The 288,358-nt window shown below is 42.3% G+C and overlaps 4 protein-coding genes across 16 annotated transcripts in view; 3 read left to right on the top strand and 1 right to left on the bottom strand.

Annotated features, from left to right (window-relative positions):
* The first annotated feature begins 18,029 nt into the window (after window positions 1-18,029).
* On the top strand, window positions 18,030-33,124 carry PLEKHF1 (pleckstrin homology and FYVE domain containing 1). 5 transcript variants are annotated; one of them, XM_034788466.1, is made up of 3 exons: window positions 18,048-18,183; window positions 20,974-21,096; window positions 29,550-33,124. In XM_034788466.1, exon 3 carries the CDS (start codon window positions 29,564-29,566, stop codon window positions 30,383-30,385), a length of 822 nt encoding a protein of 273 aa, XP_034644357.1. In that variant the 5' UTR covers window positions 18,048-18,183; window positions 20,974-21,096; window positions 29,550-29,563; the 3' UTR covers window positions 30,386-33,124. The 5 variants fall into 5 exon arrangements, with proteins under 5 accessions (XP_034644353.1, XP_034644357.1, XP_034644356.1 ...); XM_034788465.1 differs by having other exon boundaries at window positions 18,052-18,183; window positions 20,923-21,100; XM_034788464.1 differs by having other exon boundaries at window positions 18,052-18,183; window positions 20,923-21,104.
* Window positions 33,125-51,498: 18,374 nt separating this feature from the next.
* On the bottom strand, window positions 51,499-163,782 carry C13H19orf12 (chromosome 13 C19orf12 homolog). Of its 7 annotated transcripts, none has more exons than XM_034788933.1 (8): window positions 163,604-163,782; window positions 163,227-163,302; window positions 161,434-161,516; window positions 148,137-148,317; window positions 135,902-136,052; window positions 133,563-133,690; window positions 125,134-125,307; window positions 120,415-120,503 (listed from the first exon to the last, which is right to left on the bottom strand). In XM_034788933.1, exons 2-8 carry the CDS (start codon window positions 163,297-163,299, stop codon window positions 120,436-120,438), a joined length of 858 nt encoding a protein of 285 aa, XP_034644824.1. In that variant the 5' UTR covers window positions 163,300-163,302; window positions 163,604-163,782; the 3' UTR covers window positions 120,415-120,435. The 7 variants fall into 7 exon arrangements, with proteins under 7 accessions (XP_034644826.1, XP_034644825.1, XP_034644824.1 ...); XM_034788930.1 differs by lacking the exon at window positions 163,227-163,302 and adding an exon at window positions 156,761-156,836 and having other exon boundaries at window positions 163,604-163,710; XM_034788929.1 differs by lacking the exon at window positions 163,604-163,782 and adding an exon at window positions 156,761-156,836 and having other exon boundaries at window positions 163,227-163,273.
* Window positions 163,783-163,866: 84 nt separating this feature from the next.
* On the top strand, window positions 163,867-178,987 carry CCNE1 (cyclin E1). The gene is made up of 12 exons (XM_034788928.1): window positions 163,867-164,111; window positions 164,415-164,465; window positions 164,595-164,685; window positions 165,013-165,081; window positions 172,254-172,396; window positions 172,482-172,617; window positions 174,058-174,204; window positions 175,517-175,612; window positions 175,963-176,097; window positions 176,183-176,294; window positions 176,376-176,533; window positions 177,881-178,987. Exons 2-12 carry the CDS (start codon window positions 164,452-164,454, stop codon window positions 178,001-178,003), a joined length of 1,224 nt encoding a protein of 407 aa, XP_034644819.1. The 5' UTR covers window positions 163,867-164,111; window positions 164,415-164,451; the 3' UTR covers window positions 178,004-178,987.
* Window positions 178,988-264,072: 85,085 nt separating this feature from the next.
* Window positions 264,073-288,358, top strand: part of URI1 (URI1 prefoldin like chaperone) — a 55,282-nt gene continuing 30,996 nt past the window's right edge. The window contains exons 1-4 of one of the 3 annotated variants that reach the window (XM_034788770.1): window positions 264,073-264,427; window positions 278,172-278,206; window positions 284,450-284,528; window positions 287,283-287,418. In XM_034788770.1, the coding sequence (XP_034644661.1) occupies window positions 264,356-264,427; window positions 278,172-278,206; window positions 284,450-284,528; window positions 287,283-287,418 (322 nt within the window). In that variant the 5' untranslated portion in view covers window positions 264,073-264,355. Of the gene's footprint in view, window positions 264,428-278,171; window positions 278,207-279,017; window positions 279,041-284,449; window positions 284,529-287,282; window positions 287,419-288,358 lie in introns of those variants that run through there. The other 2 variants (XM_034788768.1, XM_034788769.1) reach the window with 2 other exon arrangements.

Below are 288,358 nucleotides of genomic sequence, written 5' to 3'. Positions count from 1 at the left end.
GGAGTAGCTCAAAGGGGTGTTGCGTTAGACATTCAGTAGCTCATAGTTATATGTAGGGTTACATAAGAGTACATAGCTCTACTTCGTTATTCACACTATATATTCATACAAGACATTCTACAGCCCTTCTGCTAAAAGTCGTTACCGTTATATAAGTCGGTTACAGGTATTGTCATTGTATTCAGTGATAGTAAGAAGATAATTACAGTTGTGCCATATGTGCTTTCGACCTATATATCTGGTGGAGTAAATAACATCAAATATATGTTTTATAAGTAGGGATGGGGGTCTTATTATCTGCACAATTTCATAAAAATAGCAGGGAGAAAACCTTTTCTCAAATCATTCCATTCTACAAATAATAGCAAATATTGTGATGTATTATGAGCTCATATGTGGGAATGTATCATCCTTACGCCAACCTAATGGAAAGTTCCATGAGGAGGTAAGGGTCACGATGGGACACTTGCCAGGCAACAGTTCATGGCCTTATGTAAGGCCCCCTGGTGGTCTAGGATTATATAAGATGATCATGGCCTTATGTAAGGCCCCCTGGTGGTCTAGGATTATATAAGACAAACATGGCCTTATGTAAGGCCCCCTGGTGGTCTAGTATTATATAAGATGAGGTAAACAAATCATGGCCTTATGTAAGGAACGGTTGAACCAATCGGTGTGGGGCTATACATGTGATAAACATATGATTCTCCTTCTTGTCCAATCCGTAGATGTGTTGTTATAGCCTAATTGTGTTATGTAATGTTGAGAAAAACTATAAAAGAGAGCTTGCAATAAACAGGATTCGGATTCAGCTTGCAACCATATTGGTCGTGTACTTTATCCGCTCCGCATGGGACCCCACACTCATAGTGTCATGTGATTACATCTTTTGCTTTAACTGAAGGCAAAAATGTGGGAACATGTATAAAATATATCACCCAGGGCTATATATTTCCCAAACTTTCCAATGATCCTATTTTGACTATACAGCTGCATTATCAATTGTATTTAGAAGATTTGTGCTAATTTTGGTCAAAATTAAACCATATTTCTATAAGTTATGGCCCTTTTTGTGATTTTTTTTTTTTTTTTTTGGATTATTTAAACATTACATGATTTAAAAAAAAACCTACACCACTTTCAGCGTTTACATCCACCTTGGGGATGACCACCAGATATGTGCCTACATGTGGTAACAATGAAATTTTTCTACCCTTTAGTGTCCAAAATGGGTCCCAGCTGGTAGACTAACAAAGGAAGAGAGACACTGCTGCAGTGTATGAAAAATGTTCCATCATCTTACATGGACTTACTTAGCTACTTTACTGCACTTACATCTATGGCCAGTCTGATGAATATGATATCCTGTTGCCAGTTGCTTTCCTTTACTGTTTCTATCACAGTTGAGTTTTTCTTATTGCAAATATGTATTCTAAATCAATGGTTCTCAACTAGGGATCTGAGGCCTCCTGGGGGACCACGAGCAGGTCTCAGGGGGATCGCCAAGCAGGGCCAGCATTAGACCTGCTGGGGCCCAGGAAAGAAACTCAAAGCCCTGCCGCATGGGGTTGAAGCCTGAGCCCTGCCACTCAGGGCTGAAGCCGAAGCCTGAGCAATGTAGCTTTGTGGGGGCTCCTGTGCCATGAGGCCCCCGGCAAGTGTCCCACTCTCTACCCCCTAACACCAGCCCTGGCTTTTCTATGCAGAAAACCAGTTATTGTGGCACAGGTGGGCCGCAGAGTTTTTAGAGCATGTTGGGGGGGGGGGCTCAGAAAGAAAAAGGTTGAGAACCCCCATTCTAAATCACTTTCCTCATCAAGATGAAAATTGGACACAGACCCAAACCAAGTCAAGCATTTTCATATTTTGAAGCATCACCTTTTATTTCACCATCTATAGAGTGTTCTTAACGGAAATTACACACTTTATAGACCCATACATAAAACTGAGAATACAACTTCCTGTCTTTTTGGAGGTCAAAAAGATATAGATATAATTGTGAAGGGTTCCCCCCAAGGTACTGCCTGGAACTTGAGAACCACTGAGCCCTCTGACCCACCAGCCTGGGCTCCCTCTAAGACTGTGCTGCTGTGACAAGCTGCAGACACGCTCCCGGACCTACACTTCCATCAGCATACGCACAGATAGAGACACACCCAGCTGCAGTCACATGCAGGCTCCCTGCCTAGCCACTGCATGAACCAACAGTAGAAAGGCTAAAGCCAAGGTAAATCTCAGCTCCCCAGGCATGCTCCCATCCCCGGAGCATAAACCCAAAATTCCCCCCCCTCAATGTGGAGAGGACTATGCAACAGCTTCTCTGAGCTAATATTCCCAAACACTTCATGCCAACTCACTGGTTTAGATAAAGCAAAAACAAGGTTATTAACTACAAAAGATAGATTTTAAGTTATTAAAAGTGATAGCAAACAGATCAAAGCATTACCTAATAAATAAACAAAAATGCAAACTAAGTCTAAGATACTAGAAAGATAGGATTTGAATTAGCAAATTCTCATCCTGGCTAATAATACAAGCAGGCTGCAGATTCTTAAGGGACAAGCTGCACTTGCTTTACAGCTTGGAATCCCCAGGTCTTTCATATACAGGCTAGAAATCCCTTTAACCTGGGTCCAGCACTTCCCCCAGTTCTTCAGGTGTTTCCAGGAGTCTTCTTGTGTGGGGAGTGAAGAACAACAGATGACTGATGTCACTCCTTGCTTTATATAGCTTTAGCATTTGGCAGAAACCCTTTATTTCAAAACTTGGTTCCTAGACCAGTTTGTGAAAAAATACTGACATCCCAAGATGGAGTCCAGAATCATGTGGCCTGATCACATGTCCTTGTAGAGTCATGGCAGCCATTACTTACAAGCTGTCTGGAGTGTTCTCAGGAAAGCTCACCAGGTGGGAGATAAACTTCTCCTAAGGCCTGTTGTTTCCCCTAATGGCTCATTGCCCTGAATAGGCCCTTCCCAACCAGCTATCTAGACTGAAAGCATCTTGTCTAGTGGTGTTACCCAGGTGTAACTACAATTGGGGCTGGTCTACACTGGGGCGGGGGGTTGATGTAAGATACACAACTTCAGCTACAGGAATAGTGTAGCTGAAGTCGACGTATCTTATTTTGACTTACCTCGGGTCCTCACGGCGCGGGATCGATGGCCGCGTTTCCCCCGTCGACTCCGCTACCGCCGCTTGCCCTGGTGGAGTTCCGGAGTCAACGGAAGCGCGTTCGGGGATCGATATATCGTGTCTAGACGAGACGCGATATATCGATCCCCAATAGATTGATTACTACCCGCCGATTCGGTGGGTAGTCTGGACGTACCTTTGAAGTACAAATACATAGCCAGTATTACAAATACATAGCCAGTACTTCAGATACAAAATGATACATGCATACAAATAGGATAATCATATTCAGCAAATCATAATTTTCCAATGACACCTTACATAATCCATCTTGCATAAAATACATCATAATTATGTTATAATCATATCATAATAATATAACTATGAAGAATATGGGGTGCAATGTCACAATAATATTGTGCTTACTCTTTATTCTCAGGCTTAAAAATACAAACAAAACCAGAAAACTCTTATAAACCAAGGAATTTATTCACTTGTCAGTGCTTGGGAGGTTTAGGTTCTGAATTGGCATTAGAGCAATAATTCATTCATAATGAGGCATGCTTTGGTATGATACTGATACATGCAATGGATACAGGAGCCTTTAACCACCCAGGACAGGGCCGGCTTTAGCAGGTGCAGGGCCCCACGCCGGGACGCGAATTGTCTTGCCCCCCCCAACTCCGCCCCGGCCCTGCCCCCTCCCTGCCCCATTGGATCCCTCCCCAAATCCCTGCCCCAGCCCCGCCCCCTCCCTGCCCCATTGGATCCCTCCCCAAATCCCCGCCTCCAGCCCCGCCCCCCGCCCCATTGGATCCCTCCCCAAATCCCCGCCCTGGCCCCGCGTCTTCCCCAAGCACGCCGCATTCCTCCTTCTCACCCCTCCCTCCCAGGCTGGCGCTGATCAGCTGTATGGTGGCGCAAGCGCTGGAGGGAGGGGGGAAAAGCAGGAGCGGCTTTTTTTTTTTTTTCCCCGCTCCTCCGGCAGCCCCGGACGTTGCAGGGCCCTCTTAGGCGCGGGGCCCCATTCTGGGGAATCGGCCGAATCGGCTTAAAGCCGGCCCTGACCCAGGACATGCACCAACAGTGCACTACTGCCCATCTCAGCAGGGCTTGTTGTTACTAGAGTAGGACCCCATCATTTAACTGTACTGTACGTCAATAGACCCACTGTTTCAAAACCTGGTTTCCAACTGGAACCAAGAGAAAGTTTTCTACTAGGGCAGCCGCAGTGCCCTTCCTCCTGCTGCCTCCCCATTATGCTCCAACTCTGACGAGGCAGAACTGCTTCTAGTGGGGAGAGAGGAATACAGTCTTCAAGCCCATTCAGTCCTTGGCCTCTTCTGAGACTACAAACAAAGGGGCCGATTGGTATCAGCTGAGAGGATGGGTTTTACATTTATCTACTAGGAACAGGCCTGAGAGCCATCAAGTCATTTAACAAATGCCATTAGACAGCCATCAAATACATTTAGTTTTCAAGCTTCCAATGGCAGCTTTTACATAGAAAGGGTAGGCAAGGAGTACCACCAAACTGGAGCCAAACAAAGTCTCCCTCCTGAATCCTACACAATGATAACTCCAGAACCCTGGGGGCCTGATTTAAAGCTCACTGCAGTCAACTGAAAGACTCCCACTGACCTCTATGAGCTTTGGCTCAGTCTCCTAACTCACCATTCTATGATTTTTGAGATGAAAGCACGTTACTGTGCTGAAGCTGTCAGGGAGCATTTATGGTGTGCTGACCTGCGTGTCCTCATCAAAACTTCTCCCTGATGTGTGATAGTCCTAGACAAGTTTAGTTTTATAAAATGGTTTGTATTTAATCCCTCTCCACTACCTGATAGAATATTTTCTCAGCTTTCTTTTTACCTCATGTGGTCATCACTGTAGTATATCAAGATAAATTAATACAGGATCTTGTAAAATGTCATAACCTGCCTGAAATATTGTGAGGGAAGGGAAAGGAAATCATTTAACTGATTTATTAAAACATCTTTAAAATCTGCCTACTAAAACTTTCATTTATTGGACATTCAGAATTGAATTTTATGTGTAGCCTGTCCCAGTGAGTTAGGTGAACGCTAGATTAATATGAGTTCTGATAAAGCTGGTATATATTTGTCAGTCACAAATGCTTATTTGAAAAGGAACAGTCTCTAAAGTCATTTTTCTATGAATACATGTTCTCACTTAAATAACACCCTCAATGATTACATTTAAAAAAAAATTAAAATAATTTTTAGTAATTCTTTTTGTTTATATATCATTCAGTTTGGACAATTAAAATAGACTGGTCAGTTTCACCTTTCCTCACTCTCACTTTCTGGTTCTCATTCATTAGCCCAATGAGGGGACTTTTTAGGTGGCAAATGCTCCACAGCAATATTTAAATCTGTCCAACATTTTAATTTTAATTAGATTTTTAAAAATTAAGTCAGGAAAGATTCTATCATTCTGGTGTGTACAGCTGGTCAGAACATCTATGACCAAACGCGTTTTCATTAAAATATGCTGTTTGTTAGAAGCTGAAACATTTCATGGAGACTTACCAACTTCAGTGACATTTTTATGTCAAGTTTTCTTAGGTACAGGCACTCTGGTCACTGATCTGATGAGAGGGAGAGAGAAATAGAGATAGAGAAAAAGAGAGAGAGAGATAAATAAAAAATCGAACTTTTTCACTTGAAAATGGACGTTTTGACACAATTCTGTTTCATGAAAACATTTGAAAGGTTTTGGCTTTGTTCCAGTGAGGAGTGAAAACAAATTTCAAACCTTCAAAGTTGCCATGAAACAGAATTATCAGTCTCTGGCCTGGTTTAGTGGCTTATAAGACGTAGAAAGATTTTTTTGAAGAAATCTAAATTTGTGACTGAAACTGCCTGACCCTTTAGATTGAGCATCATTAACCATGTTGACTTTCTCTTTTTCTCAGCAACACTTACCTTCATGTTGTCATATAACCACATCCCTGTCCCCTTCCCAACTGACTTCATTTTCTTGTGGGCAACATTTTCTTGAGGAACAAGCATTTAATCCATGAAAATGTCAATGTGTTTGCAACATTGCCCTGACCAGTTAGCTTTTGTCATGATGTCTTTCTTTATCCAGAAATCATTGATGCCCTGGTAGTTCTAGGTTTTGGTAGGTGGAAAATACAGGTTAAAAGTTGCTGATTCTGATTCTCGTGCCAATAAACTGTCAGGGAGCAGTGGTGCTTCACCATTTTCAGCAGCATCTCTATCAACTAGTTTAGGAGCAGCACTGATTGACTAATTTTCAAGCCAATTTCATCTTGTCCTTCTTTTCTCTTAATAGAGTGGTATTTCTAGTCGTCTGATATAGATTTGGTATCTGAGAATCCTGGATTGTAATCCCAGCTTTCACACAAATCCCTTCTGAGGTTTAAGGGAAGTCATTTAAAATCTCTGACTCATTTTCCCCTTCTGTAAAATAGGGATAATAATTGCCATTCTCACAAGAATGTTGTGCGAGTTAGCTAAGGTTTGAAAATCACTGGGGGGGATGGTAAAGTACTGAATAAAAGGATGGCAGTTACAATGAGGTGTCTTGAAGGACATGTGTGAAAACAGGTGGGAAACTCAGGAAACCCTCAGGACAACGAGGGAAGCAGATAAACTTTGTGTGTCTGTAATGTCTGTAACATAAATTGCTGGGTTAGGAGACCAAACATATAATTTAATAAAAACAAGGCATCCTACAATGAAGCTCACTTTCCCATATTTATTCCTCTCTAAACACAGCAGCGCACAGATTATAGGAAATGGTTTTACATTTAACTTCAACCCCAAGTGGTGAAGAAATGGATTGTATCTCACAACATAAATTTGCATCTACCATCATTTAATGGACGTTTTATACATGCTATGTACTACTGTGTTTTTCTGGAAGGCAAAAAAAATGAATTACTTGGGAATTTGTTTTTAATTAAGCAATAAGGCTCAATGGGGTACTGCTATCATGCAATAAAACCACTCCTGGGGTGTTGTGAGGCATTTGGTCCAGATGAGTGCCTCAAATCACCCCCAGATTGTGATTAGATGATTACTCCCTGGAGTTAATATTAGATGGTTCTCTCTAGAGTTGTCTTATTGCTATTATTAAAAAAAGGCTTTGATATGGGGAAACTAAGTAGCTTTTGTGCTTGAAGAAGATGAAGTTGGCAGTTTAGACCGTTGAGCAGCATGGCTGAGCTCTATGGCTTCCATAGATCAATTCACCTATTTAATATGCTTGAAAGACAATCACAATGCATTCCCTTGATCCAAGCAGATTTACAATTAAGTGACTTTTTTTCCCCAGGAGGTGGAAGGATGCAAAAAGATAAACAGCTCCAAAATAAAGCTATCCCAAAACAAGGGCTGAGGTATTTGATCCCGAGATATGTATTACTGGCTTTACTCCCTTGCAAAGAATAAATGAATCCTAATCGGTATTATGCTAATTGTATTAATGAAAGATAATGCATGCAGTAGTAGCAAGAAATTCTCCCAAGCTGGGTGCATTATGAGGGATGGAGCCTAAGGCATTAGAGGAAGCGCCTGTTAAAGAAATCCAAACAGCCAAAAATGTGTAGAGGCAAACTAATGGGAGTGCCCTTTACAAATATTACCAAGGTGGGGGAGGGGGGGAAGCTTGAAAAGGAAACATCGTATTTTGAATCAAAAGTGATGTCTCTTGCGTACATCTCAATACACCAGAAATAGAAATATCTGAAAACATGAACTCACAGAGACCCCATTCCTCTCCTGCAAGGGGGTGGACAGGATACTAAGCAAACACAGAGCATGCAGCACGTCTTTTGGAACTGGAATGCAGGGAAGATGTCCCACCGTCTCTTGGGATATATTCACAGTTGCAGGATAATGCTCTCTGTCCCCTCTTTGGTCTCAAAAAATACCCTCTTACCCAGTGAGAGGATGCCATGGGAACTCGCTGAGCTCCCTAGAAAACTTTTCCCCTTCTACATGCTTTTCTATAAGAGGGGGTGATCTGGCCCTTGGTCAAAGAATGCTCACTTTGCTGATAGACCAGGTCTGTCTGCCTGGAAGAAGGGGATCAATGGGATAGTTCACTGCAGTCTGGTCCTATTGAATTGAGCTGAACAGAACAGCTGGTATACAGGGGATTCCTTCTCAAGGATCTAATTCCAAATTTATAAAAATAATATTAAAGGCACCAGTACATTCAGGGCCTTAATCTCATTTACACGAAGGCCCCTTGGCTGTCAGAAGTTGAGACTGGACAACAGGAGACAGCTCACTTGATAAACTGCCCTGTTCTGTTCATTCCCTCTGAAGAACCAGACACTGGCCACTGTCAGAAGACAGGATACTGGGCTAGGTGAATCAGTGGACTGACCAAGTATGGCCGTTCTTATGTACATCACTCTATCAACATAAACTGGGCATAAATGTAATGGACACTCACTTTATGGCCCCTTAACACTGCCAAAGTGGTGTAAAGGGTCCTTACTGTAATTGAGAAGCAGGCCCCACGGGTCCACTATGCCTGATTACCTTACTGCATCTACTGACCTTTCCCCAGCAGATTACAATGGGGTTTGCATGCAGTAACATTGGTTGTTTAAGGAAGAAGGCAGTGGGCCCTTTTGGGGACATAGGGTTATTTTTGCCCTAAAAATCAGTTGTAGTTCTTGTAAACATACTAAGCCGTGAAAATTCAAACATTTCTATTACTGCTGTACAAACATTACACCAGGCTTTTAGTTCCAGGTATAAAGACTGGTGCTGAGCTTCTCTTGTATCGCTTGGAAGTTCAGTTCAATCCAGATACACACCCACAAATTTGCTCATTCAAACCTTAACCAACCTTCCCTACCGAAAGAAATCCCCTTTCCCTCTCCCACAGGCAGCTCTTTTACTCCTTCAGATGAAGATGTGATACTCTATAGCCTTCCTCCTCACTCAGGTCGGCATAACACTTCTATAGCCAGCATAACCTACCACCCCGTCACCTCCACAGTCAGGCTGTGAGAGATCCCATTTGTCCAGGAGTCCACAAATCTCCTTCCACCTTTAAAGATGTCTAATAGGGTGCTCTGTGACCTCAGCACTGCCACATTTCATTCTGATATGCTGGTGGCATCACATCCAACTAAAGCTTTGCTCTTAAGGTTACCAAGATGTCAGCAGGGCACCTTGAACGTGTGCTCACTTTTCCTGTGTTGTACTCGCTGGACATGTCAGAGCTCTTTGCACATATGCTGTACGCACAAAACTCAGTCGACCGCCGTGGGAATGTGCAGCTCTCACCTCACTTTAACACGGAAAAGTGGGTGCCGTGTGGACCGTCTTCCTGAGATGAATTTTACCTTCAGTGTGTGAGTCTTACTCAGGGCCGTCCCTGGGAGGGTGCAGGGCCCAGGACAACCCCCAACTCCGGCCCAGGCCCCACCCCCACCCCCACTCCACAACTTCTCCCAAGCCCCCGCCTCTTCCAGTCCCAACCCTGTCCTGCCTCTTCCCACCCTGCTCTGCACCCTCTTTGCCCCCATTCCACCTCTTTCCCCAAGCCCCTGCCCCTTTCCGGCTTCCGACCCCTCCCCTGAGCAACGCAGGGAGCCGGCAGGGCGGACTGGGGCTGGGTTGCTCTCTGCTGCCGGCGCCAGACCCCGTTAACCCTCCAGGCTGCCCTGGACCCTGTGTCCCAAAGTGCGCCCCCCCCCCCCAAAGCTCTGCTCTTACTCTAACTCTCTTCTAACTTCTACACTGCTGCAATTAAAAACCTGTGGCTGACCCGTGCCAGCTGACTCGGGCTCACAGGGCTCGGGCTAAGGGCTGTTTAATTGCGGTGTAGATAGTTGGGCTTAGGCTGGAGCCTCTAGGACCCTGTGAAGAGGGAGGGTCCCAGAGCTCGGGCTTCAGCGCAGGCCCTAATGGCCACACTGTAATTAAACAGCCCCTTAACCTAAGCCCTGCGAGCCTGAGACAGCTGGCATGGGCCAGCCATGGGTGTCTAATTGTAGTGTAGACGTAAAGTGAAGTAAAGAGAGGCTAGAAATACGTTCACCACATAAGTAAAAGGCATATCAACAGGCGACGTGAGGTTTTTGAATGAAACTTTTTATGTGTTGCTGAATAATCAGTCAATCACAGGTGAACACATATAGAAGTTTTTAAATTAACTGATTATTATCGCACTCTTGTACCCTGTGCTGGGTTTTTTTTTCAGTTTTAATATTTGAAATGCCTAATCTACCCAAGTTTTAGTGTTTGAAATACCTAATCTTTCATCATGATTTACCTTGTGCCATAAAAGCACACACTGAATATGAGATCACTGTTTAAATAAAATAGCAACACTGTGGGAAAAGAATTCAGAACAGGAACATGCACAGAATTATACTAGCTAAGCTGGGAGACCAAAGCCAAAAGATACAATTTAGCTGGACTGCCTGCAAATATATATCAACCTATTGGATCACCCTTTTTTATACACTCCTCTTTTCCTCACACCTATTTTATGTGCTGAGTGTATTTAGCACTGAACATAGTGATCGCATCTCACAGTTCTACCAATTGCATCACTCTCTTTCTCTTCTCTACCCTTTCATCTCAAGGTTTTCTGCAGAGGCTGGTCATGGGAAAGGGTCATTACTGGGCAGAAGCATCAACAAAAAGGCAGTCCTGGCATTCTGATCTGGATACTGTCAGTCGGCGGCTCAGGTTCAGCAATGCGCTCACATAATTAAGTGCATTCTGCCCCAAGACCTGACAGTTTTATCCTGGGATTTCCTAGTTAAGTTGGCACAGATCCTCAGAGGTATTTTGGCTCAGAACTTGAAACCAATAGGAGTTAGGCACCTAAATACCTTTGAGAGACTCTGGGGCATTGTCCCTGTGAAGCGCAGCTCTCTCAGCGGATTATGGTTATTTGAGATAACCCGCTTCAAGCCTGTTTAGGCCCTTCTGGATTAAATCAATAACTTTGAATCCAGTCAGAAAATGAAAAGAAGCCACTGTCAACCTATGTTTACATCTGCCTTTGCTGCTCAAAGAGCAATCTGCTTCCTGCTGTAATTGTAGCTTCCCTGTGGCATAAAGTAAATGAAGTTCCCATAATCTAACCTGGGGATGGTGAGGGTGAGGTAGAGTGCCTAGATGCTCAGCAGAGAAAGGCAGGCACAGTCTCCCAGCCAGCAGAGGAAGTTCTCACCACTGAGGCAATCGATGGGTCAGATCCTCTTCTGGTGCAAACTGGCATAGCTCCACTGACTTCAAGCTAGCTGCAGTCTCTCTGTCCGTGAGATCCTCATCCGCAGAATGGGGATAAATATACTTCCCTATCTCATAGAAGTGTGGTGAGGAGAAATTCATTACAGCATTGAAAAGCCTGTGAACAAGACCGTGTATAAACTCGTGAGGGGTTCCCAAATAGGGATACAATCTAAACGTCCGGAAACTGGGAGTAAATAGAGAACCTAGGCAAATACTCACTTCTGAGCCACTGGTTATTCTGAAATGGACACAATTTGGAGGCCTCTTGTTTATCTTTATGGTGTTTATGCAGTGATGTCAATGTTACTAGAGCTCCGGCAATCACTCCGCATTTGCTCTAATGTAAATCATTGGGAAGGCTTTGGACATACACTCGTTTCCTTAGACGGAAAGTACACTCGACATCCGTAAGCTGGCTAGTTCATTAGCAAAAGACCAGATCCCAGGTCACCACCACTTGAACACTTTGTCTTCAGAGTTTTGAAGGGAAGGGTAGGAAATCTGGTTCAGGATGTCAGGAGCAGACTGGAGGCAGGGCGAGTCCAGAATCTCGAAAGGAACAAGTTCTGGCTCAGTTCCTTTCCCTGCACTTCTGCATGCATTCTTTCATGTTCTTCCGACATTCCCCACCATCCTGCTACTGATTCTCAACTTGACCAGAGAAGTATAAAGAAGTGGATTTTACTTGTTCATGCCTTTACATTGTAAGCTGTTTTGAGTCTGTTATTTATTTGTGACCCATTCCTTTCATACAGTACTATCCATATGTATGGCATTATATAAAGTACAGTTCATTGAGAAGAATATTTATCCTCGGTATTTTAGGGTCAAAAAGATAGATGCACAAAGAGCTTAAACTAAATATTATGTCTTGGATCCGAAACCCATTGATGTCAATAGTAAAACTCCCTTTGATTTCAATGGGCTTGGATCAGGCCTTATATAATTGTTGAGGTTAAATGTATCATCTACTGTGAATAGAACAAGCTGTTTAAGCTGCTATTTGCTTCTTAGGGAAACCCCTATAAAGCGTCTCTCCATCTAGCTGCCTCATTATTGCTATTTCTCATCCCAAACTGGCAAGGGACAAATGAAGCCCATGTTTCCTAGACTTTTTCAAGTACTGAACTGCACAAAACACTGCCAGTGCTAAGCACAAATGTTAGCAAAAGCAAAACACTTCTTCAGAGCCTAACAATAGAAGTGTTTTGAAACCTTGCCAAAAATGCTGCTAAATACAAATGGTTTTATGATAGTTTAACCCTTCGCTTTCCTATTTTTTCTTAGAATTCAACCCTTGGTAAGAACAGAATTTGTTATTTCTCTATATACCAAAGGAATATCCTGTGTAATTTACATAGTCATTCTTAATTATTATTCATTAATATTTAAGTTGCAGCAACACCTAAAGACCAACAAGATCAGAGCCCCATTGTGCCAGGCACTGTACAAACATTCAGCAAATGACAGTTTTTAAGATACTGATTTATCCAGCAGTGGATAGGGATGAATCACAACAAACTGTAATACTACGATGATCCAAATGTGCAACCCTAGAAATCTGCCGATTTCTTTTTAATGAATGTAGGGTGATCCCACATATTTGATATAGCTTCCATAATTTCAACTTCAAGCGATGGAATATGGTCAAGTAGTTAGGCGCATGAGACTATGAGTCATGGACTTCGGGGTTCTATTCCTAAATCTGCCAATGATTCATTGAATCTGACTCTACTCCCCACTGAAATCAATGGCAAAGCTCCCATTATTTCCATCTTCAGTGGAAGTGTGATCAAAAGCTCTGCATCACCTTGACTATGTCACTCTGCTTCTCTGTGGCTCAGTTTACTTATTTGTAAAAAAGGGTATAAAATATCTACCTTGTTCACCGATTGTGTTACGCTTAATTACAGTTTGTAAAACACTTTTAAGATCCTTAGAATAAAGCTCAGTACATGAGCGAAATACAATAGTAACGTTTTTAAAAGGAAGACAGTGTATTGTTGATTCATCAGCCAGACCTACTCGGATAATAGCACTAGGAAAGATGGGACCTTCCCCTATTCAGGACAATGAGAGGCTAACTTCAAAGTCAACCTGTGTCAAAATTTACTTCCAGCAAATGGACTGGATGTGTCTGACAGAACATCAAGAGTTCTTTATTTGAATTAATGATCTGTTGGAAACTGACATTTTTAAGTCTAGAAAAGCTATTTTAGGTGATGTAAACATTTATTAGCTCTATTATTTCTGTGAGCTCTGCACAATTGGACTCAAAGACTTTTTAGCAAAGGGGGTACAATAAATATTCCCAATACAGATTCTGCCAACTCTAAAATAAACTGATTCAGCTCTCATCATAGGAGTCTTTCCAATGAGTCCAGTGGGAGCCAGATCAGGCTCATGCAAGAGATAGGGTGGTGTGGTATAAAGGTTTTATTGGCAGTTGTTTGTGATATGTGCATAACTTACACATTGGCTGTGCCACTCATAAGTAGTATGATCATCCCAAATTCACGCTAATTAACCTTTATAATCACACTACACCCTGCAGAATTCCTGATTGACAGATACCTATATGGCATTATTTTTAAAGCTTGTTTTGTCTAATGTTACGTTTCATGAAGCAAATTAAAAAATAGTGCCCACTGGAGTTCTTAGGACCCTACTGGCTCTGAAGTCCTAAGTATGTTAGTTGAGTCTTTCCACTGAATTGTGCTGAGAATAGTTTTATAAAATGCCTGTTGTTTTTTAAATGCTCAGTTAAACGTACTCTTAGCTCAGGATTTAACAGATGTTTTTGTTAACATTATAGACTAATCCTTTTCCTGCAGGCTGTTGTAATAACTTTGCCACTAGAAGATAATAAAGAGCCTTTTTCTCCCCTACAGAGTTTACCTTTGGCTGACTCAGCCTGAACAGCTGCAATTTCCTTTATTTGCTTTGAAATAAAGGAAATTTATTTCAAACTTGGGCTGAAGATATTTCTGCTCTTGAGAAACCAGTGTTGTTGGAGAAAAAATGCGATGGGCAGTAGATTAGATAGCTACAACTACAAACAGGTAAATGGACTTTAAAAGCTAGTACTTCAAGCTGTAGCTTTTCTAACTGGTCTCACAAGTGCTTAATGTTTAGGACTTTGTCAAACTGTGGGTTTATTTTTCCACTTGAGGCACTTGGGCCAAGTTGAACTAAGGAACGGAAGCCAATTTTAAAGTGTGACTGGCTAACAGACCAGGAATGATACATACCAGGGGTAGGCAACCTATGGCATGGGTGCCAAAGGCAGCATGCGAGCTGATTTTCAGTGGCACTCACACTGCCTGGGTCCTGGCCACTGGTCCGGGGGGCTCTGCATTTTGATTTCATTTTAAATGAAGCTTCTTAAACATTTTAAATCCCTTATTTACTTTACATACAACAATAGTTGAGTTATAGATTATAGACTTATAGAAAGAGACCTTCTAAAAACGTTAAAATGTATTACTGGAACTTGCAACCTTAAATTAGAGTGAATAAATGAAGACTCGGCACAGCACTTCTGAAACGTTGCCGACCCCTGATATATACTTTCAGAGACAGCAGCCTCCATAACATTGTACAGCAGTTGGCTGAACTGTTCCACTTTTGACTGAGGATGGAGAAAATAAAGATAATCATAAGTCACAGAATGTTCAGCCAAGCCAGGTGCTAGATCTGCTCAACAGTCCAGTGTTTAAAAATATTAACGAAACAAAAATGATTAGGGGGATGGAGCAGCTTCTGTATGAGAAGAGATTAATAAAACTGAGATTTTTCAGCTTGGAAAAGAGACGACTAAGGGGGGGATACGATCGATAGAGGTCTATAAAATTATGACTAGTGTGGAGAAAGTAAATAAAGAAGTATAATTTACTCCTTCCCATAATACAGGAACCAGGGGTCACCAAATGAAATTAATAGGCAGCAGGTTTAAAACAAAAGAAATCAGCTTGTGGAACTCTTTGTCAGAGGGTGTTGTGAAGGCCAAGACTATAACAGCGTTCAAAAAGAACTAGATAAATTTATGGAGGATGGATCCATCAATGGCTATGAGCCAGGATGGGCAGGGATGGTGTCCCTAGCCTCTGCATTCCAGAAGCTGGGAATGGGTGACAGGGAATGTTCTGTTCATTCCCTCTGGGGCACCTGGCATTGGCCACTGTTGGAATACAGGATACTGGGCTAGATGGGCCTTTGGTCTAACCCAACTGGCCATTCTTAATCACACTTCAGAAAAATCAAAAGGGTGAACATATTACAATTAATATGAGAAATCCCAGAGAAAAGTCATTCAAAACATTGAGTCACTGGGATAAAGGATATGAATAGGAGAAGTTAACAATGGATTGAAAGTGAGCTTAACACCTGGAAAAAGAAAGGCTTAAGCATTATAAACTATTACTGGCCTGAATTACACAGAGTCCTAGGACTGCTTTTGATATATTAGTCAGTGCACCGATTTCTGCCTGCTGCAACCTTTGCATATCTGACTGCAAGTATTATGCAAACAGCACTGAGCTAAGTATTAAATTGTAAGATCTTTCCGATTCTGTGGTATCATTCTGAAGGCAGTTAAACTCTAAGATAATTTTTATTGGGGTTTAACATCAAACAATTCTCAATAATTTACACCCATTTCCAGTAAAAAGGTTGGCGAGGGAGGTATACATCTGTTTCCCACAAACTGTGGTTTAAAGCAGTCTGCCTTTTCAGTGCTTCTCTTTCTCTGGTGTATTTGGACAGCACCCTAATATCCTTCACCAGCCGCAAAGAAAAACGAATCTCAGAATAAAACTCTAAGAGTGAAAAACTGAGCTCAACATTGATGCCTACTCTGTGCTGCTGTAAACTGAGCCCGCTTCCCTCTCCCAATTTTTAAAAAATATATTGAAATTCAAAGGTCCATTCCAGCAACGCTTACTCACAAAACTTCAGTGGGGCTATGTGCATGAGTAAAGATGTCAGGAACGGCGTATCATTTGTACCCACAATTAGTCAGTCCACTTTCAGCAGTCAGAAACGCCTATGAAGTATGAAGAACAGTATCAAGATGTAAGGGCTGACAGACAAAAATTGACCTTGTAAGTTCCCATGATTACACAGATGTTTTAGCTTTAAAATATATAGAGCTATTTCCATATTTTTCTTACCAAAGAAAACTAAAACTTGTACAAGAAACATTTAATAGCTTGAGAGATCCATCAGTTCTCATTATAAATTGGGAAAGCAAGCAAGTCTCTAAATTATAGAACAGTGCAGGCTCATATAACTCTAATGGAGGTTATGTAGAGTTACCACAGTAAATCTAAATTTTTGGATGCTTTCATTAAATTTGGATTCCTCCATTTTTGAGTGCCCAACTGAGATACCGTAAAGGGGGATGATTTTCAGAGGTGCTGAACATGTAGAGTTCTGTATTAGATCATTGTCAGTATGGGAGAACTTCTAGGGTGACCAGATAGCAAGTGTGAAAAATCGGGGCAGGAGGTGGTGGGTAATAGGAGCCTATATAAGAAAAAGCCCCAAATATTGGGACTGTCCCAATAAAATCAGGACATCTGGTCACCCTAAGAACTTCCTGTACTTAAAACTACAAGCTCCATTCAGAGGAGCATTGCCTGAAAACTTTCTCATGGGGAACACTCAGCTCCCCATCACTGCCCTTGTGTGCTTCAGGAGTGTAAGCAGGAGCATGAAGTGCACCATCCACAAAAGCACTAACGAGACTGGTGGTGCGCTGGAGTGAGAGATCTGGTCAGACTGTGGCGAGGGGAATCACTGAAACAAGAAGAAACAAAGAGGGTGAGATTCGAGCCCTATGGCAAAATTCCCATTGACTATAATGGGGTCAGGATTTCATCCATGAGGTTGAGAGCAAAACAGAAGAGAGATACAACAAGACATGATTTTCACTGCATCCATACACTAAAATAGCGCCCAACCCCACAACATGCAAACTTCTCCAAGCCTTTGGAATGTATGTAGTTCCAGATCTTCTACATACCTCAGGCACTGAACCCCTTATCATCCTCTCTGAACCTCAGCAAGTCAGGCCATGATTTGCCCCATCTCTCACACACCCTGTGGCACGGAGAAAGGCTCCAGCAGGGTCTGCGCCGACACAGAAAACTTCCCACAAACTGCTTCTCTGCCTAGTCCCTCGGGACAGCTGGTGTCCCAACGTCCCTTCTCTCCGCGGCTAGGTGGCTCCCTTGCTCCCCAGCTGGTACCGTGATGACTTCTCCTGCTCCCCCTTACTCACAGCGGCTGGGTGCCCTGCCCTGCCTCACCGCCAGCAGCCGGATCCTTCCCTCAGCCCCTGCTGGCTCCCGCCAGCCTCGCTCTCCCCCCACCTCCCCCTACTCTACGGGCCCTGGATCCCCGAGCTCCCCGGCTGGGGACCCTACGGCCCCTCTGTGCCCCCCCGCCGCCCCATTCAGCCCCCTGGCCGGGCTCTCACTCTGGCTTTGCGATTGGTCGATGTCCCCCAGAGGGGCGTGGTCAGAGCGGAATGCTGAGTCGGAGCGTTCCAGAACCGGACGGTCCTGTTCCGGCTTCCGCGCGCTGATTGGCTGAGCGCTTTCCCCTCCTCCGGAGGAGCAGCGAGGAATGCTGCGGTGCGTTCCAGGGCTGGGCGGTGCGGGCCGCGGGCAGCCGGAGCGCAGTAGCCCCGGGAGCGAGCGGGGATCTGCGGTGTCTGCGAAGCCCCTGGCGGCCGCGGGACGGGTCGAGAGGCAGGGGATCCGGCTGGGAAAAGCACAAGGTAAAACTTGCAGGGGCGGTGCGGGTTGCTCCAGCGCCGGACCGTGTGCACCGGGAGAGGCGTTCGCTGGCCGGCCGGCCGGCGGCAGGACCCCAGCCCGCCTCAGCTCCCCGTGCCCCCAGCAGCTGCATCTGAGTGACAAACAGCAGGAACTTTATCGCACTCCAGCTGACTTTCACGTGTCCCTGGCAGAGCCACGCCGGGGATCGCGCCTGGGCTGCATTTCACCTGGGAGCGCCCAGCGCTTAGATAGTGGGAAATAGGTGGCAGGGTTAAGTCCGTGGAGCTGCGTTGTTGACATGGTTGTACTCACTGGCTCCCACTGGGAGTGGGATCGGGTCTATTTATACAGGTACTTCTCTAGTCCCAGAGCACCTTGTAAACTTTAATACATTTTTTTCTCACAACCTTGTGAGGTAGGTAAGTAGTATTATCGCCAACGTACAGCGCTGGAACTGGCAGGGTTTGGCTCACCCTGTGATTCAGTTACACCCTGCACCACAAAAAAGTTCAGTGAAATCAGTGAGACCGCTTGCATAGTAAGCTACTACTCGCTGTGAGTGAGGGTGCCAGGACTGGGCCCTTAGAGCTTGGTACAAGGCCAGGCAAAAATCTTCCCAGTCCAGTGTCACCCTTCCCCTGAGTCAGTTTAGAAATGTTTGGATTGAGCAACATGTTTGGAAATCTGTGCCCTACAAACATGAATGTTTATTACTGAACACGTTAGTCATAAGATCCAGTAATATGAAGCACAGAGCACATTTTAAACACTGTTTAGCAGAGAAAGTTCAGAACAGTAAATGCTCAAGAATCCTTCAGGGTATGATTTAGTCCAGCATTGCTCCTGGGACTTCCTTTGTTTCTTCTCACTATCTTTTAGACTGTAAACTCTTTGTGTTTGTGTCTTCTACAACACTGAGCATGTTGTTGGTGCTTTACAAATACTGAATCATAATAACAGTAGTTATAATCCTTCTATAATGCCTCTGTAATGTAATTGCAGTGTTTCTAATCTCTTTACTGCTAATCATATACATTAAGAAATGTACTCATCTGTAAAATGGTATAGTAATGCTCACCTAATTCACATGTTTGTAAGGCACTTTAAGATCCTGGATTAACAAGAGCTATATATATGCTAAGGGTATTTACTATCTTTTTTTTTTTTTGGAAAAATAGGCTTAAAATACATGACCCTCTAAAATACATGACCATGTTTCAATATCAATTGCAAATTTTGTAACTTTTTGCCATTTAAGGAATTATGTATCATGCATTTTATGTGGTATTGTGACCTGCACAGACAGCTTTCAGGTGCCGGGAGAGCAGAGTCTGTGTGGAACTCAGGAAATCAGTATTATAACTGAACCAATATAGTTTGAAATGCTTTGATATGAAATCAGGAAACTGTTTAATTGCAACATCTAGAGTTATATTCTGATTTATTTTATTACTTTTTCACGTGCAGTTATGCCCCTGCATCTCTCTACTCTTGCAGAGTGTGCACCTCTAGCAACTTAAGTGGCTTGTAATACCATCCTGGGGCATTTGTTTAATACCAAGATGAAAGAGAAGAGTGCTAACTACTGATTACTAGCAACACTTCCTGCAGCACCTTGGTGTTACATGGAGAAGATGCCTCAAAGAACTGATTAGATTTTTAAGGCCAGAAGGGACCATTAGATTGTCTAGTCTGATCTCTTGTATACCATAGGCCATAGAACTTTACCCAGTTACTCCTGTATTGAGCCTAATACACTTTAGTCAGACACAAGTTATGTTCTAGAAACGGATCCAGGCTTGATTTGAAGATTTAAAGAAATGGAGAGAGACGCCACCCCTACCCCTTCATACTTTGTTCTAGCGGTTGATCACCTCACTGTTAAAAACATGTGCCTTATTTCTTATTTGAACTTATCTGGCTTTAAGTTCCATTCTTAATATGCCTTTCTCCACTAAGTTAGAGTCCTTTAGTCCCCAGTATTTTCTCCCCATGAAGGTATTTATACCTTCATCCGCTGAAATCATATTAGCTAGTGACAAGATCACAGGCCAAGGTGGCCTGATTCCAGCTGGTACTCTGTTGAAGGGTTCCAGAGGGAGACATGCCCAGATCTCTTTTATTGGAAGGATATCAATTATGACATGGAGGTTTCTGAATGGACAGTGGATGTGTGGTCATTCTCATGGACTCCACGGGGCACTTGGAGTATCCCCTGCCTGCACTCACAGCTGTTACAGCACAGAGGGGGAGGTGCCACTGCTGACGCTTCTACTTCTCCATAGGAAACCCACCAGGCCTCTGTGGTTAACACTTAAAGGTTGCATAAGTCATTTGTGTATATATAGTCTGGTTAAAAATGTTGAGCCCATTTTTCAAGAGTAAAAAATACCTGTGCTGCACTGTTCTGAGGCAGCATTCCCCAAAGCCATGCTCCCTTTCAGTTTAAAGGACTGAAACAGCTGTGCACTGTGTTTAATTGTCATGTTGTTAATGAACTATTTAATTTTTTAATATATAATTTACTACTCCAAATGATCGAATAGTGGAAACAAAGAGTTCAGTGTATTTTATTAACTAATATATATTAACCATCTATAGAGCAAGTTGAATACCACAAAAAAGGTGTTTGTCAAATGCCAGGGAAACTAGAATAGTATGCAACCATCCCCACTTACTACACCTCTCTTGCTTTGCTGTACCTTGGTTCCGTTTCTTTCCTTTCCTTCCTCCTACAGATCTGTGTGTACACAATACTTCTCTCACATGGCTATTCCCATCAATTGCAGCAGGCTGAATTGGGCCCTGTTCTGTAACGAGAGAAAGTTTTTACTATTTGATGGCTGTTTGTAATGAGTTGATGGACTGGTGACCACATTACACAAACCCACCGTCACAACTGGCACCTCTGTGTACGTATGTATGTATATGCATGCCCACACTTTACTGTTTATTGGTAAATATACTGTAGTGATTTAACTAGCTCCATAGCATTTATTTTAATAACTAATATTTCTCTGAGCCATTGTAGCACACTTTGATACAAGCAGAACAAAAATAACATTTTCCCAAATTAATAGTCTGGATCAGAAATTACATCCTGAGTTTTTAATTTGCTTGTTACTTTATTATTCCTAAATTATGGTATCTCACTTAATTGGTGGGAGGAAAAAAATACAATATTGCATGTTCCCAGAAGTCTGTTTTATTTACCAGTAAAAAAAGCCCTAAATTCATGCAGTGCCTTCCATTTGTACAGAAAACTAAATAATATTTTAAATTAATCACAATGTTATTAAAGTAAAATTGGTTTTGCAGCCTGATGCATAATCCATAGACCAATGGTAATTTACAGTTTTTCTGAGAAGTATACACTCACTTTAATAAGCCGTTTATTCCTTGGGGAATAAGGTGGGAAGTTAACTTCTTTTATCTTTTTGAACTGATTAAATCAGAGCAAATTTTACCATAGAGGCAGAAATCCATGGGCGGGATTATGAGATACCAGGGATGTGTAATAAAACTGTTTGCCCATCTGACCCCCGTACTGGCAACACACTAACAAGCAGTGGTTTGGAGGATTTTTTTTCTTTCCTTGGGTAATTAATGGTTCTGCTTTCAAAAAGTAACAGGTTAGGGTTCTGGGGTACAAGGATATAATCTCCAGATCCAAGTATGCCACTAGACTGGTATTTCCTTTCGTTTCTCTCTCATTTGGGAGTGGAAAGGGTGTTTATATCCAGGCTGCTTGTCCCATTGTTCTGGTGTAACAAAATTTGCAAGTGTTCTGTGCTGTTTAAGAGCCAAAATAAGCATGATAGTTAAAAATTTTCCTAAATGATTTAGGAGCCTAAGTCCCACTGACTTGGAGTAAGGTGCTTATGAATATTTTACCCTATGTTTCTGGCAGTATATCCTTAATCTGGGGTTACATTGTCAGTTTATTTAGAAGTGTAGGAAGTATATAGAATTCTCCCTTTCTCTCTTTCCTTACCATCCATGCATTCCCACTCACTACGAAACTTTACCATTCTTCTAAAATAGAGGATTAACCTAAAAGTCACAGACTAATATGGAAAGTTGAGGTTCCACTGTCCAGGTCCAATGCCTAATGAGAAGCCAACCAACCCCTCAACATCTGGGAAAGAAGGGGGCATGGTGGGATTCTCACCAGGGCATTGTCCTGAACCCTGCTCCACCTTTCGAATTAGCTGCTAAACACACTACGCATACTCAACCCTTCTTAAATACCCTAATAGTCTCACAGAGCCCCTCTGAGAGAACTAAGGCTTATTTTACCCATTGTACAGATAAGTAACATGGGAAAGAGAGGAGGCGATCACATGGTGAGTCAGTAGCAGAGCTGGGAATAGAACCCAGGAGTCAAGCTCTTATACTACCATGCAGTGAGATTGCCATAAGCCGGATCAAGAGTCTGTGCAAAAACTATCCAATTCTGCATTGATAATTCCAAAATTATCTGCAGTATTTTCTTATACTCTGAATTCCCCCACACCAGTCTGCCCTTGTTTCAATCTCTCTCCTATTATTTCTCTTTCTCTTTTGGCTGTGTATCGTTCTGTCTCTCATCTCCTTTGTGCTCAAAGCTCCTCTCCTACGGTTTTGTTTGTACGTGTCCAAAAGTAGGCAAGACTCCAGATCTGGAAAATCAGTGTACATGGCATTTATCCAAGGGCCATGCTGTACCCTCTGTGCACAGTCGTTCTTCTGTTTAAACCTTTCATCCATTTATTGTGCAATGTCTGTGTAGGCAGGAGGGAGAACAATGTTTGCAGGTTGTAGACTCGTTGTAATGGGAAGTGCAGAAGTTAAATCCTGGCTTTGCCATGCCTGCAGGAAAACCGCCTCCGGCTGGAGGAGTCTCATCTGCTCCGACCAGCTAAGCGGTTACGCTGAGACTCTCTCTCCACTCTCCCCAACACAAAGGGAAGACAGTTATTCCCATAATGCAACATTCAAAATATTTTTATTTAAAGGGAAAAGTCACTGGAACATTACTTCAGAAAATGTAAATCTAGTTGCTCCCTTGGGCCTTCTGGCATAAGTTACATGTAAGTCCCATTCTAACATCGCTCACGAGCACCACCTTGAAATAACTAGGAAAGGCCGGCTCCAGCAACAATCTTATGTGTGGGAGTGGAGTAGATGGGTACGGAGTTTCAGCTGTGTTCTTAGTGGAATGGGCCTGGGGGCATTTGTATCCTATTAAACATCCCTGACACAATTATTGGTCTTTCTTTTTCCTCCGTTTGTACTTCACAGAGCAGAAGTCATGGTCTGCTAATATTTCATTTTTTCAGAGAAATTTTCCAACGACAGACAGACAAATTTTTCCTGTGTGACCTTTAGAGGAAGAGTGAATAAAATCTCTGCTATTTTTGTGCTACTCTCCCTCACTCATCAGTGTATGGTAGAGGTTGCAATTGGATTTAGACTACACTACACATTGATGAATAGATGTGCGTAATGCAGTGTGAGTCCATCAAATCTACTCTGTCTCAAAGCCTTGAAGAAATACTGTATATCCTGATAGAAGTGAGTCAGAGGGTCATTAGAGCCTTCTCCGAATTCAAGGGAGGTCATGGGTTTGTCCTTTTTTGGTTGCTCATAGCTTGCATTCACCTCATCATGCCTGTGTGGGACATGATCCCAACAACGCACAAAAGGTAGCTATTGTGGGTTCCATCATTTCTTAGGAAGAAAGATTGCCAAGGAAAACACAGGTGCTCCAGAAGAAATGTTGGCTTTCCCTCTGAATCCATACAGAGCCAATGCCCAGTATGGCATTTGGGGCACCTTGCTGCTGAGGCACTGTATTTACATGTCTGCTAAAGACATGGGTTTGGTCATGTATGGTCAGCCAGATTCAGCACCCAAGAGTGCCCATTTTACTTAATGATAACTGGTGGGTGCTTGGAAAATATGGCCACTTTATCTAGGTTCCTAAGTGGCAGCTGAGCTGTTTTGAAAACTTGGCCCTAAGCTTCCTGTAAACAATATGGTTATTAATAGCAGTCTCCTGGCCACAATCTAAACTGGAGAACTTAATTCATTGTCTCCAGTAATTTTCACGGGCTGCTGCTGCTTTAGAAACTGCTTAGTGTCACTGTATGATGTTTAATACTACTCTGGAGGTGGTTGTGTTTTCCCTATCCCTACCCTAAAAGGGTGTGATGAGATGAAAAATGCTCTATGAATGTAAATTGTTTGTCTAAAATTTTCTCCATGTAGTTATCTATCACTGATGCTAAGAAGTCTAAGCACCGTGTGGCTTTTAGATCTTCTGAAACCCAAGTTTTTTGAGAGAACAAGTAGTTATGTATTAGCCGTTATAAGGAACGTTAACAGAAACAAGGACCTGTGCACATCCCCTGTGAACTCCGAGCTACCTCTGTCTAAAAGGAAGTGATTCAGTTTATGAAGTTACTTGTGGATTATTACACCTAGACACAGAGACTAGGGGCCAATACCAGTAACACAAACAGCATTTTAAATGTGTAAGTGGAGGAAGGTTTTACGTCATGAGCGTGAAAGTATTTAATTGACCCCAAATTAGGGACTTAAAGGAGTTACTTTCACATCACTTAACCCGGTACTTTTAAAATAAAAAATGTTGAACAGGGGAGTAGCGTTGTGGAGGTGAGAGGGAGGAATGAGTATGCTGTGATCTAGTTCCTTTAATACTATTCAGAACGTTTTCAGAATGACGTGTCTTGTAACTGGAAACACAAATAACAAAAGGAACACTTGGTATGATAAATGCAGGGGTTGGGTTGCGTGGGCTGGGTTGTTTGGGGTGGTTTTTTGGTCTTGTCAGTCCAATAAGAGGAGGATCACAGGGGATAGCTCAGAGAATTGATAATAGAGCACGCAGCCTTCCACTTCTGGAATTCTGGTTCGGTTCCAGCCTGGGTTTGCGGTGATCAGAGCTGTTACCATTTGGGTGGTGAGTGGTATCCTTGAATTCAATTAATTATTTCATTCCAGAATTTACCAATGTACATTGCAAAAGAGTCACAGTAATACGTCAGCAGCCCCCATAAACTCCCCCACCCCCCAGTGCCTCCCACCCACTGGCAGCCCCGCAGATCAGTGCCTCCCCGCACCTCCCGATCAGCTGTTTTGTGGCGTGTAGGAAGCGCGGGGGGGGGGAGCGAGGGCACTACAGGCTGAGGGGAGGGGGCAGGAAGGGGTGGAGTGAAGGCAGGGCCTGTGGCAGAGCCAGGGGTTGAGCAGTGAGCACCCCCCTGTGCATTGGAAAGTTGGTGCCTGTAGCTCCAGCCCCGGAGTCGGTGTCTATACAAGGAGCCGGATATTAACTTCTGAAGAGCTACATGTGGCTCTGGAGCCACAGGGTGCCGCGCCCCCCCGCGCCCGGCTTAGAGGAAAGTGACTGTCTATGCAGCCTTAGTTGGTAGCCTCATCAGAGAGGCCAAGAATTGAGTGGGTGTGGAGACTGCACTGCCCTTTCACCACTTAGATCACTGCACTAGCAGCCTTTCCACCCATTAGTAGCAGGGAGTGCAGCTGCACTGGGGTTAGTACCAATAAATGCTAGTGTAGGTGGTGGTAAAAACAATTGCACTCTATTTACACTAGCACTTAGTACAGATGGACCAGTTGCTAATAACAGGTTAAATAAAAACAACAAGGAGTCTGGTGGCACCTTAAAGACTAACAGATTTATTTGGGCATAAGCTTTCGTGAGTAAAAACCTCACTTCTTCGGATGTTTCTCTTTGAAGTCTGTTTCTGAAGTTTTTTTGTTCAATGATAGTGACTTTTAAATCTGTAATAGAATGACCAGGAGATTGAAGTGTTCACTTACTGGCTTATGTATGTTACCATTCCTGATGTCCGATTTGTGTCCATTTATTCTTTTGCGGAGGGACTGTCCGGTTTGGTCAATGTACATGGCAGACGGGCATTGCTGGCACATGATGGCATATATCACATTAGTGGATGTGCAGGTGAATGAGCCCTTGATGGTGGCTGATGTGGTTGGGTCCTCTGATGCTGTTGCCAGAGTAGATATGGGGATACAGAGACAGACTAACACGGCTACCCCCCTGATACTTGACACCATGCAAGGTTAAATAAAAATTGCTAGTATGGACACACTTGCAAAGGCAACCCCTTTTAGGGTAGGGGTCTGTCTGTAAAGACAGAGCTCTAGTTTTTATGCCTGTCTATTAAGAACCTTTCATGAGTGACATTTAAAAAAAAAGGGGGGGGATTGTAAGATTGCATTGACTTCTATGGACTGGTCTCAACACAGTTTTTGTATCAATCTAATTGTTGGTTGGGGTGTCGTTTTTTTAAACACCGATATAGTTATCTTGATACAGCTCCTAATGTGGATGCAGTTTTGCCAGTACAAAGGTGCCTTAGAGCAGTATAGATAATTCCCCTTCTTCAGTAAATATTTTTTTATGTATTTTGGGGGAAAAGCTTGATGCAGTCTCATTACATAGTGATGATAACACTCTTTCCATTCCACTAGTATCTCTGGAGGATGCTCATCAGAAGCTACTGAAGTTAGACATTTTTAAACCAGCAGGTTCAGAAAACTTGTATCCAAGAGTTTTAAAAGAATTGGCTGAGGAGCTCAATGGACCATAATGTTGATTTTTCAATAAGTCAGAGCACTGGGGAATTAGAAAAACTATTGTTTGGCCAATTTTTAAAAAGGATAAAAACAGGGTAATTAGGCTCGTCACTCTGACATAGATGCCAGGCAAGATAATGGAACAGCTTGATATGGGACTCTATTAATAAAATAAAAATATGGAGATATACCTATCTCATAGAACTGGAAGGGACCCTGAAAGGTCATTGAGTCCAGCCCCCTGCCTTCACTAGCAGGGCCAAGTACTGATTTTGCCCCAGATCCCTAAGTGGCCCCCTCAAGGATTGAACTCACAGCCCTGGGTTTAGCAGGCCAATGCTCAAACCACTGAGCTATCCCTCCCTCCTTCAAAAGGAATTGAAGGACAGTAATACAATTAATTCAAATCAATCTGGGTTTATGGACAATAGACCTAGTCAAACTAATTTTTATCTTATTTTGATGAGATTACAAGTTTGGTAAAGGTAACAGTGTTGATGTGATATACTTAAGAACTCTGTAAGGTATTTTTGACTTGGTACCATACGACATTTTGATTTAAAAAAAAAAAACAACAACAAAAACACCAAAACACTAAACATGATGCACATTAAACGGATTAAACCCTGGCCAACTGGTTGGTCTCAACATATAATTTTAAATGAATGGGGACTCATCCTCAAGCTGGTGTGTTTCCAGTGGGGTCCCGCAGGGATAGGTTCTTGGCCCTATGTTATTTAGCACTTTCATCAATGACCTGGAAGAAAACATAAAATCGTCACAGATAAAGTTTGAACAGGACACAAGAATTGAGGGACGTGGTAAATAATGAAGAGGAAAGATCACTGATCAGAGCGATCTGGAGCTCTTGGAAAACTAGGTGCAAACAATATGCATTTTAATAGGGTCAAATGTAAACTTATACATCCAGGAACAAAGAATGCAGTTCATACTTCCAGGATTGGGGGACTCTATCCTGGGAAGTGGTGACTCTGAAAAAGGTTTGGAGGATTGTGGTGGATAATAAGCTGTGATGCTTTGGCCAAAAGAGCTAATGCAATACTGGGGTGCATAAACTGGAGAATTGTGAAAAGGAGTAGAGAGGTTATTTTACTTCTGTATTTGGCATGGGTGCAACTGCTGCTGGAATATTGTCCAGTTCTGGTGCCCACAATTCAAGCAGGATGTTGGTAAATTGGAAAGGGTTCAGAGGAGAGCCATGAGAATGATCAGAGGATTAGAAAACATGCTTTATAGTAATAGACTCAAGCAGCTCAGTCTATTTAGCTTAACAAAGAGAAGATTAAGAGGTGACTTGATTACAGTCCATTAGCACCTACATGAGGAACAAATATTTAATAATTGGCTCTTCAATCTAGCAGAGAAAGATATAAAACAGTCCAGTGGCTGGAAGTTGAAGCTTAGACAAATTCAGACCAAATAAGCAGTACTTCTTTTTTTTTTTTAAACAGTGAGAGTAATAAACCATTGGAACACTGTACCTAGGGTCATGTATCAGAGGGGTAGCCGTGTTTGTTGCTTTTTACAGATCCAGACTGAGTCCTGTGGCACCTTATGGACTAACAGACATATTGGAGCATAAGCTTTCGTGGGTGAATACCCACTTCGTCAGACGCATGTATTCACCCACGAAAGCCTATGCTCCAACACATCTGTTAGTCTTAAAGGAGCCACAGGACTCTCTAGGGTCATGGTGGATTCTCCATCATTGACCATTTTTTAAATGATGATTGAATGTTAGAAAAGTGGATGTTATATGTTAGATTGGATGTTTGTTGGTGCTAAACCATGTGACAGCTCCCAGCCAGCCAAGCAAACTCCTTAGGACTCTCCCTACCTTTATTTTGCCTAGCAGGGAGCACTTGGTGTTCCCGAACCCCCTTTGCAGTATTCTGTCCCTGGACACTAACAGAAATTACCAAGTCTGCTGTCTCAAAGAGATCGAATACACTGCAGCCTGTTGGCTCAGCTGATGTTGCACACCAGGTATGCAATTTACATTAGAGAAGGGAGACAGGAGGGAAAATAATTATCTGGAAGAAAACCTGTTTTTTCCCCCTTTGCTTTGTTACAGACTTTAAAATAAAATCAGTAAGTATCCATGATTTGCTATAGAGTGTTAACACATACATTGCACAATGATATTAATGACCAGTGTGTCACTGGCTTTCCTTTGATATCTTACACAACATTCTTTATAGATCAGTATCATGAGAGCAATGAGCTAAATGTGGTGAGTTTGTCAGGCTTGATACAAGTCGCTGTTACATGAGCAGTGAACCCTTTGTCAGTGGGCATTGAGGGGGCTCTTATGGTCACCGGGCCCTTCTGGCTTTGGTATGTCTGAATGGGAATAAGCTACACTGGTATAAGCACTTTTTTATCCTGGTATAATTGTGTCCACAGTAGGGAGTTTTATACTTATCCAGTGTGTGATATAAGAGGGTTGGGTAACTGAATTCTGATTCCTGAGATGGGCAATATCAGCCTGCTACAGAATAGATCAGACACTTCAGTGGGTTTTACTTTTTATTTTAAGGAGTGCTTTGATAAGTCATTGCTGGGTAGTACCACCCAGAAAACTGAAACTCCTCCCCTGGCTCTTTGAAAAGCTACTTACTGCTATTTAAATTTGCTGTTCAGTTTGGAAGCTAGGATTGATGCAATTGTTTGCTGAACACAGTTTTATAACTTTATTTCCTCCCCCCCGCTCTAGAGTGAAGGAAGGAGATGGTGGACCATCTGGTTAACACTGAAATTAACAGCCAACGCATTGCTTCCGTGGAAAACTGCTTTGGGGCATCTGGACAACCCTTAGCTGTGCCAGGAAGAGTCCTTCTGGGTGAAGGCATTTTGACCAAAGAATGCCGCAAGAAGCCGAAGCCTCGGGTATTCTTTCTTTTCAATGACATCCTCGTGTATGGGAGCATAGTGATAAACAAAAGGAAGTACAACTCCCAGCACATCATACCTCTCGAAGATGTCACCTTAGAGACACTGCCGGATACCTTACAAATGAAGAACCGATGGATGATTAAAACTTCGAAAAAGTCCTTTGTTGTTTCTGCAGCCTCCCTCACAGAAAGGAAAGAATGGCTCAGTCACCTTGAAGAATGCATTAGGCATCTGCTGACAAAGACAGGCAGGCAGCCCTCCACGGAGCATGCTGCCCCCTGGATACCCGACAAGGCCACTGATATCTGCATGCGCTGCACACAGACCAAGTTCTCCACGCTCACTCGCAGGCATCACTGTCGGAAGTGTGGCTTCGTTGTGTGTGGGGACTGCTCCAGACAGAGGTTTCTGATGCCACGCCTGTCCCCCAAGCCGCTGAGGGTCTGTAGCCTATGCTACAGGCAGTTGATAGCAGAAAAGAAGAAGGAAGCAGAAGTTGACCTGAGACAGCCAGAGCAGATTGACTCTTCCATGACTGGTTATGAACCATCTAGTGGTGATGACAGTGATAAATCTGATGATGACAAAGTGGAACGGTGGCCGGGAGACGCAGAGTTTTATGCCTCAGAAGTACCTTGGTCATCTTTCCATAGTTGACCTTCTTACCCTTGGCTTAAAGCCTGAGGAGCCAAATTCTGACTTCTGATCCACGCATAGCCCTCAGTATTTTCAGTGGTGAGCGTACATTAGAGGGTGAAATTTAGCCCCTCTTTATCTCGTTTACTTTCATGTGTTTTCCTGATTAAGTCAGTCTCTAGTGATTTAAGAGAACTAGTATTGTGTCATATTACTCTCGCAGGGCATGGCCTACATCAAGACAGTGTGGTATAGTGGGCAGAGCACTGGACTGGGAACCAGTAAACCAAGGTTGTGTTCTCTGCCCTGCCATTGGCTTGTTGGCTGATCGTGGGCAAGTCACTTCCCCTCTGACTCAGTTTCCCATTTGTAAAATGGGGTAATAATGACATTTTTTGCTAAGAGCTTTGAGATCTACTGATCTCTATACAAGAACTAAGTATTATTGTTATTGTCTCAAATATACTACTCACCTGGGGGTGGACCCTTTCGTTGATATTAGAGGGCCAGTGATGGGGTAGCTTGTGCTGCTACTGCCTGTGCTGTACCTCCTCTGTAGGGAAGAGAGGACTTCGCCTCCAAGGCTGGGATTTGACATGAGCACTAAATACATATAAAACGATAGAACTAGAAATCTGAAGTACATGGAAACCTGGGCTGGTGCCCTTTGATCTCAGTACAGTAAGATACTGAAAAATAACCAGCAGGAGACCTGGGTTAGACTTTTAGACTGCCTTTTGCTCCCCAAGCTACCTGAAGCTGGGAGCCCTGGGGAAACGGTGATCTCAGGAACGGGAAGTCTTGTGTGGCTCTGAAGCGAAACCTGTTGACTTCTCATGAGCATTAGAACAGCACTGGAGAAGTCCTCCCTCCCAGCCAGAGAACAGCCATTGTGATGACAGAAGGTAATGGGAGAGTTAAGGTTTATATTAGGGGTGAGGTGAGAAAGAAGAGGCTGGCTCAACTCAGCAGAATCACCCCACCCCTGCCCCATACGTATATATTTCCAGGTCTCAAAATCAGTAACCCAGCCAGATTCCACTGCCCCAGGGATGGAAGAACCCCAGCCTGGTGGGTGATGTAGCACAGGGTGGTAGAGCTAGTGCAAGAGGTGGTGAAGGGATGGGTGGGATGGTCAAAACTAAGGTCAGATTCTATGAGGTGCTGAAATTACTCAATGTCCAGTGACTCACTTGCTCATTAAGGCCCCAAGCCTTTGCTGCAAACGTATGTTGCATAACTTCAAGCATGAGCAGTCCTGCTGACTTCAGAGTTATGCACATGTGAGTGGCTTCAGGTTCAGGGCATAACATTATATGCTTAATTAGAATTGAACTTTGACATTAAAGTTAATCTCAAGTGAGACTGTGTCTATTGAAATAGCCTTTCGTCTCATGTGTAACTAAAATCATTTACTATCCGTGAAAATTAGACAACAGCAATTGTATTGCAGCAAATAACTGTACAACAAAAGCTCAGTTGCTACCTTTTCTGCATATTTTATATTGTGTATTTTATACTCTAGAGCAGGAATTTAGTTAAAAGTAATTTTCAACATATTTTTTTCCTTACCATAGTCCAGTCTGTCTAACCACTGAATTGCATGCCAAATGACCAGGTTGGGTTGGTTTTTTTAATTAGTTCAAAGCAATTATTCTCATGGGTTTTATTTTTTCCTTTTTTATATACTGCCAATGTCCAGCCAGTTTGTATTATTCAACCAATTGTCAATAAAGCTATGGCCGAGGAGAGGGGGAAAAAGTGACAAAAAAGTAAATGTGCTGTTATTTAACAAAAAAACAAGCATTGGGTCATATGCTTCGATCTAAACACATCCAGTCTAGGGTGAACTCAGCAGCAACTCTTCAGTCATGTACTGAACATTGGGGTTTTCTATTTACTACTTGAAAGTGAATATTACTGAAAAATATCCAAGTCTGCGGCTTCCTGTCTGTTTATTCCATTCTTTCTCAGCAGACTAAGTTTTCCCAAGACTCTTGCTACCCCTGCAGTAATTGAAGTGGTATTTTCTGTGGGGGGGAGGGGGAGGAGGAGATGGTGCAGAAATGGCCAACAAACCTCATGACCAAAACACATGTTTCTGGTTTTTAGAGTAATAAAGAACATTGAGTCCTATTTTTTTTCCATCCCGCTTCAAATTCTAGTTCATAATTATGAACAGTGGCAAGTGCATTTATAAAGCTTCCCTCCCACAAGTGAGTATAGGCTTCACAAACAAAATAGGACCTTAACAAAAATAAGTAATTACAAATATCAAATACGAAAGCCCAGAACAGAGGCCCCAAACTTCCCTAATGTGAATCTAAACAAGATACTGGGGTTGAAATATACTTGGCATTTGAGAGCTCTACACGTGCTATGAGTGCTTATCTACAGTAGGCCTTTTTAGGCTTTTTTCTACAAAATTTCTCACTGCTGCTAACACTGATTTACCACCACCAGTAGTAGGCACGTTAGTGTAGACAAGAGTTTCAGATACACCGTGCACAAAACACCAGGAGCCATGCTCACAATGGGTCTCCCATGATCACTGCCACCAGTGGATCTAAACTCGTGGCAGCAAGGAGGAGATTGTTCAGGCTGAGGAGCTCTGGCACCACACTTATTTGGTAAGTTTTACAACCATTGCTGGGCAGGACATTTCATAAAACTTTTGTTTCTTTTAATTGCCTGACCAGCTAGTTGTGACTTGGGTGGGTGTTCAGAGCCTGGGGATTGCTGGCTCCCAGCCCTGTGAACACACAGTACAAACCCTGCTGTAAAGCCTAATACAATACCACCTGCATTTTTAACGTGACTAGCTGTTCATTTTGTTTTCGTTTTGGCCTGATCCTATGACTGCTCCACTTAGAAAGAGCTTCCTGTTTTGGAATTAAATAAATCCTTCTGCTGGCTTGATTATGGAATTTTAAACGGGGGAGAGTGGCAATGTGCAGGTTTTGTGTGTTAATTGCATGACAACTGAACATAACTTGGGCCTATGTTAATCACAAATACTGACCTTGAAGGAGAAAGTATCCAGGTTTGTTTTTTGGGGGAGATCTTCCTGCAGCACTCGCTGGTGGCTGCTATGCAGTGACACTACTCTTGCTGAGAGGGTTACCTGCCCCTCCAACTCCAGTGCAAATGCCCCATTTTGCAGCAGTTTTGGGGAAGTGTTGCCAGATGTTGAGTTCTGCAGCTAGGCAACTGACCCACTGCAGTGCTTTCAGAAGAGCACTGCACGGTGTACGTGGTGTTAGAATGGTGACAGCCAGCTCCACACACAAACTGTGAGCTAAAGCAGGGAGGACTAGAACCAGCTGACTACACCTGGACTAAAGTGGGTGCAAGAGCTGCAGGACCAGAAAGACAAGCTATAGGAGAGGTGCAGAGCTGCAGGTAGAAGGGTTGTCAGGCAAGGGAAGGTACCAGGGCAAGGAGGTAAACAGGGGAGTAAAGTCTGGGCACTCAGAGAAGTTCATGCCTGTTTCAATAGACACTGGAGCAAGGGGCGGGTGACAAGCCGAGCGAAATGGAGACTGAGTGACTAATTGGCATCCAACCATTGAGAGAGTTGGGAGACATTTTTGGCGTGAGAATGAGCTGCTTTTCTGGTGGACATGGCGGGGGTAACCTTTCTTTTTTCTGCAGCAGTGTAAGGGGTGTCCCCGAAGCTTTTGAGAGCAAAGAGAAACATTCCATTTGTTGAGCAATGCAAAGAAATGTCAGCTCTGGGGCATGTGACCTACTGAATGTGTTGGAAGCTTTCCAAGCAAAATGACAGGAAAACAGAGCTAAAGTTCATGGAATGTTGAAAACCACAGCTTCAGCTCTCCAAAGTCAATAGCAATATAATGAAGTGAACAAAGGAATTAGCGTAGCAGCCTGCTACAAAGGCAGCAGAATGAAAGGTAAGAGCAACCCATCTGAGTTATGAGTAAAGTAAAATAAAAGGCTCTAAAGAGCTGCAGTAAATTAAAGACATGTTCTGGGCTTCTAGATTCCAGAGGGTGCTGCCTGGACAACACACAGTGTGTGCCACAGTGATCATACTGTGGACTGGGAGCAGCTTACAAGCGTGTGAGGGCACCCCAATAAGATCAGCGCTGGAGAATGGGTATTTGAGTAGCCAAGTCGGAGATCTGGCCTGCCATTCACCATTGGCTCTGCAGCAGCAAAGAGCCGATCTTTCAGTCAATGTGGGATTTATTTATTTATTTATTTAAAGAAGGAACTGAGAAGGCTAATCTATACTGAGCCTTGAGGCTCATCCTAAAAATATTGGTTCTGCTTGTCTGACTCTTTGGTCTAAGTTTTGGTTCTTTAATATGTAAAGAAGAACAAAGTTGCTAAAGCCAAATTTGCTCTCATTCACCAGAAGCTCTTGTATATTTTGTACATGAACCCACAGCAAATTCTCCTGCAACTGGGACCTGAATGCGTATGATGGTTCCTCAATACCTGTTGCTGTAAAAATAATATTCTGCTTATAATCTAGAGTGGCTCTGTGCTAACTTTTCCCTCCTGCCTCTCAATTGTCCTGCACACCCCAGCTCTACCATGCCTGGGCCTTTCTTCAGCAAAGATACAGATGACTCGCTTGCACTACACTGAGTGGGGCTGTCTGATGTGGATGACTAGGGCAACATTTCCAAACTTTAACAGCCTGCTTGGAATACTATTTACGGGAACAGTGCAAATAATCATTTCACGTTATAGTCTGCACCAGCAACAACCAAAAAACAGCCACCCTTAACAGTTTGGTTTCAGATGGAAGAAATGTCTCAGCCGAGTGAGGCAGATGCTCCCCTGAATTAGAGCAGCTTTGCACCTCTCATCAACAGAAAGCTGCCCTAAAGCCAGCTTAGCTACCTTGCAAGGACTTCCTAAGACTTCCTCAGGTGCCATATCCATGCTCTACCCTCCGGAACCCCCACAGCCGCTGGACAACCCAGCAATCCCTGGCTCCCACTGGCAGCTGGTGCAAGCTAGAGCAGTCTTCAGAAGGGTTTATTAGCACTGGGGAATATTTTGTCCAAAAGCAAGAGACCATTCTTTAGCAGCTAATGGGTGGATCCTTACGTATTATTAATTCTGCTGCACCTGGCCCCAGCCAACCACAGCCGGTTCAGCAGTGGCAAGAAGAGGTGTGCTCACTTAAGCCCAATCTCAGGCTGCAGTTTTCAGGTGTTAGGATGGGTGTGGAAGGAGTTAAACAAGGCTGCATCAGGCCAGATTATACCAAACCGCTAGGAACTGAGTTACCTAGAGACCTCCCAAGAGCTCCTACCTTCACACTGCCACATGAACCACTTGGAGTACAAGCAGCATGGTCAAATATGCTCTTGCGTGCACAGCCTGGTGATATAGCTGAGATCACGCTGCAAGTAGAAGTGCATGAAAAGGCTCTGGTTTGTATGCTGGGTGCTTTTGTTCCCTCACCCCGAAGCGGCCACTTCTTTCACAGGGAATCCAGAGCATGCAACAGCTTAGGACAGGAAGTGAAGGGACATAAATAGTGCTCTGCGTTTTTTGCTAATGCAAAACAACAAAAAAATGTATGCCACCGAGCCAGGTCCTGCTCCCAGCATGATGGAGGGGTGGCTGGGCCAAAGCTGAGCCAGCACTGCACCCCTATATACCAGGTCACAGTGCCCACAGCTGGCAGCCAACCTCCACGGGACAAAAGCTGCAGCTGTGGGGTGAGAGCAGGACAGGCTCGTTCTGCAACCAGTGCTCAGTTTGTGCCAGGACTGAGCCCCGGCACCTCTGGGCTTGGCCATTCAGAGCCCTAGCACCTCTGGGCTTGCCGCATCAGTTATAAAAGTAAATCGTTGCTTGAGCCCCAGCACTTTCATTACAAATTAAGCACTGTCTGCAACCCCCACACCCAAGGGCTTCCACCCCCCAGGGGGCAGGACGAAACAAAACAACCCATTCCCATAAAGTAAAATGAAGAATTATAAAAAATGTCCCAGGGCTCTGAAAAGGTCTCCAGTAGAAACTGCTGGGGCAAACAGTCCCAGAGCTTGAATGACAGTGAGCAGCCGCAACTCCCATTAAACCCAGCAGGAATTGTGAGTGTTCAGCTGCTCTTGCGACGTGGAAATAGTTAACCCTCGTGAGCAGGTTGTCCCAGCGAGGCTGCCAAAGCCGCAGCTTGTGCACTACTGCCACAAGTTCAAGGAACTTGTCTTTACTTTGCAAATTCTAGTCAAAATGAATTATGTGCCTCTTAAGAGGACTAAGATTTTCCATCCAGTACTAATTTCTAGGGGAGGGCAAAACCAGGACCAAACATCAGACTTTTGTTCTATCAAAAACTATTACAATTTGGTGCCTACTCTTGGACTCAGGAATAAACTGCATACTCTGCAGTATAGTAATTATTCAACACTTGGCTTTCACCCCACTGCTAAAGATCACTTTGTAACTCACTGCGGGGAGGATCAAAAGCACAAATCCTCCAAGGCAGCCAATCCTTTTTCTTCTCCTAACTATATTTCAACTCCTGTTGTTATAGTTATTTCATCACACCACATGTTTTGCTTTTATATTGTTACCCATAAAAACGATTTCAAAATGTTTTGGTGTGACCACTTACACAAACAGGCTTTGAAAAAGGAAAATGTTAGCTCGGGTGGGCAGGCCTCATCTTCCTGACAGTGTAACAAGACAGAACTGCTCACATCCCTGTTATCAGAAGAGTTACATCCAAGGTAGAACAAATGCGCCTGTGTATTTTTCATATACGATGCATCTTCCATTAGCAGCTGAAGATTCTTTAGTCTTGTGGTTAAAGCATTAGATTGGGTGTTAGATCTGGGTTCTGTTCAAAGCTTGCCACATAAATAAATGGACGGAAGTAATGAAATCAAGCTCCTTAACTTCTTGAGCACCAACACACTAAGGTGGTGGGGCTCATGACAGTGCCTGTGTCCCCTGGTGCCACATCAGTCTGGCAGCAGCTCAAGGAGCAGCTGGTAATTGGCCACTATAGTATTTTTAAGTGCAAAGCCCTTCATTGTGCAGTATTATGTGATGCATCCAGACAAACCAAAATACAAACGTGCAACATACACAATATACCACAGGCATTAAATACTGCCCCAGAGAGCTGTACCGGGGATTGGGGCAACCATCCACAAGCCTGGACACTTACGCAGGGAGAGCTGTGGGCAGAAGCAGTATGCTGTTGTAGCTTGCACTGACTCGGCTGCCGCAGTGCCAGTGGAAGTGACACAGTTTTCTGCTGTAGATGCAGGCTGGCAGGCCCAGGATCATACTGGAACAATAAATACTCCAGACACAACCATTCTGAATACTCAGTCATTCCGCAGCAAATTCCAGATAGCCCAAACAGTCTCTAAGGCCACACTTCACTCCAATGGCAAGTCAGTTTATAGCCAGTTCTAAACAATGGACTTAAGTAGAACGTCTCCTGTGGCAGGTGGGCCGTGGGCCGCAAAGGAAGCCTTTATCCTGTGTGGCCTTGTCTGCAGAAGGCCCTTTTCTGGAGTAAATTCCCACAGTGCTACTCTGCTGGTGGTTGTAAGGCTGGGAGCAATTGTGCAGCCACAACACTGGTTTTGCAATGGAGCTACGGAGATGCATCATCACCAAGACATCGCACAAGAGCAGGAGTCCACCAGCATAGGTCAGATTGCGGGATGCAGGCCCAGGGCCTATAGGAGGCATTACAATCTGGGTGCAAAAAGTGTAAGTATTTATCAAGGGTGGTGCCTGACTAAAGCCGCCCTGCCCATTCATCTACTATGTGAAGTATAATCTGTGATGTCACCGATGTTCATATAAAACTGTAGTAACAGCCATTAAAAAAGCCGTTCCAGTGGAGCGACATCATAGCTTTGGTTTACGTTGATTTTTATTCCATCGTGGCACAATGTGTCAATAAAGTGAAAAATCCAGCAGAAATGCTTAGTACTGCTGCTTGAGAGAGCAGGGGGCTTCGTTTTTTCTGTCATTAGGGTATTGCTAATGAGGAAATAAAAAATGGCCTATCCCTTAAAATTTATTACCTTCTATTGCATTGTCTTAGCACACGGGGTCTCACTGCTGTCGCAGCCTGGTCCTTACCTCTCTATAAAAGTGTAACAGGGTAAAACAGGCGTCGTCACACCTGTTATGTCTTCAGAAAAAACAGCTATTCTTGTTTCAGGCCAAAGTCTTAAAGAAACATACCATGATGCCCCAGGAATTTTATATTTTTATAAAACTTTAATATTCAGTGTGTGAGTATCACTAAACACAGAAGAGCTCCCTTCCCAGATCCATTGCTGAGTTCTATATTACATTCTAGGATTTAAACAGGAAGCCAAGATTTTCAAAGGTGATTCATGATTTTAGGTGTCCATCTCCAGATGCAGTCGAGGGGTTGATTTCAGACGGCTTAACACTTTCTGAAAGTCAACCCCGTTTAAGGTTTCTCAAATTGGGAGCCTAAAATCAGGACACCCAAAATCAATAGTCTCATCTGGAAACCTTGACTGTAGTCCTGTCAGGCTATTTCTCCCTCCTGCAATATTCAAACTTTCCCTTTCTCCCCCACTACCACTCCAAATCTCTCTGCCTCTAGTTTTAAAGGCTATATTTTCCTGGAGCTGGGCATCCACAACTCTTTCCATTTATACTGGAGAGCGGAATATTCGTAATTTCCTAAAGTACCATGTGAATGGCAGAAAACATCTACCTTAAAACTGAATGAATCTTGTATTGTAAACATTTGTGTTCACTAGCACTGTCCATTCATGGAGAGGTAGCAAGAGCATAGTTTGGTAAAAGCAGATATTTGGGGCATTGTAGATATCAGTAGTTAGCTCTCATACATTGTGAAAGGATTTAAAGATGCTGATTTACTCAGAGAAAACATATCAATGATCACAGGACCAGGGAGCATCTCACTTTGAGACAAACCTCTCCTTGGACTCGTATAAGCAAAGAGTAATACAATGATGGCCTCTCAGTGTCATGTTCATTGTATCTGGGCTTGAGACAGTCATATGAGCTTTGTAATCTTGAACTACACGACTATTTGGATTCAGATGGCATGGAAACATCAGGGTAAAGGACTTCTCTACTTAAAACAAGCCATAAAGGTATTGAATATAATTCTTATTTTCAGGCTGACTCTGAGATCCAGCTGGAGGACATTATATAAGAGTTCTCAAGTGACTAGAGAGGTCAATTTTTCCTATCATTTGTTTAATTACACGCTTGTACAATGGAAAACTTTCAGGGAGGAAGAGCAGGCACAAAAGCAATGGGTGGGTTTTCCTCTCTTACAGGAAAGACATTTCCTATAGCGTCAAATGTGTTGCAACATCCTTGTAGTTTGATTGTTTTGGACAGGGTGTGTCACATTTTACATACAATAGCGTATGTGTTGGAATATTAACACCACAGAAGTGACATGTATGTTAGTGTGTGTCTATGACACGCATGCCAGTCTGACCAGAAGAGGAAGGAAAGATTGTGGAGAACGGAGTTTCAGGGATAAGGAGGCTTGGCTGGGTTGAAAAGGTTTGAAATCATGCAGTCAAAACAAAGTGTTCACATACCTCCCTAAAAAGTGTCACTTTACATGTACAGAGGTTTATGAGTCTGTTATAGTGTTTGAACTCTGGATCCCAGGTTGTTTAGCTCAGGCATGAGAGGTTCATAGTTTTAGATCCAAAGGTCACCGGTTCAACCCTCTCCACTGATACCCTATCTGGATGCCTTGAGCCATAGCTGCATTAGATCTGAGCCTGGTAAATGGTGCTATATAACTTTTAGGATGAGAGTGGGAGGAAAAGAATATGCACACAGAAGCTGGGCTGTTATAAAAACCGGGAAAACACTAGGAATGCTAGATTTACTCTGTGCTGTTTCACATAAATACCTGAGGTTTATAAAGACATGCCAAAACTAACCAAAAAAACCTGTGGCAGTTGCCCTGATATGATGAACATAGGCAGCCCGTGATGGGTTAATTCATTCCCTTATTTCTATGTAAAGGCCTAGTCTGATTTTATTTCCAAAACGAAGCTAAAAGTATGCATAATAGAAACACACACTTGCCTTCCTCACAGGGCTGCTTTGAGGATTAATTAGCTAATATCAGTACAGCTCTTTGAAGATGGAAAGCAGTACAAAAGTACCCATTATCCTGGCTACTATCTATTAGTAGGATTAGAACAAAAAGTCTAATCTTCATCCCTGACTTCAGGGGGATGTGCCACAGCCATTGGCAACATGCACAGTTCCACAGGGCCTGGACTGTGGACATGAAAGGCCTGACCCGAGATTAGGCTCAGCAGCACCACGGGCTCCCACAGAGCCAAACTTCAGAAGGGGAAAAAAGCCTCAAATATGCAAACAGCTGCTATGCAATGGAAGGATGGTCACCACAGGTCTGGCACAAGCTTCCCAGACTGAATGGCTCAAGCTAGAGAGCAAGAAAGCAAACTCCTTTTATGGGACTACCAACAGGACCCAGCCAAAACCGGTCACTGAAGGGCCCAATCCTCCACTACCCTGCTCATTGAGCAGTCATGGACACCCGTGCAAAGGGGGTGTACAATATTACCAGAGCAGATGGGAAGCATTGTTGCAGGGCTACAGAGAATCAGGCCCCTGCTGAACACAAAGTTTAACTAACTGACAAGATTGGAGTGGGAAGCTGGAGAGGACTTTGGAAAGGTGATTCATGGCAGTTTGCCTACCTGAACTGGTCCTGAGGGCATGTAAGAAATCGCTGGATTCTCTTAAGCCAATCTAGCAAGTCTCATTCATGCTAGGAAGAGCACGGTTGTGTCTTTTTATAACTTGGAGGACGAGATTATATGGGGCTGAAGGACTGAGAGCGAGCTGTAACGGTGAGGAAGGAAGTTTGGGAGAGCCTCTGAAATTTTGGCCTTAGGGTCGAATGTTTAGATGAAGGGAAGAGCTGGCTAGAACAATGGTAGACATGAGTTAAAAGTTGAGCCTGGGGTAGGAGCCATGGGCTGCCCTATCCAGGCAGGAGGATCAAACAAAAGTTGCGAGCTGGATTGAGAGTAATAATATGTAAACATACATTGGCCTTTGGCATTTTCAGCTGGGTGAAAATGAAAACTGAGCTGAACATACAAACAAATGTAAGGGAAAATTACCTACAGTGCTGCTTTTCTGAAGATATCTTTTAGACAGAATCCACACTCCTCTCTGTGAGCTCTATAGCGCAAGACTGGCAGAACTTCAGCTCTTAAAAAATGTTGACATCTGAGGGAAGCAGTATCAGGGTTGTGAGCCAGGTGCCCTTATTGGTCAGCTGCAGCAAAGGTCACCTCCAGGATCCTTGTTCTTTAAACCTATAAGTGTTCATCGGGTTGACTCAGCCTAATTTGCATGATTAATATGCCATAACTTCTTTCAAGACATGGAACTTCTGTGTGAAATACATTACAGCTGAGATAAAAATATAAATCCCTTAAGGACAGTTTTATTAGATCAGTTTTGAGCCAGAATTACAATGATTATTCATTCCCATCATTTCATATAATAGCAGGTCATGTTATGCTGTCATCAAACTATACAGCAGGAGAGTATCTGACATACGCGTATTCAGAAGAACCACATTAACTTAAGATAATGGTTCCACTTTTTTACCTCTTGCACACAGACTGTGGAGAAAAAAAGGTTAACTGAAAGGACCAAAAAATGTTCAAATTCCATTATATAGATTCCTTGAGGCCTAAGTATAGAGGGGTCCATACTGGCTTAGATCAAGTATAATATCCATTTAAGTTTGGATATAGTCTCTCAGGAAACAATAACCAGCCTTTGCAAGTAGCTGGATTTATGGGCTACTCATTTTTTACCCCTCTTACTAGTATGAACCTATGCTAACATTTATATATTCTTCCATGTCTTGACATCTTGATTGTAGAACTGGAGGGAAGCAAATAGCAAAATAATAATAAGAACAAGTTCTTACTAGCAATCTTCATCAGCAGATCTTAAAGTGCCTTACAAAGAAGGTCAGGAGCATAATCCCCATTTCACAGATGGAGAAACTAAAGCAAAGTACACAAAGAAGGGAAGTGACTTGCTTTAAGTCACTCGGCAAACGATCAACAGAGGCAGGAATTGAACCCACGTCTTTCAAGTCCAATACCTGTGCCTTATCCAATGCTGTCTCCTTTGATGAGGCCCAAAATGTGGAGAGAGAGAGATCCCTGTGGAAATGGAAACCACACTGTTCATTAATAATCACACAGGCAGAGAAGTTCAGATACAGGATAAATATGTTTTCACCCAATTTTGAGACTTTTTTTAACCTTTGTATAAACTCTTCACATACAGCAGCATGGTTCTGGCAACATCTGAGCCATCAAATTAAACTGGAATGTCGGAATTTTTGCAAACTTTGGAATGCAATTTATGTATTTCCTATTATGCTCTTGTAGAATTCATAAATCATATTTAATGGGAAGTATTAGCACATAGTTACTGCAATTATGTGATGAATGTTTGATTTCTGGCTCCCAGCTTGAGAAATGCATTGGATTTCTGTGATCTCTAGAAAGGTAAAGAAGAAACCTCCTGTTCTAATTAAAGGCTAATAGCTTTAGTTCACTGCAATGCAAAGACATTAGTTTAAAAAAAAAAAAAAAATCATCCCTATCAAGCTGAAAGTCTGCTGTTAAATTAGACTTGAGCTATACCCCAAATCTGCATTCTCCTTTATCATCCAGCAGTGTCAGTCTCCCCAGCTAGCTAGCGCTACCAGCAGGAGTGCCTCTACAGTAGAAAAAAACAGCCTCATTATTCCAGCAACAGCCGGCAATGGGACAGCTGCACTGGTGCTAAGCTGTTAGTGTAGACAGAGCTCAGGGGTTACCACCGCTCTGTCAGGACAACCTATTCAAAGCAATAATGACACAGTGGTAAGATCCCTCCTCCGCCCAGCTCTGTCTAGACTAGTGCTTATACCATTGCTTCCACTAGTGCAGGGGTTCTCATAACAAAATATTGGTGGTCTCGGAGTGCGGCCACCAACTCTTGCTGGTGGCTGCTCCTAAAATACTTAATTAACTTTAGGAAAAACAATAAATAGACATGTCCAAGGGCCAACCCATCTCTGTCCCTACCTCCCATGGCCCTTCAGTGAGAGCCTGCCCCGGGGAAGGTGGGTCGGGAATTCACTGGCTGCCTGCGGAGTCCCAGGTTCCCCATGCCCCAGCTGGGCGGGAGCAGGGGAGCTGCCAGGGGAGGTCCCAAGCAATTTAACATCACAGCCACCTCCACTGATGAGCCACTTCCGGTGCCGTACACACCGGCCCCAAGTGTCTCCAGAGGTGCTGTCTGGAGCCCCCAAGGAGGCTGTACAGTGCAGGGCGCCACTCCCTGGTGGCAGCACCAGTGCAAATACCAAGGTGGCGTATCTCGCGTCCCTTCTTAACAGCGATTCAGGAGCAACAGCTGGGCACTGCAGGGAGGGGCTACTGCTTTCCAGGAGGGTAGACTGGGGGCTGTGACTCAAGCCATTCAGGGGGTGGACGAATGGCTTTAAATTGTGCCTCCCACTATCAACATATACAGTTGGGGGAGAGGGGGAGATGCAGTGCCCCCCATGCCTCTCCTCCAATCTCCACCCATGCTTCGGAGGCTGCTGTGGCCGCCTTTGAGAAACGCTGCACTCGTGCCCTTGCAGCACTGATGGCAATTGCTAGAATAGGGATACTAATTTTTCTAGTGCAGACATGAACCGGTCTCAAGAGCAAGCGTGCATTTAAAACATTCATCCAGTCACTGCGTCATCTGCCAAGTAAGTGTCAGCTGAGAGTGGGGTTAATAGCTTGGCACTGCTTGCACTACACTGCGTCCTTCTGCCAAGAGAGGAGCTGGCCCAGTTTTTCAGAGTCCTTCACCATGGGAGGGTTCTTTCCTAAGAGAAGCTATGAAAGGTAAGCAACAGAGTGTAAAGATTGCAACTGCCCAGCGTGTTAGTGCACCAAAGTGTGCACGCAGGTAAAACTGCATGTTTGCGCCAGGATAAGACACCACTGAAAGTCAGATCCTCTAAGGATTCGCCAGTCTCCTAAAGGGTAAAGCAATCAGAGTGCTAATAATCAGATTGTATCAGTGGAATTGTGTTTTTTTTTTTTTTTAATCTGGGAAATAATCTAATATTAATAGTAAAGTGATAACACTGTGCCCTTCAATAGCTCTTTCCAAACCCGGACCTCCTGGCACTCTATAGCCAGCAATTAATGATTAACAATAAGAATACCAGAAGGCAATATTGGGTCAGATCAGTGGTCCATTTAGCTCAGTATACTGTCTTCAGATGGAATGAACAGAACAGGGCAATTTATTGAGTGATCCATCCCGTGTCATCCAGTCCCATATTTTTGCAGTTGGAGGTTTAGGGACACCCAGAGCATGGGGGTGTGTCCCCGACCACACTGGCTACTAGCCATTGATGGACCTATCTTTCATGAACTTATCTAATTCTTTTTTGAATCCAGTTATACTTTTGGCCTTCACAACATCACAGTCACAACCCTCTGCGAAGCAGGTCAGTGTTGTTATCCCCATTTTACAATCAAGGAAACTGAATGAGGAATTTAAATCACTCATCCAAGGTCACACAGCAAAGTATTGCTACATCAGATCAATTAGCTGCCTTCAAAACTTTACCCCAAAACAATTACAAAAGATTCCTCCAAACTGCTCAGCTGTTCAAACAGGGAAGGACTTGGCAATACAAGCTGCATGGGGGCAAAAAATGAGCTAGTCATAACTTCTAGGAAAGACTGCCATTATGTCTCATCATTCAGTCACTACGATAGCTAGTGCAGGGGTTGGCAACCTTTCAGAAGTGGTGTGCCGAGTCTTCATTTATTCATTCTAATTTAAGGTTTCGCATGCCAGTAATACATTTTAACGTTTTTAGAAGGTCTCTTTCTATAAGTCTATAATATATAACTAAACTATTGTTGTATATAAAGTAAACCAGGTTTTTAAAATGTTTAAGAAGCTTCATTTAAAATTAAATTAAAATGCAGAGCCCCCGGATCAGTGGCCAGGACCCGGGCAGTGAGAGTGCCACTGAAAATCACGCGCCATAGGTTGCCTACCTCTGAGCTAGAGCAACAGCATAGGAGGACAGCGCCCCACTGTGGCAGCCAAAATTCCTACTTGTGCAACATCTGGAGGAGATGATAAATGCAGAAGTTCTGCAAATGTTTTTCAGCAGCAAAGCCAAGCTACGCTGACTGTACGTGATGTGCGAGGGACAGAGAGGGTTCCATAGAAACAGAAGTGTTCAGAGTGAAATTAATCAGCCATTTGCCTCTTCTCTCTTTGAGACTGAGGTTTTTCCATACTTGCATGGCAAGGGTGATGAATGGTGATGTGACTAACACCAGACAGATATTTCCATATCACTCCGTCCTATGAGCACCCACGCCTTACTGCTTGTGTCTGCTGGTTAGAGCACAGGACCAGGAGTCAGGATTCCTGGGTTCAAATCTCAGTTCTTTCACCAACTTGCTGTGTAACTTTGAGACCTACTTTCCACCTATAAAATCGGGATAAGAATTGAAAAGCTGCATTTGTGTCTTAGGCGTCAGATATTCCAGACTCTATATTTTTACAATACCTCCATGGACTTTATACGGTTTGGGATTTTTAGACATCAGTGGTTGAGTGTGCTCAAATGTCACTGAAAAAACAGTCCTGCCAAGGCAAAATCTGAGCTACATGCAAGCGTCATAATTAGAGGGAATTTGTTACAGTGTGTGTCCGTGTGCACAGAGTTAGCATTTCTTTGGGATGCTTTTGAAAAATAAGTCACTAGGAGGATCATTATAGGGAAGTGTTCCTCCAAAGCCCGTATCGGAGTAGCCCCAGTTCTCTCCCAGTGTTACTATTCAACATTCATATGAAAGTTATTGGGACAGATGGTGAGACAACAGAGGCTAAAATTCCAGCAGTTCACAGCTTAAACACCCAGCTCTCTATCTCCTTTATGTCAAATATAAATAGAACCATCTCCCAGCTCTCTCAGTGCCTAGCTACAATCAGCCCCTGGAAGATGAGCGAGTGGTTAACACCGAATCAAGACTGAGGTGATGGTCATAGGAAAACATAAATCCTTTGAAAAACCTGCCTCTTCTGTAACATTCCCCACTATCAAGGGCATGCGCCCTCAGATTACTTCGCAGTACTGATGCCCAAAAAGACATGCTGTCAAAAAGAATCCATCTTCCCTCTGCTCACTACCAAGAGATAGAGCCCCATACTATGGGGCTCTATCTTGGCTAGAGAGATCCATACACTATGCCTGGAGGAATCTGCACCAAAAAATTAAGAATGCGGTGTCCTTCCGTGACTTCTAATACAAACACGGACAAACAAACCAGCACACAAACCACCCTATAAATGAATACAACTATTTACCCTGCAGCCTGGGAAAAAAAGAAAGAACGATTGTTCCTGTTCTATTTTTTTTAAACACATGGGGAAGTGCCGGGGGGCAGGAGAGGAAGAGATTAACACACTACAGAGATCTAGATCACTTGAAAACTGGGTGCAAGCAAACAATATGTATTTTAATATGGGCTAAGGTAAATGTATACAGCTGGGAACAAAGATACTTTCAGGATGGGGAACTCTATCCTGGGAAGCAGTGAGTTTGAAAAAGATTTGGGGGTTGTGGTGGATAACCAGCTGAACATGAGCTCCAAGAGTGATGCTGTGGCCAAAAGAGCTAATGCGATCCTGGGATGCATAAACTGGGAAATACTGAGGAGTAGAGAGATATTGTTTTACCTTTGTATTTGGCACTAGTGTGACCGCTGCTGGAATACTATGTTCAGTTCTGATGCCCACCATTCAAGCAGGATGTTGATAAATTGGAAAAGGTTCAGAGAAGAGCCATGAGAATGATTAGAAGACATGCTTCATAGTGATAGAGCTCCATCTTGTTAGCGTAACAAAGAGAAGGTTAAGGGTAGACTTGGTTCCAGTCTGTAAGTACCTACACGGGGAACACATATTCAATAATTGGTTTTTCAGTCTGGCAGAGAAAAGTGTAACAAGAACCAGTGGCTAGAAGTTGAAGCTAGACAAATTCAGACTGAAAATAAGGTGTAAATTTTTAACCGTGAGAGTAAAACCATTATCATGGGTCACTGATGATTTTTAAATGAAGATTGGATATTTTTCTAAGAGATCTGCTCTAGAAATTATTTTGGGAAAGTTCTCATGCATCCACTGTTTAGAAAGCAGGGCTGGTTAGGGCCTATAGAACACCACTGCTCCCGAAGCCTTCGCAGAGGGAGTGGAAGGAAAGAGGCATTCAATAGATAGAAAGCATTTCTCTCCCCCCCAGCTTTCTGCCATGTTGCTCTGTCAGGGACGGATCCAGTAATGCACCAGGACTGTGGTTTTAAAGGGTTTGCGTATACCTCCAGCTTTGTCAGACCTGACTTTCTGTATGTTACTTTGAAACCCACAACCATTAACAGTTGTTACCTCAGAGGGGAGGGAGTCTGTCAAGGATTAGGTCTTAGCGTAAAAACACCAGTTGCGAAGATCTGACCTATGCTGATGGAAAGCTGTCATACATGACTACTATAACCGTAGTCAGTCAGTAACCCAATATTTAAACTTGTAAAGTAACAGTCAGTTAACTCTTACACCTTAGGCTCACTAAAACTAATGAAAATTGAACCATAAATACACGTAGGCAAAACCAAAGACTGAACAATTATCTTTTAGTGGCTTTCCAGCTTCAATGATGATTAGGCTTGGAAGGATTTGAATTTTCTCGGTAAACATCAGTTTCACCACACACACACACACAAACCAATGGAAAAAATATTGCCTTTGATGATCATCGAAATTTACAGATAGGCAAAGTAAGAAAAATGCTACTTGAAAACTTAAAAGTTTCATTTAAGGATGTTTACTTTGAGTATTTTGACATATGATGCTGATAAATTATGTTTTAATGGTTTTTGAATCTCAACGTCTACTGTCAGATAATTATTGTCACACCGCTCCAATTTCTGGAAACTGTGAACATTTTAATTGATAAAAAACAGCAAAACTGCTCAAAATCCATAATTTTGCACAACTATGAAAAATTTAAGTTGACAAAAATAAAAGTGTTAAAAATAAATTGATATCTGTCAAAACTTATAAAAAAAATAAAACCCAATTCTGCCAAACCTACTTATGATCAATGATTCTTTGTAAATTGGCAGCAGCTTAGATCTGTCCAGTTATTTAGTTGGTTGTTACTTAGCAAGTATGCTAAGTCCAGTTGGGTTTATTAGTCATTAGAATGGTAAAACTGACTTCCTGCGCAACTAAAATCACACAAATTCACCAATCTCTACAGATGGCATATACATTTCTAAATAGCCAAGATGGGTAGGGATGCAACACCATGCTCTAAGTGTCCCTAGCTTCTGATTGCCAGAAACTGGGAGTGGACAGGGAATGGATCACTTGATGATTGCCTGTTCTGTTCATTCCCTCTGAAGCATCTGGCATTGGCCACGGTCAGAAGACAGGATACTGGGTTAGATGGACCATTGGTCTGACCCAGTGTGGCCGTACTTATGTTTTTAATAGTCACCAATAACCAAATTTATCACGGACATAAGTCAATGCAAGTCATTGGTAGGCTAATATTTGTAGCCTTGTAAAGAGTTTTATGAATTAATAGCAACAAATAAGATATACTGCAGTTTCCTGGGGGAAGGAATTAGAAAGCCCAGAGATCGCTGTGTCCATATGACAATAGACATGGATTTAAGAAAAGCTTCAATTTCCCCCCACTAGATGGCGTATCTCAATTACTAATCTGCACTGGAAGTCTGAACCTTTTAAAAAGCAAGATCTTTTCTCCCTTTGCTACAATTTTCCATCATGTTTGCTTTCCACTTTAAAGCCAGACAGCTTAAAAAAAAAATAGGGGGGGTGGGGGAAAAGGATAATTTTAGCTAAAAATACACCATCTGCCTGTGGAAAAAAATCTAGCTTGAGTCTGTCACATCTACAAGGAACCAGGTTAATATCCAGCATTGGAGCAGATGGTTTCTTTATATAAATATGCCCATCTCCCCATAGTGACTCTTCTTCAGCTGCTTCCTGAAACTGCTGGCACTGCTTTACCTTGTTTCCTAGGTGATGACTGTCTCTTACACTCAGCCCAGACATTATGCAGCTGGAATGGATTTTAGAAGTTGCCATCTCCTGCCCATGACTGCTTCCAATCCCTACAAGGGATGCTGTGGTGGACAGACATCTCTGTGCCAAAGAACAGCAACAGATGGATGTTAATAAATTAGCTTACAACTGCCCTTTTGCTCCAGATGATCAAGTTTGCGGAGGAGTTCTGAACCCAACCAAATAAATATAGTTGCAAGCTCAAGGCTGCAGGATTGTAAGCGGGAGGGCTAGGGGATGAAACTGGATCTTCTGGCAACATTCAGCAAAGTTCTGCTAACGTGGATTGGGACAAACATTTAAGCGGGGCTACTTTGAAAAGGGACTCTGTAAAAATGGCATTGAGGGCTCCATTCTCCATATCAAGTGATCTCAATTTACAAGTAGAAAGGTATTTTTCTCACTGCCAACCCCAGAAACTCAGGTTGGGCAGAGATTTGAGCTGCATGCTTTGCTTCTTGTACACTATCAAAAGCAATAATATGCTCTGAACACCAAATTAGGTTTTTGGCCCAGTGGCACCCGTGCAGTCTCATTACATTCAGGAGTTTATTTGCATCAGTGCTTCGAACCAGACAATGATGCTGAGAAAGAAGAGAATTCAGCTCACTTCCTTTTGGCGCTGCAAGAGGTTTTGATTTTGGTCATCTGCTCACCTAAAGACGACTCATCTGTGTTCACTGCAAGCCAGTGTTATTGTGATTAAGTTATAGGCAACACCCTGGTGTGTTCAGCCATTGGGATCACTCAGTCATCTGAACATTCTGACATCACAACAGAGAGCACCCTATTGTCACTGCGTTGGGAGCAGAGAGAGATGGAGAACAGGCTGAGATTATTGAAATGCAGAATAAAACAAAGTGATGTTCTTAGGAAACTTCAATTTGTCAGATGCAAAACGACAGCCCTGGAGCCCAGCGTAATCCATTAAAGATCAGTCACGCTCTGCCCCATCAGTATGGGTGAAAAGAGGAACCTGTGGGTAGTCCAGTCTACAGACTGACCTTTTCCAGCTGCTAGCAAGGATGCTTGTAACGGGTTCTGATTCCCAACAACAGTCAACTGAAGCTAATATGATTTAAGTGTTGTCCTGAATCAGAGCCATCATGAGGACACCTGTCTACAGGAGGCAGTGGGACCTAGTGAATAGCGTGCTGGATTGGGACTCAGGGGACCTGGGTTCTGCCACTAATCGGTTGGGTGACCTTCAACAAGTCACTCCACCTGTTCCTTAGTTTCCCCATGTGTAAAATGTAAAGCATGTTGAAGCCATAGCCATTTTTGTTAGAACAAAAGAACTGAAGCCAGCATCTCATTGTACATGGACCACTTTACAATCAGATGTCAAATTACCCTGAAGTGACTACTGATCTTGGCTGGATTTAAATTGATGATCCTGACATGAAAGGCTTTGTGTCTCATGAATTATCCAATCATTGTCATCTGCAATCCCTCTTTGGCAATGTCTCATTTTAAGTGTTGTGACTATGAAGGCAACTACTTCAATTTACAGTTTTCTACAGCTTGCCCAACTTGTGCACAATGATATTTCTAAAACAGATACCAGATTGTATGAAAACATGTAAGATTACATTTATCTGAAAATCTTTGAAGATGCCAACTGTTGCATTACAAGTACCCTGCAAATTAAACTGTACTCTCCTGCTTTGGTATTATTATGCACTCTGACTGGTCCATTTATAATCTACTTCTGTTCTGCTTTCCAATAAAGTGGAAAGAACTACGGTACTAAAGACAGCGACACACAACCTAGCCCATGAACTCTGCAGGGGAAGAGCAATACAGGCTTACTCATAGCATGTTACAGGTGTACAAAGTAAATTAGGTAAACCCAACACATTTGGTAAGCTGTCAATAAAAAACACCTTTCTCCAGTCAGATTCAAAATTTTAGAAGCCTGACAAAAAAAAAGTCTTTATTTTGATTTTGCTACTAGGCAAAGAATATAATATAAAAACAATTTCATTTCTTGTACGTTTTTACATATAAAAGAAGGCACCTTTGTACATGTGAGCTTGTCTTACAATGTTTCAATATAAATAGTGGAAAATCAGAAGATAACAAGCATAATTCCAACTAGAGTCTGCAGCTTCAACATGTGTAGGAAACCATCCCAAATCATTATTCAATAGATAGTTTGACATAATAAAACAACATGCCTCATATTTGCTCATATTTCAGTTCACAGTTTTGATGTACTTGATTTGTTTTAAAGCAAAACACATAAAAACATGATACTCCGCCAGGGTGCAGGGGTACATTCTTTTCTATCACAAGACATACATATACTGCACTACAGCACAGAAAAAGGTTAGTTCTGGCTTTAAAGATAATTAATTTGAATTGAAGATTTGTTGATTATACTACTACACCTTGAAAATACTTTAAAGAAATGATAATTAACACCTGCAGTTCAGATTCAACACATTTCAGTCAGAGCAAAGCATTTTTCTTCTACAAGCCAATGCTGAGATGACAATCCCAATTCTGCGATTGGATGGGAGATGCCAGCCACCATCATGTTAGCAGCCTTCTAGGTCTAGCCTTTCCATACAAGGATAGCAGGAGCAAACTAGCTACGAACATTTTGTCCACTGTTGCAATAAAGTTCAGGTAGGCATTTGTCAGACTTGTATGTGAATAAAAGACTCAATAATTAGCATAAAGTTGTAGCAAGCAATGAAGAAAAGTTTGAGAAGATATTTACCTTCTCAGCAGAAGTACCTTCATTCTTGCAACCTTTACAGTCCATGAGTAGACAGTGGGTAAAATTTTCAAGAGTGCCTAAGTGACTTACGTCACTCTTAAAAGTGGAACCTAGGAGCCTAAGTCATTACAGTGACTCTGAAAATTTTTCTGAGTGATAGTTGGTGTGAGAAACATAGCTCCTTTAATGCTTTATGATCTTGATTTCAGTTTTCAATACACAGTAGCTTAAACGGCACAGCAAGGCAGTTTAAGATAATACAGTACTATAATTCTAGATTCACAAAAACCAAAATAATATTTATATCTGCCTACTGCATTTACTTAACTTTATAATTAGCTGCACTAACTAGTAATCGTTATGTTAAATAAAAGATCACAGTTGTCAAAATAAAATTCCCTTCATTGTAAAGTGAAAACACACACTCAGAAAAGGTTTAATCCCCATACCGTATTTCTGCTCTTAGCTCGTGTGAAAGATAATTTATTAACACTGCTGCCAACTTCTGTTGGAGGGCGGCATTTCCCATTACAAGTGCAGTCAACTGTGCAGCATCAGTCCAGTCTAAGTTCCTGATAATAGCAAAGGCATCATCATAGAGCTTCTGTTGCTCAGCAGGAGGCAGTTCCAGTATAATCTGAGGGATTGGCTTAAACTGTCCAGCAGTCATCCAAGCACCAAATAAACCACCAACTGCACCCCCTAGAAAATCAATGAAGATGTAATTAGTCAGTCTCCACTTTTTTTATTATTAAATTTCAAATCCTACCCAACAATAGCCAGGCTTCAAACAACAACACTGGTGCTGCTAGCTCGATCAGAACTCAATGAGGAGAGTTGGGAGGCCAAGGCACATTTACTTTAATGGTTATAGATAAAACTAGTTAAAGCCAGAAAGAGTTTCCATGATTTTAAGTCAGCGCCCATCGCAAAACAATTCTTAACACAATCAGTACTAATAACTTAAAGCCCTAAATCAGTGAAAAACAATCATCCTTTATGGCACTGACTGGTCTCTTCAGGAGACGACAGAAGATCACAGATTCTGGATAAGACCGTTTTTTTAAATAAAGCCCTCTGGTCAAGGAAACTAGGAGACAAATCATACGTTGGTGGCCAAAGTTAATTTACTTCTCTCTCTCTCCTTACAAATCCACAGCACGGTACCTGTTTTCTGCCTCTGTTAAATAAGGCTTATTACTCTTGTTCCTTTGTAAAGTCCCTGCATGGCTGGGGCTTATATGATGCCAAACAGAAAACAAACCCAGCAGTTTGGGGAGTACTGATTTAGAGACAGTCACCCTATTGATTACTGAATCAGCACTTTCTCACTGGTCAGGCAGTACCATGGATTCCAAAACATGCTCTTATCTTTGGTACAGAGCTGATCCGTCCCATCCCAAGAATACTGGGGTGGGAGATCCTATGGGGCTGTCAAGGTGGTCACTGTGCCTACCCCAGGGGGAAGTTTCAATAGTAAATGCTATAATGGGTGCTCCCTTTCAAAAGAGAATCAATCCCAAGCTGTAAAGTAATTCTCTAACATAAAACAGCAAATGTAAAGTCTTTAATAATTGACACCACCACCAGGAGAGTCCTGGTTAGCTTAGCTGCCTTAGGTTTGCAAACTGGATTCAGAACCACACTGCTCAGCTTCCAGAACCCTCACACTCAGGGACTGCTTCTAGAACATCATTTATATGCCCATTTACCCATTTCACACGACAAACATTTTTCAATTTGCAAATTTTACTGAGCTTGCAACTCTTCTGGTGATGCTAGTGAAATGCTTGAAAGCCTATAATGGCTGCATTCATCTGCATCAAACCTTTATGAGAACATCAATACATGATTTAGAGAGCACCACATGCAAAAAATCAGATGTGGCTCTTAGACTGGAAGGCTTCTTACACAATCATTTGGTCTTCTTCAGTTAACATTCACCAATCCACTCCCCTCAAAGGGATCCAAGCAACTGATCTAAGCACTGGAAAGCAAGATAAACTGCACATTTCTCAGGGGGCAGATGCAGTAGGGAAACTCACCGTATGACTTCCTCACAGCCAGGGATAATGATAACTCTCCTATTCAGTTTACAGTAAAAGAATAACACAGCCAAGGACCCATCTACACCATGGTTTGTGCATATCCCTGCTAAAACTTAATTAAAAGTGCCTCCATAACCAAGCTAAAACTTTAGAATGTTCAGGACAAGTGTTAGTTCAGTCACAAGTCACTTACTTCTACAATGTAAGATTCTAGATAAAATCAGAATTCTCTGACTCAGTTACAGTGGTATATAGACAAGGACACACACAAGCACCCAGTCTCCCTTCCAAACAATGCACTTGTTGCACTGTCCCTAGCAGCAATGTCAGGAAGACAGTCACTTAAACTGGGGTATATAGGACAATGCACCTTTTAGTTTTAAGGTAGCTGTCCCTTTTTATTTTATTTGTGGCTGTAACAGGTTGGTTTCATTTGATGATTTCTATAATTCCAGTTATTTAAGTATATGGACAGCTACATTCTTCTTAGTACTTCCTACTGGTCTGGATATTATAAATTTCTTACAACCATTTGGTTTTACCTATTTCTTACTGGAAAGTTTAGTAGCATCTTTGTTACAAGACTTTTTCTGATAATTAAGATGCATGTTTGTAATGCTGGTAGCTTTACAGTTACTCTTTGCATCTCCGGCTGTGCTGTTACGTGTTTATTTTGTATTTCTCCAATGCCCTTTTGTGGCATTAAAGCTATGAATGAAGTCACTTGGGCCCCAATTATTCAAACTCACGAGCAGATGTACAACTTTACTCATATAAGTATTCCCATTAAGGTGTATGGGACTGCTCATGTGAGTAAACTTACATGCATGGCTCAAGTGTTTGAAGGATTAGGGCATAAGTGACATCAGTAGTAATCTAGCTTTAATGCCACAAAAGGTTATTAATAAAGGAGATATCTGGAATTTTCTCTTCTGTATCTCTCATTGCTAGTAAGCTCAGGGCTTTAATATAATTTTTGTTATACAGAGAAACGCTAATTGACAGGGAACATGGTACTCTGAAAAAACTAAAATACATCCAGCATGACAAGCAGCACACTACAAAATGTTAAATAAATAAACCTTACTGTCAGAAGGATATTTTTATTAAGGAAGGATCCTAACTCCCCTAGATATGGTTAGACTGGGAAGATTTCCTCCCCCTCACTTTATACCCAAATGAAATAAATTTCCTTAAGGGGTAAAACTGGGAGTCTCCAACCCATTTTTCTCTATCTACCAAAGGTCTGTAGGAAATGATCTAACAATAGTTCCTCCAGGGGGCTCCATATCAGCCATGAATTTAAGCCGAAGCACTCTGCTCAGAGTATCTTTTCACTGTCAGAAAGTATTATGAAAACCTGCTTTACCTTCTATTTAAACCACATCGCACATCAATTCTTTAATTCCTTAGTTCAACAGCTCATCTTATTATGAGCCAAACCATCTTTCCTTATATGGTACTGTGTATTTACCTATGGCTATTCCAGGTGGACCCCCCATTAAGCCCCCGAGAAATGCTGTTGCACCCGCTACTAGCGCTCCTTGTCCAGAATGCTTGACAGCAGCCTTCATCTTCCTCTCCTCAGAGATACGGCACAAAAGGTGTATCACATCATTAACGTCGAGCGGCATCTTGGCTGGTTAGCGCCCTGAAAAGATATTTTAAAGGTCAAGTTTATAAAAAAGGATCAGTTCTTGGAATAACATTTCTTCTTCCAAAAGAAAACAGAGACCAAAAGTTTTGCAAGTAGCCAATGAAGCAAATTAAACAGGAAAGTAGGTGACAGGTGTTGCATACTTCCAAATGTATTTGGTTTTGTGCAGATTTTTAAATCTGGTCACAATCACAGCAATGAAACATTTTTAAATGTTCTGCCTATTTGTACAGTGTGTTGTCTTTAGCCTTGAAAAACTCATGTCCATTCAGTGTTGCGAACAACTACATGTGAAAAAAGATACAGGCAATGACTCAGTCTTACATCAAGATAGGATTAGCAGATTATAATTTACAGGCATCCTTAATTCTGGCATTTCCTAACTTCGCAACACTAATAGCATATTTTTCAATGAAGGTTTGTGTGTGTATAATATACATTTAACAAGTCAATTCCTTACTTTCTTGTAAAGACAGGCCCTTAGATGTAGAAGTGAAAGTAAAGAGTGTCAGAGAGAAGTGAGATTTTTTTTCACCTTAACTTTAAATTTGAAAGCCATTTCATAATGAAGAATTCGATCCCTTTCTGTAACATTTAAAAGGGCAATGACAAATGTTCATATTGTGCTAGTACACAAGAGCCCCAGTCAGGGGATTTGACCTTACTGAGCTAGGTGCCGTTAAAACAGACCACCAACAAAAAGCAGTCACTGCCCCAAAGCACCTTACAACCTAGGTGTCGATTCACTGCAGCTGCCTCATCCAGGCCATGAGTGAGGGCGTGTGTGAAAAGGAGCCCCCAGAGCTGCAGGAGGATGCCTGTGGTGAAAGAGGTAGATGTGGAGGGTTGGTGATGTGGAACTGACAGGGGGTTAGGGAGTAGGTGAGATACGAGGCTGAAATTAGTATCAGGCCAGGAAGGTACAGAAATGACATGGGTTGGAGCGTGTGCCTAATTAAACGACACAGGTGAGGGCCAAGGGCAGATGTAGGGCTCAGGGAGCATTATAATTAACATTTGTAAGTTTTGGGAGGAAGCCGCTGAGCCACCAGCAACACTTCCTGCAATTTTAGGCAAATATTAAATCTTCTGTTTGCCACAAGATGCTAGTGGGTATGTATAAGGCAGGGAAAATAGTTTAATGTATATTTTTAAATATCACTGTTTCTCTGACCATGTGTTCTTTGTCTGTGTCTAAATAATAAAGACGTTTCCATGCTCTACGGTATTGTGTATATTGCTCAGATGCACTGTACTGACACACACTGCTCCTACATCTACATCTACCCTTGATTGTCTCCTCACTGAGACTGTTGCATAGAGAAGTAGACTGAAGACTGAACTTTTCATCCTGGTGCAGTGATAAACAGTAAAAATAGTTTCTAGATGAGGAGCAACAGCTGGCAGCAGGGTGGATAAAAATCAATGATTGATTAAAAACAAAATCAGATTTTTTTGATAAAATGCTTTTTGAGGAAAAACCTACCTAAAGATAGTTTTAATTAAAATACATTATAGCTCAAAGATATCTCATAATGGAATAGGGATTATAAATTCTAATTCTATAGTATGAGAATATATTCACGTAATGTTTAAGAAAAGTTTTGTAAAGGAGTTCCAATAGTTCATGGATTAGGGACCGAATCTTATAGAATTCCAGGGGCTTCTGTATAGATTATTTAGGTTAATCTTTCTATCTACCCAATGGGACTCAGTGCTCAGTCTAGAAGATACCATCAGAGATGCTTAGTTTTGCAGTTCTCAAACTGTGGATTTGTGTCTCCAGAGATAACATGCTTGTTAACAGCAAAAATGTTTTTAAATAAATATATAGAGGTGAGAAATAGACCTCAACCCTATTGTCCCTCTGCAAATTTGTCTACACAGAATCAATCCCTTACCTCTATCTAAAAGTGCAAAGTTTCAAAAAGTTCAACGAACAGATGATTGTTGGGGGTGGAATAGATCTGGACAAGGAGAAGAAGTTTGGAGATAAATAAGAGAAGGGAGGAACAGACAGTAGAAACAAAAGTAAAACTGTTTGAGCAGCATATTCCAGAAATCTTGAGGTCTTTCTGAATATAGCCTTCATTGATTTGAGATCTACCGTACCATTCTCTCACTAGAAGGGAAAACCTATAATGGCAGCAGGCCATAAAAGAGACCCAGTTTGGGAATAAGAACCGTTCAAGAAATATGTTTGCTGATGGTGTTTTAAAGAAAGTCACACCAGTGAACTGGTGGAAGTCACTTAAGCACTTGGATTCAGAGACTGTTGAAGTGATAATCTCACTTAACAGCAGTAGCTTCTTCTGCTGGTGTAGAAAGAATATTTTCTTCCTTCGGACTAATTCAGTCCAAATTGAGAAATCATTTGGGACCTGAAAAAGCAGGAAAGCTTGTTTTTCTTTTCCAGACTATGAACAAACAGGAAAATGAAGGTGAAGACAACTGAGTTAGCAGCAGAACTCAATATTTTAAGTTTATCATGTTGACCTGGCTGACAAAGTCAATTTAATGTTTGGTTTAAAAAAAAAAAAATTAATTTAACTATTTTAGTTAAAAACAATTTTAACTAAAACAAACCTGATTTTAAAAAAACTTGAATGTTTAATTAAATTCAAAAATTTATATGTTTGTTTTGTTAAAATATTATATGTTTGCCATTGAAGAAAAAATTCAGAATACACAAGGTTGTTGTGTTTTAGTTAAAACAAAACAATTTAAATGTCTGTCTGGTGATGTTCTCCTCCTAATACAGCGTTGCAAGAAAATCTTCCAAATATTAATGATTAACCTGTTGAACTGAAAATATTTATGAAGTCATTGGGAGGTAAACTATCTGCTTCACTTACCTTTGGTAAATGAAATAACCAAACAATCATTCATTTTCTGTTATAGCTGTAAAACTAATCTGAAAAATTTTCAACATAAATCACTTTAAAAATGTATACTGTGTACCTTCTAAAAATGAAACCTACATCTATCTGAGTTGTGAAGAATATGTATTAAGGTTGTAACAACCAACAAGAATGCACTTTTATGTAGAAATCCATGTTAAATCGTGTCTTCCTGACTAGTGATTTAAGTCAATTTGATTTAAATAAAATCCATCCTGGCTGGAAGGGTGAATAATATGAATTATCAGGTTTCATCTTGTGAAAGTTCATTGCTGAATTCAAGGTAACCAAATTTCACCCTGAATGAAGGCCTGAGAGTTAGGGATACAGTCTGGACTGATACGGAGCACCCTCAACTACTGCCAACTTCTCTTGTTGATGGGCAGGAGGAGAGCACAGAAGCACATGTATATATATCCAGCTGACCTCTATGCAGCATCTGGTACTATCAGTCATCAAATAGCCCTGTCAAACTCCCAAGGACCTCAGGAGTGAATGGAAACACCTTGAAATGGCCTTCCCCTTAGGCCAAATCCAGAGATTCGTGGAGGACACCTGTTTAACTCTAAACCCCTCACCCTGAGGTATTCCACAAGACCCCTTGATAGGAAGCTATTGCAATGCTGATGAGATGACAAACAGCTCTCTAAATCTCCTTTATGTCCAATTTAAACAGCACACAGCCCCAGACGTGCATTTTGGGCGTCTTTTTGGCCTCCTCAAGGATTCCATCCTGCGTGGCCATACTATGACAGTCTGCACCCCTATGTTCATTCCTTTTTCAAGGCTATGATAAATTCTATACAAAGTATGCCTTGTGAGGTATCATTTGAAAACTCACAATTTGCTGATTATTATTGTCCTGGTAAAATGTGCGTAGCAAAACTGTATGTAAAGTTCTAAGATTATACTGTATGATATTACCAGGAATCCTAGAAATCCATTTGCCACAAAAAACAACCGCAGAAAAACACAGAGAATCTTTAGTGTTTCTGTTTTGTGAAAAAATAAAAACATTCAATAAAATTTAGTTAATAGTTAATGTAAGTACACGTGTCCTTTATTCAATGCATGCAACCTCCCCCTTTTTTGGCTGATTTTTGAAAGAGCTTTAAATTTACAATGGAACTCCATTTGTCCAATCTAACTGTGACCAGGGCGAGATCGGATAATTTGGATAATCAGGAGAACTGGCAAAGAGCTTTCTATCCCTTATTTTAAGATGGGTGGGGTGTGTGTGCGCCTCAGGCGGCCCCGGGCAGCAAAGCTGACAGCCAGAGCCCCAGCCACCCAGGGCTGATAGCCAGAACCCCAGCCACTGTCAGCTGGTGGTTCAGTTAATATGGAGAGCTGGATAAATGGGGATCTACCGTATATCAATAAAACACTGTGTTCAACTGATACATATAAACACACACACACACATTATATATATAGTGGCTAGAGAAACTAAAGTTCAGCAATTCATTTTAATCAAGGAAAAACATTTTTTTTAAATCGGCGTATTTTGGTTTTTTTAATCTTGGAAAACTAGGATCCCTGGATATTACTAAGAGCAGCCACAAACCAGTTCCTCAGCCAGGTGTCAATGAAATCAAATAGACCACCACCTGATTAAATGGCCATTCTTTGGCAGGAGAAAGGGTGAGAAAGAGAAATTTACATCTTGGCAAAGAAACAGATGGAGGGTCCCATCCCTACAGACTCTTTGTCTCCCAAACCCCAGCTGGAGATGATCCTCAAGGAAGAGGGAGAAAAAAAAAAAAAAAACCCAAGGGAACAGACACCCAAATGATTTCTCCCTTCATCTCTACTCAACATCGATAACACTTGAAGAACACAGGAAATAGCTTTGGACTGGGAATAGAGATCCTGACTGAAAGGAGTTCAGACAGGAAGACTGAGAGACACGTGGTGCTTTGCATTCACTTAAGTTAGGTATTAGTTGCATTTTACCCTTTATTTACTTGTACCTAATTATGACTTTTGCACCTCATTACTTGTAGTCACTTGCAATTTATCTTTCTGCAGTTAATAAATTTGTTTTATTGTTGTATCTAAACCAGTGTGCTTGGATTGAAGTGTTTGGGAAACTTCAACTGGGGGAACGGGATTTGCGCACATCATTTTCTATTAATAAAATGACGGACTTCACATGAGCTTGTGTAGCCCAGGAGAGGGCCGGACAGTACAAGACACACATTTCTGAGGGAAAGTCTGGGCCTGGGAATTTGCTGGTGTTGCTCTGCAGTGTAATTCAAGAGTGGCTGGCTAAAGCACTAATACAGCATAACTAGGGCCCTACCAAATTCACGGTCCATTTTGGTCCATTTCATGGTCATAAGATTTTAAAAATAAATTTCATGATTTCAGCTATTTAAATCTGAAATTTCACAGTGTTGTAATTGTAGGGGTCCTGATCCAAAAAGGATGGGGAAGGGGGGGGGGGGGTCGCAAGGTTATTGTAGGGGGGTTGTGGTACTGCTACCCTTACTTTTGGCAGCAGTGCTGCCTTCAGAGCTAACCAGCTGGCGAGCAGCGGCTGCTGGCCAGGAGCCCAGCTCTGAAGGCAGAGCTGCCACCAGCAGCAGCAGCACGGAAGTAAGGATGGCATAGTATGGTATTACCACCCTTACTTCTGCACTGCTGCCTGCAGAGCTGGGCCCTCAGTCAGCAGCCTCCACTGTCTGGCCGCCCGGCTCTGAAGACAGCAGCACAGAAGGGTGGCATGGTATGGTATTGCCACCCTTCTGCACTGCTACTAGCAGGATGTTGCCTTCAGAGCTAGGTGCCCAGCCAACAGCTGCTACTCTCTGGCTGCCGAGCTCTGAAGGCAGCACCGAAGTAAGGGTGGCAATACCATGACCCCCCCCCCCCCAAAATAACCTTGTGACCTCCCTGCAACTCCCTTTTGGGCTAGGACCCCAATTTGAGAAACACTGGCCTCCCCCCGTGAAGTCTGTATAGTATAGGTTAAAGGCACACAAAAGACCAGATTTCATGGGGGGAGACCAGATTTCACAGTCTGCAACACATTTTTCATGGCTGTGAATTTGGTAGGGCCCTAAGTATAGCTGGAAGTAATCTGAATGGAGGCTGTGTGTGGGCAGACCAGGAGTGGTTGCTCTCACAGCAAAGCAGTGTAAAAGACGCCCTACCTAGTCACACATACCTAGCTGAGAAACACCTCTCCCACCATCATCTTGGTGTCTCAAAAGAACTACATTCAATGGAACAATTCAACTGTTGACCAAGTGGGGAAGCTTGTTAGCAAAGGAGAGAACTTTTCCAGGAGCTGGATCTGTGCTATGGAGATCACTCCCACATAAGATCAGAATGACCACAATCCTCCCCACTTTCACAGCCAAATGCAAAACTAACTTCTTCAAATTAGCATTCCCTCAACAATTTCTTCTCACAGGCCCACAAGCAACTCACGTAAGCAAGCAAAGAAAAACTATAAACTAATCAAGCTATTTCTCCTCCAGTTTATGAGGGGGGAAAAAAGGAGAGCATTACTGTAATTTCTATGTTTAATTATGTGTTAGACACTCTAATACCATAGTGATAGAGCTCATGCAAGTACCTAAATAGATAAATCAGGCCCTAGTTTAGCAATATTGGCTTGGAGTTCATTGGTACCATGTCTTTTTATTCCAGGAAATATTAACGGTGGAAGAAGGCTCCAGTGTTCACAAGAGAACCCCAAGGGTTTAAAAAGTTGCATATTGCCAGGCAGGCATTCCCAGCATACGTTTCAAGCATAATTTGAGAAATTTGTCTTTGGAAATTGGACTGAGTCTCTAGGGTAATACACAGAATTGACTAATCTAATTAGCAATATAAGACCTGACCACCTCCTCACCCCTGCAACTGATCTAATAATACATGCCAGCTACTTAAGTCAGATAGTAGTTCACCTGAGAATATGACTAATATAGGTGTCTGTCTTCTGTCAGTCAACAGGCTGACTTTCTTAAACTGTTCCTTAAACTAAATAAATTAAAATAAGAAACTGTGCTAGGTCAGCACCTGCAATTTGTAAAGGTTAGCTACCACAGAAAGTGAACTGTGACATCCTTTAGACCACACAGGCAAGTAAACACTAAGAGCAACGTTATCTCACAATGGTATCACATCTCAAGCAGTACAGATGATGGCACCACAGTTCTAAAGTTTCTCTGATAGAAGGAAAGAGAAGCTCTAACACTCGGTGTGACGAACTGGGCCTGTTCTCACTGTGGTCTGTGAATGCTGACAGGGGAGTGTGGCTGGGATAGTCTGCATTGGAGGATGGGAGATGGCCCGAGGGCGCATACCTGAATGTGTAACATGAGAACCCAGGAAGGGGTTGAAGGCCAGGTGACTCCTTAGCCCGGGAAACTGAACAAAGGCTGTGGGAGGGGTCGCTAAAGGAGAGTGTGGGAAGCGAGCTGGAGAGATGGCTGGGAGGCAGAGATGGCTCTGACCCCCCAAAGGGGGGTGGGCTGGGATGCCCTGGGACCCCAAGCTGGACCTAACTGAGAGGTATCCTGTTGTCTGTGCCTGCAAGACCTGTCTTGGACTGTATTCCTGTCATCCAAATAAACCTTCTGCTTTACTGGCTGGCTGAGAGTCATGGTGAATCGCAGGAAGCCGGGGGTGCAGGGCCCTGAGTCCCCCAATACTCCGTGACACTCGGGTCCAAGCAAAGAGGAGATTAAGGGTGCAGAGAAAGACTGCTCTCACAGAACCAGAAAAATTGTACTACAATAATGAAAACTCTGACAGTACTGTCATATTTGAAGTCCATCAGGCATGGCTATAATAAAGACGGAGTAAAAAAATATTAGCATTAGCATAGTGACAGCAGAGGTCAGATCTCAAGGTCTGAAGCAGAAAAGAAATATGGAATTCAAGCAAATCTAGATATTCTTTTTCACAGTGAAACATGGGAGCTCTTTGCTCCCTCCACAGTAAGACTGTGATTATAAAGGATTTTAATACTTGTTCTCTCTCTTTTTGGGCTTGACTGAGCAAGGTGCTCACCACAATGGTCCCAATCCATCAAAGTGCTAAAGCTTGTGCTTACTTTTAAGCATTAGTGGCCCCAAGGAAATCCTTAAAGGTACTATGAAAAAGCACTTATTTCTGCTCTAACAACTTAGCAGATTAGTTTTGTGACGGTACCTCCCATAAGGCTTTATGGGAATATGACATAACTGGAATATGTTTTGTGCTGCCTGTGCCATGTAACATATCTCTGTAAAGGTTATGGTCTACTATAGCTATTCATCCTATTTGTACACATATATCATTTTGTACTTGAGATTAAGAATATTGGCTGTATACTTGCTTGATTTCTAAGTAAGTTTTGTGAGGCATTTGGTCAGCTTCTTTAGGAAGGAATTTGTAAGGTTAAGTACCGGATCAAGAAGCACTTGGGGAACAATGCATCTTGGAATGCTCCAATCCACATAAGAAGTCTTCCTGGAGACATACAAGATACTATGTGAACAATGGCTTCTGCCTGTAAAGACTGAGTCATGCATGGATATGTGACTTGCCCAGGTGACTCCAGAACTCCATCTTGGAGCTGGACTTTGCATAGGAGTGAGGAGGGGGGGGGGGTCTATTTAAGTCTATTTAAACCCGTGGGAGACCCCTCCATTTTGTCTTCAGCTGGCTAAGGAGAGCCTCTCCACCCCCAGGATACTTGGAAGAAACTGGAACAAAGCGGTGTGAGTGATTGCTGGACCCAGGCTAAAAGGAGATTAGTCTGTAAAAGGGAGCATTTTGGAACTGGTGAGGATCTTATCTGTATTCAGTTTGATTAGACCTAGATTTGCACATTTTATTTTATTTTGCTTGGTGACTTACTTTGTTCTGTCTGTTACTACTTGGAACCACTTTCTGTATTTAATAAAATCACTTTTTACTTATTAATTAACTCAGAGTATGTGCTAATACCTGGGGGAGCAAACAACTGTGCATATCTATCGGTATTATAGAGGGCGAACAATTTATGAGTTTACTCTGCATAAGCTTTATACAAGGTAAAACGGATTTATTTGAGTTTAGACCCAATTGGGAGTTGGGCATCTGAGTGCTAAAGACAAGCACACTTCTGTGAGCTGTTTTCAGGTTAACCTGCAGCTTTGGGGCAAGTAATTCAGACCCTGGGTCTCTGTTGGAGCAGACGGGAGTGTCTGGCGCAGCAAGACAGGGTGCTGGAGTCCTGAGCTGGCAGGGAAAACAGGAGCAGAGGCAGCTCCCAGGGGGTTTCTGTGATCCAACCCGTCACAATTTTATGAGTAGATTGGACAATCTACTCTATTCACAAATCGGATGGAGTTCAGGATTTATTTGGTAAGACTCAGAAATGCAAGAATTGTGGATGGACCTATTAAAACATATACGCTATTATATTACATATACACTTGTAGAAGGCCACATATACTTAGTATAAGTATTTTACAGTAGTGTGTGTACACCTTGATAGGTGGCCACATCTTCAGAAGTATTTAGATTGTTTTCTTAGGGCCTCTGTCAATTTCTTTGTTTTGTTACTCTGTTGGAGAATTAGGGTGCTGAAGCAGAAGTTGTTTCCAGCAAATATATTTGTTATCCATAAGGCTAAGTTTTTGTCATGGATATTTTTAGTAAAAGTCACGGACAGGTCATGGGCAATAATGAAAAATTCACGGAAGCCGTGACCTGTCCATGACTTTTACTAAAAATACCCAAGACAAAATGGGTAGGCTGGGCAGCTGGAGGGGGTAGGCAGCACTGGGAGCTCCAGGATCCGCCACTGTGCCTGGGAGCTGCCGGGGTCCCCCTGCCACCCGCAGCAGCAGGGAGCTCCAGGAATCCCTCTTGCCACCTGTGGTGGTGGGGATGCCCCGGCCACTGGCGGAGGCTGGGAGCAGTGGGAGTCCCTCTTGCCATCCGCAGCAGCTGGGAGCAGCGGAGATTGCCCCCGCCACAGGATCCCCTCCTCCCCCCAGCATCAGGGATTCCCCCTGCCAGGGGGGTCCCCCTGTCCGCCAGTGGGGGCAGGGAGCGGTGGGAATTCCCTCTGCCGCTGGGTCCTCTCTTCCGCCTGTAGTGGACGGGAGTGGCAGATCCCCCGTCTCCCATGGTGGCCAGGAGCAGCAGGAGAGCTGCAGGGCTCCCTTCTGCCACCTCGGTGGCCGGGAGCTGCGGGTACTCCTGCAGGCAGCAGGGGACCCTGCAGCCCCCAGCCAGCGCAGGCTGAAGTCATGGAGGTCTTTGGAAGTCACGGATTCCATGATCGCTGTGACTAAATCGCAGCCTTATCCACTGCTGAGTGGAAAAAATACTAGACCAGGGATCGGCAACCTTAGGCCCGCGGCCCGCCAGGGTAAGTCCCCTGTTGGGCCAGGCTGCTTTGTTTACCTGCTGCGTCCGCAGGTTCGGCCGATCGCAGCTCCCACTGGCCACGGTTTGCCGCTCCAGGCCAAAGGGGGCTGCGGGAAGCGGCGGCCAGCATATCCCTCAGCCTGCACCGCTTCCAGCAGCCCCCACTGGCTTGGAATAGCGAACTGCGGCCAGTGGGAGCTGCCATCGGCCGAACCTGCGGACACGGCAGGTAAACAAACTGGCCCGGCCTGCCAGGGGGCTTACCCTGGCAGGCCACGTGCCAAAGGTTGCCAATCCCTGGTCTAGACCTTCTACTTCAGCAATACATGAGCACATGTATAAACTGGATGTCTCAGGTATCACAACCTGGATAAGGTACCAAGTCAGAAAGAAAACAGGGCTATAATGACCAGAAATTACCACTATCTAATGGTGTTTCAATGGCCAATGTGAAGTGAGTTGGTGGTTTCATTTTGGTGCCCAGCAGACAGCCATACACGATGCAAAACGTCACAGAAGGCAAAGGCTAAATGGGCTCCCTGCTTGCCCCTCCAAGAAGCAATTGCTTTTTTTAAGTGTTATTTTTCAGTTTCTTCTCCTTTAAAATTTTTCTGCAATTTCACTTAAAATGTTAAGAAAATGCTACTGTGTTGTAGATGTCAGTCAGCTACATCAGTAGACAAATGATGAGGAAGTAGACAGAGCAAATCTGCAGCTCTGTGTATGTGACACACACAATAGGAAGAATTCTAAATTACTCCAAGCTAGAGAATTTGATTTTAACCCCCCCCCCCCCCCCCAAAAAAAAAAAAAAAAAAAAAAAAAATCAATCCGATAGCTTGGGAGGTATATGTTGAACTTTAAATTTATATTAAATCTGGGTCATGAAATACATGACAGTTGCCTTCAGAATAATCTCTGGGAATGAAGAGCAACGGACAATTACAGGCATAATAACCAGAGCCACAGTTGTTGATCCCATTTAAGTTCTACTTTTTAAACTAACATTAATTCAAAAAGGTTAGGTAATACACATAAAGCACGCTCATTAAAGCCAAGGCAGACAGCTCACATACAAATGAAGTTATGCCTTTAAAAAAAAAAATCAAATATGCTTTTTTGTTAAACACCAAATGTGTGGTTCTGAATATTAAACTCTAATGAAGCCTCAAAATCAGGTTGTTAAATTACACAACATTATTTGCTAAGAGATTTTAAGCCACTTCTACAACAAGATGCCCAATTCAAATATTTCCATTACACAGGCATTACGATGCCCTGAAAGAGGCAGGTAGGACTGCCAGATAATTCTTCCATAATATAGGTACCATAATAATATGGTACTTTTATTATAAAAATACACTGATAGACCCTGGAAGTTCTGAAAGGTCTGCACCTAAAATGGCTAAGACAATCACCTCAACTGGTTATCTCATCCAAAAACCTTTACGTGTGAAATTTACTGTATTTCAATAGAGAAAGTTATTCATATAAAGACACATTTCAAGAATTCTGCCCTTATTACTTCTCTTCTGGCAATATTCTTTATTACTATGGACACCTGAATGAAAATAGGAAGGTACTAATTATAAAAATGTCATATGTGAAGATATCCACAATGGGGCTTGAGTGCACATGTAGCATATTGAGAGTCACAAGCCTTCCCTATTCCACACACCAGTTCCCTTCCCAGGCTCACCTGTCCTGCCAAGTTAGATGTGAATTCTAGTAATTGAAACTAATTCTGCCACCTCATCAGTACTATTCTAGATCACTGGTCAGTGAGCACATGTGGAGTGATTCAGGAACAAGATTCACAGAACTGCTTATTTACCAGTTTTCAAAAGTGGATTATGTAACAGCTAATCAGTTCCTGCATTGTAATTCAAACATTGTTTTTAAAATAGTTGAGAAAAGTCATCCAGTTAAAATATTAACACTTCTGCAAACAGCATGTCTGCAGCAGGCTGGATTGCTTTAAATCAAAGTGATTTAAACTACTGATTGTAATCATGATTTAAATCAACAAACAGGAAACCTTGATTTACAGAAGTAATTTTAATCTTGTGTTGCATGTGAACTCTCTGGTTATTTTCCTAAAGAGAGGTTAATTCTCATTCATTGGTAACCATTAAAACATGTTGATTTGTAAACAAATACCATTGTCACAGTAAATTTGGTACTTCCTTTTGGTAATCAGGATACACAATCTATACATTTAAGTAATTATATAACTTAACAGACATTTATTCAGATCCTTCATTTTGACATTCTGTTATGTTAGAAGTTGGTGAAATCATTCATTTCTTATTTACTAATTCATTTTTTATTTGGGATTCATGTCAAGCTGCATTTGAAGGAAACTGGAACTCAATTAAAGATGTTCAAACCCAGCATTTTAAAATTATTGCTATTAGTTAAGTAAAATTACCTTCAAGGTGCTGGATACACAAGAAAAAAAAGAGTAGATTTATCAATCTATATTTTGAATTTACAGCTAGCTGACTTTTAAAACAGAGGAAGCATTATCTTAGTGAATTGACAGACTGTTTCTGGTCAACAAGGGCCAAATTTCAAAAGAGATTTAGGTGCCTAAAGATATAAAGAGGCACCTAGTTGGATTTTCAAAAGTGTCTAGGCACCTAATGCCCATTGAAATCAACATAAGCATATGGAACCCCAGAAGATTCCTGGGGTCAATGTTAGTTTCTTTTCATCTTAGCTCTCTTTCCTTCTGCCCAAGACCATCTCAGGCCCCTGCAAAACATGTGTCCCTCCCCTCCCCATCCCTGCGCTCCTCCTCCCCCCACTTCAGGGAGTGTCCTTTTTACAACAAGCAAAAGCCATTGTTCTCTAGGTGTCCAACTTGGGCCTCCTCACTTGCCAAACTCATGACAAGTACACCCAGGGGTTGAGCCAACTCTCAAGTGTTGGTAGATGGATAGCTAGCTATCTGGAGCCCTTGCCACGGTGCATTCGTTAAAACCCCATTATGAATTAACACATCATATGCATTCAGAAAATAGCTTTACAATACTTTGAAAAACCTACAGAGCATACAGCATTCATAGGTTATCACCGCCAACTCCAAATCCATGACAGTCTTCAAATCAAGTATTTGTATACGATAAACCAGCAGATTCCCCTGCTCAATTAGCAGCCACCTCTACTCGTGTGACTGTAAGGCAGTGGTCACCAACCAGTCGATCATAATTGACTGGTTGATCCTAGAGAATCTCCCAGTCGATCGCGATCTCCAGCAGCACAGTATGTCTGCCGCTAAGGCAGACTCCCTGTCTACCTCTGGCCTCATGCCGCTCCCAGGGCGGGGGTCTCCCTCCGCACGCTGCTCCTACCTGCAAGCACCGCCTCCACAGCTCCCATTGGCTGGGAGAGCTGCGGGGGCGGTGCTTGCAGAGAGGGGCAGCTCGCTGAGCCATGCCCCCCCGCCGGGGCACACTGGCCCCTTCTGGGAAACAGTGTGGGGCGGCGGTAGGCAGGGAGCCTGCCTGAGTCTCGCTGCGCCTGCCGCCAACTGGGAGCCACCAGAAGTAAGTGCTGCCCAGTGGAAGGCCGGGCCCCAACCCCCAGCCCTGATCACCGAGCCAGCACCCCATACCCCCAGCCCCCTCCCAGAGCCAGCACCCCATACCCCCTTCTGCACCCTGAACCCCAAGTCCCAGGCCTGATCCCCCTCTCAGAGCCAGCACCCCATACCCTCTCCTGCACCCCAACACCCTGCCCCAGGCTCAGCCCAAAGCCTCCTCCCACACTGCAAACCCCTCCGCCCCAGCCCAGTGAAAGTGAGTGAGCGGGGCGGGGCTTTGGGGAAGGGGCAGGGTAGATCCTGGGTTGCCCTTAGATTTTAAAAGTGATCTTGGGCGTAAAAAGGTTGGAGTCCACTGCTGTAAAGTGACAGTAAAAGTTGGACCGAGACTCTCTGGACAATTGCTGGCAGATTCAAGTCAAGTCAATATCTAGTAGTAGAAAACATATATAGGGACCTATGGTGATCTTCAAATTGTATCCTGATTGAAGTAAAGAATAAAAACTAAAGGCAGGCAGGGGAACTCAACAGCCCTCCCCATTAGATCAGCTCTAATTTCTATATATCCCTTTTATGCATTTCCAATATACATAGACATTTTAATTTCATAATCTATCCATAAAATGGCTGTTATTACAGAAGCTTTTGAGACATCTCCCCTAGTAACTCTGAGTAGATGACTGGCCTGGTTGTTACACAATCACCATATGATCCCAGAGACTAGACTGTTAGCCACAGTGACTCAACAGTCTACATAACCTCCATGGTTATCTGAGGGCAGAAGTCCACAAACTGCTGTAGCAGAAGCTGCCAATAAAAGAATCAAAGAGTAAAAACATACCTATCTACAAAAGGAGGATCTTCCTCTCTAGAGCCCACAGGTACATTCTGCTGCCTTGAGTGGGACTTGTGCACCTAAAATTCCTAAATCATTTACTGTAACCTAAAAACCACTTGGCAAAGAGTCCCCTGTTCTTTGCAAATAACACTCACACACACACTCATCGCATCAAACTTATCACACAGGAAATTTATCCATGAAGAGTAACATGTAAAATACCTACAGAAAGCTTGAAGATATTCATCAAGATTCAGAATCATTGCAAGATGTATGTACAGGTAACATTTAAAGTATAATGTATTTATTCTGAAAGTATGCTTTATGCTCTTGGAGTAGAAGGGCTTGTCTACACTGGCAATTTACAGCGTTGCAACTTTCTCGCTCAGGCGTGTGAAAAAAACACCCCCCTGAGCACAGGAAGTTTCAGCACTGTAAAGCACAAGTGTAAACAGTGCCCCAGTGCTGGGAACTACACTGCTCGTTGAGGTGGTTTTTTTTAGAGCTGAGACCACACAAGCCACGTTAAAGCCCCAAATTAGTCACCAGTATCTGAATGATGACTCATTCAGGCAAGAGAGAGCTGTCATCCTTCCCTAATCAACTAGTGAAGTAATGAAAGGTTCTAATCCCTTCCCTTGCCACATCCCAGAACAGTCAGTCAATGGGAAAACCAGCAGAGACAAGGAAAAACAATTAAAACCACTTGAGGGGGGAGGGGGGGAAATTAGGAGACTGCCTAAAAACAAAAGAAAAAAAAAAACACCAAAAAAGCTCACCTGTTCTAGAGAATTGGCAAGACTCTCCTTGCTGCAACACATCAGATTAACGTCTATTAAGTGCTGCATCCTCACCTCCCCACTACACCAGCCAGACCAATGGTCCATGTAGTCCAGTGGGAGTGCTTTCTAGTAGTTAGAGCAGCAGCTTGGGAGCCAAAACACATGGTTCTATTCCAAATTCTACCAAGGTGTCACAGCTCACCAGTGGTAAAGTTACATCACTTATTTGTGCCCCAGTTTCAACATCTGCAAAATAGGGATGCAACCTGTGATGGGTTGGATCACAGAAACCCCCTTGGAAGCTGCCACCTGATGTACCAAGACTACCGCTGCTTCTGTTTTCCCTGCCAGCTCAGGACTCCAGCACCCTGTCTTGCTGAGCCAGACACTCCTGTCTGCTCCAACACAGACCCAGGGTCTGAATCACTTGTCCCAAAGCTGCAAGTTTACCTGAAAACAGCTCATAGAAGGGTGCTTGTCTTTAGCACTCCGATGCCCAACTCCCAATGGGGTCTAAACCCAGATAAATCCGTTTTACCCTGCATAAAGCTTATGCAGGGCAAACTCATAAATTGTTCGCCCTCTATAACACCGATAGAGAGATATGCACAGTTGTTTGCTCCCCCATACTCTGAGTAAATTACTAAATAAAAAGTGATTTTATTAAATACAGAAAGTAGGATTTAAGTGGTTCCAAGTAGTCACAGACAGAACAAAGTAAGTCACCAAGCAAAATAAAATAAAATGCGCAAATCTAGGTCTAATCAAACTGAATACAGATAATCTCACCCTCAGAGATGCTTCAGTAAGTTTTTTCTCAGACTGGATACCTTCCAGGCCTGGGCACAATTCTTTCCCCTGGTACAGCTCTTGTTGCAGCTCAAGTGATAGCTAGGGGATTCTTCATGATGGCTCCTCTCTCCCTCTGTTCTGTTCCACCCCTTTATATATCTTTTGCATAAGGCGGGAACCCTTTGTCCTTCTGGGTTTCCATCCCCCCCACACACACACACTGGAAAAGCACCAGGTTAAAGATGGATTCCAGTTCAGGTGACATGATCACATGTCACTGCAAGACTTCATTGCCCACTTGCCAGCACACACACATACAGGAAGACTCACAGGTAAACACAGCCATCTGCAGACAATGGTCCTGGTTAATGGGAGTCATCAAGATTCCAAACCATCATTAATGTCCCACACTTTACATAATTACAATAGGCCCTCAGAGTTATATTTTATATTTCTAGTTTTAGATACAAGAGTGGTACATTTATACAAATCGGATGATCACACTCAGTAGATTATAAGCTTTGTAATGATACCTTACAAGAGACCTTCTGCATGAAGCATATCCCCGTTACGTTATATTCACTTATTATCATGTTTTTATAAAACCATTTAGGCTGCACAACATCACACAACCTTTTGTCCAAATCCATCCCTCACTTCTTCTGAGGTGTGAGTAATATCTTGCACGTGCACAAACTATAAAACCATGTGATCATAATGTAAATCTCATCCTCCATATCCACATGTTCCCTTCTCATCTTGTGCCTAAAATTGACTCTAAGGTTACGTCTATACTTACCTCCAGGTCCGGCAGTAAGCAATCGATCTTCTGGGTTCGATTTATCGCGTCTTGTCTAGATGCGATAAATCGATCCGGGAAGTGCTCGCCGTCGACACTGGTACTCCTGCTCCATGAGAGGAGTATGCGGAGTCGACGGGAGAACCTGCCTGCCGCGTCTGGACCCGCGGTAAATTCGAACTAAGGTACTTCGACTTCAGCTACGTTATTCACGTAGCTGAAGTTGCGTATTTTAGTTCGAAGTGGGGGGTTACTGTGGACCAGGCCTAAGCTATTTGGGGTCAGGGAATACATCCTCTTATGTCTTCTGGATGCTACAAATTTATAACAACTTGTAATCTCTGATCAGCCAAAATGATGGCTGTCAGTTTACAAACCTTGGGGGTGAAATGGCAAAGGAAAACATCTTAAGGACACAGCAAGCAACATCTTGAACAGCCAAGGAACACAGAACTGCACTTATTATACATCAAATAAGTTTTATTTAATATTCAAGTCTAAGGTTTTAAGTGTGTTTGGAATGTGATCTTTAATACTTTCTTGGGACTTGACAAAAGGTTAATAAATAATCTCATTTCAAATAACTACACCCACAAAAAGTTAGGTTTTGGTTTATCTATTTGAGAAGGACATTTTCATGCCTACTACGAAAAAATCCAAAACCAAACATTACAGCTCCACTTTTTCCAGCCCTTGGGAATGTCTAGCAGGAAAATCTCCCTCATCATGTGAAAAGAAAAACAAACTCCCCATCCCCAAGCCTTTGGAGCTGTGATTGAGGCCAGACACACCCTGTTCTACACCAGCCAAAAAGTAACGGGGAAGCGCACAGCTCCAGAGGCTGCTAAAGCCGATCCGGCAGGGCAGGTTCTTGGAGTCAGTGGTTGCCCAAGGGCTGTGGCCCCCATACCAGGCGCTCCCTAAGGCGGTGGCGCACACACACATCTGGCCAGCGGTGACAACAGTCACCGCCCGCACGCCGCGATGTGCGCGCAAACCACCTCCCGACTGGGGGCGGCCGAGGCTCCGGCAGGCCCCCGCGAAGCCGAGCAGGGCTCTGGGGCCACGGACCGGGAGGGAGGCGGAGCGCGCCTTGCCCCTGCGGGCCGGAGCCCTTGGCTGTGCTCAGCTGCATGTCAGCCGGGACCATGTGCTCCCCCCCGCACCCGCCCGCAGACGCGCAAACCGCGGCTCCCAGCCCAGGGCGCCGCTTTCTCTTTCGGCCCCGCCCCTCTCTGCGCCCCCAGCCCCGTACCGCCCAGAGCCCCGGTGTCTCTATACCCGCCCGCCCCGCTCCCGGCTCTCTCTGCGCCCTCCCTCCCAGGAGCCCCGGGCTTTCTCTGTCCCCCCAGCCGCTCTGCGGCCCTGGGCTCCCCTTGCTGCAGCTCGGGCTACCTACCTCGGTGCGCAGAGCCGCGAGGCTAGAGAGGGCCGGGCCGCCGCAGGACACGGACGCGGAAGGGCCCAGGAGGTTTCAGTTGCGGGAACGGCCCGGTGCGAGCGGCGCCGCCACTGGGAGCCGGCCGGCGCGGGGGCCGAGGGGAAACACGTGGCCGTTGATAGGTTGTGTCTCGTCCCCGCCCGAGCGCCCTGGTTTGCTACAGAGGCCGCGCGGGCGGGCTGGCAGAGCCGGCCGCTCCTGCCCTTGAAGGGACTCGGAAAGTAGTTCAGCCGCGGGTGTCCTCCGCTCTCCCCACAGATGCTGGAACTAGGGGTGCTACCGCACCGCCTGGCTTGAAGTAGTTTCCATTAGACAAAGGGTTTAACAGTTTGGTTCAATGGCTCTCAGCCCCCCCCCTTCCTTGCCCCCTGCTCCAGGCACTGAGCCCCCAGCAGCAGGACCCTCAGGCTGTCATCCTTAGCATGATTGTGTGTATTGCCCCAGCAGCCTCAGGGAATGCGGGGATTTGCAAAGCTTGGGTTCAGACAGGTCCCCAGCCTCAGGGAGCAAACCCTGGGTTGTTGTCTGCTCAGCCTTCAGAGACGAAATCACCCCCAGGGGAAGCACTCCAGCAACAGCCAGCAGATACTGGCAAATATTTAGTTCAACCTGCATGAATCACTTTACTGCAAACTGTGTTTGCTATAGCACCTGAGCGGGCAGGTGTTCATAGTGCACATTGTTGGCATCCTCTCATCTATGAATCTAGACAGCCTGGTGTAGATGGTTTGCAATGTCTTATGTGACTAAATAGGCCAATCCGAGATTGGCATGATCTGTGGCAGTTATTGCAAATGTATATATCTTAGTTGGGAACTGCTTGCTTCCTATGGGCTCTTTTCTCTTCAAGCTGTAGGAACCAGCTCCTGTCATGGACTTTGATACCCTGATGGCGCTACTTGTTATGATCACTTGCCAAGATGTCCCATTGGTCGGGATCAATACCAAATTCCTTCATATCTCACTTGCATGTGTCTTTATAGCGAAGCTTGAGATATCCTGTTGTTCTTATTCCCTCTGATAGCTCCCCTTATAGCATGTCCTTAGGTATGCATCCGTCTTCCAACCTACTCAGATGGCCCAGCCAGTGCAGTTGTCTTTGCTTGAGCAGGGCTGTCATGGTTGGTAAATTTGCCCTTTGAAGAACCTCTGCATTAGTGACTTTATCTTGCCATTTGATGTTGAGTATATGGCATAAACAACATAGGGGGAAACTGTTTAACCTTTTCTCCTGATGAGCATAAGTTGTCCATGTTTCCCTGCCATACATGAGAGTGCTGATGCAAGCTTGGTGCACTAGCGTTTTGGTCCTGATGGTCAGCTTTGAGTTGTTCCATGCTCTTTTAGTTAGTCTGCTAAAGGTAGTGGTGGCAGCCTTTCCAATGCGAACATTTAGTTTTCCATCCAGTGAGAGGTTGGTGGTCACTGTAGAACGTAAATATCTGAATTTTTGGACTACTTCTAGCTGGTTTGCATTTAGGGTGACTGAAGGATCTTGTGGAATCCCCTGTCCTAATACAACCGTTTTCTTGATGTTGATGGTGAGTGCAAATGCCTGACAAGCAGTTGAAAGGCAGTCCGTCCATGAGTTCTTGTAGTAGATCTTCATCATGGGCTATGAGGATCAGCATCAGCGAATAGAAGTTCCCTGATTAGTGCCTTTTTGACTTTGGTCTTTGACTTAAGTCGTGACAGTTTGAAGAGTTCCGATCTGATCTTGTGTGGAGATACACTCCATCTTTCATGTCTTTAAATGCACAGTTCCAGAGTACCGAGAAAAAGATTCCCAAGAGTGTAGGGGCAAGAACACATCCTTGTTTCACTCTGCTTTTCATCTCAAAGCTGTCCAAAATGGACCTGTCAAACTGGACAGTTGCTCTCATGTTGTTGTGGAATGAACGTTTAAGAGTTAACTGGGTTGGTGGGCATCCTATTTTTTCTAATATTGCAAATCAGGGTGGATAAAAATCAATGATTTTTTTAAATCAGATTTTTTTGTTTAAAAATAGTTTTAATTAAGATACATTATAGCTCAAAGATATCTGATCATGGAATAAGGATTATAAATATTTATTCTATAGTGTGAGACAATATATTCATGTAATGTTTAAGAAAAGTTTTGTAAATGAGTTCCAATAGTTCATGGATTAGGGACCCAATTTTATGAGGTTCCAGGGGCTTCTGTATAGATTATTTAGGTTAATCTTTCTAGCTACCCAATGGGACTCAGTGCTCAGTCTAGAAGATGCCATCAGAGATGCTTAGTTTTGCAGTTCTCAAACTGTGGATTTGTGTCTCCAGAGATAACATGCTTGTTAACAGCAAAAATGTTTTTAAATAAATATTATAGAGGTGAGAAATAATAGACCCTTCAACCCTATAGTCCCTCTGCAAATTTTTGTACACAGAATCAATCCCTTACCTCTATCTAAAAGTGCAAAGTTTCAAAAAGTTCAAAGAATAGATGATTGTTGGGGGCGGAATAGATCTGGACAAGAAAAAGAAGTCTGGAGATAAATGTGAGAAGGGAGGGACAGACAGTAGAAACAAAAGTGAAACTGTTTGAGCAGTATATTCCAGAAATCTTCAGGTCTTTCTGAACGTAGCCTTCATTGATTTGAGATCAACCGTACCATTCTCTCACTAGAAGGGAAAACCTATAATGGCAGCAGGCCATAAAAGAGACCCAGTTTGGGAATAAGAACCGTTCAAGAAATATGTTTACTGATGGTGTTTTAAAGAAAGTCACACCAGTGGACTGGTAGAAGTCACTTAAGCAGTTGGATTCAGAGACTGTTGAAGTGATAATCTCACTTTTAACAGCAGTAGCTTCTTCTGCTGGTGTAGAAAGAATATTTTCTTCCTTTGGACTAATTCAGTCCAAATTGAGAAATCATTTGGGACCTGAAAAAGCAGGAAAGCTTGTTTTTCTTTTCCAGATTATGAACATACAGGAAAATGAAGGTGAAGATGACTGTTAGCTGCAGAAGCCAATATTTTAGGTTTATCATATTGACTTGGCTGACAGAGTCAATTTAATGTTTGTTTGTTTTTTTTAAATATTTAATTTAACTATTTTAGTTAAAAACAATTTTAACAAAAACAAACCTGATTTTAAAAAACTTGAATGTTTAAATTCAAAAATTCACGTTTGTTTTGTTAAAATATTATATGTTTGCTGTTGAAGAAAAAATCTAGAATACACAATGTTGTTTTAGTTAAATAAAACAATTTGAATGTCTGCCTGGTGATGTTCTCCTCCTAATACAGCATAGCAAGAAAATCCTCCAAATATTAATGATTAACCTGTTGAACTGAAGATAGTTTACCTCCCAATGACTTCATCAATATCTGCTTCACTTACCTTTGGTAAATGAAATAACCAAACAATCATTCATTTTCTGTTATAGCTGTAAAACTAATCTGAAAATTTTTCAGCATAAATCACTTTAAAAATGTATAGTGTGTACCTTCTAAAAATGAAACCTACATCTATCTCTGAGCTGCGAAGAATATGTATTAAGGTTATAACAACCAACAAGAATGCACTTTTATGTAGAAATCCATGATTAAATCAAGTCTTCCTGACTAGTGGTTTAAATAACGATTTAAATCAAATCCACCCGGTTGCAAATAAACCTGCTTTGCTGACAATGCACATGTAACACTGGGCTCGAACCTGGAACTGCTGAAGCTTTGTACATGAGCCTCTACTGCATGAGCTAAAAACTAGCTGGCTCTTAGCTAAGGCTGTAGTAGACTTGTTAATCTTTAGATGGTCTAGGCTATAATGGCCCAAACAGTGTAATAACACTAAAATGTGAGCAGTAGTGATCTGAATTCTTTACGGCTGAATATAGCAATATTTTTCTATAAAACAAGATATTCAAAGCCAGAAATAACATACTCTGTTTACACTCCTATGCAAAGAAAAGGTCACTAGCCTAATCAAATGTTATCTCTCTGGTATTTTAAAGGTCCTAATTCTGCAAACACTTGGGGCTTGTCTACATGGGAGGTTTAAATTGCACTAACTTTAACCAGTGTATACTGAAATGACCTTCATATATATGCCACACTCTTTCAAAGCACTCTAATTGACCAAGTAATATGTATTCCATAATCCAATTTGAAAGCGGATTAAGTTAATTGTGGATGAGTTAGTGTGGACTAATGTTCGTGTGCCCATACTGCTCATTCGCACTAGGATGGCAGTTCGCCAACTGCTATCCACACAGCTTTGCATGTCATCAGGATCAGTCTGTTTACCTGTGTCCTCTCCACTCTTCTGAGGTCATGTTACCCAGATGTCACCTTCCCTGTTCAAATGCTGGCCAGAAGCCAGGACCGGTCCATTTGCTCCTGGATTCACATACCTCAGCATTTGAGCAGGGTATTACTACTACTGTACAACCTGTACTACCATACAATGACACGTGCACCTTCATGGAGCTGTGCAGAAATCATTGAGTTTCTCACCATCTGGGGAGAAGCAAGGGTGCAGAAAGCCCTTGCAAAAAATCACGAGAATAAAGCAGTGTGTATGGACATCTCTAGAAAGATGGCAGAGAAGGGTTCCAGCAGGAACCCTTTTCAATGCTGCAACAAGAGTAAAGAACTCAAAAGTCTACACAAGAAAACCAGGGACAAGAGAGACCTCTGGTAATGCTCACAGGACCTGCCCGTACTACAAGGAGCTGGACTGAGTAGTCTCATTGTGTAGTCCAGGAGCATTTATCTCACGTCCTGCCTGCCTGAGCAGGTCATCCTGAGTTTGTGCATTATTCTGTTGGATCTTGGCCCTTGGTTGGGAAGCTGTACCAAGCATCCGGAGAAGCATCTGCTACTTCTAGTCACACACAAGATCCTCAGTGTTATTTACTGAAGAAATTAAAAAAAAAAAATGACTTGAGAGGGTTTTCATGTGTTTTTTTTCTTAACCCTCCCCTTTCCCCAAATTTTATCTGAGCAGCTCAAACAAATAAACAAACAAAACTGTAACCAAGGTGTGTCCCTAGACCAAGCAGGCTCATCCAAGGGTACCTCTGCCCTCCCTTCATTCTGGTTTATTTCAGTCATCCATTTGGTGTGATATGGCGTGATAGTCTGATACACTACCATATGTAATCAAGCAAATGATGAACTAAAAGAATGTTGGACAGCTGTGTCACATATGGCTTCAGAAACATCACAATGTTTCTTAACAACAGTAAAATCTATAAAAAGTTGTCTACTGTAAAAAACAAACAAACAAACAAAAAACCCCTAGGTTGTGTTTCCAAAGCATGGATTATTAACTGATTGTTTTTGTTTCTTTGCCACTGAAGCCTTATTATAATACCATCGCTCTGATGCTAAAGTAAACCATCTCCCATTAGACTCCTCTGTGGGAGGTGAGAGGAATGAATGAGGAAACCAATAAGAAATAAAGCTTCCCATCTCTGTGTCTTTCTTTCCCTCCCTGTGGTTACACTTGGGACTTCTTAACCTCCCACGTATATATGATCACATAAAATAACCTTCTGAGTGTAACATCTCAAAATGTTACAGGCCTACTGGTGCTCTTGATTTTTATGACTTAGATGCAAAAGGCATTTAATTTAACAAAACAAAACAAAAAAGAATAAAGAAACAAAATGTCATGTAAACTGTTTAAAAAGCGAATAATTCCAACTGTAAGCAGCTTTCCAAAGGGGGGAGGCGTTCGGAGCACTGGAGTCTGGCAATATTCGGGGGAAGGAAACTAAATGCTCACTTAAAACTCCATTAAAAGACAAATATTCATAGTTTACTAGGGGCAGGTGACTGGAGATTTCATTAACTTGCTATATTTTTTCTAGGGTAAAATACCAGCAAAATGAAGATACAAATATTCAGTAATGATTAATGTATCCTAGTTAGGCTATGAGTATTACTGTAAATATATATGCACCATGGGTGAAATCTTGCCCACACTGAAATAGTCAATGGGTGTTTTGCCATTGACATCCCTGGAGCCAGGATTTCACCCGGTATGTGTATAGCAAACTGCACCGGATGACATAGGTAAGATACTATCATTTTAGAAATATTCTAATTTCAGTACTAATCTATTCACTCTCACACTACATGTCAAAAATCCCATCAAACTTTTTGAATAGGCTGGCTAGAATATATAGCACAAAAGTCAGAGTTGTTCTTGTTGGAACAGAAAAGTATACAGTACAATAAATGAACTATGATTTCCTTTCAAACTGCTTTTATTACACAGATGGCTCCATCTGGTGGCTACATTAACACCTTCTAACCCTGCTATGTTGTTTTATATTGCCATTTAGAAGAAAGCTTTTAAACTGAACAAACTGACAAATATTTTCATTCTATGTAGTTTCTATCAAATTATGTGCTTTAATAAACATAGATTTGCCTAACTATACTTCAGAATCACATGGTCCAGTTTTAACCAATAACTAGTGCCACACCTGAGGCAGAGTTTAGTCTGCTTTGTTAATTCAAGGCACATTGTTCTGGTCTCTGGCTCCCTAGTAATTTTCTTCCTTGGAAGCATAGTATATTGTCTTCCTAACTGGAGGTGACATGATCTGTAAGAAATGAAAGGATAATCTGAAGTTGTTTCCTTTTGGGTTATTCTGGAGAGCATTTTGTGAACTTGACATATATCAGAAGTGTGGATCAAAAGTGTGTAGTGGAAGGACTTAGACTGTCACATATTCAAAACAAAGCACCTCGGGAACACCTATAGAAATGTACCCACACTCAAAATACCCATAAAACCCTGGATCTTCCTTGCAACAAAGGAACATTTGTATTTGTACACCAGTTAATTGCACATGCAAGTTGGCAAGTATGCAAGAACCCAGTTTGTGCATGCAAATGAACATTGCAAAGGAAATGGCACCTCTAAAAAATTGTCCCATAAGGCTTACTGGCAAAGGACAAGTAAGAGAGAATTAGAGAAGCAAGGTAATGATGCAATTTGCTGTATGCTGATAGTGGACTTCAATCATGGTCTTTTACAGTAACTTGCAAAGGTCTACTGAATTTAGCACTGTGTATTTAGAGAACTATGCGACTATTCCAAACAGTCCTGAAATTTAAGAGAGTAATCATATTGCTTATGGGAAAGTGAGGGAAAACCCATTTTTCAATCTTTTTTTCTTGTTTTTTCATTGCTTAACTTGAAACCAAAGTTTAGTCTTGTTTGCCTAATGAATGTCTAGATATCTTCTATGATATGTCTTCATCAGTACATATCATAGAAGCAGCAGGAATTTACATTTGTTTCCTTGGAACTCAGTGGCATTAGCAACAGCAGTTCAAGGCAGCCCCATTGTGAGATAAAACCTTTCCATAATCTCAAAGTGCTCAGTGCAGTGCTCCTGGCTCTTACAAATGTATTTCATTTCTGTTCCTGCTGCATTGTCTTCCTTTGTTCCCTTTTCCAATGTCAATGCATTACATTATTTATTTTCCCAGTCACACTTATAGTATCTTTCCCTTCTCCCGCCCGGGTTACCAGGAATTCTACAGCTTAATATGTAACAAAAAGAAAAGAACAATCAAGAGACAGGACCATGCACTAGCAACCAAGTCGAGGTTGCCACATATTTTGGCTATCGATACTTAATGTAAATATCGTAAGGGGAAGGGGTGCCTACTGCCATTGTCAAGGATCTCTGCCCTTCTGCAGGGGATCATGGAAAAGAAATATCACTACTGCTGAGACCCAATCCTTTACTCAGTGACAATGTCAGGATCCAATAACCTGCTACTGCTTGTAATAGAGTGTGCTGGCTCCCAAAAAAGCAGAGATTCCTAGCCTGCTCGCTACTGGGGCTCAGGCCTTTCAGACCAGGCACTTAGGATGGTTGTGTTTCCGGGGGATCATGTGACCAAGAGGGAGCTTGGTGAGCATGGGCAGCACTGGCTGGAGAAGCTCTCCCCTAGATTTCCCCTTACCCTGGTGTTTTCCTGGGTATGGGTGAAGGACTAGCCATGGGCAGACCTTTCAATTGTTCTCCATAGTCTCAGGCTTTCTTTTAAAAAGAAAAAAATAAATCTCTAGCTGTCATGCTTGTAAAGAAAACACTTCAAAAGCTGCCAGGAGTGTAGCTGATATAGAGATGTCTACCTGAATTTGCAGAAAGCCTGAAACAATAGCTCTGAGAGGTGAACTTCCCTGATCATTTCAGCGGGCTCTAACTCAGATGCTAATGGTGATATTTTAAATGTCAATATTGTTAACTATTTCACTGCTTGTCAAAGCATGTCAGAAAGGAGAGAAGTGTCATATTATGAAGATCTTTGCCAGTGTTTCCCAAAATGTGTGTGGGAGTGGGAAGCATGGAGGAGTAGTCAGGAGGAGGGAGATGCCATGACAGATGTATTAATTAGGAGGAGTAGGTCTTTAACACCACATAACAGGACTGCAGGGTTGCAGTTGGCCTAAATTCTCTGAAGAGTGGCTGAGCTTTCAGAAGTTTGGGAGACACTGCACTAGATGGAACAGAACACCACACCCAGGAGATATGTGGGTTACACAATACATTTCTGAAATTTCAGAGTTCCTGAAATTTGGCTCTGGATTTTCATAAGCACAGTGCACTCTGGAACATCAATACAGGGAAAGCCTCACCAGGAAAGAAAAGGTGAGTGAAAAGTAGTGTCATGACATACGGAATCATAGTCCTTCTTAAAAAGAAGGCATTTATTATAGAAAAGAGTTACAACTGAGCTTCCACATGGCTTCAATTCCAGTTTTGTCTCCCTTGTTTACCAAGAGCTACACCTTGTCTAGAACTCTGTACAACGCAGAGTTATAGTTAGGTTCCTAATTCCATACTCAGGGATCCTCATATGTGGCCAGATTTTCCAGAAGTTCTAGAAGCTCCCATTGATGCTCACTTTTGAGTGGCTAAATAATATACTGCAAGTGACCCTATCATTAGGACACAGCAAAGGGACTACTGAGGCCCACTGTAAGGGGAAGCCTCGGAGGCAATTCTTTTCCTCTCATTTGACGGTAGATATTCATTAGACCAGTGGTTCTCAACCAGGGGTACGCAGAAGTCTTCCAGGAGGTACATCAACTCATCTAGATATTTGCCTAGTTTTACAATAGGCTACATAAAAAACACTAGCTAAATCAGTACAAACTAAAATGTAATACAGACAATGACTTGTTTATATTGCTCTATATGCTATACAACTGAAATATTAATATTTTGAAATTATTAATATTAATATTCCAAATAATGTATTTTATAATTATATGGTAAAAATTAGAAAGTAAGCAATTTTTCAGTAACAATGTGCTGTGACACTTTTGTATTTTTATGTCTGATTTTGTAAGCAAGTAGTTTTTAAGTGAGGTGAAACTTGGAGGTACGCAAGACAAATCAGACTCCTACAATGGGTTCAGTAGTCTGGAAAGGTTGAGAACCACTGCATTACACTGGGTTTTCTCACTAAACATAACTAAATGATACAGTAGGTTTTGCATATGAAGTGAATCCTTCCTTGCTTTCTATGCACCTTTTGTAGTATTAAACAAAGAAGAGGTTTGCCTCATCAGCTTGTTGGGTGATTTCGGAGAACAGTATGAGAGAGCTAAATTATCCCACTTTTGCTGCTGATGCAATAAAAGGTTCTCGCTTGATCTCCTTCACACTCAGGTGATGGAATGCCGAGATGGGCAAAATCAGTTTCAATGCCAAAAAGATGAACAACTGGTGCAGAAGGTCACAAAACACTATGAATTGCTTTATGTCACCCGAATCTTGAAGGATGATCCAAAAATATATGCAAGAGTTTTGGAATAATAGTGAGCTACACAGTACCACTACCCAGGGGACACTGTGCAATACACATAAAGCAACTCACATTTTAATGGGGAGTGGAATTATCTTTTGCATTAAGTGCAAAAAGAGTCTGTTTTAAAGAGAGAGAGAAAGAACGGGAAAGAGGCAGGTCCACTGTTAAGGAAAAGCAAGTTTATGCCTAATGTCCTGGAGAAATACTTGAAGAATAATTCAACCCTATGCAAAGATGACTGTTTAAGGCTACCAAAGTCAGTGAGATTAGTAGGGAACTTTAGGACCAGATCCTACAAAGGGATCCACTGTACAGACACTCAGGTCTGCATGGAACCCATAGGTTTTAGTGTGACTCCAGAAGGGTCTAAGAGTCTATGTGAGTGGATCCTTTAGTGGGATTGCAGCCTTAATTTGTTTTCCTGATCCTGATGTTTTAGATTTGTGATCTTGTCAGATCTCATAAACTAAACAGGGACAGACCTAATTAGTATTTGAAAGGGTAATTACTTAGGAAGACCCAGGTGCTTACAGAAATGGTGTTGGTGCCTTAGGCTGGCACTCTGGCACTCTGACCTCACCGTCAGTATTGAATCAACCCCCATTTTAATACCAGGGATGGTATGGACATAGAACTATGATCCTGACCATTTCTGGTGATTGAAGACTCCATGAACTTTTTTCACATTCTAAATTCTAGAGCAGATAACTCCATTCTACTTTCTAAAATTCTTCTTTATAGTGTCACTCATTTATGCTGTTCTGCACTTGCTCTGCTAGACGATTGCTGAGTCATGTTACTGGTGCAGAACGACTACTGGGCTTCCCTCTCAAAAAAAGCTACGTGAACCCGAATGTTAAAGCCAGTATTCTGAACCAGCAGAAACAGCATGTACCCAGGTACTTGTGCACACACTATAGCTGAAAGTGTGCTTTTGGCTGCCTTTAAATAGAATATCATTAATAAACACACATAACTACATATATCTCCACATCTTTCAGAGGTAAGGAAAAAAGACTATTCCCAGATCACTGCCTCCCACTCCTCTCCAGAACATACCTGAGAAAAGTGTACACCAGAGTTCAACCTTATGGGCAAACTGCAAATAAAGTAGATGCTCTGGATTTAAGATTTCATCTTAAAGTCCTTATCACACATTCCTTCACCAGAATGTCTTGGTCTAGTGCAACATGGGCAGAGTTAAGATATTTGGGATTACTTTAACAACACATTTCCAGTGTTTAAGGGGTTTTTAAGTGTGTCCTTGACTTTGAATTTCCAGACTTTCTAGTGTTTGTGGTTTTTAGAGTAATACATGTTCTGTGAAGGATTTTCAGGTACATACTGTCACAACCCAATGGCCCCCTCCCCTTAGGGAGTCCCTTGGGAAGGTAGATCAGCACTGTATATTGCTAACACTGTTGCAAGCATCGCAAAGCATTTGGGGAAGGTTAAAGGTGTGTAAGTGGAGAGTGGAAGATTCCTTTGCAGGTGTACGAGAGCCTGAGGGGGCGGAAGAGAAAGAAGAAAGCAGAGAACGGGTTAATTCAACACATCAGCTGGCAAGCTCAGTCTGAAGAGGAGAAGCTAACTCCAGCCCAAGGCCAGCTGCTCCCTGCCAAGACAGAAGGGGGGAAGTCCAAGCCCCCCGACCAGCCATGAGAAGAGAAGAACTAAGTTGAACAAAGCTGCAGAGATAACGGCAAGAACAGTGAAAGAACGGTGAGAGCGAATGAGACACAGAGCTGCAGAGATAACAGCGAGAGTGAATGAAACAGCAACAGCAAAGGCCAATAGAGGGGAAAACAGTCTCTGCAGCCAGGAAATTTTGTGAAACCAGGGAGGCCACAGAAAGCTTGTTTGGACTGGTATAAAGAGCACCAGGAACAGAGGGCCCTGGACAAAAACATCCCCAAAGGAACGCAGGACTTATAACCCTCCTGAGAGCCAGAGCAAGTCGGAGAGCACAGCAGATCCTTGGACGACCTGGGCCCAGGACAGCACTCCCGTCCACCTTCCTCTCCCCCCCTTCTTCTAACGTTACACCCAGACTTGGCCAGTCTGGGTCGTGCGCGTGTGAGTATGAAAGTGGGTTAGGGCTTAGGGCATTAACGCTTTCTTTCTTCCCCTGAGTGACGTGGGAGCGCTCCCAGCACTCTCTGCTGTTATTTTTTTATTTTATCAATAAAGCTTTAAAATTTAGACCCTTGGTGTGCTTCGTCATCTCCTCCCTGAAAAGATCCGGAGGCATCAGCCTGATCAACTGACGCCTTCAGGCAGATTGGTAATGAAAATCTATCACAATACAACCCTAGCTCCAAGTAAACACAACTTTTATTTAATTAATTAATTTATTTATTGCTAGAAATACAGTAACTCCTCACTTTAAGTCATCCCGGTTAATGTTGTTTTGTTGTTACGTTGCTGATCAATTAAAGTTGTGCAATGCTCCACTGTTATGTTGTTTGGCTGCCTGCTTTCTCCACAGCTGGCAGCCTCCTTACACCCCCTCCCCCCCACTCGGTGTGTAGGCTCCCACTCCCTCCACTGCCTCCCAAACGCGACAAGCCAGCTGATTGCCCCAGGCGGGAGGGAGGAGGGAGGACTTGGTGTGTAGGCTCCCCCTCCCTCCCCTGCCTCCTGCCCGGGGCAATCAGCTGGCTTGCGGCATTTAGAAGGGAGGGGAGGGAGCGGGGAGGAGTGAGGACGCAGAGGGGGAGGAGGTGGGGGGGTGGAGAAGAGGCAGGTCAAGGATGGGGGTTTGGGAGAAGGGTGGAGTGGGTGGGCTGAGGGTTAAGCCCCCCGCCCCTGGTGCTTGCAGAGTAGGGAAAGCTGCCACTGCTGCGCAAGGTGCTTCTCCTAGCCTACAGCACCTTCAGCTTCCTTGCCTGCCTCATCTCCAGTGCCAGCAGGCTGTGCCTGTGTAGGGTAAGGCAGGGGCACCTCCCAACTGTAGTACAGTACCCGTATTAAATTGCTTGTTTAAAATGTATATAATGCCTTTTGTCTGGTGAAAAAAATTTTCCCCTGGAACCTAATCCCCTCTATTTACATTAATTCTTATGGGGAAATTGGATTCGCTTAACATCGTTTCACTTAAAGTTGCATTTTTCAGGAACAGAACTACGACGTTAAGTGAGGAGTTACTGTATGCACTAACAGCCTGATCCAAAGCCAAGGGGAATCTTTCCATTGACTTCAATGGGCGCTAGCTCTCTTGTGTGACATAGGGGTTAGCATGTGTTCTGCTCATTCCTTCCACACACACGCACCTCATTGCCAGATGATGAACAAGGTTGAATAAAATTATTTTGATACATTGAGGGCCTGATTCAAAGCTTCTTGAAGCCCATGGAAATACTCCCACTGATGAACTGAAGAGTTTCTCAAGCTTTCTCAGAGCTTCCTCATGCAGTGTCAATCTTTTCTTAAAGAGAGATTGTCTCATGGGCCACCTCCCATCCCCTTTGCAATCCCATGGATGATTTCCCTTCCCATTTAGGATCACTTTGTGGCTACCACAGCAATCGCTTACCTGGGAAGGCATAAAAACATAAGAACATAAGAAAGGCCGTACCGGGTCAGACCAAAGGTCCATCTAGCCCAGTATTCTGTCTACCAACAGTGGCCAATGTCAGGTGCCCCAGAGGGAGTGAACCTAACAGGCAATGATCAAGTGATCTCTCCCCTGCCATCCATTTCCATCCTCTGACAGACAGAGGCTAGGGACACCATTCCTTACCCTACCTGGCTAATAGCCATTAATGGACTTAACCACCATGAATTTATCCAGTTCTCTTTTAAACTCTGTTATAGTCCTAGCCTTCACAACCTCCTCAGGTAAGGAGTTCCACAAGTTGACTGTGCGCTGCGTGAAGAAGAACTTCCTTTTATTTGTTTTAAACCTGCTGCCTATTAATTTCATTTGGTGACCCCTAGTTCTTGTATTATGGGAATAAGTAAATGACTTTTCCTTATCCACTTTCTCCACATCACTCATGATTTTATATACCTCTATCATATCCCCCCTTAGTCTCCTCTTTTCCAAGCTGAAGAGTCCTAGCCTCTTTAATCTCTCCTCATATGGGACCTGTTCCAAACCTTAATCATTTTAGTTGCCCTTTTCTGAACCTTTTCTAGTGCCAGTATATCTTTTTTGAGATGAGGATACCACATCTGTACGCAGTATTCAAGATGAGGGCGTACCATTGATTTATATAAGGGCAATAATATATTCTTAGTCTTATTCTCTATCCCCTTTTTAATGATTCCTAACATCCTGTTTGCTTTTTTGACCACCTCTGCACACTGCGTGGACATCTTCAGAAAACTATCCACGATGACTCCAAGATCTTTTTCCTGACTTGTTGTAGCTAAATTAACCCCCATCATATTGTATGTATAGTTGGGGTTATTTTTTCCAATGTGCATTACTTTACATTTATCCACATTAAATTTCATTTGCCATTTTGTTGCCTAATCACTTAGTTTTGTGAGATCTTTTTGAAGTTCTTCACAGTCTGCTTTGGACTTAACTATCTTTAGCAGTTTAGTATCATCTGCAAACTTTGCCACCTCACTGTTTACCCCTTTCTCCAGAAAGGCAACAGCAGGGAAGTGTTTATGTACTTTTTAGCCATCTTGGAATGTGATTTAGCAGCTGGAAACAAAGAGAGTCAACACCACGTGACCAGCCAGCTCTCCATAGACTATCAGCAAGTGCTTTATAGATCACTGGCTCTCCAGGAGCCGCAGTTTGGGGGACATACTAAATAGGAATTAGGAACTAATTAGAGGAAAATTGAAGCACATTAGTTAAATAAATAAAATAAAAAATCTTACATTTATATAGAATCTTTTAACTTAAAAGATCCCAAAGCATTTTACATACAAACAATCCACATACAGGAAATCATGTCACCAATGAAATGCAGCTATCTCTGGGATGGAGGGCATCACCCAAGCAGACAATCTTAAATTGGAAAGAGGAAATTTTGGCCAAATTGGGGCCAGTCCTTTCTCTTATGAAAAGCTATATGGGATGTTTTTATGTCTGCACTGAGCAGACAGGAACTCAGTTTTCCGAACCCTGTTGAAAGACTCACATCCTGATGTGCCAATTTTTACACCACGGAAGGATAAAGGGCTGAGATTCTGCTGGGATTAGAATAAACAAGGTTTATTAATTTCTGTCAAACAGTAGATGTCTCCCTTTGCCTGGATTTGATCTGTGTGTAAAATGTGCATTAGGCTACATGTCTACAGCCAGCATTACTTCTCTTTTTTCCAGCTAACATTCCCATCATGCCTTGTTGAAAAATCCACAGGGGAGGAAAGATAACGCTGAGCACAAACCCCGAGAATAGAGCCCCATGAAAGCAACAAATTATAAACTCTACAGAAGAGATTTTCTTCAGAAAGATCATAGGTCTCATGCTTTAGTCATGGCCTGTTCCTTTGCCAGCAGGTTTGGAAAGAGTGATCTGTGAGAGCTAAGTGATTTCTTTCAAGTAAGCTTCTCACGATGACTACAGAAAGCTAAAGGATTACAGTACACAAACAATGGGAGAAAAGCTGCTTCAAATAATACATCCAGACAATAGGGTTGCAGTTATGGTAGCAATGCAAAATATGGAAGAGGATTTAAATGAAATGAGTGCTATTTGTACACCTCTGAGGACTCACGTGTGACAAATTTGGCAGCACTAATGTTTATAGCGCTTGTTGCTCCACCCCTTAAACAATGAGGCTAAACCCCATATGTACAGGAGTTGGTAGTGCACAAGCATTTTTGCTAATCACATTGCATGCAAAATCAGGAAGACAAAGGGAACTAGTAATGCTTATACTAGCATTGGGGAAATAATTAAGCATGAATGCAATATTGTATGTGGATTTGAAATAAAAGTGAAGCGCTCTTGGAAACAATTGTGTTGTTTTCAGTTGTGCTGGTTTTTCCCTGTTTCGCAAAATAATTTGCATTTCATTTAAATAAGGAACATATATTGTTGCAAGCTTTCTATTTTATTTACATAAAACAAAATGCTCATTTCCATTATTGTTTAGATAACCTGGCATCTGCAGAGTTTTTTTGAAGGTAAAGTTTTCTCCCTCCCCAAATTACGACAGACACCATGATGAGTAGGGGCAGAGATAGATAGATAGAAATCTGTGGGCATAACAAAGACATGGGACTAGATCATTGATTCCAGCCATGCTCTGCTTTGTGCTCCTGCAATCCTTGAGGCATTTGGTGTTGGTTGGACCATTGTGTAAATTAGAGCAGCCTCATGGACAGTTATGCTGGCTGGAGTGCAGTGTGTTTTGGCTGTGCCCTTTCTTTCCCCAGATGCATGCTCCCTGAACCAGAACTGGGGGGCAAAAGGCAGTGTCGTAGGGGATCTGCTGAGACAGCTAATATTTATACCAGCTTTATGGGCCCTTTGCACCACTGAAGTGACACAAATGGCCTGGATCAGGGTCAGTCTCTACGATTACTATTCTGTCCAGTTTTTGTTAGAGCAGGGAAGTGCACTGTGACTTTAATTCAATGTTACTGTGAAGAAGTGAACTACCCTTTTAAAAAGCAACAGAGGGTCCTGTGGCACCTTTAAGACTAACAGAAGTATTGGGAGCATAAGCTTTCGTGGGTAAGAACCTTACTTCTTCAGATGCATCTGAAGAAGTGAGGTTCTTACCCACGAAAGCTTATGCTCCCAATACTTCTGTTAGTCTTAAAGGTGCCACAGGACCCTCTGTTGCTTTTTAAAAGGGTAGTTCACTTCTTCACAGTAACATTGAATTAAAGTCACAGTGCACTTCCCTGCTCTAACAAAAACTGGACAGAATAGTAATCGTAGAGACTGACCCTGATCCAGGCCATTTGTGTCACTTCAGTGGTGCAAAGGGCCCATAAAGCTGGTATAAATATTAGCTGTCTCAGCAGATCCCCTACGACACTGCCTTTTGCCCCCCAGTTCTGGTTCAGGGAGCATNAGGTTCTTACCCACGAAAGCTTATGCTCCCAATACTTCTGTTAGTCTTAAAGGTGCCACAGGACCCTCTGTTGCTTTTTACAGATTCAGACTAACACGGCTACCCCTCTGATACCCTTTTAAAGGACAGGCTGGAGCCTACAACTGAGACAGCCTAGGTGTAATCAAGAAGGTCCCCCTTCCCCATTCTGGGGCTTGGCCTGGGCTATTTAAACATGAAGTTGGGTAGGAATAGAGAGGGATTAGAAGCCATGCAGGCTACAATGGAGTCTCTCAGGTTCAGGGGTCTAGCCTGAATAGGCCCAGAGACTTTGTTTGGGGACTTTAATTTTGGGAGCTCTGCACCAGGGTCTGAACTGTTGTTACAAGTCCTCCTTCCCTGAGTCCATATGAAAAGGGACAACACATGTCTTTTATAGTTACCTTCAGGAATCTCCCTTTATTGGCGTGGATATATGTTTGAATTCTCATCCTCACTAACCATAAATAATAGGTGATCTTTGGATCCTAAACCTTCTCTCATTCCTTAATGTATGTGCGCAAATAGCTCAGTGCTCTCCCTGCAATATTTCCCAGGTTTATTACTGATTCAAATCCACCTCTGCTGAAAGGCTCTTCATCTTCTCTCCTCTTGACTATTTTAACTTCCTTCTGTGACCTTCTCAAGCTCATCTCTTCCATCCTCAAACAGCTCCACCAGCTCCCCATGTAAAACCCTCCATGAATTTGTTTCAAATCATCTCACAGGCCTTGTCCGTCTATTTCCGTCCCTGTTCCCATCACTCTTACCTCCCTTCTGTCCTTTCACACCTTATTGCCTTTCTTGGATAACAATGCTGAGCAATAACAATTCAGTACTCTTCATAAGCAGTAAATCCACACTATGAAAAAGAAACCAAATTATTCTGATCCTGCCAAAGGTGAGTTCAATATTGCTTAAAAGTTAAACATATACATATCCCTTTGCAGGATCAGTTAGCTATCTAAACCCATATTTAGGTTCCAAAGGACCTCTGAAAACCAGACTACCTGTACAGGTATAAAAGTAGGTATTACATTGCCTAATTTTAGTTTGAATATTTTAGCTGTAAGACAACAGAAATATATTAATCATTCTGGTTTCTGCCCCATGCAGAATCTTAAGCATTGGTCTCTTTCAAAATATTGATAATGATTTCATTTTATCCTGCTCCGATCTGTACACTGTCCTGAGACTTAAACAATGATCATTTTCCTCTTTCCACACAGCTATTGTGCTTTTCCCTGTGCTCTGTTATCAGAATATGCCCAACACTTTCAATTTTCAGAAAAGGAGATGAAGTCATTTAACAGATGCTCTGTTTACAGAAGAATATACTGTAGTCTTATAGTTTCTTAAATCTAATCTTTTTTTTTTTTTGTCTTCCTAGAAACAAAAGAATTCAAACGTCTTTTCCAAGTCAGAGCTGAAGGAATCCCTTTCAATAACATAAGTCTCTCAGTGGGGCTGACTGCTCTGTTTCACCACTGAGTAAGCTGAAGTGATTGGGTCTACTTCATGATTCCCAGATATCACTAGGGTGTGCTATAGATCATGAAATTTCAGTAAAGCACTTGTTAACAAGGCAATCTATCTGCTATACTAAATATTTTAAATTAATTCCAAAGATGAAAGCAATGCACACTGATCCAAATACACGTTTAAAACAACATTTAAAGCACTTGAGAGAGGTAATATAATGACACTTGTTTAACAATTTAAAACTTTTTGCTACATACGCTTGGAGAAACATACAATAGTGCACGGCTACAAAGAGTTAGTGAGAGCTAGACAGATAATCAATCAATCTAAAATGCCTACAAATCAATAAAACCTAAAAGAAGAGATCTAAATAGTGATTGAAAGATTGGAATAGAACATGTATATATGAGAAGCATAACCAATAAGGGACCTATTGTAGAAAACTTACTTTGGTGTGCACTCATATGGAGATTGGCATCAAATGGGATTATTCACCTGAGTAAGTGCTTGCTCATGAATAAGGGCTGCACATTCAAGCTCTAAATATTAATGATAAATAACATGTAATTAATAAGTAGATATGAAAAATAGAACTGCTCTTACTTCCATTGACGTCAATGGCAAAACTCCTAATGACTGAAGTGGGAGTAGAATCAGGGCCATCCTGGGGGACTACATAGCTGAAGGTCGGTAATGGGAGAGGGAACTCACTAGCACTTGCATCTTGATTCAGCAGTACTTAAGCATATGCTTAACTTCAAGCATGTATCTGGATTTAAAGTTAAGCTCATCCTTAAAGACAGGCATGAGCTTAAGTGCTTTGCTGAACTGGGGCCTCTGATACCAATTCAAATCCAGGCTACAGTATGCTGATAGCACCAGAAGAGCATTGCCGTCTGATGGCCTGGTGGTTCAGTGGCCTATGTGAAACGGGTTTGGTGGCCTCAGTCCATTTCCCAGTGCATGATTATTATTTCTATTACTATGACACCTAAAGCCCCAGTCCTGGACCTGCACCCCCCTGTGCTAGGTGCTGTACAAACACAGAGCAAAAAGATGGTTCCTGCCCCAATGTGTACATCACAAAACCCATCTCCCTAATTAGCTCTCTTGCAAGTCATCTCCAAAGAGCAGGGCCAGCTCCAGCATTTCTGCCGCCCCAAGCAAAAACAAAACAAAAAAAAAGCCGCGATCGGAGGCGGCGGTAGTTCAGCGGCAGGTCCTTCGCTCCTAGAGGGAGTGAGGGTCCTGCCGCCCCTGAATTGCCGCAGGTGCCGCCACTCTCCCTTGGCCGCCCCAAGCACCTGCTTGTTAAGCTGGTGCCTGGAGCCGGCCCTGCCAAAGAGGGCCAAACACTGAACATGCTTTGAATCTAAAATAGTTTCTCCCCTTTTGAGGTGCCCCCCCCCCGAAACATGTTGGTGGAGCCGTGGGAGGAGGCTTATGCTGTCACTCTCTGAGCTGGTTCTGTCCCACAGAGCCTTTAGTCTCCAGGGCTCTCAATCCAGCTGATCTCATGAGTGTTAGATTCACCCCAAATGTCAAAAAATAAGATCTCCCTGGAAGTGTGCAGCTGAAACAGAAGAATTTGGGACAGATCCTCAGACGACGTAAACTAGCATAGCTCTGTTGACTTCAATGCAGCTACACTTGTTTACACCACTTGAGGATCTGTCCCTTAAAGTTTTAGCTGGATGTTTTCCTCACAGTTTTTCCCCTGCTCTCCACCCTAAGCATTAATTATTCTTCCCCTAAGCTGTCGTTAAACCATATGGTGACAACTACTGCTAGTCAGTGGTGGAACCAATAGGGACAGTTAGCAACTTCTGATCTACTTATACTGGAAAAAGACAACAACAAAAAATCCGATCCACTTTAACTGAAGTCTGAAAAGAGTGACCTTAATGCTTAAGGGATGTGAAGCATGTGATATATTCTCTATCACTGATCTATGTAGCCCTTGCCAGATCTCTAATTATTATATGCATCTTCCCGTCCTGTGCCCAGGACATTTTCTCAGGTTTGCCTTGGATCATAAAACAATATGTCCTTTTCAACTGCATGAAAGACAGCACCAGTGGTTCTACTAAAGCTGGTAGGAGAAGGTAACATTTTGAAATGGACAATGTAAAATTCCAGAGTAGTTTGTTTTGATCATCTTCATGAAATTACCTTCTTTTAGGTTTAAAACCTGCAGTTCACTGTGAAAAAACAATGTTCCAGCATAATCTTTTCATTGCATAACAGAAGAAAAAGAGGCACCTGGAATTTCACCTCTACATCTGGTAGCATGGAAAGTATAAGGCTCTATCCACAGAGAATTTATTTACCGCTAGTATTTGGTCCAGTTCTCCATGACATTGCTAACAACACTATCTAAGTCCTTGATCTTGCAAATCCTTGTACTTTACACATGTGTGCGGCATTCCACTGAAGTCAATGGGAGTTTTCACATGATAAGTTCAGCATGTGTATAAGTGTTTGTAGGGTCAGAAACATAGTCACAGCTGCATATACACTAGGGAAAGGGCTTGTTTGTGAGTTAGGCTGCAGGTAGGCTCTGGTGTCTTGCTGATTCTTGTTGCTCTAGTTTTGCTAATTTTTACAATTTAATTTTTAAGATGCTTCCTTTCAATCTCCCTTACTGGGAAACTAAAGATAATTCTATAAAGCCTAAAAATAAACCTGGATCTGCTAAAAAATTCAGCATTTCACTCCTAGGCTTTCACCAGCTGGGCCCGTCTGCTTTAGATTTGACACAATTTATAAAAATGAACAAGTTTACATGAGGAAGATGAACAGATTCCTTTGTATATTCATTTTGCCAAAATACTGTGCAGGGCACTTATTACTGAAAGACGTTTATTTTTGTTGATTTCTTTCCCTATATCCCTTTAACACTATGGATGGGTTACATTAGTCTTCCTTCCGGAAAGTATGTCCAAACACACACTCTTTTGCACTCATATTCCCTTCAGGTTTTGCTCATCACATTTATTAAGCTACTTAATTCTCAAGGATCTATGGTAGATACGGTGAAGACCCCCTGAACACCAGTTAAGAATAAAGGTGTAATGAGAATAAATGACACACACATACCAATTTCCACAAGTCCTAACGGAGTGTGACCTTTTTACATAAACATCTACTGCATAAATAAATCAGATCTATTAATAGGTACCCCCCCCAAATCAAACAATGAAAGTATAACAGTTAGCAGACCAGTTAAAAGAATCAACCTATTAAATAAATAAATTTGCTCTACACCAATTTATGTCACAGCTGTACTTAAGGCAAAACCTTTTAAAGGAATAGATTTACTGTGCATACATATCTCCACTGGGTATGTGTAATTATACAAAGGAAAGGCATTACTTTTTTAAAGTGGATGAATGGGTGATACTTTTTGATTTACTGCAAGAAACAGAAAAATGGTAATGGCATGAAATAAGCATTTGCAAAACTGTTTTGGCAGACAGAAAATATTTGATTTACCTAGGGCATCCATCAGGTTCTGTATTTTAGATCAAAGTAGATAAATGGCAAGGCAAATGGATATTTTGGGGGGGGGAATCTACTGCTTTTCTGTCAACTCTGCAAGTAAGTTAAATGTTTGAAGGTGAAAAAAAAAAACGGCTCTCACATGGACCGAATAAAGTAATGATTCATCACTAATCTAGCAAATATGGGAGTTGTGTATTTACCTGGAAAGGTGAGAATTTCATGGACGGAAATGCTACACAGGGCCCCATTTGTCATTGATGTCCTGATCCTGAGAGATTTCAATGAGGGTTGAAGTGCTCAGCATTTCCAATGCTTAGACCCTCAAAGGAGAAACATTTTACCTCCTCCCTTTGGCATCAAGTTGGTTCACAATTATTTTCCTTCCTATGACTTTCAGTTCTGGCTTGAACTCATATGGGTTTATGAAAGATATTCTAATTCAGGGCAAAGGAGCCCTCTCCCCCAAAACAGAAATCTGTGCTTCCCTTAGTAATATATATATTTTTAAATAAGACAAAGGGCCAAATTCATCACTGGTCTGATGGGGTGAACTTGCCTTTACTTTTCTCAGCTATACAGAAATAAAGGTCTTTAAGGATTTTATACATACGAACATAAGAAAGGCCATATTGAGTCAGATCAATGGTCCATCTAGCCCAGTATCCTGACTTTTGATAGTGGCCAATGTCAAATGCTTCAGAGGGAATGAACAAAACAGAACAATTATCGTGTGATCCAGATCCTGTCATCCAGAACCAGCTTCTGGCAGTTGGAGGTTTAGGGTTGCATCGAGCATGCTGTTGCGTCTCTGACCATTTTGGCTAATACTCATTGATGGGCCTATCCTCCATGAACTTATCTAATTCTTTTTTGAACCCAGTTATACTTTTGGCCTTCACAACATCCTTTGGCAATGAGTTCCACAGGTTGACTGTGCATTGTATGAAGAAATACTTACTTGTGTTTATTTTAAACTTACTGTCTATTCATTTTATTGAGTGACCCCCGTTTCTTGTGTTGGGAAGGGGTAAACAATACTTCTCTATTAATTCATGATTTTATAGACCTCTATCATATCCCTCCATAGTAGTCTCTTTTCTAAACTGAACAGTCCCAATCTTTGTAATCTCTCCTCGTATGGAATCTGTTCAATACCCTTAATCATATTTGGTGCTCTTCTCTGTACCTAAAAATAATAGCTCCCATCCTCTTCCTCACATCCTCTGCAGTGAAGACCCATGCTAAGAATTCATTTAGTTTCTCTGCAATGGCCTTGTCTTCCTTGTATGCTCCTTTAGTGATTGTTTGGCATGCTTCCTACTTCTGATATACTTGAAAAAAATTGCTGTTAGCTTTTGTGTCTTTTGCTAGTTACTCTTCAAATTCTTTTTTGACCTGCCGAATTATACTTTCACACTTGACTTGCCAGTGTTTATGCTCCTTTCTATTTTCCTCAGTAGGATTTGACTTTCAATTTTTAAAGGCTGCCTTTGTGCCTCTAACCACTTCTTTTACTCTTCTGTTTAGCCACGGTGGCATTTTTTGGTCCTACTATTATTTTTTTTTACTTGGTATACATTTAGTTTGTGCCTCTATTATGGTGTTTTAAAATAGTTTTCATTCAGCTTGCAGGCATTTCACCCTTGTGACTGTTCCTTTTAATTTCTGTTTAACTAACTTCCTCATTTTTGTTTGTTTTCCCTTTTTAAAGTTAAATGTTCCTGTGGTGTGTTTATTCAGTATTTTCCCCCTACAGGGATGTTAAATTTAATTGCATTATGGTTTCTATTATCTAGTGACACAGCTATATTCACCTCTTGGATCAGATCCTGTACTTCACTTAAGACTAAATCAAGAATTGTGTCTCCCCTTGCGGGTTCCAGGACAAGCTGCTCCAAGAAGTTGTCTTTAATGGTGTCTAGAAATTTTATCTTTGCATCCCGGCCTTAGGTGACATATACCCAGTCAGTAGGGGGGATAGTTGAAATTCACCATTATTATTGGGTTTTCTGTTTTTGTAGCCTCTCTAATCTCTCTGAGCATTTCACAATCACTGTCATCATACTGGTTAGGTGGTCAGTATATTCTGACTGCTATACTCTTATTGTTAAGGCATGGAATTTCTATCCACACAGATTCTATGATACAGTTTAATTCAATTAAGATGTTTATTATATTTGACTCTATGATTTTTTTAACATACAGTGCCATTCCCTCAACAGCCTGATCTTCTCCATCATTCCTATATATTTGGTACCCTGATATTACAATATCCCATTGATTATCATCGTTCTGCCAAGTATCTGTGATGCCTATTATATTAATATTCTCATTTAATACCAGGAACTCAAGTTCACCCATCTTAGTATTTAGTCTTCTGGCATTTGTATATGAATACTTACAAAATTTGTCAATATTTAGTTATCTGCCTTCATGTGATATAATTGAATGGAACTCTCTTTTGTTTGACTGTTTCTCTTCAGTTCCTACCTGTATGTTATCAACTCCTATCCCAGGGGTTGGCAACGTTCGGCATGCGGCTCGCCAGGGTAAGCACCCTAGCGGGCCGGGCCAGTTTATTTACCTGCTGACGTGGCCCGGGACAGCGAACCGCAGCCAGTGGGGGCCGCGATTGGCCAAACTTGCCGCGTCAGCAGGTAAATAAACTGGCCCGGCCTGCCAGGGTGCTTTCCCTGGTGAGCCGTGTGCCAAACATTGCTGACCCCTGTTCTATCCTATCCTCTTTCCTAGGATATAGAGTATTCCCTTTAGCAAATCCTCCCTTAAGGGATATCTCTGTCTGAACTGTGTGCTCCTCTGCACCTGTCGACTTTCCCCCAGAAAGGCTCAGATGATATGGGGAAGACTGATAGCCAACTGGGAGGTGCAGCTCTGCAAGACTGTTCCATGCTGTTCCTTAAACAAAGAGAAACTCCTGTGCTGGGCTCACTGGCAAATTGATTCTTCTGTGCTTCTGTGAGGAGGCCAGGAGGTGGCAGAACCAAGGACCAGCTGCTCTCTGGGGCAGAATTTCCCCGGGGAGCTCCCCAGTGCACAGAAGAGCACATCTGCTGTTACACCACTTCAGCATACATCCCCCACTCACTTGACCATCAGAGAATGGAGTCGGGCCTGGGGGCAGGGACTCACTACTCTTCCAGCACTCTTTGAAATGTCTTGAATCACCAGAGGGCAGTAGGAAGTAGCCCCTGCAATCTACAGTGCACAGGGACCTCTTATGTACTTGTCTACTGCAAAGAGGTGAAAGAAGCAACCAGGTCCAATTTATTTTGCACAGATGTGTAAAAGCCCAACCACACATTAAAACTTATAATAACAAGGCAGAGCTGGCCAAGCTCTAGGATATGCACCTTGCACACTTAGAGCAAAAAAAAAAAACCTGGTTCACTTCAGTGGAGTTACACCCAGGATAGCCTTGGCCCTGTGTGGTTTTTCCCTGGTGCAGTTCTTCGTTTATGCCCTAAAGAGCATGAGGTGATTCAGTGATGGTTTGAACAAGACTCCTGTCTAAAAATCTGGGAGGTCTGTTACAGTGGAGGAGTGTGTTTGGTAGATCCTTCTACATCACTATAGCACAGAGGATTCCCTTGCCTTCCAAAGTGTTATTTCACTGTTCATGCCATGGAGTTTTAAATGCCATGTATATCCTGAAGCTTTAATACTGTGGTGCTCAGACAGTGCAAGGGAGCTCTACTGAGGTAGTAGGCCAGATCCTCCACTGTGATCTGGCCCCTTTGCACTATTTCCTGGCAAAAAGGGTCTCAAAAGTAGCTGGGTCTCACTTGCTAGAAAGAGGTCATACAAGATGTATTAGGGCCGAGAAGGCACATGCCAGAGCTCTCCTTTGCTCCCACAGTCCATGTTGGTGGACAGCCCCTAGGGCGTTGTTCTAACGAGCATGCTTTAGAACAGCCTTATATGCCAGGGTCAAGACTGGCACAGAACTTGTCTCAGAATCAAGGAGCCACATCTAATTCTTTTGTAACCCCCCCTCCCCCTCACACACACTTCAGCTGTGCCTGGTATCTGCTGGGCACAGCTAAGACTTTGGCACACACACAATGAAGTCTGAAAAATTTGGGGTCCTGTTTGCAGGAAGAATCGTAATTTAGATGCCAATAGTACTCTGAGCCTACGTATAAAATGAGTGCGCTAAAACAGTAATCTGGGTAGTAAGGCTGGATTGTATTTCTCCTCCTATAATAAATCTGCATTGTACGTGTATATTAAAGCCAGTCCCTTGATGCATCCAGTTTCAGTGATAAAAACTTGGTGAGAGGGGCAAAAGTTATTGGGCAGGGATTGATATGCTTGCTGGTTGTCCTTGATTGGCAACAATGCTACATTTTCTCCTGAACTATAAGAGGTGCCTTTGTGATTTGGGAGCATGAAGAAATTCAGTACTTGACAGATTTATATAGTAGGAATATGCTAATGTCCTTTGACCCGCTTAAGAATAAATACAACCTACCAAATTGTCATTTTTATGGGTATTTACAACTGAGGCACTTTGTAAACCTAAGAACTAATATTCCCCAAAGGAAATCTGTACTCTTGAATCTTGATAAATTATTGAAAATACAAGCCACTACTAACCCTGCAATCCCTCTCGTCTATATTTCCTGGTTTTAGTTACATAGGAATTGTCATAGTGGACTGGACTGCTGGTCTATTTAATCAGCTATCCTGTCCCAGCTATGGCTAGTGTTTGACACTTCAGAGGAAGGGAGAATACCCATATTGCACCCAGCTAATAGATCAATGCGAACAGTATTCTTTCCTGAACCTGGCAGGTGACCAGCATCTGCCTTGAATTACTCACATCATTGTCCTAGCTTGCATATTGGTAGTGTAGAAATGTTACACTTCTACCTCGATATAACACTACCCGATATAACACGAATTCGGATATAACGTGGTAAAGCAGCGCTCCTGAGGGGCGGGGCTGTGCACTCCGGTGGATCAAAGCAAGTTCAATATAACGCGGTTTCACCTATAACGCAGTAAGATTTTTTGGCTCCAGAGGACAGCGTTATATCGAGGTAGAGGTGTACTAATGGTCAAAGAATTCTCCAGTCCTGTTTTGAAATTCAGCTGCAGCATCTGTCCCCGTGAATTGCACAGGTTGACTATGGTATGAACAAGAGTTTCCCTTTGTGGGTTCTTAATTTACTGCCCTTTACATGCCAAATGGCCCAGGGAACCTCCACTTGACTACTACACCTCAGTCCCACTCTGTCCCATCCACCCACGTGCCATGCATCACACTGAAACAAAACTAGAATTTAATCCTTAGATCTCTGCCAAACAATCCTCTATGCTGACAGTCTCTGCCTCCTTATCTACCTGGGATTTCCTAAGAAAGGTTGAAGAGAAGACAAGCGGGTACCTTTGTGCCTTTGAAAATCTCCCCCTACAAGCTGAAAGGGTGGTTATATCCCTACCCTATTTGAGGGTGAGGCTAGAGGTTATCAGAAAGGGTTCAAAGGAGAAAACAGAACTCTTGGACTGGGTTCTGGGCTTGATAAAGGTTCATATAGAAACAAGGGATGGATTTAAACATGGTCACCCTTAACAAAGAGTTTATCCTTGCATTTTGGCAGCAGTGTAATGTCCTATGGACACACTGTAGCACAGTAAGAGAGAAGGGTCAGCACACATCCTTCTCTTTTGGAACCTCAGTCATGAAGCCAATACCTCCCAGAACAACATCTAGAAACCATAAGTCAAATGTTATTTCCCACCAGATGCTTCCCTTTTTTTTTTCTTTATTAGCGATTAACCAGAAACAAAATCAAGATCCTCTCACCCACTGAACTTTCAGGCAGTTTGGATCCCAGATAAAGCCTGTGATAGAGAGCTAGGAGCTGGCACTCTGATCACTCTGGCACTAATTGGCTCCCCAAGAGAAGTCTGATTGGGAATGAAAGATAATTAATTCGCTCATCAGAATGGCAGGCTGAGGGAGTTAAAGGATTGATTAGCCCATCAGCTGAGGACTGATAAAAAAGGCATAGGAAGGACTTATAAGGCAGAGTAAGAGGGATAGTTGAGTATGCAGTCAGAGAGGTCTCCAGGAAGGGAGAAATCTTCTCCTCTTGGGCCTTGGGAAAAGGGCTGAGGATAGAAGGGATGTTGTACATAGTATTGCTTAACAAAACTGTAGGAGGGAGCATAAATAAAAAGCACAACCTGGATAGCCAACCAGGAGGGTCTGAGCAGGTTTCTATAGTGCAAGAAGGCAGAAGGGCCCATCTCTATTCTTCACTTCACTTCTAAATGCATCTGGTGCAAAGACTCTTTTGTCTATCACAAGAATGTCTTTATTAAGTCAGTTTCTGCCCTTGTAGTATTCCTAATTCCACTGTATAGTATGCTTTAGTCTATGTGTATATACAAGGCAAGGGTGAGAGGCAAAGGGAAAGAACAGGAAGCTGGGATAAAGCTAAACTATAAGAGGGCACTTTTGGGGGTGGGGAAATCTTTCCCTGTGCCTAACATTAACACAGACTCCATCTGGAGACATGGCCAATCACTGAGCCTCTTTGCCTCAGTTTCCCCATTTGTAACATGGGAATGGTAATACTTATCATGCCTATCTCAGACCTCATAGGGGTGTGGTTGTGGGGATGAATTAGATGTTGTTTGTGATGCACTAGAATGGTGCTAATTATACTGCACAGTGCCACACAAACCTGTTGTTATCTCACTACGCACAGCAAGCTGATTAGCACACACAAATGGAGGGAAGGGAGGTTGCATTCACAATTTTTAAACTGTTGGTTAAGGATTGATTGTAAACAATGGGCCACTGAATTTGACCCACTGAGTATGCTAACGAAGGGGATTCTGCACCCTTCTGAAATTTCCTCAGTCTAACATTTTGCGTATGCCCTTGATTTTGTTTTTGCAAGGTTGGATGCTGGTTTCAAAAACAATGAAATCCTTTCAACGGAGCACATCGTTCGGAGCAGGGACACACGATAATCTAGCATCCCAATCAAGTGAATGGCATCTCTGTCCCATTCATTTCAATGAGAGTTTTGTCCTTTGGGAAAAAAGAAATCCTGTGAAATGTAGTGGCTCGCTGCCCATAGGCTCGACTTTGTGGAACTATGCATTTTCCCCCGCACAGAATTTGTGGGGAGAGGATGGGGAAGGTTAAGTGGAGAAGGGTGGGGAGTCATCTCAGCCGAAAGCAGCAAAGTCACTTTTTTGATGGCTTGAACAGAAAACCAAGTCTGAATAAAACAAATCCATTTTTAATCATACCAAAACGATTCCCCTCACATATCTCTGCCCATCTAGAGAGGTTCCACAAACAGAACTCCCCACAGCTTTACCAGCACTTCTGCAACTTCAAATTGTAAGCAAATAAACGGAGGTTGGGTCGCCCGAGGTGAAAGGTTATCAAATTTGTACGGAGGAACATGTGTTTCCAGTTAGCTGCCTGGTTAAAGGAGGAAAAGATTTTATCCTTTACTCTCTAACATTTTGCTGGAGACCCCTCTGCTCTGGCCTGTGCTTCAGCTGCTACCTCTGTTTTCTGTATGTGATGCAGATTGTACATAGGATGAAAGGCAGTGACAACTGTTCACTGAATGTGAGTAAAGCATAGGGGAGGAAGGAAGTCATCTATAATGAGGACAGGCATATTTCAATGACCCAAAGGCATCAATCTAAAATAGCATATAGAGGAGAGGAGTGGTAGCACTGTCAGCTGAAGAATAATCTGAGATAAGTATTTAATAGCTCTGTCTGGGCTAGAACAAGTGAGTGTCTGAAAGTTTCTTGTTGAGAGAAGAAGTCAGGAATATGAATGGGGTGAAGTGACAATGTTTTCAAGCTTGGATTGACTGAGCATAGATTTATCAATAGAAGATTCTGAACTATTCATCATGTTGGAGCGACACGATTGAGGTGGTTAGACCCAATATATGTCCCTTTTTTCAATTAACTTTTTTGGTAAATGAGTTTTCTCCCCAAAGTAAACGTTTCAAAGGGTCAAATCATCCCTCTAATTGGGAGAGGGAAAGAGGGCTGAGATTGAGAAAATTCCATAAGGTTCAATGTGCAGAATTTCCTGTAAGACATTGGGTAGATCCAGGGTAGCCATGAGAGGATGAGATCCCCCATACACATCTGCAGAGACAGGGGCTGTCTGCAGTAACAGCTGTTCTTAACCATAGCTCCAGTGGGTCTCCTTCCCCCGGCACAATGGCTCCTGTAGATGCAAGGCAGCTATTGGGTACGTTTCCTGCAGTGCTTCAATAACACCCGTAGAGGGGACCCAGAGAAACATAACACTCCAAACCAGATTTCTGCACTGGGCTCTGCAGGGACAATGCAATGCAGCATGGATTGTCCTCTGCTCCATCCCCCAGCCCCAGTGGAGAAGAATTGATGTTACAGAGACATGAGCGACCTAGCGGCAAGAAGACATCCCAGTCCAATGATTTGCCCTTTTCAAATCATCAGCAATACTAGTCTAAGAAACCTGTGTGCAAGGAAACAATTCAGATAGGAGACAGCTCAGCTGCAAGAACATAAGAGTTGTTTCAGAGTAACAGCCGTGTTAGTCTGTATCCGCAAAAAGAAGAACAGGAGTACTTGTGGCACCTTAGAGACTAACAAATTTATTAGAGCATAAGCTTTCGTGGACTACAGCCCACTTCTTCAGATGCATATAGAATGGAACATATATTGAGGAGATATATATACACACATACAGAGAGCATAAACAGGTGGGAGTTGTCTTACCAACTCTGAGAGGCCAATTAATTAAGAGAAAAAAAACTTTTGAAGTGATAATCAAGCTAGCCCAGTACAGACAGTTTGATAATAAGTGTGAGAATACTTACAAGGGGAGATAGAGTCAATGTTTGTAATGGCTCAGCCATTCCCAGTCCTTATTCAAACCGGAGTTGATTGTGTCTAGTTTGCATATCAATTCCAGCTCAGCAGTCTCTCGTTGGAGTCTGTTTTTGAAGTTTTTCTGTTGTAATATAGCCACCCGCAGGTCTGTCACTGAATGACCAGACAGGTTAAAGTGTTCTCCCACTGGTTTTTGAGTATTTTGATTCCTGATGTCAGATTTGTGTCCATTAATTCTTTTGCGTAGAGACTGTCCGGTTTGGCCAATGTACATGGCAGAGGGGCATTGCTGGCACATGATGGCATATATCACATAAGAGTTGTTATACTGAGTCAGACAATGGTCTATCTTGACCAGAATCTTGTCTCCAACAGGGGGAGTGCACAGAACAGGGAAATCATGTAGTGATACACCTGTCTTCCACTTCTAATTAATGACTGAATATGTATAGTTGGGATTATTTTTTCCCAATGTGCATTATTTTACACTTACAAAGGTTTAATTTCATCTGGCATTTTGTTGCCCAGTCATCCAGTTTTGTGTAATCCTTCTATAAATCCTCGCAGTTTGCTTTGGACTTCACTATCTTGAATCATTTTGTTTTGTCTGCAAACTTTGCCTCTACACAGTTCACCCCCTTTTCCAGATCATTAATGAATATGTTGAATAACACAGGTCTTAGTACAGATCCTTGAGGGACCAGCAGTTCACCACTCTCCATTGTGAAAACTGACCATTTATTCCTACCCTTTGTTTCTTATCTTTTAGCCAGTTACTGATTCATGAGAGGCTCTTCCCTTTTATCCCATGACTACTTACTTGGCTTAAGAGCATTTGGTGATAGACCTTGTCAAGGCTTTCTGAAAGTCTAAGTACACTATATCCACTGGATCACCCTTGTCCATATGCTTGTTGACACCTGTGATGGGTTGGACCCCACTTCTGAGATGCCTCCTGATGCACTGGGATTTCACTGAGCTCGATCAGCCTGGGCTCCCTCTCCCTGCTTTGCTGAATTAGGCTCTCCAGCCTCGTGTAGCATGAGCGCGCACACACACACACACACACGGCCACACCCCGCTGCAGACACAGACTGGAGTTAGCTCTGTGCGAGAGGACTCCCCCAGCACTCAAGTGCACACCCCTTTTGGGAGATAAACCCAAAATAATACTGTCTTGAGCAGTATAGAAAAATCTGCACAGTGCAAGCTCATAAAAATCCGCTCTCTTCCTCAAGTGGGGAAAGGTATGCACACTTCTTGCCCCCTGCAGTTAGAAATTACATAAACTGGGTCATATTATAAACAAGCAATAAGTTTATTAACTACAAAAGGTGAATTTTAAGTGAATATAAGAGATAACAGATAGAACAAAGCAGATTACTGACCAAATAAAACAGAATACGCAAACTAAACTCAATATACTTAAGAAATAGGTTACAAATGTTATTTTAGGCAGGTTGGAAAGTTTCTGTGGTTCAGAGTTCCAGTTATATTCCTTTTCATCTGGACCCCTGTCTCAGTCTGGACTCCCCCCTTGCCTTCCCTTCAGGTGGCTTTTGCAGTCTTTCTTCTTGGGCAGATAGCCATGGAGAGGAGACCCATTTGCCTTCCTCCCCACCTTTAAGGCGGGAATCCTTTTTTTTTTCCCAGACTTGACTTCCCTTCTCTTTCAGTGGAAAGTTACAAGAAGCCCCAGGTAATGTTTAGTATCAGGTGACAAGACCCATGTCTCTGCAGGGCTGTGACAGCACTGCTCATAGACTGTCTCCAGCGTCCACAGGAAGACTATGCTCTTTCACAGTCCATTGTCTCTGCTAAAATTCCCATTAGCCCTGTCCGGCTTTTCCATTGTTGTACCTGAAGCATTGGTTGGGGGTGACACCCAAAGCAACACATTTCAAATACAGATACATAGTTAATATTCCTAACTTAAGATACATAAATGATACAGGCATACAAATTGGATAATCACATTCAGTAAATCATAACCTTTCCAATGATATCTCACATGAACCATCTTGCATAAAGTATATTTCAATTGTCATTCATATCATAAGCATATTTTCATAAGGAATATGAAATGTAATGTAACAGCACCCTCAAAGAATTCTAATAGCTTGGTGAAGCATGATTTCTCTTTATAAAAGCCATGTTGACTCTTCGCCAACAAATCATGTTTATCTAGGTGTCTGATAAGTCTATTTTTTACTACAGTTTCAACCAATTTGCCTGATACCAAAATTAGGCTCATTGGCTGCAATTGCCAGGATCGCCTCTAGACCCTTTTTTACAAATCAATGTTACGTTATCTACTGTCCAGTTACCTGGTACAAGAGGCTGATTTCAGTGATATGTTAGGTACTATAGTTAGTAGTTTGGCAATTTCATATTTGAGTTCCTTCAGAACTCTTGGGTGAACACCATGTGGTCATGGTGATTTAGTACTGTTTAGTTTATCAATTTGTTCCAAAACCTCTACTATTGACACATAACCTCTGTCGTCTAGTGACCCCACTGCCTGTTTGTCAGGCTTACTGCTTCTGATGTACTTAAAACAAAATTTTAGTTAGGTTTTGTGTTTTTAGCAAGTTGCTTCTCAAATTCTTTCTTGGCACTCTCTTATTATACATTTCCATTCTACTTACCAGAGTTTGTAAATCTCCCTATTTTCCTCATTAGGTTTGGACTTCCAAATTTTAAAGGATACCTTTGCGCCTCTAATGGCCTCCGTTACTCTGCTGTTTAACCACAATGACATTCTTTTGGTACTCTTACTGTCTTTTTTTTTATTATTATTATTTGGAGTATACATTTAGTCTGAGCCTCAATTATGGGGTTTAAAGAAGTCTCCAGGCAACTTGCAGGCATTTCACCTTTATGACTGCTCTTTTTAATTTCTGTCTAACTAGTGTCCTCATTCTTGTGTGGTTCCCTTTTTAAAAATTAAATGTTACTATGGTGGTGGGTTTTTTTTTTTTTTTGGTATTTCCCCCTCTACATTATGGTCACTATTACCAAGCGGTTCAGCTAGAGTTACCTCTTAAGTGGAGTACAGGATCTGGTCTATGATTAAATCTAGAATTGCCTCGCCCTTTGTGGGTTCCAAAAGAAGCTGCCCCAAGAAGCAGTCATGTATGGCATCTAGAAATTTTATCTCTGCATCATGTCCTGAAGTGACATTTATCCAGTCAATATAAGTATAGTTGAAATCATCCATGACTGTTATGTTTTGTAGCCTTTCTAACCTCCCTTAGCATTTCACAATCACGGTCACCATCCTGGTCAAGTGATTGGTAATATATTTCTACTGCTCTGCTCTTTTTACGTAAACATAAAATTTCCATCCATAGAGAGTCTATGGTATAGTTTGATTCATTTAAGATTTTCACCTCCTACTATTTTTTTTAACATATAGTGCTACTTCTGCACTAGTATGGCCTACTTTTGCCATTCCTATATATTTTGTACCCTGGTATCACTGTGCCCCATTGATCATCATCATTCCACTAAGTTTTCAGGGTGCCTATTATATCAATATCCTCATTTAATGCCAGGCATTCTAGTTAGAATACAGACTTCTAGCATTTGTATATAAGCACTTATACATTTTCCTCAATATTTAGTTACTTGCCTTCATGTATTATGTTTAAATGGGATTCTTTTACATTTGACTGTTCCTCATTAGCTCCTACCTGTACTTTACCAACTTCTTTCCTATCCTCTATACTAGGATATAGAGTTCCTCCTTTACTAAATTCATCCCTATTGGATGCCTCTGGCCAAACCGTGTGCTCCTCTGCATCTGTCAGCTCTCCCCCAGACCTTAGTTTAAAAAAAAATGTCTACACCCTTTTTAGTGTTACATGCCAGTAGTTTGGGTCCATTTTGGTTAAGGTGGAGCCCATCCCTCCTGTATAGGCTCCTTCTTTCCCCAAAGATTCCTCAGTTCCTAATAAACCTAAATCCCTTCTCCCTAACCATCATCTCATCCACTTATTTATCTGTCTTCCTGGCCTTGCATGTGAACTTGAAGCATTTCAGAGAATGCTACAATGGAGGTCCTGGACTTCTTACCTAGCAGCCTAAATCTGGCTCCAGGACCCCTCTCCTACCTTTCCCTAGGTCATTTGTACTTACATGTACCAAGACCACCAGCTCCTCTCCAACACTACCTGTAAGGCTATCTAGATGTTTTGTGAGATCTGCAACCTTCACACCCTACAAGCAATTGACCATTCAGTTCTCCCAGTCACCACAAACCCAACTAATAATGGGGATTCTAATAATTGAATCCCCCACTATTATTGCCTGTCTCTTCCTAGTAACTGGTCTCTGGCCCTGGATGGATATCCCCAATGCGAGAAAATATCATGACAGCATCTGGAAGGTGGGTCCCAACTATTGGACTGTTTCCCTCTGCTCCAGCTTGATGTTCTCCTGCCATGAGACTTTCATTCTCCTTAACAGCACAGGGGTTGTTAGATAGGTGGTAGGACTGCTCTACTATGACCCTATGTACCTCTGTCTCTCTTGGCTTCTCCAGTTCAGCCACTCTGGTCTCATTAGCCTGAAATGTCTCTGAAGGCCGTGAGTTGCTTGCACTGCACACACACACACACACACCCCACCTGCCCATGAGGCAGGTAATCATAATGTTGCATTCAATGCAATAAACTGGATACCTCTCTGGGGGAGGGAACTCCAGTTATTAGGAAGAGACAAGTATTAGTAATGGGCGATTCAATCATTAGAAACAGATAGCTGGGTTTGCCATGACCGGGAGAACTGCATGGTGACTTGCCTGCCTGGTGCAAAGGTTGCGGATCTCTCGAGACATCTAGATACACTTATGTGTAGTGCTGGGGAGAAACTGGTGGTCATGGTACATGTAGGTACCAATGACATAGGGAAGGGTAGGAGAGAGGTCCTGGAAGCCATATTTAGATTGCTAGGTAAGAGTTTGAAGTCCAGGACCTTTATGGTAGCATTCTCTGAAATGGTTCCAGTTCCGTGTGCAGGGCCAGGTAGACAGGCAGAACTGCAGGGTCTCAATGTGTGATGAGACAATAGTGTAGGGAGGAGGGGTTTAGATTAGGAACTGGGGAAACTTTTGGGAAAGAGGGAGCCTATACAAGAAGGATGGGCTCCACCTAAACCAGAATGGAACCAAAATCCTGGCACTTAAAATTAAAAAGGTTGTAGAGCAGTTTTTAAACGAGGGGCTGGGGGGAACCAATAGGTGTGCAGAGACATCCCTTAGAGAATCTCCATTAGTAGATCCTCCCTTATGTCCTAGTAAGGAAGAGAGGATGGAAGATGATAAAATACAGGTAGGATCTGATGAGAAAGAGTCAAATGAAAAAAGTCCCACTCAATTACATCATGGAATGGCAGACAGCTAAAAAGTGACAAGTTTTTTAGAGTGCTTATATACCAATGCTAGAAGTCTAAATAATAAGATGGGTGAACTAGAGTGCCTTGTATTAAATGAGGATATTGATATAATAGGCATAATAATTGCAGAACTACTAACTGTAATCTGTAACCTATCATTTAAATCAGCTTCTGTACCAAATGACTGGAGGATAGCTAATGTGATGCCAACTTTTAAAAAGGGCTCCAGAGGTGAACTTGACAATTACAGGCCAGTAAACCTGACTTCAGTACCATACAAACTGGTTGAAACAACAGTAAAGAACAAAATTGTCAGAGATATAGATGAACATAATTTGTTGGGGAAGAGTCAACATGTTTTTTGTAAAGGGAAATCATGCCTCACCAATCTGCTAGAATTCTTTGAGGGAGCCAACCAGGGGGATCTAGTGGATATAGTGTACCTAGATTTTCAGAAAGCTTTTGACAAAGTCCCTCACCAAAGACTCTTAAGCAAAGTAAGCTATCATGGGATAAAAGGAAAAGTCCTCTCATGGATTGGTAACTAGTTAAAAGATAGGAAACAAAGGGTAGGAATAAATGGTCAGTTTTCAGAATGGAGAGGTAAATAGGGTATCCCCCAAGGGTCTGTACTGGGACCAGTCCTATTCAACATATTCATAAATGATCTGGAAAAAGGGGCAAACAGTGAGGTGGCAAAATTTGCAGACGATACAAAACTACTTAAGATAGTTAAGTCTCAGGCAGACTGCGAAGAGCTACAAAAGGATTTCTCAAAACTGGGTTACTGGGCAACAAAATGGCAGATGAAATTCAATGTTGATAAATGCAAAGTAATGCACATTGGAAAACATAATCCCAACTATACATATAATACGATGGGGTTTAAATTAGCTGTTATCACTCAAGAAAGATCTTGGAGTCATTGTGAATAATTCTCTCAAAACATCCACTCAGTGTGCAGCGACAGTCAAAAAAGCGAACAGAATGTTGGGAAACATTAAGAAAGGGATAGATAAGATGAAAAAATATCATATTGCCTCTATATAAATCCACGGTAGGCCCACATCTGGAATACTGCGTGCAGATGTGGTCGCCCCATCTCAAAAAAGATACATTGGAATTGGAAAAGGTCAGAAAAGGGCAACAAAAATGATTGGGGTATGCAATGGCTGCCATATGAGAACAGATTAACAAAACTGGGACTTTTCAGCTTGGAAATGAGACGACTAAGGGGGGATATGATTGAGGTCTATAAAATCATGACTGGTGTGGAGAAAGTAAATAAGGAAGTGTTATTTACTCCTCAAAACAAGAACTAGGTGTCACCAAATGAAATTAATAGGCAGCAGGTTTAAAAAAAACAAAAGGAAGTATTTCTTCATGCAACGAAGAGTCAACCTGTGGAACTCTTTGCCAGAGGATATTGTGAAGGCCAAGACTATAACAGGGTTCAAAAAAGAACTAGATAACTTCATGGAGGATAGTCCATCAATGGCTATTAGCCTGGATGGGCAGGGACGGTGTCCCTAGTCTCTGCTTGCCAGAAGCTGGGCGTGAGCTGCAGGGAATGGATCATTTGATGATTACCTGTTCATTCCCTCTGGGGCACTTGGCATTGGCCACTCTCAGAAGACAGGATACTGGGCTAGATGGACCTTTGGTCTGACCCAGTATGACGGTTCTTATGTTCTTATCTCTACAGATTTAACAAGGATTAGTCAAAGTTTGTACATTGTGTGACAAAGTTCCTCCTTGGCCTTGGTGGGTCCTGCACTTATAGGCAGATTTGCTTGCCTCAGAGATTCACGGCAGCCCTCAGTTCGGCCACTTTTGCTAATGGCTCAAACCTGCCATCCACTCAGCTAACCTCATCACTGGCCAGCATGGGGGAAACGGAGAACAATCCCCACAGTCTCTATGTCTCACCTAGTGGGTCGGGGACAGGCCAGATCCCTTCCCAATTTAGACCTTCCCTTCTGGCATTTCTCACAGACCAGGTCAACTCCTCCTGTGTCCAATCAGGAGTTGGGGGGATAAGGGGGAATCCGGGCCCACCCTCTACACTGGGTTCCAGCCCAGGGCCCTGTGGATAGCAGCTGTCTACAATGTCCCCTGTATCAGCTGCGTGACAGCAACAACTCCCTGGGCTACTTCCCCATGGCGTTCCCCAGCACCTTCTTTATCCTCACCGCAGGATCTTCCTCCTGAAGCCAGATCATGCTTGAACTCTTCAGTCCTCCAGCAGCACACCTTTTCAGTCCCTGCTCCTTGCACACACACCCCTAATAACTGATGGGAGATCCTTTTTAAAACCAGGTGTCCTGATTAGCCTGCCTGCCATAATTGATTCTGAAAGTTCTTAATTGGCTCCAGGTGTCTTGATTAGTTTGCCTGTCTTAATTGGTTCTAGCAGGTTCCTGATTGCTCTAGGGCAGCCCCTGCTCTGGTCACTCAGGGAACAGAAAATTGTTCATCCCGTGGCCAGTATATTTGCCTTCGACCAGACTCCTGTACCCTAGTGGTCTGGGTCTGTCACAATAGATTTAACTACAGAAAGTAAGTACTATTAACCAATTTTGTAAGTTTCACAATTGCAATGCTTATAGTGTCACATCAACTCCTTGAACCCCATTTACATTACACTGGTCTACAATTTTTGAGAAGTCGTCTGCTTCACAGATAAAATGTGCTATTTAGTATGTATTTTGATGTGCTGAATTCAAATATGACAACTGATTGGCTACTGTTTCTAAGATATTTAAGTTTTTACATTTTATGTCTATGTATATTGTGTAGATAGAGTTTTAATCATAAATTGTAAACCTAGGTTTTTTCATGTGTTTATAGTTGCTTTACATGATAATATTTCACCTGTCCTGTTTATGTAACACTTTAAAAATCAGCAAAAGGGTTATATAAATAAAATGTATTATGAAACAAAAGGCAAAAACTATTATGTACATAGTTTAGTCCTATTCAGTGTCTACTCGGCGCTTCTTGGCTTGTCTCTTGTATTCATTAAATGGAGCATCTCTTGTGACTGTCCAGCAATAGTCTGCAAGCATTGATGAGCTCCATTTGCCCTGATAGCGTTTCTCCATTGTTGCAGTGTCCTGGTGAAATCGCTTGCCGTGCTCGTCGCTCACTTCTCCGCAGTTTGGTGGAAAAAAATCTAGATGAGAGTGCAAAAAATGTATCTTTAGTGACATGTTGCAACCAAGGCTTTTGTATGCCTTGAGGAGGTTTTCCACCAACAACCTGTAGTTGTCTGCCTTGTTGTTTCCGAGAAAATTTATTGCCACTAACTGGAATGTTTTCCATGCCATCTTTTCCTTGCCACGCAGTGCATGGTCAAATGGTCAAATGCATCATCTCAAAAAAGTTCACGAATCGGAGGACCAACAAAGACACCTTCCTTTATGTTAGCTTCACTTAAGCTTGGAAATTTTCCACGGAGGTACTTGAAAGCTGCTTGTGTTTTGTCAATGGCCTTGACAAAGTTCTTCATCAGACCCAGCTTGATGTGTAAGGGTGGTAACAAAATCTTCCTTGATTCAACAAGTGGTGGATGCTGAACACTTTTTCTCCCAGGCTCCAATGACTGTTGGAGTGGCCAATCTTTCTTGATGTAGTGGGAATCTCTTGCACGACTATCCCGTTCGCGGAGAAAAACAGCAGTACTTTGTGTATCCAGTCTGCAGACCAAGCAAGAGAGCAACAACCTTCAAATTGCCACAAAGCTGCCACTGATGTTGGTCATAGTTTATGCACCTCAAAAGTTGTTTCATGTTGTTATAGGTTTCCTTCATATGGACTGCAATTGATGGCAAAACATTGACATTATGCAGTAAAACAGCTTTAAGACTCGTCTTCGATGAATCAATGAACAGTCTCCACTCATCTGAATCGTGAACGATGTTGAGGGCTGCCATCATACCATCGATGTTGTTGCAGGCTACAAGATCACCTTCCATGAAGAAGAATGGGACAAGCTCCTTTTGACGGTCATGGAACATGGAAACCCTAACATCACCTGCCAGGAGATTCCACTGCTGTAGTCTGGAGCCCAACAGCTCTGCCTTACTCTTGGATAGTTCCAAATCCCTGACAAGGTCATTCAGTTCACCTTATGTTATGAGGTGTGGTTCAGAGGAGGAGGATGGGAGAAAATGTGGGTCCTGTGACACTGATGGTTCAGGACCAGAAGTTTCATCCTCTTCCTCGTCTGACTCAAGTGAGAATGATTCTGGTGCATCAGGAACCGGCCGTCCTTCTCCGTGGGGTACTGGGCGTATAGCTGATGGAATGTTTGGATAATGCACAGTCCACTTTTTCTTCTTTGACACACCTTTCCCAACTGGAGGCACCATGCAGAAGTAACAATTGCTGGTATGATCTGTTGGCTCTCTCCAAATCATTGGCACTGCAAAAGGCATAGATTTCCTTTTCCTGTTCAACCACTGGCGAAGATTTGTTGCACAGGTGTTGCAGCATATGTGTGGGGCCTACCTCTTGTCCTGATCTCCAATTTTGCAGCCAAAATAAAGGTGATAGGCTTTCTTAACCATAGTGGTTATACTGCGCTTTTGTGATGCAAAAGTCACTTCACCACAAACCTAGCATAAGTTATCTGCACTGTTCACACAAGTACGAGGCATCTCTGCTCACTTTGGCTAAACAGAAATGTGTCCCTTTGCAAAATCAAACACTGACAAATAAGAGAGCATGACACTGTATGATTTCTAGAGCTGATATAGGGCAATTTGTTCAGCAGAGTGATGTAAGCTTCGTTATGACTGCATCATCCATGACTTCTAGGAATAACATGATGCAATTCATATAATGTATGACGCAATACCAGCTTCAGATTGCATCATACATTGTTTTGCCTAAAAAGCAAGTACTGTCCAAACCCAATCATAGATTTATTCATAGATCCAGTCAAAGATGTATTTTAGTCATTTCTGGTTTAAATTGAGATCCCTTCCCTTTATAACTCACTTATCCTCCGCCATTCTCAAGTCAAGGGTCGTATATACTGACCCAATAACATATCTTGAAAACTAGAGCCAATCAACAATTTTAAGCATCATTTTCGTTCTCAGATATCCACAATTAGTAAAATTTGACTACATTTATTTCAGAAGCATTTTGGCTGTAGAGTAGTGTTAGTTGCCCAATTTTCCCAGGTAGCCACCTAAATTATAGGTGATATTGAACTTCTATGCATGGGCCCTTACCCGCACAAACAGGTAATTGTGTACCTATTATCTGCTCACAAGCAAATGTGTGAAATCCAGGTGATTACAGGGCTGTGTATAGTTGAAGCCAGATTTTCACATGTTCTCTTTGTCTAAAGTTTCTTCAAACAGTTTGGCTCATTATTTGTGTCCATTCTATGCTCAGAAGAAAGTGCAGTATCTATGCAAGAACAAATCCAACAAGAAAGAGGCCACTGACATTTTAAAAGGGCAAATCGAAAACAATCAACACACAACAAAATGCTCCAGTGTAGGCTAAGGTTGTACTTTAGGATACAATAACGAAGCTAACAAGTACTGTAATGTTTTAATGTAAATTAACACAAGATAATCTCTTCACATATTTAAGTGATGCACTTCAAATTAATTAATACATATTTAATATAAGTCTTCTTGAACAGCTGTTATTCCCTTCTAGAGTTTCTACACATAACACTGGCTGCTTTGTGCTACAGTAAAGTTATTCATGCTCTGCAGTACTCTGCAAACTTGTGTAAAATTGAGCATTCTTCCCAAAAGACACAGCCGTCCTGATAACTTAATATTTTTACATTAAATATTCAAGCATTTTCTAAACAAAAAGGTCAAATTCTATTTACAGCATCTGTGTGCAACAGACAAGCAGATGCTTAATGCTGCTAGACAAATACTTTCAGCAGAAAGAATGATAAAGAATTGGCAATCAATCACCCTCTCTGGCTTTAAAATCAGCTGTTGTTTGACCAGGGTCCCTAAATCCTGCAGTTACATTTTTATATAATAATTTAGGGCCAAATTATGGCCTTGGTCCTCTTTTAAGAACGGTACACTGGGGTGTGGAGCTGTAGTATCATTGAGTGGAAATTCTCTGTCTGAGACATTCAGTGCATATTCGGAGCATTGCACAAACTCACTAGAAGGTTTCTCTCTTACAAGGTTACGATGTACCTGATGTTATTTCATTTTAGACCTTATAGACATTACCAAAACGTGCAGATTCCTTGGTTCCTAAGAATAGCTATTGCAGAACTAGGGCATGTTGTGTTCCTCACTTAGTTCACAGCAATGGGATTAAACACATTGAGCCTGATTCTCCTCTCACTTAACCCCCTTTCTTTAATCTTGTAACTCACTGATGTCATTAGAGTTACTCTTGACTAACATGGTATAAGTGAATAGAAAATCAGGCCAAGTAATTTTATTTTTCTTTGTTTCTAGTAACACTACAGTAACACATTAGATTTTCACCTTCACAGTAATTAATGTGACTTTTAGCAACCGTAAGCAGTGTCTTTAAAAACAATCATCGCTGCACAGTCATTATCAATGTATTTGTTGCACTTTCCGATTGACTGCTTTAAAATGTTTCCAACACTAGATTGATTAGTAGCTGGTGCTCTTTGTTCACATGCTAGTCTTTCTATTGCATCATTTTCTTAACAATGAATTTCAAAGTTGGTGATAATTCCACTAGAAAATGTGTGACACTACAAGAACTTCATCTACTGTGCAATCAGGTATGGAAATATATGCAAGTTGTGAATTGCTTGAAACCTCCCCAGAAACACAGAGGTGGGGAAAAAAATCATTATTAACTTTAAAACATGGAAATCAGTTGTTTTTACTGAATTCTAAACACACTGCTTTTTAATTTTATACAGCATGTGCCTTTGTAAACAGGACAAGTACTATATAATATGGGTCTCATAATTTAGTATTAAGGACTTACAAAAATAAACAAAGTGAACATCCTGGCTAGCATATAGATTTATATGTTACAATATGTATTGTGTAAATGGAATGGATGAAAAATAATTTAACATATGAAGGACCCCATGCTTCCCAATACTTCTGCACACAGCCTGTGCATGCAGACTCTGTTTGGGGGCTGGGGATGTATGAAAAGGTAAGAGTATCATCTTTAGGACATTGTCTACTCTTCCCTGCAGATGTTCTGTAGTTCTGGAGGGAATAGACCAGCCAGTCCCACCAAATCGCAGGGGAAGGAGTGCAAATTACTGCAGACACAGAAATTTGTAACCATACACACATGCTTCTGAAGCATCTGTGCTTTCTACAGACCACAGCAAGTCAGAGGACTCCTTATTGAGGTTGCAGGAACAAACCATCCCGATGTGTAGAAAGAATAGTAAATATGGCAGGCGACCAGCTTGGCTAAACAGTGAAATCCTTGCTGATCTTAAATGCAAAAAAGAGGCTTATAAGAAGTGGAAGATTGGACAAATGACCAGGGAGGAGTATAAAAATATTGCTCAGGCGTGCAGGAGTGAAATCAGGAAGGCCAAATCACACTTGGAGTTGCAGTTAGCAAGAGATGTTAAGAGTAACAAGAAGGGTTTCTTCAGGTATGTTAGCAACAAGAAGAAAATCAAGGAAAGTGTGGGCCCCTTACTGAATGAGGGAGGCAACCTAGTGACAGAGGATGTGGAAAAAGCTAATGTACTCAATGATTTTTTTGCCTCTGTCTTCACGCACAAGGTCAGCTCCCAGATTGCTGCACTGGGCAGTACAGCATGGGGAGAAGGTGACCAACCCTCTGTGGAGAAAGAAGTGGTTCAGGACTATTTAGAAAAACTGGACGTGCACAAGTCCATGGGGCCGGATGCGCTGCATCCGAGGGTGCTAAAAGAGTTGGCGGGTGAGATTGCAGAGCCATTAGCCATTATTTTTGAAAACTCATGGCGATCGGGGGAGGTCCCAGATGACTGGAAAAAGGCTAATGTAGTGCCCATCTTTAAAAAAGGGAAGAAGGAGGATCCGGGGAACTACAGGCCAGTCAGCCTCACCTCAGTCCCTGGAAAAATCATGGAGCAGGTCCTCAAGGAATCTATTATGAAACATTTAGAGGAGAGGAAAGTGATCAGGAACAGTCAGCATGGATTCATGAAGGGGAAGTCGTGCCTGACTAACCTAATTGCCTTCTATGATGAGATAACTGGCTCTGTGGATGAGGGGAAAGCAGTGGATGTGTTATTTCTTGACTTTAGCAAAGCTTTTGATACGGTCTCCCACAGTATTCTTGCCACCAAGTTAAAGAAGTATGGGCTGGATGAATGGACTGTAAGGTGGATAGAAAGCTGGCTAGATCGTCGGGCTCAACGGGTAGTGATCAATGGCTCCATGTCTAGATGGCAGCCGGTTTCAAGTGGAGTGCCCCAAGGGTCGGTCCTGGGGCCGGTTTTGTTTAATATCTTTATTAATGATCTGGAGGATGGTGTGGACTGCACTCTCAGCAAGTTTGCAGATGACACTAAACTAGGAGGCGTGGTAGATACACTAGAGGGTAGGGATCGGATACAGAGGGACCTAGACAAATTAGAGGATTGGGCAGAAAAAAACCTGATGAGGTTCAACAAGGACAAGTGCAGAGTCCTGCACTTAGGACGGAAGAATCCCATGCACTGCTACAGACTAGGGACCGAATGGCTAGGTAGCAGTTCTGCTGAAAAGGACCTAGGGGTCACAGTGGACGAGAAGCTGGATATGAGTCAACAGTGTGCTCTTGTTGCCAAGAAGGCTAACGGCATTTTGGGCTGTATAAGTAGGGGCATTGCCAGCAGATCGAGGAACGTGATCGTTCCCCTTTATTCGACATTGGTGAGGCCTCATCTGGAATACTGTGTCCAGTTTTGGGCCCCACACTACAAGAAGGATGTGGAAAAATTGGAAAGAGTCCAGCGGAGGGCAACAAAAATGATTAGGGGTCTGGAGCACATGACTTATGAGGAGAGGCTGAGAGAACTGGGATTGTTTAGTCTCCAGAAGAGAAGAATGAGGGGGGATTTGATAGCAGCCTTCAACTACCTGAAGGGGGGTTCCAAAGAGGATGGAGCTCGGCTGTTCTCAGTGGTGGCAGATGACAGAACAAGGAGCAATGGTCTCAAGTTGCAGTGGGGGAGGTCCAGGTTGGATATCAGGAAAAACTATTTCACTAGGAGGGTGGTGAAACACTGGAATGCGTTACCTAGGGAGGTGGTGGAGTCTCCTTCCTTGGAGGTTTTTAAGGCCCGGCTTGACAAAGCCTTGGCTGGGATGATTTAGCTGGGAATTGGTCCTGCTTTGAGCAGGGGGTTGGACTAGATGACCTCTTGAGGTCCCTTCCAACTCTGATATTCTATGATTCTATGACTCAACAGCCTTTGGTGGAAACATGGGACAGACAGGTAAGTCCAGGGAGAAGGAACCATGGGAGAAGGCTTAAGTTGAGCTTCACGCTGTGTTTTTTGGAATTACCTGTATCTTTACAAAACAAAACCTCTGGGAGATGATGTTTTTGCTCTACAATGAGTGTGCTGCTTTTGTTTGGAGATGGATGGAGACTCCACCAGCTTACAAAGGGTTTACACATTTATCCTTTGATATACACATCATTTACATTAGCATTAATGGAAGCTACGCACAGATGACACAGATGTCAAGAGACAGATCCCAGTGGACAGATTTCATTCTTTGGGACTGTGAGTGAAAACACACATACATTCATGACACTTCAGATTCTGGGTTTTATCCCCTTTAGAGCCAAATGATCAAAAATGAAAGTAAAATCTCTCAAAATAGAATCAGAACTTGTCATTTTTATTTACATTTGACTGTTTTTTTCACAAGATAGTTCATGAAGTAAAAACATTTCCAACCCAACGAATCTGCAAAATACAATATAGATAATTATAAACATAGTATTGTGCACAATTTCTTCTCTTTCATTTGGGTGCTCATATAAAAACACCTCTCTGAAATGTATCCATGTAGAACATGTCTGGGTCCACACCATTCTCACTAAAACATCACACAAGATTTTCACATTATGAACCCAAATAACAAAAAAGATTTTTTTTTAATCTTTTAGCACTTCTAATCATTCTCTGATTTTACATAAGCACACAATGACTTCTAGATTTTTTTGGCTAAGGAAAATCATTTGTATATGTGATAATTTTAGTTTTAAGAGATGATTGAATCTATCCAATATTGTTTTCTATGACGACGAATTCTTTGTGAAAAATGAAAATCTTTGTTTACCCCTCAGTACTACAAGAAAGGCTTCCATCATAATTACCCCTGTGTGTATTAGGAAGGATCTTGGCAGTCTGCAACACCACTAATACTAATCATGAGAAGTGCAGAGCTGTATTAACTGATCTGGAAACAGCATTACATCTTCTTTCCAAATGTTTTTTATTTAAATATTTTGTCAAAATTTCAAAAAAAAAAAAATTCCAGAAGCTCTATTTAAAATATAATTAAATATTTACACTTACTCTTCATTAAGTAAGTGAATCCATTTCCCAGTTGTTGTTTTTTTAAATTTTGGTGGTGGTACAGCATTTTCAACCTGATGCTGTAATGGCAGTAGACTGTACCACCTACAACTGCCTGAAACCTCAGGAAGTACTAATGGCTTCAGACAGATGAACTCCTGGGGAAGATATTGGGACCTCCAATGGAGGAAATGCCATCGACAGGGAGAAAAGTTATTAAATCATGATTAAGCAACGGCAACCACAAAGGGAAGGCAATAGGAAACCACCCCCTGTATTTTCTCCCATGAGACCAATCATGGCAGAACAAAGGCAATGTGATCCATGTGTGGCACTGGATGGTGAGATACCTCCCATGCCAAAAGGCTTATCAAATTATCCTGGGGAGGAGATTCCAGCCATCAAAAGTACCAGCTGCAGTTAAGATGGTGCTGTACCAAATCTTTTGGGAAGTACAGTACCTGATGTTTGCACCAAGGAAAAGAATAACTTGAACCTTCGTAAAAGAATTATCAGAACAGGAAGATGGATTGTAAGGAGTATGAATGAAGGGAACTTTGCCACTGTGATCAAAGATGTAAGATAGATATATATGGAATCTGAGCTGTGATGGAATGGTAGAGGTCATTTTGTGATGATGGATGGGTATGTGGTGTACACTCCTGTTCCGAGAAAGTGAGAGAAAAGGGGTTGCATTTATTTTATTTAAGGAGACACCAAAGTGTGTGCTTGGATATAATCCAATCAGCGATACAATCATTACAATTCGCCTTCAAGCAAAGTCAGTTAAAATGTTGATCATACAGGTTTATGCCTCTATGCAGCTGACAAGTGAACAATTTATGGCATTCTATGAATGATTTGAAGAGACACTTACTAAAAACAGGTTTCAGAGTAACAGCCGTGTTAGTCTGTATCCGCAAAAAGAAGAACAGGAGTACTTGTGGCACCTTAGAGACTAACAAATTTATTAGAGCATAAGCTTTCGTGGACTACAGCCCACTTATGCCACAAGTACTCCTGTTCTTCTTTTTACTAAAAACACCAAGTGAAGACCTCACCCTTGTAATTGGAGATCCGAACACGATAGTTGGAGCTGTAAGCTCTTAAAGAAATAAAGGGAAACGATGGTCTGGGTTTACAATATGAAAGGAAGATGTTTAGTTGAAGTCTGTTACTGTAATCATCTGGTCATTACGAACACTATCTCCACCCAACATCCTATATGTTTACATATATGGAGGTCACCTGACGGTGTGACAAAGAACCAGATCAACTATGTAATGATACAGGGACACTGCAGATAAAGTGTCCAAGGGACAAAGACGTCCCTGAGTGCAGACTGTGGGTCAGACCATCAACGGTTACCCTCAAATATAAAATTAAAATATAAAAAGATAAGACGTTTGGCAGGTCTGCTGTGTCTGCACTTGTCCCAAATCAACAAAAACTACATGTAAAGAACAGGTCTGAGTCACTATCATAGGTGAAAGAGAAGAACAACCCAAATGAATTTTGGGATAAAATGAAAACTATCATGCTTGAAGCTGCCAAAGCACACATTCCAAAAAGCCAGTGTCAGACCGCATCATAATTAACAGAGAAGGTGACTGAGCTGCCAAAATGACTATGCAGAGTGGGAGTGGCTTGGAGACTGAAGAATGCAGGACAGAAAATACACTGTAAGGAACTGAGCAGACAGATTGAAAGGCAGACTAGAGGAGACAAGAGCAAATACATTAGAGCAAAATGTGAGGAACTTGAGAATTAAAATAATAAAACAAAAGGTATGTTCACAGTGGTCAGACATTTTAGTAAGAAGTTTTCCCTGCAACCAAGCATAATAAAAGATCGTGATGGCAGTGTTTTTTATTGAAGGTGGTGATTTCAAACACAGAGAGATTACTGTGCCAACCTCTATGCCTCATCAGAGCCACTTACAATACAGGATGATAGAAAAGAGAGTACAGACCAAGAGCCATCAATCCTGAGCGAGGAAGCGGTGCGTGCTTTTATGAAAATGAAGCCTGGGAAAGCACCAGGGGTAGATAATGTGCCAGCAGAATTGCTAAAAGTGATCAGTGATGGTGGTATTGATCTCATGTGGAAAATTTGCAACGATGCATGAATGACTAGAAATTGACTGGATGATTGGACAAAGGGAATTTTTCTGCTCTTACCGAAGAAAGGAAATAGAACAGTACAGTGACTATCGTACCATCTCCCTGATATAGCATGCAAGTAAAGTGTTCCTCTGTATAATTCAGGATGGCAAGAAGCAAATGACAGAAGCAGAACTACCATCACCACAAGTTGATTTCAGAGAGGGTCAAGGCACATATGATCAAATTGTGAATATCCAGCAATCCACTGATTAGGCGTTTCTCTGGCTACGCCAAAGCATTTGATATCATCCATCATAACACCCTCTGGAGGATACTGGCAGACATGGGGATTCCAAAGCATCTAACTGAATTCATCACAAGTCTCCACCGTCAACAGATCATGGTGCAAACAGCAGTAGGTTTTCCACTGGCACATGGGAGACAAGGGAGCATTCTGTCCCCAAGTCTTTTTAACATGTATGCAGAATTTATTCTGAGACAAGCCCTGAAAGTTTTGATAAAGTGGAAGGAACTCAGAAATGTTTTTGTTGCAACCATCAATGGAATTCAACAAATGTTGGAGTCTGTTAAAAACTGTTAATGAGAAATATGGACTACTCCTGAAAGGGGCAAAAATAAAAATGCATATATCTTGACACTATCAATAACATCAGGATGCAAGTGGACATCAAGATTAATGGTCAAGCTGTAGAGGTAGTAGATTAATTTAATTACCTGGGATCATACATATTCCAACCAAGAAGGTTATTCTAGAGAAATCGGAAGAAGACTAGGGATGGCTTGTTCAGCCATGGCCTCCTTTATAAAAGTGTGGAAAAACCATGGCCTCTCAAAACATACAAAGGTTCAACTGATGAAAAGTTTAATTTTTTTCCATAGCGACTTATGGAAGTGAATCTTAGGGAACTAATATGGATGACTAGAAGAAAACTGAAGCCTTTGAAATGAGGTGCTGGCATAGACTCTTATGTTTGAAATATTACTGGAGAAAAGAGGACTCTCTGCTCTCGGAAATCAACAGGCACAAACTTATGTAGTTTGCTCACATTAGCCATAGAGATGGAAATAATCTTGAGAAAGTTATCATGGAAGGAGTTCATGATGGGTCATCATAGTAAAGAACCAGCAAGGAGATAAACAGATAGGGTGCCACTCATAACTGGGAGAGGCGGCTGCTGAGTGTCTGAAGTTAGTGATGGATCAAGACTTCCAAAAATTCTGCTATGTCGTCACCAGTATTCAGACATGAATAAATGGACTTTTCTAACTTATAGCATTTTTACTGTATTTTTTGACAGTTTGATTATTATTTTATTAGATGAAACTGCTTTACAAAAACTCATTCATTATGTCCTACAACATTTTTTAAAATAGGTATTATCCCGATTTTACAGATGGAGAAACTGAGGCACACAGAGGCTAACTGACCTGCCCAATTTACAATTCTGGTGGCTGCAATCTTAGGGTGTCCTATTATATTCCACGCATAAAACAAAACTCAGCTAATTCTTAAGCTGAACAAATTCTTTACCTGTTGTAAAGAATATATTCCTGAAAATTTCTAAGAGGTAATTTAGTATTGGAACATGGGAGTAGAGAGCTGCAGAAATGTGCCTACAAATGAAACTGAGAACAACTGTTTTCTTTAAAATGCCCCCTGATTTATTGGCTAGCCATGGAGAAGATTCCCTCCCTCCCCCCATTTAATATTGTATTAACCAATTCCAATTCCCATGCAACTCCCATGAATACTAATGGAGGTTACTTGTGCATGGTACCGTATATCATATTGGATGTGTACAGTAACCCCACAGAAGTTCTGCTGTGGCCTGATTTTATTCTGCACAAACACAATACTATATGATGATAAATTCATTCTCTCAGTTTACCTATATGATCCATAAATTTCTTTACTCGGTCAGGATCAACACTATTTGCCCAGTAACCTTCTTTCTTGAAATATGAACCAATTATTAAAGCATTTGCATCCAGGTAGCTCCTTGCATTCTCCAGCGTCACTCCAGACCCAATCAGCACTGGAATCTTCACAGCACGTTCAACTTCTAAGGTGAAGAAAGCCACGCATGTAAATCCAACATTAGGATTAAGCCTGCTCTAGAATCATTCTCCCTTCTCCCACCCTTAAAATTATAGAGACAAAATTAACCAGCTTTGACTTATCCAATTTCCAACTGATACTTTGCTAAAAAATGATACTGACTATCCGCAACACATGGTCTTGGTTTCTCTGGTAAAGAATTACATGGCTTGTCTATTGAAACCATTTGCAATGACTGCTAACAAAAGAAGAAGAGCTCTGTGTAAGCTTTTGAGCTTGTCTCTCTCACCAACTGAGAATAAATAAAAGCTATTACCTCACCCACCTTGTCTCTCTAATATTCTGGGACCAACATGGCTACAACAAAACTGCATACTAACAAAACTGCATTTGTTTTGTACAGCACTATTCAAGCAAAGGAAACAGAGTTGGGGTCACATGAGACCACCATTGGCCATGCATCACACGGCAGCTTCAGTGCTGAGGAAGAGGCAAAGCCTGGGACTGAAATAATTAATGGCCACTCTTGTGACCCCCACTCCACATGGGGCAATGAGTGAATCCACTGGCCTCACTTGCGCAAGCCCTTTCTTCTCCTGCCCCCACAAACCAGGCTGCACAAAGATGCCCAAGAAGTAAGGTTGCCAACCCTCCGGGTTTTGCCGGGAGTCTACTGAAATCACGCTCTGTCTCCCGGAGGCTACTGCAGCCAAACTGGGAGATTTTAAGCGCTGACAGTCTGGCGGCGCAGCTGGGCTAAGGCAGGCTCCTTACCTGCCTTGGCTCCACACCACTCCCGGAAGCGGCCGGCACATCCCTCTGGATCCTGGGAGGAGATCGGGGGGGTGTCTCCGCACGCTGCCCCCACCTAGGAGTCGCTGCAGTGGGATATGCTGGTTGCTTTCGGGAACCACCCGAGGTAAGCGCCATCCCCCTTCACCCCTTCCAGCACCCCAACCTCCTGCCCCAGCCCACACCCAAACTCCCTCCCAGAGCCCGCACTCCCTCCTGCACCCAAACTCCCTCCCAGAGATTGCACCCTGTACCCCCTCCCACATCCCAATCCCCTGTCCCAACCCACACCCCGCATCCCAAACCCCTGCCCCAGCCTGGTGAAAGTAAGTGGGGGAGAGAGAGGAAGGGGAGATGGAGTGAGTGGGGGCAGAACCTCAGAGAAGAGGCAGGAGAGGGGCATGGTCCCCCTCGGGGAAGGGGCAAGATGGGGGGCGAGGCAAAGGTGTTTGGGTTTGTGCGATTAGGCAGTTGGCAACCCTACCAAGAAGTCTCTGCTGAACTGAGCTTTTGAGGGAGCTCCCTTGCACAGCAGAAGTATAATGATTCTTCTGCATCTTGGATTCCCTTGTTACTAATATTTTTACAGCAGTACCTAGCATCCAAATGAGATCGGAGCCTCATTTTGCTAGGTGCTGTACAAACACATAGAAAAAGGCGGTCATTTATATTGCAATAGCACCTAGAATAGAACCCAGATCACTCAAGTCAGAACCCAGTGTCGTGGGGACAGAATTTATTCTGATGGGAGTTACTTAAATATCAAAATAAGGATTCTTAACTGTGTTATCAATTTCTCTTTCATTCCAAAAGGAAAAGAATAAAAACAAATCTTTCTATATGGTAATTAAAGTGTAACAGCAACAAGAAGATGACATTATTCTTGTTTCCATTTATGTCAGCACAGATGGGGGTTTTTTGGGTGGAGGCAGTGAGATTATTAAAATGGCAGAGCTATTCAATAGTGCTGTGTTCATTACAATTCTTTAGTTATCAGTTTAAATCACAATAATGGTAGTTAGAGCAGTGTATATTTCTACCAGGTCTCTTTGCTGAATTTATGCTATACAAACGACTAGAACAAGATCTTCAGGGAAGAGGCAACAAACCAGTGTTATTCCCCATGAAAGGAAAACTGAACAGTCTCTCTGGTTGATCTTCTAATTTAGGGGAAGGGAAGCAAACAGTGGTCATGAGGACTATTTGGAAACTCCATCTACTTCATTTGCAGGCCAAAGGCAGTGCTAGTAAAGATTGTTTTTGTTTTAAAAGGGCAGTGGGACATAAAAGCAGCACATTATTTTATCTAGAAATAACACATCACTTAACAAGTCGAACCTTCACCAGGTTGCATATGGTGAAATTCACCCCTGGGCAGAAGACAAGGCTTATGCAACACTGAAGTCCCTCTTCAGCCCTTGTGCAGTCCCTGTGCACAAGGGTGAATTTCCCTCAGATTTATTCAAGTGACTGTGTTCACTGTGAGACTGAAGCATTCTGAGGTTTTGGGTTGTTTTTTTTTTTTTTTAAATATGACAGAAATCGATACAAGGCCCAGAGAAAGTAGTTTGTTGTTCAGATCACAAATTTATTATTATGTTCAGTTTCTTTTATGGAGAAAGGACAGATGATTAACAGGAGTCTCTGAAAGGCACAAGTCAGTATCTAGCTATGAAAAAATAAAGGCCCAATTTTAATAGGTGCTGAACTTCCTCATGACCATTCACTTCAAATTGGTTCTCACAAAAATGACTCGGTGCCTTGCAGGACTGGATGCTCTATTTGCTTCCTCAAAGAAAATGGTGTTGAGCATTATTTCTGACCTTTACAGGCATATAAAAAATTGCTTTACTTGGTGATAACAAGCTGGCATAGGTGGTTAAAGCATCAGGGAGCTAAGGGAAAGGATACACACGTAAGTATAAAACTCTGCAAGAAAATGCTGTTTACTTAAAAGTTTCATAAGAAGTGTAACTTGTTAATGATGCTATAGGAAAGACTAATTATTTACTGCCATTCTGCTTCACCAAGAGAAGAACTACCTATACAAATGCTACTGAAGCTTTCTCTAGATCAGATGTGCTAGCATTCTTCCATCTAAAACAAACACCATCTGTCACATAATGTAAACACAGAAGAATAAGACCATCCTACAGCAGAAGACAATTTTAAGCAAACCCTTGCCCTGAATTAGACACATCAGATTAGTCCGGCTATAGCCCTTTTCATGCCTATTTTATATCCTGACAGGAGTCCTGCTCACAATAATAGATTCATTAGCTTTCTACTATATTACCCAACAAAAACAAAATCAGAATTTTATTTATAAAATGCCCTATCTATTAAGAGTACCATATCAGCTTTACTTAGGCTCAAATACAGATTTAACATGACATTCTTTTCACAGATATGCGTTGCAGTATTCAACTGCTCTCCCAGGAAAATTTGGTCACAAGTCTGTATTTGTTTTTATCAAAAGTGCACAGGACACATTGCAGGCACTATATAATTATACTACGTCAATAAGTAAACTGATCATGCAGGAAGAGTAGAATATCTAAGCTGACATATGGGCCTGAGAGAAGCCCTAAGAAGCAAAGACTAAGACAATGAAAACTGAAATGTGCTATTTCAAAGGCTTCCTTAAATAACAAAGGATCCAAGCATCCTGCTGTAATCTGTGTGTGAAACAGACCCTCCACACACAGATCTGTCCCTTCCGGTGCAGAAGGTGGGGCCAGCCAGAAAGTGCCAGGATAGGAAACATACATCATCCCTACTGCCCACTTTGGCATTACATTTGGTTACCAAATTGAGTGTAAAGTCACTCAAATTATTTTAAACAGATACTTTCACACAGTGTAAGACAATGTTGATCCATATCAAATGGTTTACATTTTGGTGTTGTTTAATAAGACTCGTGCTATACCACTGCCCAAATTCTAACTTTTTATTTTTTAAATAGGCAACAGCATTACGGGAATCAGTACAGTATGATGTTTCTGCGTAGCAGAATTAAACATTAATTATTATGTTTGTTAATTGTCTCTAAACTCAAACCTTGTTTGTAACTCTCAAGCCAACTCTTCTCAAGCTACTGTACTTTTTCAGATAATTTTGTGACTATGTATTCTATGTGACAAGATCTCAAAGTTTATACAGTTATACTTAGACATTCCTCTGCTTCAATATACTATAATTAGAGGGCACTGTGCTCTTTCTTGGGACAGTATATCTGCATACATGTCTAATAAAAATCAGATGAAATAGCATTTAGTTGCAAAGCATAATGAAAGCTTTTGAACTAGGATATGCACAAGTTGCATGAAATAAAGGCCAAAAATTCATAGCTTTAAAATAAAGGCAAACAGTGTAAAACTAAACAATGCCCCAATAACTTGATCAAATACTTTTCTTTAACATTTTTTTCATATGCAATAATCATTGTACCATACACACCACTGTGTTTATGGTATATGCTGCACTGTAACACATTTTAGTTATTTGAATTCAAAGGGCTTTTTTTCATCATTATGCTTAGTGCTTGTAAAAGGTGCAGATTAGTGACAGAAGTCCTCTCTTTATCTATAGAACAGGCACAGCACGGGCAGCAGCAATGTGCTCCTACCCCAACATAAGTGAACCACCTATGTGCAGAAAGGTAAATTGGTCTCCATGTCCCTAGTGTGAACAATGCCAACAAAAGTACAAATTATTACTATCTATGCTGGTGGTTTTTGTGACCTGGGCACTTGTCCAGTGGTTACTGGACTACGACCACTAACTCATTTTCCCACAGTTCATCAAACAGTCATCAGATAGTAAAAACTTTTTAGTCACTTCCAACCTGGACTGGATATGGACTGGAGATCTAAAGATGAAAGCACCTATCCTCCAAAAGCAAACCTTGAGCTATTTAGACTTGGACAAATCTCCCACCATAGACATTTTTATAATATAATTTTGCCTATCCGAAAGTTAAACACATTCTCAAATGGAAACAGTCTGCTAAGAAATTAAGTGCAACATAAAATGCTCAGCATTCTAGGCTTCTTAATGGCCTGGCAGGGACAGAGTGCAAGAGCACAGGGGACTCTGGGTCCCTCACTTCCTAGACCAGTGCTGCTTAGGTACTTTGTAGAACCCAAGTAGCTGGGTACTACAGAGAGGCCAATAGTCACTGGCTGTACAAGCAATGCCTGCCAGCTGCTGTGTGGAATGGACTGGTAGTTGCCTCAGAGGAGCCTGCTTGCCTGCACTCATAAACAGAGGAAAAGCAACATATGTGTAGTCCTCTATAAAAGATTTACAGAGATTAATACATGAGAGATCCTCAGGATATCATGTGAAAGGACTTTTGGTCAGGGCTGGTCATGGCAAAGTATCACCACATTAGGCAGCTTAAATTAAGGTATCAACACAAACTAAAAACAAAATTCTAGTCCCTATACACAGTTTCCTTGTTTGACAGAAACCCTTCTTTCCTACCTCAAATCACAGTCAATTCAATACATCAGAGAAAGGCACTCGCATTTCTGTATTGTTACATAACAAATCTGAAAAAGGATATGGCAAAATCTCAACTCCCTTTTCAATTCTGCTTTCAAGAGACAGCTGATCAGATCAAAGCTTAAGTTGGCATAAAATGTTTTAAATTATACATTTTGTAACATGATGAAAGGTGTCCAATTTTGTCTACACTTAAAGTCTTCATTGTAACACAGTACTTCTAACAACACAGAAACTTGTGAAATGCAAAACTTCACTCACACCAACACTCAACTTTGTGTACTGTAGGTCTGATTCCTTTAGAGAGATTACCAACACTAATGTGCTTAAACTGTCATTTCCTACCCTAGAATACTGATTTTTCAAGAGGTCCCTCCTCAATTAACAATTCAAAACTACCACCCTTTTAAATGAGGGATTGCCACACTGTCACAAAATCTCAGCACTTAGCTGCGTGATCCAACCAAAACAAACCCAGGATAATAGGTTTGTTGTATTCATGACAAAAAAGTGAAAGCCACACAAATGAGTATACTTTGTGTCATTTCTCTTGTCTCTGTTCTTTGGACCCAGAAAGAGAATAAAACTGGCACACGTACACAAATCCTAGAATCCATAGTTTGGCTTGGTTGGTATCCCACGGTAAAAACTACAGGACAAAATCTGCTTTCTGATGCGTGAACTGGCACCCACCAAAGTCAAGGGAAGCTATGTGCACACATCAGAGAACAGAATTTTGCCTTTTGGTTTTTATGACTTTTTGAGACTCATTTGATTTTTCCATTGAAGAAGGGGGAAACAAAAAACTAATTTAAGGGTGTGGATGATACAAAGGCTAGGTCTGTCAAGCTTTATATTCACATTGTTTTCAGAAGGTTCTGTTTCATGAAACAATTTTTGTTTAATACTGAGAAAATCTATTACTTTAAGAGGCCTATCTCCATAGAAGGCCAACTTTCCACTGCAGTTTACCTAATCGTGGGCTAAAATGTAGTCATTTATCATCTATTCTTTGGCAAGGGCTTTGTTTTAATTCTGTATATACACATGAAAACCTATTTTGCCCAGTTTAATATGCCTTGTAACAACATAGTGTTGAACCTGTATTATATGGATAAATACTGGAAATTTCCAATAACTATGTAACATTCTGAATGTGGTCTGATGCACAGGTCTCTGCTAAATATGTAAAACATGTAGTATGTTTTTCACCTGCCTTTTCTTCTTTAGAATTGTAATAAGGAAGGATGAATGACTGGCTGTCTTTAGACCAGAAAGAGCCATGTTTAAAGCAGGAAGAATGGAACCCATAAAAGCAGACTTCTTGTTTCTTCAAATAATTTTTGCTAAAAAGGTGCTAAAAATGTTCCCTGTCTTGGTTGAGCATATGATGATTACTTTTAGAGCCTGATCCTGGGAGGTTATGAACACCAGCCATGTCGATGGGAGCTGATTTCAAATGAAAGTTGCGGGTGCTCAGCATTTCTCAGATTCAAGCCATTCATCTACATGAATATCAGTCCTTTGCAGAATCGACTGCAACAAAGGAGCAATCCAATTTGTTGAAGACAATTCCAGCCTGTGCTAATATAGTAACATTAGGCACCATATAGGATATCTACACAGGTCAGAATTCATGGGTCAAGTTGTTCTCCCTTAGAAACAAATACGCCATTTAAAAATAATTTAAATGTCACATACTTTTCCATTTATCAGTGAAAGAGAATTCTTTTTCAAATCTTAAAGGCTACACTTCCCCTAGTATTACTGCACTGAAATGTCTAAGGGCATGGCTACACTTGCAGATGTAGAGTGCTTTGATAAACCAGTCTTCATAGAGCGCAATAGGGAAAGTGCTGTAGTCTGTCCACACTGACAGCTGCCAGCGCACTGGTGTGGCCACATTAGCCGCCCTTGCAACTGCCACAAAGAGCAATAAATTGTGGTAGCTATCCCAACATGCAAGTGGCTGCAACATGCTTTTCAAATGGGGCAGGGGGGGTGGAGTGTGACAGGGAGTGTGTTGTGTGTATGTGGGGGGGGAGAGAGAGTGGGCTTTGGGGGGATGAGAGCATGTCAGCATGCTGTCTTGTAAGTTCAAACAGCAGCAGACCTCCCCCTCCCCCCAGCCTCTCTCTGTCACATACAGCATTCCACAGTAATGGTTACTTTGTCTCGGAGCAGATAAGCATGCCAGCTGTCAAATGGAGCTTTCAAAGGGCATATCCAAAACTTGACTTAAGGGGATTATGAGATGTTTCCGGAGGCTGATCAGAGCGCAGTAATGCAACACCTTGCTCACACTGATGCTGGGGCGGTCCAGCAGGGGCGCATCAAACATTATTCTACTCGCCGAGGTGGAGTACCAGGAGCGCTTTAGCCGTGGAGTCAGAGTGCTCTACGTGCCTTGCCAGTGTGAATGGATAGTAGCTAGTGCAACCAGGGCTCCTTTAATGCGCTGTAACTTGCAAGTGTAGCCAAGCCCTTAATCTCAGCAGATTCCTGTCTTCCTGCTGGAATATCAGTTTCACAATGAGAAATCCAATTATAAATATTCTTTCCATATTAATAGTTAAGTATTTTTAGTTAGCCTAGTCATTAGCCTTTTTTTTTAAAAAAAGGCTATGGAGAATCTCATTCTTAAATTAAAATCATGTAGTAATTGAGCCTTCCTTTTCTTACAAGATGCCAATATGAGTAACACTTAATTTTACCAAGCATATTTTCCCAATACTTACAATAATTTTAACTTTTACGCTTTAAAAATTGTTTTTCTAAACATGCTACTGTACATCCAACCAGAACCCAAATCACTATGGTTTGTGCTAGACCAAATCAAACTCTACAGTGAAAGAAAGCTTCTCTGTTTTTAGAACAGAGAACGTATAGATTTCTCTCTATATTAATCCAGAAAATGATTCACTGGTTGTTGCCCGACCTTCGTGTGACAGCTCTCACCTTTCAATTCTTTAGGATCTGCCTGCATTCCAGTAGCTGTTCCAGTCAATACAATCCCATCAGCAAGGAAGAACTCAGCAGCCTTAGCAGTCTCTGATATACTGACATCTGCTGTCAGAGCGTGAGCGCTGTAAAGAGCAGAAACATAACCTGCTGTTACTTTCAGCATACATACTTGCTATCCACCTTGTTTAATGTTAGACTGCTTTTCTTACAACTCATGAATGTATTTCAGTTCCCTATTGTCAGAACAATTGAAGACTGGCTTTTTGAGTGTTAAGTGCCCCTTTTTACAGTTGAAATTAAAAACACAATGTGAGGAAGAAAAAAAAAGTTTGGCCATCCTAGACCCCATAACCCACTTGTCTCTTTGTCTGGGTCTCACCCTGTCTACACGGTGACTGCTAAATGTGCTAGACTGTCACCCCGGAGTACCAACTGAGCTGGCAGCTTTTGTACTGAGCACCTAATTTTCATAGATGCTGAACTCTGATTTCAAGTGGAGTTGTAGGTGCTCGGCTCTTCTGTAAATCAGGTCCTTGTCCTCTAGGAACTGGACTAAGAGCATCATCTCATTAAATAAAGGCCAACAAAAAGTACTAACTTTCAGTCATTAGCAAGCACTATATCCTGGATATTTGTCTTTGGAGAAAAAATGAGAGCAACTATCATCTTCAAACGGTATTTGCTTCATGCATCCAAAGATGTGCCATTCAAATTTAAGCAGTAACTGTCGGTAAAATGTGTAAGCTAGCCTCTTTTTCCAAAACCTACATCTATCTACAGCAACTTCAGCTTTAGACAGCTTCAAAAATTTGAGAAAGTTTTAGCCTTTGAAACATCAACGTTTACATTTATAATTTCCCCTTATCTTTTCTACAATAGAATCAGGAAATATGATAGTTACGAAAGACAGTATTATACAGTAACCTGATGCTCTGTACTACCATAACAGGGTACTAACCACAAAAGACCAGTAGTCCTGGGACTAGTGTCTTTCTTTTTGGGCCAACCAGATCTGGGAATGGAACAGATGGAACTTGCTTCACTAATATTGAGAGGCAGTGCCTCTTCTGGCATATTCACTCTGCCATGACCCTCTCCAGTAGTGTGACTGTGCTAAAAAAAGAATATCAATCTTTTTTTTGCAGCCAGAGGAAAGTCATTGTGATGGCAGGGCCTTGATGAGATTGTGCATATATAAAAATATGGAGGGAAAAAACAGAGTGAAAGGAAACTGAAATCCCTGAAGCTAGAAACAGAGGATAACCTGGGAAACAGTTTGTCAAGTTAGAGAATTGGATACTGCTAATTCTTGGTGCCAGGCATTTTGTTGTTGTTGTTGTTGTTAAGGAAAACACCACAGCCCTTTAACCCCTGCCCTTTAGTTCAATAATCCTGTGAATATTTGTTTCCCATAAACTGGTTAGATGACATTCTCCTTTCCACTATTAACTAAGCAAATAACAAACACCACATTGCATCAGCCGATGAACAGCTAAGTGTACATTCTAATTATCAGTATCTCATATGACAAAGATGAGAATATGTGCACAAAGTACCACGTTCTGGGACTTCTCAGGAGAAGAAGAAACATCACTGCGTGGATGTTCAGAATATGCAGAAATGAAGCTATAATGAAATGTTTCTTTTTTAAAAATCAGATATTAAATATGTCCAAAACCTAGTTATTTCCATGACTTTTCCCACACTCTAGACAAACATCTTTCTTGAATTCAAGTTACTTGATACGTGCAATTCGCAGCTTTTTGGTTCTCTCTTTTTCTGAAATAAAATTCAAAGAAACATCTAATAACGGAAAGGACTGTGTGACAATTGTGATGAAATGTCAGCTGGAATTCACATAGCTGTCATAAGATGCTGCTGTCTGATAATCATAAAACATACTCCATATCCACATACAGCATTGATTTAAAATTGAAGAAACCAATATTAGAGGGAGGGGAAGGGATAAGAGCTTTTAATGTGGCAAAAATCTCATGATTCGTATGTGTCACATTTGGTAGCCACCCATATAACTTGAAATAGCCATTTTAGATGCTTAACCTCATGAAACATGATTTATTTGTAAACATAATAAGGAGATACATCTAACTGATATAAAGCATCACCTTATGTCACACATAAGACATTTACAAATTCTGAAAATTAAACAACTGCAAATTCCACAGACACAGAAAGCTGCAGTTTATAGGTGCAAGTTTAATAGTTTTGCAAAACCGTGTGAGCAGTAAAGTTCTCCCAATATTCACTTTCTGAGCAATTAATAAGATGAATGTAAAATGAACATCAGATCAGTAAACAGTGCTCATATTTACCTGTGTTTCTTTTTAATATCGGCAAAAATTTGAACATGCTGTGCTCCAATTTGTTTTCGGTATCTTAGCAGATCACCTGCACAGGCATTTATCATCCCTTCATCAGCTACATGAGAAAAAACAAACCCTTCAACTCGGATAAAATCAAGACCTAGAAAAGAAATTTGAAATCTGAAGATGAAATTGAACTGCAAAGAGAAATTACATTTCTCCTAAATTTCATCCTGTAATTACATTTTTGTCTATTCTGATGCAGTATTGAGAGGTTCTCAGACACTGGCACAAAAAGCAAGTCTCTTCTGATAAGCAGTTTGTCAAGCCTAGTTAAAACATGTTAATAATTTTAATGCAACCCATTACTGTGGCCTTTGGGTGCAGGGCATACATCAAGAGCAACACAAACTGAATTTCCACAAATGGACCCCCACACACTTTGTACCTTCCAGGCCCACTACAAGGAAAAATCCGTAAGCTGGATGGTGAGAGATATCTCCTAATTGCAGCTAAGGTACAATCTTTGGATTTCGATGTACAAATTTCAAATTTTAAAATCAATTTCTAAAACTTTCTGCAGTTTTTATTTAATTGGTCAAATTTAGAGATCTGGACCTGCAATCCTTACAGAGGTTGAATGACTATTAAAAGTGAAAGGGAGTTTTGCTTGAGTGCAGAATCGGGCCCAATTAAAAATGATTTTCAGTTGTGAATTTAGAACATTACTGGTTAACCCAGTAAAATGGCAGTTCTCAAACTTTTGCACACTGTTGGGCACTATTTAAGACAATGACTTTCATTTTTCCCTTTTCCCCAAATTCTCTCCCCTCCCAGTATACCAAACTCACATCTGCCTTGCATCAACTATAATGTTTAATTCTATGAAGAAGCAACAATAGGTAGTAGTAAAGGAACAAGATGAATCTAAGGTAGTTATATGGCTCCCAGTACTGTAGTATCTGAACCTCCCTATCTTTAGCTTATCTATCCTGTAAAGTAGGAAAGTGCTATTATCTCCTGTGATGGGGTGTGCACTCCACACTGGCCCTGCAAGAGCTGAGTTGGACCAGGTGGAACAAATCACCTAATTAGGCTGCAAACAGGGGAGCTTTAGGCTGGGGACAGTTAATTAGAGAGTTCACCTGCGAGAGACAGGAAGGGCTTCTATAAAAGACAAGAAAATGGAAACACAAGGGGTAGCAAGGAGAAGTATTTGAGGGGGCTACAGAAGCAAGTTGCCTAGTTATTCCCTGGGAGGAGGGAGTGAGGAGACTGGCAAACCCAGAGAAGTGGGGAAGGCCAGGAGATCTAGAAGCAGCTCAGGGAAAGGCAGCAAGATACAGGGACTGGACTTCAACTGCTGTGTAGAGGGAACCTGAGCCAAACCTGGACTAGAGGGTAGACCTGGGTTCCTTTGCCAGCTACTGCAGTAGTGGCACTGAGTGGAAGTGAGACAGAAGACTGCTGGAGAGCAGGACCCTTGATTCATCCACCTGAAAGGGAAACCAGGATAGTGACCTGGCTGGAGGGCGGAGTCAGGAGGACAGCTGTGGCTCCTGAGAGCAAGAGAGGAGCTGCAGAGGAGAAGCTAACTGGGTATAACGGCTGGAAGGGGTGTTGGACTGACCAAGCTAATCCCCAGAACGGCCAGGAGGTGGTACTATCCAGTGGTTGGTAGAGCACTTTGTCCCATCCCCATTTTACAAATGGGGAACTGAGGCACAAAACAGCTAAATGACATTGCTTTCTGTTTTGTCTTCTGAAAACTGTCAGGTTCAATCTCATCTCTTGTGGTCAGGAGTTCCACAGAAGGGATCTGACACCGAGAATGTTGTCCCCAGCCCCTTAGAGATTCACCCTGGGTTCTATCAACTGCATCATCCTTGTGCAGTAAGCAGTCATGTTGAATTGCGGCGGAAAAGACTGTCTTAAAGACAGTGAGGCCCTAGCCTATTAAAGGCCATGTAGATAAGGACTAGGCCTTGGAATTGACACTGGAAGTGTCTGGGTATCAGTCAATGATTGGTCTGCTTAATAAACTACGAGTTGCGTGTTATGCAAATTGACATTTCTGTGTGAATTTCACCTCAAGTCGAATGAGTTGCTGTTGTCTATCTCTGCAGTGATGACTGCACAAACTTCAGTGGCACCATGCTCATCAGATGGGAAAGGGCTAGAGGAAGGTGAAAGAGGACAATCCCTTTTACAAACTGCATGTTTTAAATAGTGAAGAGTCCAAAATAAGACTCTACACTTCCTGGATGATGAGTGGCAGATACTCTCGGCAGAGGACAATGTCAATATTCCAGCAGCTTCTCAAACTGCTTCCTTCAACCTTTGCAGCATTAATTTAATCTTCCTGGATTAATCATGAGTCAGCTGTTTTTAATCCACATTTATTTCTTCTAAGCACTGCCATCTGGTAACAGTGATGACTCAGTTTGTTTAACAGTTTAGTGTTGTCAGCATACTGACCAAGCATCTCTTTCACAAAGGCTAAAATCTTGATTAATATTAGGGGAGAGGAGTATATTTCACCAGCCCAATAAAAAAAAAGATAACAAGTGTGTTGTGAATTCAGATTGCTGGCTATACCTTTGATCATTCCTCTAGCTAACAGTAAGAGCTGGCCTCCTCTCTGATATGGTTACTGCTCCATTTTGAAAAAAAGTGTTTGGTGTTTCTTTGGTTAATTTGCAAAGAAAACCCTAGTTACGAACCACGCTATGAGGAAAAGCACAACAACAAATAACAGCACTGGCTTATGGAATCTAGCACATATTGGTACATGTGCAATGGTTAACTTTAAGAAACCAGGCACACTGCCCATCTAGAAAAGGCTGACAGCATGCTGATCTGAACACGTACTGAACATTCCTGAGCACATACAAAAAGATGCTTGCTGATCAGCAGAGGCAATAATACATGTATTTTTGTCTCCTCCACAAATGTTCCTGAGACCTGGTTATATGCATCATTCTATGTAAGCCTCAAACAGATGTAGTTAATTAAATCAGGATCTACAAACAGGAAAACATGGTAAGAATACATGGTTTACCTGCTAATAATGAACCAATTGAAAACTAACTGTAGCAAACAAATTCAGACACAGAAGTTCTTTGCTTCTCCACAAAGAGCATTTTAAGTTTAATAAAAACAGAATAGAATGAAGATGACATGGTGTTCTGAAGAGGGTATTAAAATCAACTCTTATATGGTTGTGTTTTAATAATGTGAAAATGCATTGGATATAAAGATATCCTCCAAACAAAAAAATGAATGGAGAACTACACAACATTGTATTATCTCCAAGTATTATGGTCTATGTTGTTTGTTTACAGATATTACTATTTTACATTTTTAAAAAATTCCATGTTAAAACAAAGTGAAGAAGTCAAGCGATCAAGTTAGGAAATGCCAAAAGTAAGGTTGCACAAGCAATCTTAATTTGGCCCCCTCATATGTATGGATTATGTTAGCCTTTATTTACATGATCGAATACTTTTTTTAAACAGCAAAAAATGTTTTTACATGATTTTTTTCATTAGGAAATTATATTAAAAAAAAAAAACTCTCAGATATTCCATCACATAGATTCATACTGACTGACCCTCAAGTTGGGTGAACAGCAGAGTTTGGACCTTTAGATCCACAGCACAGACCTCAAGACCTGAGCTAACAGAATAACTGATAGACATAGCAGGCTGTGTCTGGATCAGGTACTGGAGGATGAAACACACATGTTGCCAGTGGATTTCACAGCTATTTCCTGAGATAAGAAGAACGTAGCGACTCAGGGCTCCAAAGTTAAATTCCAGGTTCTGGAAGAGAGAGTTCTCTACTGTCATAGACCCTTCTACCGCATCTGCCTCTGCTCCTATCTTTTCACCACTCTGCTTTTATCCAACTCCTCCTTATCCCCTTCTGCTCTCCCCAACTCCTATCACTCAGTGCTCCCCATCACTACTTTCCAGCAACTGTCCCTGCCCTCTGCTTCTCCCATCTGTTAACTCCTACAAGCCATAGCTAATTCTTCACTCTTTGTCCTTCTCCCCACTCCCTGGCACCAGCAGGGAGGCACTGAGCGCACAGGAAAGACAGTTTACTTGCTTTCAGTTTTGGTGCTCAGTGCCAGAGTGGTCCGGAAGAGCAAATTTGGGGAAAATCCTTCAGTCCCTCTAGCCCCATGCTTAGTCACTCTCTGAGGATGGCATGAGGGTGACCAGATGTCCCAATTTTATAGGGACAGTCCCGATTTTGGGGCTTTTTCTTAAATAGGCACCTTTTACCCCCATCCCAATTTTTTACACTTGCTATCTGGTCACCCTACATGGCACACATGCACTCTGATCACAAACTCTTGTGAAGGGTTGGAGCATGCTCACTACAGACATAATCTTCGGAGAATTTAGCAGTGAAACTAACAACTCTCTACTGAGCATGTGCAAACTGCGATTTTTTTTAAAAGAGGCTAATAACTTGGTCTAATTAGGACAGTTTTTCACAGGACTGACACAATGGCGACCCCTCCTAACAAGTTAGTCCCTGCTCCAAAGCATAGATGCTAGAACATCTAAAAAGACACTCTTAAAACTAATTTGTTAATATGGCAAAAATGTATTTTTCTAATCTCATTCTTGGAAATAGCTCAATCATTTTTGCTAAAACTTTCCAAAACAATTCAGCCTGAAACGATTGCCCGGCATAGAAAATTTCAGCCTGAAGGGTTTAAGTTTGGGAAATTTTAAGAAACTGAGAACAGGGTCCTGTAACAAGAATCTGAACTATAGATGGCACTATCAACTCCACATAGAAGTACACAGCACTTTCTTTTGCTACTACAGTTATTTTTCCAGACACCTCTTAGAACAGATGTCCACCACAATTGCCAACTTTCATGTGGTAAATAAGCACCTCGACTTCCACAATAAGTCCAAAATCAAGCTAATACCATTTCAAAACAAGACCAAAACAAGCCAATCCCTAAGAACCCCAACACTCTATGTGACTAGATCCCCCTGGTGTACAGTTTGGGACTGTGGTGGGCCCACTGTGCATCACTGACTCTCTTCCTTGCTCCCATTCCCCCCCCCCCCCCCCGCCCCCCCTTGCCCCCCTTTGCCGGAAGACGATAAAAAAAAAAAAAAAAAAAAGAAGAAGCAACAAGCTACAAGCCAAAAACTAGCCAACAAGCAACTCACAAGTCAATTAAGCCAAAACCAAGCCCAATTTCTGCATTTTTTCCACGGGTTTGGTACGTCTGATGTCCACAGTTGTTTATCTAACCATTATTGTTTTATGCATAATCAGCAGACGACATTGCATTTTCTTGAGGCTGCTTGAAAACAATGCATGTTGTCATGCACCTTGATCTCTCTTTTACAGAGCTGTAGAATTAATAAATATATAGGTCTGTAAAGAAACCAAGTTCCACCAAGTGGGTGTATTTATGATAGGCTTTTTTCCTTTAGTCCATGTTCCTTTCTGTGACCATTACTCTTACACAATAAAAAAAAAGAGGAAAAGGTGCCTTCCTTTAACTTTCTTAAACGTAGCACCATATGACTGCCAATGTCAGATTTATCTGAGAATTCCTTTGAGTTAAAATATTGGGGGGAAATTGGGATGTTCATCTCTCCACTTCATTCCTCACCTACATACAAAATGTTTGTGTGAGTGAGAAAGTGCTGGTACTTCTTCTGATTTCCCTCCACTTTCTAAAAAAAAAAAAAAAAAAAAAATGGGGTGGGGTGGGGGGAGTAATGCCATTGTATGTACCAAGAAGCCAATTGCTGGTTTCCAGCACAATTCTGTTCAAAGGCATTATTACTGACAGAGAGTAGATGGACCCATTCCCCAAAGGGAATAAAATGGTTGCATAATAGCAGGAGATGTTGCTACTGCTGCATCTGCTTTTTCAAGTACCACACCTTTAAGTATTTTTGTAACAAAGACTAAAAATGTGCAGTGCTCTGTTTATTAATAGTCACCTCTATTGACCATTAAAACTTCAGCATTACACAATCAAGTCACTACTGCATCGCTACAGAAATACTTATCAAAGATGCGGTATCTACAAAGCAACATTCACTTTAATTAAGAGTTGTTGAAAGGGGCTCTTCAGATTACAGTGATTCCCTCTTTCTTCTTGCTTTCCTGTTCACTGAGCTTGAGACAATCATTTTTGCAGTAGCTGAATGAAATGCATTAAACACAGGTCTTTCAGAGCTCCAGTCCCCCAGTTACAGAGCAAGTAGTGCAGAACAGCAGCAGAGATGTGCAAAACTCTAACAGTACCTTCAGGAATTCTCTCCCTCATTAATAATGACTAAGAAGTCGTAGAAATATATTGTTCCTTCAATATATTCTCCTTTTGGTATTGCAACATGTCCCTAAATGAACCCTAGTTCACTTAAAGCATTCGGTTCAGGTTTTTTGAAATACAATAAATTGATGGTTTTGCAAGCACTTAAGCACATCAAGTATCCTTACATGGAAACTGTACCTTAAAATTAAAAGAGAACGGGATTTTGTTAGTTAATTTTTATTGCAGCCAGAGCTTTTTCTATAGGCTTTAGGGCAGCAATGAAAATGGATTAAGCTTGCTAGTTTACCAACCAGATCAACAGCAAAAATGCAGTTTCCACTTTTTAAAATGTTGAAAAGAAATCACAGTTCAAAAACACTATTAATTAATTAATAAAAACTCCCTTAAAAAAGGAGACTATTAAGATTTTCAGAGAGAAATTCAACCAAATTACAGCTGTCACTCTAATAGACAAGTCTACATTTTTTGAATGTGTGTTTTTAAAAAAATTAAAAACACAAAGTTAAAATAAACATCTTTTAATTTTGTGGGTCTTACAAAAGAAAGTGCCAGGTTTTTGGAACTATACATGCAAAAATATGTGAATATACTGCTATTGCATGGGCAATCTGGGTAAATGCACATGCAAACTCAGTCTGAGCAGTTTAAATGGTCCTTTACATGTGTGTCCTGTGATTTTAAATGCATCAAAGAAAGTGTGTGCACATATTTTTGCATGCACACAATTCCTTGACATGGAATGGTACATGCTGCCTGCCTGGCTCTGGACCAGTAAACATTATTTCCAGAGTTGAGCTTAAAAAAAAAATCAGAGAAGCTCAATCACCAACAAAAATATTCTGATATGACAAGAATCTTAGTAATCAAGGTTACTGTCATTTGTATTAAAATTAAAACAATGATATTCAGATGAACTCCATTCAAAATACAAGGAGAAAAGAAAAGTGTTTTCTCAACAAAAAGGATCAAATCATTAGGGGAAAGTTTCTAAAATATTACAAAAGCATTAGAAACAAAATCTGGTAAAAACAACCATTTAAATGGTATGATATTATAAGAAGATGCATCTGCTCTCCACTCACCATGACTCTGGAGCTAAAAGACTACAGTGGTTCAAAGGAGCCTGAGAACTTACCTGCAACAATGTGGATTGTGAAGCATGGAAGAAAAAGGCAATACAACAATGCAAGAAGATAAAATAGATCGTGGAAAAGATACTTGCAAGCTAGAAAAGAGCATGCCGATATAACCTGAGATTTGTTTGTCACTACTTAAAGGTAATGATAGGAAATGCAAGCTTTCAGTGTTAATTCAGCCATTAGCTTTAAACCAAGAAACAAACATGGGGAACACAAATTGTTTTAACCAAACTTTCAGCAGGGAGGAGGAGACAATACAATCTTTGCTAGCCTTGCTGTTTCTTATATGATTCATGTAGCAAGGGAAGTTGAATTTATATTTAACTTTTCTAAGCACAATTTAAATAGTTAAATATTTTGGTTAAGAGTAAAGACTGTTACGTTTTCCTGTAACTGGTGTTCTTCAAGATGTGTTGCTCATGTCCATTCAACTTAGGTGTGGTATGCTTGCCACATGCACCGATGCTGGAATGCTGGAAGTTTTTCCCTTAGCAGTTTCTGTAGAGGACTGGCTCTGGTGCCCCCTGGAGTGGCATGCATATGCCACGGCATATATGGCACTGCCAGCCCCCTCCACCCTCAGTTTCTTCTTGCCGGAAACTCCGATCGTGGGGAAGGAGGGCGGGTTGTGGAACAGACATGAGCAACACATCTCAAAGAACACTGGTTACGGGAAAAGGTAACTGTCTTTTCTTCTTCGAGTGATTGCTCATGTCCATTCAACTTAGGTGACTCCCAGCACTACCCATGGAGGCAGGTAAGGAGTTCAAGGACATGTAGATTGCAATATAGCTCTGCCGAACCCAGCATCCTCCCTGGCCTGCTGCGTGTGTACCGAGGATGATGTTGCGGCTCGACAGATGTCCTGGATTGGGAAGTGTGCCAAGAAGGCCACTGAGGATGCCTGTGCTCTAGTCGAGTGGGCTCTGAAAATCGGTGGTGGAGGGACTCCTGCTAACTTGTAGCAGGTCCAAATACAAGAGGTGATCCAGTTAGAAATCCTTTGTGTGAACACTGGGAGGCCCTTCATCCTATCAGCTGTAGAGATGAAAAGCTAAGTCGATTTACGGAAAGGCTTTGTCCAATCTAGTAGAAAGCCAGAGCCCTTCTTATGTCCAAAGCATGAAGGTGCCTCTCTTCCTCTTCATGAGGAAGTCTCATGGGACTTAGGGCAGAAGACCAGAAGAAACATGTCCTGGCTCATGTAGAGAGTAGACACCACTTTGGGAAGGAAAGTCGGGTGGGACCAGAACTGGACCTTGTCCTTACAGAAGACCGTGTACACTGGTTCTGAGGTCAGGGCTCGCAACTTGGAGACTCGCCTCCCCGACATCACCACCACTGGGAAAGCTACCTTCCATGATAAGTGAGAGAGAGAGCATGAGGCCAAAGACTCAAAGGGCAGGCCCATGAGCCTGGACAGAACCAAGTTGAAATCACACTGCGGGGCCGGGGACTGGACTTGAGGAAAGAGCCTCTCAAGGCCTCTAAGGAACCTGACCATCAGGTCATGGGAGAACACAGTCTGCCCCTAGATTGGCAGAGGAAAGGGCGAAATGGCCACCAGGTGCACCCTGATAGAGGAGTGCGCCAAGCCCTAATTCCTTAAATGAAGCAGGTAGTCCAAGATCGACTGCACCGAAGAATGCGAAAGGAAGATGCCCCGCTCGGCCGCCCAGCAGGAGAACCTCATCCACTATGCCAATAGGTCTGCCTAGTCCAGGGCTTTCTACTCTCGAGGAGGACCTTCTGAACCCCGTCGGAACAGGCCCGTTCCTCTGGGTTCAGCCATACAACATCCATGCCATGAGGCAGAGGGACGTGAGATTGGGGTGCAAGAGTTGGCCATGATCCTGTGACAACAGGTCCGGTCAGTTCAGCATCAGCCAGGGAGGGATTGCTGACAAGCTTGATAGCGTCCCAAACCAGTGCTGGTGAGGCCACGGCAGGGCAATCATGACAAGCTGCGCCATGTCCCTCTTGATTTTCACTAGGACCTTGCTGATGAGCGGAATCGGAGGAAACGCATACATCAGGCTTCCTGCCCACGGCAGGAGGAAGGCATCGGAGAGGGAGCCCTTGCCCAGACCCCATCTGGAGCAAAACCTGTGGCACCTCCTGGTGGCGAACAAATCCACTTGGGGAGTTCCCCACCTCTGGAAGATCATGCTGGCTACCTCCGGGTGAAGCACCCACTCGTGGTGAGAGGAGAAGTCCCTCCTTAGGTGATCTGCTAGCATGTTCCCGGCCCCTGGAAGGTGGCAAGCTTCTAGATGGATTCTGTGATCAATGCAGAAGTCCTAGAGACGGAGTGCCTCTTGGCAAAGGGCCGAGGATAGCGCTTCCCTTTGCCTGTTGATGTAGAACATTGAGGCCATGTTGTCCGTGAGGACTCTGACCACTCTGCCCGACAGGTAAGGTAGGAAGACTGCGTATGCTCTGCGCACCGCCCTGAGCTCTTTGATGTTTATGTGTAGGTGCAGCCCCCATCTGAGGTCCAAGGCATCCGAAACCAACTTGATTGAGTGAGGAGTGCTGACAAAGGGAACTTCTTCTGGGATTTTCCCGGGGTCAGTCTGCCATCGCAGCAAAGTAAGCACTGTCGCGGGGATGCCGACAACCTTCTCCAGGTGGTCCCTGGACTGGGAGTAGTCCGTCGCTAGCCATTGCTGCAGGGGTCGCATCCGGAACCTGGTGTGGTGTACCACATATGCACACGTCGCCATGTGACCTAGTATGCGGAGGCAAACCCTGGCCGTGGTCAGGGGAAATGTGGAGACTTCCACGATGAGGTCCGTCAGTACCCTGAATCTCTCCAGTGGCAGGAATGGTGCCAGAGCCTGTTCCACCGTTAGGGAACCTTGCTCCCACGACTAGGGAATATTGAGCCCGAGTGGTCGCTCCCCTGCGACCAAGACGGGGCTGATTGGTGGCTCTGTCCCGATTGGTACCAGTCACCCCTCCCAAAGTTGGATGTGGCTGACCTTGACGAGCATCTGGATAGAGGCCTTGGCGCCCAGCAGTGCTCGGTGGATCCACGGTGGCCCCTGGCTGGCGATCTATGCCTCACACTTAAAGAGCAGCACCAGGATGTGGAGTGGGATTGGGAACTAGATGCAGCCGCATGCGGTGACGCTGCCCTGAGGGATCAGCGACAGTCCGGGGAACGGTACCGTTGGTCCCTTGACCTGTCCCTAGAGTGGTACCAGTGCCACGGAAATTCTGGGTGCCGAGAAACTCCTGCTGGGAGGCACGTGCCTCCAGAGGTCTGCACCTGGTTAACGGAGAGCTGCACCTCGAGCCTCTCTGCCCTTGTCCTAGGTCCAGAGACTGGATGGGGCTAAGAAGCTTCTGCCTATTACGGTCAGAAGTGTGTCGGCTGTGAGAGGGCGACTGTTGGCAGAATGTCCCCCGCAATGGGGAGCGCTGCCAGAAAGGTGGAGACTGTGGTGGTCCCAACGCGGGTTTACCCCGGGACCTCGCAGAGGCCGGAGTAGGTGGCACCGGGAGGGACATAATGTTTTGCACCGCCTGGAGGGCCTCCGGTGTGGATGGCACCTGGAGCGGACGAGGACCTCCACTGCTGCGGGCTGGGCTACACCACTCGACCTGAGCTGGGGCCCAGGATCCCGAAGGGGGTGAAAAGGCACCCGAGACAGGGCGTTGGTCCACACCAGACTTATCCTTTCCCTTGCGGGAAGCTGGAGACCTTCCTTGCCCCATCTTCCTGGGCTTCTTGGCTGGAGCCATGGAAGGAGGCCGGTGCAGGCTCGTAGGCAGTACTGGTGGGACACTGCACATCGAGGTCATGCTGCTTGGCGCTGAATCGGAATGCTGCCCTAGCATCGGGGTAAGGGTAGACTCCATCAGGAGCACCTTCAAGCGAATGTCACACTCCTTCTTTGTCCTGGGCTTGAAGGATTTGCAGATTTTGCAAATATCACTAATGTGACCTTCGCCCAAGCACCATAAACAACTATTATGTGGAGTGCTAATGGGCATGGGACTTTTACAGCGATCGCAGGGTTTAATTCCTGGGGACTGGGGCATGCCCCATTCCGAGGCGAAGTCCCTTTAGGGACCTACTAAGTCTCTAACTTAAGAAATAGGCTGAGCTAAACTGGAGGGAAACTACATACAGTAATATTTGCAAGAGGCAAAAGAGTTCGAACAAACAAAAAGCAACAGCTCTAGCTGAAGCAGCACCAGTTCCATGAAATGTCACTGGCGGCAAGAAGGAACTGAGGGTGGAGGGGACTGGCGGTGCTCTATATGTTGCAGCATATGTGCGCCATGCCAGGGGGCGCCAGAGCCGGTCCCCTACAGATACTGCTGAGGGAAAAACTTCTGGCACCAGTGCATGTGGCGAGTACGCACACCTAAGCTGAATGGACATGAGCAATCACTCGAAGAAGACTATCTTCTTATTAATTACCACATCAAAACATTAATTTCATTCATTTCCGAAAATGAAATGACAGTTACAGTAGCTAGCAAGAGTATCCTAAGATATAACTGAAATCAGATGTTTAACCATTGTGGATTAAATTTATCTTTATTTGCCTCTCACTGGAGCAATGAATAGGGATCATCTCTTAACATGAAGTTGGCATCTTTTGTACAACCCTCTTCCTGCCTTTTCAGGCGAGAGAGAGTACTGAAGGATCTGTGCCCTTCCTGTCTCCTTCTTGAGGGTGTCTATGTTAGCACAGAAGTTTCAGAGAGGAAATATTACATCAATTACCAGTACCACATTAGGAGTCATTTCTATTACCTGCAGCAAGAGCAACAGCTACAGCCTGTTGATTTGCAGAACACAGAATCTGGATACCCAATGGGAGACGTGGGCAGGTGTGTTTCACTGCAGCACTAATGACTGCCATTGCTGCAGTTATTTCTGGCCCAACAGAAACGGTGTAAGGAAGGTCGTGCATATTTTCCACTATCAAGCCATCCTGTGGAGATTATTATAGAGAAATCTGATTAAACCGAGAAGGGCCATTTCAAAAAAATCATAGCTATTTTGATATTAGACAAAGACCTGTATTAAAAAGAAACACTATATTTAAAGGTTTTTCTTCAAAGAAGGGATTATCTACAGTAAATTGTTGATGCAAATGCCCACTTGCAAAAATGCTTTAATCAACACCATGATATCTGTAATCACAAAATGAAATAAATGTGATTTCAATTACACATTTTGTCAATTAGATTTCCTTTGAATCTGTGCTACAATGTGAGCTATAGAGGAACAGGTTAAATCATAAATCTAATTTAAAATATATACTGTAGAGTCAAACCTCAATTATTCAGATGGAATAGGGTATACTGGGTAAGTTTGGACAATTGCATTTTTAGATAATCAAGGAAATTTTCAAATTAATATCAAGACACTACACTTATTTTGGATAAACAAAGGTTGTTGTTTTTTTAAACTGTATCAGTGAAAATGTTTTCAAATGACTAAAATTTGAGGGAGAAAAGGAGGAGTTAAATATCTATCTACAGTATTTTTAAGATGCCTATAACTTTGTTATTAAGCTTCAACACTGCTCATATTTTGGATTCAAGATTGCTTAACAGAAGATGTTGCCATTTATTGTCTACTATTATGTCTCATTTGGTAGAAACACATATTTGGTAAACAATGGAGTGGCTATAAACTATTCTGCTGATTCAACCTGTGTGATTTATTAAACATCTTTGTACATTATGTGGGATGTTGGTTGTTTTTTTAATTATCAGTATGGTATACATTAGAAAATTGTCAATAGCTGAAAATCATATATAATTATGTCCAGGACTAATAAGTTTAAAAATATATCCTTGAAAGATCAATTCAAATCTAATGTTTTGCATTCACATAAGGATTCTTAAAAGACTTTGGAACTTCCTAACCTATCTTCACTTAAATCTAAAAGTACAGAAGGAAATAATTTGAAGGAAATAATTTGAAAAAAATACATAACTCCTATTTTCTTTACAACTCCATAATTAGGGGAAAGGGAGATTGTTCCAAGAGGACTTAGCCTATCAAGGGTGTCCTAACTGAACTAAACGTGTTTGGAAGGCACCAGAGACAGCATTTCAACAAAGAGAATTTTACCACAGGAACGATAACAGGTGAAACAACAATCAATGATGGTGCGACTAATAGTAACTTAAGAATGTAGAACCAGGAAGAAAGAAATATTTTAAGGAAACATATTTGTACATTTTTTTCATTTTAACGGTATTTTTTAATGCAGAAGCTATTTTTGTAAACAAAAGATACAATATCATAAATGTGCAGCCAGCATGTGATGGCTGAGTTAAAGACTAAACATCTGACATCACAAACAGACACCTAAAATGAAGGAATGGGAAAACAAATTTGAACAGTCTCTTGAAACAGTGTGATAAAACCAAATACATGAACCATACTAAAATAAATATGATATAAAATAACATAATAGGATACTGCTGATGTCCCGAAGTGACTGACAGTTAAATACCTAGATAAATAGGAGACGCATCTCCTTAAAGGCAACAGGTCAGTTTTATTAGTTGGCTAACAAATGGTTATTCAGCAATGGATCTAGTCCTAAAGCTCAAACCAATTAATGGAGCCATTCACTGTCTGATGTTTCTTCACTGGGAGGACTCAGCTTTGCAAGTCAAGGATCCTCCAACCACCTAATCTCCCATGAGAAACAGTACGGGTATTGATAAAGAAACCTCAAATCTGTTCTTAATCATGTCCAATTCAGCTGCACCACTTAACAGTTTAACACCTTCACTTCTCATCCTGTGCTCATACTTTGTGATAAAGATGACTGACTAACCATTAATCAACATATGGGAGTCTCAGAATTACACAATTAAAAACATTTCATAAAAATCTCTGGGATGCAGCAAATCATTGTTCCAGAAATTCCAACTTGATCAAATGTTCTCTAGTCTACTCATTCAAGAAAGCCTGCTGAACCCAGCTGACGTCAAAGGAAAGGTAAATCCCTCACCCTTTTCTCACACACACTCACACTCTAATGTCAATCTACTTTAAAAGACAGAATTTCTTCCTGGTCCCAAAGTTCCTGATTTGTAGACCTGTGCAATTCCATTTTGCAGAGGATTTAAGATATTTCAAAATTTGGTTTTATTCAAATTTCACAACTCTCTTCAAAACAGACTGGAGTCCCAACTCTGGGCAGTCCTCTCAGTGGGTTACCCCAGAGCTGTGGACCCTGAAAGCTCTGGGACCCTGGCTGAGCCAGGAACCTCATAAGTTGGGAGTTGAAAACCCTAAGAAGACCCGTTCCATGGTACTCTGCCAGGCAACCTATGGAAGGACCAAGGAGCCTGGGAGTTTAGGAGCTGTTGCTCCCAATGCTTGCAGGCTCTCGGCTGCTGAAAAAACTAGGAGCCTGCGCTGCTGCAGAACCGGGTGGATGAGCTGGTAGGAAACCAGAAATATTTCCATTGAAAATTTGTCAAAGTCTCTGTAAAAAGTTTTTCAAAATTATGATAGACTAGCAATTGCCTGACCGAAAATGTTCCATTGAAGAACTTCGGACCAGCTCTGTGGGTCAGTTTATTTATTTATTTTAAATAGTCTGGCCCTGGCAGAAATGTTCTTGTGCATAAAACAAAAACTTCTTGTACTGAAATGCTACTGGCACGGTCTCTCTTTGCTTAGCATGGTGTATATGCTGTTGAGTTCTTTGATGGCTGCTCAGTCCAATGCGAAAGTGACAGTCCCATCCTCAGGTAGGGCACATCTACGCATTAGCAATGCTCTGAATCAGAGCAGCAGATTCTTTCCTCCTCTGATGTCGGTCATCACAAAGCTCAATCCAGTCCGCCTCACAATGCCTCACTCCATCTACAAGCTGACTCCAACAACCAGAACAGCATTTCCCAATCATCCACAGAGATTCCAAAGGATACTAAATCATCCTGGCAAGCACCCTGAAATCTATACAGCAGTCTGCCTCTCTTTTTAGACCCTTTGCAATCTTCAAAGTACGGCACACTCTTTGGGATCCTGTTATCTGGCATTCGGTTGACATGTCCAAACTACCTTAGTCTTTTTTTACTAATCAACATTGCCATGAATGACATACCAGCACAATTTAACACTTCCATATTTATCAGCCTGTTGTGATATTATTCGAAGAATTTTACACAAGCATCTGATATGAAAGCTGTTTAGTCTTTTGATATATTTGACGTAAGTTGTCCATGTTTCTGAGCAATATAGAAGAGTGAATAAAGCACATCTCATAAATACAGATTTTCACTTTAGTTGAGAATTTGTTATTGTACCAGGCTCTGTCTTGCAAAAGACCAAAGTTCCTGGCTGCTTTGCCGATTTTTCTAGTCAGCTCAGCATCAAGATCTACATTGCTGGTAACAGTAGAGCCAAAGTAGCAAAATTGAGCAACAACATCCAGATGAATACCATTTAAGGTGATATCTGGAATTGGTTCTGAAGAGCCTTGGTGCATGATAGGTTTTCTTCAAGCTTATTGCTAGCCCAAAGATTTTACATGAAACAGAGAACTTAGTAATAAGATGTAGGCAGTGTTTCTCAAAGCCAGTCCGCCGCTTGTTCAGGGAAAGCCCCTGGTGGTCTGGGCCGGTTTGTTTACCTGCAGCATCCGCAGGTTCGGCCGATTGCGGCTCCCACTGGCCGCAGTTCACTGCTCCAGGCCAATGGGGGCTGCAGGAAGCAGTGCGGGCCGAGGGATGTGCTGGCCGCCGCTTCCTGCAGCCCCTATTGGCCTGGAGCAGCGAACCGCGGCCACTGGGAGCTGCGATCGGCTGAACCTGCGGATGCGGCAAGTAAACAAACCAGCCCGGACCACCAGTGGCTTTCCCTCAACATGCGGCAGACCGGCTTTGAGAAGCACTGATGTAGGGTATCAACACTGAGCCACAAGAGCTGCAAACATGAAATGCTGCTTTGCACTAAACTCTGATCCATCACCAAGCAGATAACAGCCACCAGGAGGAACCAGAAGGTGGCCAACAGATAGACTATAGAAGGATTCCTTGCTCCCACTGGCAGCATCATATCTCCCTCCAAAATGGTGAGGCAGTCAGTCACCTTGGGCAAGCAGTTTCCAAACCCTCCAATCTCACAGAAGGCCTTTTCCTGGATCACAGGCAATGAGGTGGCTGCCCACTGCGAGATTCAAGTCACCTGCCAGAACCTTGAGCACAACGAAAACGATCACCATGGAGGGAGAAATTATGCTATATTCGATTTTTATTTGCCTGAGCAGCAAGAGGGCAAAAGTCCTCACAGTTTTAAGAATAACTAATACAGAACACCCTACAACTCAAAGGCAAAAACCAACCCCCAATTATGTTAAGAGTTTATACTGTCGTACAAGATGTGGAAGCTAGTAGAGCCCTAGAACTGTAATAGTAATAATTTATTGTGTTGTTTGTGGGGGGTTTTGTTTATAATTAAAAAATACTATAGATAGTTCGAACTCATGAGATGGGAATTCTCTTCTTCATCCCAGAGTTACAGAAAAGTCTCTTCTTCACTGCAGAGTTACAGGAGAAGGGCTAGAACTCCTGTCCTCCCAGGGTGAGAAGCCCCCACTCCCATATTGCTATTGTGGTAGGAAGGGTTCCCAAGTCCTGATCAATGCTATGGAGTAAGAAGAGAAGCATTAGTTCAATGAGCCCAACATCAGTGTCTCCTATCCCTCTCTCAATTCCACCCTGTTAGCCAGTCTCACCAATATACGCGCCACCAACATACAGCCTGGGAAGATGCACTGCTTTGTGTATGCACTGACCAAGCTCAATCCACCCCAAAAGATCATTCTCATGAACCATAAAACAATCAGGAAGAACAGTGTCTATGGCTGTTCCTATGAAGAAAGCAGACTTGAGGGACTGGATTGTGTAACAGCTGGCATTTCACAGCAGCTTCTGAGAAGAGAGGAAGCAGACGATGTGCTGACCCACAGTTTGAGAGGGAAGTCACAGAGGGCTATGTCTAGGTCTCAAATTAATGCTGTCCACACTGTGCTTCATGATGGGGGGGGGGAAAACTACTGAATGGCTCAAGTGGTAATTTTTGATTGTGTGGTTTGTAGATATCACAGTAGGTGATCCAGAGAATACAAATATTTTTATATTGATAACAGTCCAGATAGAAAATTATCACTAAAATTATTTATGAAAACTTCTGAAATTCTTCTATGAGCATTAAAAATACACAGTATGCCATTTATTCATTAAAATCTAAAAATGAAAGCCTCTCCTATTACCGTTCTGATGAGCCTGACCATATGCGTATACTATTTATGGAGGCATTACCAAAATCAGTAGGACTTTGCATTTTATTATTGTAACAGCTCCCGCCACAAGATACGAAAACACATTCGCTCCAATCAAAAGCGTACATGCCGTTATGCACAAAAATTGACCTTTCCCATTAACCCACCTATAGCCAGACACTTCAAGAGATCTGTTCCTCTGCCAGAGTGCCCCTAAGCCCTGGGCAATGCCACAGGCTCTGGGTATTACTTTAATAACATGTTATTCTTTGGGTACCATCAGATAGGACTGTGTTCTTTTGCACATCGTGTTTTGTTTAATTAAAAAAAGAGAACATATGTTCTGCAATACAGTGAGCTGAATTACAGATACATTAACTCCAAGCTTTCTTTCTTATTTTTGTGTCAAAACTATAATACTTACCACAGATTTTTGTGTTTTTATATGAATTCATATGTATATAAAACAGATTTCATTATTATCAGACAGCTAATTAAAATGGTGGCGTGAAAACAGTTATGCTGCATTAAAGTTCTTGGAACTTAAGCTTATAGAGCAGAAATCTATGGCAACAGTTACTGTATTACATCTTCCAAAACAGAATTTATTTGGATAGGAACAGATAAAACTCTTGTAATTATTTCTCTAGCATTTCTTTTTAGTTGAATATTAAGATTATTTATGTCTTACATATTCAGACAATTGCCTCCCTTCTCATGTAAAATATTGCCTGTAATCCCTTTCATACTGAGTGATGTGTAAGCGTGTCTTAAAGCTGTTACGTGCAAAATAGTATAACAACAAAAAGCTCTCCTTTTGTTACAATTAGCTATTGGATATTTGTTCTTAAAAAAAAAAAAAATACCCTTCTGACTACAAGGGGAGTCTACCATTTTCCTTAATGTTGATATAGTTACACAATCAACAGTCTAGAAGAAAACTAACTTTCACTTAGGAATCATCCGTTATATCTCCTTTCCAGCACTCAGGTGTGTTCTGGACAAATCAATGCCTCTAGCTCTGCCTCAGCGGCTCCCCTATAAACAGGAAATCAGTTGGCACATTATCCTACAACAATGGTCACCAACCGGTAGATCGCGATCAACTGGTCGATCCTGGAGCCTCTGCCTGTCGATCACAATCTCCAGCCACTAAAAGTCTGGTGGTGCAGCAGGGCTAAGATAGGCCCCACGCCATTCCCGGAAGCAGTCAGCACGCTGGGGGGGCCGGAGTCTCTGCACACTGCTCCTGCCTGCGAGCACCGCTCCCGCAGCTCCCACTGGCCAGGAACGGGGAACGGAGGTCAACGGGAGCTGCAGGGGTGGTGCCTGCAAAGAGGGGCAATGTGTGGAGCCACGTGCCCCCGCCAGGGGCCGCAGGGGCGTGCTGGCCGCTTCTGGGAGCGGTGTGGGGCGGGGGCAGGAGGGAGCCTGCCTTTGCCCTGCTGTGCCGCCAACTGGGAGCCGACCGAGGTAAATGCCGCCCGATGGGAGCCCGCACCTCTCCCGCATCCCCAGCCCTGAACCCTCTCATGGAGCCAGCATCCCGTACACCCTCCTGCACCCCAACCCCCTGCTCCAACGCTGAACCTCCTCCCAGAGCCGACACCCCACACCCCCTCCTGCACTCCAGCCCCCTGCCCTAGCCCTGAGCCCCCTCCCAGAGCCAGCACCCGGTACACCCTCCTGCACCCCAGCACTCTGACCCAGCCCAGAGCCCCCTCCTCTACCCAAACTTCCTCCCAGAACTTGCACCCCTCACCCCTCCTGCACATCAACCTCTGCCCCAGTGGGTGAAAGGAGTAATTGCAGCACTTTCCTGCCCCAGACTCAGTCCGGAGCTCCCTCCCACACTCCGAACCTCTCGGACCCAGTCCAGAGCCCGCACCCCAATCTCCTCCCCCAGCCAGGTGAAAGTGAGTGAGGGTGGGGGAGAGCGAGCGAGGGGGGGGGTGGAGTGAGCGGAACGGGGCCTTGGGGAAGGGGTAGGGCAGATCCTGGGTTGAACTTAAATTCAAAAAGTGATTGTGTGTAAAAAAGTTGGAGACCACCGTCCTACAAGAACTACTTTCTGTTTGTAGGAATAATCTACCCTAAACACAAGGCCAGCTTTCCTTCAAAAGCTCTACTTGAACAAAAAGATTTCTTCTTTATCTAAGGTAAGTAAGGGGTCTTTTGTGTACTACTCTGTAACTAAATCAAGATATATCAGATAATAATTGTGCAAGATTCCACCACACTGTAGTGTGGATGGGACTTAGGAAACTGGCCAGTGCAAGGATTATTCCTGGGGGAAATAAAAATTCTGTGCCTAAAAATTTTGTGCACAATATTTTAAAATTCTGCATATTTTATTTGTCAAAATAACACAATATAATCATGCCAGTTTCAATTATTTTGACAATTTATTTCAAAATACCTGTCAGCAAGTATATCTGTAACAATACAGGCAACAAAAAATATTCAGAAAATGTTTTTTTGACAAATAGATTTCTTACTAGGCACATTAATATAGACTTCTGAGTAATTTAAATGAATTATTACAATACAGAAATGTATTCCCCAAGCCCTCAGAAGTAGTGCAAAGGCTTGGGGGTGTCAGCGGTAACGTCCCTGCACCCCCACTCAGCCACCCGGCTGCCCGCATCCTCATGTGTCCCTGAACTCCCACTCAGCCACCCCTCCTCCCCCATCTCCATGTGTCCCTGAACCTCCACTCCCGTTCAGCCCCTGGCCCAATGGTGTCACCCAAATAGCTCCTGTGGCCTCCGCTAGCCCTTCTGAACCCCAGTCTAGGTGACCCCCTAGCAGCACCATGTGCCTCAGTCTGTCTCCGTCCTCCCCCCCATGTCCTGTGCCTCCTCACCTGGCCCTGCTGGCAGGGTGCTCTGAGGAAGGCAGCCATTGCTGCCTCCCTCTCCATGGCTGGTTGCTTGGCCCAGAGTCATCTGCCCTTTCTTTTCATGCCACAGCAGTCTCTGGTGGGCGAAAGGAGTAATTGCAGCACTTCCCCGGCAAAATCTATTTTCTACCAGGTAGGAAGGGGAATCTGCGAGGGACATGAATTCTCTGTGTGCAGGGGCTCAGAATTCCCTCAGGAGTAAAGGATACTTACAAAGATTTCTCTCCGTGCTAAAGTGCAGGTTCCACTAAGACTCCAACCATCATTCCTTGCCATATCCATGCAGCAGCTTTTAACAGCAGTTAAAAATATGGTCAGGTGCTCATTTTTCACTGCCAAAAAACTAATACAAATTAGGCATATAGATGTAAAACTTTCCAAGTACAAAGGAGGTAGGAAGAACCCCAAATTCTTTACAAGGAGCCAGTGCGACAAGAAAGACTTGTTTGGGAAACTATATGGGTAAAAAGCATGACAACAACATAGTCAATGTTTCTTTAGCAATGTCCTCATGCTGAGTATTTTGCTGTATTTTTAAATTGCCTGTACTTCATTTTAGTATTTAAATAGTCTCAACTAGGTGATGAAAGTAACTGTTAACGAAAGTAAATGATGTGAAGAAGGAAAACTTGAACCTTTGTTGTTTCAATGTAGAAGCTTTCTGTGAGGCTGAGTTAACATAAGTCCAGTGATTTACATTGTGAACCCTGTATTTTTGCTATAAACACTTTCTTAAAATGAAAGCAGAACACTGGAAAAATTGCAGAGACCTTAAAGTCTCAGAAGCTGTCACTTATAAAATCTTGTGTAGACAACCTGGTTATTTGGCAATACAAGAACATGGTATTTGATATTTTTCAGCACAGATGGCCTCCTATCTGAGCACTCACTTGTCTTCATTATTGTGCTCCAACATTATAAATCCTTCATATTTATTATGTTAAAAAACTGCTAATGGACTGGGCAAGTCACCTTCTAAAGATGCAGGACTTCTTTTAATCAATGATGTGTATATAGAATGCTTTGAAAATTTAAAACTGTCTGTAGCTTTGTCTACACTAAGCAATTTTAACAATTCCCAGCCTTGAAGTCATGGAAGCCTTATCTACAATGGGAGTGGTGATAGCCCTAGTGAGAAATGCTTGCTAAAAGGTCTATTGTAGATAGAGTTCATAAGCGATAGTGGTAACATCCTGTATTTCCTAGTGGGTGACCAAAGTATGAATCTTAAAATCCAACTTCTGCAGTAGGCTTGATTGGGCCTGGCATTGTTGCTGTGTAAGCGCCTCTTCCAAAAGAGGAAGAGTCGCTTCAGTGGTAAAGTCTGCCAGCTGATCTTGTCAATTTCCTACCATGGTAATGGGCATGTTAGGAATGCCTATGATAGATGGTGCTGCTTCAAGATCAGGATCTCAAAAGCAGTTATGTCCAATTAACTTAGCCAGAGAAACGTTACAATATTGTGATGATTCTTAGCATGGAGGAAATAATTATATGCAAATGATGTAGGGGATCAAAGGGGGAAGGCCTTTTATGAAGACCCATAGCTATTGTTCAGGACTTCTGATTCTATCCCATAGATACTAAATTCTTGATTGGCTTGGGTACACAGGGCACTCTTGCCTATGTAAACAAGTAATTATCAACAGGTAGTTGCCAGAGAGCAGTTGGGTAGATTTGAGCAACACTCCCAGTGTCTGAGGCACTAAAGAACATCCATCTTCTAGTGGGAGAGGAGAACCATCAGGACCCTTCAAGAGAAGTGAAGAGGCAGTCTAACCATTCACCCCAAGTCCCCATGGGGGAGAGAGACAATAGATTCCTCGCCTCCCCAGAGGAAGCTGAGCTTGGAGGAGTTGAGTGCTCTCTCAATATCCAGAAACCAGGAATCCTTTGAAGTATTATGAGAACCAGTATACCACTCAAAGTGCTAAAGAAAATGGTGCAAGTTATATAGGGTAGCAGAAGGAAAGCATTATCAGGGTTCTCAGCACAATTTTATAACAACCTCCTTATTGATAGTCACAGCTATTTCTGACCCTCGTTATCAAAAGAGCAGGTGTGTGGTTTTCGTTGTTTTTCAGAGTTCTCATGTGTTTGGTGTTGCAATCACAATGTAATAAGGTGTTTCAACTGTAAAGCCTATTTCAAATGTTCAACTTTGGAATTACTGCACTTGTGAATGCTACATGGAATGTTTGTGCTCTTACTTCTACTTAGGAGTGAATATAAGATTTAATATGCAGAGAAATTACTGCATTAACCTTTCATCTATCTACAGAGCGAGTTTTAAAGCTTGCAAGTGAGGAGTTTAGCAATTTTGATACTGCAAATTATGGCAGCCCAGTCAGTCCAGGATTTGTTACATTAATTGAAGAAGGGGAATTGAGGATCCAGCAAAGAAAGGCAAAAACTAAAAAAAATTTTTTAACAAACTCATATATTAGTACTAGTGACTTATCTAAAATTGCTGAAGGCCTAAAACTGAGGCCAACGAAGGGAGTGTATATATTTTCTTCATCAGATTTTTTAAAATGTATTTTTGATGCTGTTTCAGTTTTGTCCCTAAAGGCTTCAATTATAACTCCTTACATAAGGGAAACAAAATTCCCCCTGCTAAATGTTCGTTTAAGCTCCAGTAGTATAGTCAAATAATGGAATGTGTGACAGCGGCTTTAAGAGAACTACAGATTACTTTTGTACCCAAACCCTCTACCACAATGTTAATCTGTAGCTTCTCTACCCCGGCCATTCTACACAAAGCCCTACTGCTAGTCTTTTTCCTCTCCTGCCATTCTAACCACATAACACTCTAGTTGCCTTAATTCTGTCACTTATTTCCTGTCATATTTTCAGTAAATGCTCAGAGTGGTTTGTGCTATAGAATGGCAGATCTCAACTGGGAGTCCGCAAGCAGGTTTCAGGGCCGGCGCTAGACTCACTGGGGTGCAGGGCAGAGACTAAGGAGCCAAAGCCCGCGTCCCGCCGCTTGGGCCTCAAGACGAAGCCCGCACCCTGCCAGACTTACTCTAAGTAAATACAACAAAAATAATGTTCAGTTTTTTTATTTTTGTGCCTATTTTATCCTTTTTTTATATTATATATGTGTGTGTTTAACTGTATAACTATCAATTTAATACATCTTTGAATCTACTAGATATACAGAAAAACAGTTGTGGTACAGGTGGGCTGTGGAGTTTTTATAGCATGTGGGGGGGGGGGGCTCAGAAAGAAAAAGGTTCAGAACCCTTGCTGTAGAAGATGGAAAAAACCCCAAAAACCCATCGATCCCGCCTCAACTATCTTATAGTCTGAGGCATCAGTCCAGAAAACTCTGCATGGGTAAACTCTGTGAAGCCAATGGCCCTCTTTGTAGGCACAGAGATCTACCTCCATGGAGCAGTTCACATGGTTTGGGCGTAAGTTTTTAACATCTCAAATTCTACTTTGGTCTCTGCCTTCAAGGCCACACATAACCTCGTGCCCACTTACAACTGACATGTCTTCTACTTCTCGCAGATTTCTTCTTAATACTCCCTTTCATCTCTTTCTTTCACTTTCATGCACCCTGCTCTCCTTCCCCACTTTTACCATGACTCCTTCTAGTTTACCCATCCAATACTCTGCACATTCTTCTTTACATTAAATGCTGTTCTACATCTCATTTCTAGCTTTCTGTAATTTAAGATTATGCTCTTAGATTCAATCTTACTCTGACTGTAAAGTACCATGTGAATTTATGATACTATATAAAAATAAACATATTCAAAATATTATGCAGAAAATAAAAGTAGTTCACGGAGTGACTATTTATCCAGTTAAGCCCTGTTTAAAGTCCAATCACTGAGACCCTGCATCATTGCCATGCTAGAAACTTGCACTCCAGTCAAGTCAAAGCAAAAAGTGCAGCAACACATGGATACAGAGAACAATGAAATGTTTAAAACATACCCTGACCTTTTAAAAGGACATGCACCCTGTTAAAAATCTGCTGAACTATGGAAATTACAACAACACCTGAGGTCCATAGAAATTCAGTCACTAGTACCTGCATTTTGTTGCCTTTGGCTGAGACTGGCCTTTCAGATCTTCTCTTCTAGATATGCAAAGTAGAAGAGCACTTGCTGCCAGGGGTGTCATGGAAGGGTTATACTTAGCAGAAACAGACACAGGTGCTTTTTGTACCCTGCATAATATATACTACAAAGGGGCCAGCACAACCAGAACAGGTTGAATCTGCTTAGAGGGGAAGTGGAGGTGCTTGATCTGCTGCCTGGGCATACTCCATTCTCCAGTGAGTCCACAAAACAGAGCACTTTAATTATATTAAAATACAATCTGTAGGGAAAACAAATATACCACTTTGTCAGCTTTGTTGAGCAATTTTATCAAAGAACAGAGTTGACTAGATTTTTGGCAATAACCAACTTTTCTTAATCATATTAATTAATATTTGTGTTATCATAGTGCCTAAGAGACCTATCTGTGGAACAGGAAACCATGTGGTAGGCACTGTACAAACACAAAACAAGAGATGACAATCTAACTTCCTTAACTGGTCTGATTCTTCTAGGAGTTGATTGTAGATATGCTTATGTGATTGGCCCTGAGCTGCAAAGTGCTGATCCAGATTCTTCCAAAGCTCAGAAATACTGAGATCTAGACTATTATAGAAATTGAGGCCATCTGCAAAATGTGGATCTAGGATTCAATTTTGAACACCTTCTAACAATCTGCATGTCAGTCTGGATCCAGGTTTTGGCAAGAATTCTAATATAAATGTGATCTTGAAAATATTAGCTCCACAGAACCAAGATCTGTTGTATTCTGACATAGCAATATCTTTATTCAAAAATTAAAACAGAAGGATGAAAAATGAAACTTACAACTCCAGCATCTTTGTAAATCTCAGCCTCATGACAGGCTTTATCAGTGATCTGGGTCAATGGCAAACTGCTCCGTGGCGTCCCTGCAAAGAACAATAATGTTATACGCCATGATACAAGCAGAAATCAAAACAAAGCCAGAGTTAGATTAAGATTATTGCAAGCATTGACAGAAATGCCAAAGTAGGCACAAACTGCCAGAGTAAATAATGTGAGTAGTAGGCTATTGCATAATGTCTCATACCTTAATGGTATCTTGTCCCTAGTAGAACTTGATTGACATGCTTTTACTACTGAGTTCCTAAAACTGGTTTAAAAGCCCTTATACTTCAGGAATATCAAACGTAACCTTACACTGAAGCAGATCAGCACCTAGCTTGTCATTCTTGCCTGTAATTGTGATCACACCTCATTCTTTACCAGTGACAATGCATGTATTTCAATCTGTGGCAATGTCACAGACAACTACTCTGCACCGGTGATGGGAAATTAATACGAAGAAGACCAAAGGAATTGACAGGAAGGGATCCTTGGTAGGGATTCTCCAATGATTCATGAAAAGTGGAGGTTAAGTCTTGCATGCCAATTTTCCCAGAGGCACACAAACAGGAATTATGCACAGGAGAAAATGTAAAGACTGCATTAGTGCTAAAAGGAAGGTTCTCAGGACTGTAGCCAAGACACGGAGATAAAATAACTCTTCGATGAGTAACAGACAAAAAGCAGTGAAGTCTGTTGTTTTTCTGTCTGTTCTCCTTAAAGGTAAGATAGAGTTCAAAAACTTTCACGTGTCCTCTGACATTTTCGTGCCTAACTTTAGGCTTTATTTTCAGAGGTGCTGAACACTCACAATTCCAACAGAAGAGGCATTCGGCATCTCTGAAAATCAGGCTGTAGGTGTCAGAAATTGGGCAACCAAACTCAGAAGGCACTCTACAAATACTGAGCCTACTGAGTGCTCACCTTCAATTTGTCTGCCACAGCCATAAGATCTCTCTGGGCAGGGCCTGAAGAATTTGCCTGACACTGACTAGCTAATATTACAGATGCTCCATTGTGAAGTCAAGGGCAAATGTCCCAGTGAAAAACCTGCATGCTCATCTCAGCTATTGGGCTTCCAGCTAAGTCATGGTCACTGTATCCTGACAAGAAACCCTGATCTTTTATCTCCCACTCCCTCCCATAAATTCTCAGTTCCCCCCAGTCACTCTCGGTCATCTTCCCTCCATGGGAATGGTGAGCTCAGCAACAAGGTTAACATCCAATATTCCCTAAAAACAACAACAAAACAAACAAACAAACAACCCCACACAACAACAACAGGGACTGCGGTTCTTCTGGCTCCCTTCCCTAGGGCTCAGGGTGTGGCAGCTTAAAAGTCCGGCTCGGCCAGGGCCGGATGGGGATCTCATAAAATGTCACCTACTCTAACGTTCTGGACAGCAGAGCAAATCCAGCCAACAAACTTGTGCAACTTAAGTAAAGTCCAGGGAGCGCACTCCTACGCAAAGACTGGCTCTGGTTACACATAACAGCACCTGCTATGTTGTGATCATATGGTGCATAGTGCATTTCTACCTTGCTAGATTCCAGACATATGGAGGTAGGCAAGAGGCAGCAAGGTGGAGAGTGTGGAAGAATGTCGATATGCTAGCTCCGGCCCACTTCTCTTCTGGGACTTCTTGGATGTTGAGAAATAGCAAACATGGGTCAGTGAGGTATTTCTTAAATCAGACTCACTGGACACAGGTTTATCTGAGCTGCAATCAATATAAAAACTCTTTTATTTTTACCTGGCAATGCCCCCACATGCACCATCCCAATGACAACTGATTTTAATCGCCCAAAGAGCTTCAGAAACGCCATGACCTATGGAAAAACAGACAGGGGTGTCAGTCAGCTCTGAACACTCCTGTGGTTCGTTCCTGAGAGGTACAGCCCAGGGTGACTGCGGCAATCCACGGGAAGGGAAGAGACGCGAGTTAAAGCCCAGGAGCTTCCCGAGGTGGAAAGTCGGGATGTGCTGACCTAGGGCAGGCGAACAGCCCACCCGGGCAGGCGCTATGAAGCTCGGCCGGGCCGCCTGCCCCAGTCAGTTCCCGCCGGGCTCTTCCCCTCCCAATGCGGGAAGCGTCCGGCCCTCAGCCCTGCCCCGGCCGCTCCCCGGTACCTGGGCAGGGCCTCTCGGAGAAGCCCCGCGGTGCGACCCCCTCGCCCGGCCGCCTTGTTTACATCCAGGGGAAGCCACGCTGCTTCCTCCCGCTTCCGCGTCTGGGCCGCCGGCTCCTCCCCTGCGCCCGCAGGCCCCGCCCGAGCCGGCTGCCCGCCGAGCCGGGTGGCCGCGCAGCCTGAACCCCGCGCCTCTCCTCCTGCCCCCGGGCCCAGCCCCCCGCGCCCCGCCGCCTCCCCGCGCAGACCCCGCCCCGGCCGGGGCCCGGCGGTGCCCTGCGCGGGGCCACGTGTGCGGGCCGGGCAAGGGAGGAGGCCCCGCGCCCTCTAATTTAAATGTCCCGCTCGGCCGGGGCCGCTCTCTGCGCAGGGACGGGAGCGACCGCGCTGTGAGGCAGGAGGCGCCCAGCGGAGCCCGCCCGCGCCTCGCTCCCCGCCCGCCTTGCCCTGCCCCGCGCCCCGTCCGCAGCCGCACAGGGCTCGCGCGTCCCGGGCGCCCTCTCCCCGGGGTAAGGCGGGGGTGGGCGGTGAGGATCGGGTGCTTGTGCCCGGGGCTCCCCCTCGGCCATTTCCTGGAGGTGCCCCGGGGAGGGGGAGGGGGAGGTCCCGGCCCCATCCGATGCCCCCGGCCCCAACGCACCCCGCATCCGACCCCGGCGGACTCCGCTCAGGTCCCCACACCCGGCGATGAGCCCCCCCCCCCCCGCGCGTCTGGAGCCCTTTGTGGGGCTGGGGAGCTGCAGCTGCTGCCGCCTTCGCCTTTGTGAGGCGGTGACCTGCCCCCCTAACCCTCTGCCTTTCTCTCCTCCTAGGGTCGGAGCCAGCCTCACCCCGTCCCATCCCGGCACCATGCGCAGGGAGAGGTGAGTCTCTCCCCAGCCCTCTGCAGGGCGTGTGGGGGTAGAAGTGGGGTAGGCCACGGTCTCCATTAGGCAGATCCCAGAGGAGACTCCCTGAGGGGTTTATGGCCCTGTATCTCTGTTTCTTGGCAGTGACTACGTGGATGAGAAGGTTCCCTCCAAGGGTGAGGGTGCTGCTGATCTTGCCATGCGAGCCCGAAAGAGGAAAGCTGATGTGGCCACTGTAAGTACAAAATGGCTCACTTTGATCCTCTGGGGCCAAGCCCTGCTCTGTCATTCCAGTGTAAATGTGGATTTTCTCTGCTGAAATATTTGGACCATGGCCTCTTGTGCCCTTGCTGGATTGTGAATGTCCATGTGGCATTTTGAGTGTACAGTAACTGGGTCAAGTGCTGTGCTCTGTCACACGGGCGTTGTGATATTCTATGATTCTATGTGCCTGGAGTAACAACTGGATTTACACCAGTGTGACTCAGAGCGGCAGAGTTTGGCCTGGAGTCTGTATTCTTGTTAGCACATGGCTCTCTTTTTTTTTTTCTCCCCTCTGTAGTTCTTACAGGATCCTGATGAAGAAATTGCTAAAATGGAAATGAATAAGAAAAAGCAATATGAAAGCCAGGTAATTGATTTGGCTGTGGATGCATAGTTACTGATATTACTGTAGTATTTTTAATTTGTATAGTTTTCTTGGAACTTAGAGCATTTCACCAACTCTATACCTACATCACCACTAGCTTGCTGCATGGTAATGGGGGAGGGGAGACTTTTGGCCAGGAACACTAAGAGAACCCCCCTCAATTTACGCAAGGTAACATGGGATCTTTAACATCGTCGTAAAACAGATGAGGTCAGTCTGAATTCTTGTGGTATTACTCTAGCATGACTAAATGTCCTGGGTTTGCATGGGCTTCATGTATTAAGGCCTTACTTTTTCATGAGTAGATAGCTGCACAGAACCCCATTTACTTCATTAGAGAGTTGTACACTGCAGGACTGAAGCCTAGGACACATGTCCTATCCACTTCCATATAATTGACAGTTTGGACCCTCTTGCAGCTGTTGCCCTACTTTAAATATGAATGTGGAAAAGAGGACATCTGTATTCCTCCTCCTGCCCATAAATGATTTGTTGTTGCTGTAACACTGAATGTTGTCTGAGTGCCAAAAAATCAAAAGGTGCACAGTTAGGATTTGGAAATTTTAGGTTCTATACTAGGGGATGTACACTTCAGTGGCATTGCTGGGACTGAAGCTTCTAGGTAAGGCATAGTCCTTGCTATAAAGGCACTAGGGGTTGTTTAGATGGCTAGCTAGTGCAGTCTTAGGAGGAGTGGAGATGGGGAGGAGAAACAATGTCCTTAGCAGGCAGTGCTAGCTTTCTAAATCTCCCTGTGATAATATTAAGAGAACTTAATTTTGATTTTGAAACAGTAGTATTCTAAACTTCATTTGTTTGTTCCATTCTTGCATTGCACTTCTATTCTTCCTTTGTTCCACAAACTTGGGTATGCTATCAGTTATTGCCCCATACTTTCATACACAATATGAGATGTGTACTGAGTGTGTGAGGTTGCACTTACTGTACACCTTTGAGGTATGTGCAGATTAAATTTGGCTGAGGCATGAAGAAATAGAAAATACATACATGCTCTTCCTTGTTAGGACTTCAGCTAATTAATGCACATGTAGGAGGATATTTAAGCTACAAAAGTCATAGGTGGGGAATACAGTATCCTGTTCATTCAGTAATAGGGTTACTTATGCATAGGGCCCTACCAAATTCACGGCCATGAAAAACACGTCACAGACTGAGAAATCTGGTCTTTTATGTGCTTTTACCCTATACTATACAGATTTCACTGGGGAAACCAGCGTTTCTCAAATTGGGGGTTATGACACAAAAGAGAATTGGGGGGAGTGTCACAAGGCTATTTTAGGGGGGTTGCGGAATTGCCACCCTTACTTCTGTGCTTTTCAGAGCAGGGCGGCCGGAGAGCGGTGGCTGTTAGCCACGCACCCAGCTCTGAAGGCAGCGCCCTGCCAGCAGCAGCACAGAAGTAAGGGTGGCAATCCCATACCATGCCATCATTTACTTCTGCGCTATTGCCTTCAGAGCTGGGTGGCCGGACAGCGGTGGTTGCTGAATGAGGCCCTAGGTCTGCAGGCAGTAGTGCAGAAGTAAGGGTGGCAATACCATCCCATGCCATCCTTACTCCTGCGCTAGTGCTGGCAGCGGCTCTGCCTTCAGAGCTGGGCTCCAGGCCAGCAACTGCCTCTCTCCAGCTGCCAACCTCTGAAGGCAGCACCGCTTCTAGCAGCAGTGCAGAAGTAAAGGTAGAAGTAGTGCAATCCTCCCTATAATAACCTTGCAAGCCCCCCCCCACACACACACACCCCTTTTTGGGTCAGGACCCCTACACTTACAACACCATGAAATTTCAGATTTAAATAGCTGAAATCATGAAATTTATTATTTTAAAAATCCTATGACCGTGAAATTGACCAAAATGGACCGTGAATTTGGTAGGGTCCTACTTATGCATAATATGGTACATCTAACCAGAAGTGGCAACTGCAAATTTGAAGACTGAAGTACTACATAACAGATGGACATCATTGTTTGGAATGGTCTATGCTTGTTGCAACCGCATATACTAGTTATCGCTGAACATATTAAGCAGGGCTCAAATGGTGAGCATTTAATGAGGGGATCTCTCCTTCCCGTCTGTCTTCCTTTTATGCAGTATATTAAACTAATTTCTCACTTTTGACAAGGGAGAGCTGTTTGTCCTTCATTACAATTCCTTTTATCCCTCCTCCCAAAAAGCATCCCTCAATTTGAGGTGTTTTTTTTTTGTTTGTTTGTTTGTTTTTTTAATATTACACAGTAGCTACTTACTAAAATAAACTCTAATAACATGTACCCAGGTATTTATCCCCTCTCCCCAAAATGGCAGTAGAAATAAAGTTGAAATGTTTAGCATAAAATGCTCTTACTGTAACTCTTATTCCAGAACTAGAAATGGAATTACAGTCCTGTCTTAACCTGAAAATCAGATTTTTTTTTTTTTTAAATAAATTCTGGGATAGTTCCTTCATGAATGTATTGTTATATTGAAATGCAGTTATAGCACCAATTCCTGAAGTGTAAATTAAAGACTGTAAAGCCACTTGGCACTGATAAGGCCCTGCAACTCTGTAGTTCATAAATAAGAGGTACCTGAGTATCAGTCTGTACATTGAGAAGATTCTGTGGATACTTTGTTATAAAAGTTATCCTTTGACAAATCCATGAAGCTAACATTTGGTTGCCCAGCAGCAGCTCTTAGGTCTGTGGTGTGACACAACCTATTCTCTGATCTAAATTGCCATAGGCCACTAATGATACTGTGTGCAGTTCCACCAGGAGTAGAGCAAGCTAGTATGTTTTCTACTGAGAAAGCAAGATGGTGCACAATAATAGCATAGCAAACTTCAATATTCAAGTAGCCGTAAATCCTGTGCAACATACACCACGTGGCTTTTTGCATTAAATAAATTATTGTATACTAGTTGAAGCTCCATTTTGCTCCGTGTATAAAGTAGCACTGTCACATCCCACTTGTGGCATGTTAATACCCAATTCATTAGTTTTTCTGTTGAACATAAGGCCTGAGCTTTTAATTAGGATGCAGTTACCCCTTATGTGATGAAAGGGTGGTTCTATTCGGCTGATGGAAGCAGAGTACTGCAGAAGTTCTGTATTTGGTTTTGAAGTAAGATAACAGGCACTGTTCACCATTTTCAGTCTAATTTTGGTCATACCTAACTTGAGTGTTGATACATTAGCAGGATTTCTTGTGAAACAAAAGACCTTTAAACTGGGATTATTTTTTCATATAACATACCAAAGGGAGACCCGGATGGTGAGTTTAGTAGCCAGTGTAATCTTTGATTTATAAATTATGTGGATTATCAAATTTAGAGTTGGGAATTGAAGCGTTAATCACAATGATTCCTTCCCTTGTCTGACTTCTTTAACATTTCTCTTCACTTTTTGAAGCTGGCTGGTAGAACTGCCTTGTATATCTTTCCTGTGCCATAATACTTGACTCTAGTGCAGTGGTTCTCAACCTACTTATCATTGTGGGCCACATCTACTGCCTGTATGGCTCTGAGGATGTCACATGGGTCGCAGCTGTATGCTGATTGGGTTGCAAGCGGTCAACGGGCCTGCTGGTTGAGAACCTAGTGCCTTCAGTGAATGAAACTAATTAGAATTACATTACGTGTCACTTTCTGTAGGCAAATTGCAGGAGAACAGCATTATTCCTAACACTTGGCTTCAGGCACTAGTTTCTAGCACTTGCTGGGTTTGGTGGGGGGAAGGGCTAAGTATATATCCCTCTTTCTCTTCTGATCCCACCTTCATGTTTGGTAACTTCAGCTTCCATGCTGACAGTCCATTCAATCTTCTTCTTCTTATTTCCTCTTTCCCTCAGTAGTTCTGAGTCAACCTCCTACGTACAGCCTGGTCTAGACTCTATTTGGAGCTGTGCATTGCTGATTGTTCACTCATGGATAGATTTCTTCATCTGCCTTCTGCCTTTGCTTTTTTTTTTCTTTTTTGTCCTATGACCGCCAAGCCATTAACTTTCTTGAATTCTCCAACTCCTCCTTTTTCTTGATATAGGTAGCATATAAATATAATACAGGTTTTTTACCGCAGCCATCATAGCAGTATCTGAGCCTTGCCAAAGAACTTCATGGACCTCACATATAAAACCGCTCCTCTTCCACACTAGATTCTTTGGCTTCCCTTTCTTGCTGAATCATGGTCTTGGCTTACATCCCACTTCAGCTCCTGCCCCAGCATTGCGGAGTGACTTTGGAGGAGCCCATGAACCATAGAATTTCCTTTGCTACTCTACCAAGATTTTCAGCTGCACCTGCCATCCTGAATATGCGGGTCCCTGCAGAGGAGCTGATTGCAGCTCCAGGATTTGGGGACTAGTTAACTTTATGCAAACCTAAACTAAGCTTGGCAAAAATTGAACTAGTTTTTCCACCTAAGCCTTTACCCATTTTTTCACAAATGGCAACTTGACAATCCTCTCAGTTGATGTAATACAACTCTTTTGATACATTTCCTCATCTGAAATTGGTGCTGTCACAAAATCTGTAGCCGACTCCATTTCCCCTGCAAAAACCCTTATCTAAGCAATAATAATCCCTTACTTCAATGACTATAGCCTCTTCCTCCTCACTAGCTTGCTGGATAGCCATCTTGCTTCTCTTTAGCCTATCTAAAATGCTGCCTCTAAAGAGAATCTACCTTTCTTGCTGCTCTGACCACACCTAGCCCCTCACCTGTCATTTCACTCTTAAACAGCATTTTGCTCTTAAACCCTAGCATGTCCTCTCATTCCAATCCTGTTGAGGTTTGTTTACTTTTTTTATTTAAAAACACCCACTTTACTTCAGTGCACTGATTAATTGCATTGCCTTTTGTTGTTCCCCTTTGCCCTTGTTTTGCCTACATGTTTAGATTGTGAGCTCTTTGGGGCAGGGACCTTGTCTTTCTGAGGTGCTGAGCATGTGCCACATTATACAGAAATAATATAATTATCCTTCCTTACAGCTCTTATCTAACACGGTCTGTTTGATTAACTGCGCTCAAAGGACTGTCATCCATGCCTGCCATGTAATTGGAGAACAAGGTGTGACTAAAATCTAACTTAGAGGAAGGACAAAAATTAACTTAAGTGCCACTGTGACACTTCAAACTTTCAGTTCATAGGGAATCTACTGTCATCTTAATCAGATTGATACATCTTTCCCCCCAGTTGAATAGTAACACAAACAGCATTGGGATCTTGGACACAGCTGTGCACATGGCTGTGATAGATTTGCATGCACAATTTTGAGACCTCTTTTTAAAGAGGAAAACTGCCTAGCTTTTTCAGGCAGTGGCTCAAATAGTACAAAGCAATTTTCACTATAAATAAACCAAAATGTGGTTATGAGCATTCTGAATCTAGTGCTGGAAAGTGTTGTCAGTTGTGACAAAGGCAGATGAAAAACCCAGGTTTGGAAACTGATTCATAAGTCTTTATTTTTAACTTGTAAAACAAGTGAATTCTATTTAAAGCAGGTTGGGGACTTGCTGAAGCTTTTTGACCCTGCCACTGATACAAATTACATCCCTTTTTTAGTAAGATGGCTGCCTCCAGTACTAGGCTCAAATGCCAAGTTTTAGTTAAAAATAAATGTGCTTATTCATAGTGATAGGATTTTATTACTTTGTGAACTTTCAGAACATTGGGCTAAGCAAAATGGGTTCTGTCTTTCTTTAGGAACTGAGGTGATAACTTTATACCAATGTCTTGCTTATTTTAAACTCTAGTTTGCCAAGATAAGCCTTCTTTAAAGGGAAGTAGCGTTAGGTCTGTGTCCTGTCCCAAATACATAAATAACAAGTTATAATAGCTGGAATGCCAGGTGTCTAACATTTGCAGATTTGTTAGTATCTATTCTGTGTATGAATGGACTAGTTATGAGTTTGTTCGTTCTTTTCTAAGAGGGAACATCCTTGGGCAAATAAAATGTATACAAAGTCATTTTCATATATCTGAAGTGATAGCAAAGTGTTAGCTTTGTGCTTAACCATCTTCACAAGATGAGCGGTCAATAACCTCTAAATCTTGAAAGACAAAACAAAATCAGCATTCCTCCTCTGTTCATTACCAAGGACATTTTGCACAAAAGCAGGCTCTTTGTCTGGGAATCCCATTTGCCTATTCCTCACCTGAGTCCTAATCCTTGATTGTCTTTTTAGCATATGTACAACATCCCTCATGTGTAGGGTTACCATACGTCCGGATTTTCCTGGACGTGTCCGGCTTTTTGGGCTCCAAATCCCTGTCTGGGGGGAAATCCCAAAAAGCCGGACATGTCCAGGAAAATCGGGACATGCGGGGCTGGGCCGGGGGGCGCCGGGCGGGCCGGCGGGGCTGGGGCGGGGGGTGCTGGGCGGGCCGGCGGGGCTGGGCCGGGCCCGGGGCCGGCACCCCAGGGCCCGAGCCAATCCAGGCTGGAGACGCCGGGGGGGCCAGACTGGGCCGTGCCTCCTCCCCTCACACCCCCTGTACCTGCTTCAGGCTTCCCTCGAATCAAATATTCGCGGGAAGCAGGGGAGGGGGTGGAGTTGGGGCGGGGACTCTGGGGAAAGGGCTGAGTTGGGGCGTGGGGGGGCATGGGCGGGGCTGGGGGCGGGGCTGGAGCCCTGTGGAGTGTCCTCCTTTTGGAGGCTCAAAATATGGTAACCCTACTCATGTGGCATGTGACCAGCATTCATCAATGAATTTGGTCCGCTGGTTTTGGATCATTAGTGCCTGGCCTAGGCCAGGGACGCTGGCTGGGATTGTGATGCCATAAACCAAGGGATTAGAACTTCAGGTGGGGAATAAGCAGATGCAACTCCCAGACAAAAATTCTATTTTCATGCAAAATCTCCTTCCATCTGAAACATAGCGACAGAACTCTCTTTATAGAATACTTGTCTTTCTATGGGACATCTGCGACCCTTCAATCCCAAAACATGGAAGGTAAATGACTTGTTTAATATCAGCAATTGAAAGTCTTTCTTAGTGTGAAAATACACCTTTAAACTTGTTCTGAATTTTAGCTGCCTACAGGAGTGATCACCTCTCTGATGTAATGTGTCTTGTGTGGAGTCTGTGTGCATTAATAGCCCTAGAAACTAAAAAAAAAAACAGTTATAGTGCAACATTTTTTTCTTTCCTTTAATAGCCATCTTGGAATAAGGATGTCCAGAAAAGTCCCCATATGCTGATTCCCACACCAGATAAAGATGAGCCAGTTAATATTGGCTTCTCTCATTTTGTACACCTCAGACTTAGTCCAGCTAGAACTTCACCGCTACCAATTCTGGGGTAATTGTATTTCATTCCCCCTTCTTTGTCTGTCCCATTCACCACTTAACAGTTGATACTTAACATGTTTATATTTTTTCCTTAGCTGGGCAAATAGAGATGATGTATGGAAAAACATGCTAAACAAAGAACAGACATATGTGAGAGATCAACATTATATGCAAAAGCACCCTCTCTTGCAACCTAAAATGCGAACAATTCTTCTAGACTGGCTAATGGAGGTGAGCTTTGCTGTTCTTGTTAACACTTTAAGCATGCTATAGGTAGGTATAGAGATGTCTTGAATAACATGGATTTTTCTAAATACCTAGTATGATCTGCATTTTCATGAACTTTACATTATGCATAAAGCACCAGAATATTAGTGGAATTTGTTTACTCAGTGCACATCCAAGAAATTTTACCAGAGTGTTGGCACCAAATAAGTAGAACTTAATGGCTCCAAGTTTCAAGTGTGCAATTGATAAACTATCGTTATATTAGATATGAAATTATCAAACTTGAACTCTATGAATGTGAATGATTACTTCTGCCTGGAACTTGCATGAAATGTTTTATTGCAGCATTTTGTGTTCTAGACTAAAGCAAAACAAATGAAGATGAAATTATGGTGGAGGGGAAGTGACGGTGTGTGTAGAGAAGTTGGGAACCCTGATGTGACACCTAATGTTTCATAATTGTAATAGTTTCAGCGTATACTACATGATATACAACTGTTTCTAACATGATAATCTTAGAATTGAAAAGATGCTATTTTTAAACATTCTTGTTGCACAGTATCTTCCTGTTGGCCACCTACTGGCTTAGAAGACTGAAGAGTTCTGTCTCAGTCACAACCAACTTGTGAGAATTTTTTTTTCTGTTTTGAACTGTGGGGAAGCTATATATTTTTGAAAATGAAGACCTGATGCTCTGGTCTTGTAACATACATACTTTCCCACATCTGTGGGTTTTTTGTTTTACACACTACAGCCTTGTCCCATTAATGTAAGTGCCGTTCTACACTGACATAACTCCACTTCCATAAGAGCACTTCTATTGGGCTTATGTCAGTGTAGTTAGGATAATGCAGCGTCTGTGCAGACGTGTGAAAATTGACAAGAAAGCCAGGCAGTTAGAGCCCAGCTGCCTCTGTCTCCCCACTCCCAGTTGGGCTACTGCCCAGAGGCTCCCTGCTTAGGGAGCTGAAAAGCCCAGGTAACTGCTCCTCCACTCCTGACTGGGAGCAGGGAGGCAAAAGCCTGGGGCGCAGCTGGGCTCCCAGAGAGAGCTGTGTGGAGCTGAGAGCCCTGTCTCTAAGCCCCTCATGCTGCTCCTCTTAAGTTGGCATCAGTCACTGCAGTAATTACTAGAATTGAAGGGTCACAGATGTCCCATGGAAAGACATCACTGCGGCGGCTGCAAGTTGACCTACCATAGGTCATCTTAGGGCTGTAGTGTGGACATGCCACCACTCTTCTTACCCCATATTTGATTTCAGCTCTCTTTATATATTAAAAGCTACTGTATGAAAAATATCCCTAGATTTGTCTTATTAAATGTTATACACTGTTTGAGACAGAACCCCCATTGCAGGTACATGAATTGTTTTGATACCTAAAAGGACTTCTATGTACTGTGTGTTTTCCTTATGAATATGCATTACCTTTTATCTCTTGCAGGTTTGTGAGGTCTACAAACTTCACAGAGAGACTTTTTACTTGGCACAAGATTTCTTTGATCGGTTTATGGCAACACAACAAAATGTTGTAAAAACACTGTTGCAGCTTATTGGCATCTCATCTTTATTCATAGCTGCAAAGCTTGAGGTAAGTCTTTAGCTTCTGCCTAAACATGAGTGGCAAGGAAATGCTTGCTTCTGTTGTGTGCTGGGCACATCTTTGCTTTATGGCAGTCATTAAGGGGAAAATAATTTTTGGAGGGGTTTGTGGGAAGAAAGAAGACTCAACTCTTACTACAATTCCCCCTCTAATCCATTTTACTCTATATAAGGTTACATCAGAATCTGCCATTCATTTGTACTCATAGGAAATACAGAAACTGAGGTCAAGTTAGTTACCTTGGATTTTAAGGTTGGCCTCTGTATCCAGAGACCACTTCTAAGTACTCTACCAATAAAGAGCATAACTGACATTGGAACTAGATGACCTAACTCAGGAGTTATCCCTCAATTGTTTGAATAACTCGACTATTAAAATAAATGTCTTTCCCTGGTTTTAACTCTTAAAGGTGAAGATGAATAGAAATCTTTGGAATGTGTTTGATTCTTTAAGGTATTCTTTGGCACACATCCTTGCTCTGTTTCTAAATCATAAGGCCTCATCAGATTTTTTTTTTTTTTTTTAAGTGCGAGTAAGGTAAAGCTCAATTGAGTGGAAGGGTTGGGGAAGCCAACTTGTCTGAAAAAACATATGTTAAAAGAGCATTTAAATTGTTGAGCTAAACTGGGGCTAATGTCTGTTTCTTCCTCCCCCCACTGCCTCTTTTAACAAGCCTGATTTAGGTTAGATATATCCTATAACCTCTACAAGTACATCTTCATACCACATCTGCATTGGACACCAGGTTTATAATCCTACATTTCGGAAATTAGAATAGCTCATTGGCCATGTTGTTCCTAATAATGATATTTCTTTTAGAGGGCTAATCCTCTTGTAATGTGACACAAAAATAGCCCCCCCCTCCCCCAGGCTAAGATTGGAACCTGGCCCCTAGAAAATGTGGTGGCACAATATTCAGCTTTTAATAAAACATTTTTTGGGATATACAGGTGTTATCGCTCCATGTATGCAGTAGGAGTATGCAGAGGTGAATTTGAGGTGGTGGAATAACTGACATGAAGATCTTCTTATGAACTATAAGAGCATGTATTGTATCCCTTGCAGCCAAATTCTATTTTGCACTTGTACTGATTATGGAAAATGAAGACTATGAACAAGAAATTTGCTATTTGCAAAGCCATTTTTTATCACTACCATGATTCATGAGAGTCAACGAACACTTGGGCTCCCATGAGATTTTAGTTTTAAACAACTTGAAATGTTCAGTTTTTTTACACGTGGAATTTGTGAGGTGGTGGAATAACTACTTGAATTATATTTTTGATCTTTTATCTTTCAGGAAATCTATCCACCAAAGTTGCACCAGTTTGCTTATGTTACAGATGGAGCTTGTGCAGAAGATGAAATCCTCAGCATGGAATTGATCATTATGAAGGTAGTAATAGTATTGTTTACATTTCTGTAAGGACCAAAACATTGTGTGGTGGACTACAGCAGAGAGCTACAATTAGTGTTGTAATATTCTGGTAGAGTAATATTTTCCTGTAGTTAAAACTAGTGTCCTATAAGATGGAGTAAATGCATACTTCTCAAATGTTACAAATAAGATGGTTTGGTTAGGTTTTTTACATGGGGAAAGTTCAGTTTCACTAGGAAAAAGAACATTGTTTTCTTTGGAGTGCTACCATAGATGGGAATGCAGTCTCCCACCAACACTAGGTAATGATGTAAAGAGTAAGCTACATATATTAACATTTTCGTTAACTTTATATGTATCTTTTTTAGGCTCTTAATTGGAACTTAAATCCACTGACAGTTGTATCATGGCTAAATATTTACATGCAAGTTGCATATCTAAATGAGCTTTATGAGGTGTTGCTGCCACAATATCCCCAGCAAATCTTTGTACAGATAGCAGAGGTAAGGGTGATTTCATCCCCAAACATCATGCATCTCATGCTAAGACTTGTCATTTGTAATATGAGATTGTCTTCTCCCTGTGTAGCTTTTGGATCTCTGTGTGCTCGATATTGGCTGCTTGGAATATACATATGGAATACTTGCCGCTTCTGCTTTGTACCACTTCTCCTCATCTGAACTGATGCAGAAGGTTTCGGGTAATTAACGCTTTCTAGTTGCAAATGTTTGTCTGACAAGTAGGTTAACCTAAGGCTCACCAAAGTATCTTTACCTTCCAGGTTATGAATGGTATGACATAGAAGAGTGTGTAAAATGGATGGTTCCATTTGCTATCGCTATCAGGGAAGCAGGAAGCTCCAAACTCAAACACTTCAGAGGCATAGCTTCTGAAGATTTGCACAATATACAAACACATATAAACAGCTTGGATTTGCTGGTATGCTTTTTTTTAAATCTTCATTTTGTAATCTCTAGAGGCAAAAACTATATTCTCTTGAGTGTAGGAATTTCAAGGCTTTTTTTAAATTTGTGACCTGATAGAGCAAATTCAGAAACTAAATGCCTTTAAGAAGTGATACACAATATATATTTAAGGACTTATACTTAAGAGTGCTGCTGATGACAAACTTGAGCTTAAGTTGCAAGTTCTTTTGGACAGAGACTGTCCTCTGTTGTGCCATGCCTAGCACAAAAGGGCCACTCTTTAGATTGTGGGCTCTTGGTGATGGCATAATACACTGAGCACTTGATACTTATTTGTATAGATTATGTCAGAAACATACTACCATCTTGCAGATACTTGTCAAAGAAATAAACAAAACCCCTCTAGCTTGATTTTCCCTTAACTTGGTATCAACTTTGGGATGCTTCACAAGGATTATAGAGCATGGAGTTTCCTCATTATGTTTGGAAAGATAGAATAGTCTAATTTTAGGAAAGAAAATGTGTCCCCAATTTGGGTGACAGCTTTTGGTTTATTTTTAAATGCTTTTTTCCTCCGCCAGTGACTAAATTCTCACTATAGGCCAGTAAGATCAATATCTTATGGTCCCAAGGTTTGCTAGCAATTGACTAGTTGAATAAGTCAAGCAATAATGTTTTAAGGGTCAGAATATATTTGCTTGATGCAATTACAGCTCCATGTATCATAAACTGGAGTTAACTTTTATTCACGAATTCTTTTATATTAAAATGATTTTGATTTAAAATGTAGTAGATTATAAAAACACCTCTAAAGCTTAGAAGCAACTGAAATTCTGCTTTCTTATATACTTGTAAGGTCTATCTCTAATATCGATGAAGGGAATTCAAAATGCTGCTAACTTTGATTTATCATGATTTACAGTGTCTGACTAGCGATATAATACATGCATCTTATTACAGTAAAGTTGTTTGGTAGGTCAAAAATATAATTCAAGTAGAATGTAGATATTGTACTCTGGACTCACATTGGTAATACTTTTAAGGCAAAGCTGCACACTTGAAAATAACCTAAATTGAAGAATTAGCACTGCTGCGTTACTTTCAGACTTACTCTGCTATCAGCTGGTTGTTCAGAGGCAGTCTTAGCTTTGAAGAAATTTCAGTGATATGGTGTCAGGGATAATAGGTTGGTGAAAACAAACTAGAGAGGTTTAAATATGTAAATGATAGCTTTGGAAACATAATGGGCATTTAAGTAATACCTCAAGTCTTTTGCATCTTTTATTAATATGCATGGCTGGAATATCAATGTTGATTTTATAACACACTAACTTAAACATTACCTTTTTTACTTGTTCAGGACAAAGCTCAAGCAAAACAGGCCATGTTGGCTGAGCAAAATAGGACTTCTCCTTTACCCAGTGGTGTCCTCACACCACCACAGAGTAGTAAGAAACAGTCCACTGGGCTGAAGCTGATATGACTGCAAACTGTCTACATCAGAGACAATTTAGCTGAAGTGCCTGTTTTTGCTGGTTCTGAATCCTGCTCCATTATGGAAATGCTGCCAGTGAAGTTTATAAGCTTTTATGGATTCTAAAAAGGAAACTTGCATTTTTTTGTGACAGAAGAATCTTCTATATGAAAAAGTTTTTATTAACTATTGATATTTTAAATAAATGGATCAAGTACACCAGCCACTTAAAAGAACACCGAAGAGTGCTCCAAATGCTGCTAAGGAAGGTGATACTTGATGTGACCAACTGTTCAAAAAAAAGGCTTGAAGTTAAAAACTGCAACTGTGTGTGTGCGTCTGTCTGTCTGTCTTTGGATATCCCGGGGTCATTTCACCTTGTGGGGGCAAATAGCTTGAGAATGCTGTGGAAGACTACATTTTAGAGCCTCTTTACAAGCTGTTGGCTTACAACTTGATGACTTTTTAAAAACCCTTTACGTAAATGCTGCTATGTCTCTGTATATCAATTTTTAAATAAAAATGCTGTCCCAGACAGCTGGTTTTATGTGTATTTGTTGTATCAGTGTGGTAACGATAGCTGTTTCAAAGCAGAAAACACGGGGCTGTGGGGGAATTAAGAAAGTAAGGATATCTTCTGTTACCACCAACTGCTTCCCTGCGAACTAAGTCTCTTCTTGGATACAGAAATGTGAACATCCAGAGAATGAAGCTGTAAATGCAACTGAAAACAGGGACTATTCATATTGTGTTTTTTCCCAAATATTTTGAATGACTACTTCTGGAAACTGATATTCCCCCTCCACATATTGCAGAGAGGAAGAGATGTAAAACAGCTTTTCAGTTCGTCGTTGCACATGTTTTTCAAAATGTCAGTGAGCAGTTTCTACTGCAAATGCAATGCTGAAAATTCTGGGAGGCTTTCAGCATTACTCATGCTAGTTTCCCATAAACTAAGCATTAGCAGCATGAAACTGAAGAATGGAATACAAGTTGCTTTGTGTTTTTTCATTAAATTTCTGGTGTTCAAACTAAAGCTTGCTGGTAACTATAGTGTTTGGAAGTAATTTAGTGCATGGAGTGGGGGGGGAAATGTGACAAAATCTAAAGCCCCAATACATTGAAAAAAGCATAAACTTGATCAAGTGTTAGATAATGTTGCTAATGGTTAAACAATTCATTTTTATCTTAGTGATGCTGTTCAGTCTCTTGAAAGATCCTTTTCTGAAAGGTTGTAAATTGGACGTTAAAGGAACAAGTGTAAATGTCTGCTGAACAAGTTGGCAGCTACCAACTTGCAGTTCTTACTTCTGGCAGCAGCTATGACTAACAGTGAGGCATGGACCCTATTGAAAGGAATGTTAGAAATGCTCATGAGTGGTGAAAATGCATGTAGCTTAGTACTACTCTTAAATATCCTCACACTCATTTAAAACCTGAGCAAAAGTATTTCAGAATTGTTTCATTAAAGAGTAGTCTAGGCATACTTTGTAATTGATGAGAAATCTGTTTTTAATGCAAACCTTCCTGTCATTATTTCTAATGCTTTTATAAAAGTTTCAGTATTAAATAATGAGCACCACATACCAAACCCCCATTGACTGCTTGTAATGGGATGTTACTATTAAGGTTCTAAATTAAAAGTATGCCCTCTCCAATTGTGAAAAATTGAAGACCGTAGCAAACACAGCAAATGTGACAAGCCCACTAATTTTCAGTTTCAATTAGAAAAAAAATATTTCTGGTTTGACATCCTAATGTTTGAAAATAAATGCATGTTTTCCATACCCCTGTGGAAAGATACGTGGATAGAAGTAAGTTGTACCTCATGGAACTCAATTTCTATGAGCAGTTGTCTCTTGCCAAAATGAAGCCTGACTTATATACTGATCCTACTTTAGGTTCTAACTATAAGTGATGGTAACTTTGAAAAAAGTTTAAAATGCCTTATTTCTGAGGAAAGGAGACTTGTGTTCAGAGTACACTTAATCATAACTCTCCCCAAACCCCTCTAATTATCTGCCGCTACAGCCGAGGCCACAATAATACACAGCTGTTTTCATGAGTTAAAGCAGAGTTTAAATTTTTTGGAATGTGTTTTGAATTCATTTGACTTGGGCATGGATTATATGTAGAGAGGGGTAGAAGATGGGAGTCAGTGTAGTGAGTGGTAATGAGCTATGTTACATTGTCTCAGAATGGAAAGCTCTCTGAATAACAAGTTAAAATAACAGTAGATTTCTAGAAATTGATTGCTTGAATAGGAAATGGAAATATTATCTTTCATTTTTTTTCTTTCAAATTTCGAAGTGCAACATTGTCTGGGAGGGAGGAGTAGGCTGGATGGAGTGAGTGTCAGTGAGGAATCCTTTCACTTGAGTTTTCTAAAAGTTGTTGAACTTTTATACTATGTAAAGTGCCCATAAAAACGCACTTTTAACCTTTAACTCTTTTAGGTTCTTGCATAGTATAACTTTGGTGACTAGATCATTCACCCTACTATCTGGAATTCATCAGCAAACAGTCTGAATTAAATATTTGTTTTACTTTGCATATAATTGCTCCTTTCAGGTTTTAAATTAACATCTGTCTCTGACAGAACCTGCACCATTTTTAAATGTCAGCTGTCAATCTCTTGAAATATCCATTTAATTCTCAAAGAACTTTTTGTCAAGCACAAAACAGTAAACATTACATAAGAAAGGGTCAGACCAAAGGTCCATCTAGCCCAGTAACCTGTCTCCTGACAGGGGCTAGTGCCAGGTGCCCTAGAGGGAATGAACAGGTAATCATCATGTGTTCCATCCCCTGTCGCTCATTCCCAGCTTGGATACCATTCCTGCCCCTCCTGGCTAATAGCTATTGATGGACCTATCCTCCACGAATTTATTTAGTTCTTTTTTGAATCCTGTTATGGTTTTGGCCTTCACAACATCCTCTGGCAAGAAATTCCACAGGTTGACTGCTTTGTGTGAAGAAATACTTCCTTTTATTTGGTTTAAATATGCTGTCTTTTATTTTCATTTAGTGACCCCTAGTTCTCTTGTTATAAGAAGTAGTAAACAACATTTCCTTATCCACTTTCTCTACACCACTCATAATTTTATAGACCTCAATCATATCTCCCATTAGCGGTCTCTTTTCCAAGCTGAAAAGTCCCAGTCTTATTAATCTCTCCTCATACGGAAGCCATTCCATACTCTAATCCAGGGGTCGGCAACGTTCAGCACGCAGCTCGCCCAGGTAAGCACCCTAGTGGGCCGAGCCAGTTTTATTTACCTGCTGACGCGGCAGGTTCGGCCGCTCACGGCCCCCACTGGCTGAGGTTCGCCGTCCCGGGCCAATGGGGGCGGCAAGAAGCTGCAGCCAGCACATCGCTCACCCGTGCCGCTTCTTGCCGCCCCCATTGGCCCGGGACGGCGAACTGCAGCCAGTGGGGGCCGTGATTGGCCGAACCTGCCGCGTCAGCAGGTAAATAAAACTGGCCCGGCCAGCCAGGGTGCTTACCCTGGCGAGCTGCATGCCGAACGTTGCCGACCCCTGCTCTAATCGTTTTTGTTGCCCTTTTCTGAACCTCTTCCGATTCCAATATATCTTTTTTTGAGATGGGGTGACCTCACCTGCACAGAGTATTCAAGATGTGGGCCTATCATGGATTTATAGAGAGGCAACATGATATTTTCTGTCCTATTATCTACCCCTTTCTTAATGATTCCCAGCATTCTGTTCGCTGTTTTGACTGCCACTGCACATTGAGTGGATGTTTTCAGAGAATTATCCACAATGACTTTTGCTCAGGACTTTCCCTTCCCATATATTTCAAGCTTGATTGGGTAAGTTTGTTCAAGTGTGGCTATAGGGCTCACAAAAGAACTGAGGTTTGTAATTGCAATCTGCAATACTTCTTTTGTTCTGGTGCCTGTTATTTCACAGACAGTGGGGGAATGTTGAATTTTTAAAATAACTTCCACTGCAATTTAAAAAAAACAAAGTTCAAGGGATCTTAGCTTTAAAAAAAAGACTTTTTATAAAACACCTAAATGGTGGGCCAAAAATGAGTTGTCTCTTGAACTTCAAAAGTATAGTAAAATGGCCTGGGTATTTGTACAAATTGAGATTAAAAAGACAACCTTGACACCGAAGCTATGCCACATCTTGGTTAAGAAGTAAATTATGCTTGCAGCCTTGAGTCTGTTTTACTAACATAGAAAGAAACCCTTACCTAACCATAGGAAATGTTTTATTCATCCCAAAAAATGAAAGTATTCCAGGAAAGTGGCATCATCACAGAAATTAGGCTCCCAGTACGAAAAGCAAAGACCATGTACACGCTACTCAACATAGGTATATCTCCATATATTATATTATCGCATAGACCTGGAAGGGACCCTGAAAGGTCATCGAGTCCAGCCCCCTGCCTTCACTAGCAGGACATCACATGCATTTCTCTATACTAGAAACTGATTCTTTTAGTTTCTGTGTAAATAGAAGAAAAACTTAGATATTCCAAGACTTGTCTCCCTTCCTCCCCTCCCACAAAATTACCTTCTTTCACAAGTAAGAACCTTCATTAGCCAACTGACTCCCCGTGGTAGTGCAAGGAAATGAAAGCTGAAAAATTGAAATTGCGAATCTGCAACTGCAACATATTAGTTGGAATAAATGAGTTACTTGCACAAGTTTAAGTTTTTGCAACCCCCTCTAGAGCAAATCAGTTGACCTCTGAATCTGAGCCAGTAACTTTCTAATGTGCATGCAAGGAGACTAATGAACCAAAAGTACAGGAAGTTAAGCACCCACTGCAATGACCATATAGGACCAGTAAAACTGCAGGAAGTACTTTTCTTTTTTTCCATGTATTTATAAAATTGAGAAGCAGTAACAGCTGTGCCTTGCCAGGTCTACAATTATTGTGGCCTGATTCACTTGTGTGCACTTAATACATACTGATCAGGTAACTAGAATGACTAGTCTGAAAAAAGTATTTCTCACCCGAGTCCTAGAGTTACATCATCAAAAAGAAAGGCAAAATGAGTAATATAGTACAGCAGTGGTTCTCAACCAGGGGTATACAGAGATCTTCCAGGGGGTACATCAACTTGTCTAGATATTTGGCTAGTTTTACAAGAGGCTACAATAAAAGCACTAATGAAGTCAGTATAAATTAAAATTTCATACAGACAGTGACTTGTTTATACCACACTATATACTATACAATGAAATATAAGTACACTATTTCTATTCCAATTGATTTATTTTATAATTATATGATGAAAATGAGAAAGGAAGCATTTTTTCAGTAACAGTGTACTGTGACACTTTTGTATTGTCTGATTTTGTAAGCAAGTAGTTTTTTACTGAGGTGAAATTTGGGGTACACAAGAAAAATCAGCCTCCTGAAAGGGGTACAGTCATCTGGAAAGGTTGAGTACCACTGCAGTACAGTATTTTAATAACCCTCATACTCAGCTGTTGCTTTTTTAATTGGATACTTTACAAAGATGTAGAGGCTATAGTTGCTGCAAACGGGTGTTCCTCCAGTCAACATTTGTGTATGCTAATAATTATTGGGAGTGATGAGTTCAATAGGCAATAGTTCTTTCATATAACATTAACCTTCCAAGTACTTATCAGTTGTCTAAGTAATATTTCTGAGCTCCCAGTAAGGACCAGTTGTGAGACATCCTTTTGAGGCCACTCAAAGGAGGCAAGTCCCTTTGTCCTCTCAACCAGCTCTGCAAAATGTGCATTTTCTATTTTTTCAATGTTTAACATTTCTAGGGATATCTCCCACAACCCCAGTTACACACATACTGGAACATAGTTTTTAGCAAAGTGAAGGGAATAATAAAAACTTCTGTTTTAAATCATAGTTTGTGAAGTGGCAAATCAGAGAGACAGGTATTAATTTTGGTCCAAATCTTGCAGAATGAGAAATGGTTGGTTTATCCTTAGTTGTTTTATTAGTATTCTGTGCTTCAAACTGTAGATTAATAATTGCTCTAGACACTGTTTTTTTCATATTAAAGTATTTTCACATGAGTAGTTTGGGTGAGTGCAAAAGGACTGCGAGGTAAAAGCAAATTGTCTTCTGACCCAAACTGAACATGAGTCAAGCCTTTAACATAAAGCGGACAGTTGGAAACAGTTATTAACATAACAAAATACCCCTGAGAATTCTCAATATTCATTTTGTTATACTTAAACATATTTTCCCCTCACCAGCGACAACAGAATAATTTATTAAATGTTTTGCTGCCTGGGCCACCTCTGTTCTACAGGGAAATGGTACAACATTCAGGCCATCAAAGGATCCTACTGGATTATCCGTGAGTTCTTTATGACAAGTAGACAAGATAGGTACCAAAGAAGTTTATTTTCTACATATCATTTGCTATCCTATGTTTCAAATTACACTAGGAAGGCATGAAAGATCTATTTGTTAAATGACAGAAAGAAGCCACCTAGTTTATGCAGCTAAAACACATTATCCTTGTGAGCACCACAAGCTGTATGGTGTCAAGTATCAGAGGGGTAGTCGTGTTAGTCTGGATCTGTAAAAAGCAACAAAGAGTCCTGTGGCACCTTAAAGACTAACATGTATTGGAGCATAAGCTTTCGTGGGTGGATGCCCACTTCGTCAGATACGAAGCAATGCGTCTGATGAAGTGGGCATTCACCCACGAAAGCTTATGCTCCAATACATGTTAGTCTTTAAGGTGCCACAGGACTGTTGCTTTTTACAAGCTGTATGCACTCTAGGGCCATACTAAATAGTCAAACTACATAGGAGCATGCATCCCCAGGGCTATTTAGAGCCACACAGTGTCCTGAGAGCTCATGCAAGTGATGTAGTGGCTGTTACTATAGCGTGTATATGGTTGTGCTACAGCTCTGTGTCCAGGCCTCATATTGCAAATATGAGATTTTGTCTCATAACATCCCTACAGATCATTTTCTTAAAGCCAGGTTACTTGGGTTTGAGGTGTTGGAGTGGCTGCACCCTGGATAATATGAAATGAGTGTGCATACAGTATGTATTACTACTCAGAGTAACATGTATTACTTCCTGGTGTTCTGTGAATGGAGTGGAGAGACTGGCAAGGCTTAAAGGGACAAGTACTCTAAGGGTCATATTTTCTAAGGGATCTCAAGCCAGGGGTCCTGGAACAATTTGTATAGTGGGGATGCTGAGAGCCATTGAACCAAACTCTGAATCCTGTATATAATGAAAAACACTTCAAGTCAGGGGGTGCTGCAGCACCCCCCACTCCCAGAGTTCTAGCACTTACGCCTCCATCTAGCCTTCAGATTTGCACGTCTGATTTTGTTTTTGTCACAGGGTGAGTTGGCCCTTTATACTTACTGAGCTCATCCTACTTTGGATTTATACATAAAAAATCTTGGATGTTGGAGCGCAAACATTTTGGTGTTCAGGTGTATGTGTGTGCAGTTGCACCCATCAGTCTGTTATATGTATTACAGACAATAAAGTCCAGGCTTGCCCTGAGGCCTTAGTAGCATTTTTCACTCTAAACTAGAAGACAGATTTGATTATTGCCTTTATTTCCCCTTCCCAAGTCTGCAGGGGCTGTGTGCTTAGTCCTTTGGGTTGGAGAAGAGGGAGAAAAGGCAAACCCATCAATCCTTTGTGGCCTCTGCTGAGTGGTTAGTGAGTGATTTTAACAGATTCAGAAAGCAGGTTGGAGGAGATAGCTGTGGGAAGACTTGGATGAAAGAGGGGAGTATGGAGATGATATGAGTATTATAGGCTTGATGGCAAAACTCTCAGTGACTTAACTGGGAGCATGATAAGGACCTAAGAGAGAAGAGTGTTAAAAGGCAAGGATTTTCAGGACCCATCTAGCCAAATTTTGGCCGGAGTGGGCATGGAGAGATTCCACCAGCAAAAACAATGAACAGTGAAATCATTTACATCAATTAAATACATTCTGTGTAGATTACTGACATGTTATTGTTACATTTCTAAAGGAAATATAATTAATAAAACTCACCATCATGCACCAAAAAGCTAGCCTTTTGTGCCCTTTGCTTTCTTATTGACTACACTATCTATCTCGTCTCGCAGACTTGCATTCCTTTCAACTGCTGTGAACAACATTAACATTTGAATTAACATAAAATCACTTTCTGAAATCTGTTATAATGTTGCTGTACTTTGCCTGATCATTGCAATTTTTCTGTCAGTTTGAGCTCAGTGAGTTTTTCCAATAGTTCCAAACATGGACCTATTATACTGCAAAAATCACATATTGGTTTAATGATTTCCCATTGGTATCTTTGTTGCTATGAACCAAAGCATTAAATAGGAGCTAGCATGTTAATGCCATATTGTTCTACATAATAAAGTTGAATATTCCCAGATGAATATGCTTAAAAGGGATTTTCTGTATAAAATGCATACACACCAGCATATTAGTAATCACTTAAAATCATTTTTGACATTTAATGTTGGCATCTAACATCATTTCCTTTAATTTTTCATTGCCTCTGAAAGCATGAATTATGACATTTGTCCTGGAAAAGGCTCAGTGGCCAAACATCATTTTTGCTTATAATGAAAGGAAAAGCAAATAAGATAATGTCGGAAATATCAACTTTAAAGAGTATATTCTGTTAATGCATTATGAAGAGAATATACCATGAAGGGTCCAAAACCCAGATTTTAAGTAATGTAATATATTTGAATATTAATAGATTGAACATTAATCCACTGTTATGGTTAAATTTTCAGCAAATTGACTATTTAAGTATGTTATTATCTCTATAAATCCTATAAGATCTCTTTGTGGTAGCTAAAGCATGAAAAATAATTATAAATCTGAATTTAAATACAATTGAATTTTCTTCAGAATTCCACAAATTTTCAGAGAGAGGCAAAAGATAAGGAAGTATTGTTTAATTCCAATACACTTTGTATTTGCAGAGGTTGTTCATACCAAAAGCAGCAGATTAAGAGTGTTGGATGTCTCAGGGGACTGTCAAATAGCCTAAAATATTTTCTGTCTCTAGCTTGCTATTTCGGACTTCACTCTGGTGAGTCATGACTGGAAATCTTTACCATTTGACAGAGCTTTGATAGCTTATACAAAACAAAACAAAACTATGTACGTCGGCCAAACTGGACAGTTCCTATGTAAAAGGATAAATGGACACAAGTCACATATTAGGAATGGCAATATACAAAAACCTGTAGGAGAACCAGGGCCGGCTCCAGGCACCAGCTTAACATGCTGGTGTTTGGGGCGGCCAAGGGAGAGGGGTGGCACCTGCAGTAATTCGGGGGCGGCAGGTCCCTCACTCCCTCTAGGAGCGAAGGACCTGCCGCTGAACTGCTGCCGCCAATCACGGCTTTTTTTTTTTTTTTTTTTTTTGCTTGGGGCGGCAGAAATGCTGGAGCCGGCCTTGAGGAGAACACTTCAACCTCCCTGGCCACACAATAGCAGATTTAAAGGTAGCCATCCTGCAGCAAAAAAACTTCAGGACCAGACTTGAAAGAGAAACTGCTGAGCTTCAGTTCATTTGCAAATTTGACACCATCAGCTCAGGATTAAACAAAGACTGTGAATGGCTAGCCAACTACAAAAGCAGTTTCTCCTTCCTTGGTGTTCACACCTCAACTGCTAGAAGAGGGTCTCATCCTCCCTGATTAAACTAACCTCATTATCTCTAGACTGGTTCTTGCCTGCATATTTATACCTGCCTCTGGAAATTTCCACTACATGCATCTGATGAAATAAATATTCACCCACAAAAGTTTATGCTCCAATATGTCTGTTAGTCTATAAGGTGCCACAGGACTCTTTGTCGCTTTTTACAGATCCAGACTAACACAGCTACCCCTCTGATACTATACAAAACAAGTTGGTCAACACAGTTCAGTTTCTTGTGGAGACATGTCCATATCGCAATTGGCACTCTTGTTGGAGGTCTGAGCAGGAAGAAGTGAATAGGCAGGTGCTCCGCTCTCACAAAAGATGATCTCTAGAGGTCACAGTAGAAGTGCCCTGGCGGGAGCAACATGGAAAGCTTTACACAGCTGAAAGCCTTTGACAAGGTCCCTCACCAAAGGCTCTTAAGCAAAGTAAGCTGTCATGGATCAGTATCAGGTTAAAGATAGGAAACAAAGGGTAGGAATAAATGGTCATTTTTCAGAATACAGAGAGGTACATATTTGTGTCCCCCAGGGGTCTGTACTGGGACCAGTCCTATTCAACATATTCATAAATGATCCGGAAAAAGGGGTAAACAGTGAGGTGGCAAAATTTGCAGATGATACAAAACTACTCAAGATAATTAAGTCCACAGCGGACTGTGAAGAGCTACAAAAGGATCTCACAAAAATGGGTGACTGGGTAACAAAATGGCAGATAAAATTCAACGTTGATAAATGCAAAGTAATGCACATTGGAAAACATAATCCCAACTATACATATAAAATGATGGGGTCTAAATTAGCTGTTACCATTCAAGAAAGAGATCTTGGAGTCATTGTGGATAGTTCTCTGAAGACATCCACTCAATGTGCAGCGGCAGTCAAAAAAGGAAACAGAATGTTGGGAAACATTAAGAAAGGGATAGATAATAAGACAGAAAATATAATATTGCCTCTATATAAATCCATGGTACACCAACATCTTGAATACTGCATGCAGATGTGGTTGCACCTTCTCAAAAAAGATATATTGGATCATGGCCAGCATCAGGACCAGCTATGACCTGGCAAAGATTCCGGCCCCAGAGTTGACGGCGCACTCCACGAGAGTACAGGCTTCATCTGCAGCGTTCTTGGTGCAGGTCCCCATTCAGGACATCTTCAGGGCGGCGACGTGGTCATCTATCCATACCTTTACGTCACACTACGCCATCACACAGCAGGGATGATGCCGCATTTGGTAGAGCCATGCTTCAGTTTGCAACTCGGTGAACTCAGAGGAATTTCTTGGGAGTCACCTACTTGGAATTGACATGAGCAATCACTTGAAGAAGAAAAAACAGTTACCTACCTTTCATAACTGTTGTTCTTTGAGATGTGTTGCTCATGTCCATTCCAAGACCCACCTGCCTCCCCGGGTGGAGTATCCGGCAAGAAGGAACTAAAGAGGTGGTGGGTTGACAGAGACCTATATACACGGCCATGAAAGCACCACTCCAAGGAGCTTCACAGCCAACCCGATGGGTATCACTAGGGGAAAAACCTTCTGATGATCGTGCATGTGGTGCGCACACCCCTGCTTGGAATGGACATGAGCAACACATCTCAAATAACAACAGTTCCGAAAGTTAGGTAACCAGTTTTTAACTCACCTGCCTTGTCTCTCTAATATCTTGGGACTGAGACAGGTACAACAACATTGCATATATGTAAATAGTTAAGGTGCTAATAGATAGTGTTCTAGAATATGCAGTGTAGAACCTGGGTTTAGCAGGACCAATAAGACTTCTTGTTGTACACTGCAAATATTTTGTTTAGCAGCTCTTAATGCAATCTAGCTTAAACACATCACTTTTTAACACTGGCCTTCTGTGCATTAAATTACACTGTAACAATAGCTGCCACAGACACCCATTTGTCTTTTATTAGCATTTTCATGTGTGCTGAACCATAAGAAGAAACTCAAACTAGGAATGTGCCAGCATTCTTATAGAAAAAGAGATGGTCGTGTTTGGGTGCTGTTAATGTACTGAACCCTCACAGCAATTATAGAACTATATCTTCAGAAATAAGAATTTTTTTTTGGTAGTGGGAGTGGGTTTGGGAGGAGGGTAATAGTGTAATCACTTATATATTCAGATGGTATTGCAGAATTTTTGCAATATTGTAGTTCAGGGGTTCTCAAACTTCATTGCACTGTGACAACAAAAATTACTACACTACCCCAGGAGGGAGGGACCAAAGCCTGAGCTCATCCGAACCCCACTGCCCCGGGTGGGGGAGGGAGGTGTGGGTGTCAAAGCTGAAGCCCAAGGGTTTCATCCCCAGGCAGGGGACCTGTAACCTGAGCCCCGCTGCCCAGGGCTGAAGCCCTCGAGCTTTGGCTTTGGCCCTGAGCGGTGGGGTTCGGGCTTCAGCCCCAGGCCCCAGCAAACCTAAGCCAGCCTTGGCAACCCCATTAAAATGGGGTCCCGACCCACAGTAAAGAACTGCTGTGTAGTTGAAATTTTCACTATGGGAAAAATTGACATAGTGGATGAAATCTTGATCCTATTGAGGTTAACGGGAGTTTTGCCATTGACTTCAGTGGGACCAGAATTTCACCCTATGTCCTTTTCTCTCATCCTAGCTTTTGTACAACTTGAATGACATATGACTGTTATCTCAGAAGAATGATGTACCCATGCTGCTCATACACACATTGGCTTCTCACACAAATGTCATTATTATTATTTATTATTATTTTCTGTCTGGATTCCCCCCTCCCTTGGAAAAATAATTTCAATCTTTTGTTTTATATTATTCTATTATTAGCTATTTAGTTACCAACTTATCCAAGGGGAAGGGCAGAAAATCTGTCAGATTCAAGCCTCACACAAAATTAACAGGCCTGTTCCAATAATACAAATAATAAATAACAATGATAACGTCAGGTTAATTTAAAGAAGTGTGAGAAACGTATGCACACACAAATAACAAATCCAGCACATACTCACCCCCAAATCCAGTGATCAAGACCTGTGCAATTAGGGTTTGATCCTGTGAGGTGCCGAGTACTCTGGCTCTGATCCAGCGAAGCACTTAAGCTTGCGCTTAAATTTAAGCATGTGAGCAGCCCCATTGATTTCATTGTAGGATTGAGCGTATAAACTTAGGACAGAGCACCTCAGCTGTGAATTACAACAGTTCCTTTCATAGCTGCAGCTGTCTGTGTTGTCTCATAGTGTGTAGCTGCAGCTGACTTTACCTCTGAAATTGTATTTGATAAATCTGATGGATGAGGGTTTTTTTTAAATTCCTCTCAATCTTTTTAAATGAAAAAAAAAAAGAGAGAGAGAAATTGAAAAGAGTTGTAATTGCAAGTGAGCAGCCAGCAGGCATGCTTCAAAGGGAAATGTGGACAGGCTGGAGGCTTCAAATGCTGGCTAGCAAGGGTTTCCAGTGTGCTCACATGTGGGGGCTGCTTTAAATCGTGATTTATATTGAAAGAGCTTAATTGGGGGATATTGTTTTGTTTGATTTAAATGTGATCTTTTATTCAGTATCAGTGGAACATTGTCAGAGCAGATGCCAGAGCGGGTCTTTAGTAGATGGAATGGCTGTCACTGCAGCAAAGATCCTGGCTGGGGAGAGCAGCACTAGTTTTGAATGTGGAGAGACAGGGATCATAAATAAAGAAGAGGAAGGTCTGGGCTTGAAGGGATTGGTTTGAAAAGGTCTGTATTAGAACATAAGAACAGCCGTACTGGGTCAGGCCAAAGGTCCATCTAGCCCAGTATCCTGTCTACTGACAGTGGCCAATGCCAGGTGCCCCAGAGGGAGTGAACCTAACAGGTAATGATCAAGTGATCTCTCTCCTGCCATCCATCTCCACCCTCTGACAAACAGAGGCTAGGGACACCATTCCTTACCCATCCTGGCTAATAGCCATTAATGGACTTAACCTCCATGAATTTATCCAGTTCTCTTTTAAATGCTGTTATAGTCCTAGCCTTCACAACCTCCTCAGGCAAGGAGTTCCACAGGTTGACTGTGCTCTGTGTGAAGAAGAACTTCCTTGTATTTGTTTTAAACCTGCTGCCCATTAATTTCATTTGGTGGCCCCTAGTTCTTGTATTATGGGAATAAGTAGATAACTTTTCCCTATCTACTTTCTCCACATCACTCATGATTTTATATACCTCTATCATATCTCCCCTTAGTCTCCTCTTTTCCAAGCTGAAGAGTCCTAGCCTCTTTAATCTCTCCTCATATGGGACCCTTCCAAGCCCCTAATCATTTTAGTTGCCCTTCTCTGAACCTTTTCTAGTGCCAGTATATCTTTTTTGAGATGAGGAGACCACATCTGTACGCAGTATTCAAGATGTGGGCGTACCATCAATTTATATAAGGGCAATAATATATTCTCCATCTTATTCTCTATCCCCTTTTTAATGATTCCTAACATCCTGTTTGCTTTTTTGACAGCCTCTGCACACTGCATGGACATCTTCAGAGAACTATCCACTATGACTCCAAGATCTTTTTCCTGATTCATTGTAGCTAAATTAGTCCCCATCATATTGTATGTATAGTTGGTTTTTTTTCCCAATGTGCATTACTTTACATTTATCCACATTAAATTTCATTTGCCATTTTGTTGCCCAATCACTTAGTTTTGTGAGATCTTTTTGAAGTTCTTCACAGTCTGCCTTGGTCTTAACTATCTTGAGCAGTTTAATATCGTCTGCAAACTTTGCCACCTCACTTTTTACCCCTTTCTCCAGATCATTTATGAATAAGTTGAATAGGATTGGTCCTAGGACTGACCCTTGGGGAATACCACTAGTTACCCCTCTCCATTCTGAGAATTTACCATTAATTCCTACCCTTTTTTCCCTGTCTTTTAACCAGTTCTCAGTCCATGAAAGGACCTTCCCTTTTATCCCATGACAACTTAATTTACATAAGAGCCTTTGGTGAGGGACCTTGTCAAAGGCTTTCTGGAAATCAAAGTATACTTTATCCAGTGGATCCCCCTTGTCCACATGTTTGTTGACCCCTTCAGAGAACTCTAATAGATTAGTAAGACACGATTTCCCTTTACAGAAACCATGTTAACTTTTGTCCAACAATTTATGTTCTTCTATGTGTCTGACAATTTTAAAAGCCAAGAAAGCTCTGCTCAAGAGAAGAAGGGTGCTGGGCTTTAGCTTGAGGCTTGCTCTTGAGGATTATAATGTTACGATATAAAGTAATGAAGTGTTTCAGATAGTTAGATCATTGTGGGGTTGCCACTTGTCCTTGCTTTCAGAATGTCTCTATGTGTCTGCAAGATAGTTCCTTGAGGTATTAGCTTTATTTTGTATTGGGCCAATGTAATGAATAAGGTCTTTTCTTGCAGGAGTGGGAAATCTATTCTATGAATTTAAAACCATAAAGCAGGCTCTGAGATTTATATTTGGGAGATAGGAGTCCATCACTTTTCCATATCCTCATATTCCACCCCACACACATATACACACACAGCTGATTCTTATAGATCCCTCACCCACATGCACATGGCTCCCCGCACACTCACACGGGTGGTTAACCCACATGCCCTCTGTGCCCACACACATTAGCTGTGAGCCAACCCACTGTGTCCTTTCTCTTCCAGACATGCGCAGAGGACCAATCAGTGTATCCTCCCCCACTTGCCCACACTGGGACAGCCCAAGTGCCCCCTTCTGCCCATAGGTGGTGGGGTGGGCCTTGTCTGGATTACAGCTCCCACTCTGGTTTGCATTGATGGAGCTGCGCCTGTGGAGAATTATGCACCCAGTTTTCATCAGTGTTGATACACCTTGCATGTAACTATAAACTACCTATTAAGGCTATTGATTCAGATCAGTGAAGGTATTACATTCCAGTAGGAACTGAAAAAGGAGACACTAAACTTCTGGAGACAATCTGTATAAAGCAGCTAATTTATCATCTTTGTATATCTTTAAAAAATGCATTGATAATCCTTGGTATGTAGCGCCCAACCAGTATGTGTGTATTTGGAGTCCTTTACTTCTCAGCTGTTTCTAACCGGGACTGATTTGAGCCAGACATCGCAAATTGTTGCCCTTGGAGAGTAGTTTGTTATCCTTTATTAAATGAGTCAATGCTCTGAGCTGATGAATTCTACAGGATGACTAATCACTGCATAAGGATGCCTTTGCTTTTACTAATCTATGAGTCAAGACACTCTTCCATTATTGTCTAGGATTCTGAATTTGCAAATGTATTCACTAGCATGGACCCCGGTACCTGTGTCACATACCATTCTCTTTAGTGGAATGCCAGGTTTGTGGAATTGGATGCTCAATTTGCTTTGTTTTCACAATAAATTCTACATTCAGAGTCCAGGGCCAGAAGGGACCAACGTGATCGTCTAACTGAGCTCCAGTGGTACATTGGCTGTAGAACTTTCTGAAAATAATTCCTAGAGCAGATCTTTGAGAAAAACATCCAATCTTGATTTAAAAATTGTCAGTGATGATGAATCCATTATGAACCTTGGTTCATTGTTCTAATGCTTGATTACCCTCATTGTTAAAAATGTACGCCTCATTACCAGTCTGAATTTGTGTAGCGTCAGCTTCCAACCATTGGATAATGTTGTACCTTTCCCTGCTAGATTAAAGAGCCCATTATTAAATATTTAATCCCCATGTAGATACTTACAGACTGTAAACAAGTCACCCCTTACCTTAACCTTCTCTTTGTTAGACTCTAAAAGAGCTCAATTTATTTCACTTAACACTATCAGGCATGTTTTCTAATCCTATAATTATTCTTGTGGTTCTTCTCTAAACCCTCATCCAATATATCAACATCCTTGAATTGTGGGCATGTAGCAGGGTGATCACCCGCTCCTGCCTTAAAAGGCTTAAAACAGCCCGGGGAGAGGGCTGTGGCAGGGAAGGAAAAGCGGGGCTGATTGGGGAAAGCAGCCTCAGCTGGGGGCCACACCCCAATCAGGCCAAGGCTGGCTTAATGAGGGCCCAGCTGGCCCTTATAAGAGGGCTGGGGCCAGAAACCAGAGACAGACCCTTTCTAGCTTTGAGAGGGAGGGACTTGGCTGCAGGGAGCTGAGAGAAGGTACCTGGAGTGGAGCAGGGCTGGGGGAAGGCCAAGGGAGCTGGGGAGCTCCTACCTGGAACCCCCCCAGGCTGCGGCCTAGTGGAAGGCCAATTAGGTACTGGGGTTGCAGGGGGCAGCCCACAGGTAGGCAGAGGCAGCAGGTCCAACCCCCCCTTGCCTATGATGAGTGGCTTTTACACTGCAGTCTGCCCCAGTGAGCAGGGGCCAGATGGTGACTGGCAGTAGCCCACGACTGAGGCAAGGTGGGGATAGAGGGTTGGGGGTTCCCTGGGGTGGGGAGACCCTGAGACTGCGGCGGTATTGCCAGGGGGCAGCACCCCAAAGACAAGGGGCACTGGGTCCTGGGAGGAACACGGGGGCCAGCAGTAGTGGGACACTGGCCTGCAGAGGGTGCTCTGGAGGCTGGAAATGCTAATTCCCTGAGATGACCAGCAGGAGGCGCCGCAGTGGTGAGTCGCACACCGTGACACGTGGTGGAGAATGCGAGCACGTGCAGTCCAAGGGGCCAAGGCAAGGACTGTGGGACAGTTGCCCAGATCTGAGTGAAGGAACTGAAGGTGGAGATGCAGGACGGAATGAGGGACTATTATTGGAGAGCTTGTGTGGCCCAGCTCACCGAGCAGCAAGCAGGGCTGCTTCAGCTGCTGCGGGGGAGGGCACATGGACCTCAATGGGGGCCAGGCACCTTGGGCTGGAGGCCAGTGCCGGGGCCTAAAGACTGTTTCGCCTGTGGGCGACAAGGACACTTGAAAGGGGAGTGCCCCTATGGGGATGGAACAAAGAGGCCCCACCTGGGACATGGTGGAGAGATTCGAGTGCCCCCCTGTGAAGTTAACAGGGGGACTCCCAACTTGTTGGGCCTGTGGGGAGCCGGGACACAAGAAGAGGGAGTGCCATCACAGGACTCACAGGGTCAGGTCTACCCCGGAGGTGGCCAAAGGAAGGCACTGGTTGTGCTTCCTGTGCCACAAGGGCGGATGTGAAAGATGGCCTTGCCCCCAGAGAAGGAGGGGGAGGCCGGAGGATCGGGCTGGGTCTGGAAATTCCCTGAAGGAGGGGGTGGTTAGGACCAGGGCCCTAGAAAGGGGATCATCTGGGGCAGAAAGGCCCCAGATAAAAAGTGGAACCCACGCAGGAGCGGGACGGCCTACGGTGGGGACCCAGATGGACAGGAGAATCCATGCAGGAATGGGACCGGCTACGATGGGGACCCAGACTGCAGAAGAGGGAAGCAGGTGGCTTCTCTTGATAGAAGACCTGCAGCAGGAGAGGGACCTCCTGCGGGCCCAGCTGAGAGGGAAACTGGGGAGATAGGAACAACTCCCCCTGTCCCCTGGTGGAGGGGATCTTGAGGTGGGTGGTGTGTAGTGGGGTGGTCACCCGCTCCTACCTTAAAAGGCTTAAAACAGCCTGGGGAGAGGGCTGTGGCAGAGAAGGGGTGGGGAGACCCTGAGACTGCGGGGGTATTGCCAGGGGGCAGCACTCCAGATACAAGGGGCACCGGGTCCTGGGAGGGACACGGGGGCCAGCGGCAGTGGGACACCGGCCTGAAGAAGGCACTCCGGAGGCTGGAAACGCTAATTCCCTGAGATGACCAGCAGGAGGCGCCGCAGCGGTGAGTCGCGCACCGCAACAGGGCACCAGAACTAGACAAAGAATTCCAGCAGAATTCCACTACTGCCAAATATGAGAGGCAAAATAACCTCTTTACTCCTACTTTAGATTCCCAGGATTGCATTAGCTCTTTTGGCCACTGTGTCACACTGGGAACTCATGTTCAGTTCATTATCCACCATGACTCCCCAATCTTTTTCAGAGTCACTGCTTCCCAGGATAGAATCCCCTTTCCTGTAAGTATGGCCAACATTCTTTGTTCCTAGATATATAAATTTACATTTAACCATATTAAAACATGTTCTTGATCCATATATGCTGGAGATGAGAATTATCTTTTAATTATTACAGTATAACCAGTTGATGAGCACATTAGAACAAGATTTAGAGTGAGAATTTCTTGCTACCAAAAGCTATTGATTTCGGTAACAACTTGTCCTGGAATATACACAAACCTTCATCCTCTGTCATACTCAGGAGTTGGTTCCGAAGTTAAGAATGACTGACTCTGAGCAACAAGAGTGACCTATGTCTGCTCAATGCATTACACCAGATGAAAAAGCTGATCGTATGTTTGAACCAAGAAGGAGAGATAATATGAAGAATATTATTATTGCACATAGTAGAAATTTCAATAATTAAAAAATTGAATTCTTCAATGTTGCAGCAGAAATAGCAATTTTCTACCAAGTGAATTGCCAAATTATTTTTGAGCAAATTAGATATATTTCCTGGACTACGATGATTATGAACGATTTTTGGATGCTACTAAACTATACTAGGTTTCAGAGTAGCAGCCGTGTTAGTCTGTATCCGCAAAAAGAAGAACAGGAGTACTTGTGGCACCTTAGAGACTAACAAATTTATTAGAGCATAAGCTTTTGTGGACTACAGCCCACTTCTTCGGATGCATATAGAATGGAACATATATTGAGGAGATATATATATCTCCATTATATATCTCAATATATGTTCCATTCTATATGCATCCGAAGAAGTGGGCTGTAGTCCACAAAAGCTTAGTCCACAAGTACTCCTGTTCTTCTTTTTGCGGATACAGACTANTTCACCTGAACATAGCACTGGAAATGTTCTAAGTAATCCCTGTATATCCATGTATGCACATTTTCTTTTTCTGGGTTGAACTTAAATGATTATTGGCTTTATGTACAGTTGCAGTATGAGAAGCTCATTCTATTATGGTTAGCAGAATGGTGCAGTTACTAAGACCTCAGTACTTTTGCAAAATAAACTATGGCCCTGCAAGAGCTGAGTTGGACCAGATGGGTCCAATCAGCTAGTTAGACTGCAAACAGGGGAGCTTTAGGCTGGAGGCAGCTAGTTAGAGAAAAGCTCACCTGTGAGAGACAGGCAGGGCTTCTATAAATGACAGGAAAATGAAAACAGAAAGGGTGGCTGGGAAAGTCTGCAGTCACTCCCTGAGGGAAGGGAGGTGTGTTTATGCTGGCAAACCCGGGGAGGAGGAAGGGAAGCCAGGAAGGTAGGACAGGGCTCAGGGGAAGGCAGTAAGATCTAGAAGGGAACAGACCTTGACTGCTAGAGGGGTCCTGAGCCAGAACCCAGAGTACAGGGTGGGCCTGGATTCCGCTGCCAGCCAGTGCGAGCGTGGCACTATGAGGCAGTGAACAGGAAGACTGCCTGGGATTGTTGAAGGAGACTTTGGTATCCCAGAATGAGAAAAAATGTAGAGCAACCTGGCCAGAGAGCTGTGTCACGAAGAGACCATAGCAGCGCCTGGAGCAAGAGAGGGACTGCAGACAGACAGAGAGAGAGAGAGAGAGGCAGAGGATGGCGTGCAACTGTGGGAAGGGGTGTCAACCTCAGGAGCTATTCCCTAGAGTGACCAAGAGGAGGTGCCATTCTAGCGGTGAAGTAAAGCACCCCATCAGAAAGATCTTTACTAGCATGCTGCAAGGTGTTTTCATAAAAAGTTAAAACTCTAAACTTTCCCTGTCCAATAAATTATATTTAGTTTCTCCACATGACCTACATGGCTCTACTACCATGATATAGACAGCTTAGTCTGAGGCTGAGATCTGCAAAGAAACTTGAAAACTCACGATGAGAAATACTTATTTCTGTCAGCAGATACAAACAGCCTTGACTCCCTAGGTTAGGCATAAATTTTGCCTCCTCATCAGAACTTCGCAGATGCTGTGGTGTGATGGAAATGAAGAAACCTTTCTCCACTACTTTCATAAAGGTTTTATGCCATAATCAGTCCTTTTGGCATGAGACTTCTGGCATTCTAGTCATTTTGCACCCAGCGTGATCTGCCACATGCAACCATATTGTTAAATGGCTGTGAACATAATGACAATGGAATATTTGAGGTATGTCTATGCTAAAGTTTCCCTCTAGTTTTACCAGCTCACTCAATGTAGTTATCACATTTCTAAAGGCTTGTTTGAACATGCCCCAAAGATTTGTCCCAGGTTAGAAATGTTATGGTTTAGCCTAGGGATCAAGGATCAGCCTAAGAGGTAAACTACAAATGATTGATTCAGCTAGCTCAAGGTAAAAGATACTTTACAGGGGTCGGCAATGTTCGGCATGTAGCCCATCAGGGTAATCTGCTGGCAGGCCGTGTGAGACATTTTGTTTACATTGACCGTCCGCAGGCACGGCCCCCAGCAGTTCCCAGTGGCCGCGGTACGCTATTCCTGATATAAACTTTATATATTATATATTTATATAAATATAAACTTGCTGCTGTGATTGACAGTAGACATTTCTTTAAACAGCAGCATGGTGATGCAAGTTGACAAGTTCTAACAAATGTTGATAGTCTGCTTCAATGTCTCAGACTATTTCTCCTACCTTTTAATTTTCTTCCATTGAGTAGAAAGTTGGGTTTGTGCTTAATGTCCTGGACTGCAACCCTCTGGATGTTGGTTCAATTTTTAGCTGTGCTACAAACTTCCTTTTAGACTGTGGATAGTTAATTTAATCTCTTTCAGAACCCTATCTATAAAGTGTGGATCGTAATGACCTTCTTTCACCCAACCTTTGTATTGTCTATTTAGGACTACATTTCAAAAGACCTCAGCTCCCATTTAGGCACCTGTGTAAGTGGCCACAGTTTCAAAATAGCTCAGCTCTCTTTTGGGCTCCAAAGACCCTGTCTACATCAGAGAAACTTCCATGTAACTATACTGAGGTAATTACACCAATGTGAATTTTCCTATTGTAATCAGGGTCTTTATAAAGATGCCAGATTTTCAAAAGTGCTGAAGATTCCATTGGGAACAATGGGAACTGCTAAATGCTGAACACATCTGAAAATCTGGCCTTTCAGTGCAAGCTGTTCTGGGCAGAGAGTGTCTCTTACTGTGTGTTATGTGTAGTGCCTAACACAAACGGGCCCTGGTCTTTCTTGAGACCTTGGGTGCCAGTGTAATACAAATGAATAACATGCCTTGTAGGCTTTCTTCTTTACTGCAATAATCCAGTAGCATCCCAGGTGGATCCATATCCTACACCCCTGTACTGCTGCACTCTCCCTTCCTTCCCTGCTGGAAATCTCCAGCTGCCCCAGGGTATCTGTGTTAAACTAAGGGCATGCCTACACATACAGCACTGCAGCAGGGCAGCTGCATCAATGGTGAAGATGCTCTATGTCAATGAGAGAGAGCTCTCCAATCAGCATAATAAAACCACTTCTGCGAGCGGCAGAAGTATGTCGGTGGGAGAAGCTCTCCCGCTGACATAGTGCTGTCCACACCGGTGCTTAAGTCAATGTAACTTATGTCGCTCAGTAGTTTATTCACACCCCTGAGCAACATAAATTCTGCCGACATAAGCTGTAGTGTAGACATAGTCCAAGAGACAGTGAGAGGCTGCTCCACCTAGCTGTTGTGGAGAGGTCAATTGAGGGAATATATTTTACTTGCAGAGCTGACATAATTGTTTAAAGCAAACAGACAGCTCAACATTTTTGCTTACTTACAAAATCTGGCATCTCATAACAACGTGTTCTGACTCAGCAAGGCCATTTTCACAGAAGTATTATCATTAATCTGCATGTTTGGCATCACTGCCGAAGATTGTCTTATTTTGCTATGGATAAGATGAATATTCATACTCTGAAACTTTTTTTGAGTGCGTGCTGGCCGTGTGTTCCGACTGCATCCCCCCCTCCTTCTTGTGTGTGTGTGTGCGTGGAAACACCTAATCTCTCCATATACCTGCAGTCAGTATTTCCAACTACACTTTGAAAAACCTCTGGTCACTTTTATTGGTATTTTCTAATCTAATGACATGGAAACTGTAATTGTGCCAAGGTCTGTACAATGATTGCCTGACTGATGCCAGTTATATTATCTGTCACTCTGGGAAAAGAACCAGTGACTAAATAAGATGGTGGAGTGAATGATCTGTTCAGAATGAAAGGAATAACCAACTACTACTGCCTGTTGCCAATTTCTGTATAACCCGAGAAAAGTTCAGGGTGCTTTGTATTCTGTCCAGCTGTGAGCCTCACACAACCTTCATACAGCAACCCACTACAGAACACTTGTAAAAGGAGTGTGCGTACAGTAAGGTGTGGGACCCCACTTTTTTTATTTCATTATTGATTTTCTATTATATCCTAATCCGGTCCTCATATTGTACCCATCATGATGGTACCAGAGTGCTTACTAGATATGAGGCCTAAAGAATATTGTTCTTCCCTTCAATCATTGCAAAAGACTATAGGGCCAGATGTTCAAATAATTTAGGTATGCAACTGTGTGTCCAAAATCCTTGTGCAATTGTGTGCCTAATTTACAAATAATATTGCTGCCATTGTGTATGCAAATCAGATAATTATGCATGCAAATAACCAAAGTGGACACTGTCTATTGTTGGGATTTTCCAAAGCAATTGAAAATTAATGGGAGTTAGCTATTTAACTTGCTAACGTACTTTGGAAAATCTCACCCTGTGTTCTTAAGGTATTTGAAAAACTGGATTAGAACATGTCGTGGTACACACATCTTCTGAATGATAAAGAACTGTGTATCCGGTAAAGAGTTACTTCTCCATTTAGCCTCTCTCCCTCTTGACGTTTCTATATATGACTCTGCTCACCATGTCTTTGTGTTGCATGTTTGCTATTGTCTCTCGCTCTGTGTCTTGATATGTGTCAACTACTCAAATTCCCAAGGGCCTTACAAGATGAATGGCTTTATCTATGAGAGTCCAATAATAATCCATTTGTGTATGTAATATGGTGTTCATTATTACTGAATCATGGAGAGGTAGTATTTTCTGATAGTTATAGCAGGTGAATGAGGACTGGAACTCCTGAGTTGTATTCTGAATTATGCCCCTGAGTCTGGCTAGCTTTTAAAAACTCATTTTAATTCTTAGTGACTGAGATTACCAGATTTATGTTACCCACCATGGGTAAACTGAGTCACAAAGATTTAAAGTGACTTTTCAAAAACTATCCAGAGAGTCAGGGGCCTAGCTCAAAATAGAACTCCCTTTCACCACAAACATATGCTACAGGGGTTGTGTGGGTTAATTAGTGGATGTCTGTAAAATGCTGTGAGGTACTTGTATGAAGTGCAATATGTAAAGAATTACTGTATCAACAGTATGCTTAAGTACACTGTGATACTATTAAGGCTAACCATAATAGCTGATAAGAGACGTGTAGCATATGTCTGTGGTAAAAAGGGGTGATGTGTGTTTTTCAGTCTGCTTCGTTCACAGAATGTTGCCATGTTTAAAGTGCAATTCTAAACACTCATTGGCGCTTTGAAAGTTGTCTACCAGGATCTGCTTCAATTTCAAATGATCTCAGTCCAGTCAAGAAATGCAGAATATGCCAATCAAGTAGTACAGGGCATACAAAAGTACAGTTCAGAAGTCACATCATCCTTATCTATTAGTAATCATAAATTATCATGAAGGTCAGCGGACACCTTGGAAATGAGTCAGAGAAGAAGGTCAGAAAGAGGAAACTGTGAATACATATGCAGTGTTCAAATCATTGCAACAATGGGGGAGGAGGGTAACATTAAATAATCTCACTGTCAAACTGCCTCAGCCAGTGTGTAAATCATGGATGGTATAATGGTGGGGATTTTTTCCAATGCCAAAAAATCATATTGTATTACAGTGAAGTTTTTCTATTGCAAACAGTCCTCCTTCCACTCCACCCTGAAAGTGCCTGGCCAATTACACTCCTCATGCATCGCATGCCTTCAACAGCACAGCAGGGACAGTGGCTTACTGTGAGTGCCACTGAAGATTTAAAATTCTACTCTTCCGCTTCCACCAAAATGAGCTGAATCAATGGTGAAAGCGATGCCCGCAAGGCATGAGACAGTGGGAGGCAGGAAGGCGTCGACAGCCTCCTGACATTACCCAAGCAGGAAGTACTTTTCAATACAACGTTAATGTTCTTAAAAAAAAAGATATTTGTAACCAATTAATTAACTTGCAAATTTTGCACAGATGATCCAAGTGTGTCACATTAAACAGTAATCAGCCCTTCCCAGTGTGTCTGTGCACCCTGAGATAAAGACAAAGGTATTAAAAAGCATTAATGGGAGTTACACGCTCACAGCCAGGGTGGTTCAGGCCTCTTATTATGATCATATACTCTAGCTTGGTTTCTGTTGCAAGCTGTTACAGTTCAGGCAGAAACTGCTGGGCAAATCAGTTACGTTCTTGCCAGTTAGGCATTATGGTACATTGACTTTTTGCCTAAATGTTATTTTTGCCTTGTCAGTTATTGAAAACAAGTGTGCTTGAAATAATTCTATCCTGTGCTGAGTCTCCTTTAACGTGGACATTGATGAAACCAGCCAGAGGGTGCGATGCACAATAAAAAACGGTGACTGTGCTAGCCTTGGATTCAGTTAAAAATGGATAGAACACAAATAAGAAATGAAATGGAGGCCAGGCTATCTGTTTTCATTGACTCACATGTGTAACTTTGGGGTGTTTAGGGAGAGGTCAAAGGTCTTTCAGGGGCAGATTGACTTTTTTTATAAAGGAGCTGAAATATAAAATGTACATGACACAAGGTTAATGCATAAGAATAGAAAATCTGTCTGTCTTTCTGTGGTTCTGGGGCAGGACCTTGGAGACTGTAATTCTCTTCAGAGCTCTCCACAGAAAAAGTAGGGCACAGACAGAAGCACTACACCCTCCCCACAGGCTGCACAGTCAATCTGATTCCACTCTGACTTGGAGGGATCAAGGGTAAGAGGGTAGCCCATAGGGCCTATTTTCTCCTGCATTACCTAGGCCATCAATCCCCCTTTCCCTGCAACAGGGTCAGTCCCAGCTGTCAAAAGGCCCTGTGAAAAGTGATGTGGAGGGTACCGTGACAGACATGGCAACCCCATACAGGGCTTTTTATTACATTTATGAATGGTTTGTGAATGACTGACTGTGTTTTACTTCATGGAGAAGGGTTACCACAGATCCTACCGGAACTAAAAACAGTGGAGGATGATTAAGGCGAGTGACTGAGACTAAACAACTCTAGAGAAGTACCAGCTCCTGGAGTGGTTTGCATATACTGATTCAAGCTGGGTTTCCAGAGAGTAGGAAACAAAGAAAGGGGTTTGGGTATAAAAAGGCTGCATTTGTACTGATCCAGGACCGCCTTTTTGATCCGGCAAATGAACAGGACCTTCTATCTAAGGGGGTCCTAACCTTTGCAGGAGAATTGGAAAGACTTTGACCTATTATGGCCCCATGAGGCCGATGGGTGATGGCTGGTAAGCTTTTTGCATGAGAACATTTGCATAGGAACATTTAAAAAAAAATTCTCTGTATACTTTAAAATAAATGTGCTTGCTTAGAAAGAGCGGTGTGGTAACTTGTAACTTTGGGCAAAACATTGTTCGTTGCCCTTGGAGAGAAAGCAACACAGATGCTGGGGATATCACAGTGTAAGGCAGGGAGCTGTGCAGCCTTAAAACCCCTGGTCAGAAGGGAGTGGGACAAGGGTCCCTGCCCAGAGACAGGTGATGCTAGGATACCTGACTAGGCACTCCTGGAATGGACCATGGGGTTGGGGGGGGGTGCAGGTGAGGTTACCCTGACACTGTGACAGATATTACTTAGTTATGTTCTGCCTCCTGCTTTTCCCTCCTGTTGGGCTCAGACTAACACCCCTCTTTCCAAATGCTGTTACTCAAAATGGGCTGGGCAATTCTAATTTTAACAGTCTGAGGGTCCCTGGGTCCCTCTGGATTCGGATCCCTGGGTTCCTGTGTGGGAGGAGATCATCAAGTCATGGACAGGAGCTCACAGGAGGGCTCTCAGTGCTTGGGGCCTCTCCAAATGCAGAGCAGTGACAATTAGACCCCTGCTAGGACCAGCCCTGGTCACTACCATGTATTTGCAAAACATCTGAAAGGGGAGGGGATCATCTTTTCCAGATGCTCCCTAGGACAAAGATTGAGATAAGAGCACCTCCCCCATACAGGGTGTGTCTTCACTTCAGAGTTAACTCAGGCTCTTACCAGTGTTTTAGCTTTAACTGCTCTCCCCTCCTCCCCTGTACTGTCCACGCACACAACAAACCTTTTACCTGGATTAATATGTGCTTTGAAACCAGACTATCTTATCCAACTGGGGGTAAGCCAAGTCTTGTGAAGGCCAAGACTATAACAGGGCTCAAAAAAAGAACTAGATGGACCTATCCTCCATGAACCTATCAATGGCTATTAGCTAGGATGGGCAGGAATGGTGTCCCTAGCCTCTGTTCGCCAGAAGCTTGGAATGGGCAACAGGGGATGGATCACTTGATGATTACCTGTTCTGTTCATTCCCTCTGGGGCACCTGGCATGGGCCGCTGTTGGAAGACAGGATACTGGGCTAGATGGACCTTTGGATCTCCTCCCAACACGCTTCTCGCTGGCCAGAGCTCCCACCAAGGTTCTGAGGGATATCTAGTGTGAGGTCAGTAAAGTCCACAGTTTGGGGAGATGTACCCTGAAATCATCACCGGGGCGATAGAAGCACCCAGAGGCTGGCAGAGGAAGGGATTAAGTGGATGGCAATTCAATGCAGGGAGAGATTAAAAAACCTGAAGACTTCATACCGCAAGAAGAAAACACCAAAGGCAAGTTAGGAAAGTCCCCCTCAACCTGACCCGACTACAAGGAATTTGACTGGGTGCTCAGCTCTGAGCTGTGTATGGAGCCCACAGTTGTGCTGGCTGAGCTTTGGACATTGAATGAGCTAATTTTTGGAAAGGGGCCAGGAGGACCAGAGGGGCCAGAAGAGACCATAGTGGCAGAGGATCTGGAGACCCCATGTGCCGGGGGACTGGAGAACGATGATGGCCTGGAGTCCATGATCTGTTGGGAAAGGGGCTTGGGAACGGAGCAGGGAGGATGCACCATCACAACTGCAGCTGGTTACGTCACCGCTGCCATCTTTGTTATTGTGTGGGGAGAAATTACCACATAAGTGGGAGGGGTTTGCTGGTTTATGACCAATGTAATTATTGCCACGGAGGATATTACACTGTGGGATGGCCTTTGCTTCAGTTGAGGTGGAAATGAGGTCATTTCCTGGCCCCCTTTCCTCTCCTTTCCTCCTGGACACATGATCCAAGATGGAATCCAAGCAGAGAAAAGAAATGTAAACATGCAACTACTGATTTATTCTATTACATGTGTGTAAAGCTGGGGTTTTAAACTGAGCAATGCCGGCAGATGCAGGGACACATGCAGCATAAGCATATATGCATATTCATATACATACTGCAATCTGTTTATTCTCACAGTGACACTAGCATTAAAGTATTGTCTAAAATAGCCTACACTGTATGTCCCACTGTATGACCTGCAGCTGTCTTAAGTGCAGAGCAGTTTAAATTCTCCTGGTAACTACCAGTCTGCTCTCCATGCAGGGTGATTTGAAAAGCCACATCTGTTGTAATGAAGTGTTTGCATCTTAGTTCAGCATCCTGTTTATCGTTCCTCCAAATTTTAGTCCATCCCTGGTTGATGAATTTCTCTTCTACAAAAAGCTCTCAAGCATCAAGATAGTCTGAGATTACAAGGCAGGGCAAACTTTCCATTACCCCCTATCTAGCTTACTAGACATCTCTGCTAGAGCTGGTTGAAGTTCTGAATTTCATCAGAAAATGGCGATTCACTGAAGCAAAATGTTTCACCAAATCTATTACAGATTTGACAAGACTTTTATCAAGCCACAGGCAGGCTTTTACTAGAGTCAGGCAGCTTTGGGAACAAGCCACAGACTCAGGAATGTCAGTTCCACATTTCATTTTGGAAAGGCAATGTTTCAGTGTTTCCTAAACAAAATTTTTGATTCTCAGAGACTTTGGGCAAATTTGCTTTAGTTTTGATGTGGAATGAACCCAAATTCCAAAAAACAAAATTTCTCATGAACCAAAAATCACAAGTTTTGGCGAGTTCTACTCTCCAGTAATTTGCTGATGAGTCATCAGGCAGTGAAATATCTCTTGGAAAAGGCTCAGGGATGACTGGCTGCAGGACACGCAGAAGGACTTTGGCCACAGATCAGAGTATCACATAGAAGTGCAGAGAGAAATGCTGGAGAGGGAGGAGAGAATGAGGTGAAATACACTGAAAATGACAGGATGATGAAGGAGCAGGACCAACAACAGCAGAGGGAACTGTTCGAGAGGCTGCTTAGCCTGATGGCCAGAAGGCAGCAGATTCCAGTACCTGCCTCTGCATCCTCACTGCTCTGGTGCAGCATTACTACATCCTGCAGCCACTGGATAATTGTGGGTGGGCAATGAGCCAGTCCATGCACTCCTGGAATGGAAGTATGTAAGTGCGTGGGCAGATGTTTCCTGTTCACTCGACTCCCATGCAAAGGTGGGGGAAGGAGAACAAGTGCAGTGTTGATGTGCAGTTCCATTACCAGTGATGTTGCTTTATTGTTCGAATTTATTGTTGGTTTACTTTGCACTTTCCACTCCTATTAACATTTGCACTGTCTGTGGAGTGGCAGCTAGGCCGCCTGTTTTGTTTTTATGTAAGTATTTGGGTACACAATCCATTGGCGCGTGAGTGCTTGGGAAACAATAAAGAGGCAGGAAGATTAAACCAAAGCTTTTAATAGCTCATAACAACACTAGGTAAATTGATATGTGTAGTATGGGTGAATGACACTATCCCACATCACCACATTTCCCCATGCATGCCCCCTGTAAAGCAAGGATGTGAGCATACAAGTAATTCTTTTCTTCCCTCAGTCTACTGGATCCAGCTTCAGTGAACAAAGGTGCTCTTCCTGCTTACCTGTACTGGGCCCATAAACAAGACAGACATGCACCCTTTCCTTGTTCAAATTCTCTCCTTTATGGTCACATATGTTGTGTAGTTCAGAGGCTCTCAACCTTTCCAGGCTACTGTATCCCTTTCAAGAGTCTGATTTGTCTTGTGTACCACCAAGTTTCACCTCACTTAAAAACTTACAAAATCAGACATAAAAATACAAAAGTGTCCCAGCACACTATTACTGAAAAATTGCTGAATTTCTCATTTTTACCATAAAATTATAAAATAAATCAATTGGAATATAAATATTGTACTTACATTTCAGTGTATAGTATATAGAGCAGTATAAACAAATCATTGTCTATGAAATTTTAAGTTGTACTGACTTTGCTAGTGCTTTTTATGTAGTCTGTTGTAAAACTAGGCAAATATCTAGATGAGTTGATGTACCCCCTGGAAGACCTCTGCATACTCCCAGGGGTACATGTACCTCTGGTTGAGAACCACTGGTGTAGTTTATCATAGCAGGTACCAGCAACATGAATGGCATTATACACACTTGCATCCGAGCAATTTGTAGGCAGTACCATCTTGCCTTCAGTCAGCTAAATACACATTCTATCACCATGCTGCAACTACTCAGTGTGTAATTAAACCTCCTTCTGCCCAGGTGCTCTGAAATCAGGATACAGCTCCATTAGCCAGGGCAGTAGAGGATAGGCATGGTCCCCAGTGAGCACAGACACCTGTTGATATCCATTTTATCAGGAGTGAATAAAGTCCCTTCTAGTCCAAAAAAGTTAAAAGCCTGATCCTCTGACCATGCTAGTGTCATGTACTGCAGGTGCATCTGACATTAGTGTTTCTGAACCTCCTTCTGTGGTCAATCAAGCTCTGCATAACAAACGAGATAGTATCCTTTCTCTAACATACTTATGGGCATCTTGAAGGTGAGTAAACAATGGGCAGATGTGTGCCAACCATAGCCCCAGCACAAATTGGGAACCCTATTCTCTTAAAGCCAGCTAATATTTTGTGGATCTTAGGAATTTTCACCATTTGTGGCTAAACTACAGCAGTAATTATCCCAAAAATCTCCAACCCCACAGTTGATTTTTCAACTCCAAATTGATTAGCCACTGAGCTGAGGCAGCTTCCAGATGGCAATAGCAACCCACTTCTGGATGGATATGGCCTCTCATCTGTGTGTACTGGTGCTGAAGGGTCAGGGCAAGCTCCTCACACAGCTCCGTGAAGGTGTCTTTCATCTGGAAGTTCTGGAGCCACTGCTGGTCATCCCAGGTCTATAGGACAATATGATCGCACCACTCTGTGCTTACGGCCCTGCTCTAGAACCAATCAGCACAGGGTATTCTGCAGCTATTAAAACCTGCATTAGCTGTATCCTCTCCATCATGTCTGCATGAAGCCTGCAAGATCTTCTAACCAACGTCTGCTTCCTCCTCCTTCTCAGGGTGACAAGCCATTGCCAAAATGCCCTACGCCATGTCTCATGGCCTGTAGCTGCCTCCTGTTGAAATGAGAATTGCATTAATGCCAAAAACTGGAACAGGTCATCATCCTGAGCTAAATCCATGCCTTACTACCAGCTGGAATGGATTTTCTTAATTAAAAAATGAGAGTAAACTTTGGCACTTTCCATAAATTCAGATGATTTGATAAAATATTTCTTGTTTTCTCAAGTTTACATATCCCAAGCTTTCACTGTTGCTATGGGGCAGGTTGGAGCAGAGATGAAAATAAATCTGTGTCATTTATTTCTCTGTGTGAAGTTTATTTCTGCTTATTTCTTCCACACATACATATATATGTACACATATAGAGGCTTACCAAAATACTTAAACTCTCTGAATGCTCTCTGCGTGAAGGAATACATGTGTGAAGGAATACATATGTACTGTGCTTTCAGCTTCTGTTCTTGAAATACCATATGTTCCAGACTGTGTGCTTAAAATAGCTTGATGAAGTGATGCTTTAAAGCAATAGATAGGTAAGTGCAGATTTTCTCCACCAGTTTCTCAAGGTTGATTAAGCCCCTTAAAATAAAGAGAAATAGGTACTCTTAGTATTAGGCAACTGAACTGCCGGTTGAAGATAATGAAATATAAGTACAAAAGAAAGTAGGTAAGGGTAGGTTAAAACTGTGTTCCTGCCTCTGACAGTTTACTTTGATGAATGCACTCATTCACTCATATTCACCTGCATAATCAGAGATAACAGGCTGATGGTTTGCATGAATAACTAAGTTTGGCATGTTTAATTTTCTTTTAAAAAAGAAACAGCAGTTGTTTCACCCGCATCCTTCAGTTCCAATACATATTTATAATTTGTCAAAAAATGAAAAGCCCTTTAACAGCAAGCAACAAGCATACAAAACTACTACAAGAAAGAACTGGGACAGCAGTAATCCAGGGGTGCAGACCAGATTGTGAGCAATTCAGACCCACTCATCCCACTGTGGGCTGTGCAGATAATATGGGATGGAGGAGCTAGTTGCTTGAATGATTAGTAAGTGTGGCACTTCTATTTGTTTTCTTTAGACTGTGTCTTCTGACAGCTTGACATTGCAAAACAAGATGCACTAAAATTGAAAAGTAAATCCACACTGCTCAGCTAGCTAGTAATTTGGAAAGTGAATGTGCTGCTTAATGTTTGACAGTTTATATTCTTTAGATTACTTTAAAGGGCCTAACCCAATGGCTCCAGGCACTGTTTCAATTTCTTGAAATGTAAATAGATGCAACTAGAGGTCACCAAGATGGCAGAGGGTTGTTCTACCATCAGGATTGATTTACCCCCCGCCAAAGTAATGAGATGGCAACGTCTAAGAACCCCAGGAAGCTGGCAGGGATGAAATACAAAGGTAAAATGACTGATTCACCAGCTGACTCTGATCTAGAATCAGACCCTCTAGACCCAGACCTAGGGCAGGACATCAGGTGTTGGAAACCCTGAAGCCACAAATAAAAATATTCTAGAATTATATTCTCCTTACTGGCAAAATGATTTCTATGCAGAAAACAGTAAATGATATTAAACACGGTCTGGAGGAGGATTCCAAGAGAGACTCTCAGGAACGGAGACTAGACTGGGAGCATGGACAGCAGAGGGTCTGCAGCCCAAGCTTTGATCAGTAAAAATCAAACTGAGATTGCCAGGAGCCAGGGGCTGAAGAAAGAAAATTGAATTTGAGGTTCGTGAGTCTTACAGCAGGAGAGGGAGGAGGAGATACCCTTTCTTTCATAAATAACTCCATCAAGGAGATCTTTGCAATGGAAGACCTGGATCTGATTTCTATACAAATTGATGTACATCACAATGTGCAAATCCCAGGAGCAGACACAACAGTATTTAAAACAAATGAAAACTGCCAGTTCTAGGAGAGAAAGATGCAATTAGATTAGAGGAGCACATATGTTGGTGGAGAGTGAAAGGACTATAAACAGCAAAGTCTGGGAGAAACCCAAGGCTGGACGTCTAGGGAGCCAAGTTCTTAACAACTTTTAGGCAAGAACTTATGCCCTTATTAAGTTGAGTCTTTGCTGAAATTTTAGAAAAGAGTAGTTTCCTGGAAAGCATGCAACAAGCAACTGTTAATTGCACTGATTCCAAGGAGGGTGAAGCCAGGGATAATTGTGGATCCTACAAATCAATTTCCTTTTAAAATGTAGAAATTAACACTTATGCTAAATGCTGGCAGCAAAGAGAAGACTATAATCAGACAATTGCTACACAGAGACCAGACAGGATTCCCTACTGGAAGACAACAATATGGATTTGGTCCCAAGTTTAGAACACAGGTGAGTGCCTCCAAGAGCGAAATTCTTGGTATATGGCTCACTCCTTAAGAGTTTAATTTGCTCCTATACAAAGGACCTTCATAAGGCCTAGGCACAGGACCAGAATACACCTTAAAAAGCTGCTGAAGGGGATGGGGGCAAAGGTGACTTTAAGCCACCTCTGTGCTCTCACCTCCCCAATTCCTGGTGTTGCTGGGAATAGGTTTGGGGGGCAGTGTAACTCTGAACTGTCTCTGGGATGTTCTAAATTACGCTAGTTTATAGTGGATCCCCCAAAGGCCATTATACTGGCCTGGGATTGCTGGAGCACAGTGGGCAGGGGCTACACACTTGGCCCAACACATTCTTTATGCTGTGGTCAGAAGGCGGGGGTGATATAGAGATGGGATTCCCCCATGCCAGATGAGTCGTTCATGAAATTATTGCCACGCAAGCAGTGTTGATGAAATTGCAACGAGGAAGGAAACAGAAAATATATAATTTGATATTGTTGCCCAATATGCAGATTTAGTGGCAAAAAATAATACATGGTACCACAAATATCACTGGGATGAAAAAATATTAAATCCTCACCACAGGTGGTTGTCTTGGGACTAGACAATAATGGAATAGGAAATGCAAGACCACAGAAGCCTTTAAAATATTATTTCTAGCAGGGAAACATCATAAGAGTTTGAAAGCCTGAGTCTGTCTCTTTTGATATGCCTTGATTCAGCAGGGCGTTTGGGCACCTACTTAACTTTAAGTACTTGAGCAGTTCTGTTGACTTCTATGGGACCACTCCTATGCTTAAAGCTAGGCCCATGCATCAGTGTTTTGATAAATTAAAGCCATAATGAATGGTTATGGAGAATATGGCAGGTGGTGGGAATAGAGAGCCAGATTCTCATTTACACAGTAGCCACTTTACATGGCTCTGGTAGTGGGGGTAAATGTACGTGAATTCTAAACCATGTAACTGGGGTAAAATTCCCTGAAGCTAACCTAAAAATAGGCAGGATATTTTATTTGTATGTGCTGGGAGACCACAGGCATCTACACAACTTTACACCTTTGTTCTCTGCTCACGAGCTCCCACTCTTTCATGTGAAGGGCAAGAGTCCTCCAACCATGGCTCTTTCAGCTAGAGGCCAGCAGGTGGCACTGAAGAGCTTGTAACAAGGACCTTTTTCCTTGTGAATCATGCAGATGGTTTCCATTATGCATCTGGTGTCCAGCAGGTCCCTGCTGATGCTGGGTTAGCAAGGAGTGCCACAAATGTGTGATGTAGACTAGCATTTGTGTTACTATTTTAAACAATGGGAGGGGGGGAACTTTGCTGTGTCTAAATCACGTTAAAAAGCAGCGTATCTCATTAGTTTATTCTCAGTACATCCTCAGCTGTCTGGAGTGGAGAGCCTCCTCTCAGCTAGAGACATTAACATTTCAGTTAATAGGGATATCTATGTGGCTACTTAGTGTGAATCCAGCCTCAGTTACTTATTAATGAGGATCCAAAAGTGCCTATACTTAAGGCCTCACTTAGCTGGGGGAAGCCTTGTAGGGCCAATTTGAGTTCTATTAAATGACTAATGGCTATTGAGACATAATGTCCACCAAGCAGATATCACATCATATTTAGTATTTAATGTTTAAATATTTAATTAATTAAACACTGCCAAATATTTAATTAAATCCCGTCAAAGTCATCCTGACACCTCCACTATGCATAATGCAGAGGAAATCAGGGCCCTTTTTATCAAGTAGCGTAAAATTAGCATTACATAGAAATAATGGGTCTGTTCAGCCAAAACACTTAAAATCATTCCATAAAGTAGACTAATTTTAAAAACTTCTTTTTTGTAAAGTAAGCGGGGCTAAATGTTTTGCTCGTAAATCAGGTTGTGAAAGAGCACATAGAGTAGACAGAGCGGCAGTGCTGAATTCTGCACTGAAACAAGAATGCTGTGCTTGTATATTGACTTTTAATTATTTAAAAGTAAATGACTGCTACTTAGCATGGCATACCTGCCAACAGTTTACACTAGTTTTACTTAAATATTTACTCTGCTATTCAATAAAAAATGAGTCTACTGAAGCAAAAAATGAGAAGCTCCCACATCACATGGTCCCTGTGCTACCTGTGGCATGCAGAGTTCACACTGGATAGAAGAATTATTTGCAAACATTCTAAACTTTCCTCTTTCTAAATTACCCAGATGAAACTTTCACATTTGGAGGCTTAATGTTAGGCACCTACATCAGAGTCACCAAAATTCTTAATTTAGGCACCACGAGTAGATACCTGTATTTAGCACTTAATTAATGAAATGAAACTATTAAATGTAGGTACCAAACTTGAATTTTGAAAGTGGGCTCCCAACAGGTAGATGCATTGTGGGGTTGAATGGCTAATTTGAACACTTACTACTTCGTTCCAGCCTCTGTTCTGCGCATGTAGCTGCTGTGTCCTGTTTCACTGCACTCCCCAGGCTGTAAGAGAGCCATGTTGTAGTATTCCCACCTGGGACCTTCAGCTAGTGCAGAATACAGCTTCTAGCATTGCAAGTGGGATAAGCCATTAAAGACGTGTAACACCTGTGATCAGAGATCTTCCATTATTCTATGAGAAGGGGATAAAAAAACAGGGTTCTTTGTATTAATTTACATAATCCTCTCATTCACTGCAGTTCAATTATATTTTAGTGATGCAGTTCCATTGGCTTCAATGGAGTTTTAAACAGGCAGAAAATTTGACCTTTTATCTCAGAAGGACGCTCAGTATAAACAATGCAAAAGTTGATATTGGTTTCACATAGCAAAATGTGCGTTCCATTATCATAAACTCCTTCCCTCTCCAAGGTACAGTGATGTTTAAGTACATTTGCATTTATCATCAAACAGTTAGTTGACTAGCTGCTGGGTTTAGCTACTTCTACAGGCTCCTGGGAGCCAATGTTTTGGATTTGCTTATTGTCCCTCTACCCACCCAAACAATGAACTGTTTGATAACACTATTCTAAATATATGTAGTCATTGGGCCTGGGTCTCCACTGTGCTGCACATTGTGTAGTCTTTTAAACAAGTGTAAAATTATACCATTACATCCACTTTGCAGGGGTAAATGATGAGAAGACATCCCAAATGGGGGAGACCCATAATTTCTTGTAAACAAAAAATTGATCTTGTTTGATGTTCATGGGTTGTCTTTGCTGACATTTACGTTAGCCTTATTTATGTATCAAATGCACACTAATAGGCTGTATCAGGTTATAGCTTAATTAATAAGGTTAATATGTAAACTGCATAGTTATCTCACCCTTTGCCCTAAGGTGCATGTACAATAGGCAGTAGTCTATCTGGTTTTTGCTACTCAATAAAAAATGAAAGTTAAACAGACTTTCTTTCTGATAGCTGTTCTCTGACAATCTCTCTAGCAAAAAGCACAGCTTGTTTTGCACAGATCAAGCTGGAAGTTAATTAGTAGTATAGCTGTGTCCAAAGGCCCTGGTCAGGTTCACATGGTGCATATGATGACATGCTGCATGCAGGCACATAAGATAATAATATATGGAGATATCCTATCTCCTAGAACTGGAAGGGACCTTGAAAGGTCATTGAGTCCAGCCCCCTGCCTTCACTAGCAGGACCAAGTACTGATTTTGCCCCAGATCCCTAAGTGGCCCCCTCAAGGATTGGGCTCACAACCCTGGGTTTAGCAGCCCAATGCTCAAACCACTGAGCTATCCCTGTCCTTTACAGATGCATTAACTAAGTCACTGGATTGGGTTACCTAGGGAGGTGGTGGAATCTCCTTCCTTAGAGGTTTTTAAGGTCAGGCTTGACAAAGCCCAGGCTGGGTTGATTTAGTTGGGAATTGGTCCTGCTTTGAGCAGGGGGTTGAACTAGATGACCTCCTGAGGTCCCTTCCAACCCTGATATTCTATGATTCTAAGTTGATTCTCTTTCCTTTTTTATTTCTTCCCCCATATTTCGCTGTTAAAATGAAGAGGATTGTTACATTACAAAGGGAGCACAGGAGGAGGTTATTAAACTTGCCACATTCACCTTATTCTTGCTGACTGTCCTTGCTGACTTTTCAGGGATCTGTTTTCAGTGCTTTTCTACCAGGCAGCGCTGGCTCTGGCTTTTTTGCCGCCCCAGGAAAAAAGCCTCCCGCCGCCCCCCCCGCGGGGAGCGTGGCTGGGAAGGGTGCTGAGCCTGGCCGCGGGCCCGCTCTCCCCAACCGGCCGGAGCGCCGGGGGGAGGGTGGTGAGCCCAGTCGCGGCCCCGCTCTCGGGCCGGAGAGCCGTGCCACGCCGCCCCCCTCCAGGTACCGCCCCAAGCACATGCTACCAGCCATCCTAAAGACTGTTCCCTCAGCTGCAGAGATGGCAAGGAACTGACTGCTGTTGTGAGCAGAAGGAAGAGAGGCAGCCAAGAGTGGGGGTTTGGATGTTTATATGAACGTGTCTCAGTTCTTACTCAACTGCATCCTTTAATCATCAGCCCCATTTGGGCTGTGCAGTAGCTGGGAGGGTAGAGCAAGTGAAAGGCCGCATGGTGATGTCTAAAAAGCCCTCATCCTAAAATGTTTCGCTTGCCCAGATGAGGTGAGTACAGAAAGGCACTGTAAAGCTGGAGTATTTTCTGCTATCTTGAGCTTGCAGAACTGTTCCACTAACTCAACTGGCAGAGCACTTGCAAGGGTAACCGGGGGATTTGGGTTCTAGTTGCATCACTGTGTCCTTCCTGTACTCATTTATTATTCAGAATGTCTTGACTGCTTAATTGAGGAGATGTAGAGCAGCTTCTATTAGTCTGTCTGGAAAAAAATCACAGTGAACAGAGCTTCTGTGTTAATATTCTCAACCTTAGGATGGAAAAACCCCTTAACCCTCCAAGATTTATTTACCTTAGGTTGAATTTTTATGGTATCATATTTGAAAGTAGGTCAGTGATTATGCCTTGTGATTACATCTAACCACTGGCTGGCTTGTCTAGTGCCTCATGTCATGCCTGGCCGGCCGGTTGTGCTGGCAGCAGCAGCCCTGGCCCATTCATTGCAAGTCAAGGCCTGTCCAGACTGACTCAGCTTTTGATTATAAAATCACGGAGGGCTCAAGTCTCATTCAGTGTTTCAAAAGTGGGTTTCTAAAGTTAGGCCCTTGAGTCCATATTTAGGCACCTTAATAAGTGACATGATTTTCCAAAGCCTGGGGAGGGAAGAAACTTCTCCCCAAACCTAATGTCTAGCATGTTTGATGGGGAAAGGGTCCCTAAAAACTTTTGTGCCCTGGTGCTCCAGGAATATTACTCGCTTACAAGTGATTTATTGCATTTCCTCTGTGATTGGATGGGGGCTTATGCCGTTTTGTAAAAATATTTAAGAAAAAGGGTTCTCCTTTTATTATGGTAACAACATTTCAAGTATTCAAGTCTCCAGCCTTTGTAAGCTGGAGTCACAACAAGCTGCACTTAATATGGCGAGACTGTTAGAGCCTGATAAGGTGAAGAAAGGGATTTTGTTATAAAGATAGCGGTTATAATGATTCTGCTTTCTCCTGGTCTCTCGCCTATCAGGTCTAAACCAAGGGAGTCAGGCTGAACTAAGCTACCTTCTAGAGATACTTTCATTGCGTTCTATAATCCCCTCCAGAGAGATGATAAAAAGGGATATCCTACTTCAATATAAAATCCCACTGAGGGAGATTCATTACACAGGCAATCTCTGGACTTTTACCTTCAGTGTGAATATATAAGGTAAGGGTATTATTGAGTGAACAGTACTATCCCAAGGTCCTAGCATCCCTCAGAGGTGGATCTGAGTCACAAAGCTAAGACCCAGTTCTAGATCAATTTTGAAACTTTCCTATAGTTAGGAGGTGCTGGGTTTTGATTTGGACCAGTCTCTAGCATCAGTACAGTGAAGGAGAAGAGAACGTTATCTCTGGGTAATTTAGTTATTATGTTATATGCAATGAACTAGCAAACACTTCTACAGGAGCAGTGGAATTCGAAGACCACTTTACAGCTTTACTGTTGCTCTTTAATTATTTTTATTTCATTAAAAAAAAAAAAACGATCTGCATGTAGTATCAATCCCATGTGCCTGGTTTCTAAACCTACATTAGGGAAAGAGGGAGCATGTGTGGATGTGCTGGGTGGGATGACAATTATCAAGAGGGGAGTGTTTGGGAATTTGGGAATGAAAAGCTCTGGTTAATCGATTGAGATTTATAACCAGACCGTGACATTATTTAGATTTGTTCTTTGTTCATTAAAAGAAGTGGATGAAAGAATATTCCAAACATGTTTAGCTTTACTGTGGTTGTTTCAGAATAAACCTACTTTCACCTAACAGTATTAAATGTTATAATTCCAGACCAAACAGTTGCACTTTCATTTATTTAAAAATGCATGTAGGTATTGATCACCTAGCTAGGATATTTCAAAGATTCTACTGCCATCTTGTGGATAAGTATATACTTATGCAAATATAACAGATTGGAGAAGAACATCATCCGTGTTCTGAATATTCTTATTAGGTATTATATATATGGCACCATATATGTGTATGGTGCTTTGCAGACAAATAAAAATGACCGGTTTCTACCTTAAAGAATTTACAATCTAAGGGTCCAATCCTGCAAAACTTTGAGAGCCACCTTTGAGGTGATTGACTCCTTTTGGCTTGGGATGGTTTTGACATGAGCACAGACAAATCTTGGTCATTTCAGCTGGATTTCATTTTGAGTTTTGTGGTTTGCTAGAACCTGAAACTCAAAGTGAAACACCAAAGGAACGAACCCACAGGAACTGAACAAAACAATGGTCAGCAAAGTAAAATCGCCAAGTATTGCATAGCTCTAGCCTTCATTTTGCTTACTGATGGGGATCTACACAGGAAATCACTAATTTCCTTAAGACTGGCTATATTATTATTATAAACTGATTGTGTCATAATGTGTAGATTAGGATTAATTTAAAAAATCTGTTTTTAATTTTAAAATTTAAACCTTAAAGAAATAAACCTACTTTTTCAGGTGTAGGAATTCAGCTACAATACTGCAAGTGTTGAACAACAAGTGTTTACATAGAGTGAATTTTTGTTGCATTCTTAATTAAATCAGTATTTAGGTGGAAATTGCCATTTCCCCATCCATAATTTCAAATCTTGTGTATTGTGCTGCATGGTATCCTATGTGATTTTATCAGGTATGCTACTTTGATTACAGCTCAGGACATAATGCAGTGTAACCTGCAAAATTAGTCACAACATGATACATCAGCCTGAAAGAGACAAAAGATTTCACAGAACTGAGTACTATCTGGTATTTGGCTATGGACGTTTCTGGGCAAACTACGGTTTGATGGCTATGTTCAAACTCAAAAGTATCAAATGTTTTCCAAATAGTTGAACATAATGACATTCAAATGTATAAACATAATAGGGCAAATTCGGTGGCTTCACTGGAATTACAATAGTGATCAATTCGACCTAGTGGCATTATTTCTCTCTGTCTTGCTTCTGGATTAGAGTATTACACAGTATCTGGGAGACAATTGTCCTACATTCTAAAAATAGGATCTAGAACAGGGGTTCTCAGACTGGGGGTTGGGACCCCTCAGGGGGTTGTGAGGTTATTACATGGGGGGTCGCGAGCTGTCAGCCTCCACCCGCAAACCCCGCTTCACCTCCAGCATTTATAATAGTATTAAATATAAAAAATATGTATTAATTTATAAGGGAGGGGGTCACATTCAGAGGCTTGCTGTGTAAAAGGGGTCACCAATACAAAAGTTTGAGAACCACTGACAGAATAAAGGTGATGCACTAGGTTTTATTTTGATTTGTTGGTTTTATCAGCTGCTGTAATTTAGAATGGTCTTTCTTACTCAGACTGGAATAGAAGAATTGTGATCATGTGGTCTTGGTCATGTGATTCTGCTAAAGTGTAACACCAGCCTTGCATCAGAGGTCAGCATCAAAAGGTTTGTGTTAGCAGCTCAGGTATGCTGTGCTTGGGAGAAGATGAACCAGCTGCAGGATATGTCTGTTACTCGAAGTTGGAGTTAAGACTCAGTGAAGCTCACAACTTTGAGACGGTTTGAAAGTTATGGGCCCAGTCCTGCTCCCATTAAAGTCAATTGGCCATGTTCATTTCTCAATGTCTACAGTGCATCCTTGTGCCTAACTAGACTTCAGGGAAGCTTGGGTGGATATTAAGGGTGGCTTCATAGGCGAGTGCCCACTCGGCCAACCTGCTGCCAGTGCAAATAAAGGCCTATTCCAGTCTGTTCAGATTCTTATACCATGCTCTTCACCAGGACCAGTTCTAGGGGCAGGAGAGCAGGGCAGTCACAGTGGGGGCCAGTGTCCAGGGGAGGTGCCATACCACTGTGTGCGGATAAGCTATTTGTTGGTTCTACTTTGTTCTGGGTTTTGTGGCTTTTCTTGTGTGTGTGTGGTGGAGGGGGGGGTCACAAATGTTTTCCACCTTGGCTGGCAAAAAGCCTAGGGCCACCCTTGCCACAATGTCTGAGCACTTTCATGAGACATCACATGTCATATGCGCAGGGCCAACTCTAGGTTTTTTGCCGCCCCAAGCCAAAACAAAAAACAAAAAACCTCCGGGAGAGCAACTGTTGAAGCAAAAAAAAAAAGGTGTCCGGAATGCCACCCCTGAAATTGTGCCACCCCAAGCATGCGCTTGGTTTGCTGGTGCCTAGAGCCAGCCCTGCATATGCAGTTCCTTCTCCATTCCTCTCCTCCTGCAGCGCTCCAGCCCTTTAGTTGTGGCTCATGCTGTTCATCCCCCTAACTTCCTCCCACCTCTTCTCCCCCCTCACTCTCTGGCCCCATCCCCTGCGCCAGCCACCAAAGTTTCTGCCAAGTCTCAGCCCCCATGGTGCTAGCACAGGCTGAAGGGGACAGGAGGAGGAATTGCTGCAGTCTCTGCCTGCCCTGTTGGGGGGCTCTGTGAACAGGGGAGGCAGATCAGAGAGGCCCTCCAGGCCAGGTCCCCAACTCTACTTCTCCCCCTGCAGCCACCTCAAGAAGAGAGACAGAGTGAGTGGAGTGGGGGCTTGAAAGAGTTAGATGGGGACATGGGGGGGAACCCACAAGGGATAACTGAGGGTCCCCCTGAGAGATCCAGAAAGAGGGGATTGGGCCACAAGGGGCCAAGAGGGATTCTGAGAGATCTGGGGCAGGGAATGGGGACGGGGAGGCTGAGGGACCCAGGATGTGGCGGTTGGGGACCCAGGGGCTGAGATTCTCAGGTGGGAGTCATGAGGGTATATGAAAGATCCAGAAGCCTGAGGACCCCTGAGAGTCCAGAAAAGGGGTGCATTTAGAGGGTGCCCAGAAGAGGTGGAATAGGCATGATCTCCATTAAGTAGTGGGTGGATGGGTTTGTGGGGAAGGGCACTAGTGTTGGTGTATATGGTTCTGCGTGGTGGGTGCCCAGCTGTGGGATTGGGAGCAGTGTTGGGCCCTAGCTGGCCACATGCAGTTGAGAGGCACTAATTTAAATAATTCACTTTGTGTGATGTGACAGATCTCTCTGTTTACATTTCTAAAGGGAGAAACAATAGTTGCCTCCGCAAACATTTGACTTAGTTTAAATAACCGTGATAATAACAACACTTAGCGCTTATAGTCTGCTTTTTATCTTCAGATGAACTTTCCATATACTAACCAGCTATTCCTCTCACCACTCCTGTGGCTGTTACTCGTCTCATACTACAGAGGGAGAAAGTGAGGCAGTGAGCTTATTAGTGTCACTGTTATTATTTAGCATTGTAAGGGACCCATAACTTTGGCCTCTGTGTGCTAAGCTCTGCTAAATGACGTGCCCAGGGCCAGTCACAGAGCCAGGACTAAATGCCTTCTAGTTATGTGCTCACACTGCTAGACATGCTGTCGCCAGAGGGCCTCAGAAGAGCTTATCTCTCAACCTGTTTAAGGTAACTCCTGTTTCTCTGTAGTATAAATGATTGTCAGTTGATCCTTCACTACTGCAGTGGTGACAATCTGCTTTTGAACTGCTGTAAATGAGGCCAATCAACATTACTTTCGTTTCATTACTTCAAGAGCTTACTCATAAATTTCCTCTTATCCTACTTCCCCTTTGGTCTGGAATTAGCCTCAGTACTTGCTGCATGCTACAATATCTCGTTCTCCTCAATCTCAGCTGTCTGATCTCTGCTAGGTTTAGTAATCAATTGGCAAACGTGCCCTGCTTGGTGTGGCCTGAAGAAATCCACCTCTCGGTCTGTCCTTCTCTGCTCTGCACGTGCATGATTTTGTGGGTGAAGTATTGAGCAAGCTTTGGCACTTAACCGACCTCAGTGTTGCACAAGAGAGAATGAACTGGGAATGACCGTATAAAATAATTAACAACAATCTCTCACTTAGCTGTGTGAATTTTATTACTCGGTTAATGACAATAGGGGAGGATGGATTTCACTACATATTAAGGAGTGTTTACCCCCTTTAATGCCGAGGGCACATGATCCACTGTGTGGCAGGAATGGGAGGGTTTTGAGAGCTCTGCTCTTTTCAGAGATCAGTAACTGAACATTTTCTCGGAGATATAAGAGACATGTTAATATTCTCTGCGCATTTTGTAATTTTCATTCATGCTAAATACAGCTGGGCTGAGGAAATGACATTTGGCTCCAGTTTAGATTCATGGTTTGGTATTGAGGAAGAACTGGGGATAGAACTTGAGGTCTGGATTTGATGGTGCTGAAATTTTTGCAAGCTGTTCCCTTGAGATTTTGACTATTTCTAAACTGAAACCGGACAGATAGGCCTGTTCAGTGTTGGGTTGTATCTAGGATCTAGGGATCCATTTCCAAATGACCCAGAAATTCAAAGGGGCTCAACTGAAGACTCTGTTTTGGTCCATCTCTGACACACAGGCTTGTGGATATCTGCTCAATGACTTGCAAAACCTGCTAAAATGTAAGCAAATGTTATTGTACATAAATTCATCTTTTAGTATAATCTTTTAAAAATCAGACTGCTCAGTGATCTCTCCTGTCTTTCATTGTTCCCCTATGTGAATAAGTAAAAGAAAAACTGAGCTTTTAAAAATGAAGGTCTGGTATTCACCCATGGAAGCCCCCTTTGGTATAACAGAGAGCAGAATTTGTCTGATCTGTTTGCCTATTATGGTCACTTTGCATTAAAGGATTGTAATTAGGAACTGGGACTCCTGTGCTCTATTTCTTGGGTTTCTTATCCAGCTCTCTACATATTTCAGTTCATTCAAACAGTAAAGAATTATGATGACATGGCAGCCTCACAGTGAGGCATGGCCTCTTCCTGGGAGCCCCATTTATAGAAATGTAGAACATCTTCTCTCCGTTATGTCTAGAGGATTTACTGTGCTATAGTGGATCTAATTTTAAAGGATTTGGAAAATTCTTGGTTTAACAAAATTAGGTTTATTCTCCAAATTATTGTTTTTTTTTCCTTCTTTTTCCATTCCTTAAATTGGCTTGTCAGCATGATAGTATAAGGATCTGACTCAAGCCAGGTCTACACTACAGACCTATATTGGTATAACTACATCACGCTGGGGTGTAAAAAATCCACCCCCCGAGCAACGTAGTTATATCAACCTAACTCTATCAGAACCAACCTAAAAAAGAGAAGAAGGAGAAACTGGGGAACTACAGACCTGTCAGCCTCACCTCAGTGCCTGGAAAAATCATCAGCAGGTCCTCAAGGAAGCCATTTTGAAGCACTTGGAGAAGAGGAAGGTGATCAGGAACAGTCAACATGGATTCACCAAGGGCAAGTGATGCCTGACCAACCTGATTGCCTTGTATGATGAGATAACTGGCTCTGTGGCTATTGGGAAAGCAGTGGATGTGATATATCATGACTTTAGCAAAGCTTTTGATATGGTCTCCCACAGTATTCTTGCCAGCAAATTAAAAAAGTATGGATTGGATGAATGGACTATAAGGTGGATCCAAAGCTGGCTAAATCGTCAGGCTCAACGGGTAACGATCAACAGCTCGATGTCTAGTTTGCAGCCGGTATCAAGAAGAGGGCCCCAGGGGTCAGTCCTGGGGCCGGTTTTGTTCAACATCTTCATTAATGATCTGGATTATGGGATGGATTGCACCCTTAGCAAGCTCGCTGATGACACTAAGCTGTGGGGAGAGGTAGATACGCTGGAGGGTAGGGATAGGGTCCAGAGTGACCTAGACAAATTGGAGGATTGGGCTAAAAGCAATCTGATGATGTTTAACAAGGACAAGTGCAGGGTCCTGAACTTAGAATGGAAGAATCCCATGCATTGCTACAGGCTGGGGACCGACTGGCTAAGCAGCAGTTCTGCAGATAAGGACCTGGGGATTACAGTGGACAAGAAGCTGGATATGAGTCAACAGTGTGCCCTTGATGCCAAGAAGGCTAACGGAATATTAGTAGGAGCATTGCCAGCAGATCGAGGGAAGTGATTATTCCCCTCTATTCAGCACTGCTGAGGCCACATCTGGAGTATTGTGTCCAGTTTTGGGCCCCCCACTACAGAAAGGATGTGGACAAATTGGAGAGAGTCCAGCGGAGGGCAACAAAATTATTAGGGGGCTGGAGCACATGACTTATGAGGAGAGGCTGAAGGAACTGGGATTGTTTAGTCTGAAGAAGAGAAAAATGAGGGAGGATTTGATAGCTGCTTTCCACTACCTGAAAGGGGGTTCCAAAGAGGATGGCTCTAGACTGTTCTCAGTGGTAGCAGATGACAGAACAAGGAGTAATGCTCTCAAGTTGCAGTGGGGGGGGGGGCGGTTTAGGTTGGATATTAGGAGAAACTTTTTCACTAGGAGGATGGTGAAGCACTGGAATGGGTTACCTAGGGTGGTGATGGAATCTCCATCCTTAGAGGTTTTTAAGGCCCGGCTTGACAAAGCCCTGGCTGGGATGATTTAGTTGGAGATTGGTCCTGCTTTGAGCAGGAGGTTGGACTAGATGACCTCCTGAGGTCTCTTCCAATCCTAATCTTTTATGATTCTATGATGACCTCCTGTGTAGACAGTGCTATGTCGACGGGAGAGCTTCTCCCATTGACAAAGCTACTGCCTCTCTGGGAGGTGGATTAACTACGCCAATGGGAGAAGCTCTCCCGTCAGGATAGGAGCATATTCACTTAAGTGCTACGATGCAGTGTTTTAAGTGTAGATCTGCCCTAAGGGAACTAGTCTGTGTTTGTGGACCTCATCTATGGCTAGATGCGGCTCCTCATTATATCATATTGAAAGTTTCGGTACAAGGGGAAACTCTTAACTTAGAGAAACGTAAATGACTCATGAATTTCTTCTGTGTAAAGAACAGTGATTTGTCCCCCTTTCCTAGAGGCCTGTCTTTCTTTCTGGAGGATAGCAGTGTGACTCTGATGCAGGCAGATTCTGCCAGTCACACTTCTCAGCTAACTCCCTGATAACTTTAAGAGAACCCTGCTCAACTTGGACTTGTGTTCTTCACTGTGATTTCTCTCTTCTCTTCAGCTTACCCACCTCAGTCACCTTTGCAGGCCTATGAATGTGGAATGGCAGGGTGCAGAATACTTCCCCCCGTTCTTCCCCTTTCATCATTTGTTCCTATTTCAGCTGGTACTAAGGACTGGAAAACTGAACCGTGTGCAGTGGATGCGTTGACCCTATATCCTCATCTCTGTGGGCTTCTGTGCTGAGAATTGGATTGGAAGCTTGATGTGGATTTTGACTAGGCAGTGATGTACATGGCACCCAGCTTGTTATCTTTGTATGCTTAGTCTGTCCTTCTTAAGTCCATAGAAGGACTTAAGTCCATTCAGTCTATATACAATTTACCACCAGTTAGGACTAAACTATTAAAATTGGTGACTTGGAATGGAAGAGGGCTAAATAATCTTAAACTTAAAAAAAAAGATTCATTTGGAGGAAAATAAAGCAAACACGGGAACACATAATTGTTTTTTTACAAGAATTCCATTTACCTGAAACTGACACAAACAGAGTAAGAGTGGCAGTATCCAGTATTTTCTCCTCCACGATTACAGGGTGTATATTTTATTCCACAAAAAATGTGTGATTCTTATTTACACGAAGGCCCTCTTTCATTGCATTGGAGGTGTAAATGGGCCTTAAAGTAGATGTCAGTATAATTGATTACACTGCTAGAGCAGTGTCAAAGGGCTTTAGTGAAAAGGAGAACCAGGCCCTGTGAGTCCAACTTCGATAAACAAAAAAAGTTGAGGAGAGCCATGTAGTAATTAGGAGAGTTAAGAAGTGATTCCATAATGAGGCCGAGCAATGTCTACAGTGCAAACAAGCAAGATTCTATTTCTTTCCCACATTTAGGCCTTGTCTACGCTACCCAGTTTTGTCAGCAAAAGACAGCTTTTGTCGACAAAACAGTGGAGCTGTGTACACTACGATGCTCTTTCTGACGACAAAACTGTCCTGCTTTGCTGACAGAATAAAACCACCTCAACAAGAGGTATAGAACTTTTTGCAGCAAAGTTAGTTCGACAAAGTGTCAGTGTAGACACTGCGTTCCTTATGTCACCGTAATTGGCCTCCAAGTATCTCACAATGCCCATCATGACTGCTCTGTTCACTGCTTAGAACTCCGCTTCCCTGCATCCAGCTACAAGCCCCTCCCCTTTCAACGCCACAAGAAATTTTGAAACTGCTCAGCGTGGAGAGCTCACATAGCTACTGCCCAGCTGACGAATGCACTCCTGCCTGGACTACAGGGGTGGGGGTGGATCTCCTTGGTCTGTGGGGAGAGGAGGCTTTGGGAGAACTCGGAGGGAATCATGGAATTGAAACATTAACATGGAATCCTGCTCTTCCCGGCACTAGGACCACAGCAGCAGGCAGGCAGGCAGGGCAGGCTGCTGTTGCAGGGTGGGGGTGGGGCTATTGAGGTAGGGGTGGGGGAGACTGCTGTGTTGTGCAGAGCTGGGGACTGAGGTGGGGGGCTGATGTCAGGGTGTCCCCCTCCTTGTGCCAGTGTACCAGTCTCTGCTGAGCTGGGTGGAGGGACTGAGGGACACCAGCTGTCTGTGAACCAACTTCTGCCACAGGACTGGTTGCTTCCAGCTGCTGTCTGAACTTAAAGGGACAGCATGCCGACACACTCACTCTCCCCCAACACAATCTGTCTCTAGGGTTGCCAATTCTGACTGAAGTTATTCCAGGAGATTTTCCCCTCCAACATGACATAATGTAATTTTCTTAAAATATCCTATTAAAATCTCCCAGATTGCTTTCAGTAGTCACCGCAAGGTCGATGCCAATTCTGGGAGACTCCAGGCCAATCCTGGAGGGTTGGCAACCCCCACCCCCACACACTTACTTCTGTGGGCTTCTTTTGTTAGTGTGCAGCAATGTCTGTACCAAGTGCTACTTTAAAAAAGTGATTTAAGATGTGTTACTTTTCGGGCACACACAGCAATCATTACAAGGTTCATAGCACAGAACAATAAAATAATACCAGGCTCAGCACACTCCAGCAATACACATTACTGTGGCTCAGTGTTAATATGCTCCTTCAAGGCCTCCCCCAGGTGAATAGCCCTTTGTTTGGCTCCTCTTATAGTCTTGTGTTCATAACACATGGCACAATACTGAACAGCAGTGTGGGATCCAGGCTTCCAGAGATCGCTGGGTTGCAGGTTACCAGGGCAGTTGAAAAGCGGCTGGCAATCTAGTAGGATGCCCATGAAAAACCTTCATCATGTGACGCTGTACCTGCCCCCAGGAGGCATTGCAAACCCTTCCCAAAGCACCTTATGGCCAGTTGCACAGTGGGATAGCTACGCACAGTGCACTGCTCTCTGTGTTGATGCAAGAGCTGCTATTGTGGGTGCACTCCACCGACACAAGGAGCATAGTGTGGACATGCAATAGCGGTTTAATTACAGCGATGGCTGTGTGTCAGCATAACTTGTGTCGATAAAACCCTATAGTGTAGACAAGGCCTAACTGTACAATTAGTGGACATGAAGGGTTCCCCTAATCTTTGAGTAGGGACTTCAACACAATTCAACCCTATTTTATTGGTTTTAAGGTTCAGCAGGATTTGAACCCAGCCTGCAAGGTAACCAACACTCCTGCACTATCACCCCCCAGCAGCTGTAACCTGGCTGCTCCCTGTGACCCATAAGCCACAGAGATTGCACGCCACAGGAAGTTCTGCCTCAAGAGATCTAACAGACAATGGTCTTAGCGATTGCTTATTGGCTCCTTGATCTTATATAAGCACATGGGGCATACCAGTAACTGTCCAGGAAACAAGGCAGGTCCTGTATCAAAGGGGTAGCCGTGTTAGTCTGGATCTGTAAAAGCAGCAAAGAGTCCTGTGGCACCTTATAGACTAACAGACATATAGGAGCATGAGCTTTTGTGGGTGAATACCCACTTTGTTGGATGCATGACTTGGTTAGCTACTATGATTATCCTGCTTCTCATTTCTTGGTATTGACCTTTCCTCTGACTTGGATTTTGACTCCTGATTGATCCTGGGATCCCCACATGGCCCCTGATACGTCAGCCTCATTCCTGACTCTGACTCCAGCTTGAACTTCTGGCAGACGCTTCGAGCATGATACTGGCTTTGACCCCTGGCTTCAGTTCATGGCTGCCAAGCTCCTGCCACTAATCCTGCGTACCTTCACCCAGGATCCTAACACTCAAATGCTTCAGGTAAGGTAAAAGCAGAGATACAGATATGTAGTGGTTATTAATAGGGATGGTTTTGAGAAAAATTATGGTCACTGCTTTAATCTGATTGAAATGCACTAAGCCAGATAGGAGGACAAAGCAAAATATTTTTTTAAATAGCATAATTTTTTTACTGAAAGAACTAGCTGGAATGAATTTCTAAGATACACCTCAGTGATGGAAAGAATAAAAATGACCAGGTATTGAGGTGGAGCAGTACTGTAGGGATTCAATGCTCTAGTGATTGTTATGGCCACATAGGGTCCTTACACAGGGCATGTGGGACCTATGTTTTTGGAAGAAATAAAAGTTATTGGTGAATATACAAAATATACGTCCTAGAGCTGTGAGTACTTTTCCATCTGATTCCAGCTTCTCTAGGTAATTCACCCCTGAGGTGAATGCTTGGGTCAAAGTTAAATACAGCTGCTTTGGGATTTTGTGAGTATGAAAACAGACTAATTTGGTGCATCAGTCATTTTTAGTGCACTAATTTCCTGCTTTACGTGCAGAAATGGTCCATAAATGGCACACAAGACTTCAGTAAACTGAACCTAAAGCATGCTCTTCAGATACATTGAACTCTGGAGTTTTCCTTAAGAGCATATTATAAGGAAACTCTTGCTACTTCAGTTATTACTAAAGCCCAGCAAATCTCTACCAATTTATGGCTTGGTTGACACAAAACGTTATTAGTTGTTTCAGGCCTATATTTCTCTGTTTTTCTCCCCTTAATATTAGGCTTTTATCTTTCTGATTTTTCCAAAGAACTTTAAGTCTACAGGTTTGAAGATCTGATGCCTTTCTTTATTAAAAAAAAAAATACTGTATGTGAATTTGGTGCTTATGAAAACAATGGCTAGAGCCACAGGCATAGGACAGACAATTGTTATGAAGGCTCTCACGTAGTTCAGTCAATATGTCTCCATCGTAACCTTGTCAGTATAATCCTGGCCCATTTGAGCTGAGACTTCCAACCACGAAGAACTATGTGGTGTTTTCATGCAATAGACCTGTGACGGGTTGGACCCCTTGGGAAGTCACCTGATGTGCTGAGATACCACGGAGTCTACCTGTTCTGCCAGCATGGGCCCCTTTAACCTGTCTTGTTGAGCTAGGCTCTTAAAACCTCCAATACACACACACAGGCAGGGCCACACTCAGCTGCCGATCAGCTCTGGGAAGACTCAGTTTAAGGGACTTGCTCCAGCACTCAGATGTCCACCTCCCTTGGAGTACAGACCCAAAGATATATTATTTTCGCCTCTTCCCTCAATGTGGAAGAGGGTATGCAGAATTTCTTGCCCCCCCAGTTAGAAATCACATAAACTGGGTTGTATTATAAACCAGAAATAAATTTATTAACTATAACAGGTGTATTTTAAGTAGTTAAGGAGGTAGCAGACAGAACAAGGCAGATGACTAAGAAAATAAAACGGAGCACGCAAACTAAGCTTAATACACTAAAGAAACTGGTTACATGTGGTTCTCACCCTAAATGTGGTTCTAATAATCTTCTTCACAGACCAGATACCCTTCCAGCCTGGGCCCAATTCTTTCCCCCTGTTCAGTCTTAGTTGTTTCCAGCAGTCATCTTGGATGGAGTAACAGGGGAGAACTCACGACCTGGATTACCTCACTCCCCACCCTTAAATATGATTTGCATAAGGCCGGAGTCAATGGTTTCCTAGTTTGACCCCCCCTTCCCTTACAGTGGAAAGTTACAAGAAGTCCCAGGTAATGTTTTAGTATCAAGTGACAAGACCACCTGACTCTGTAGGGTCCTTGTAGCCATTCTTCACAGGCTAACCCACACGTTCACGGGAAGACTAAGCTCTTTTACAGTCCATTGTCTGTGTTGATGGGCCATCCGCCCTATCTAGCTTTTCCATTGTTGTACCTGAAGTGTTGGCAGTGGGCATCATCCAAAGCAGCACAGTTGAAATACAGATACATAGTCAGATTTCAGAGTGGTAGCCGTGATAGTCTGTATCAGCAAAAAGAACGAGTACTTCCTACTGTATTTTCCTCTGCATGCATCTGATGAAGTGGGTTTCAGCCCATGAAAGCTTATGCTCAAATAAATGTTTTAGTCTCTAAGGTGCCACAAGTACTCCTGTTTTTTTTGCAGATACATAGTCAATATTCTTAATTTCAGATACAGAAATGATACATGCATACAAATAGGATAATCACATTCAGTAAATCATAACCTTTCCAATGATATCTCACATGAGCCATCTTGCATAAAGTATATCTCAGTTATGTCATATTCATATCATAAGCATGTTTTCATAAAGAATATGGAATGACATGTCACAAGATCAATGTCTTTTGAAGGGATACATTTGGACCCAGAAAGAGGATAAGTTTGGACCTCCTATGATGTGCGTGTATACTTTTGTTCAAAGCAGGGTAGGAGAGTCGCCTAGTCACACACACTCATAAAATGTAATAATTCCACCATCTTGATGTTCTCCTACTTCTGAGCCTGACACTGTCCCTAAACTCCCTCAGTTTTCTCAGTTATGTATTGCATTTACTCCTGATCTAGTCCATTTCATTACCTTCCACACATTATATCATAATCCTCAAAACAGAAAATTGTGCTGTGCAGATAAGTCCTTAAACACTATACAGCAAGGAACAGATTTTTAGAATGATAAGCAATCCTGTGCCTAATGTACAGGCATAATTACAGTGTTTGTCATGCAGTCATTGTGTACCCAGTTTATTACCATTTACATGTAAAATTGCTCTAATTTGCACGTGCAGTCATGGTAATTGTGTGAGCAAATTAGACTTGTAATTCACACAATGTGTGCAAGAAATTTACAATTCATACTAACATACTAATGTGAGTGTACATATCACTTTAGCAATTTCATAAAATCTTAAACTTTTTCAGCAAGTAGGTGTGAGTCACAGCATTCCCATTGCTGCCATATTGGGTCTGAAGGAGCCATAGACCCCATGCAATGGCCAACAAAGATTTTTTTTTTTTTTTAATGAGCTGTTCCCTATACAAGAATTTAATCAGAGCTGTTATGGTATCACTGAAAGATTCATTATAATATCTATGGAAGGTTTATCTTTAGTCTTTCACTTTTTTAAAAAAGTGTTGTCCTGAAGGAGTTGTTACAATGTCAATAAATGTGTCTCCTGCACTTGTCAGTGCAAATGCAGTTATCATATGTCAAGGAAAACTTTGTTTTAAGAGTTTTATTTTTATATTGCAATTGAAAAACAAACAATTCCAAAATAGCCAAAATAACTATCTCAAGCCTGCCTTCCAGTGCACTGGGGACATGACCTAAGGACGTGGCCCACTTTGTACTAGGGTGAAGGACTGAGCCCTAAGGGCATGGGCAGCGGGTATCATAGACTGGGGGAGTCTGTGCCTCCCCAAACAACCTGGTGTGGCCCCACCCACGCTCTGCCCTCATGTCCCCTCCTGCTGCAGTCCTAGCACTCTGCCCTGGCCCACGCTGGCTGGGACTGGGATTGGCCGGCCTGCCGTGAGGACTCAGGGTGGCTGGCACTGGGGCCGCGCTGCCCGCCTGGTGCTCTGAGGCTGGGAGTGCTGTGCTGCCTGGCTGCCCGGTGCATCAGGGCTGGGGGCGCTGCAACCGTGCTATCCGGCCACCTGGGGGCCAGGGGCCATGGTGGGGGTTCTCTGGGCTCCTGTGGGAGCAGTGGGGGGCAGAAAAGGAAGGGGAGGGATGGGGCCTCGGGCACAAGGGGAGGAGCTGGGTGCTAGCTTCCCCAAACGGCCGGGTCACCGGCTGCCCATGCCTAAGGGTGAAGCCTAAATTCACTAAAACAAGAACATTCAGAACTGAAAATATAGCTCCATCCTTAATTCACCCGATTATGCCTATGTTTTTATAAGATGCGAGATCACCCACTATTCTGAAACTCCGACTATACTGAGGCACAGCAAGTTGGGGTACGGTGAATAGATTGATTTTGTTAAACACTTAAGGCTAAATTCTTGCTTCCAAAGCCTGGATAAGTGGACTTTTTTTTGGATTCAGCAGTTGATGGCAACCTGTGGCATGCGTCATATTCAGAGGTCTTGGCTAGTAGATCCTCATAGCTTGTGCTTCTGCTGACCACCCAATGTCTCTTCCCAGTTCACCCACCATGCTGCTGTGTGGTTTATCTACAGCCTCCTACTGGTTCCTCACATAGCAGAACCACAGTGGTTCCACTGCTTTTGGAATCTTGAATTCCCATCTAGGAGATGTAGGTGATTTGTCCCATAGTGCTAGAACCTTCCTTCGTCAGCTCCAGTTCGCTGAGTGTTGGGTGCCTCTTCCTCACCTGCAAGGGCAGCAGGGCAGGATCTCTCCCTAATGCTGGAAGGGAAGGCATGGGTGTATTCTGATGGACAGAAACCATTTCCAGCCTGTTCAATGGCACACTACCATCTCATAGACTATAAGGCCAGAAAGGACCATCATGATCATCTAGTCTGACCTGCACATTGCAGGCCACAGAACCTCACCCACCCGCTCCTGTAAAAGACCCATGACAGTCAGGCCTCCCTCCCTATGCTAGGTGGGGGCACATGCTGCTCCCATTTAGAGCAGCAGCAAAGGACATCGCACCACCTGTCCCTCAGGCCACTTCTGGAAATCTTTTCCTGGCCAATAGGACACAACTGTCAGTGTTTCCCTTCACAACACCAGTCAGGGTTGGAATTGACCCTTTAATGTTATTTGAACCGATTTTTAAACATTTAATTTACATGTATCCAGTTTTAATTAGTCACTTCATGATCTAGAGAGAGACACACAGATTCAATACCTTGTTCAAACTTTCTCAAAGGAAACACAGTGAGGTTCCGTCTGTTCATTTATGTAGCTCTATTTCTCAGACACATCCTGCTAATTTAGTAGTATATTTCTGAATACTGTATGCTGGATAAAGGCTTTATCGGAGCCAGATGCTGCTGATGACTTGAGGTTTGGCTTTTGTTCACTTAGAAAAGATCTAGCTATTGAAGGACTGAGGCTGGGACTGGCTATCTCAGAGCCAGATGGTTCAGTTCCAAATGTTTAAAATCTATAAATCTTTAAACTATAAATTCTGTTGTCACTATGAAAATGATAGGTTAAATTTTGCAGTCCTCACAGATAGTTACCCTTTGAGTAGATATCATCAAAGATTAAAAAGTCATTATTTCTTGGCTTTTTATATATTTTTCCCTCTTTGTCACTTTTGTATAAGTTCTTACAGTGGGAAAAATATTCTAAGCTCTGAGTTATAGAACATTAGAAAGAAGCTTCTATGAACTTGATTTGAAATCATATTTTTCTAGTGTACTGCTCCTCTTTAGTTTATCTATAACTTTTTTATGACCTATTCTATTTGTGGTAGTTTCTGTTATTTATATTCTGGCCAACTGCTGACTTCATTCTCTCAATGCTATTTATATCTTTTACAGACATTGCAGAAAAGTGGTTATTTATTTTGCTTTGTTCCGTTTTATTCTTGTATTTTTGTTTTTAAGTCTCTAAGCAGCAATATTTTTCTCTCCTTTTAAAATTTACTAGTTGTCAAAGTTTACTGCTTGGTAATTAGTTGTCTGTAGGCAAATGCTGCAATTTAAAGGTATTGTAGCTAGCCAAGCATGTCCTCTGGCAGAAGAACCCACAGCAGAGCTAAAGATACTCAGAAAAATCACATTTCTGCTCAGAATTTCTATGGTATCAAGCAGCTAGAGGGAGATGTGAGGGGCTCACTATGGTGTGGGTACAACCCTCTATCCCCACAGATGTTCTGAATTCCAAGGGGCTAAGGAAAGTGCAGAGGGGATAAGAGGGGTGTCCCGCCTGTATTACTTTCCAAGCCTCCTCGTGTCACCTGCCCTCATGGCTTTCTCTGGAATTGTGCTGCCAACATCTTCCTGTCCTCAATGCACCAGCCATTGCCATAAGGAAGGTTGGGGTTGTTCCAGACACAAGTCTGGTGGCTTAGAGTAGCCAAAAGTTATGTGGTAGGGTAAAGAGAATAGATTTCTTGTTGAGGCACAGAATTGGGAGCCAGGAAATCCAAAAACTTCTTGTGTGACTTTAGCAACAGAGGCCAAATTTGCAAAAGTAACCTCTAATTCTGTGTGCTTCCGTTTTTAAGGCCCAACATTAGACAGCTGTGTCCTAGTTTTCTGAGGTATTGATCCCCCTCAGTTTCCATTATTTTATCTTGGGGTACATCTACACTACAGGGGGGAGTCGATTTAAGATACGCAAATTCAGCTACGTGAATAGTGTAGCTGAATTCGACGTATCACAGCCGACTTACCCCGCTGTGAGGACGGTGGCAAAATCGACTTCTGCGGCTTTCTGTCGACAGCGCTTACTCTCACCTCTGCTGGTGGAGTAAGAGCGCCGATTCGGGGATCCATTGTCGCGTCCCATCGGGACGCGATAAATCGATCCCCGCGAGGTCGATTTCTACCCGCCGATTCAGGCGGGTAGTGTAGACCTAGCCTTGGAGTGGTGGGGTCTCAGCATCTCTGAAAATTGGACTGTAGGTGTCTCAGGTAGGCACTCATAAACTGAGCACCCAAAATCAGAAACCACTTTTGAAAATTTCCCCCTGAGGGGTTCTCTGAGTCTGTCATTAGTGTTTTTAAGCCTCTTTTTTGACCCTGTGGTCTTCAAATGGAGCGCATTATATAAGTGCAAGGTGGTAGTAGTGGGGTTATTATTACAGAAAACTGTGATATAAAGATTTTGGGCCAAATTCAGATCTTGTCTAAACAAATACAACTCTGTCAAAGTCAGTGGCATACACCATTTACATCAGGTTGAATTTGGACTATTGTATGGCAAATTAAGATATTAATTCTTAAGGCTAATAACAGAGAGCAGAAGGACATTTATAGGCAGACGCAAGGGAGAAAAGATGTGTCTTTTAAGATGAGATTTGAAAAGAGATGGAGTCAGTGAGCAGACTTGACAAGTCTTACTGTTTTCCCACTGCTTTTCTATAGGTCTGTAGGGAAACTTGAACAATCTGCTGTTTTTTCTGGTGATTGGCTCAGTGCTGTGTACAGGAGGGTTTCATATGAAATCAGAGTGATTTGTGCTGTTAACATATAACTTGCACTAAAATGTTTCAAAGTCATCTTCTGTTTCCTTGATTTCTCTCATACTCTAGATTATACAAATTGAGCTACCTCAGACTCTTTCACAAGATAAACTTCTAAGCAAATATTTCTACCTTTCTCTATTTTTTTAATACACACATTTGCCAGAATTCTCACTTATTACTGTTTGGGTTTAAAATTTGCTATCAGATATTCTCAGGGTTACTTAGAAAACTTATAGGTTGTTCCCTGAGGTAAAGGAATTAACACTTTTGTATAAAAATGGAAATATGTTTTTGGAGCCTTATTTTTTGATGTAAAAATATAAAAGTGTTACTAATTCTTCTAAACACATCAGTACAGAGGTGCTGTAAATGGCTTGGCTTTCATTCCCTCTCTCCACCCTCTCCTTAGAACTTGTTGCCATGAAGTAAAATAATATTGATATGCAAGATAACTTATTTATTATTATGTTTATGGTATTTCTGTGCATAACTAATTGCATGGAATATATATATAGTGTAGTATATAGTCTTTAGCCATCCCATAAATGCAATTAGCTACCCTCACAGGGATTTTGCTAAATTAGTTAGGTACAGGCTTCTGATGTTTTTGCCTAAATTTATGCAAAATTTTCTATTTTGTATTTTTTTAAAGGATATTGGCAGACATGAATGAGGGGAAAAGACCTGGAGCTTATTTTTCACTACCTTGCATCTTGTCTAGTAATTTACACTTGGGCAAAGTCAATGCAAAGAGTATGTGAAACACTACTAAATCAGGATAATAGCATTTTACACTATGCTGTAAAGTGGAGAGTCAGGCCGCAGGTCTGTGCTGTAGTTTGGAGCAAGTTCATGAATAGTTTTGAAAACAAGGAGGACAATCTTTTGGTGAACCTTTACATAAGTGAATTGGGAACTAGTGGACATATATGTGGATAGAAGTGATTTGTATGTACTTTTTTAGTACAAATGAGAAGTTGAACAGCAGCAGCTTGTCCATGTTTTAGTATTGTCCATGTTCTCTCCCTGCGGTGATGCCCTTGACAGTGCCTCGTCTACAGAACGAACTTATGTCACTATAACTTTTTCCCTGAGGGGTGTGGAAAATCCACACTCCTAAGCGACGGAGTTATATTGACTGAACTCCCAGTGTAGACAGCGCTATGTTGACAGGAGGGCTTCTCCCATTGAGGTGGGGCACTTACACTGACAAGTCTTTACTAAGTGCTACAGTGGTGCCGCTGCAGCACTGTAAGTGTAGACAAGCCCTTTGATATGTTTATAGAGATTCAAGTGATAGCAAATAGAAAATATTGGAAACAAATGGTGACCTGTAAAATAAAATCCTAACATACATTCTAGAGCCTAGACTTAAGTAACAAGATACTCTCATACATAAAGGATTCCTCACCAGTGTTATACATCCAGGCTTGGCTGTGATCTTCCATTTATGAGACAATTCATGCTGTCAGCTTGCCTCCTCAGTAAAAACTTAGGGTATTCTGCACCCCCACATATACCCCAACAATCCATTGTCTTTACTTGTAAACAGGATTTCCTTCTTCTATTTCTTCATGTAAATTTCTTCTCTTGAAGATTTCACAATCTCTTAATTAGCATATGGCTCAGTACACAAACAGGCATCCATTGTGAAACATACAGTGCCAAATACACACATTACTAGGCAGAGAGAGAGGCATTGGTTACCTCCTTCTTGAAAGCAACCCGTCTGCGACATGTTACTTCCTGGTTATCTGCCTTAAGAACATAATTTTTTAGTATAGACACATAAGTCCTTAAATATTATCCATGATTATGATGACCAGTGGGCTAGTGGCTCTCGGTAGAGACCTTACTCACCACCCTTTAGTGAATTATTATGCAGGTATCTGACCCAAGGGATCCCTATAAAACTTTATGTACCTCCTTGTGTTCTCTGCCCGTTGGCACCAAGATATTCCTGGGTCACAATATGTTGATCAACTTTAGCAAGAGGTTTGATATCTTCATTTGATAAATTAGCTAACGTCTCAGCTGGGCCCTATAAGTGCTATCAAAATAATAACAATGATTATGGATGAAGCACCTTTATGTAGGGTATCAACCATTTTGGAGTAGTCTCAATTATCTGTGTCATGTGATGTTTCTCTGTCAACTCTTGTTTCCATGCCAATATTGTAACTGATTTTGTCATGACATTAGTTTCACATAGACCATGCCGGAAGGAAAGATCCATTTCTAATAAAGCAAAACATAATTTGATCATCAGTCAGAAGTCTTCCATTCCAACAGTTTGAATATACAGTTATTAGAGGCAATACTCATGTTTGAGAGCAGAATTAATATCTGTACTAGGGCAAAATTCAAGCAAATCTGTGCTCACTTTCTAGTTAATAGTCTTTAGATCTGGTTGACATATGCCAATTTTAAGATAATAAATTCAGAATTTTCCATGAAAATATTTTTTTTTCTGTGAAAAACAAAGCTAAAAACAGGAACATAAGTTTCTGAAAATGTTTTTGGTAAAAATTTTGGTTTTCAGCACAAACTTTTGGTTCTCAAAAATCTAAACTAAACCTTTTGACCAAAACCTATATTTTTTAACTGGAAAGTGAAAACTTTCCACCCCCAAAATGTTTTTTCAATGAAAAACCACAACATTTCAAACAAACTGAATTTTTCTGCAAAGATTTTGTATTTTATTATTATTATTAGTTGAAAAGCTATTTTTTGTTGAGAAAATATTCTGATGAAAAAATATTGACCAGTTTTCACAGTAATATTAATAGAACGTTCCTGCTTGAGGTGAAAGATTGGAATGCTTTTGTATAGTTTGTTATAGAATGAATATTTTATATTAGTAGGCTCCCTTAAAAACCTTGAGATAGCAACAATCACCATGTCTGCTTCTACGTAGAAATCAACTAAACAAAACAAGTTTGTTGCTAATCTGCAGCTAGTGTATAGTTCTATTCACTGGAGAGTCTAGTTAAGATCTAAACCTACTGTTATATGGAGCAAATATGATATGCTGTTCTTCTGGTTTAATATACTATTTGCTTAATGGGCCACTGACATAATCATTTGACATAGATCTTAGTCATACCATGTTATGATATATTAATATAGTTATGTATTAATATTGGAGGGCAAGTATGGTACATTATTATCCATGAACAATTAGTTTCTATCTTAGGGATACTACTAGCTAGGTTTTAGTCATTAGAAATCTGAGTACTCTCAGCTCCAGTTGAAGCCAATAGTATTTTCTGATGGATCCATTATTCAGGGTTATCCGTAGCTCTCTCTGTAATATAATCTTTGAGCATGTAACTATAATTGTATATTTCTACTATATACTTGGATGTTTTATGTTTAATTACTAGCTGCTTTTTATTCTTATCCAATGAATAATTAAATAATACTTTTATTTCTCTTTTCAGTTCCCCAATCAAGCAACCATAGGATGGTCTATAAAGCCAAAAGGAACCACTGATGTCAGGAAAGCATGGTATTTCAGGATTCCCTGTGTCTCTGCATGTCCAACTTTTGCAGCTTTTCATTAATATTTATATGTTATTTCTATATTTCTTGCAAGTGGTAGTATTATGCAAAAATCAAGATATGTTATATGCAACGGTTTTCACATGCAAATATGGTCTATTTTCCTCTTTCCTCTGCCCCCACCCCCACCACCAGATTATTAGTTAAAATATGGGAGACTAGCACAGAAATAAAATTGCATGGGAGAAATTCTGCTCTTGGTCATATGTCCACAGCCCTATTGAAATCAACTAAGAACGGAATTTAGCCCAATATATTTATAGCTTTGCTATTATTACTATTAATATCTATATTGTTGTTGTGCCCAAAGGCTGATGTCAGAATTTGGTAGGTGGCAGGTGTTGTACAAACACATGCAAAGAATTTACAATCCAACAGCCTGATTTTCAGAGATACTAAGTGCCCTCTTGTTCCCATTGACTTTGGCTGGAGCTGTGTGTGCTTAGCACTTCTGAAAAATCAGGCCACAAAAAAAGTGACATTCAAAGTGGGAGGAGAGAGGGGTATAACTAAACACATGTATTTACAGACATATATACATTTGCAATTTTTAAATGATTATTATAAATAGGTTAAGTGCCAGCTATCCCTATCTGCCCCACAAGCTGTCATCAACCAACTGATTTTTGGGAGACATTGTGGCAATAGTGGGTCTTTCTGAGGAAAGATTTGAAGGCACAGAGAGGGTAGTGGCCTTCCAGATGAGTTCAGGGAGGGTGATCCGTACACAAGGGATAACACAGAAGGAAGTGTGGAGAGATTTGTGTAAGAAATTGACAAAATGGTAGATGAGGAAGGCCAGGATGAGAGTTTTGAATTTGTGGATGGAGAGAAAATGGGTATGTCTACATTGCAATTAAAAACCTGTGGCTGGCCCGTGCCAGCTGTTTTGGGCTCACAGGACTGGAGCTAAGGGGCTGTTTAATTGCAGTGTAGACATTCAGGTTGGGTCTGGAGCCCGCGGTCTAGGCCCCTTCAAAGTGGAACCCCAAATCCAAATGTCTACAAGGCAATTAAACAGCCCCTTAGCCTGAGCCCCCCGAACCTGAGTCAGCTGGCACGGGCCAGCCGCGCATGTCTAATTGCAGAATAGATATGCTGAATGACAGCTCTTAGAAATGTGGGCACAGCCTGGATATGCATGTGAGATTAAGGAGCCCACATTACAGGCCTGAGCACCAAGGTGAATGGTGGTGATGTCTATAGTGACAGAGAATGGGAAAAGTGGAGAGGGGGAACCATCATGAGCATATCACTAATAACAGCCTGTACATGTTACAAAAGGAATAGATTACTGTGCATTTGGGATTATTTTTTAAACTATTATAATGAACATGTACAAAACAGACAAAGTAACTCAGAGATATTGTCTGGACAAGGGAAACTGAAGTCCTCCAAATAGCTACAGAACAGCATGAGCTGTGGCAGTAGAAACCTCCACCCTATCATCCCTGAAGTCCCATCCAGACTTCCACTGAATGGACCATACCTAGGGGTGAGAGAATAGGTCACTCTCCATGCTCATTCAACATTTGACCGACTCTGAGAATGCCAACAGGAGCACCATTTGTGGGGGTATTTTCTATTATGTGAACATCGGTCCACAGGTACCATGCTAAAACCACCAATTCATTTTTCATAGGCTATCAGATAACCCTGAATATCGAATGATGGTCAGTCAAGGCATCTTTAAAGAGAGCATCTTCATCAAGTTTCACAATTCTTAAATGGCATGCATTTATATATATAAATATTGAATAGCTGCTCATTCAGTGAACACTGTTCATCTTGTGCACTGACTGAAGCAGGGCTCTTGTAGAAAAACTAGTGTGATAATGCAATTAAAGACTATATCATAATGCACACACACAAGGGGGCTGAACTAAGGTAGCACAGGCAACCTCAATTTCTAAATCTGAGTGCTTGACTTTGCAACCTTCATGTTCCTTTAATAGAGTTTCTGGTGTATAATTCCATAAGTTACTAAAAAAGGAAACTGTAAAAACAGAAATTCCATCTTGTAGAACCATACTGACTCAGCAGAGTTAGAACCTATAGATCCACTGCAAAGATCTCAGCTACTTGAGCTGACAGAGTAGCTCACAGCAGAAGTAGGTTGTCATCCTCTGTGTGGGTCATGAGGGAAATGAGGCGCACGTGCAAGAGGGTTTCACAGCTGTTTGCTGACAGCAGAGGAATATTGAGAGTTAGGAATCATTCCTGAGGTTTTGAGTGGCGTGTCCTCTTGTGGTTACAGACACTTTTGCCCATCTGATCTTTTCTGCCCTTGGGCCCTCCAATCTGGCCTTGTCCCACTCTCCTCCCTAATCCTCCCTTAGCTCCTCATCCCAGCGTCCCTTTCCCTTCCATCAGCTCTATGCTCTAGTCCCCGCCCCTCTGCTCCACTTCCCAATCCCTCACCTGGAACATGCCTTGTCTCCTCATCCTAGTCCCCAGTTCCAATCCCCCTATTGGCTCCTTATCCCCATCCCCCACCATTTGACCCACTATCTCAGTCTCCTCCTTCATCAGCCCCCAGGCTCAGTTCCTCACCCCTCTATATGTTAGTCAGGCTGTTTCCACCTCCTTCTCCTTGCTGACAGGGCACCAGAAGTGGGAAGCATTGAGAGTACAGGAAAGACAGTCTTCCTGCTGTCAGTTCTGGTGCCTGGTACCACAGTGGCCAGTGACCGCCAGGAGGAGCAATTGCAGGGAAAGTCCTTCTCAACCTCCATGTGTTCAGTACAAATGGAATCTTCGAAGTATACCAAAGTCTAACAAATCTCTATTGAAGGTGTACAAACTGAGATTTTCAGAGGCTCATATCTTGGTCAAATCTGGGCAGATTTTTCATAAGGACAACAAAAGACACATCCTTAACACCAGCCTGATCCCCCCGCCAAATTTCAAGTTCCTGCTCCAAAGCATGCGACTTCTAGAGCTTCTCCACAAAATGTTTTTTTTTTAAATTAGCATGAGCAAAACAACCTCTTTCTCATTGAGAAACAGCTGAGCTGTTTTTACTGAAATAAAAAAAAAAAAAAAAAAAATCAACCTGAGCAGACAACCAGCATGGAAAATTTCAGACTAAATGGTTAAAGTTGGGAAAGTTATAAGCAACTGAAAATAGGGTCTCATAATGGAAAGTGTCTGGCAGTCTTAACTATAGGTGTTGCAACCTACATAGCCTATAATTTATATGAGAGAGAGAGAGAGAGAGAGAGAGAGAATACTTCAGACCTTAGCTAAATCCTGAGTTAAAAGACTGGGGGTTACAAATATCATACACGGCTGTTGTGCTCAGCAAACAAAGGATTGGCCATGACTGCAGATCCTTTTCTGTCCTGTGTTTTGTTTAATCTATGGAAATAGCCACAAGTCCTTCTATATATATACCTCATTAGTTCCCTAGCAGGCCATCCATGGACTAATTTCTAGCTTTTACTAGTAAAGTGTGTTCTGGTTAACACAGAGTTGTTATCTCTGTAGAGGTGTGAAATAGAATAATGTAATGGTTAGAGGCCTTTTCAAAAAAGTCCATGTACAGAAGGTGGGGGAGAATTAGAGGCTTTGTGGGATGCATGCAGAAAATAAAAATCCTCAGCTCTCCCACGTGAAGTTAGACAACTGGCAGCCATATGTGTAAGCAAGCAAAGTTTTACTACTTCTTTCTAAAAGAGATCATTCTAAAAGCTTTATTTTCTTGCCAGTTGGCTAAGAAGCGAACAAGGAACAATAGATTCAAGCTGAAATAATTTGCATTTATGATGAATACAAGGAACATCTACCTTGCATTTTCCTAAAAAAAGAAAAATTAAACCCCATTTTTAATTAACTGATAAACTATTAATCAAATTTCTGCAATGTTAGGTGACACATTATTCATTTAGATAGAATGACTGTGAACTTAAACTAATCAAATCTGATTTGCCCACATATGCTTGATTGAAATACATTTTAACTAGCATATACAAAGAAAAAATCTTGGATTTCTTACCTAATCTTCAGAGTATACTGCTGAGTTAATAAGGGCAGCTTTTTTTTTAAATGAGACCACCATTTCTTAATCTGCATATCAAAATCAAGAGCAACTTAATTGCAAAACACATATTCCTGAAATCTAATCATTATACTGCTTTAGGGTATTTTATTGAAGCATGTTAAATTATGGACAGAATATTAATGATGAAGCTAATCAAACCCAATTAGTCACTTCTAACAATAGTCACATAAATATACAAGTCAGGTACTAAAATACTGTAGGTATGGTTTTTAAAAATTTAATATAAAATTTATGTGGTATTTATGAATTATATACTCGTTATTTTTAATCTGAAAATCTAAGACAAGTCATTTCAGAGAAAATGAGCTATGCTAGAAGACAAAGGAACTTGTCCCATCGTATTAGAATTGGCATTCCTGATATCTGAACATATAAACAGTGCACAGATTTTATGGTGATGGGCACATAATTAGTAGGATAGAAAGGTAGATAGGCCCTGGCTTTCAAATATGGGAATGCAAAAATGAATATAGAATTGCAGGCCTAATTTGTGCAAGTGATTATCATGATTGTATGCACAAGCTGGGTATTTGCATGTACAAATTTATATTGGCCCTGATCCTGTAAAGACTTAAGCATGTGGTTAACTTTAAGCTGAACTTGATGGAAACCAAAACAGGTTCAATTATGTATTGATATTGTGGATGGCCTTCTATTGACAGTTATCTGTCCCTCTCTAGATGCAAGACCATGTGTAGAGGTTTAAGAGTGCACTATTGCCTCCAGTCCAACTGGGCTGGTTCTTTAGCTCAAACAGAAGAGGTTTAGGTTCTTAGACACAAAGGTCTTAGTGTCAGTTCCTGCAGAAGCCATGTCAGGGATGTCACTGCAGCTAGTGGCCTGTACAGGGTTTGAACTGCTGTGGATTGCTGACACTCGGGACAAGATTCCCTAGCCACAGGGGAGTGTGTGTACATGCTAACTCAGTGAGGCTAGCTGCTAAAAGGGGACAGATAGACCACAGCTTTGAGTCTGCTTCTGTCTGCAAGCAAATGGACCTGGTCTTCTAGCTCAAGCGATGAGTCTGATTTTTTTTTTTAATCCAGAGATTCCCAGGTTCAGCCCCCACAGATAACTCATTCAAGGGCATTGTCCGTGCACTCTTGGGGGTACTAGGAGGAAGCAGTCCCTATGATCCCATGAGCACAAGGACTATGACAGGCTCTAATGTGCAAGTGGCAAGAGACTTTCCAAATGCTCTTTCCTGCCTGCATAAGTACCAACCATGATCTTGCTCTTGGAAAGGAAAGTACCTTTGAAAGAAGAACTGCCCTATCAAGAACTAGCACTAATTTCAATGTACCTGAAGCATACTAAGCATATAAATACAGCCTCATATTTTGTGTTTGAAGTTATTATGTGCCCACCATCATCTGAGGAAACAAATGATCACATTGAGACATCTATTTGATCTGCAGATGCAGAACATAATCAGGTAATTAATAATAAATTCTATTATTTGTGACCACAAAAAGAGATTGAAGAGGTTGAGTGCCCTTTGAAAACTGGCCCATACTTCTTTTTCATATGGCATAGAGCTCATTCCAAGAGGAACTTAATGCTTCTGGCTGCATTTTAAAATTAATAATAAGAGTATGGCAAATTAAGCACACAACGGCATTCAGGTTTTGCAGGCACAGTTGTATGCCTAAATTTTTTTTAAATCTGACCATCACTAACAGTGAACAAATCAGATCCTACATACACAGTAACCCTTTGAGAAAAACAAATTTAATCCAAGTTTGCTATAGGGTTGTACTAGAAATAATGTGGGTCATGGCCAATTAATTCAAGTTTATCAGCAGAGGCTAGGTCAGAGTCCATTGCAAGGCTATTGAAAATGAAGAGCTCCTGTACTATTCTATGAAATCCACATGGTGCTGATGTGGGTGAGCTGCGCTCTCACCTTCTGGTTATATTCTTCAGAGCAGGCTCAACTCCAGTGGCAAACATACATACACTGGATTTGAGTTGATCACAGGATTTCAGCAGAATATCAACACTTTTAAATACATTTAAATAAAAACTCTGTATCGAAATAACCTGGAGATGGTAATGAAAATAAGGTCAAGATCCTGCACTGAGCTCTACATGGGAAGTCAATGGGGTTCTGTGTGGTCACAGGGGTTTGCCATGCAGGATCAGAGCCTAAATTAAAACATGCACCATCATGCACCTTTTCGAGGTTTAACATCTTCCTTCTTGGTAGGCAGGGGGTTTCTAATATACTCTTTGGGGACCACGGTGTGGGATGAACTATGGAGTCTGAGTCAACCATGTATTTGAAAATGATGATCTGTCCAGCACTACCAATATTTAACTGTTGGAATAATCTTTCTGTAATTTTTTTTGACAGAGTAGATAATACATGGACACCATAAGGCTCATTCACCAATGCCTTACTCCATCTTCAACTACAGCATCAGGTGGTCATAAGGGATGGAGATTGGAAGGGGGTTTATCCTTATCTGCTATCACTTTGCAGTAAGTTGTTAAATTTCTGCAGTTTAGAGGAACATCCTATGTTCAGATTCGCATGATAGATCTTGACTCCATTATCCTGCTTTCAGACATTCTGCTATCTGTGCAAATCGATGGTGGTGGGAATCCTGCACATTTATGGAGAGCACAAGATCCACGGTATTACAGAAACATGAACATAGTGTAATCTTATCTATTGCTCTATCAATATCTAGTGCATCAACAGACAGTTCACTATTGCATTATTCCAGTTTTCCCTGGAGCAGCTCCAAAGTACCAGAGGAACAAACAAGCTCAAATCTTCTGAATTTTGTTATTAAAGAAGGAATTAAAGTCCTCACCCAATGCTGCAGAATACTCAGCACAGTGCTGGGTCACAGTCGCAGATTGCGTAAGAGAATCAGGGCTTCTTTGAAAGACTGCTGCATCTCATCCTTTGTTCCATGATGTATTTCATTGGTCGTTTATCCAGAAAGAATAATCAGACCCTGACTTCCTCAAAGCTTGCTCTTTGCTGTTTCAGATCAGAGCCACTACCCCACAGTTTTCAAACATGTTTCTTCTCATTATTGAGAGGCAGGAGCACACACAATGAATTCTTTCTGGAGAGGAAGATGGTCAGTGAGAGTTGATCACAATAGTTTACATTGATTCCCATTGGTTTGTTTGCAGAGATGGCTGTCTGCCAAGAGACAGTTCTCTATTTTCTGCATGGAGGAAGAGTGCCACCTCCATGGCAACATTTCCACATGCTGGCTTTGCATGGTTGCCCTTCTGTTTGGGTTCTGCCTAGAGAGATTGCTACAGATTTTGGGGACAGTGAAGAAGGGAAGGAGCTATTCTTTGTAGCACTGTCCCTTGCTCTGCTTCCAGATTTTAGCATGGGTAAATGGGCTTCTTAGGGCTGGTCCACACTAACCCCCCACTTCGAACTAAGATATGCAACTTCAGCTACGTTATTCACGTAGCTGAAGTCGAACTATCTTAGTTCGAACTTACCGCGGGTCCACACGCAGCAGGCAGGCTCCCCCGTCGACTCCACGTACTCCTCTCGCCGAGCAGGAGTACCGGCGTTGACGGCGAGCACTTCCGGGATCGATCCCAGAAGATCGATTGCTTACCACCGGACCCGGAGGTAAGTATAGACGTACCCTTAGAAACTAAGCAGGGGAAAAGCGTTAGAGAGAGCACACAGACCACAGGCAAAACAGGGGCCTAACTGCCTTGCATGCTGAGTAGTCATTTACACTGGCCAGTGTGTGTGGAGAATTCTGATTGGATGTTTACACTCATGGTGCAAATGTATAAATGTCAATACAGGGTCCAAAGAAAGAACGTTCATGTCTACTCTCTTTCTGGGACACACAGGTGGGAATGGAGAAGCTCACCGTGAAATCTTGGCCCCACTGAAGTCAATAGGAAAACATTGGCTTCAGTGGGGCCGGGAATTCACTGGAGCTCTTCAGTGTGGTTTGTGGAGTGTTGCCCATTAGGATTCTTGTTCTCTTTGTGATGATGATTATTGCCACAAAAAGTACTTTTCTATACTTAGAACTTTTAATTGAGGTAAAAGTTAACTTTTAACCACAAAGTGCATAAGTCTACATTAACTGAGAGCTTATTACTGCAATTCTCAGCCTTCCCCACCCAATACCTTCCCCACTTGTTTTCCCCCAATCATCACGTCTTGTCTAAAAATAGATTGCAAGTTCTTTCAGGCAGAGACCATATTTCTGTTTTGTGCAGTAACCAATATTCATGCCTTGACTGAGTTTGTGAACATGAATACAAGGGATGCATGTCTGGAGGCATGCTTTCTACATACACACATTGTTCCCTTTTGAAGACATCTGCATTTGTAGAATTCAATTCAGGTTTTAGCCCTAGAAACTTACCATTATTGTGCTCTGATCAGTAAAGTATGATATCAGTGGGTTTTAAAGTTAAGCGTATCTGGATTGAGGCCTTATACATTCTTGTGTGTGCTCCTATGACTTAAAATGGTCAGATATTTAATACTGAAGATGTTCAAGTCCTCACTCTGTCATATTTATTTATTTTGATTCATATATATATCCTAAACTCAAGATGTTTTTACCAAAAATTCAAAATATAATCAAATAAAAAAAGCAGCATCTGCTTCTCACCCCCAATGCGGAAAATCAACCAATCACATTAATATAATTCCTAAACTATATTAATCAGCATCCCCTTAAACACAAACAGTGGTGCCTTATTCTGTCTTTTCCTTCCCCCAGATGTGGTTTAATAGATGGGCTTGTCCTGATGGTCAATACTTTCAGGCTATTTTGGATCAAGGAATAGTGATGTCAATTCCAAAGTTTAGGGTCCCTTGTAGTTAATGATCTACAGACAGGTTTTATGCCATGGGGACTCCAGTTCAAGCACCTCTGCTGATCACAGCTGTGGCAATATGGACTAGGCCTTCATACTACTGTAAAAATAAAAGTGGCCTACTTAACAACATGGGCAGGCAGTATGTTTTGTGCACTGTAAGCCAATAAATATGTCTGTGTTTACACTTTAATGATCTATTCTGTAAACTGATTAAGTCCTCAAGGCAGATTGATAAGAATGATTAGAATGTCTTCCAAACTAAAAGAATTTTTTCACTTGACCAGAGCTCTAGATCAATAATGCTTAACATGTTAAAACATGTAAAAATACCTTCTTATACTTCTGCCTGGAAATAGTCTAAGCAGACCTGATTTATTTTATAAAAATCTATTTTTATATGTTTGCCCGTGGGATCAAAATGGCATCTTTGGAGCCATTCTAATCTCTTGGGTCCAATGGAAGCCTAGCTAAATGCCTTGAGTCATCTTTGCTGAATTATGCATATTTTATAACATTCCATGAAAATTATTTGTTTTTATAAAATTCAATTTTATGTTTAAATAATGATAAGGTTTAACACAAATCCACCACACCCACAAAATATAAAGTTATGATATTCTGTTGGTGGATTAGATTTTTTTTTTTTTAAAGTTTCGGTGAATTTAATATCAGTGGAAGTTTCTGGATTTACATTCTGGGACTGGAGACATTCATTCTAAGTGTCAACTGTGATGCTGGTTTACCTGAGATGGAGTCTTCATCATCAAGAATTATACTGAGACCACTCAACCCCTTTTACATACGCCACTGATTAGGACTCAGATGATCTGTCTTTATTGACCTGGCCAGATTTGAACTGGTGACTTAAAGTGCATCTTGCTCCAACTCTCCTAAGTCAGCTAGTTCCCCAAGAGATGATACTTTTATCTACAGCCCAATCTTGCAATCTTTACTTGCATGAGAAGTCCTTAATCATTCCACTGACATCAATCAATAGGACTCTTCACATAAACAGGATTACTTGTCTGAGTTAGGGTTTGCAGGATTGAGCCCTAACATTGGCTTTGTTTCTGCAGTAGCACAAATTAAGGACACATTTTCTGGCTTCTCTCAGGGGTTGTTTTTTTTTTTTTTTTTTCCATAGCCTTACCACAGTTTTTCCTTTTAATAAAGATTAATGTAACACTCCATAGTATTTGGAATTTGACTGAGAGGAATTAAACAAAACTGGTAGGGATTGGTAAATAGACAATGCCTTGGGCAACAGAGTAGAGTATGTTAGAGCAGAATAGATGGCAAGAAATGAAAAAAGGTGAATGAACTAAAAGAAGTGGTAGATAGGGAAATATGCATAATTTTAGCAGGAAAAACATGCAGTTTTCAGATTAATGTATTAGTAAAGTGAAACGATAAATGTGTATACAATAGGTTTACTTAATTGTCTGAAGAGATGGAAAATTTGCAAGTAAAAGAATAGGAAGAGTTTTTGAAATTAATATTGAAGTGCTAAAAGCCCACCAATCTTGGTGAATTAAACACCGAGGGAAATATCAGCTCCAGAAACTCAGATAAGTACATTTTAAGGCTATGGTAGATTAAGGTGATTCAGAGGACTGGATCATCATAATGTATGAAGACAATGGTACTACTTATGCAAAACACGTCATTTTTATAATTTTGAAACAACAGCGTGTGAAATGCAAAGTAGCAGGCTCGCCTCCTTAATGGCCATTAAGCGAAGGAGCATTTAAAGTGAAAAACAAAGGGGGAGTTTTGTACAAGCCTAACAGTGTCAGCCTGGCTCAGGTATAGCAAAAATAACACAAAGCATAACCTACACTTGGTCAATAATTAGCAGAAACATTTACCAAGTTACTGAGCACCCAACAATTCCACTCTCAACTCAGAGCCCTTTCTGGCTATAAGTCTATCATCAGAGAGCTGAGCACTTCAACTTCACTGAAGCAACAGAGGTTACTAAATATGTCACCCTAACTACATGATTCCATATACCTAATGGGTCAAACTTCCAAAGGGCCTCAATTGGGCTTGTAAAATTCAAAATGCAGTTTTTCACACACGTTTTACATCCACCAGTACTTTGATTTGAACATGGAAACTGCCTTTATGTTTAGATGTCTACTTAGGCTGCGTGCACACAAGCAGCTTGTGTGTGCTAATGTTAAAAAGTTCATTTGCAAAATTGCAAGAGAAGTTTTAGAGGACTCTTAAAAACCTAGTGCCATGTGTCTGTATAATTTCACCATTAACACTATCACAGGCGTCTTCATAATTACCTCAGCAAATGAATACAGTAACAGTGTGGGCCAAATTCATCCCTGATGTAACTTTCTTGACTTTAATGGAAACATATTAGAGTGAGTCAGGTGCTAAAAAGTAGCACAAACATAGTATTATCCCTAGTAAAAGCCTTGGGTCTGATTCTTCTCTTGCTTATACAGGTATAAATCATCACTGAAGTCAATGAAGTTATACCAGCATTAAAGTTGGAAGAAGTGAGAGGAGATTCAGGCCCTTAAGATATTCAGCTATCTGGACTATCTTTGCTAATCTACTGACATGATCAGAAAGTTCTCCTCCTTTACAGAGAAAAGATAAGGAAAAAAGCAAAGGGAAGCTAATCTTTTTTGAATCAGGCTTTCCTCTTGGGTGTGACTACATGCTGAAAATCTGGCATTTCCAGGCGACACAAATCAAAGGTGGCAGAAGAACCTACAAAGCATACAAATAAACCATCCAGATTTCATGTACTAAACCAACCAGGACAGCATACATAGTGTAAGAACTAAGATATAGGCAACTATATTTTTTGTGAGGTTCCTAGAGCATTATCATATACCAGTGCCATAAAAATAAATTATATTAATGTATTATTAGGAAACGTATAATACGATTAAAATATAATACATATTAACAGTGGGTTAGCTTCACTTTCAGATATTCTTCTACAGATGCTTGTTGGAAAAGAATATAGAAATCTTAGAGGTGCCTTTCCCTAGAAAAGCGTGTAGTCTAGCTAATTCTTTTTAAATAGCTGGTCAAAAAATGAGTTTTTAATTTTTCTGTTTTCTCCCATAGCCTGACTACGAGCCTGATTCTCAGTCAGATTCAAACTCTTTTACACCATTCTGGTGGGTGCAAATGGGCTACAAATTACACTTACATCCACTTTAAGGCCCCTTTACATTGCCAGAGCTGCGAAAAGGAGCCGTAGTTTAAGTGAGAATCAGGCCCATTGTTTCCCCTGCTTGAGAGAAACAAATAAAAACGGAGTTATCTTAATAAGTGTTCATACTAAAGCACTGATCCTAAGGATTGATCATTTTGATGGTGCTTAGATATCATGGTATCAAACATGGGACAGATAGATAAGGTAACACTGAGCAAATATCTTGTCACCCTCTATAACTGAACATTTCAATATTAATTATGGTGTTTAAACTGAAGAAGAATCAGCATGTTGGTGTTGCCTCTAAAGTCTCATATCTTCCTTTAGTGACAGAGACGTGGGAGAGAAGGAGCACAAGGGGCTTTAAAGGGCAGCACTGAACATGCCAATGACAGCATTATGTCTTGATGCTTCAGTTCCCTTTTCTTCCACTTGATCATTTATAGCCTAGAGACTCCTGGTCAATGGAAGCTTCCCGAGTAGTCCCACTGTTCTATCTGTCATCCCACAAACATGGCAAAAATATTGACAGCTATAATAAGAAAAGGTTGAAGGAGATACAAATCTAGGCCCCAATCCTGAAAACACTCAAGCATGCATGAGTAACTTCACACACATAAGTAGTCCTGGTGGAAGTGGAATAGAGAAAGCACATTCCTGGAATCCTAATAGTAGGAACATTCACTATATGGCCACTCCCAAGGTAGGCCAAATTTTTAGAATTAACAGACTTGATGGTGGCCCTTTAAGATTGAGCTCACATCCAAGTTGTGTCATTTGAGACCCTTAGGATTCTCAGAAGGACAGAAAGAAGAGAGAATCATATTTTTCAAAATGAAACTGAGAGGGCTGGGGAGAAATCCTGCATCTGTTAGCAAAGCTAAGGCAGTTATTTTTACAAAGTCTACCAGTTCACTGACTCTTCTAGCATGTAACAGCAACTAGGAAGATTTTTTTTTTTTTAAGTAGTAAAACCACCAAGAGAATCTCCTTAAGAGGTCAAAAAGAGGCCTCATTAGAAGAGCTAACACCAGAATACGATTAAAATGCTGGGTCAGAGTGAGTCTGATGACCAATCTCAATCGTGAGACAGCTGTAATCCTTTAGGTGCTGGTTCTTCAATCCACTTAAAATCAGTGCAAAGTTAGGCTACTGCAGTCAGCAACATAATATCTCTTACCTAGATAGAAATGGAATATGTGGCAGTGGTAATGTTTAAAGAAACATGAATCAGAAGGCACTTTTGCAGAATTCAGAGCTGGACCTAAGGAACAGCATTATTCTGACTTCTATATTCTATATTAACTTTACCCACTGAGTATGACTCACACTACTCATAGCATGTAAAATTGATCATACACATAAATCTTTGTGAGATTGGGGCCTAATTGTGTGAAGAGAGGCATGTAGAAATCTCTTGCTTAATTTGATAGAAGCCATTGTGAGCATGTAAGCTCTTGTGTTTGGGATCTTGCAGCACAATGTTCAGACATATTCATTTCAATTTGATGTGGAACAGCACTCCAGTTACACAATGCCTGGATTAGTAGCAGAGGGATTGGTTTAGCAGTTGATGAGTGTTTGTAACTTGCTACATTCCAACTGCATTACTGGCGTTAGCACCAGCAGCATTCAAACTTTAACCTACCCCATAAATGGACCAGCTAGATTGAGTCTAAATCACCACTTAACTCGAGATAGACATTTTGGTGTGTGGACGGGAGTTGGGTGTGGAGCAACACATGAGTTATTGCTTGCGCTAACAATGCAGTGAAGGCAACCACCAAAAGACTTGACCGGAGTCATCAGTAACAGAGATTCTGCAATTAGAGTGCTTATATTATACCCCATGCAGTCCCACTGATGACAGTGGTTTTGCACAGCTTATAAATCCACACAGAGTTTGGCCCAGAGACATGTTTCTTGTTCCTCTTTGGCAAATGATGCATACCATCTGTTTGTCACTATTAAAACATTTTTCTTTGGCATATGAAATGCAAAAGGGTCCAGCAAAGCATCCCACATTTCAGTTAATACAATAGAATCTATGTCGTTACGACTCTGACAAGTGACATGCCCTTTTAATTGGCCCAGTTGCCAAAACCATTCAATGCAATACATTTTGAGGACTCTAAACAATGGATTAATGGCACACCTACTAGTAAAAAGTCTGCCTAATTGGCACACATGGAGCTGTTTGCATGCTTTTTCACTGTATTTAACAGATGTAAAATGGTGTTTGGTGACATACATTTCCCATTCTGTGGCTCCTCTGCTTACTTCATGCTGCTTTTGTTCTCTATTATGACTGAAGAAAGATTGAAACGTTATATTTTAAAAATGTTTTAATGCTCTGGTTTGCCTTAAGTTGTGAAATAAAAAGGGATCTTTCTTAGGAATTTAAAAATTGTCCATATCCATAGTTTTTTTGTGTTGTGTATCAGTGAGCCTCTGATGAGAATGTTGATTACTTAATTGGAATATTTCTAATAAAGTTCAAGAGAGGTACTAAGCAGATTAAAAGGAAGCTATTTAGTATGAGCATTTAGAAAAGATACAAGATTTACATAAAGTATTTAAAACTAGAAAGGACAGATCCTTTTGCTAGTGAGCTGCTTTCTGAAGAATATGTATGTAAGCATTCTGGTCATTCAAGGGGCTCCAAGAATCCATCCATAGCTGCTAAAATATATCTAGGTTCCAGCCTAAATTTCAAGTGGCCTTCAATATTGTGAGCTCAACCCTTTTAGAATTCTAACTATCTGATTGCACTTGGAATACTGGAGGCCAAAAAATAAATTGAGGTCTTCCTGGATAAAAATTGAGGTCTTCCTCCTGAATAATTATTTTAAATTCTGCATATCTAGAACAGGAAAATGTTGATCCATATTCTTAGGAATAATCTGTTTTTAAATTGTATGTTCTTTGGGCAGGAACTGTGTCTTCCTATGTGTTTGGAATGTTCCTACTACATTGGTTCTCAACCTTTTCCGTACCGCATGTAAAAACAAAAACAAGTTTTGGACCCTCCTCTCAACTAGACATAAAAAAACAAGAGAGAAGGTGATTGCAAGCCCCAGGTTAAGAACCTAGGGCCTAGCACATGTTGGGCACTTCAGCAATCTAAATAAAACACAATAAAAACTCACTGTAAAAACAAAAATGGCAAATGAAACACTGTAGGATACGTAATATGGAACAGGAGTACTTGTGGCACCTTAGAGACTAACAAATTTATTAAGGCATAAGCTAAGGTGCCACAAGTACTCCTGTTCTTTTTGCGGATACAGACTAACAGGGCTGCTACTCTGAAATATGGAACAAGCACACTACAGAATGCCTGGAAAAGCTAAACAATGTAAAAATAAATAAAAGAGCTGTGCTGGCTCCAGAATGCACTACAAAATATGCACGTTAGAAAAATAGAATAGCAAGGAAAATGAATTTTAAAAAATGTTAAAAATACATTAAAAGTCTAACTTAAGACCATCCCAAGCATGAAAATGGAAAGAGCACGTAGCTATGTTATTGAGTCTCCAGGCTATGGAGCGTGTATAGCACAGAATGTGAGATTACAATAAAAATAAGGGGGGGGGGGGTTAATCCCAGTGTTTTGGCCAAATTCCATTTCAGATAAATGGTTACACTATTCTTCAACTGGTGTGTAGTGCTATTGTGTGCTGCTGAACTGCCACGCCATCCTATTAGCAACAGGTGACTTTGTTTCAGTGGTGGATTAAATGATCCCAGTGGATTTGTAAAATGTGTTGTGCTGCTTCGGGCCATAATAGCTACACAACATTATTATTTTTTTTTTAATTCACGGAGGTTGAAATTTGGGCCCCATTCATGTTAGTGGCAAAACTCCCCCTGAATTCAGTGGGGCCAAGATTTTACCTTGCAATTGTGAACTCTTTAGGGTAGGAATTCCGATTTTGTTGTTGTTGAGCATGAAATACCTGATGTAAAGCACTGTGCACAGATAGGATAAAACACACATTACAATATATACACTCGGATCACTCGGCTTTTTTTTTTTTTTTTGCTCCTCCCCCCCCTTTCCCGATATTTTCTTCATCTCATCTGGTCACCCTATATGTCATAGAATCATAGAATCATAGAATATCAGAGTTGGAAGGGACCTCAAGAGGTCATCTAGTCCAACCCCCTGCTCAAAGCAGGACCAATTCCCAGCTAAATCATCCCAGCCAGGGCTTTGTCAAGCCGGGCCTTAAAAACCTCCAAGGAAGGAGACTCCACCACCTCCCTAGGTAACGCATTCCAGTGTTTCACCACCCTCCTAGTGAAATAGTTTTTCCTGATATCCAACCTGGACCTCCCCCACTGCAACTTGAGACCATTGCTCCTTGTTCTGTCATCTGCCACCACTGAGAACAGCCGAGCTCCATCCTCTTTGGAACCCCCCTTCAGGTAGTTGAAGGCTGCTATCAAATCCCCCCTCATTCTTCTCTTCTGGAGACTAAACAATCCCAGTTCTCTCAGCCTCTCCTCATAAGTCATGTGCTCCAGACCCCTAATCATTTTTGTTGCCCTCCGCTGGACTCTTTCCAATTTTTCCACATCCTTCTTGTAGTGTGGGGCCCAAAACTGGACACAGTATTCCAGATGAGGCCTCACCAATGTCGAATAAAGGGGAACGATCACGTTCCTCGATCTGCTGGCAATGCCCCTACTTATACAGCCCAAAATGCCGTTAGCCTTCTTGGCAACAAGAGCACACTGTTGACTCATATCCAGCTTCTCGTCCACTGTGACCCCTAGGTCCTTTTCAGCAGAACTGCTACCTAGCCATTCGGTCCCTAGTCTGTAGCAGTGCATGGGATTCTTCCGTCCTAAGTGCAGGACTCTGCACTTGTCCTTGTTGAACCTCATCAGGTTTTTTTCTGCCCAATCCTCTAATTTGTCTAGGTCCCTCTGTATCCGATCCCTACCCTCTAGTGTATCTACCACGCCTCCTAGTTTAGTGTCATCTGCAAACTTGCTGAGAGTGCAGTCCACACCATCCTCCAGATCATTAATAAAGATATTAAACAAAACCGGCCCCAGGACCGACCCTTGGGGCACTCCACTTGAAACCGGCTGCCAACTAGACATGGAGCCATTGATCACTACCCGTTGAGCCCGACGATCTAGCCAGCTTTCTATCCACCTTACAGTCCATTCATCCAGCCCATACTTCTTTAACTTGGTGGCAAGAATACTGTGGGAGACCGTATCAAAAGCTTTGCTAAAGTCAAGAAATAACACATCCACTGCTTTCCCCTCATCCACAGAGCCAGTTATCTCATCATAGAAGGCAATTAGGTTAGTCAGGCACGACTTCCCCTTCGTGAATCCATGCTGACTGTTCCTGATCACTTTCCTCTCCTCTAAATGTTTCATAATTGATTCCTTGAGGACCTGCTCCATGATTTTTCCAGGGACTGAGGTGAGGCTGATTGGCCTGTAGTTCCCCGGATCCTCCTTCTTCCCTTTTTTAAAGATGGGCACTACATTAGCCTTTTTCCAGTCATCTGGGACCTCCCCCGATCGCCATGAGTTTTCAAAAATAATGGCTAATGGCTCTGCAATCTCACCCGCCAACTCTTTTAGCACCCTCGGATGCAGCGCATCCGGCCCCATGGACTTGTGCACGTCCAGTTTTTCTAAATAGTCCTGAACCACTTCTTTCTCCACAGAGGGTTGGTCACCTTCTCCCCATGCTGTACTGCCCAGTGCAGCAATCTGGGAGCTGACCTTGTGCGTGAAGACAGAGGCAAAAAAATCATTGAGTACATTAGCTTTTTCCACATCCTCTGTCACTAGGTTGCCTTCCTCATTCAGTAAGGGGCCCACACTTTCCTTGATTTTCTTCTTGTTGCTAACATACCTGAAGAAACCCTTCTTGTTACTCTTAACATCTCTTGCTAACTGCAACTCCAAGTGTGATTTGGCCTTCCTGATTTCACTCCTGCACGCCTGAGCAATATTTTTATACTCCTCCCTGGTCATTTGTCCAATCTTCCACTTCTTATAAGCCTCTTTTTTGCATTTAAGATCAGCAAGGATTTCACTGTTTAGCCAAGCTGGTCGCCTGCCATATTTACTGTTCTTTCTACACATCGGGATGGTTTGTTCCTGCAACCTCAATAAGGATTCTTTAAAATACAGCCAGCTCTCCTGGACCCCTTTGCCCTTCATGTTATTCTCCCAGGGGATCCTGCCCATCTGTTCCCTGAGGGAGTTAAAGTCTGCTTTTCTGAAGTCCAGGGTCCGTATTCTGCTGCTCTCCTTTCTTCCTTGTGTCAGGATCCTGAACTCGACCATCTCATGGTCACTGCCTCCCAGGTTCCCATCCACTTTTGCTTCCCCTACTAGTTCTTCCCTGTTTGTGAGCAGCAGGTCAAGAAAAGCTTTGCCCCTAGTTGGTTCCTCCAGCACTTGCACCAGGAAATTGTCCCCTACACTTTCCAAAAATTTCCTGGATTGCCTGTGCACCGCTGTATTGCTCTCCCAGCAGATATCAGGGTGATTAAAGTCTCCCATGAGAACCAGGGCCTGTGATCTAGCAATTTCTGCTAGTTGCCAGAAGAAAGCCTCGTCCACCTCATCCCCCTGGTCTGGTGGTCTATAGCAGACTCCAACCACAACATCACCCTTGTTGCTCCCACTTCTCAACTTTATCCAGAGACTCTCAGGTTTTTCTGCAGTTTCATACCGGAGCTCTGAGCAGTCATACTCCTCTCTTACATACAACGCAACTCCCCCACCTTTTCTGCCCTGCCTGTCCTTCCTGAACAGTTTATATCCATCCATGACAGTACTCCAGTCATGTGAGTTGTCCCACCAAGTCTCTGTTATTCCAATCACATCATAGTTCCCTGACTGTGCCAGGACTTCCAGTTCTCCCTGCTTGTTTCCCAGGCATCTTGCATTTGTGTATAGGCACTTAAGATAACTCAATGATCGTCCCTCTTTCTCAGCATGAGACAGGAGTCCTCCCCTCTTGCGCTCTCCTGCTTGTGCTTCCTCCCAGGATCCCATTTCCCCACTTACCTCAGGGCTTTGGTCTCCTTCCCCCGGTGAACCTAGTTTAAAGCCCTCCTCACTAGGTTAGCCAGCCTGCTGGCGAAGATGCTCTTCCCTCTCTTCGTTAGGTGGAGCCCATCTCTGCCTAGCACTCCTTCTTCTTGGAACACCATCCCATGGTCGAAGAATCCAAAGCCTTCTCTCCGACACCACCTGCGTAGCCATTCGTTGACTTCCACGATTCGACGGTCTCTACCCCGGCCTTTTCCTTGCACAGGGAGGATGGACGAGAACACCACTTGCGCCTCAAACTCCTTTATCCTTCTTCCCAGAGCCACGTAGTCTGCAGTGATCCGCTCAAGGTCATTCTTGGCAGTATCATTGGTGCCCACATGGAGAAGCAGGAAGGGGTAGCGATCCGAGGGCTTGATGAGTCTCGGCAGTCTCTCCGTCACATCGTGTATCCTAGCTCCTGGCAAGCAGCAGACCTCTCGGTTTTCCCGGTCAGGGCGGCAGATAGATGACTCAGTCCCCCTGAGGAGGGAGTCCCCGACCACCACCACCCTCCTCCTCCTCTTGGGAGTGGTGGTCGTGGAACCCCCATCCCTAGGACAGTGCATCTTTTGCCTTCCAATCGGTGGAGTCTCCTTCTGCTCCCTTCCCTCAGATGGGCCATCTAGTCCACTCTCCGCATTAGCACCTGTAGAGAGAACATGGAAACGATTCCTCACCTGTATCTCCATTGCTGGTGCATGGACGCTCCTCTTTCTTCTTCTGGAGGTCACATGCTGCCAAACCTCCTCACAATCCTTCTGTCCCTGCTCCGCCTGCTCTGAATCTTCAGAACATTGTGGCCGTAGAAGCATCTCCTGACGTCTGTCCAGGAAATCTTCATTTTCCCTTATGCAACGCAGAGTCGATACTTGTTTCTCCAGCCCTCGAACCTTCTCCTCCAGTATGGAGACCAGCTTGCACTTTGTACAGACAAAGTCACTTCTGTCCTGCGGAAGAAAGACAAACATGGCACAACCTGTGCAGGTTACAACAGCTGATCGCTCACCTTCCATATCACCGTCCTCTTAGGAGCTTCCTAAACTGTTGCAGGAACTACGCGGAGAAACCTGCAGATGAAAGCCTCAGTGCGCTCTCCCTAGGCGAACTCCCGCTGTTAGCCTCTGCTGTTCGCCGCTCAGCTGGTTCACTGCTGACTGCCCTTATATACCAGTCAGGCCCACTCAAGGCCCAGCTGGAACAAAGCACTCCCAATTCACACTTTTCAAACAAACAAGCAAGCAATCAAGCACACGGTCAAACTGACCAACTGTCCCAGCAGCAGACACTCAGATACTCACCAACACAGCCCCCCTAATGCAGCACTTAGCGTACCTCCTCTCGGACAGCTCCCAGGCAAACTCCCGCTGTTAGCCTCTGCTGTTCGCCCTTAGCCTCTGCATATGTCTATGCATGATAGAGAGAGATTGAGGGCAGGGTGGGGATAAGAAACCTGTAGGGGTTCTTTAGGGGACTGGAGTGAATAATGTAATGCAGTGTTTCTCAAACTGAGATCTGCAAGAGCCCTTCCTGGTGGTCCATTCAATGCAATGTTTAATAACCAAAGTGTAGATTTGGGCATTAGAAAGAATTGGGCCCATTAATGGATATTTTGCTTAAAAAGTGAACTGGAGAATGAAAAACATATAGAATAACTGATCTAATGAGTCTATGATCTGGGATCTAATTAATCTATAGTATAGTATAAGGGGTTTTTCCAATTTGCACTATACCAAGATACTGTGGATCTGAAATTAATAAAACTAGATTCTTGTTTTTCTATTACTAGAACATCTATTATGAATCCAGTGTAGTGGTGTAGACAACTTTTTTAGGTGCGGGGGCAGGCAGGCTAAAAAATAATAAAGTAATAGATGTTGAATATTGCTTCAGTGAATAGTTTTGTACTGTGACTAAATTTATTCTTTTTAACAAAGTGAGATAAATGAACTGCTGTTCCCAAGTCAGTGTTTCCTTTATTAATGAAATCCCTAATTTCCTTTATTAATGAAATCCCTAATTTTTTTTGTTGGCGAGAGGGAGCTAAAAGCCCTTGCAAGCCCCCATTTGTCTATTTCCACAAAGTTTCTGATGTAGAATCCAGTAGGCCTGGAGCCCAGTATAGTCATTATTTGGGCTGTTGTCAGTGTAGGATCAAGTGGGTTTGTGATTTATAATCTTGCAGATTGTAAGATTTGAACCCTATTGGGTCTGTGTTCTGGTATCTAATGGATCTGTAATTTGGGATGCAGCATCTAGTGATTCTATGTTTGGGGTCTGAGACTTTGAATCTGATGGCTCTCAGAGGCAGGAGGTTATGATGGTTCTGTATTCTGACAACTAATGGGCCTGAAATACAGTGAGGCATTTTGAATCTGAGTATTGAATCCAATTGGTCTGTGCTTTGTGATTTGATGGTTATGGAGGCAAGTGAGTCTGTGCTGAGGGATTTGATGGCCATGGAATCCAGTGGATCAGGAATTTGTGATCTGAGACCTATGGGATTGTGGCTCTGTGCTGTAATGGCAATTGGATCTAGTGTCTCAATGCTTTGTGGTCCCATGGCTATACGATCTAGGGTCTATGTGAGTTGTGACCTGATGGCGACGGGATTCATTGGCTAAGTGCTTTGGGTGTTCGGATCCAGTGGCTCTGAGCTTTGGGAGCCCATGATTATGGGATCCAATGGCTTTGTGCTTTGGAGGCTTGGTTCAAGTGGCTCTATGCTTTGTGATCTGATGGTTATGGATTCCAGTAGCTGTGTGATCCCATGGCAATGAGAGCCAAAGCTGTGTGCTTTGGGAGCTGGGATCCAGGGGGCAGGGCTGTGTGGTCCCATGGTGATGGGGTCCAGGGGGCAGGGGCTGTGTGGTCCCATGGAAATGGGATCCAGGGACTGGGTGCTTTGGGAGCTGGGATCCAGGGGGAAAGGGCTGTGTGGTCCCGGGGCTGGGTGCTTTGGGAGCTGGGATCTAGGGGTCAGGGCTGTGTGGTCCCATGGCGATGGGGTCCAGGGAGCAGGGGCTATGTGGTCCCATGGCGATGGGGTCCAGGGGCTGGGTGCTTTGGGAGCTGGGATCTAGGGGGCAGGGGCTGTGTGGTCCCATGGCGATGGGGTCCAGGGGCTGGGTGCTTTGGGAGCTGGGATCCAGGGGGCAGGGCTGTGTGGTCCCGGGGCTTGGTGCTTTGGGAGCTGGGATCTAGGGGGCAGGGGCTGTGTGGTCCCCTGGCGATGGGGTCCAGGGGCTGGGTGCTTTGGGAGCTGGGATCCAGGGGGCAGGGGCTGTGTGGTCCCGGGGCTGGGTGCTTTGGGAGCTGGGATCCAGGGGGCAGGGGCTGTGTGGTCCCGGGGCTGGGTGCTTTGGGAGCTGGGATCCAGGGGGCAGGGGCTGTGTGGTCCCGGGGCTGGGTGCTTTGGGAGCTGGGATCCAGGGGGCAGGGGCTGTGTGGTCCCGGGGCTGGGTGCTTTGGGAGCTGGGATCCAGGGGGCAGGGGCTGTGTGGTCCCGGGGCTGGGTGCTTTGGGAGCTGGGATCCAGGGGGCAGGGGCTGTGTGGTCCCGGGGCTGGGTGCTTTGGGAGCTGGGATCCAGGGGGCAGGGGCTGTGTGGTCCCGGGGCTGGGTGCTTTGGGAGCTGGGATCCAGGGGGCAGGGGCTGTGTGGTCCCGGGGCTGGGTGCTTTGGGAGCTGGGATCCAGGGGGCAGGGGCTGTGTGGTCCCGGGGCTGGGTGCTTTGGGAGCTGGGATCCAGGGGGCAGGGGCTGTGTGGTCCCGGGGCTGGGTGCTTTGGGAGCTGGGATCCAGGGGGCAGGGGCTGTGTGGTCCCGGGGCTGGGTGCTTTGGGAGCTGGGATCCAGGGGGCAGGGGCTGTGTGGTCCCGGGGCTGGGTGCTTTGGGAGCTGGGATCCAGGGGGCAGGGGCTGTGTGGTCCCGGGGCTGGGTGCTTTGGGAGCTGGGATCCAGGGGGCAGGGGCTGTGTGGTCCCGGGGCTGGGTGCTTTGGGAGCTGGGATCCAGGGGGCAGGGGCTGTGTGGTCCCGGGGCTGGGTGCTTTGGGAGCTGGGATCCAGGGGGCAGGGGCTGTGTGGTCCCGGGGCTGGGTGCTTTGGGAGCTGGGATCCAGGGGGCAGGGGCTGTGTGGTCCCGGGGCTGGGTGCTTTGGGAGCTGGGATCCAGGGGGCAGGGGCTGTGTGGTCCCGGGGCTGGGTGCTTTGGGAGCTGGGATCCAGGGGGCAGGGGCTGTGTGGTCCCGGGGCTGGGTGCTTTGGGAGCTGGGATCCAGGGGGCAGGGGCTGTGTGGTCCCGGGGCTGGGTGCTTTGGGAGCTGGGATCCAGGGGGCAGGGGCTGTGTGGTCCCGGGGCTGGGTGCTTTGGGAGCTGGGATCCAGGGGGCAGGGGCTGTGTGGTCCCGGGGCTGGGTGCTTTGGGAGCTGGGATCCAGGGGGCAGGGGCTGTGTGGTCCCGGGGCTGGGTGCTTTGGGAGCTGGGATCCAGGGGGCAGGGGCTGTGTGGTCCCGGGGCTGGGTGCTTTGGGAGCTGGGATCCAGGGGGCAGGGGCTGTGTGGTCCCGGGGCTGGGTGCTTTGGGAGCTGGGATCCAGGGGGCAGGGGCTGTGTGGTCCCGGGGCTGGGTGCTTTGGGAGCTGGGATCCAGGGGGCAGGGGCTGTGTGGTCCCGGGGCTGGGTGCTTTGGGAGCTGGGATCCAGGGGGCAGGGGCTGTGTGGTCCCGGGGCTGGGTGCTTTGGGAGCTGGGATCCAGGGGGCAGGGGCTGTGTGGTCCCGGGGCTGGGTGCTTTGGGAGCTGGGATCCAGGGGGCAGGGGCTGTGTGGTCCCGGGGCTGGGTGCTTTGGGAGCTGGGATCCAGGGGGCAGGGGCTGTGTGGTCCCGGGGCTGGGTGCTTTGGGAGCTGGGATCCAGGGGGCAGGGGCTGTGTGGTCCCGGGGCTGGGTGCTTTGGGAGCTGGGATCCAGGGGGCAGGGGCTGTGTGGTCCCGGGGCTGGGTGCTTTGGGAGCTGGGATCCAGGGGGCAGGGGCTGTGTGGTCCCGGGGCTGGGTGCTTTGGGAGCTGGGATCCAGGGGGCAGGGGCTGTGTGGTCCCGGGGCTGGGTGCTTTGGGAGCTGGGATCCAGGGGGCAGGGGCTGTGTGGTCCCGGGGCTGGGTGCTTTGGGAGCTGGGATCCAGGGGGCAGGGGCTGTGTGGTCCCGGGGCTGGGTGCTTTGGGAGCTGGGATCCAGGGGGCAGGGGCTGTGTGGTCCCGGGGCTGGGTGCTTTGGGAGCTGGGATCCAGGGGGCAGGGGCTGTGTGGTCCCGGGGCTGGGTGCTTTGGGAGCTGGGATCCAGGGGGCAGGGGCTGTGTGGTCCCGGGGCTGGGTGCTTTGGGAGCTGGGATCCAGGGGGCAGGGGCTGTGTGGTCCCGGGGCTGGGTGCTTTGGGAGCTGGGATCCAGGGGGCAGGGGCTGTGTGGTCCCGGGGCTGGGTGCTTTGGGAGCTGGGATCCAGGGGGCAGGGGCTGTGTGGTCCCGGGGCTGGGTGCTTTGGGAGCTGGGATCCAGGGGGCAGGGGCTGTGTGGTCCCGGGGCTGGGTGCTTTGGGAGCTGGGATCCAGGGGGCAGGGGCTGTGTGGTCCCGGGGCTGGGTGCTTTGGGAGCTGGGATCCAGGGGGCAGGGGCTATGTGGTCCCAGGGCTGGGTGCTTTGGGAGCTGGGATCCAGGGGGCAGGGGCTGTGTGGTCCCGGGGCTGGGTGCTTTGGGAGCTGGGATCCAGGGGGCAGGGGCTGTGTGGTCCCATGGCGATGGGGTCCATGCGCTGGGTGCTTTGGGAGCTGGGATCCAGGGGGCAGGGGCTGTGTGGTCCCGGGGCTGGGTGCTTTGGGAGCTGGGATCCAGGGGGCAGGGGCTGTGTGGTCCCGGGGCTGGGTGCTTTGGGAGCTGGGATCGTGTTTGGTGCCCGGCGAAGCGCAGGGGGTGGGGAGCAGCCGCCTTTCCGCTCGCTCGCCGCGGAGCCTCCGGCGGGCGCTGTGGCCGCTACCCAGAGTGCAGCAGGCAGGCGGGAGGAGGAGGCGCTGCAGCGGCTGGGCTCGGGCTGCTCGTGCTCCGCGGCCTCTCGGCGCAGCTGGTCCCGGGCGCAGGCGGCGGCGCGGCCCAGAATGCGAGTGTGAGATGCTTCCCCCGGCAGCGGCTCCCCGGGCCCAGGCGGCGGCGGCCCCCGCGTGGATGCGGCTCCGGAGCCGGCGCTTCACGCTGCACAAACATTTCTATAGGACTCATTCGCCCTGCTGAGGAGAGCGGCCCGGCCCCCGCCCCGGCCCCCGCCCGGGCCATGCAGGCCCCCGGCACAGCCCCGCCGCTCAGCGCCGCGCAGGTGGGCCGCCTGCGGGAGGAGCAGGGAAAGGTAAAGGCCGAGCAGCAGCGCCGGGGGCCTGGGCCGCTCCGCAGCGGGGCACGGAAGGGGGCCCGGAGCGCCGGGCCCGGCTGGGGGGAAGCGGGGCAGGGGCCCGGGGAGGCCCAGGCCGCGGGGCCTGTAACGGTTGTTCTCGCTTCCGCCGCACCCGAGAGAGAGAGCGCGTGCGGGGAGCGCCTCGCCCCGGCGCGTCCGGCACCGCGGAGCTGGTGGGAGGCCGCCCGCGCGGCCGGGCTCAGCTGCCCGCTGAGCGTCTGGAGTCGCCTCAGGCCGGAGCCCAGCCCCAGGCAGGCCAGGGCCCCCGCCCCCCGCAGTGCCACTGACGTCATCGGCCCCCCAGCAACTCCAGGGCTTGGGGGGGAAGGGGTGACCCCCAAAGTCGGTTCTGTCCCCCAGGGTAGAGGCCTGTGGGTGCTTTAACACAGGGGTGCTTCAAAAATGGACCCTGTCCCAGCGTATGGAGTGGAGCTGAAATAAACAGGGTCAATGTCCTAGCTCTGCCTAAAGTGTTAAAACACAGTTGACCAAGTTAAAGATGATCTGTCAGCCCCAAGGCTTAGTGTCCTGGCTTCTGGCCCTGTGTCGCAGCCATGTTACTCAAATACCATCGTTTCTTCTAAATTCAAAGCATACCTTTTAGAAAAGTTGGAAGATACCCATATGTTTACTGATGCACCATGTGGGGCTCCCTAGGGGTCATTGCAATCTGTTGTGTAAATACTTGCTTTAATGTGTAACAAACATCTTTAAGGTTTTATGTCAGGGTGTAAATGTATATGCATAGTAGTACTAGTTTTTCAAATTACACCTCTACCTCGATATAACGCTGTCCTCGGGAGCCAAAAAATCTTACCATGTTATAGGTGAGATCGCGTTATATCGAACTTGCTTTGATCCACTGGAATGTGCAGTCTCTCCCCTCCCCCCCCGGAGCACTGCTTTACCGCGTTATATCCGAATTCGTGTTATGTCAGGTCGCGTTATATCGGGGTAGAGGTGTATTATTCTCTAAGATGCTTAATCTTTTTTTAATAGGAAAGGTGATTATGCTTTTAGGTCTGCAAGTTGGTCCACATAGAGCCCCATTGAAGTCAGTGGAGCTTCATGTGGGCCATAAGGTCTCTGCCCATGTGAACTAACTTGCATAGGTAGGGCATTAGGGACTAATCAGTCATGAGCCTTCTTTTAAAGAGTGATTACTTTAGAGTTGCATTTAAAATAGCCTAACCATCAAATGTCTTTTTAAAAAAGTTTCTTGCCTTAGAATACTGAATGCCTTCTCTTACTCCATACTATATATGGGCTTAGTGCAAAACTGAGGATCTCTCCATCTTAATATTAGTCATATTCACTTACTAGGTGATTGATGTGATTTTGTGGCTGATAGGCCCCTATTCTGCCACTAGCTCTGCGTAGATACGGGTGTCTACCTACATGAAATTAATTGCATGATCAGAGCCATATTTAGCGCACCATAAGCATTAGTATTTCATGCCAATAATCTGCATACCTTTTCAGTTGTCCTCTTGGTCTCTTCATATGGTTAAAAATTTTGTATGCATCTTAAAAGTAGCTCCCTAGGTATAAAAGAAAACTCTTAGTAGTTCCTTTATTGTATGGTGCTTCCACCAACATCGCTTTAACTGAGGGTAAGGAGCCTAAGTAATGCATACATGAGACAGACCATGAGCATCTTCTGGAATATTATGTATAAACAAGATGTCTGGCTTTGGAGGAAAAGACTCACATAATTACCAAAAGATCTACCTAAATTGATGGGTTGTTAACATGGATGAAAATTAGGATAATCTGGTGGGATACTCTGAATGGTCTCTTTTTATAAGAACATCAGATGAGAGAGTAAACTGTTCCCCTTCTCCACAGTCCAGTTACTTTCCTGGCTAGTTGACTGTGATGGAGAATTACGCTTCTGTGGTGCTTTAGTGTCAATTGGTCATGGAGTGTAAGTGGATGTCTGTCAGGAGCATGTAGAATTATTCCCAGTTCATGGCAAGGCCCTTCAGTAAGCAAGTTCAAGATTGTTCTCAAACAGATCTGCTCCAGTGGAAAAGAGACCCAAGAGGCCATTAATTAAGCCTCAGTTAGGCTGCTGTACCAAAATTGTATTTTATCATGAGGAAACTTTACATAATTTCTGCAGATTGGCTAAAAATATTTGAACCCTTCAGCTTCATTATGAAAATATCCTGAGGAGCTAAATATCTTAGTTACAATGGGGTGTCAGGATGAATATATAGTGGACTCTGCCTCTGTGGAATAGAGAATTGGAAGCTGTATATAATTGCATTACAATAATGTTTTTGATTATGAAAATATTACATTTTAATGTTGAGGAGACCATTTCATTTATACCATCACCTTACTTTTCAGATATTCATAGTTTTCATAAATTTGAGCAAACTCCACTTGGACGTAATCTTGAAATTAGATATTATTGCTATAAAATTTTGCATAGTGCTTTTGCTAATCTAGTAATCATCATATAAATATCTTTCACAGCCTGTGTTCTAATACCCTACGGCATTTTCTGTATATATTCTCAAAAGAAGTGGTCAAATAATATTTGTCAAATAACTTGAAAATTTCTCACTTTAAAAAAATATTTAATTGATATATTTTTATTTTCACCCAGCTCTGACTCTCATTCTGATATGCTTAGATTTACACAAATGCACCCACACCACACTGTTTATCCAGGTGACAATATGCCCCTTTTAGGACTGAACCTTGGTTGAGTAAAAAGAAATTATTTAGCTTTAGTCCCACTAGACTGAAACTTATACCATATTGTGTCCTTTTTCCCTCAAGGCTGTGAAATAATGAAGTACACTATTAATTACCTGCTGATCTTGAAATATTTTTATTTGAATCAGGATTGATTTTTAGCATGCATTCTGCTCTGCTAAAGTGGATATGTGTTGCATTCTTTTACTGATTTAGGCATGAGTTTTGGCTTTTAAAATGTAGTGAGTAGTTCTCAGTCTTCTCAATAACAGGAGTCCCCTTTCTTCTATCTAGGACCTCTCTCCTATTTATCAGCGTAGAAAGAGCAGGAAGTTCATGACAACTGCTTGGGGCTGCAACATCCCGGTTTAGGAACTCTGTTGGAGAGTGATTTTAATTCTTGGTTAGAATAGCCATTTGCCTGTTGAATGGTTTTCATCTTGTTAGTTTGTAGTGATAATCAGGCCAAACCGTTAAAAGCAATTTTCAGGACATCTACTAAAGGTACTTGGTAGAAAAACATGTCTTAGAATGTGTATCTTGGGGATAAATTATAGAAGAATATCTAGTAATTTTCATGATAAAGACTATCACTGAAAGCATCATGACTGCTTAAAGTTTTGAGTGTTAGTGTAAAAAAATATAGCGCATGTATCACTGATGGCTTGAAAGTACAGTACCTGTTAGCTGGAAATACTATGTTAAGCCCACTGCTTGTAAGATTAGCAAGTAAAATACAGATATTTAAAGAGGCAGAATCTCATGCTCTAGAGCAGCGGTTCTCAAACTGTGAGTTTGGACCCCAAAGTGGGTCGCGAGCCCATTTTAATGGGGTTGTCAGGGCTGGCTTAGACTTGCTGGGGCCCGGGGCCCAAGCCCACTGCCCAGGGCCAAAGTCCACCCATCAGCTCTGGGTGGTGGGGCTCAGGTTACAGGCCCCCTACCTGGGGCTCAAGCCCTGGGCGGTGAGGCTCGGGCTTCAGTTTTGGCCTCCCCATCCGGGATGGTTGGACTTGGGCAGGCTCGGGCTCCTCCCCCCCAGGGTCGTGTAGTAACTTTTGTTGTTAGAAGGGGGTCGTGGTGCAATGAAGTTTGAGAACCACTGCCTTAGAGCCTGAATTTAAATTTAATAGTTTATATATAAATGTGATTCTCAGTGACTAATGGATCATGGGTTACTAACAGATAAGAGGTAGATGAATGTTCTGTACTGTTTGTCACAGTTTTGCAGACAGTTAAAGTGTTGAAGAATTGAACAAGTTATTTGTTACAAAATAGGAGATGTTTACAGAACCAATTAGACCCAGGAGGGACATGTTGAGTGCAAATGCAATCTTGAGTAATCTAACGAACTCCATTGAGGTCTGGAAGTGTGGTGGTTTGTGTAGGAATAGATTTTTAAGGTTTTCATGTTTCACTGATTCAAGTTTGTTTTTTTTAGGAAGAGTAGGAAGGGAAAGTGACTCTCCTGCAATTTACCAGGACATCTAAGTATCATGAGGTTTTAGGGCACCTGTTATTGTGACTACTGGTCAGTGTATGTTACATGTCCCTGACAGATTACTCTCTTATGAATTTAATTGATGTAGGGTGATGTTATCTTTAACTCCAAATGGTATGCGTAAGGTTTTGTCCGTGTGTACAGTTTTTCAACAGTTGAAGAAAACAATTGAAAGTGGTGTACATAGCTTGTGTCCCGGCCTCTTAGCTGCAACCACTGCTTTTGTTTTGTCCTCTACCTGTATGAATAACTCCAGTACCTGTCACTGCTGCTGTTCAAGTCTTTTTCAAGCAGCATCTGCAGTACAAAATTGATTAGATTCTTGATGGTTTCAGAGCTGTTCCCACAGTTCTAAAGAATAACAGTGTAACTGATCAGAATCTTAACGCCTTTTAATTGTGGGCTTGTCTATATTTCCGGCTAAATCAGCACTGCTGTTGGTCTGGTGAAGACCAGCTACGTCGATGGCAGAGCGCTCTCCCATTGATGTCTGTACTCCACCTCCCAGTGAGGCGGAAGGTAAGTCAGCAGGAGAGTGTCTCCCGTCGACATAGCGCAGTGTAGACATGCTGTAAGTTGACTGAAGTTGCATCAACTTCAGTTATGTAACTGAAATAGCGTAACTTAGGTTGACTTACAGCTTTAGTGTAGAATAGCCCTCTGATACTGCAACAGCAGCATCACTATAGGTGTCTGCAGACTCAAGAAAATGACACTGCATTGTTTTATACGTATTTCATGTTTGGAAGCTTATCTTTACCGCCCTACGTTCTAGAAATATTTTTTTAAAATGAAGACGTCCTTCAACAATTTCAGCAGATTTTAGATCCTCTTGCTTTTGAGGGCAAGCTTCCTCCTTGTTAGGGGCATGTAGATTTTACAAGCCACGATGGCAAATATCTATTTTCATACTAGGAAGTAATCACACAAATAAATATATATTTATTATACAAAATACTTGTGACAAAGAGATATAGCAGTATGCCAGAATAATAGTAGCTACTACCACTGTAAAGTACATGAAAAGTACATCATTGCGATTCATTAAAAAGGGGGAGTCACTTACCATGTTGCCCCATTAAAATGGTAGTACCTATCAACATAATCAGAATATTTATAATATTGATGATTTCAGATGGGGTGACTGATTCTCTTAATATATAGATGCTCATTATCTTCATAGTGATTTGATTTATTCAGTGTGGATTACAGTGCAGTACCTTCAAGCATGTTGGACTCTTTCAGCCCCATTGTCCAATGGTTCTCATATCTGGAGAAAGCTCACTAGTGAGAAACCAATTCTGTTAGCGTCCGCTCTGAAGCATAACTTTCTGGGTAATGCCCATTATAGTTAGTCTAGCTTCCGAAGCATTATTTGATTGAATCCTTTTTAAAAAAAAATCTTCACCCAAATACCAGTTCAGAATCTCTATTTAGGCACAGTCCACCCTGTCAGATGCTTTTCTGTATTTTCTGATTCTACCCTTGCTTTCTCAAGTGCTGTTCATAAAGAGAAGGGCACATTCAGTAGTTGGCTGAAGCTATCAGATATAAATGTCTCATCATTTTATGTGTTGTGTAGCACATCTGAACTGGTTTCCAGAGGGTTAGCGTGGATGCTATAAGAGACTTGTGAAAACAAGTTAATTTAACACAGGTTAAATTGTATAACTGTGCTAATTAAACTGTTTTGTGAACAGTTTAACTTTATCCTGGTGTGGACAGAGTCTTTAAGTACTCTGCCTATATATTACAATGCACCATTTGACCATTGTAGATTGATTAAGTAATGTGTGATTGCTTTCACAAAACTCATAATGTCACTACTGTGTAGTCACTTTCAGAGTATGTCACCAGATGGAGTGACCAGAGGCCTGCATCAAGATCTTATCAATCTCACAGCCCACTACAGTAACTTCTGATCTTTGAGTAATTTCTGTTTGTTTCTGCTGAGTTACTGTATCTATCACATTTTAATTAATACAGCAAGTGTTATTTTAATGTGTAGAAGAGGTTAAATTTGTTCAGGTTACGTGGAATTTCTTATTTATGTGATTTTGAAGACCCCATTGACTCAGTATCTATTATTTCCCCTCCCTGAAAATCTGGATGACTGTTCATAGAGTAGGGACTCACAGGACTTGATAGATGTGCACTCAGTACTTCCTGAATGTTATGCCACAGATGGAAAGAGATTATACCACCCTTTTCTCTGCTAGTAGTTGCGGTAGTCCGTATAGTGTTTGTTTCTTAAAAGCAGTTCATCCATCACACTAGTGAGCCCAGCCTCTCCTTTCCTCACATAACAGCCACTCAGACAGATGACCCTCCTCCAAGGAGCACTTTCCTATTCTGTTGGTAGCCTAGCTGGGCTCTGCTCCTATAGGAATCCAATAGCCCCTCCTGCAGGCAGCTGAGATGGAGTAGGTTGCTTTCAAACAGTAGTGCCCTAGCCAGCCCAGTAGGTTCCCTTTAAAGACTAGCTCAGGTAGCCAATAAGGAGTTCTCCACCTCTCCCAACTGACCTCCTGATACAACAGAGTTTGTGCAGGATGACTTAGAAGTTTACACATTTGTTTCTTTTATGATATAAATCCTAAACTTTCCCTCAGAATTACAGTGAAAAAAAATAACAAAACCTTTACCCCTCATGAGAGACATGGGCATCCTCTTCCTCAGCAACTGCATAATCTTAATTCTGTAGCCCTTATTCTCATGTTCTTCTTGCCTTTCATAACCCCTCTACCTGTGTCATCATTAAGGCTCAGATTTTGTCTCAGATATTTTTAGTAAAAATCATGGACAGGTCACAGGCAATAAACAGAAATTCATGGAAGCCTGTGATCTGTCCGTGATTTTTACTAAAAATATCCCTGACAAATTGGGGTGGGAGGAGAGTCCAGCACCCACAGTGGCTGGGGGATCTGGGGTCCCCTTGCCGCTCGCTGCAGCTGGGTCACTGCAGGGAGCCCCACCACCCGCAGGGGCTGGGAGCTCTGGGGGACCCACCAGCAGGGGCTGGGAGCTGCTGAGAGCTGCGGGGCTGCCTGCTGACAGCAAAATGTCACAGAGGTCTCTGAAAGGGTACGTCTTCACTACCCGTCGTATTGGCGGGTAGCAATCGATTTATCCGGGATCGATATATTGGGTCTTATTAAGACGCGATATATCGATCCCTGAACGCGCTCATCGTCGACTCCGGAACTCCACCAGAGCGAGCGGCAGTAGCGCAGTCGACGAGGAGCTGCGGCCGTCGATCCCGCGCTGTGTGGACCCCAGGTAATTCGATCTAAGATATTTCGACTTCAGCTACGCTATTCGCATAGCTGAAGTTGTGTATCTTAGATCGATTTCCCCCCTCCCCCATTGTAGACCAGCCCGAAGTCTTGGATTCCATGACTTCCGTGAAATAATAGTAGCCTTAGTCATCATCCCTCAGTACATCTTGTCTTAACTTAAAGCCTCAGTGTTGCAAATGGATTCACTTCCAGAAACCTCTACAGCCTCACGGAGTGAGAATAGAATTGTGAGATACGTGATTTTTTTCCCTTATTTACACTTGTGCTAGGTACTTTTGACGTTTTTAAAGTTTTAAAAAATTAAGTTACATTTTCACTCACGTTAATTGGCCCAGCAAAAGAATGGCAGTCCCTTGTACCTGTCAGACTGAGTAGACAGTCTGTGATTTCTCCAGCTCCCTAGATAAAGTCATGAAGAAGGAGGACTTCTTTGGGCTCTGCTAAAAACTTAGAAGTTATTGAAGTGATTCATACACCCAGTAATTAATAATTTTGAATTCATTTTCTCAGATTTAACAAAACCTGTACCCTTTCAGGACAGTTGACATGTAAAGGTTTAGTTTTTCACTTTTTTTGCTGTGGAAATAACTAAGAATTATTATTAGGGTTTTTTTTTATGCTTGCCAAAATCATAATTTCCTCCAATTATCCCTCCCCTACTACACCCCATCTCATCTCTTCTCCGAGCCAAGAAAAATCACCTTTGGACGGAGACTATATTAATAATTTTGAAATGTAATATTTAATCAATAACTTGATTTAAGCAATGAACATTAAATTTCAACAACGCTTTTTGGCTTTCCATTAAATCAAAAAATGTACCAACTGACTGAAGAGCTTTAATAATTTTCTTTCATTTTGTGCCATTTAGTTTTTGGAAATGTCAAAAATGGAAATATTTTTGAAAAGGTAAACGTGATTGAAAACGGGACTCAAGGGGAAACCATTTTGCAAATCTTAATTATATCTTTCTCCATCAGTGCTTGCTATGTTTTAGACTAGAAACTTGTGGTTTCCTAAGGAAGATGTGAAATTTCAGTTTACATGTTTATGTTGCATGCGGCTTGTTACATCCTGGGTATCTAGCTATTTTATTATTGTGTAAATGTAAAGTCATATTCTGAATTAGTTACAACTTCATCAGTAAATTCAGTTTCACCATGTCTTTTTGCTATGTGGTGTGGCAAAGAATATCACATATGGGCTACCTGACACAATGAGTCTCGATCCTGGAAACAATCACGCATGTGGATAACTTAATTCACATGAGTAGTCCCATTGAAGTTAATATTCACATACATAAAGTTAAACAATTAAACTCTGAAAATTTGGAATCATCCTAATTAGGTCAGGAGTAAAAATGAGTTTGATTTTATCCAGGACCCTAATAAACATTGAGCTGTATTGCAAAGAACATTATACAGTTTGATTATGGTAATCTTATCATGGGAGGGCCTGAACCACAGAACCAAGGTCAAGACAGAGTTCTTTGCAAAATCTCAGATGGCAAGGCCAAATTCCTAAAGGTAAAACACTGGTTTTAGATTTATTAGACTATTACTTTAACACCTCATTACTTCCCTTCACTTTCACAAAAAGTATTCTATACTCTCAGTTTTCCTTAAGTAACGTGATTGAAAGAAAATGTTTAAAGTGAGACTAATTCAAGATTAAACTGTCACAAATTATTTTATTACAGCATGTACACAAATTGCTTACATATCCGATCATATTCAGATTACTTTTCAAGTGGTAAATAATTCTACTTAGCACTTATACAGTGCTTTACATCTTCAAAGTGCTTCTCAGGCATTAGCTAATTAATCAGCATAGCACTCCTGTGAGGTAGGTAAGTTAGTACTACTTATCCCCATTTTACAGATGAAGAAATTTAGGGCTTGTCTACACCACCCAGCTTTTAGTGACAAGGCTGTGTCGACACAGCCTTGTCGCTAAAAGTCGGCGTGTGTGAACGTTCTTTTGTGGTTTTGTCAGCACTTTTGTCGGCGCTTCCAGCCTCGCGAATGGCATAAGCTTTGTTGGCAGGAGAGCGCTCCTGCCGACAAAGCCGCGTTCACACTGCCGCTTTCTTCGGCAAAACTTTTCTTTTGTGGGTTTTTTTTTTAAAGTACCTATGAAAGACAAAGGTTTTGGCGACAACTGTGCAATGTAGACAAACCCTTAGATTGAGAGATGATTTACCCAAGGCCAAACAAGCATTCAGTGTCAGAGACTGGATTAGATCTTTTGAGTTCAAGGGAAGCACATACAGGAATGGGGAGCTGGTGTGACATGACATACATGCACAGGTAAGAACCTGTTCCCATGTTTCAGGATCAGAATTTTTTGCAATTTTCTGTTCTGTCCTACTGTCCATTCAACCCCATCTTAATTCCTAAGAAGCATATTGTGAGGGAGTGTTGTATTTAGTGATTATATCCCATGACTATAAGTCAGGAGATCTGGCTTCTACTCCTGGCTCTGCCACTGACTGATGTGTAATTTCAGTTAAGTCACTCAGTACCTCAGTAAAATAAGGATAATACCTCTTCAGAAAGGGTGTAGTGAGTCAGTGTTCATAAAGGATGTCGAGTCCTCAGATGGAAGATGCATGAGAGGAGAAAAGAGAAAATAATGATTGGTTGGCTGGACAGTGTGGGAAATGGGCTTAATGTGGCTGCAGGAGAAGGGAATTTTCCCCTTTAGGACAGCAACAGCATCTTCTGCTGTGGAACACGGGCAGCCTTTGTATCCTGTTGTCTCAACAGCCTGCAAGTTGCATCGTGCTAGCATTGGGACTGCAGGATGCTTAGAAAGTGAACATAATTCTAAAAATCTAATCCATTTAATTTTAGCCACTTTTGTGTTAGCATTTAGTACATACTAAAAATAAAGAGTATTGTATAAATATATATTGGTAAGATTAGCTACATTTATGCGACAAAAGAAAATCTGCTACTTTAATTACAATAGCCACTGTCGCTCCTTTGTACAATATCCACCTCTCAGTTCATCTTTCAACTGTGATGTAGAAATCAGGCCTTGCAGTTGTCAAATTTAGGAAAAAGGGTTTAAACTTAAAATAGATTCTTAAACAGCATTAATGTAAACTTTCCGTTTAAATAGTTCGAAATAATAAAAATCAGATCCAACATTTATTATTCCATTTTTAAAGTTTGGTTCTTAATCAAGAAGGAATTGAAACTCAGGGGAGGACAATTTGAAGATATGCAAAATAAGAATCATTTAAAAGCTGTGCTTCTCTGTTTTATTGTCTGTTGTACATGAGGGAGACTCGCAGTATGATGCCCCCTTGTGGCTACCCACAAAATAAATAGCACTAAGTGAAATAAATAAAAGTGCAGAAGCTCTTCAAGCAGGTGGCACGCTTTGTGATCCAACTGAAAAGCATCAAGCATTTCTGAAATCAAATACGCAGTTATTGAATCAGGATCTTGAGAAATATTAAATTGCAACAAATCATTGTTGGGGGTGTGGGAGGAAACAAGATACTTGTCTGTTCCCTTTTCATTTAAACCGTGAAATGTATTTTCCACAAGTAGATCCTGTTTTAATAACTGAACACTTGATTAGGTAATGTTAAGTTTGCTGCAAGTGTAGTTTAATAACCCTCTACACTTTAAATATTTTAGTATGCAAATAAACCATTGATAACCTCATAAATTTGCAAATGCATACATTGTTATCCCTGGAGGGGAAATAAGTCAGGATTTATTGGTATCACTTACGCTACAGTTTCTTAAAAGTAAAGCAGTATTGGTAGTGTTAGTTGTCCAAACAAAATGAACTTTAACTCACCTGCCCATTTGTTGATTATTTTTATTTAGCCTGGCAGTAGCTGCATAAAAATTGTGGATCTAGATATACGCTGTTCTTAGCACAGTAGAGCACAGCATAGAATCTAAAGACCTGTATATATATTTTTTCTCTACTTGTTTCTTTGCTGCTGTATTACCAATGGTTATCAAAACAATTTGAGTGTCTCAGCAAAGGACATGTAGGTAATGTGTAATTGATCTCTGACTGTATTTTTTAAAATACTGTCTCATTAGTATAGTAGGTGCTTCAGCCTACTATATTAGTATTACAAATAAAAATATATTTAAGATGGTGTATTGTAGCACTTCTGGAAGATCCCTCACTTCATCCTGGCCACTGAAAGGTTTGTTATTGGTTCTATCCTTCAGTATCCCTTCATGAGGGATTATATCAAAGAATGAAATTATAATTGATTGGTGTTATTGATTTTTTTTAAGGGGGTCATGGAAACAGCATATGTCCATGTGCTCTTTTACTGATGGCCCATTTTTTTAAATATAAAAAGCATATGTGCCCGATTTACATATTTGCTAATTAAAAAAGCTTCCTGGAAACATTAAGTAGACTATCTTCTGTAACCTTTAACATTGTAGCTAATGGATATAGCCTGGAAATTTTCATAGAAGGTTCTCTAAATAATGTAAAATGATTATGAATATGTAACTAGTTAATATGCAGCTATGAAAGGATTATCATGTAGAGGTTAATGAACATGCTGCTCTTATGGTTTGCAGGGCTTTTCTTTTTGTGCTTTTAGCTCACTTCATGCATGGAAAGTCATGTATTGGGAATGGAAAGCTTCCTGTCTTTTCTTTTTTTGTAGCTTCATCTTTAATGGGGCAATTAAGCTGGAACTTTCTTAAAGGATTTCGTAAACAATTTTTGTGCACTTAATTATGTTGTGTACTTTGCAATCTTTCAAATCTGAAACAGTGAAATATGTTGATATAATATTCTCTGATTCTTCTACTTGTAAAAGCAGTACTCTGTTGTGTACTACTACTATTATGAAATGTTGCTACTGTATGTGACATACTAGGGAAGCTTTATTTTAAAATAGATTTGTGTATGAAGCATTAATAGTATAGTTTTCTGAATGTATGTCTTCTAGAAATCTTCCTCTTTGTGCCTAGCATTTTTTTTAAAATTAGCAAATACATTAGGTGAGATGATTTTATAGAAATTAAACGTAGGATTTAAAATTACAAGTCTTCAATGGCAAAGGACATTTAACCTTGGGGTAAGCACAACCAACTGGATGGCTGAATTTGTCCCAACGTGTAGGATTATTATGATGGTAGTGAGACCACAAATGTGGGACTGATCCTTCAACCCTTACACATTTGAATAATTTTTAGCTCTCAAAAGAGTCCTATTCTGTTACTTTTCAGGCATATTTTCCTATTAATTGCTTTCCGATGTTAGCATTCTTGTGGCCATGTGAGAAACAAATATTTGCAAAAATATCTGAAAAATGTTATATTGAGGAGATGTCTAGACATATTTAATTGCCTCATAGCTTCGTTGCATTTCATGTAATTGAGTGAAATTGTCTTTGTTATACTTTTCAATATGTGTTATTGAGAGTTCTGTATGTATTTAAACAAAATGTCCATGCAATTGTGGTACAGCAGACCAGCATCTTGTCTGTATGTGATTGTGTCTAGTATTACTAAACTGAGGTACCCTCCCAAACTTAATATTTTAAAGTATGCAGTCTTAAAAATATTCCGAACTGGTTAATTTTCAGTCTCTATGGGAAGCCTATATTTTGAAGAAATAAGTGGGCTATTCAGCTCATAACTGTTTCACTTAAAATATATATAATAGAGGTATTTTTTTTTGCATTTAAACACTGCAAAATTAATTTGTACTGTTTTAGAATAAAACTATAGGTGAAAACGCTTGTAGGTGTAATGATAAAGTAAAACATTTTCAGGGCTGGTTTTTCTTTTAACTGAACAGGCACGGATGTTACATTGGCATCTTGTTATAATTTATATTGGTTTCTTATTCTACAAAACATGTAACATTGAAAATAGATCTGTAGATTGTACAAAATACTAGTAATCTTGTATCATGTGTCACCTAATAGTTATGGAGCAGGTATTGTACCAAAATATGAATTGGAAAGCTGTAATTTGTTCTCCAGTTATCAGTCTGCATTAGTGTTGTGATAAAGTGTGCTGCTTAAGAACTAACATTCACATGCCTTTGCATTGACAAATAAAAATGTATATAGAGAAGCTACCAAATCTGTAAAGCTATTGTTCTAGTTTCTGATACATTGACATTGCAGCTGTGTGCTTAGCCTTGTTTTTTCATGAGCAGTTATCTGTTTTAATGACAGGTGGTCACTAGCTGCCAAGAAAAAATCCAGCACTGGTAAGTGAAACATGTTTGATTACATGCTTAAAATACTGATGAAGTAACCTACTTGTGTTTTAGTAAAGTACCAAGCAATTATTGTATTTATAACAATGTTAGTCAAATTCTACTATTATACTTTAGGTGTATAGTTTGAGGTATCTCTGACTTATTGCACTGTGCCCTCTTTAAAATTTGTATGTTCTTTCCTGTGATATCACTGCTCTAACACACACACAGATTTGAACCTTAATGTGTATGCTTCTTTTATACCCTCTTTCCCCTTGCCATTTTTTGCTCAAATAATCTTGTATAAAGAATACTGAATCTGTCTGACTGGATAAAAAGGTGTCAGCAATTTGGAAGTTATTCCTGGGTGTTTTTGTTTTTTATTTATTATTATTATTTATTACTACTACTACTACAGGAAAGAGCAAATGCTTATTTTAAGTAATTTTATGCATATATAGTGAAAATATAACATTTCAATATTTTTACAGTAAACTGTTTGGTAAGCCTTAATATGTAATGTTTAGGAAAAAAGTGTCCCTTGAAGCATTATCTGGGCACTTATATATATATATATATATATATATATGCTGCTGTTTTAATGTGGTAATCCATAATTAGTAGAAAACATGCCCAGTAAATAGTAGTTTCATATGGCATTTGAGGAAAATGTACATTTAATGGTGAATGAAATCTTGTGAGATATAACATTTGATCTTACAGATATCAAATTACAATATATCCATGCTGTGTTTACCATGATTTTACTGAGAGAACAACAGGAGCTGTCTTGATTATTGTCTGCAGGGTTATTGCAAAATCACAGCAACTGCCCCTTTAGTGGTGAGATTAAACCTTTGGTTATACACCATCAAGCATATAATATTTTAAATTTATTTTAAGAGGCTTTTTCTTCATGCCTGAGAGATCTCCAAGCAAATAATTTATAGTTAGTGTGTATCAAATGTTTTTAGTTTAAATGCATGTAAGCTGCAAGCAGTGGATAAGAGTTAAAAAAAATCCGGGCAATCTGTACACATCATCATATTAAATTCTGACTGTTGGCTTGCAGAAAATAATCTACAAGTAATATGTTTCACTTATGTTTAAAATTCAGAGACTGCATTAATTTTCAATAAGGAAAGTATCATAGCGGTGCCACTGTTGCTGTTGTAGTTAAATCTGTCAGCATTTCCATAATACACTTTTCAGGAGTTTATAACTTACCATACCAATTTAGTCCAGGATATAAATTCTCATTCTGGGAGTCTTCTTTCCCAAAAAATGTTGACCAAAAGTCTAACTTTTTACATTTTTACAAAATGAAAAGTTTACAAAGTTTGTTTTGCTTCTATGAGAATGTCTGCAATATTTTTGTTGGTGGTTTGTTTTTTTGGCAGGGTATGGTTTGTTTGTTTTTTAAACGAACCCTTAGTTCATATCTAATTTTTGGATGTTTTTTATAGAGAGTAGGAGAGAAGGATTTGAAATTGGCTGATGTATTTTATATTGAAAAGCAGTTTACAGAGCACGTACAAAATTTTTGTTTAAAGAAAATGTATTAACATTTGGGGCCCACACGGTGCAAGAGCTGAGTGCCTATGTGTTTCAGCTGAATAATATCCTCTTATGAGAATCTTTAAATAGCCAATGACACAGATAGATGTTAAATAGAATTGGATGAATAACAGCACAGTTTTAAAATACTCCACTTTAATAAGTTTCCATTAAAAATTCATTTTTTTTCTTTTTAATATAATTAACTTATTTTAAAAGTATAGATTCAGAGACATAAATAACTGCTAAAATAATGAGTAAAGCATGGGGTCAGCTAAAGCATTTCCATTTATAGAGGCACTTCATAAGTTGAATCTCATTCCTAAATAAATATTTATTCTGCCTGAAAGTATAACACTGTTGGTTTTAATTTCTTAATTGTCTATGCAACCAGTAGACCCATGAGTTCACATGATCATGTGTCATTAGATGGGAAGAGAGGAAAAACTTCCTACATAATACTGTTTCAGGCCAATTCAATAAATAGATTTATTTTTATTTTCTTGGTTCTGTTATACCTTTTTAGAGCATTGCTGCATTTTCAGAGACTTCCAGAGTAGAGTATGACCAGTAAGATCCACTGAAAAACAAAGATGCATCTTTTAGTCATTCCCCAATACTCTTTCCATTGAACTTTCTCCTACATAATGGTAGGCAACCACATCAAGAAATCAGTTTCCAAGGCTCACTAATATAGAATATGTGCAATGGGGTAGAATCCTTCTGCCTTCGATGCAGAGCAGTTCCTGCAGCACTTTTATCTGGTTATTCAGCAGTGGGCAACTGCCTAATCCTAAAGGACACCACCTTCTTTTCAGATAAATGGAGAAATTGCTTATCCTGGCTGTCAAATCTAGGAGATGTTTAGCACTGAAATGATCATTTTTTGCATTCTTGTTTTACTAGGGATTTCCCTCTTTGTATTTCAAATCCAGCAAAAGGGTTTTGATTGCTTTTGTTTTTGTGCATCTTTAATTAAGGTTTTCTTACTTTAGAATATGAATTGTCTTCATATCATAAGCAAAGTGAGATTTGTGGTGATGGGTTTTGAAGAGTCTATATCTTGATGTTTTTCCTAAACCACACAAAAATACTTAAAAGTTCTTTGTTACATGTTAGCACTCAGTCTTAAACTTGTCACGCTTTTGGCCAGTCCTTCAACAGCAAGTGTTGACCTCACACTACATACCCAGCTGATCATCTGTGGGAAAAGATTTCAAATATTTAATCAGATTCCAAAACACACAAGGTTGCATCAAGATAAACGTATTAAGCTTTCAAACTCCAACAGAGATGACCACTGGTAACTGTAGAGTCCCTTTAACAAAAAGCTGGAAATGGTGCAATGTTAAAGATCTTTATCAAGCCTTCATTTCCAGATTCCTAATTAGATGGTTATATAAAAAAAGAAGGAAAGTAAAAACTTCTGGCTCTAATTCAGAGGACCAAAACTGCTAGAAAGATGGCAGATCTTCAACGATGTGTCTTAAGGATTCCTGTTGCAAAAAACCTATTTAGAAGAATGGATTGATCTGTTTTCCCTTGACCTCCATCCCCCACACCTCCAACTAGATTTTCTTCTCATAGTAGCAAGCTGAAACAAATTGTCCCCATTTGTTTGGGAGATATAAATTTGGTATGACTACATCGTTGCCAATTTTCCATAAAAATAGGAATATCGTTGGGGGCAGAGAATGGAGCTTAAGACTTTTTTCTTCTTCTATTAACAATAAGTTTTCATCATATTGCTTCTCTTCCAAGACTCTCACTGTACTTCGTAAATGTTAATGAATTTACCTTACAACAGCCCTGTGGAGAAGGTGAATATTCTCCTCATTTTACAGGTGAAGAAACTAAAGTGCAAGGGGGCTTGTCTGAGTGTGTCAGGAAGTGTGCAGCAGAACTTGAGTAGGACCCAAGTCTTCAAATGCTATTTTGTGCTTTAATCACAGGGGGTAAAATTTTCAAAAGTGTCTAAGTGACTTTGGAGCCTAAGTCCATGGGACACAGTTCAGCATCTTAGACATGTACTTTGAAAATACAAAGTACTGCAGATACCTTGTTGAGTGCTTGAATACTGCAGGGTGATAAAGTTGGGTGTTTCTACTAGTGACCACTGTAACAGTAATCTTCCAGAAATTAAATGAGACAAAAAATTGTGGGATGATTGCAACTTTTTTCATGGTCCCAAAATAATCAGAGATTCTACTTTATTTGGGAATTGAAGAGAGTCAGTAATAGTTGGCTGTTGTTTTTTTTAAGATGTTCATATTACAGTTTCTTCATCCACCCGGTCAAGCTAGATATCTACTTCTAGTAAACAAATGTACAGGATGCCTACTTGAACATCCTCAAAAAAACATCAGAATTTGCATCTTTTGGTCAGCATTTTCAGTTCATATCCATGATGCTGGCTTCCATCCCAAGATTAAATACAGGTTGAATCTCTCTAGTTTGGCACCCTTGGGACCTGACCAGTGCTCCAGAGAATTTGCCAAACCACCGGAGGTCAATGCAGAGTGCCAGTGGATCTCCATAGATGCAGGAAGTAGGGTTGCTGGGGGTGCTGCAGCCTGCCCAGAGGTTCCGATGCCAGCCCCAGGTCCCAGCCGCCAGCCCCAATTCCTCCCTGTCCTTCCTGCAGTTTGAACGCTGCAAATCAGGTGTTCGTGGCGCTCCAGAAGCGCTGGGACGGAGGAGGAAGTGTTGGTAAGCGTGGGGCTGCTGGTGTGCAAGAGGCGCGGGGGAGGACGGCAGCTTGGAGAGCTTGGTGCTGGTGGATGCTCCGCACCCACTAATTTTTCCCTGGCTCCAGCCCCAGAGTACCCATGGAGTCGGCACCTATGCCGAACCATAGATGTTGCTGGACCAGGGAGTGCTGGATTAGAGAGGTTCACCCTGTACAAAGATTACATGAGGTGCTGTATTGGGGAGAAGTAGAGAATATCCTCTACCCTCAAATGTATATGCCCGATAATGCAATGCACGTGTTAGCTGATAATTTACCTTAAAAAAATCTTTTTTCCAGTACACCAGTTTCAATATTCTTTCAGAAGAGGACTGGTTTTTGTTTGTTTGTTTGTTTGTATTTTTACTGCTAGCAAACAAGACAAAATTCCTTAGGTAACTGTTTCTCCCAAACTCAGAGAGTTCCTTATCTTTTCACAGTATACACTATTGGGATTGTTTGGCCAGATTCACCAAGACATTTCTAATTTCTTTGGCCCCCTTCCCAACTTTGTCTCAGCGACCTTTCTTGAAATGGACCAAATACCACTTCCGCACCTCACTGGCCTATCCTAAGTAAATTGATTTTGTGACGGAAATCTGACAAATTGGTGGAAGGAACCAACCTGAACAATTTGGAAACTTGGTGCAGAGCAGCTATCAACCATTCATTATCACGAGTAAGGGTAGTAGTAACAGCTGGGGCCCTTGCACACCCTCTATGGGGACCTTCTGCATGTGGATCCATGTCATGCCTGATCTACTGCCTGCTACCCTACTGTGCTATGCCACCAGCTGCCCAGGCTGCTGCAGAAAGTACCAACGTGGTCAGAGCTCCAGAGCATGCAGGGTCGGAATTCTCATGGCCAAAAGACTACTGTTAATTGAATCACTTTGGCTTACAGCTTTTAAGTTTATGGGAATGTTTTTCTGTATCTCTTTTTCTGCTGGTGCATGGTTGTGTGAACTCAATCTCGATAGGTGCTATTGGATATGCTGCTCATGAGTAGGAAACATATATTTTGGGGGCGTATGTTTGAAATTATCCTGCTTTGCAATGTAAATTACTGAGATCCCTTCTGCCACTGACTTTCTTACTGCACTTGCCCATAAACATCCTTGTTGTTTAAGATGGGGAGTTTGTTGTCCTATTCAAGACACTTCCAAGATCACAAATTTGTTCATGAGTTGCTATATAGTAGAAATAGATATTGAAAATGCTCATCCAAGTTGACGGGAAAAGTCGTGTACAAAAATTCTGAGGAATATGTTCTATGGGAAAGAAAATTTCTATGCAGAATGTTCTAAAATGCCCAAAAGAAGAGTAGAGCAATATGTAAACATTCAACAATTGAGCATTAGTAATTTTTTCTTGGTCAGGAGAACTAGAGTAGTGTTTCACATCTACAATCCTTCTTGATAGGTCAAGAAGCTACAATAACCCTATGGTCAAATCATCATCTTTCAGGAATGTTGATTGTCCATCGGGAGAGAAAATTCAGCTAGAAATCAGATTTAACTTTAAAGAGTATTGCCCCTTTTTTTAAAGCCCACACTGATTGTTCATTGCAAATAAGGTTTTGAAGATTCTGCCTCTTCTAAAATATAAGCTGGAATTCCAGTTTGTCTTCTAAACTATGATGGTGATTTAATTGTTGAACCCATGCAGTGTGCTGTGAGACCTATAAAATACAGAGGAAAGCACTATTTTTTCCCCAAGGAACTTGCAATTCAAAAAGATGAATGATGTGTATAACTGGGCCATCACAAGAGTTTTTAAATAAATTGTTAAAAATGTTAAAGTAAAAAAAATTAATCTTCCATGATATAAAATGTATACATTTATGAATAAAAACAGTTCTCCCTCCCATATCTTTCCATGGAGCACTGAAAATGCATCAGCAGAAAACCATTAACTTAACTATTTTACATTTAGAAATAATTAAACTCACTTGAATTTGTCAACAGGAGGAAGGTGGAGAATGATTATGAGGCTCTTCAAGAACGTCTCAATACGTTGCCTGATAAACTGTCTTATGATATCATGGTATGTACAGTATAGTTTATTCAAAATAATTGACTAATGGTTTTAGTATCTGAGGTTACTGCACTGGCAGTGAGGTATATTATTCAGGTTTACCATATAGTACTTAGTAATGATATATTAATTATAGTAATAGTTAAACCTTTGCTTCTTTTTCTCTCTCTCTTTTTTCACATCCATAATAAATTATAATGTTACTGACAATTGAGAACTGATGACATAAATGTTAACACAAAATATTACATATTTGGTATGCAAATCTATTATACCAAAAACTGTAATTATGACTGAAATATGGTACTTAGTCGTTTCCTGTTAGCCATAGAAGAAACAGGCCATAATATTTCCTGATTCACGGAATTAAACTCTGCGACATTGATTTTTATATAAAAAGGTGGTACTAATTTTTGTTTTAATGATCTTCACATTCATATAGTGAGTTCTTGTGTTTTGAGTCATTCCTATCAAAAGTACGTTAGCCTTGAACATCCACCAGAATTCAAGTTCCTGACTTTACAAAGTTACTATTTCCTTGTTTGAGGCTATTTTTTGCCTAATTCAGAATATACTTTGAAAGGGACTGCATTGCTCAGTGAATTGGTAATGGGATACAGAATCATTTATCTCTTAAGCATCACTTCAGAACTACTAAATAAAATTAGTAACCATCTGCTGGTTAGGTGACATATCAGAATATGAAACAAACAGATAGTTTCAGTCCACTTCTAGATACATCTCACTTGCTGCTCACTGGCATTCAGGTTGTCATTCTCAACAAGGGAGGTCAAAGGCTAAAGTGAGCATGAATGCTGAACTCTGTTTTCACACAGGTTTTGGGAACTGTAGGGCATTGGTGAGCTACCTTGGTAGAACAGGCGTATACTGCCTGTTTTGTGGATAAAGAAAAGACTGGTGTTACCAGTTCAGCACCTATCCACAGCATTAACGTTACTGGGAAGAGGTGTGTGTGTGTGTGTGTGTGTGTGTGTGTGTATACACGCACATGCACACACACACACACAAAATGTGGAGAGTTTGCTGTTATCTTATACTTGAGAGCAAAATGGGTATGCAAAACACTGCAAAAACCACTAGACTCATCTGGATGTAGTTTTTGTTTTAAAGTGACAGTGTCAACTCATATTTGCAATTTTAAATGTATATTAACAATCCCTGTCCTGTAGCCAGCTATCTGCCTATATTTTTTAATTTTATACACAATGCTGCTTTTGGGTGTGTGTAAGTGTTGCGAGCTGTTGTTTTGAAGGCCTTTGTAATTTCAGCCTTGGAGAATACATCTTTTAAGAGGAGTATCCTCCACAGAATCTTTCCTCAAGATGGTCTCCCACCCCTCCTACCCCCCCGCCCCCACTCTCCAATATGTGCTCCAGGCATTGCCACCTACTGGCTTTTCCTTTTGGAGAAGAGGAACTGCCATGAGAGGGAGAGAATATATGGTCCAGATGCCCTGCACTAGAATATGAGGGATGAAGGGGTGCTGTTCCTGCCCTCAAGAAGTGAGGGAAGACATTGATCCAGGAAGTGTCTCTGAAGTGAGGAAGAGCTGGTCCAAGGTTGCAGGGTGACAACGCTTTCTCCTATGGTGGAGAGTTACTTGTCTACAAGCTGAGCTAGGCAGTAGCTGCTGGACTTGTTTCCCCTTCCGCTTCTCTTCAGCTGGATCACAGCTGATGGCTAACACGTGCAACCGTCCCCCTTTGAAGTTGAAGCCTGAATGAGAACCAGATATGGGAGATGAGGCTAGTGGGTGGGCAACTAGTACATCAGGGATAGGGTTAGTGTGGGGGAGGGTCTAGTGCTCATAAGGCCTGAATGGGCCTAGCTGAAGTGAGTGGTGTGGGGTCTGCCTGTGGCTTGTGTGTAAAGCGAGCTGGTCTGTGGTGTGGGTGGAAGGATCATAAACATAGTGACATGTCTACTGTAAACTTTAAGAAAACGGGATAAAAACTTTTAAGAAACGTGTCTTAAGCAATATAATTTATTTACTCCCATTGCCAACACTCAGATTTTAAACAGTTTATTGCTTGCTGTTCCTATGAGTTATTGGAGGAAGACATATATGGCTTCCAGAACATTGACTGAGGATGATGTACCCTCATGTTGGTGAATGAGAACAGGAAGTGTGTGGATTAGTAAACAAACTCTCCCACTCTACAGGAGTATTGGCAGGTAGCAACAATCTTAGGCTGGAGACAAACAAATTTGATTTGGGGAAAAATTGGGGTTTCTAAATAGGTGCTAGTAACACAACTAAATAAAACAATTGATATTTGAGTTGACTGATCCTTTAAATAATATTTTTGTTATAAATCTGAGCAATGTTATACTTAACTGGGAAGTGAAAACATTTATGTATAATAAATAGTTTACAATCATCTAAACGAGATACAATATTTTTATTTTAAAAACCTAAGTAGTAATATAGTATGACTTTTTTGTTTTCCTGTCTGCATCCATTAGTACTTAAGTTTTATGCCTCAGAACGGTTTTCCGGTTAAATATTAACCTATTCTGTTTATTACAAGTACAATATTAAATTCAAACTGTGGTTGGGATTCAGATCTGGTAGTTTGAATGTTTATCATGTGTTTGTCATTAAATAACTGTGCTATAGAGTTTTGAGTCCTTCTAACCCTGGTTGAATTTTAATTTATTTGTTTGGCTAAGTGGTCATTAGTGACCTCTAATTTAATTTTTAATAGTGGTTTTTAGCTGTTTGCTTTCTGACTTTGACAGGTACCTTTTGGTCCCCTTGCCTTCATGCCAGGAAAACTTGTCCATACCAATGAGGTCACTGTTCTGCTTGGGGACAACTGGTTTTCCAAATGCTCAGCTAAGCAGGCCATTGGCCTGGTTGAGCACAGGAAAAAACGTATGTATATTTATAAACAATTATTATTTTAAGAGTCAAAATTATTAGCTCCATACTAAAAATATGTAAAACTAGAGGACACAATTTTTAAGTATCCTTTGACATTGCATTTCTTTTAAAGATATATAGGTCTGGTAGTATGATTAAAAAAAAGTTTAAGTAGCTTTTGCAGTATTTGGTTTGATGAACTGACTTATGAAAATCTGGTTTGGAAATAATTATCTATGCAGCACAGTTCCATAAGATATCAGGTAAGAGTGGGAAACATGTTTTTTTGTTTTGTTTTTTTAAGCACTTATCAAAACTTTAGGCACTCTAAAATAAACAATTTTGTAACAATTTAAACTTATACCAAAATCCAGTTGTTGGTGTTTACATTAGTAAGCCAACACAAGGAGATGATCAATCAGATGTTGTTCAGGTATAAAGTTAAACCTATAAAAACAAACACATCAATTCTGTTAAAATCACGTGTTCACAAAACTTTCATAGTGAGGACTGTGTCTACAGACAGTCTCTTGGACACCATATTTTCCATTTGTGATCATGTTGACCACCTGTTTTTCAGCTCACCCTTACATATCCTCTCTGTAAATTACTGCAATTGCTTACATGAAATAGTAATAATAAGAAAATATTTATTTCTTTTAACTTTAATATGCAAATGCTTTATTCTTTTTGAAAAAAGTGAATCACACGCTACTTTTGCTCTTCATTTAATCTGTCTCTCTCACGTGTGCTGCTTGCGTCCCTCTGCATGTTCTTCCCTGGCACGTGGTTTTCTTCTCTTTTCCTTCTCTGGACATGCTGCTCAGTTCCTTTTGCTCCATTCTCTTGGGAACACTACACTTCCATTGGGGGCAAGCAGATCAAGTACCACTGTATGCTCCTGTTTCTTTCCTCCTTTTATGTAGCAGCAGCCCCTAGTAAAGGCAGCTGA

The sequence above is a fragment of the Trachemys scripta genome, chromosome 13, assembly GCF_013100865.1.
Source record: "Trachemys scripta elegans isolate TJP31775 chromosome 13, CAS_Tse_1.0, whole genome shotgun sequence".
Taxonomy (NCBI): Eukaryota; Metazoa; Chordata; order Testudines; family Emydidae; genus Trachemys; species Trachemys scripta.
The sequence above is the reverse complement of the archived record's forward strand: the minus strand, read 5'-3'. Positions and strand labels throughout refer to the sequence as shown.

Coding starts and splice junctions, on each gene's coding strand:
- CCNE1 (XM_034788928.1), top strand. Junction 165,082..172,253: donor AAAAGCAATATGAAAGCCAG/GTAATTGATTTG, acceptor TTCCTTTAATAG/CCATCTTGGAATAAGGATGT. Junction 176,295..176,375: donor ACTGATGCAGAAGGTTTCGG/GTAATTAACGCT, acceptor TTTACCTTCCAG/GTTATGAATGGTATGACATA.
- C13H19orf12 (XM_034788933.1), bottom strand. CDS start 163,299: ATGGCGTTTCTGAAGCTCTTTGGGCGATTAAAATCAGTTGTCATTGGG. Junction 161,517..163,226: donor GCATGTGGGGGCATTGCCAG/GTAAAAATAAAA, acceptor TGTTCTTTGCAG/GGACGCCACGGAGCAGTTTG. Junction 148,318..161,433: donor TTTACAAAGATGCTGGAGTT/GTAAGTTTCATT, acceptor TAATCTCCACAG/GATGGCTTGATAGTGGAAAA.
- PLEKHF1 (XM_034788462.1), top strand. CDS start 29,564: ATGGTGGACCATCTGGTTAACACTGAAATTAACAGCCAACGCATTGCT.